General features: G+C 43.3%; 1 protein-coding gene and 1 long non-coding RNA gene across 18 annotated transcripts; one reads left to right on the top strand and one right to left on the bottom strand.

The window, feature by feature from the left end:
- Positions 1-316: 316 nt before the first annotated feature.
- On the bottom strand, positions 317-210,390 carry AKAP13 (A-kinase anchoring protein 13). 17 transcript variants are annotated; one of them, XM_068203698.1, is made up of 41 exons: positions 210,261-210,357; positions 189,936-189,992; positions 162,848-162,944; positions 151,972-152,016; positions 135,116-135,263; positions 123,527-123,823; positions 114,773-114,956; positions 103,458-103,647; positions 97,300-100,198; positions 92,743-92,804; positions 62,782-62,863; positions 58,894-59,030; positions 52,077-52,423; positions 48,947-49,000; positions 45,438-45,500; positions 42,927-43,104; positions 42,245-42,353; positions 34,230-34,272; positions 32,972-33,077; positions 28,019-28,190; positions 24,798-24,865; positions 24,272-24,338; positions 22,951-23,086; positions 21,878-21,990; positions 21,177-21,323; positions 20,387-20,637; positions 19,634-19,759; positions 19,411-19,528; positions 18,657-18,905; positions 16,419-16,495; positions 14,895-15,076; positions 14,731-14,813; positions 14,227-14,406; positions 13,338-13,502; positions 12,169-12,237; positions 11,217-11,287; positions 10,667-10,711; positions 9,461-9,511; positions 8,687-9,136; positions 6,668-6,980; positions 317-5,847 (listed from the first exon to the last, which is right to left on the bottom strand). In XM_068203698.1, the coding sequence occupies exons 4-41, from the start codon at positions 152,002-152,004 to the stop codon at positions 5,798-5,800; spliced, it is 8,115 nt and encodes a 2,704-aa protein (XP_068059799.1). In that variant the 5' UTR covers positions 152,005-152,016; positions 162,848-162,944; positions 189,936-189,992; positions 210,261-210,357; the 3' UTR covers positions 317-5,797. The 17 variants fall into 17 exon arrangements, with proteins under 17 accessions (XP_068059799.1, XP_068059815.1, XP_068059814.1 ...); XM_068203700.1 differs by having other exon boundaries at positions 5,667-5,847; positions 9,461-9,508; XM_068203699.1 differs by having other exon boundaries at positions 5,667-5,847; positions 52,077-52,420.
- LOC137481799 (uncharacterized) lies at positions 97,480-112,888 on the top strand. Its single transcript, XR_011003687.1, has 3 exons — positions 97,480-97,617; positions 109,938-110,158; positions 111,311-112,888. It is a non-coding gene; the product is annotated as an uncharacterized lncRNA (long non-coding RNA).
- Positions 210,391-243,793: the final 33,403 nt, after the last annotated feature.

The raw sequence follows: 243,793 nt of genomic DNA, 5'->3' as shown, positions 1-243,793 counted from the left end.
TATTGTCATCACGGGGCTGAAGAGGCACAGAGAACAGCTGTGACACTTCCCCTTCTTGTATAAGGAAGAAAAGCCCTGTGTGTGGTGGGGAGGAAAACCCAAGGAATACCACATGGCCATCTGTCCTTCAGTAAAATGCAAATCTTTAAGAGGAAAATAAGTTAAGAGTCCAGTGGGCTCAAACTGGAATGGAGATGATAAAGGCAATGCAAACACTGATTACAGGTTGAGGTTAGGGCTCTTCATTCAGCCTTGGTGCAAAAAAGCCATCAGCAAAAATACCAAAGGTGTGGGACTAAATCAGGCAGAAAACTCAAGACTTAAAATCAAATTTATTTAGAGGAAGAATGACTTTACAAGAGGTTGATACTGATAACTAAAAAGGAAGATAAATAAAAGCTTGTTACAAAACCTAATGGTTTCTGGCAAGTTACAGAAAAACTGAAGAATTTTACAGTCAATAACCTGCTCACTTTTTACATAATTACAAATTAACATACAGCAATTAGGTTTTACCCTCTTCTTTAAAAATCTTTTTTTCCCAACTTTTTTTCTTTATGGGTTCAACATGAAAATGCAAAGCTTTTTTTTTCCTTTTTTTTTAATAAGAAACAAACCAAAAGCAGAGGTATATCAGGCTATTATAATACACCTCAATGTTCTGGGAATTACTCAAGTGCATTCCATATTAGTACAAAATAAACACCAGGCTAAACTTTAACCATAGGCGAACTGAACCAGACATAGATTTTTATTTCCTTTTTTTTTTTTTTAGTCAGTGTTTAATATTGATAAAGAAAATAGTAGCATTACTTTAGAGCATGGAAAGGATGGATACCTATAGACAGCTTAAATACATACAAAGCTCATAGCTGTATGCAAAGCAGTGAGTGTTATCCTGTTCCCCCCCTCCCCCCAAGCAATGGAAGCTGAACTATATTTGGGCAAAGCATCAGTGTCAGTGAAATGCACGTGGAAGGAAAGGGCACAGAGCCCTGGAAACACAGGAGCTGGTGTTACACTTCTCAAGACTGAAGAGCACAAGGTGTAGAAGATTTGGCCAGTTCAGCTCGCCTATATTTAAAAATTAGCTGCATCACCAATGAAGAATTGTGGATTGGTGCCCCTTCTGACAAATGAAGCAAGAGTTATGAGCAGCAGGGGAGGATTTTTACTTAAAAGGGTGCCCTAAATCATGATAAATTCCCAAACCTGGCCAGCAGGCACAATAATTTCCAGAGTTCTGGTTAACAAGGAATGTTTTGTGGGATTTTAGTAGATACTCTCCTGTGTCCCTTGCCCAGTCCTCCCTTGCTCCATGCCATAGACATCCTAGACAGCTTCCTTGGGATTTGGCACCTGAAGAACCTCTTCTAACTAGGTGGCATGTGGAAGGACTGGAATTGGGTGTTTCAGCAATAGCTGTGAGATATCCTAGTGACTCAAGGAAGGTGCAAAGCTGATCGGACTCTCTGGATGCAAATCCACACAAGTTGATGGCATTACTGTGCTGCCACACCTCCAGCGGGAAGAGTCCACCCTCAGTGGGGATGACAGCTCCTGTCCGAGGGAGGACACTGGGAGGTAAACACCTCGGTGCATGGAAAGGGCCTCACTTATTTGGATACATCCCCTCACATCTCCTTCACTCTGAGTTTCTCCAAGAAAAAGGAGCTGGAGGGAAAACCACTGGTGGGACTGCTTCCCTACCTGCTGTGAGGAAGGTGATGGTGAAGCTGACACAGGCTCTCCTGGGGGATGTACCTGAGCCAACAGAAGCCAGTTCTCTTGTCCTGCCACTTAACCTACCTGCAGTAGGACTGCAGTCAGATTCACACCCACTTTGGTCTAAAAATAATACAAACAGCTTGGCCCTTCCTCCCCTCTCAGGGAAAAGCCAAACCAAACCAGGAACACACCTACTTGAAGCTCTGATTTTGCTGGGGATACAGAGGGGGAAGCAATGGCAAAACTGATTGTCTCCAAATAACCATCATTGAAAGGGGCAAGACCAGTTCCATTTAAAGTGCTTTATGGCATCAAACTGACATCAAGGTACATGTTGAGATGATCATTTCATTTAAAAGAATCTAAGGCCAAGCCCACACAGCCCCATCGAGTCTCCCACCCTTTGCTACAGCTACTTTCTGCTGCTGGGTATTCTGGCACCCCCAGCTAATACTGGCCACTTTTGTACTTGTCTGAGCCCACACTCTCACTTTCCCTGGACACTGAAACCTCTCCTGTTGGGCAATGGCAAAGACCAGGCCAAGAAAAGCCCAAGAAAATCAAATCTGATTCCTGCCCTCCAAGAAACATCAGCACAAACAGCTCCAAGAGCCCTCACAGGATCCTCTTCTCCAACAACATGGGCTTCAAAGAGATGTTTTTGAACCTACTCTGAGTCCCAGGAACCCCATGCAAAACAGGGTGGTTTGGGTGCTCCAAATGGGATTGAGGGACTGGCTCTGGGAACTAGCAGCAGGCTGGGCTGAAGAAATAACGTGCTTTCAACAGCTGCAGGATGGATGCCAGGCATGGAACTGGAGCAAATGCAATTTTAAGGCCAGGAAGAGGAAAGGTTTTGGTGCTGTCAAGCTGGGACAATACTCTAGCAGACAACACTAGACAACCTTCAGGGATCAGAGCAGGAATCTGACTCTGGGAACCTATGCCAAGCCTTTCCAAAGAAAACCTGAGATGGGAAAAATAAAAGGCTAAAGAGATAAAAACAAGCCCTTACCTTTCTAAAGGTGAAAGAAGGAGGAAGCAGCGTGGGAGGAGAGGCTTCATTCCAAAAAAGTGAATCATACAGTAACAGGCATCCTCCAGGGACAAAGGTCTGTCCACCAGCATTTAAGACACAAACAGCTTTGGTACACAGGATTTCTGGTCACTGTATTTCTGACTCACACCTGTGGTTTCTGTCAAGGAACCACAGGGACCTTGGGAGATCACTTAGCCAATAGTATTTGCACCTCAGGCACTGAATGCTCTTTTTGATTTGCACAGGTCAGGAGAGATGGTGAAGCCAGGCAGACTCAATCCTGCTGCCCTGGGTCACTCATCTGTCTTTTGGTGCCCTTCTCAGAGCCAAGGGACATTGCTGTGTTGTGAATATAGCATGTGCTGGGACTGGGGAAAAGCCAGTGGGATAATCTGGAAAATTCATAGTGGCAAAGGCTGTTCCAGACTGAGGGGAGCTCAGATGTACCAGTGCCCTGGTCTCTGTTCACACAACAGTACATGAGCCACGCACTGCTTTGGTATCCAGAAATTTCAGTTTGGCCCATTCGTGTTTGCAGGTGTATAAGCAGCAGGGCAGAAGTTACTTTCTGAAGTTGGTGGTTTTCTTATGAAAAAGGTAACACCACACCACCAGCACATGCCTCCTACAGCTCCCCTCAGATCCTGGAGAGCAACTAGACGCTCTCATCACTGCAAGGCACTCCATGCTTTGCTTTTTCCTTTGCCTCCAAAGGGAATGAGAAAACCTAACCAAAATGTTTAAACATGGAAACTAATTGACAGAAGGAGCCCTGTCTGAAGTCACTGTGTCTTTTTCCAGATTTGTATTGGCCTAAAGATGCTCTGCCTTGAAGAAAGCTCTCAGCTGAAATTGTGTAACTTTGGGCATGGAATGAGCTGCAAAGCAGCACTGCCCAACCCCATGGTTTGTCGGAAACAGGAAGATGAGAACATTTGGTTTACCAATCTTTTGGTAAGAAAACAAAACAAATAAACTAACAAAAAAAAAAGGGGAAAGAGAAGAAAAACCTCAAACTATTCCCCAAACAAAAGCAAAAATAAAAAGAAATAAAAAAATAAAACCAAGTAAACTTTTTAAAAAACTCTTTCAGATAAAATGAAAGATAAATATTTTTGCAAGCCCTGCTTGCAATTAAGAACAAGCACCAAATAATATTAAAAAAAACAAAATAAAAATAAATCTCAATCCTTTTTCCTTTCTTTTTTTTTTCTCTTTTTCTTTTGAGTTTTAATAGTGTAGAGAGCTTCCAAAGCAAGCAGGGTTCCTGCACCAAGACAGCCCAGCCCAAGCATCCACCTCACCATCAATGCTGCTGATACTCATCAGCACTAACTCCGAAAATTGCTGCGGGTCACCAGCTCATGACGAGCCTGAGAGCAAACTGAAATCAAACAATAATACAAGAAGAGAAATTATTTGTTATTTCAAAGAAAAAAACTGGTAGGAAAGGAAATGTACCTGACAGCTTCAAACTCTTGAGCAAAACCTTGACCTATTTTGAAGCTGGTAACATTTACAAATCCACTCGAGTAATTCTCCTGACAGGGTTTGGAAGAAAGGTGATTTTTGAGAAAAGTATGTCTTGTTGCATTTCTTCTCCCCCACTGAACACATGCCTGTATTCTACAGACACCCCAAAGCTGGCACAGCAAGAGCTGCCCTTGGACCTTCCCGTTCTGCATAGACACTCCACCCCAGAGGCCACAGGGACACGCCACATTGGCCTCCAGACCTGTCCCATGGGTGTTTGTCCATCAGAACCTTTTTCTCCCCAGAAATGGTTCCTAAGTGGCCGGTATTCTGCAGCCATAGGGACAGCAGCCATCTCCTTGGAGCCCACCCCGCTGGCCCGCCATGTCTCACTGACCTGCTCGGACACTGCTGCTCTCACTCTGCCTCAGAAACGAGCAGGGCAAGTGAGAAAATCCAGAGAAACAAGAGCCCAATGGTAGCACAAAAAGAAGGCTAAGAAAAACACAAAGAACAGAACAAAGATCCCTAAAAGCAGATTTTGAGCCAGTCCCCCACTCAGTCATTAGGCTTGTATGGGGGTGTCAAATGCAACTGGAGAGCTCTATTCCGGCAAAACCATAATCTTTACTTCGGGGATGGGGGGGACTGAGCTGGAGCTCAAAGAGATTGTGTAAAAAAAATGTTGCTTACTGTGGTTTCCATTTGAACAGTCTGTTCTGGCTCCCTGGGATTGCCTTACCAGCCTACCAAAATTCTCTTTTCTGCGCCATTTAAAATATATCCAATAATGTTCTGCTTGACTCTAGAAAAAGTTTGACATTTGATTTCTCTGCCCCACAGAAGTTGTTCATAATGATTTTAAATGTTATTTTTTATCCTCTGAGTTGTTGCTTCTGAATGCTGTTACTGCTTCCTGGTGTAATGTACCCTTCTGAAACCAAACATCCCTTATCCCATGAGCACAAAAGGGGTGTGCAGGTCACTGTGTTACCGTTGGAGCAGTAAGGGCAAGATATTTAATATCTACACACTCCCTGAAAGTCATCAGGTATCATCTATCCCCACGGGTGGACCTTGGCTGTAGGGACTGTAAGCATATCCCAGTGGATACATAGATACATATATGTACATATACAGTATATCTATATATGCCAGTGTGTACGCACCATTTGTAGAGTCCTAATCTTTTGCTAAATGCTTGGTTTTGGTTCTTTTCCCCAGAAAAGGGGAATTTGAAGGCACAGACCCCATAAGGCTATGTTCTCTCATCCTTTAGCAGTAAAAAGAGACAGACAACATCTATCCCAATTCATTTGACCCCAGGTTTGCACAGGGAGATGGTCCTGTGTGCCACGCAGGCACAGCCTCTGCAGGGAGAATTGACCTAAAACCACAGGAGAGAGGCCCTTATCCACCACTTAGCAGACTTCAGAACTTTTTTTATTTAAAACCTCCAGATGCTTGTCCAGTGCAGGCACCAGCCACGTGCTGTGTCACAGGCAGGGAGATGTCCACGGTGCCAATGCCATGAGTGACCACTGGAATAGTCCATGTTCAGCAGAAGATCTCCTCACCCTCTGGAGGTGCTTCTGATGAGTGAGAATCTGTAGCACCAAAAAACATAATGTGGGAATCACTATGGGAACAGAGGGACACAGCAGGCAGAGCAAGGCTCCATGCGCACAGAAACCCCGCTGTCTGCCAAATCCACCAAGCCCCTTAAAAGATGTTCAGTTCCATGATGAGCTACCATGAAATTACACCTTGTAATGGGTGAGATTTCCTGTGCACAGGCTGGAAAACATCAGTGAGCTAGCATGAATGAAACCGGTCATCCGAGGGCATGTCATCAAATTTCATGTGGGTCAGAGGTTTGAGGTGCAGCTCTGAGTCCTAAGGGGATGCAAAACTACCAGGCAAAAAAAAAAAGCCCTGTATGTTATTGTATCAGATCAAGAGACAAAACAGATCAGCTTGAGGGGAGAGGCCAACAGAAGGCTTGTGGGTATCACCTCCAAACTGCCACAGAGCTAAAGCAGACATCAATGCCTCAGGAGCTGCAACAGCCAGGAGCATCCCAGCAGCAGCTCCTTCTGAAAGCATTGACACTGAAGCAGAACATTTTCCTCCTTGAAGCAGAGAATTCAGCCCATGGAGGCTGCTCAGGATGGGATGGAAAGGGAAGAAACAATGAGAAGAATGTGTGTCCCTCTGACAATCCCAGGGGCTCAGAACAGGCAGAAACACCCATGCAAGATCACTTCAAGCTGAGAAGTCCACTCAGCACAGCTGCTCTTCCCCATCCCTTGTGTCACTATTCTCATTTAAAGCCAGATTTTGTGGCTTCCACAAGTTTGCTGGCTGAAGGAAAACAACCAGCTTACCAACCCTAAAAAAACACCTGTGGGCTCCCCTGACACTCACCAGACTGTTGAGAGCGATGTCCCCTGCCCTTTTTCTTCTTTTCCTTCTTCTCCTTTGGTTTGGCTAAACTGAAGAGGCGAGTAGGCATCTGGGTCTGTTCCTCAGTTGCCTTGTTAGTCTGGTTTGTTGTGCTAAGCAAATGGAAAGTGCTTTTCTCTTTGTGTGTCCTTGAAAGACTGTTCCTTTTGGGGGAGACAGAAAGTTCTGCATCAAAGTGCCCTTGTTTAGGAAGGGAAGGGTTCTTCTGCATGGAGGATTCATCAATGCTGGACTGGGAGGAGACTCTTGCAAGTTTCTCATGTAGATTTGAAACCTAGAAAGGAAAAGTGTTTCATTAAAGAGGCTAGCAGAGAACATGGACAGAAAAGGTGTGTCCCAGACCACTCACAGAGGTTGTTCTTGTGAACATCCAGCCTATTCACCAGGTAAAACATTGTCCCCATCCAGGCAAAGTAAAGAGAGAAAAGCCCTCTCTGTTCAAGATGAAAATATGACGCACAAAAGAGTAACACTCCACTATCTTTTGCTCCTACATGTAGTCTGCTATGTATCAACAAGCCAAGGGCAAATATTCTCTAAGATCTCAATAGCAAGACTCACCCTGCATCATTTGCACACACAGATGGTGGCAGGAGGCCAAGGAGCAATGTGCCTCTCTGGGAAGGGAACACCAGCACACGGCACAGGAGCACCATGTGTCAAAGGAAGCCTTCCCAAGCAAAAGATGAAAGCAAAAGCATTTTTCATGATATTTTTTTCCTGTCTCAGGATGTAATTGAGCTTGCACATTCAAAGGGAAGATCAAAACAAGCCCAACAAAACTTGACTGAACACTCTATTAATAGCTCTGCAATGTCAGTCAGATACCTGCTTTGAGAAGGTGCTTCCTTCTCCTAAATCTCTTAGGCCTTGCAGGCATTTTACCTCTCAGCTTCTCCCACAGCATCCATGCCCCTTGTCTACAAGTGCTTGGAGCTGGAACAGCTTCACTGGCTGCTTGGAAAACTTCTGGCTTGATCAGGAGCCAGGTGGGGGGGAGCAGGACCTCCTTTGGTGATTAGCTTTTCAGATCTCACTGCTCAGCTCCACAATTAGGCTGTTCAGGCATTGAAAATCATTCCCATTCTGCAATCCGACATTTATAAACTAACTCTGCTACAGCTCTAAGCAAATTAGAGTCTGAGTTAGTGAGTTACAAACAAACAAATGATCAACAGGCTTAAAGATTAAATTCAGTCCGTGTTTTGCCAATGGTGCTGGCTCTCCTCAGTCAGACTGCTGCAGAGCTGTAAAGGAGTAAACCTTAGCTTGCTGAAAAATGCCCAAACCAGGATCTGTGTGTGGCTTTTCTTTGTGGCTGTGAGCAGACTCCAGAAGCCTCTTCCAGCAGAGCTGGGGACCTTTGCTGACTGAGCCACAACTGGACTGCAGGTGCTTGGTTTTTTCAGGACAGGGGCAGTGCCATCTCTTTGCTGGATATTGAGAATGCTTTTGGAGATGGATGTCAGCACGTGAACAGCCTTGCCCTGCAGTTATCAACCTCACAAGTGGTTTTTGTGACAGCTGGAGGCTGCAGGTTACCCACAACCCTCAGGCTGTTTCTGGGAAGGATGTCCCCTCTGCCTGACCTAAGCTCAGCCCTTGGGTGAAGGCCAACATCAGGCAGTGCCAACCCCCTGGGACTGCCTGGGCATCTTTCCTGGGAGCCTGCCACCTCCTCTGTGCCATCCCCCAACACACAGACAGGGAAGTGGGCAGAGCTCAGGCTGCCCAGCACTGGCCAGGCACCCCCAATACACCATGAAGCACCAACACTGGCAGTGCCTCAGCAGCTCCAGAGGTACAAAAACTGCAGCTCTGCACATCATATGTGAGGGAAGAGCCAGTTTTAAATACCAGTGCCCACATGTCCGGCATAGCTGTATGCCCTGTGCGGGGCAGGCAGCTCACCCAGGAGCTGGCTGGGAGCTCCCTGCAGGGATCAGCTTCCTTAGGAGCCTGGCTGTTGGCATCATTTACCTGGTTGTGGTCAGGCTCCTGCCGCATTTGAGCAAATCTCTCCACGTCCTGCTTCAGCTGCACCTTCTCCCTCTCCAGCTGCTTCTGTGCCGTGCGGAGCCTCTCCAGGTCGAGCTGGTAGGCCGCCTTCTTCACCTGCAGCTCCTCCCGCTCGCGCTCCAGCTCCTGCCTCTGCCTCTGCACCTGCTCCTCGCGCTGCGCCAGCTCGGCCTCATGCTCTGCCAGCTCCTTCTCCCGGACTTCCCACTCCTTCTCCCTCCTCCGCCTCTCCTCCTGGTGCTGTGTCTGCTGCTTCTTCAGGTTGGCCAGCTCCTGGCGCTGCTTCTCCAGGCTGCGCTGCTTCTCCTGCTCCAGCAGCGAGGTGGGCCGGAAGAAGCTTCGGCTCAGAGCCCTCTCGCTCAGAGCCAGCTTCTGGTCCTCGATGTAGGTGTCCTGCTGCAGCACCACGCCCTGGGACAGAGGAGACAGAGATCACTACAGCATCCTCTCCGTGGGGAGAAAGCCGCAGGGTGCTCTACTGAACCCCTTCTGAGCCCAGCCCAGCACCGCTGCCTGGTTACCAGAGCATGCTGGCAAAGCAGCTCCCCCAGCAGCTTCCCAAATTCAGGCCAGCACTGGTTCCCTTAGGCAGCAGCTCATTCCCACAGCCTGCAAGCCAGCTGTGGGGTGTCCAGCCATGCAGGGTTGTGACACAAGAAGGGGGGACAAGCAGCAAAGCACAACTGGCAGCTCAGGTAAGCAGTGTGTGGGAGCAGGATGAAGGGCTAAGCCTACCTGCAAAGCACTGAGCAGCTTATGGAGGCTGGTAATGGTTTGGAGGATCTGCTGCGAGAAAACAGAAGCGTTGCTGTTAGATCTCACTGGGTGCTGGTACGGGGCAGCACCCTCTCTTGCTCTGTGTCCTACCAGTGGGTCTGCCAAGCTGCACAGCCATCCCTCTGCACTCTGCTTTTCCTCACTTTTCCCTTGCAATGACTGTGTCATTCCCCAGTATACCAGTAGATCCCTGATATATCTCCCAGAAGTGCCTGGCATCACCTTCCTCCTTCCCCTAGTTGTTATTACAGCAGAGGAAGGAACATCTGCAGAGGCACCTCCTGGCACAGAGCTCACGGGAAGTCCTGGGCTGTCTCTGCAAACCATTTCCCACAACATCAGCTTGCTCAAGAACAAGCTGAGTAATTGAGATGAAGCCCAGAAGTTCACTTAAAAATTTCAGGAAAAAAATTTAAAGGGGTGAAAAAAAAAAGCAATCTTTAAATAGATGTGAACTATTTTTACCCTTCTCCCCCAGCTGACCTGTACAAGACCCACTGCCACCAGGCAGAAAAGCTGCACTACAGCAGGCACACAAGTGCAGCAGGTGTGTTCTTGGAGGCTTTCTGAAAATACAGAAATGCAAACACCTCATGCATCAATACAGAGCAAGCTACTTTGGAGTTATGCCCTATCCCTAAATTTAGCCTAGCTAAAAATTTCTCTGAATCTCTCATATCCTACAATTAATTTCAAGAAGAAAATAGAGCACTTCAGTATTTGCAGTAGTGGAGTGATAGCCAATATTAAGAGAACTGCTTCTCATTTTGTCATTAATGCTAATTGGGAGTTATGAATGTGTATCAAAGGGAGAATAGAAATCTAATTGCCCCAATTCACTGCACCTGCAACATAAAATTAAATTCTCTCTGTCTGCAGATGCACAATAAATATAGTCCTGTGCATCCTGGTAGTAATTAACCCTTGCTGCTTATAATCAGCACACATCATCTTGCTGGCAAGCAGATGACAATCAGTGAATTCTCTGTCTAAACATCCAAGGTTAAACAAATAAATGACACAGTGGGTTCAGCTTAATGTATTTAAAAGTCTAGATGTGCTTCAGCAAATTAAATGTGTTTTCTTCTACATTATCACCTATTGAGACAAATTCTCTAGCCACTTAAATGAAGGGTACAGCTGAGCAATGGAATCAATTCTTACCTCGTTATTCCTTTTCAGCATGAACATCAAATTAGCATTTCCACCCTATGACAAGATCACAAATGTAATATGAGGACAATGAAAAATCATAGCAAATACCTTCTGAAGCTGAACTAATGACACATCCATTAAACACTCCCCTCCACTTTCCATTTTGGGAGAATTCATGCATGTTTTTTGGCCATTTAGATTCATATCGAATAAAATGTTAATTAGGTATTATTTTGTAGTTACGTGATGGATCGATCCCCAGAAAGAAAAAGTGCAAGGTTGTAGCTGACCTTAGCATTTCAATAACAATGCAAAATGAAACAAGTGCTTTGGCAGACCTGCAGACAGATGGTAGCTAACCTGTGCCATTAAGGAGTACAACTGATTTGCAGCAGTTTTCAAGTGAGTGGTTTTGCATGCGTATTTCACATTAAATTTTATTTTTAACTTATTAGGATGTATCTAATTGTCAAGAAATTTTCAGGCATTTTTTTAAGGCTAGAGCTGTCACTCCTGAAATCTGAACTCAGTGGTGGCAGACACACAAATCAAGGCATACCTTCTTTAAAATGCTGTCTGACTCTGTTCTCCGAAGGTCCTGAGCATCATCGCCTTCATCTTTCGCTCCACCTAAAGGAAGAAGCCAGCATTGGTATCAGTTATTCAACATTTTAAGGCAGAGGTGAACTTGCTAAAGTCTGAGGAATTTAATACAGGAAACTCACGTGTTCCACAAAAGCGGACACAGAGCTCTTGACATTTTAACTAAATGAATTTGAGCCCTAAATATACGGAACACGTCAGCACTACCAGAAAAAGTGGATGTGAATTTAGATTAGGGTTGACTTTGGTTTCAGAGAACACGATGATAAATTCAGCTATTAGCTGGTGCTCTGCCTAGCCCCTGCACTGCTGTCTACTACCACAGAATACTTGCTGAGAAGACATGAGGCAGCATAAGAGCAGATGGAGGATGATAACAGAATCATATCAGGGTATATTATTGCAGGTATAGTTTCAATGCCTCTCTTGTGCAAGTTAATTTACATCTGGGTCAGATACTGCTGTGCAACACCCTGTGTAATTCTATGCTAACAATTTATCATTAACCTTAGCTATCAGATACGTGGATCTTCAAAGGGACACTGGGCTTCTCTTTCTAACTTCCCCCTGGGTGGCTCATATCAGTGCTCCTGAGCACTACTGAGCTGACCTGTGGGGACAAGAGGGCTCTGACCCTCCCCCTGTGCTGCCCTTCTGCTCAAAAGGAGTCACACAGACCTTCCATCCTCTAGCTCTTGCCAAGACTATTGTACTCCTTTGCTAGCTGAGATGCAGCCCATGGGGAAAACCCACACCTGCAGTTCCTTCTGCCACTCTTAAAGACTGTACATACACCTGAATCTGCAGCAGCGTGAAGGGCACCACACCTGGTGTAAAGCCCTCTCCTCCCCCCACCCCCGAGGCTGGCTCTGCTATTAGAGGCTGACCCTCAAGTCCTCCTAACAGACCTGCTCTCCTGCGCCACGTCCTGGGACCTTCCACCTCTCTGCAGGAGGAAACTCCTCCCTTCTGCTTTGCTGGAGGGGAGAATGAAGGGGAGTCAGGTTATAAGTCTTGCCCGAGGTTTCACAGGTTGTGAACAGAAGAACTGGAGAGAATGCCAGGTTTCATACCTCCTGGGCAGAACAGATAAGCCCTGCATTCTTTTCCCAAAATCTCCCAAGACCCTACAACTACTGAATTAGAATCAGAGGGTATATCTACAGAAAACTTAAGATTTGGGCAACAGTCTGAGGTTGTCCCATTCATCGCTGCAACAGAGAGAGGCTCAACCCTCAACAAACCCCTCCAGTGGTGAGTATATTTGTCATCATGATGACAAGGCCTGTGGAGGGCTTTGCAGCTCTCCAGCAGAGCTGGGAGAGCCTCTACATGGTTCTCATGTCTGACTGTCTGGAGCTAACACTGCTCCTTTAATGCAGGAGGTCAGACGAGGTCCAACGATGCCAGCGCTGAGACAGACACTAGCACAGCAAAACTGGTTGTATTGGGAGTGTGAGTAAGACCACAGAGAAAGGAATTTGAGGACAGGGAAGTTTCTGATGACTAGAGCAAAGAAAGAGGGCATTGGGAAGCAGCCAAGTATGCAGCTGAAATAAGTAGTCACGCATTTCTTTGGGAGAGACTTAATTGGAGGAATAATACATGCAGATGTAGGTGGAACATAAATGCATAGAGAGCAGAGACAGGGGAGAAGGTGTTTGATTCAGCAATATCCACATCCATTTGTAAATGCAACAGCATCAGGCTCCTGCTGGGAAGAAAAGTGAAGAACAAAGAACAGACCTGTAGATATTACAATAATAACATGAAGAAACTAATTTATTGAGAAGCCAAATGCTTTCATGTGGCACGTAAGTAAAATAGCAAATATTACTTAGAGAGAGCACAGAGAGGAGTGAAGAGTTCAGATTTTAACCCTTGTACAGTCACAGGTTCTCAGCTACCATCAATCCACCTGTACATAGGCTTTATTTCCTAATCTATGATTTAATCTATCAACTAATGTTGGAGAGGAGTTGTGAAACCCAAACCACCAGCTGAAGTCCTTCTGAAGCAAGAGGATACGATGACGTGCGTTATTAACAAATTCTGATGTGCACACAGAACTACTCACCCTTGGAGGCGTTCATCTGATGACTGTCAAATCCTCCAAAAGTTTCTGCCCTTCTAGGGAGTGAGATGGGGCCAACTCCTCCCTCCTGATCCATGGCAGTGCTGCTGACTTGCTGTCCAAGGGCAGTGCCCAGGCTCCTGCTCACCAGGTCTTGCAGCAGTTCAACTGATAAAAAGCAGAAATGTCTTTGGTAAAGCCCACCTCAGGTTTCTGAACTATTTTAATCCCTGCCTGAGCTCAGGTCAGAAATTATTTGGTGTACAAAGAATCTAGGTTTCTGTGACAAGGACATGAACAGTACATATTGCCCCTGCAAAAACTCATTCTGTTTGACCACTAACTTCAACTCTTAGAGCTCTGCACAAGCTTACACCTCCCTCTCTTCCTTCAGGCAACCTCAATGTTCTCTGACAACAGCATTTAATAATTTTAGCCTCTCCAAAGATCATACTGGAAAGTAGCCTGAGTTTCCACCTACCCTTGCCTTTGTCAACAGAACTGCTTGTACCTTGCAGGCACCACAAGCACCTGCTGAAACCCAAGCCCCACCCTCACATCTTGCTAAGACAGAAGAACAGCATAAGCCTGGATGGTCCAAATTTCAGCCAAGGATAAATCCCATAATGCTCCTGACCCCAAAGCAGGTTCAGTGCATGGTTTTCTTTGTGCTGACTTTCCTGCCCTCTTTCAACAGCCCTCCAATATCTGCTTCCTTTCCTGATCCTCATGATCTGTCCCTGAGACAATACCATAAGGAGCAGTTTCTCCTTGTTATTCTGACAAAGAGAAGATGTCCCCTGCAAAACCAGTGCTTGAGAACTGATGCCTTCACTGAAGGTAACCAGTTATAGTTGGCTACTATAATTTACATGTCACATGACTGGCTCACCTTCATTTATTGCCGTTTTCATGATTGCCTCTCCTTTTGGAGCCTCTTCCGTGTTGGCTCTGAAGAGCAGCCTGGAGTCTGGCATCTCCTCTTGCACAGAACTGTCTGCCATGTCCTGGAAGATCTTCGTCTTCTCCTCCAGCAAGAGCAGGATCTGTTTATCCTTCTGCTGAAGTTGTTCTGTGGGGGTGAACAGAAAACAGGGATGAAGACAAAATAAAAGCTTTGGCAAGGAAACCTGAACGATTTCTGAGATATTGGCCCCATCTAGTGGAGCATGACAATATGTGCTGGGCTTGGCAGCACGACAGCGCCCTGGGCAATCTGGCACAGCAGGATCGGAAAATAAATAATGCATGGAAGGCAATCTGCAAACCAGGACTGCAGTTATTTGCTGGATGTAGTATTGAAAAAAAAGTCACAGTTCCACCACAAAACCCAACCCAAAACCTCCTGTACATTTTTCCACAGTGCCTCCCCAGCTCTGCTCCAGGCAGATTTTACCTTTCAGTCCTCTCACTTTCGCATCGGACAATTTCTTTTCAAACTCAGACTCACAAGGGACTCCTTCATCTTCATCTCTATCCCTGGACAGGAGACATGGCTCAGTTACTACAGGAGCACACCCAGTGCACCCCCTGCCTCACAAGAACAGCTGAGTGTCTTACATGGTGTGCATTGTGTCCTGAATGATCTGTATCCAGCCGTTGCGCTCTTCTTTGGAGCTGGCATGGACTTCCACCATTTCAGGATCCTTTCCACCCATGCTGATCAGGAACAAACCCTTCTCTTCATGAGCCACTTCTCGTACGATCAACTTCTTCAGAGAGATCACAGTAGATTTCTGGTCCTTCATATGGAAAGAAATGGGTGAGGAGGGTGACCAGAGCTAGCTCCCAGATTCAAACTAGCATTGAAAAGGTCTCAATAAAGCATAGTGCTACATCTCTCAGGTTTGTAAACATTTTCTGAACATACTGGCTAATTAAAAAACCAAAATCATTTCAATGGGGTTAAACAAAAGGGATGTGTTTGCTTTCCTCCAGCAGTTATGAAGGAAAAGCAATTTTACCTCACTCCATTTTGAGAAAGAATGAATTTCAAATTGACTTTGTGGTTTCGTAAACTGTACCATATTTTGCTCTGATCTCATTTCCTACTGACCACACTCTCCCTGTCATTAATATCACAGCTCCTTACACTTGGTACAGCTTGCTATCCTGCTTCACACACAGTATCTTCACCATCTCTCTCCAGGATAAAGTCTTGTTTTCAAATCCCACAAAACCTCTGCTGTTCTCAGACGCTCACAGCTGACTGCTACGTGAGAACTCATGAGTGAGGTGATGTTCACTGTGTGCTATGGTCTCTGTGGCATCAGCCTGCTGGGTTACAATGTCCCCAGGCTGCTGTGTCATCTGCACACGAGTCAGCCCCTTTGTGCATTGCACCACATGCTACAGCTGGGGTGATCTGGTTCACTAGCAGGACTTGTATGCAAATCAGCTTCCCCTGTGCAGGGCACTGAGCCTGTGCAGAAGGTTGGTGGAACTGGAATACCAAATTATCAGCTTTCAAAATGCTCAAAGAGTGGAAAGGTCACAAGGTTTAGCCAGTCTAGACCATGCCTGGAAGGTACAGCCCAGCAGACTCCATTAGGCACCAGGTTTTCATTAGCAGGTCAATGTACCCAGCCCTTTTTGGGACCTGCCCTCAAACCTAATGTTTTTGCTCCTGCACATTTCAAATATATTTCTCTGACATTTATTTTCAAGCTGTTCTGTTGAATTTACTGCCCTGGCATTTCACCTCACTGCCCCCTGCAGCAGCTCACAATGTATTTGGATACTTCCCTCTGCTGAGGTTCATTTTTATAACGTTTGCATTATCCCCTCACCCCCTCCCAGCCCAGTCACTGCTCCAGTGTGCACAAACTGCAAAGCACAAGTGTTTCCAGTGACAGGCAGGTTTTCAAGGCCAATTATCAGCTGTGCGAAGGCACTGCAGGAAGGGGAGGTGGGGCATGAAGACATGTTTTCCCATCAAAAAGAATGGAGTCTGCTCAGCAAACAAAAATGTTCTGAGCAAGAAAATTAAGTTGTTTAGCAAGCAATTGCTGGCTTTGCAGCACAACACAACATCACGAGTCTCTCACATAGAAAAGTAAGGAGAAAAAAGGGTTGAAGCCTTACCAGTGAGGCAAAGACATACTTCTGGTCCTTCTCCTGAAGGAACACGAGCATGTCAGAGAGGAGAACAGCCTGGACTTCTGCAAAAGAAGAAGCACACCAGTGCAGTACAACCACACAACCCACCCCAGAAGACATTCCTTGCAATAACACCAGCGCTGGGGAGCAGCAGGGCTGGTTTTGCAAATCCTGAAAGCACAATCAACCTCCCAGCTGGCAGGAGGAGCAAGGGCAGTTCTTGGGGATGCCAGGTCAGGTTAGCACTGAACCAGCTTTGCATTAAGCAGGACACATCATCACCTGGGCATCCTGCAGGATTTGCTCTCACCCATCAGAGCAGGGGTGCTCCTCTCCAGCCACATGCTCACTACCAGTTAAGACATGGGCATAACAGTGAAAGCCAGACATTTATTCAATAGAAGCTCTGTTTTCTCAAACAATCAATATTTCAGCCCTCAAGCAAAATATCTGCACAGGAAGTTTTGGATTTTATGGTTCTCTTGATGAGTGGTTTGCGGGGTGTAAATTATCGTGCAATAACAACATTTGTCAGCTGCAGTTTCTTTACCAGGAAATACTGACTTCAGGAGCCACCAGTAATTCTGCTCTCAGACAAACACAACTCTGAAGGGAGCCTGCGTGAGACACAGGACCTGGCTTTCTTTCACGGGAGAAGGAAACACAACCTCAAGCCAACAGAGGATTTTAAATCAGTCTTTTCCCAGAGTACACGAAGAGCTTTCCAAGTCTCCTAATAACATATCATAAAGTTGCACAGCAACTACCAAGTGTAATGCCCCACCCAGACCCCTCAGTACAAAGAGGTTTTGTGTAATGTACTTGGGAAATCTTGTGACAGAAAGGAAGCAAACCAGAAACTTAAATCATCCCATGGGTAAATCCTTCCAGTCTGTTTTGGGAAGACAGAATCCATTCCAGATAAAAGCACCACTAAACTTTAAGCAAAGCTGCAAAATGAAATCCAGGCTCTGGGACGTTTGCAGAAGGTGACATTTGACTGCCTTTTTCTCTGTTCCATGCACTTTGCAAGAGTGGAAATGCTAAAACCCTTAAATAGAAGCTCTTCCTATAATTTTCAGTGCTTCATTTCAAATACCACAAAATAACCTGAATATATGAACGATCTACTTTCTCCCTGGGTCTGCAGCCTGCCTGCAGGACCTACTTTCCCTGGGAGTTTGCACTGTGGACACATTTGTGCATTTCTATGACTAAGAAATGCAAACGGAGCCTGTGCTTATCACGATTTCACAACAGCAGCAGAACTTGCTTCATCCACCATCTAAAGGCAGTAGCAGTCTCGGGTGCCTAGAAATCATCTGTAAACTTCCTGCTTCCAAAACCTCAAAATAAATCATACCCCATATGGAATTCCACGTTATCACCACCTTCCTGCACAGCACGGCATCAGGCTCCCAGGCCCCATTCATGCCCACAGACCATAATTTAACCAGCTAATGCTGCAGGGAGGAAGGGAAGCCCAGCCTTCCTGCCAAGCCTGAGGCACAGCCCTGTCTGCTCTTACTGCTACCGTGATCCCAGCTGAAAGTTTCCTTGGGAGATTTAGTGTTTAACTCACTGGAGAACTTCAGTGCACAGCACCTTATAAAAACTACTTCCACCTGATAACAAACAAAAAGCAACTCAAGAAAACACTGACCCAACACCAGAGCCTCTCCTGAACAGTTTCTATCAACAGCTTAAGAGGTTCAAGAGCAACAAATACCTGGGACATCTCCCTGGATCCCAGTGCAACTGGGATGGTACTGCTGCAGACCTGCTACAGCCCTTGGAGGGAAGGAAAGGCCCAGAAAGTTGAGGCTGGGTTCTAGATTTAGCCAGCACAACTCCTGGAACTGTGGCACAGGCATAGAGATCTGACTCCATGCTCTGGACAACAGCAGCCCCAGTCGTGTCCTCCTGGCCCAGAGCAACCCACAGCAACTCTGCTCTTTGGCTGACACACTGAAGTGTCACTGCCACCTGAGCCCTCGGCAGGCACGCACTCACCAGGAGGAAAAGCAGCTCTCTATCACCCCAGAACCCACACAAGGATTTGGAAATGCAATGGGGAGTGGGAGTACAGCAGGGGAAAGCTGGTGTCACAATCTGTCAAAGCAGAAGAATAAATCAAGGGTGGAGACACCAATCTGAGGACTAATCCTACACCCAGAGAAGGTGAGCTGCATCCTTCCACAGCAGAAGGCAGGAGAGTCTTACCTTTTAACCGGCCACCTGAGTTTTTTAGTGAAACAGGCCCATCTCGGATGAGTTTCCGATGCCTCAAGTCCTCTTTTGCAAACATCTGGCCACTCTTCATCCTCATGATGGACTTGCTGTCTGTCCGGCTGTAAATCTCCTCAAGACGCATTTTCTTTTCATACTTGCTGACTTTGCTATTGACTGCAGCAATCACATCTTTAACAAGGTTTAACGACTGAGTCAAGTCTTCATGTTCCACTTCATTTTCTTTAAGAAAGAAACAGAAACATCTCAATTTGACTTTGTGCAGTCTAACTTCCCACTTTTACTTCCTTCCTTCCTCTTCTCCCAAGTTCCCACATTATAACTTTTTAATACTTAAATGAGACATTTTTCCCCCTTAAAGAGAGTTTCACAAAACCTTTTGTTGAGGCTGGAGAATATTCTAATACACTTTGCATATAAGACAGTAGGGATGAAATGCACAAATTAACTAAGTATTTTAGCCAATACCAAAGAAAGCAAGCTGGGGAGACTTTGGAGTCTAGGCATGTTGCTCCACAATTAGCCACAGACAGACTTCCAATAACTGAATCAAGGTGCCTAAACAACTAATCATAAATGGAAGTATGGAATTGAGTTATCTTGTTGCAGTGATGTGAGACAACAATGACTGGATTAGCTGGTAAGAAAATCAGTTTCAGCTGTAAAGGATCAAAACTTCACACTGGACAAACAAATATGAGTTTAGAATACAGGAGCTGGTCCCTACCTTTGGTGTACTGCAGTATCCTTTGTAAAAGGACCGGGTACTTTGTGATTCTCTGTGTTACCAACAAGATACATTCAGGAATCCCAAGACGCCTCACCAGGGAGCTGCTCATTTTTTTCTAAGGAACAAAGATGAAAACTTCAGTTCTGCAGCAAAACACTCCCCCAGAGTGCAGAAAGGACATGTTTTTTCCATTGGTTACATCTGTCCTGCCAGGTCCTACCTTGACAAATGCCTGAAAGCGCTTGTCTTTTGAGTAAAGATCTTTGAAGTAATTGACAGCCTCGTTGTGATGCCCGCAGAATTTGCCATACGTTTTCTTCATTCGCTCAGCGTTCTCCCCAGAGAACTGCAAAGAATGGGACACACAGCTCCAACCTGCACTGAACTCCTGGGGTGACATCCCAGCAGTGCCTGCCAGGCTCTCAGAAGAACTTGATGAAATCAAATTAGTCCAAGGCATGCTCAACCATGCAAGCAGATCTCTAGAGAGTAAAGAGCTGCTTTGGGGACGTCACTGAGCTCACACATACAGAAAAATTTGCAACTCCACTCACATGGCTTAAAAGCCAAGCACAAAAAGAATCAAGACAAACAAAAAGAAGACAGAAACTGTGGATAAAGGAAAGTAAAATGACCCACTCCAAGCTAAACACCAGGTCAGTAAAGCAGCCAAGAAACACATTGGGCATATTTTGCTGTGAGCTCCTGCCTACACTCCAGTCTGTGGTCAAACTGTTTCGTGCCTGTCAGTGAACGCTTCTCTTTCCCACAAAATGAACTAGATTAATTTTCAACAGTGGACCTTCCTCTGAAAGAGCAAAAAGTGCTTCAAAAAGCAGGGGCAGAGATTTGTATGTGTGAAGAGTAAATTTGCCATCAACTGCGCTTATCTGACAGGCACAAACAGGAGGGAAGGAAAAGCATCTGGCTTCCAGCTGTGTTCTCAGAACTGCAAACATTTTCCAGAACTTACTTGATTCACTAGGATGTCACCTATCCTCCTGATAACAAAGTTCTTTTCACTTTTGTCTGCCAGTGACTCCTTCTTCCTTTCCAGAATCCGCTGGAAAAACTGACTGTGGATGTGCAGCAAGTTTTCCAGGCAGGGAAAGAGCTTGTCCACGACTTGCTGATCGAACTGCAGCTCCTTTAACATGGCTGCACTGTACACATCGTTCATGATCTTCAGGGTGCGGACGTGGTGCATTTCCGTCTGCATTAGCTCTGCACAGGATGAGGACAAGAGTTCATGGGTTACAGCACAAGGAAAAGCTCCCATTAGAAAGCTTTTCCATAAATGGGCTTCTCTAAGTGGCTTCAGAAAATTTCATGTCAGGAATTGTAATATCAGTCAAGAGTTTCATGTGTGAGAGAAACAGGCATCCCACAACAGAGAGCTTTGGATGTTGCGGCTGGGATCTCAACCATCAGCCTGGTATCTTCTCCTTCCTAACACCTCACTGCCAGCCTCCACACACCTGCCTTTTGCCATACAAGATGGCTCCTGAATCCCTCAGGAAAAGACTTCATAGTTAGCTGCTCGTGGTGGAAACCAATCTGAAAGTCATCAGCAGACAAATGAGGAGAGGCAATTTCTGGGTTGTTTGATGGCTTCTGGATATGTGAAATGCAGAAAGACAGCTTTCACAGAATACATTATGTTTCTAGGAACTTCAAGAATTAATGTCTGGCTTTTGAGGAAACCAAAGCAATGTTCCTATCAAGGAGCTGTTTACAGTGAGTGAAAAGTGAAGATGTCTCACCATAAATCACATCTTGCCGTTTAACAACATCTTTGTATTGCTGCTGTAGGAATTTGCTGTCTACTACTTGGCTCCAGGACTCTGCCTCCAGCTGCTTGGAATCCAATTCCAGGTCTCCCATGAGCTGTCCTTCATTCATGTCTGCACCTTCACAAACCAATATAAGTGCTATTAAGATGTGGGTAACTTGTCCCATTTGAGATTGCTGCCTAATTATTCAGGTTTAGGCTTTGTCAGTCACACCACAAATTTCACACACATTCTCCTTTACTGACACAAATGATCACATACTACATAAAAGAGTAGTTATGAAAAACACTTTTAAAGGTTATTTCCTAGTTTCCTGTTCACCATTTTCACATGGACCAAATTCTAGCTCAGATAATGTATTCCTAATCTGCCATGAAACGACATTGCAGTTAAATAAAAAACCACAACAGAAGAGGAAATGTTTGTCCCTGAGCTAAATTCCAAGTAACTCAACTGTAACTGAAACCTTTTAAATGTTTTTCCATAATTCAATGAGCTAAAGAAATTACTGTGTGGGGCTTTGTTTTAGTTTATTGTACTAATATCCGAGATTAAAATAAACACGCTTTAACTGTCCATTATAAAAGAAGACAATTGCTGAAAATGGATTTTCTATTTCTGGAAAGCAGCATTGAGACCTTCCTTCTATAAATGCCATGGAGATCTCTTACCTTCATCAACCAGTGACTCCATGGATTCATTAACCCGGCTGATTTTATGTAAAGAGTCTGTTGACTGCGACAGGAATTTCCAAGTGTGTATTAAGCTGTCATCGTTCCCAACTCTGCAGAAAAACAGAACTCAGAATATTGTTTATGACAAAAACCCAGCCAAATGTACTTTCAGATAAGCAGAATAAATGCATTTTAAATATGAATTGAAAAACAAAGCCAGCACTGCATGGTTATGTACAGAAATGTGCTTTTATGAGTTGTTTACTAACTACCCACTGGAGCTTGAGAAGCTGTAAGCGCTACAGTTGTGAGTGACGGTGCTTTCCATAAAGAACCACTCCTGAGCTTTTATAGTTTGGACAACTCCATTCCAGTCACGTCCCATCCTCCTTGCCCTTGGAGCAAACAGTGTGAAAAAATGCCACACCATTAGGCTACACAGTCCTTATCACTAACTCTGGGAAAGATCAGAAAATGGACTGAAGTTAAATTCCCCCTGGAAATTTAGGACATCCAGGACATCTAAACTGCCCAGAATAAGCCAGTCCCTGCGACTGCCTCACGTGTAGAACTGCTCAATATGCAAGTATGGTAGGAACCGTTAATTAGGTTTTCTTCTATGTTTCTTTGTAATGAATTTCATATAATGCAGTCTAAAAACAGGAAGACTGCAGCTCTGTGCCTTCACCCTCTTGTTATGGACACAAAAGTTAATACTATACCTGAGCTGCAAATGTGTGCTTGCACAGTATCTGGCCAAGGCTAGGGAATTTCTTCCTAGGAGCCCAGAGCATCCCTGGGAAGAGGCCTTGAATCTACCGGGCCAACTCAACTGTGCCTCTGAACTCCTGCCATGACTAAACTAACTCACACAAGATCGTGCAGAAGAGAAGTGATGGTATCATATAGAACATGGTTATTTCTCTGTTTGTGATCCCTTTTGTACCTTTAACGCAAGTCACAGCACGTGAACTTATTTTTAGTGAGACTGACATTACGTCTTTATGTCAGCAGCATCAGATAACACACACACACACAGACACAGTCAGGTGTGCAGGGAGGAGCCTTACCCTGCAATGTTCTGTATGGAGACACTTTTGGAGAGTGCAGTGGGCTGCTGCGATCTCCTGTTGTTGAAGGTGGAGGTGACGGTGCTTTCGTCGGGAGTGAGGATCGCGGAGCGTGGGCGTTCCTTTGGCTGCGAGCCTGCAACAGAAGGGTGGGAGAACAGTCAGCCCATGCAAACACCTTAACCACTGGTAACTGGCACGGTGAGGACTTAAAAGGATCCAGACTCTGAAATCCACTGCCTTGTCTTTCTAGAATCATGCCCAGGGGATGCCAGCAGTTAGGAACAGCCATAGGAAGGGAAGACCATCGACCCCTGGGCAGAACTCACTGCACTATGCTTGAAATACCCAGCTGGGACCTGCAACTCCAGAAACACACATAGGAAACTGAATTTAACTGTTTTGATAATTAATCACATGTCACAATCCACCCTGTTGCCTTTTTATTTCCCTGGACTCATAGTCATATAAATCTTGCTGTTTCTGGTCAAACTCTTTGAGATAGGTTTCTTTTATCAGAAGGTACCACAGAGAAATGATAATCCTGATTTCATTATACCATCACATACCTTTACATAATCTGTTCATATTAATTCCACATTTTTCCTTCTTCAGATGCATTTCTGCTCTCTGTAGCAACACCTCTGAACTTCATGATAAATACCACAGTGATTACAACTATATTATATCGTGTGGTTCCAGACAAGCTGTCATTTATCTTGTCAAAGCTTATCACTTAAGCTTATCAAATCATGGCCCTACAAAACCAATCTGGGCTATTTCACACCTATTCTTCATCTTTGGTCACACTGGGTCACTCTGCAGTACAGTGTGTATCTCAGCAAAGTCAGGAACATTTTGTCAGTATTCCTCCTACTCAAAATTAAACTTTCTATTTTGCCTATCTCAAAGTCCAAGACTATTTAATTAAAACAAAAATAACTGTGTTTTGAATCCTCTCCACTTAATACTCATAGTTGGATTCTTTCCCATATCAGACACCCATGGACATAGGCTGCATCTTCCAGATTCTGTGGTCTTAACAGGTATAGGCATTCTGCAAGCTACAACAGACAAGTGATTTTTCTAAATCTGAGATGATTTTACATTTCTTTAGAGCTACACAGACACTGCAGAAGGGGATGAACTCTGTACAACTTCCGTACAGCTTCTGAAGTCTCAAATATTGCTGCACTGAGGATGCTCTCATCCCTGCTTTGTTAAAAGCTTATTTTTCATAATATCAAACATCAGCTGTCAGAACAGTTAAGAACAGCAGACACAGAGCACTCCCAAAGCAGAGGGAAAGAAATTGTCTTACTTTTGTTTCTCATGGTTACTGTGGGTAACGAAGAGGTATCATGTGCCTGCAGCATCCCTCTCTGTGGCTGAAAGAAAAATGACATTCACTTTAATTTCTCCCTCCCTTCTCCCAGAAGGTTGTGCCATATAATTAAACCAAAAAAAAGCTATTTTTTTCCTGAAGCCTCTCAGTGTTTGTGTATTTTTAAATACATTTTTTTATTTTCTCTGAATGAAGTGGGCAAAATAACAGATGGAGAAATGTGCAGCAAATATGAAAATGTGAAAGTGATGACAATTCTGAAGTGAACTGAAATCGTAATTGCACAAACATTATTTAGCTTGAAGAAGCAGGTTCCTTGCATTTGGAGTAAGCATGAAATCTGTGTGTTCCTCATATAAACAGTATATTTAACAGTTTTCATTATGTGGAAGCTTCAGCACTGGGGCTGAAGTTTCTGCACAACAAACTGGAAACTTTGTGATGTGGTAGAAAGTGTTTTTCATATATATATATATTCAGTAGAGTAGATGAAATCTCTTACCTTCATTTTGACCTTTGCACAAGAAGCAAAATTCTCCTTACAGCCTTTGTGAACAATTGCATTACAGTCTGTCAAAAACAAAAACAAAAACAAAAACAAAAGCCAACAAATTTAAAAAAAACACAGAAAACAGGTCAATTTTTGCTGTTTGTAATCTGAACTGTTAACTTACACAACTGAGAATTGTAACTTTCATTGTGGTTTACACAACTAGCAACAAATACTGAGAGAGAGGGTGCTATCCAGGATAATTAGCCTGTTGTTAATGACATTTCCTCAGAGAATTTAACAGGAAATTCTGTTTAAAAATCAATGCAAAGTTGAATTGCCAGGGGCCTTAGATTAAAGAAATAAAAAGAACAAAAAAAAAAAAAAAAAAAAAAAAAAAAAAACCCCTGATGGCATTATCCCTCTGAATGTAAGGTGGAAAGCAGAAGCAGGAGACAGAAACAGAAACCAATTGTAGGGCCAGTATTTCTCTGAAAAGACAAATACTGCTCTCATCAAGACAAGGACTATGAGATCTAAAAGACAGGAAGAGGACAGGGAAATTATTTTACACAAACTCAGACATCATGGATAAGATCTAGAGCACAGAACCCAAGTGCTGCTGTACTGCAGGGTTACCAGAAAAGGTAACAGGAGCAGCATCTGTCAGGAATCCTTGAGGTTGGGACTTCCTGCTGGAAACTGAAGTTTGGTCCAAAAGCATCACATTCACCAATGCAAAGACCATCATGCTTTAACTCTGCTGCATACATGCCAGAGCAAAAGCTGGGTGGCTTGGTTTTTTGGTTTTTTTTTTGACTACCATGACTTTTGCAAGCAGATTTCCAGGAATCAAAGTTTTCAATGATGATTAAAACTGCCTTTTTTTTTTTTTTTTTCTTTCTGTAGGAATTGAAAATTGGGTTTCAGGCTTTAACTCTTTTGGCAGATGGAAGATCACAGCTCAAGATGAGATTCAGTAGCTTAGAGAAAAGTATTTCCTCTTATTCATGACAACACTAACACAGATAAAGAACTGTATTTTACATGTATGTTACACAGTAAGTGTGAAGTTCTGAATTATTTCTTGAAGCAGAAAAAAAAGAAAAAATTCTATGTCCAGAATGGCAAAATGTGCTCAGACTTCTAGAATCTCTTATATATGGGACAACTCAATAAAAGCCAGTAATTCTGATATTTTGACAGAGATCAGGGTAAGGTCATAGTGTGCTGTTATTCTGACAGTGTCTCATAACTTCCTGTGCAAGAGAAGACAGAACAAAGCAACCTGAAAACACTTGCAAAAACCCAGAAGCACTGTAAGTTTTTAGACCAAAGAGGAAGAGGAACAGAACCTGCTCCTCTGGTGCGTGAACAGAGGCAGTGAGACAATTCAGAATCATGAAATTCACACTCAAGCCTTGAAAGCCTGAAGACAGCTCTTTAGTGTGTACCATTTGGAAAAAAAATTGGATGTTTTATGTTAAAAAATCTGCTTGTAGGGACTTTATTCCTCCAATTCAACTCTTCAGCAACAAAGAAGTTCCTCTAACTCCTCTGTGTCACTAGTATTAATAACTTAAACCTCCAAATCCTTATTTTCTGCATCACTGATCATAAAAAAGTAAAAAAGACGAGGCAGAAAGCTATCAAAAATTAGGCTTTTTTCTTGTCCATTTGTTTCAGAACATGCACAATTTTTCAGCATTGAGTAGATGTTTCAGGAAGCTGGGGGGGCATCACTGAAAAGCTGAGACATTAATTTAAAATATCCAGTGCTTTAAAAGGCATTAAAAGTCATCCATAGGTGAGACAGAGCAGTGGTGTTAGCACCAGCCTACATCATCACAGGAATATCAGAGCCTCTGCTGCTGCTTATCCATCACTTCCAAAGCATCTGAGGTTGATTTTGAGAAGCAGTGGGACAAAGAACCACTCACTGATGTGAGCTTTCAATGAAGGCCTTCACCAAACATTTTTTTATGACATTCATTTTCTGACCAATGCAGAAAACATGCAACAATTTTGCATCATGCCTTGAAAACAAGGAAAGAACATCTGTGCTAAAACATATTACATTGTTGGGTTATTTTAACTTATTAGTATATAGAGCATCAAACTGGGATATATTTGATTTTCTACGTAGCTTCAGAAGCTGTTAAGAAAGTTAAGTGGGGAAAGGGAGAGGATGCATTTGAGAGTTTGTAATTGTTGATGTTTTACATTTCCCATCAGGCTGACACAGAGTGTGTCTCAGACAAACAACTCTGCTGAAATCTCTTCCAGGAAACTCAGAAGTGCCATTTGGAATTCAGCTGGCTGAATCCCCCTGCTCACACCCACCAGCAGGAACAGAAGGCTCCAGCCTGGGAGCAGTTCCCACAGTCGCTTTGACTCATTTCTAAGCTAGTGGAGTGAAAAATTACTAATAGTGAGGAGAGGAAAGCCTTTTCCACTGAGCTATAGTGGGAAAAAAATGAGTCTTGTCTGCGTATTCTATAGCTTTGTGTTGCTGCATGAACCAAGCAGCATTCTGGTCTCAACCACACAAACACCACTGACCTTATCGAGCTACAGGCAGGAGAAACCATCTGATAAGAAATGAGAACAAAAACCCAATCTCTCAGAAACCCTCAGTGAAGTTCCTACCCTGCTTGTTCTGTGCTGCACGTTCTTCACACGCACACAGGTAACTGTCATTTGACCTCTGATGCAATTTCTTGTACAAAGGGAGCAGAAGGTCAGCATTTTCTTTTTGTACCATGTGGTTCCCACTGTAGGCTCACCAAAGCTGTATTTCAGAGAACTAAAGCAACACACCACAGAGAGGTGGGACTTTTTTCCCCCTACTGGAAATAGAAGCCATGATCCAAGCCAGCTGTCCCTGTCCTTTGTCCATCTTATCAAAGCACCCAAGCTCCAAGCCACTACATGCAGCTGAAATAACCAACATTCTCCTGACTGATAGAGCCCAACAAGGGGTAGAAAATCCCATGGCCTGCTGTTATGGCTGAGCTCAGGCTTAGGAAAGAGGTTTCAGGACACCTCCATGCAGCCACGACTCATCTCAGTCCAATTTCCACAAGGCAACACACTGCTCCATGAATCACTATCTCCAAAGTCTCCCTCCCACCTCACATCCTCAAGCAAAAGGGAAATAAAGTGTAAGGTTTGCATTTTCCATGCCAGATTCAATGAAAAATAAAAGGAAGGGGGGGAACCCCCCGACTTACTTGCACAGTAGTACGAATCCTTATTGAAAGGCTTCATACAGTGGTAACAGGTTGCTTGGGCTACAACGGAGGTTGCAGTGAAGAGATGTCCATTTAACAGCTTCTTATCTTTTTCCTTCTCCTTGGAATCTTTGTCCTTCTCTTTAGTCTTCTCTTTATCTTTCTCTTTTTCCTGCCGAGACAAAATGACCGAAAGCCTCGTCACTCAGCAGAGGTCTCTTCCCTAGTTACAGATTGCTCAGTGTTTGCCTTTGGCACGGCGAGGCTATCGACTGAGGTGCACCTGAACAATGGCCATGTGTCTGCACAGCTCTCCCTTAAAAAAGCCCCTGTGGAAGTGGATTTATATACTATTGACTCACACAGGTGTCTCACCACTGCAGACGACACCGAGTCTGTTCTGAAGGCACTTATTTCCTTCTACCTTTGTTTTTTACTTGCTTGGCTTAATGACTTTACCTCTTTTCTTTTTCTGGGCTCTCATGAGCCTCTTCAGCACTTTAAATAAATAATTTTAAATACAAATACCACATGCAGTGTGTATCAGACTTTCAACACAGCTAGTTTTTAAGGCCAAATCATAAGGCTCATGATTTTCAACTGCATTTCTAATGGAGAACACAAGCTCTTCCTCAGTGCCTCTACAGCCTTACTGCCAAAATATTTCCACCTCTGTTTTCCTTCCAACTAGCAATTTTTTCAACAGCTACATGCAACCCCAAATAACTACATGAAGCTTTTTGGCAAAATGGATCTTTTACAAACTCTCGACCTACGGCACCAAAGAAAGGCTGGGGAACGACAGCAACACCATAATAGACCCTCTCATCTTCCACAAGCCATGACTCAACCTCTAGGCTACTCACCTTTGGAAAGATTTCAAGCACAGACAGCTTCTCCAACTTTTAGCAGAGTTTTTGCTTCTTTTCTATCTCTACCTTAGATAGAAAATACTAAATACTAAAAATCTGAAACATTTTTCCCTGTAGCCTTTCATGGATTTGGAATTATTCCAAACAAATTTTAAAGGACACTCCACAGAAAAACTCTGAATTTGAATTACAACTCCTCATCTTTCCACGTACTAACCTACAAAATGTTTATGATAGGAGTCAACTCCAGGTCTGTACTTTTAACTGTTGCTGCAGATTTCCTGGCATCTGAAAGAGAAGCTTTACCAGAAACTGGTAAAGACTTCTGTCAGCTTATCTTTGCATTTTGTTATTTATATGCCACATGCCCTTTGCCTAATATTGTCCTAGACTGAATATCAGGGAGCTGCAGAGCTGCCCATGTGAGCAACTGCCATGAAGTGGCTTAAAGAGGGATGGAGCTCTGCAGACACTGCAGGGAAACTGTTGAGCCCTGGATGACACACTCACATCATGAGGAACTCAGCCTAAGGACTCCTCTCCCAACACATCCCAGGCAAAATGCCGGAGTCTGTCTCTGCAAAGTGTCAAACAGAAAGTCTATTTACTAGCCCCAAATGCTGTTATGTTCTGCAAATAAGCAAAACTAGGAGTATTACCATATGGAATAATCCCATGTGAAGCAAAAAAGCTGCCAGAAAGAGTCTGCATTGCGTCACATCTCTGCCTCCTCTGAGCCATCAGCTTGGCTGACACCACCCCACAGGAACCTCCACAGCCCCGTGTTCCATCCGCTGACCTGCCCATCTTTAACCATATCCAGCCTGGCAGGATTCAGGAAATAAAACCACACAGTTTAGGTCTGGGCTGATGGTACCAAGTTGATGCCTAGAGTTTTGCTCTACTGCCAAGCCTTGTGAAGCTCCAGGAGAAAAGATCACTCTAAGCTCAAGCCAGATCTCGTGACTCTCATGCTGAAAGGAGATTTCCCATCCTATACTTTAAATCTACCTGAAGTTCACTGCAAAACCCAGCAATTCTGAAGTCTAATTTTAATTTCAATTAAAGCTGAACGGCCCCAAGAAAAACAGGAAATCGGTGTACCACTTTCAAGAAGGAAACAGCAAACTCCACACAAGGGCTGCCAGCCACTCCACTTAAGGACAAGTTCTCACAATGAGATTTTTTCAGCTTTTTCTTTTTTCCTGTGGCAGTTACTGGAACTTTATTCAAAGAAGGACTGTGGAAACAAGACTACCTTCGTGCTGTTGGAGCTGCCAGTGAGATTTGAAGCCCAGCTTCGTGGCCGAAGCGACGTGCCGGAGCAGCCACCACGACAGGTACCACGGTACCGCGGCCATGCCGCGGCAGCGGATCCCGCTCCCCAGGAACCACGCAGCTCTTACCTCCCAGTGCTTCAGTCCCACCAGCTTCACTGTTATCTGAGGTACTTCTGAGAATCTATTCCATTTTATGGACATCCTTCCCCGGGCCAGAAGAGCTGCTCCCCACCAGGAGCTGCTCCGCGCTAGCCCATGGCGATGCCGGAGGCTGCAGCAGGGCCGGGGACAGGAGGCACAGCAACGAGGAGTTGAGCAAAAGGGGGAGGGGCAGGACAGTTGCTGACTTCCTTAAAGATTATTTTAGCTACTTTGCTATTGCTTTCATCTTGCCCTACCTTAGCTTCCACTGCTAAAAAAAAAAAAGCTAAAAACCAAACCCATACAAGCAGAAAAGGATGTGATTAATATTTTACAAGTCAATGTAAGACCACCCTTTTTTAAAGGTAGAGGGGAGTAAATCAAACACTCTGTGATGTTTGGGCTACAGAAAAAGTGAATTTTCACATACCTTAGTGTTGCTATGTAGTACTTAACCAAACAAAGTGCTGCAGAAGTTGCCCAGACAGAGAGGTTTTGAGTGTTTGAGCTCCTCCTGCTCTGCAGGTCACGTATATTCCCAGTCTCCTAATTCTTTCAAACACTTGCAACTCCTACCATATACCCTGAAATGCTGCTGCTGGCACAGCACTGCCTTATTACGTGCAAGGCCAACGAAAAAGAGAAATTACTCATGCTAATTGTTGTAATTTCTCAGAACATCTTGACCAAAATGAAAAGAAAAAAAAGTGTTTTTTCCTGAACTGACAAAGATAGAGCATGTTTAAGACTCCTCAAATGTGAATCAGGGCACTCTGCTAAATGCAAGAGATTCACTGATAATCCCAAATAACACCAAGTACATGCTAGGAAGGGGAAATTCACACCAACTACTATCAGTATCCCCTCCAGTTAATGCTCTAACATCCCTTTATTTTTAAGGGTTTTTTTTACATAACTCACTACATTTTCCTAAAGAGCTGTTAGTAGGCTCAGATGTGCTATATTTTACTTTATTTCATCTAAGAAAACTGCATTTCTTAAGGTCTGGAGATGACTAAAAATGAGCTGGAAAGACACTGAAGCCTCCCTCCCTCCTGACAGCCCAAAAACCAACTTCCTGTGTCAAACTTCCCCTTTCAAGGCTTTGTTGGTTCTGTTTTTAACTCTTACAGGTTTTTCTCATCTATAATGCTTCTGAGAAATCAGTGTTCAAACTAATTTTTTGGTGAAATTATTTAAATGTACTGGTGCAGCCTTAAAAAAGTATGTAATGCAAACATTCCACCATGAGCAGACAAGAAATTGTAACTTGAATGACATTTTGGCTTTTATTTAGTAGAAGTATGAGAGTTGATATGAGCTGCAATTTTCGTAGTGCATGTTATGCCTGGGATCTTGGAGCAACTCTTTATCAACACTTTCAGATACAATCATGAAATTAGTGAAATCAAACTGCACTGAAAAAGTATCTAAAAGCATTGCTGTTGTATTTTCTGTCCCAGCCAGATCTCTTACCTCTCTCTCCAGTTCATGCTCAAGAGATTACTCACATTAAGTGCAAGAACCATTTAGTGAACTTCCATTCTCACTCATAGTCTGTGCAAAATGCTCCTGAACTTCTCACTGGTGTTTGCACAGAGGTTTCTATGTAAACAGATTTACTTTTTCAGCACTGCACTTTGCAGCAGGGAAGAGCACTGTCCTAAAGCTGCTCAGAAGCAGCTCTGAGCCACTTGTGACTATCTTGAAAGGGAGATCCAGAACAAGAATCTGTGTGTCATCACACCTCTCAAGGGCCTTCCCACAGTATTTACCAACACATTAACTACACATCACCTAACGAGACAGGAGAGCGCTCTGAGCTTCTGTCAGACAGAGGAATCGAGGTGAGATTGAAGCAAAAAAAATCCAACCAAGCCAAGAAAATCCCCAAACATATATTAAACTTCAAGGGGCAATCTAAAGCAATAACAGCCAGTTTGTGTGAAGTATTTAGCATTAATGTAATTATTTCTGTAATCAATACTGTTCCCAGGAAATTCAGATGTTGAGCAGGTATTAAGTTTCAGCAAATTAAATTCCAGGGTTTCAAGGATGGAAAAAAGGGAAAAATATAAATATTTGCCATCACTAAAAGTCACTGTTTGAGCAACTTCTCCTGCAGTGCGCAGGAACTTTGTGGCAAAAGTAAAAAAAAATGATGAAAAGACAATACAGCCTTAGTCAGGCAGTCCCTTCTTACAGCTCCTGTCCTTGTTTCATTAAAGGTTCTCAGGTTCTGTAGAAATTAAACTCATTAATCACTACAAAGCCCTATCTCATACCAGGGCAAAATTTATTCTCTCTGGGAAAATGAGTGAAAACATAGACTCATAAAGGCTGGAAGAGACCTTTAAGATTATCCAGTCCAACTGTTCACCCAGCATTGCCACTGTAACCCAAATCTAGGACCCAGCACTTGGCCTTATTGAGCCTCATACATTTGTCCTTGGGCTCAGTTTTGGGGTGCTAAGATTTCCCATGGAGCCAGTCCCTATCACCCCACAGACACTCCTGCCCTTTAAAAAAAAAAAAAAAAAAACCAAAACAAAAAGGAAGGAAGGAAGGAAGTAAAAGAAAGTAATTAAAAGAAAGAGACCTAAATACAGAACTCCTCTCTGCTGCCTATGGGCATTCCACAAATCACAAGAAGCACTTACTTTGCTCTTCTTGCTGCTGGACATTTTATTCCTGAGGTAGCTGAAGGTGCGGCTGACTTTTGTTACACCTTTACCAGCGGAGACACTGCTGCTCTCTTCAGATATGCTAAAATAAATAAATAAAAGATAAAAGTTACTTTTATTTTTTTTTCTCCTTCCCAAAGCATCTATTAAAGGGATAGATTATTTTTAAAGGACAAATGCATTTATTAGCCAATACAGTCTAGGTGCTTTATGGTGTTTTAGCAGAGAAGGAAAAGTGAAGAAAAAATACCAATTCACTCATTTTGAGATAAATTTCAAGGAATCCTCATATCTGTTTTGAAGCAGGCCATGCCATAGCACCCTCTGCTGCTCCCCTTGTCAAATAACCAGGAACCATTAATGCTGTAAAGAACCATTTCCTCCGAGAGAAAGGCTTCTCTGAACTCTGAAAAGGCAGTGAATGTCTTTAACAGAAACCACACTGTCTGCAGAGCCTCCTCTGAGAAATGAGAATACCAATATTAAGTAATAAACCACAATGGTTATGTATATTAATTTAGGAGTTTTTAGGATCCCAGGTAATTTTTGCCAGCCTTTACATGCACAAGCTTATGACTTTTTCAGCTATGATAGAGGAATAAGGAAACTATTATTGCATTAAACGACATAGTCTGTCAATATTGAGTACAACACAAACCAAAAGCAGAACACAAATACTAATTAAGTCAAGGAGGAGAAGACAGCAGCGAGCAGAGGTGCAGAGCCTCCCTGTCATAAAATAAAGCCAAAGTTGTCAGTGGCACAGAGACCAGACTCCCAGTGCCACAAACGTCCTTCCTCCAGGGGAGCACCTTGAAAGCACCAGGAAGATTGTCTCCTCTGTGCAACTTACAAGGATGGAAAGTAACATACAAAAACACAATTGTTTTGGCCTTTGTTATAGAGAGGTAGAGAGAATTAGCCACAGGAAGAAAGAACTGCTTTTAGTGTAAAATATAACTCAGGGTAAACCAATACCCTGCAATAACGCATAATCAACAAATTTTAATGCCTAATCTGATGTTATTAGCTATGAATAAACAGAGCCTTGTTAACAGATGAGACTTAGACTTTCATATTCTGTGATCTAAAACATTGTTCAGCCTTTAGAGACACGGGACTGATTTTCACAACTTCTGATCACAAATGAGTGTCCTGGTGCCAGGAAGGCTTTGGGGTGCCCAGGGTCCCCCCAGAAGAGGCAGGGTGTCCCCAGGATACTGCAATACTGTACCTCTGCACGGAGGAGCCCATGGAGCTGCCAAACGACTGTGCACCTGCAAAAGATGGGAGGGGCAGGGGGGGACAGGTTAGACTGCAACCTTAGCCCACTGATTCCAAAAAACATGGTTTGCATATTGGGATGGGTCAAGAGGAAAGGGAAATGTTTTCCAGAAGTGGGTGTTCAGAACAGATTTCACGTGCTCGGGATAAAGCCTGTTCCCTGTATCCTTAGGTGCTCTCAAATTAGATGCTGAGGTGAAAGCCTGTTTAGTATTTTTATCACTCTTCAGCTATTAAGTAAAGACCATGCAACTGTTAAACTTGCTGGTAAATCAGGGTGGCTGAATCAGAACTGCCAATTCAATGACAATAAGTATAAATGAGAATCATTCTGACACAATGCTTTTATTTATACCCCACTAGAAAGGATCTATTGTAAAGTACATCCGGGTTTCATGTATAAAACTTTTCTCCTTGATAAAACTGTAGTTCATTTTCCCATCAAAATCCTGAGGCACTTCATAAAGAGTAAAGGAAACAAGAGAACCTTTATTCTGCTTTCCACAAAACGTTACCAGCCTGGGGCTTGGTCACGAAACACTGCTTGAGGAAAGGCTGAATTTCAACACGCAGCTGAAGCCCTGCCAGTGGCACCAACTCTCTCTACACAAGAAACTTGCTTGCACAATGCATTTGGAGCAGATCTGGGAGCTGACACCACTTACCAGCACCATCGAAGAGCACTGAAAAATCAGGATGAAATGATCCAGGACAGAGGGCTCTCTCTGAAGTAACTGGGCTTGCCAAGACTCAAAAAGCCCCCTTCATAGAAGCAATGTTTGCAACCCTATCTGAAGTTTAAGAAACAGCATGACTCTCACCTTACCAGGCTTCTGCACATATACTGCAAGAAAAACAGTATTTTGGCTCAACTTCTCTTAATGCTAAGGGCGAATGCAGAAGAGCTACTTGCCATTAGAGGCAAAGATGGCCCTTTATCCAAAAGCAGTAAGAGCATTAGGCAAAACTGAGCATACAATACTAGGCTTTAAATTCAGATTTTCTAACCTCTGATTCAGGTGCCAACAGAGTCTCAAACAGAAATATCATTCTTCATATTTAGAAACTAAAATACAAGCATACCCTGTTACCTAAACCCTGCTTGGAGAGCTGTGTTAATATTTCCCTTGCAAAATCTTTCACCTCATTAATGATTTATCCCAAACACAACAAAGTTAGTAATCCTGTAAGATGTATGAAATGAAGTCTACTATTCAATTTCCAATATTATAATTTTATATTTATTTATTTTATATGTGATATTATATTTTCATAATATAAAACTACCTAAGTGCCTACTAGGATCACATAATTAATTTACAGACTCCCAAATCCTTGGTATAGCTCCAGTAACTCTGGTTCCCATTTCACTTCTGGTTTGCTTTTAATCTGGGTTAGACCTCCTTAGTCTTTCCTTTTTTTTTTTTTAGAAGATTCATCAATTTGACTAGATTTAAGTATTTCACAAATCTATTTGTTTCTTTGCAGTTAACAACAGAAATGTGAACAAACACTGAACCAAGAGCTGCAATAATTTGATATTTGTGACTGTTTTTCACTACCTTGAGAAAATACACTGCATGAGAACTACAATTATGTATCATTTATCTTTTACTTCAATAGTTGTTTCATCTTAAAAATGGGGGATTCTTGGTGCTGGCAGGCAAAATGGATCCAGTGAAGAATTAAGGTCTGTTTATGATTTCATATTTTAGATTATAATATAAAATCACATGATCAACACTGCTGCAAGATGTAAACCCCAGGAAGATGAGCATAGTAAAAGACACATCTTCTCACCTTCTGGTTTGTTTCTGAAGCAGAACAGGGGAAGGAAAGCTTATTTTTATAAGGTTTTTGCTCCCTGTCATGACCAGGAACAAAATTGAAATCTGACTTCAGAACTCACAAAAAATTTAAGATTTTGTTGCAAAAGCCGTAACTCCCATCTATGTCCAATGAACCTGGGCTAGCAGCCAAAATTTGCTGTATTTACACACAAAAATTAATTCATATGGTAGCTGGACTTGAAATAATTAATGAAGGTCCATTTTGCAGAAAGCAGTGACTGGACTAGGATATTGAAACCAGCTTGCAATGCTTTAATGCTCTCAGTAATTAAACTTCTCTAAGTCAAGAAATCCAAAAGCTTCATAATAATTGTCCAGCCATCTGAAATCCATGTCTTAAATATATAACCAGACAAACTTCAACTAATTCTCCATTTTCTGAAGAAAAAGCAGGAATGGAAAGGTTGAGGAGTGGTAACTGAAATGCACTTGCAATCTCAGTGTTCACAAATCCATCCTCTTATGAGAAATGAACCCTAAAGATGTGAAAAAACAAACTGGTCTGGGATTACTCCATGAAAAATGCTAATTGCCAAAGCAGTCTCAGAAGGAGCTGTGGCTAAATCAACCTTTATAAAGTCACCACAGTACCCTCAAATATGTAAAGAAAACAGTATCCTTGTTTGAGACAATATCTGACATTATCTTAAATGATCATCGTTAACAGAAGCACTGTTGAGGGAGAGAAGATACATACTGGCTACTATAAATATCCTCTAAAACTGTCATACCCTAACATGAATATCAGGTATTGGATGCTTAAAACAAAAAACCAAAAATAAATAATAATAAAATAACCCAAATGCTTAAAAGAACAAAACTCACCAAACAATCAAATGAACTCCACCAAAAAGTTTACCTAAGGCTATTTCTTACTGTGGGGCATCACATGAATTCACAACTGTGTCTTTGCAGCTCACTTTGTGGGGACCATGAACTGTGAGTTTTGTTAAAAGCAGAAGAAAAGGACAGAGCAACAAGGAAGGAGCTTAAATATGGAAGTGGTAATATCCCACCTGGGCACAGGACTTGCTGAAGGAAAGGACAAACCCAGAGTGAAGACCAGGAATGGAAAGGAGGAGAATTTAGATATGTACAACGTGGATGGTGTGGAAATTGTTATAAACTCAGGAAGCAATCAAAATCTATTGGACTGAAAAGCAATTTCCCCCATCCCAGTAAGGACACAAGGAATGTGTCTGGTTTATTTCAACAGTCTAATAAAACATGCTTAAGAAATAGGAAGCATTTTGAATAATCTTTGGTAAGCCCACTTTAAAAAACAAGAGGAGTCTAAATCACTTTAATTCAATCTTCTGCCTTAGTTGGGCTTCTTTTAGCAATGGAGTTTGCAGGAGAAAGAAAAAGCTGCCAGAGAACTCTCGCCTGTTTCCCACAGAACTATTCTGATAACAATATCAGGACCTAGATATGAACATCTTGAGGACTTAAGGTCTTTGACTGCACTTTGTGCTTTTTGCTTAGTGGGGGAACTGTGAAGTTGCTGTGAAGATTTTCAGAATTTAATAATCAGGGCTTCTGTCCACTCCTCTTTCACTGAGCAATGCACTCACTGTCACATATGGAGGGCAAGGATGTACCTCTTCTGCTAACTCCATGCCCTGCAACAAGCTCAAAGCAAGTATTTTAGTTTTAGTAAAAAGCTAAAGATCATTTTGCTGCTCAGAGTGGCAGGTGATGATATCTGCCACATAAATACAGACTAAAACTAACCAGATAAGATGTGATGGTGCTGATGTAGAAGATTCTTTGGATAATAATTCTTTTAATTCTGCCATTAGTTAGTATTCAGATACAGGACCAAGATAACGCTATTAGACATCATGCAATGGAAAGGGTAGTTCAATGTTGGCAAGGTGAAATTCCAGTGTCTGAAGCAGAAAAACAGATTTCCCTGTGTTTCCACCCATTATGGCTGCATTGCACAGAGAATGATTACTTACTATCCAACTCCTCCTCCTCATCACTGGAAGAAGAGCCAATAGAAAAGAGAGTTTTAGACTTAGGAATGAGTGGAGAGATGCTGAAGGAGAAGGAGATTCGTCTCGATGGTCGAGTCCGGCCCTGGGCTGAGAAGTGGGTTAACAGCAGACATTAGAGCATGCTTGAAAATGCATTTAATAATAAAAAGGAGAGGAAAGCAGCCAAAGCAAACTAAAGGCAAAGCAAAGGAAAAGTCTGCAAAGCAGCTGGCTCCAGAAAGACACAAGAAACAAAGAACGGAGAACGTGCAAATTCCAGAGGGTGCAGGTTTCAGAGGGCACAGGTCTCACTGCATGCACAGCTCGAGGCTCCAGTCTTTCCCTATTTTTGCTGATATTTTTTTAGGACCTCTTAGTGAACAATTATAGGCAGGTATATTTCCAAACAGAATAGCAACAACAAAATGGATCTCTGGACAAAGGGCATCAGCTTCAGTGAGAGAAATGTCATGGAGTCAAACTAGAACAGCTCAAGATATCTGTTTGAAGGTGCTTTCTGCAGTTAAATGACACAGCAAAGCTACCAAATACTAGCAAGGACAATTTATCTGAACTGTTGACTTTATCTACCTGGAGAGGTTCTTGCCACTTCTATGTCTAAAAAAAATCAACTATGTTGATAATGTTATCCCTTCAAAATTTCCAGCATTAAAACGGAGACATTTTAACTTCTCTTCTTCCACAATAAAACAGAAAAAACAAGCATCTCTTCTGCCTTATTCTAAAATTTAAGAGTCCCTGTTTTAAAGAAACTGCCTAAACATGAGAAAAGCCGCACTACACCCTCTTCTGCCCTTGGCTGGAAGATGCCTACCAAACACAGTGCCAAACTCAGCAATCAGCCTGTGACATCAAATATCCCACCACTTATTTTTAAGAGCAGCCCTTGCACAGCAGCAGCTTTCCAACAATTCTTTTTAAGTACATGGTCTCTGAAAAGAGAATTAGGAGCCAGCTAGCCATTCTTCACTGAAACTGGATTCCCAAAGGCCCTATTTCCCAAAGTTTCTCTTCATACAAGCACAAGAGGAAACCTCTGAGCTGTGGGCTGGTTGCTGGACACCCACTGCTCACATGGTACATCTGTGTGTCCTCAGGAAAGGTGACTGGGACACGGCTGAGGAACCCCTGTCCCTGGGACAGGTCTGACCTAAAGGTCCTACTTAAGGACTTAGATTAAACATCTCCAGCACAGGTATTCAGGCACTTTTAAGTCATTCCATGGATACATCAATTCACTTGCGGAACAGGGAAAACAGGCTAAAGACTTTATCAGTACTAATCTTCCAAGAGAAAGACAAAGCAATTATTTCTCTCTTTGAATAAAACATGTCCTGCCAGCCACGTACAATGAGGGTTTTTTGCATGGCTGGTACCATACATCAAAAGTGAATTCAGAATATAAAAACACTGTCCAAGGAATAGCCAATGCTAGGAAAGCAATGCAGACAAACTCCCCTGAATATTTCCTCCAGCCATTAGTCACAAATGCCAATTGTCTACAGGCAATCTGACTAAAATGTGCACAGTAAAGGCATTTAAATTGAAGAATTTTTAGGAAGACCCATGAATTAGCTTTGTTTAGACTGCCTGTTGAAGGAATTGTTCTAGTGTTCCAGGCCTGAAGAACACAATTGGGCAACATGGCTTTTTCTTCTGTAGTCTACTGTCTATTTAGACTAGAAGTCAAGATGAACAATAATACTTTACTGTAAATTGAACCACCTTCGCCAGCACAGTTCAACTTCCATTTCAGTGGTTTTATTTATAGCAATTCCTGGCTTTATAACAGTGCTGCACACTGGAAATTTGCTATTCCAGCCCTAAAAGCATTCTTCCGAGCACTCCAGCCAACAGCTCTTGTGACCTCCCTCTATAAAATGCTGAAGGATTAACATTGTGAATGGCCACATCAGCTCTTGGAACATCTGACACATCAGATGGAGTGTGGGCTAGGAACTTGGTCTTGGAAATTGCTCCTGCCTCAGCACATATGACAATAAACAGTAAAAATAATAGAAAACCCTCCATATGTTTATTAATCTGGATTTAGTTTTTGCAAGTTCTTGAGCATAGCATGTTGCTTTCTTCCCATTCAGACACATTTGCAGGGATCAGAGGGTCTTTTTTTTTTAAACACCTACCACAAAATTATGCAAGTGGAATAAAGAACTGAATTTGTCCTACAATTAATATAATTCTTGCATAACTCTTAAGTGTCCTGCTGGAAAAACATGAGCATCAAGGGACATGTGACACAAGGGAGTTTATACACCAAGACCTCCTTGCAAGAGGCACCAAACTGTCCTACAGTCACAATTCAAACATCACTGTCCCTCTTTCAAAGGGGAAGAATGAAGCAGAATAAAAGAATGGTTTGGGTTGGAAGGGACCTTAAAACTCATCCAGTTCCAGGGCTCTGCCATGGGCAGGGACACCCTCCAGTAGAGCAGGTTACCCCAAGCCTCATCCAACCTCGCCTTGGACACTTCCAGGGATGGGGCAGCCACAGCTTCTCTGGATGATTTACTGAAGTTTCTGTAGTCAGGAAGGTGTCAGGATTGGGGAAAAAGAAGTCCATGAGCGAAATTTTCCAAGTGATTATTCCTTTTCGATGCTCACATCAACCCCTCAAATGCTCTCATTTTCAAAAACCACCTTCCTATAAAAATGTCACATATTAATGACTGAGAAAATAATGCTTAGAGGAATGTTAAAAATGTTTACATTCAGTGTCCCAAACTCACAGACATCTGCCTCAAAGCAGAAGACTAACCCTGCTACTTTGCCCACAGCCCCTCTGGAGAGGTTACTACATCTTCTCTTTTCCTTCTTTCTCCAGGGACCAGGGTCGCCAGGCTGGTTCTAGAAGGAGATGGGATAACCAAGCCTCCATGGCATTTTTAATACCAGGCCACAGGACATTTTAACAACCTTGGCCATCCAGGCTCCCTCAGACACCAATAGCTAATTTTTGGGGAGCCAGCCAAGATTTTTGGTGTTTGGTCAGAGGCTGAGTGCAATGCCAAGAAATTGGTTGCCTCAAAAAACAACAAGACCTTCAGCTCAAGGAGGCAGAGGCAGTGCCACCAAACAAGGCAGGATCTGGTGGTCTCTTCACACTCTTCACAGGACAGAGCTGCCCCGTTTTGGTTACTGCTGCTGGGGGACACATTTGTTAGGCCACGTCCTTATTAATCATGGAATTATCATGGTGAAGGATTTAAAACCATCTCCTACAAAGCACAATCCCTGTGAGCTTCCTCCAGCAAGCCTCTTCCACGAATAAAACACTTTTCTTAAAGCACCTTGTTGTGCTTTGCAAGGGAGAATCACGTTAATAAAGAGGAAAGATCAGACACCATCACTAATTGACAACAGCTAAAATGTCAATAGGGTTTCTGGCTGGCAATTAATAAAATTAAAACATGTGTAATACATCCAAAGCACATCCAGCTGCAGCCTTCTGAATGACGTTTTCAGCTGAAAGAATCAATTCAGCCAAGTTGCAAAATTAAGTGCTTGTTATCGCTTCAATTAAGCTAAACTGGAAAATTTTATAGAATCATCTTTTATTATTTTCTTCAGGAATGACATTCAATAAATTACACCCAACTGCTCCAAAATATTTAACTCAAAATGAATAGCAACAAACTCCCCCAAGGAGATCAAGACATGGATTCTCAAGTTTCCACGTATCAGCTTTAAAAAAGTCTAGATGCAGGGAAGTAAGGCTTCAAGTGGAATTTACCTGACATTAAAAGAAGAAACTCAGAAAGGTGAAAGGATGCAAAATTAGATCCTTTTTTTTTTTTAGTTAACAAACTCAATAAATCATAGTTTTCATACCAGTAGTCTAATTTAGAAAGAAAAAAACAACCCACACAAAGGAAACCTAACAGAAAGAAAACAGCAGGGATTCACTGGGAAGAAAAGAACTAAACGGAATGAGTTCTGCCTCTCCACCCGCAACTCCATGCAGCAGTGAAACGTGTACTTCATGTAATAAAGGAAGCATGAGCGGGCAATAGCACATTTTGCCTTGGGAAGGAAGCAAGATATGTTCAGTTATACAGATGACAGAGTGGATAAGGGAAAACTGGATTACTCACTGTCGAGCACTGGTTTGCTAATTGACATTAGAGACATGGATTTGGTCAGTGGAGATGAAACAGCAGAAGAACAGAAGTTAAATCCTTGTGGCTGCGATGTCTGATGCACCTGCAGAACAGAACCACACTGAGTATGTCAAGAATGTCAGAACCATCCCAGCTTCAGATCCCAGCTCAGGACTCATATTTACTGCAACTCTCACTTTGAAACAGTGAAACAGTGCACAGGTTAAATGCAACATTCTGTTTCATCTTTTAAGAGTCAGACAACTAATTTTGCAACAGAGAGACTGTGTGTGCTTGATTTTCTTGTAAGAGATTAAAAACCAGATATTGTTAAAACTCTCTGATGGCCATGGAAATTGCTGTTGTGACTCCAACTCCCCAGCAGAACAAGGTTGTGGTTCAACATGACAAAAAAAATCTGATGCTTAGCAGTTTGTTCCCCAGAAATGCCATTCCTCTAAGCAAGGGAAGACACAAGTGTTGTGCTGCCCCAAAGAACGATGTAGAAAATTTAAAATAGCTGGCAATTCCTCCATGTCAAAGACAGAAGATTTCTAATATTATGTATATGTACATATAAGGTGGAAGCCTTTGTCAGACTGTCACTTGGGAAAATGACTTCCAAAATGTTGATGCAGCATTTCCCAGACATCCAAGAGTAGCTGGACAGCTTTACCTGGTGGTTGTAGTCTCTGATTTCTCCTTGCTCGAGCTCCTCAGTGAGCAGGACCAGGGACTGATTGCTGGCAAGTGGACTCCTCCTGAGGTCTTTGGAGCTCAGAGAAGAAGCCTCCAGGTTTGTAGAGGGCTTCTTGTTCTCACCAGAGTCTCCAGCAAGGCCTTCTAGGCTGTAACTAAAGGGAAAGCACAGAGGTCAGGGGCTGCCAAACTCTCAGGGACCAGCGTCTTTCAGCACAGAGCACCTGCAAACGTGAAACACAGAGCAGGCACTGAAGTGTGCAGGCAAAGGCAGGTGTTACTCCTCAGCATGTTCTTTTTTCCTTCAGAGCAAACAGCAACATCTTTGTGCTTCTAATGAGACATAAAGGTTTGTTCATTGCTTGAACAACCATTGAAACTCCTGGTCAAATGCCTTTCCTACTGGTTTTTTTTACTCTTTTTGAGTGGTGCACAGGAAAATCCAGAAACACCCCTTTAAAGATTTTGGCATTTCCACATATTCTCTTTGCTAGCTTTTTATTAGGCTCTGCCCTGGAATAAAGCCACCCAAATCAAACCATGCATAGCATGGTGCTGCCTGTTCTGGACCAACACCCCTCCCAGCAGCCACATCAGCTGCTGTAACATTCATCTCTGAAGCCACATCCTCTGAATCTATTTTAAATCTTGACACTGCACAGTTTGGGCACTGATAATGTCATTTATTCTGCCAAAGCTGTTTTTTTTTTTTTTTAACCCGTGCTGTAGTTTTGTTTTTAAATTCAATAAATGTTGTTTCCATCACCCAATCAATTTTATCTTATCATCTACTGAGGGAGCTAGCTAGGAGCTAGGGCAATAACTCAAAGCTAAATAAAATACTAAACTTTTGCTTGCAGAACTGTTAGAAATAAAACATCTGGCCAAATTCTGTAGAGACAAGTGACCCCTACAGAAAAGCACTAATACACTCTTCTCTCACCTATACAAAACACACCTTCTCTCACATGGGACTATTTAATTTAATAAATGTTTTCCTAACATTCTGCTTCTGACCCTCTTGCTGCTCGTGCCCAAGCATCAACAAACCTGCTGAAATGCCAGTGTGGGTTCACTGGGTGAAGCTTTGCAGATTCCCCTCCCAGGACACAAGCACAGATCCATGGTTAATGTTTGATTTGATACTCACTAAGTCCCAGCCCTACCCTGGATTTATATCCCAACCCAAGGCTAATCAGGATGTCTGTGGTGAGCAAGCTGACATGTAAACACATGAAAAAGAAAACATACTACAGGCTGTACAGATGATTTAAACAACCAGAGGAACTTTAAATTCAGGTAGACTTGCATAGCAGTGATTAATGTTCTGAAGTCCCTTAGAAGCATTAAAAGGCTCATAAATATGCATCTTGAAAGCAAAAACTGCAATAAACCATGAATAAGAAGATTTAGTAATTTAAAAAACCTCTTTTCATGGTAATTAATGAGAAAAAAAAGACTGGTTGAAGCATTTATAATTTAATCTGCTTTAGGAAGATTGTGACTAATCAACACGTATCAATAGCAGGCATTTAGAAGTTTATTCTAAAACACCTGTAGGTAGAAGTCAGTCCCATTTCTACTGATTATTTAGGACAGAAGAATATCTCTTTTTTGCATTCCAAGGTGGCAACAAGGATGCTACACAGTAGAGAAATAAAAATCATGCACTTGTGACAAAACTAGCTAAAACCTGCAAATATTAGCCCATAAAAGAGTTATCAGTGATACTGGTCTGTAATTTGCTGATTGGCATATATACACCAAACAAAATTAACTGTCCATGGAGGGCAGGTTTACTTCTCAATATCTACTCTTCAGAAAAAGAATTTTAATAGCTCTACCCGCAACCAGCAAAAACTGCCAGAGTAAAGCTATAAAGCCATAAAATCCAGGGGACTGGCTTCCAAACAATATTGGGTAAAGATGTGACCTGCAATCATCAATCTCAGTGCTGGGACTTTCCACAGAAGATGCAAACTTTAGAAGCCTGGGAAATTTTCATCTGTGGTGATCAGATTGTTTTTTTCAGGGAAGGTTTTACACATTTAGTCTCCTTGAAGAAAAGCCTAGGTCTTTCAATTTACAGCGAGCAAGTCTGTGTGAACTTAAATCCTTTATGAGTCTGATCTGGTACAGAGAAGAGCTGAATCATATTTAATCTTGTTTTGATTCTTTGGCTGTCACAATTATCATTCTGATCACTGCTGTGGAAAAAAACACGGCTTGAAGTCATCAGGGAACAGAGCAGCTCAACCCAACAGTGCAGCTCCTTTACTGCCAGAGGCCAGTGGAAAGCAGCCACCACCTCCACCTGCAGCCCAGCTCTGAGGATCCACTCCCAAGAGTGATTGCTGGAAAAGCAGACCAAGCAAACAAACACGTGCACGCTTCAGCCAGAGCAGCAGTGGAGGAGGCGATGCACGAGAAGCTGATGACAGGGTGCTTGCAGAGCTCCTGTGCTGCTGCACATTTATTCATACCATACCTTCTACAAGTAAAGTCAGGACCCATGGCAATGTACTGTACGCCTGAGGGACACCAGCTCAAACTAGGAACAGCAAAAGAGGCAAAGAAAGGAAAAGGGCAGTGATTATCAGGTTGTTATGGAACATGGGGAACGATAAAAGACTCTCACTCTCACATATCTTAAAAAAAACCCCCTGCAAACTCAGAAATAATGCAGTAGCACACGTCTGGTTGCACAAACACACCACAGCTCCCCAAATGCCTGAGGTTACCACTGAACAGGGAGCAGGACAGCCCACGCTTCCCCAAAACGACCCCATCAGCAAGTATACAACGTACTGGGTAAAGCACTCCTTGAGGGGAGAGGTTTTTGGGAAAAACAAGGCTAAAACATACCAAAGCCAATTTGTAACTAGTCACACACAGCCATTGTGTTAGTAATTATTAGTATTTTCCTGGGAACTCACATTCTCAAATCAGAAAAAGAATCCCTTACAGATATTTCACAGTGTAAGTCCTCTCCATAGAAATATTAATAACCTCAGGCTACACTTGGAAAAATAAGGAGAAAGACACATTCTTAAATGCTGCACAGCCAGTCAGTGAAAGAGGCTGGAAGAAAAAAACAGGCTAATCTTACTATTGACTTGGGATTAAGTCAAGAGTGCTTCTAACTAAAAAAACTTTCAGCTCCCATTCCCCGAAAGAGTCCCAAAGTTGCATCGTGAAAGACATAAGAAATGCAAATACAGAATGCAAATATTTTGGTTGTTATTTTAGACTGCTTTTGTTATTTTTCTCTGTTAGCTCATGGCCCAATTGCAGGTTTTGCAGAAACAGAGAAATCCATCTTCTTGTCAGCTATGACATTTATATGATCCCTAAATCCTGAAAAAGCTGTTCCGGAAGCATACATTGTCTGAAGGGAATTTTGCATAAGCACAAGTCCTGCTCCCAGGTCCTGGTCTGAGATCCATGAAAGGAGGGGACACGGCCAGAACATGCTTTGCTCCATGACAGGAGCCTATAAAAAGGGTAGAACAAATTTAAACCTTCCTGGACAAGGAACTGTGAGTGCCAGAAGACTCTGAGGGCACAGACTAAGATTTAAACCCACTGAATGCATCATGTCATGTCATCTCATACTGTTTCCACACACACTGCAACACTGGAAACATTCTGGAAGGGTTTGGCAGTTGGAAACAATCTGGATGGTGTTCAATGGCAGAGTTCAGGTAATTGCTGCCTGTTTTATAAAGGACGTTAACTGGGTGAGGAGACACCCAAAGCTTTGCACCCAAAAGGTGTGCTTCACCAGGAGCTCTCAGCACAGTACAATAAACATTCTTCATGAAAACATTCCTTCTCATAACATGCCAGTATTTCCAAGTACTTCATCATCCTCACCCACTTCAACCACAATGGCAGATGTTTAAGTATTAGTGGGGGATGGCAGGGACTAAAATACTTGTGTGAAATCATAGAGGAACCAACTTCAGGCCACAGGAAATTCATCTCCATCACACACAACCTGCACTCTCAGGCCTGGGTTCAGCCTCCCAGTGGGTCACTCAGACCTTCTCAGGGGCAGCAGAGAAAGCATCCCAAGGAAAGCGTCACACATGATTCCCCAGGCCATCTGCTTGTGGCCACAAGAGCACTGGGCTTGGTGGACCCTTTCAGATAACCTTATGTCACCTTGCTGTCCAAAGCCACTCATTTTTTGTGTGGTCCCTTTTCAGTTGAAGGAAAGAAGATTCTCCTCATTAATCACGTAATGGTTACACTAGACTTTAAAAGATGCCTCTGTTCCTGACCTCTGCCATGTTATGGAGATGATCCCAAATGCTAAAACTGTAGGGGAGGGAAAGAGAAAACTAGAAGGAGGGAAGAAGAAGAGCCCTACATATGTAGGAAGACCCCTGGAAGTGTTGAGATCTCAGAGAAGGAAGGAAGGGGATCTGTTGGCAAAGGCTGTGGAAAGAACTCTTGCAGAATCACAGTCCTGCGGGGGAGCCACCCACAGCCTGTTGGCAACACCATAAAATCCTAAAAGGATCAATGCAGAACATGCAAAACTCCTTTACAGAAGACAACTTGGGGAGGACGAGGAGCTTTTATCTACATCAGCCTTGTGGGAGAGCATAAACAGTTTGGAATCAGTTCCAGGCTCCTGCTCCACAAGTGGGGATAGAGAGGATGATTCCAAAATGGTTTAGAGACCAGAAAAAGTAAGAAAAGTAACTGTATGTTATTTTCACTGTATGTTTATGAAAGGATTATCACACATTTCAGATATGACCAGGTATTCTAAACATTTTTCTTATTCTACATGCAAGCTCAGTGTTTCAGGATATTTTGACTCTAAATACTAACACAGCTCCTACAGAGGAGCATTAAGACAATACTGATAAAAATAGGAACATTTGCATGAGCTGAGAAGACACAGAAGCACTGCACTGCTTCCTGCAGTGCTGCAAATGAAGTGGCTTCTTAGAAGAACATGCTTTAAAAAGCATGCTCTTTCCTGTGCCTTTTAAAAAAAATCTTTTTTAAGAGTGTTCTTTTGAACTGTACAGTGCTGCCAGGGTTCATTGATGCTGATACATGGTGAGGCACAGTGATTTTTTTTGGTCGTAACATCATGGTAACATTCTTTTCACATGTGGGAATGTATTTACACACACAACAGCCCATCCATATTTCAAGTGAAGTGAAATCCCTGGATAACCTGGCACAGGAGGGGAGGTAGCAGGCTATGGGAGGTGAGACAAGCTTGAACCAGAAGTTCAAGCTTGAAGACAACCAGTTTAACCAGAAGACAAGCTTGAAGGCAGGTGTTCAACTTCTCTTTCTTTCTTTAGCCTAAAATGTCTAAGTGTGGACAGTCCACATCTGCTGTGACAAAAATTAAGTATCCTCTTTTATATACTAATAGTCAATGCAAAGGTTACATGAATGGAACTGCATATCTGTGGGGTGGATGAGAAACTGAAAGCTTGTTATAGAGAGGAAAAACACATGGAAGTAAAGAGAAAAACACACCCTATTTTCTATTTTTCAGGAAGATAGTTATGGAACCATCAAAAGAGCAAAATTTAAAGCCATCTAATTCAACCAGCTGCAGATCTGCAGAGTGTTCTCCAAATCTGAGATTGTGTCTGACTTATGCCCTCCCCCTGCTGCCCCTCCTGCAAGTCTTGCCAGGAGTCTCTGATGTGCCTTAAATCCAAATCACACACATGCTCCCAGGTAAACCACTGTTTTAATCAACTCCAAATCTTATATGTGGCAAAGGCCAACAAAATCATATCTGAGATTTCTCTTCATTATTAAAATAATATCCTGGAGAAAACAGCATGTGCTCTGCACCTGCCCAGGGTCAGACTGGAGAGAGAAAGCAGCCAGGTGGGATGCACAGCTCCAATGCCAACACTTGCAGAGGTACTACAGGTTTACTAACATGAGAGGATGGAGTTAGTAGACATTCAAACACAAAACAGTTAGTCACATTAGTTGGCTTTGTACCTTCTCCTATGAATGGGAGGCTTCTTTATACCATCCCCCAGAATTCGCACTGAACTGAAAATGAATCATGGAGAATGGTCAGCAGCTTGAATGAAAAAATTAACAAACGGCAGCTAGAGGATTAATATCCCCAACACACAGACAGAGGGAGTAGACATACAGGGAAAACACAAAATGGAACATGAAAGGAAGTAATGAGTCTCTGTGTTCCTCCTCTCATCTACAAACAAATCTGGGATTTGGTTGGTTTTATTTTGTACAAAAAGAAGGCTGCACAGGTATTGACCATGTTGCAACTTTGCTGCTGCCAAAGCCAGGTCAGTTTAAAGTTTAGATAAGGCCAAACACTTTGACAGAAGCTGTTAGCAACAGTGATTAACACCAGATCCAGTTCTGCAGTGCTTAATCCATCAATGAAACATGAGGGTGTTTCTTTCCCCAGCCTGGACATTTAACACACACTGCAGCATTGTTGAAAGACAGGCATTTCAAATCTGCTATGAATGTCAGGAATTAACTGAAGGATGAACATCCTTTTGTGCAGCCTTGTTGGTTTTCTTTGTATTTTTAGTAGCAAAATGCAGACATGAGGATTATCTGTGAAGTGCATTTAAGGAAAGATGGGAAGCAAAGGGGAACTGAGCATCTTTTCACATTTTCATTTAAGACTATTATTTTTTTTCCTGATCTTTTCTGTGAACAAACTTTTATACTCATCCCTCTTACAAACAGAAAACATTTAACAGTGGAAAAGACCAAATTTTACAAATGGCTGATTTTTTTTTTTCTGTAAGCTTTTTGGGTGCTCTATCTAAGCTTGACTTAGCTATCTCTGTCATCAAGGTCTGGACTATTTTTGGTGTGGATGGGGGCTGCAAGTTGTTGCTGGGGCAGGAAGCGCCTCTCAGAGCACAGCTGATGGTGCACTCTGTCACCCCATTCCTCCTCTTGGCTGCACAGCCCAGTTCTGATCCTTGGGCTGGTTTTGGTGGCAATTACACTTTATTTGGTTATTCTTCTCCTCATTTAGTGAATGCAAGCTGCTCACCTACAGAGCAGAGAAGTGCCATGGGTGCCCAGAGGAGGGGAGGGAACACAAAGGGTGGTGGGAGCAGCACAGATACTGCCCATGAGCAGGACAAACCTCAGCCAAGGCTTGTGCTCAGTGTTACTCCACTTCAAAGGTTTGCAAAAGTTGAGTTGCAATAAGGACTTTTCCCCTTCTACTGGAAAAGCATCCACTGCATGTGAAATAAATGAATAAGCAAACACTCCAAATTTAACTGATTTGAGTGAAAGTCACTTGTTAGCACTTCACTTTCTCAGTATTTGTTGTTTCTCACTAAGCAACAAGAGCCTCAACATCACGACAGCCACATATGAAAAGAACAAAGAAAAGAACAAAACAACACAGCAAATAATCCAAATTCCTTTCTAAAAGAAGCATAAAAACAAACATGAATCTAATCAGCACCACAGACCCACCCAGCTTTTCTAACTACCCTACATGACAGCTATCCTTATGCAGCTGCAACTGTATGTGAGAACATATGACAAGAATTACTGTTCCTTTAACTCAGATTTTCTTACACTTACAATGAATGTATTTTCCCATATCAGAAACAGCCTCCAAAGTGTGATGCAGGAGAATTTAACCCCATCTGTGCAGTGTTAGCAGTGACTGCCAGCTATGCAGTTTATTACCCTCACAAATGCTTATGTATCAGGCCCTACACTTAAAAGTAAATCTCCCCAAATGAGTTCATGAGCTTATGGACTCATTCTGTCATAGACCTGCAGGTATGCTGACTCTTTTGCCACTTCCAAAAATTGATGGGGATTTCTTAACTTATTTAAATATTACCTGAGGACCAGGAATGAAGCCCAAAAAAGGTGACAGTGTTAAACAACAACAAAAATCTTTCACTGTGTTACTCAGAAAATCCTGAATGGTTTTCAACATTGACTTTAAAACCTGAAGGTGATATTCCTTTAGCGATAGCCACAGCTGCTGTCTGTAAAGGATGCATACATTCCTGATGGGAGGCTGCTACCTCTCCCTGAATTATCCAAAGGGGTCAGAATTTTCAGGAACCCGTTGTGAGTGGCCAGTTTTAATTTAATTCCATCCAGCTCCACATGCAATGGCTCTGTTTCTGTTAACAGCAGAACGTTTGCCATGAGGACACAACAGGCAGCCAGAGAGTGGCACTGCCCTGCACACCTGGGCCTGCAGCCTCTGTGAGCTGTAGGGAGGATATGGCACCCTGACCCTGCTAAAGCAACTGGCCATTCCTGCTCTGAGAGCAGTAAAGCACATTAAAAACATTGGCCAAACCTCCACTGGGCTCAGTATACACAGGTTTTGGCCCCAGGCATCCTGCAGTCCAAATGCTGAACAGTGCAGGGCATGGCAGGGAACCTCACACCAATTAATACTTTTTGGTGTGCACCTTCCTTTATTTCATCTTCTTGCCCACTGAAACGGGGGAATGAGCAACTTTTCTTCCCACAGTCACTTGGCACCAGGGTGGACACACTCACATGGCTCATACACCTCTGCCCCTTGTACCTTCTGAAAGAACAGATGGGAAAGCTTCCCTTTTGAATCTTCCTGAACAACACCAGGGACATCAGTGATGAGTTAGGTGGAACTTATGTCCATGAGAGACTGAGAGGGAGCCAATTCTGTGAAACAGGGAGGACCCATCTCACCATTATGAAGAGCTTCCACAGAATTGTTTTAAACCCCGGTGCCTGTGTTATCCCTTAATACAATCAGAGCAATGATGGTCATGTTTATTCTGTGGTCAGTGAGATTTAACACTCCAATAATTCCTTTGTACAGAAAGGGGTGGTGACAGTTCTAATGGAAGACCTGTCCAGAGGTAATTCCATTTACTCTGGACAGCTCCAGCATACTGTAGGTATTAAGTACTTTAATCCTGAAAGTCAACTTAAGAGAAACCAAACAAACATACATTAGGAGATTGTCTTAACCTCTTCAAAATGAAAAAAAAAATAATCAAAAGTGACATGATAAACTCTTCAGTTTTATCACGCCAGGTTTAAAGCTCAGATAAATATGCATGAGTGGGTGCAGAGTAAATGAAAGCAGCTCTTCACTCACCTCCTCTGATTGATTTCTGCCTCGTTGGTGGCATTTTTGCCCGGCCCCCAGCTGTGCCGGCGGAAAGGAGACAGCGGCCGCATGGAGCTGCGCAGGACGGAGGAAGGAGTGGGCACATCCGTGATGCTGTCCAGCTCCTCTTCCTTCTCTCCCCCCTCTGAGGACACCATGTAGGTGCAGCTGCCATCCAGGCTGTGCCTGTCCTTGGGCTGCGTGAAGCTCCCCACGGGTGGGAAGGGGAGGGACGTGTCGCTGCCCAGGGATGAGTTCCTCTCCAGGGACATGGTGTCATCTGCAGAGGAGCTGGAGCTGGTGACATCGCACGCAGACTGCTCCTCTTCAGGCTGCTGAGGTAAGGAAAATTAAAAGAAAGCTGAAGTAGAATCATGGACTGGTTTGGGTTGGAAGGGACCTCTAAAGATCAGCTAGTCCAACACCCCTGCTGTGGGCAAGGACATTGTTCACTAGATCAGGCTGTTCAAAGACCCATCCAGCCTGGCCCTGAACACTTCCAATGAAGTGAATACATTTAACATTTCAAATAAATACAAATATTTTTAATTTCACACAAGCTGAGAGATTTCTTCGTTGGTGGCATAAGGCAAATTAACCATCATAGAACTGAGAATTTTTGCTCTGGTTTCAAAAGAGGCTGAAATGCACTGCAGGGTGATCTCTTCCACCCCACAAGTCCCTGGCTGCCAGTACTCAGGCTCCCAGCTCAGATCCTCTGCTTGCCTTCCGATCCCCAGTTCTATATTTCATCTTGCACAGCAAATCCTGTTCCTCTCACCATTTCTGGCTAAACCTGTTATCAATCAAGGTGCCATAAAACTGCCAAAGGTTTACTGAGAGCAAGTAATGGGGAAGGGGGTTATCACAACTCCTGATGACAAACTCCAGCCTCTCCTGTGGGGCTGGGATGGGCTTGTAGAGCTCAAGGGCAATGCACTGTTCCACTGCACCATGCAACACAAAAGGGAGATTTACTCACCAGCAGAAAACAGACAGACAAAAAATATAAGCTTAATTCTCCATCCCCAGCTACTTTCCATTAAGCAGAAAGCTAATACCAGGGTTTGCAGCTTTTTTAAAATCCAACTGTCATTGAAAAATATTGTTCTACAGGAACAGCCGCCCTGTATTAGAGATTTTGAGTCATACTGTAATTTTTGGGTTTAGTTTGCTCCAAAAGCAGTATGTAGAAGCCAAACTGGTTCTCTCTGGCCAAAGGCCACATGCTGACCATACAGCCCCAGAAGAGCCCTCATTCCCTGGGGCCACTATAAAAACCACAAGCACCTCTCTGACATCACCTCCAGTCTGAAATGGTGTTTGCCCTGAGGGACTGACATGGGAAGTTTCAATTTATCCTGCTGCAAAGCCCTGTGCTGTATCATTTAAAATAATAACAGGCAGAGTGCTCGGTCAGGCCATACACCACAGAGCAGTCAGCAAAGCCCTGGTGGTTAATTGTCCTCACACAGTGGGCTCAGGGGGCTGGGCAGGAGCTGAGTGCTCCAGGGGCTGCAGGCTGTCAGCAGGCATTTGGCAGAAGACAACAGGATGCAAAATCCTGTTCTTGGAAGGGAAAGATGGGCATCAGACCACATGGAGGGAAGGATGAGCAGGAGTGGTGTTAAACAGTCCAGAGTATTTTGGTTTTATGTGCTCTATTTGAGGGGCACACACTATAAGCTATAAGCTTTTTATTTAACTGGACAAAAAGAAACTGAGATATTCAAAATATCTTCTAATTGAATATTCAGAGAGAAGCCCTGTTTCAAGCTTAGCAATTTTTTATTCTTATTCCAGTGTAACGGGTACACAAAAATGTTCCTGAGGTGGTTGAACTAAATGCTGTCACACTGCTTCCCTTCTCACATCCATCAAAGGGAAACAAAGGAAAAAAAAAGACAGCATCCACTGCACAACACCAAAATACAAGAACCTTTTAAACACAAAGAATTAAAAAACACACTAAAAATACATCCCTCCAAAAACATTCACTTCATGTTAAGGTATGTCAAATATTAATAGTGAATTTCAGAAAACTATGTTCTGTAAACTATTGAACTATTGGATTTGATAAATTTGAATAGGAAGCTGAGGTTTAAAGAAAAGAGAGCTGAAATGGAAAGCCTGAGAAGTTTTTGATGATGTTCAGCAGTATTCAAAATAATCTGATATTTGTGTGAGTCATGATGAGAGCTTACTGAATTTCTTATATACAGACAAATCAAGTAGTCATTACGTGGATAACACTCCTACAGTGGAGGAAACAGTCTGCCACTTTTCTAAGACAGAAAAATACTGTCAGACATAAGATCAGACTGGATGGGGCTTTGGAGCAACCTGGTCTAGTGGAAGGTGTCCCTGCCCATGGCTTGGGGTTGGAACAAGATGAGCTTTAAGGTCCCTTCCAACCCAAACCATTCAGTGATTCTGGGATTGGGGCAGCAGAGCAGGAGAGGAGAGGACTGACTTCACCCCATCAGCTGTGTGAAGTATGGGACAGGTCAGAAACTTTCAATCTGGATGCAAATCTAGAAACAATAGTGCAGAACACCAAATTAAATAGAGAGGAATTAGAGTAAAAAAGCATTTTTATTTCCCAGACAAGAATACTGCTGCAGTTTGAAATACATAACAAAACCCACTTCCCTAACAAAGAAGATTTAGGGCTTTTATCACAAAATGCAGTTCAAGGAGATTTTCGAAAAAAGGGAAATACATTTGATCCATTTAAAGTTTTACCTTGAGCATTCGACTGACAACAGAACACAATGAACAATTCCCTTGAACTTGTGGCCCATGCTTATTCTTCTAAAAATATTCTGTCGTCATTTCAATGATTTTTTTTTTTTAAACAAAGGAAAACAGTTAATATGAAAGATGACTCTGTCTGAAAAATGCTAAGTGTGGCTGACACATCTGAAACCTCTATATTGTAGTCACCACTGCAAAAAATTAGCTATCTGGCCAGTAAATATGCACTGCTCTTTAATCTTATTTGAGTAAGAAAATACTATGTTTGCAGAACAGAATGCTTTCTAATCTTACAGAAAAAAGGAAACATTACAGAAATACTAATTTTCTTCAAGTTAGGAGTGCTGGATTACACCTCAATGAATTCAGGACTTAACTGTGACCAAAAAGAGCCTTTACAGACATTTGCTAATAGGCATTTTCTTTGCCCTCAGTATTTGCTGAGAAGTTTCTAAGAAAAAATAAGATAAGGTGTAAAAGTGAGTATTCTGAGAAAAGGACACGTGTACTTCTCCATGAATAACAGAAATCACTGGGATGGTGGGGGTATAAGATAACTTCTTCAACTAAATCCCTCCACTGTAGGAGGTCTTGATAAGGGGAATTCAAAGGTTCTTTCAATCATTGCCATGATGACAACATGCAAAGTGCTGAGACACAAACTTTCTCTGTCCCCTGACCTTTAAAGACATTAAAGGTGTTAGAGTATTTTAAAAAAGAGGATAAAAAAAATTAAACCTTGGAATCCTGAAGTTTATTTGGAATACCATTCCACTAAAGGAGTCAACACCTTTAGATGGCTTGATATATAATCCAACAGAGTATTTTTTTTTATTTGGGTTTGCCTATGGTTCCAGGTTCCCTAAAATTAACCTCAATATAAGTGGCCTTCTATTAATTATTTATCATAACTTTTATGATTTGGAGTGGAGGTGAAAGCTTTTCCCTAGAATTTTTATTCCTTTGGGTTTGGTTCTTTTTTTTTTTTTTTTTTTTTTTTGGCACAGCTGTTGGGGTTTTTTTTTGTTTGCTTTCTTTTTAAGAGATACAACAACTCCAAAAAAATAAATGCAAAACATTTATGTATTTGTGTATTTTCTTTGAGCAAACCAAAACAAAGGCAGAAAATAAACAATATTCAAGACTCTGAGCTGCAACCCTTTCCTTTGACAATGATCTGAATCATTTCCCAAGAGGCACATTAAAAACTTCCCAGTAATGCTGGACTTTGGTGGCTGGTTGAAAGTTAAGATGAGCAAAGCGTATGGGCTCCACCCCAGGATGTTGCCAGATGGTTGTGAGAAATGACCTTATGCAGCATTAATCATCCCAGAAGGAGGATGCTGCAAAGCCTGCCCAGATGGCTGTCTGGGACAGAGAGGGAAAAGCAGCATGACGAGGACATGGGAATGAAGTGCTGACGCAAAAAAAAAAATTTTGCTGAAGCCATAGACTTGGAAGCAACTTCTGAATCTCAGTGATAGCCTGCATATCTGAAAAAAGGGGCAGGTTTTACTGCTAAAGCTCCCTCAACCTGACAGCACATGTTCCACAGATCAGCACACGTCTTTCAGAGAGAGAAAGAAATGAAACAAGCACAGGAGAAGGGAAGGAGATGGGAGAGGAGCACACACCAAACACCAGGGACAGGGTAAAGAACCTGCAGATTTTGTGACCCCATGGACCCCAATTCTTCATGCTCCTGGGACAGAACCAGGGCTTTCAGTCAATGCATTTCAAGTGAAAGCAGCTCAAAGACATTGCACGGACAGCAACTTGTTCTCCCTACATTTATTTTAATGCATTAAACAGTTAGCAAAGAAGGAGTTATTCTACAATAAATAAATAAAAAACCAAAAAGCAAGCAATTCTAGAAGACAGAAGTTCAACAACTCTTACTCCACAGAAAGGGGAAACAAGAACAGAACTAGTAGTAACAATAATCACCATGACACTGAAACGTTTGAGATCCTCTTTTTGTTCATAAACATATTCTGTCTCTTCCCAATTTGATACAGAAACTATTGCATAGGTTTATAAATAATCAACTACAGCCAAGACAAGCACCTTACACTGTTTTTCGGACAAAAGATTACAGTCACCATTTATTTTGGTGGTCATTAAAAATATCTATAATTTGCATTTCTACCACCTGGATTCAGTACTGCAGAACAAAAAAAGATTTAATTAAGGAACAAGCTCACAATTCTAAATTAGTTTTTCTGGTCCTTTAGAAATAACTTCAACTGCAGAAAAAATACTCAGATAAATCCTGAGAAAGGAGACAAGGAATCAAATTGGTCAGGAAAACAAAGACAAAGTAACTGAGGTTGAGATTAGTTTTGAATAACTTCCTAAACTCAACTCAGGAACCTTTTGAAGGCATTTGAAGACAAAGTCTGCAACCCACTGCATAATGAGAACAATGCAAAGGCTACTAAATTAAGGAATTCCCTTTCTACAAAGAAAAGAATTCCTGCCTCTGCCCTCTCTCCACTGGCAATTAAAGACCTGCTCTCCCCACCACCTCCTCCCTTCCCTATGGCACCCCTGCTAGGCTGCACTACCTACTCTGGTTACATTTTAGTCTTTCTTTCTCGTATTTGAAGAAGGAAACTTCCCACATAAGAAAGGAGAAAAGCTAAAATTCTGTATAATACAAAATTTGCAGTGTTCCCAGTGCACTCTTCTCCCACACTTTCCCATACAAGCATTAAATCAGCCTCAAATGGCAGCTGCCTGTCACAGTCCGTGTCACTCTACACAAGGGAACTGAAGACAGCCTGCTCTGCCAAACAGCCTTGTGCTCTGACAGTCCAGGGCCCCAGATGCTTTTGACAGTAGGATGGGAAAGGGTGAGGCTGGTGAGCTCTGTGCCCTACCACGTGCATTAAGGATGACTTCACTGTTCATTTACAGCACATGAGATCACTTAGCCTGGGCTGTGGTGTTTCCCATCCTACTGGAAAATACTCACCACCATCTGATTTGATTTCGGCAAACAGAATTCTGTTTCAATCAATACATTTCTCAGAAAGCCAGTGTAGTGTGAAAGCTACTCTGAGAGTTACATTTTTCAGAGCAGGAGCTGTGCCTGCTCAAACCTGTGAGCTGCAGCTGAGCCAAAGAGTGGGATTTCATGGAGACCACAGTGATGGCTCTCTAAAGAAGGGTCACATCCCTTTTGATTCTACATCACTCTATTCTTTCTGGGTGCTTTTTCATCATCTGCTTATGCCAAGAAGAGCACAAATTATCAACAAGACAATTCTTCAAGAGCAAAAACCTAATGACCCCCTGAACAAATTCAGGCTGCTCTGACATAGATGCAAAAGACTGATGCCAAAGGGAGGCACATCCTCTGCTCAGGAGGCCAGCTCTGTCTCTCAGGTCTCTCCCACTCCTCCTCCTCAGCAACACAAAGGGTACAGGGATGACTCAGGTTAGCAATGACTTCTGTTGTTGATTTTAAGCAAACTTGAAAACACTTTCGTTCTACTTGCACGCAAACAGGCATTAGAGGTATGTCGCCTAGGCAACAAAACTATTCCCTGGAATTGGCCTGAAGTATTTAGAATGAGTGTTTCCTTCCTATGACACTGAATTTACAGAAAAACACTGGTTCCTCTGAGAATTACAGCATATAAATCTGAAGGTATCAGCACAGAGGTCACAATTTACTAGAAAAAAGCTCTTTGTTACATGAGTTAAAGATGGATTTCATATCGTCTGTGCAATCCCTAATGACCTTGCAAGAAAATCCACCTTTTCAACTCTTCCTCTGGTGCCTGATTTACTTTTGGACAGACAAAATTACTTCCATTTTTTTTTAATCATTGGGGGCTGCACAGCTTTTGGAATTCTGCTGCAAGTAAATACATCCCTCATGTTGCTGCATTTGAGGAGGAGACCAGACCCTTCCCATCTATTTGGTTCCAGGATAATCACTTCCAGGTTTCCAACTCACCAGTGAAACCAAGATGATCTGTGTGTGCTGTGAGGGTTTATCAGGGGCTTTTTTAACCATATCCCAACCAGGCTTTCTTACCTTCCCAAAGACAAGGTCTTCCATCCCATCACCAGGCAAGGGGAAGAGGTCAGACTCACTCCCAGACTCTCTTTTAAGACCACCCTGTGACGAGGCACAGACACTGCTCAGCCCATCCTCCAAGAAGTTCTCACATTCTGCAGGAGCAAAGCACAAAGAGTCACAACCTGAGGCTTTCTGCAGCATCCACACATCACACTCATATTCTCTCAGAGAATTCTGGGATTTAAAACACACAGCTTTACAAATAAAGCTTTATACATTTGTTCACCTCTCAAAACTGCCTGTGAATTCTCAAATGATTTATTCCAGAGTTTAAAACTCCTTTTTAAGTGCATCATTGAAGTACATGGTGCAAACTGAAATTCTGCATGAAACAGCTGTAAACACTTGTAGCTTGAGGTGCTGATAAATATACTACATATGAGGTATCCCATACAGTGCATGTGGGATGTTTCCTATCTATTGCAACAAATGCAAAAGTAGATTCATATTCAATAAATATAAAAATATAACTTGTCAATATTTGCTTTCTTTCTCAAATAATCAATTCCCTCTAAATGCAAAGGTGCTTTTAGTGCCTATTTGGACAATTATTTAATCTCTTCTACACTACTTACTGAAAAAGCACTAGTGTGAATTCCATTACAAGCTTTACTTTCTCAAGATTCAAAAATTCAGTGTTTTTTTAAAAAGTCTCAGCTTTCGTAACTCCTGACATTGAAATATAAGCATGTTGCATTTCTTTTTTCTCAAATGCTTCCAGCTGTTTGCACTGGGTTAATCAGGAGTATAGAACTAGACTGCAGCCCCTGCAAAAGCCCTCGTTCCAAAACCTTTAACAGACAAGTATTTGCCTAAGAAATGACTGTACATATTTTATTTGTTCACCCTTCAGGCAAAAGTATAAATTATAATTTTGGCAAAAATGGAACACTCACATTTCCCAGTTCAAATTATTTTCTAATTATTATTAAGTTTGTTTGTTTTGTTTTGTTTTTTTAAAGAAAGGTGCTATTTTGCACCTCCTCTAACTAAACAGATCCAAAATGTGTTCAGCTGTCTGGAGAAGAGCCAGGGCAATAAAATATTGGTTCACTCTTAAATTATATCTTACTAACTGCATCCTTGGTGATATCAAGCTTAAACACCACTGAAAGGATGACAGGTTTGGTAGCTTAAGGTCACCTCTTTGCCTTCCCCATCCTTAATCTGTGCCTGACAGCAGCTATGGAACACCTTGGCCACATCCCAGCTGATGGCAGTGACTCCACTTGTGGAGAAAAGAGCATTACTTTGATAGTGGTGGGGCTGACCCCTTTTAGGGCAGGGGGAGTTGAAGCCAGTCAGAAAGCCCACTACCCCACAGAGGAATTTCCACACTGTGGAACATTGGAAAAGCACTTATTGGATGCTGCAGCTGCTCCTGTTCCCCTTTCAGTAAACCTGGAAAATCTGAACTGCTTTTCCATCACCGAGGGGGAGAAGGGAGGGGAGAGAAGAAGGGGGGGAATGAAGGGAAAGAAGAGACGAAGCGGCTGTGGGGACGTGGGCCAGGTGCTGTTCATCCAGCTGGCAGCCAGCACAGCATGTCCACAGCCCAGACTGAAAAACAAAGGGGCTCCAGCCACGTTCCACTGGAAAATCAGTGGGGACGGCTCAGATGCGGATGGATACCTTGCCCTGAGGATAAAGCACGAGAGGCAGCAAAGCCTCCTCAGGAAGAGCCTGCCAGGGACAGAGGAGATGGAGAAGAGAGGAAGAAGGATGAGGAGCAGGGTGATGGGGACCCCTCCACACACCTCAGCTCATTTGTGCTGAGAAACTCATTCCCAAGCCCTCTCTTCCCTACACTCTCCTTTACTTTTAGTCTGAGGTGTTGCATATTTTCTCCATTTTCTCCCTCCCATTTTTTCAGTTTTCTGGGTTTGTTTTGAATTGCACAGACACAGCACAAAGCCAGGCTCTGTGTCTCACACCCCTGGCAACACTTCTGTGCATAATATAAAGGCAAAAAAAATACAGAGAAAAAAGCTCAAGGAAGAACATTTCCAAGCAATATCTTCTGTACATTTTCCAAACTCTTGTGTCCTCCAAGCCAGGGCTGAGCCCTTCAATTCCATGCTGATAATTATGTATCTGCTACACTCCTCTGCACACCTAATTTCAAAAGCATCAACAGAAAATGAGAAGCTCTGATTTCTGGAGTTACATTCTAAGATCCGAGGTCTCTGTCCCTGCAGGTAATTTCAGCAGATGAAAAAGGCCTAATTCCTTATCAAGTACTGTATTTTTAAGCTAGCCACATTGACAGCTTGTGGTTTTATTGCTGTTAAATGTTGCCAGATTTTTCTTGCCCTCCCTACACTGCCCAGCACCACAGAGCAGCAGGAAGATGCCTGTGCAGTAACAATATTATTTCTAGAAAGGCCAGAACTTGCATAACCTGAGATCCTTCTGCTGCTTCAGTCCATCTGGAGAGCACATTTACTTAAAAAACTATCTCTTTATGCATGTGTTACAGACATGTATTACTATAATTGTTAATATAAATGTGTATATACAGCTACCTAATTACATAGCTGATATTGTGTTTCTATAGTGTAATATTGCATTAGATAATTAACAGGTGTGCAACTGATAGTGATCCATAGGAATATGTGATTATATATTTGGCAAGTCAAATGAGTCCATGTAGTTTAGCAGACAAATGGTTTGCAGTAACTATTGCCTGAAGCATAAAAATACTGTATCAAGAGGCAAAGGATTCACAGATACAATTAGTAAAGAAGAGACACAGCATTATCACAGGTTCTCTTGTATAAACACTCTTGCAACAGCTATTGCTGTTAATGACTTTTCTAAAAAGGGCAGTAATTTTGTTTGTTATTAATAAAAAAGCACTTACTGAACTTTGAATGAGCTAGAACTTCTATTTAGGATAAACTCCTCAGGTCACTAACCCACACTATTCCTTCTTAGCCTACAGTCTCAAAGACTGAGTTTAAATTTCACACTGACACTCAGTCATTTTCTTTCAAGTCTCAGATAAATTGAAGGAGATTTGGGTGAGACCACTGCTCATAAGGACAGCAGGGCAAGAAGCCTCCTCTCCATGAGCAGCCTAAGCAAAGTCCCTATTCAGAGCCCTGATAAATTACTCTATTTGTTTCAAACGCGCATAATCCAGTGAAAGGAAATGCTTTTTTTTCTTATCTTGGACACCAACCCTTCTTTGAAGCTTGCCCAGACTAGATTTTCTGTCCCACTGGAAGAGCCAGAAAGCACCAGCCAGCACGCAGGGCTGGGATGGGAGCTTGGCACAGCTGGTGGGCAGGGTGTGGGAACCATGCTCTGAACAGCCTTCCTGCTTCCTGAGCCTGGAATCATGGCAACTTTCAGAGGGGGAGAAAAAAAAAAATCTCAAGCCACTCATTTGGGTTTAAATATGGATTTAGGAGTTCAAATTTCTGGCTTTTTTCTTTTGTGGTATTATCCTTTTAGCTAGAAACCATGTCTGGGTGCTCCTTGCAATATCTTTCAAGTTTATTTAGGAAAAAAAAAAAAGTGGGGGGAAAAAATCAAAATACTAAAGCACTTGAAATGCAGAGTTATTTGAGATGGTGACACACTACACAGCTCCCTGCTAGTCAGGTGCTGCAGCCATGTGCTAACAATGACTCACAGAACAGTCATTACACAGCTTCTTTAATTTATGTGCTTTCCCCATCCAGGCCAGGATGTCAAAAGCAGGGAGGAAATGAGGGATAGGAAAGGTGAGAAGGAGGGCCATCCAGGCCAGGATGTCAAAAGCAGGGAGGAAAGGAAGGATAGAAAAGGTGAGGAGCAGGGCTGCTGGTGTGGAGCTGCCCTCAGCACAGGGCTCACCTGGAGACTCCCGCGTGCGCTTGCGCTCCAGCCCGGAGGGGTCGGGACATGGCTCCAGTGGACACCAGCTCCCACGGTTTATCTGGAAAACACATCACAGCACATCACATCAGAGAAAGGCCACTCTCACCAGCACCCCACTAGTCTCTTCTCCAATATCCCTCTGCATCAACCAGCAGATACAGAGTTATGGCTTAATTTTTTCCCAGTGATAAAAATGTCAAAAGTAACATACGATTTTATTCTTTTCTGCATCACTAAACAAACCATTAGAATATGCCAAAACCTTTTATTTCTCCATGGAAAGTTTGATTTGAAGGTGGCTCCTGCTCAAGGAAGGAGATCAGAGGGAAGATGAGTCAGTGTTTAAGCTACTAGTAGAAGACTGGATAACCTTGGCTTCAAGTTCCACCTCCACTTGTAGCAGGACTGCAGGAAAACACTCTTCTGCTTTATGCCTCAGTTCACTACCTACAGAATAGAAATTCCTTACCACCCATACTGCTGTACAGATAATTAGCTCAGAGATAGCAAAGAGCTCTGGTGATGTGGAATTGGGGGCTTGGGAAGTGCCCAGGCCATGGTGAGAACCAGAAGCACTTTGGGCTTGCATTAACTGAAATGATGATGATAGAAACGCCCATTTTAACACTAAGACACATCACATGGTTCATTTCAACATCAGCCCTTATCACCTCACTCCGTCCTTCACCCTTTCCATGACTCCCAGTCTTTCAGCAAGGATGACTGATCTGTTCTCAGCCTCCTCCTCCCTCTGCCTGTGCTTTCATCTTCCTCACTCGGGTTGTGTTGTCCAACATTTTGACTCAGAAATCTGCTGGACTATCCACAATCCTTGGCTCATCCAGCATTCACTTCCCATCACTTTTGTTTGCAGCTGGCAGACTCTGAAGTCCCTTTAGTCTCTCTGCCATTTCTTTGAGCCAAATGCCTTGACTTACTGTCAAATGCATGCAAATCTCACCTGTCCCACACCACAAAACCCAGAAGCTACTTCCCTTCCTGACCTGTCTCAATACATAGGATCTCACATGTTAAGTTGTAGCTAAAAGAAAGCTACTGAACTGGATGACTTTGCCTGATTTTTTATGTCAAGTATTTCTCCTACCCTCTCTCTGGCTTTCCTTTAATCTCCTGAAATAATTGCCTTTCCTCCTTTTCAAATAGCAATTTTTTACTATTTACTTTTATCCTCTGACCAATGTCCAAATCTCCTCCACGATCCTGTTCTATTTTTGCAGCCCCTTGCTGTATTCTCATCCCCCTCAATGCTCTCCTTTCTCCTATGTTATGAAATGCACTGGGTTCGCCTTCTTATTATTTATTTTTTTAAATAAATTAAAACCAAGCCTCTCCTACCCTTGACCTGACGTGCTGCTTTGACTAATGACCCACGTCCTTGTTTTCTCTCGCTGAGATCATGGAATGTGTTACTGCAGTCCTTGGCTGGCTCCTCCCCACTCTGGCTGTGTCCCCTGCCCGTCACCCGAGGGGCTCCTGCCAGCACCTCCTGCTCTCCACACCACACAGGCAACCCTGCACTCCCCCAGACCTGGCAGCTACTGGCTACAGCACATTTTTCTTCCTCAGGTTTTGTCCTCCTCCATACTTGTGCGATGACAAAACGGGGTTGGGAGGGCCTTTGACAGGTCAGCTAGTCCCTGCCTGCTGTGCCAGGTTAGGCTCAATTATCATCGGAGAGGTCCTAATCCAACGTGCCCCTAAAATCCTCCAGTGGAGAGGATGCCATGACCTTCCCCAGTCAGCAGCTCTTGCTGACAGAGACAGGGAAGGAACGGAGAAGTTCTGAGAGGGTAAAAACGAGCAGGAGTCTCCCAGGAGAGGTGAAGGAGATGTGGATCTCTACTGGAGTCAGGTCTCGGGGTGACCTCAGGGCACATCCCACCTGGATGTCCCTCCCACCTCCATGGAATTTTGCAGGCTACTTTCCTTAGGGATGATGCACACTTTGTAGCTCTTACTCCCTGACTGCATTATACAGATATTCACCCAAGACTCCACCACACCCCTTTATGTACACACATCTAAGATCCCAGTGTTCCCTGCACCTGTGTGTATCCATTTTCTCCCTTTTACACATGATACATCTATATTAAATGAGTGGCAGCAAGGAAAAGAGAAGCAGTCTTCAATCTGAAAAAGGATTTGTAAACAAAACTTCAAAACAATGTGTTTTTTGCTTTCCAAAGTAACAAAAGGATGTTGCATTTTAACTGTTGCATGGACACTGGGTCATGTTCTGATTCTTTCAACAGAAGACACTCCCTGTTCTCAGCGAGGCTATGTGGTATCTAATCTTAGCATCTAAACCTAACTGCAGAATTTATTCTTTTTTTAGTCTTAAAAGAGCTGCAAAGTCAATAAATACCACTTTATGACTGTAAAGTCAATAAATATCATGATATTATTCTTTTCTCTCCAGACAAAGCAGAATAAATTTGCACCACACTTTTCTGTATTTTATTAAAGGCAAATCTACAGGTTGAGGCTGAATATGCATAGGACAAATGCAAATGTGCTCAAGTCCACACAAATGAAGGAATGACCCGTTTCAGACACAAAATCAAATTCTGTCTCCTTCTGACTGACTTGCACCTCTCTTCTTCCTCCTTAAGAAGAGTAGTCTGACCCTTCTTAATTTTAAACAAATCGCCATCAAATTCAAAGGAACAGCTCCTGATTTATATTGGTATCCGCTACTGGAAATCAATAATTAAACATCCCATTCAATAATTAGCAGTAAGAAAGCAAAATAGGAAGAGGTTCAAGCTGTCTGTTGAATAAGCCATATTAGGCTGAATTAACATTATATATTTTCCTTTAATAGAACCAATTGAGTCATTCACTGAAAATGCATTATAGACATTGGCATTTTTTCAAAAAAGATTTGAGCATTTTTCCAATTTCCCAGCCAGCTCTCTCCTCAGCCCTGTGGCTTTGCCAAGTATTGAAAACGTCTGCTTTTCTCTATTTAAAAAAAGGTAATGAGAGAGTAACACTGAGGTTTAAGGTGCTGCTTCAGATATACTTGATTATGTACAAAATACAACATTAGAAATTAAATATTTATCTCCGTAGCCCTAATTCAGGAAGAATAATAATCACCATCAAAACAAAAACAAAGGAAATCACTATTATATACAAGTATTCCCTAGGCCAAAACGAGCCCAGACAGGCTTTGAGGGAGGTTTACTGCGTGCTCTCAGGGAACTGGGTGGTCCATAGACACTCAGAACACAAACCCCACTACCCACCGCCCAACACTGAGCACTGGGATCCCTCCTCAGCACCTGAATTCTGCTTGTATTTACTCAGGACTAGTGACTACAGGTACACACAGTAAGAGCTGGAGAGGAAATTGTCTTCATAAAAGCACCTGAACACCAGGAGCTGGAGAATGTACCAGTATGGAGAAATTTGAAATGAAGTTGTCTTGGGATTTTGCAGACATGTCTGCATTGCATGTGAGAAAATTCCCCTCTTTTCCCCCCCCAGTTTCTTGTTTTGCTGAGAGAAGCCAAATGACAGGACCACAGGCTGGTGGCCACAGAAGATGATAAAAGCCCCACACTTTCTTGCTTGCCCACACTGATTACAGCTCATTGATTCCAGGCATCCCGAGTCTTTGCAATGGGAGCAGAGGATGCAGTGCTGTTCCAGTGGCAGAGGGAATATGAAACAGCCTCTGGGAACAGAGTTTCAATACACAGCTTTTGAAGAAATGCCAGGAGAGAACCAGCTATTTTTCCATACAGAAGCCTGAATGTGTTTATCTGCAGCTCAGACACAGAATGAATCATGGAAGCATGTCCCCAGGCACCAAAGACTGAATCCTGCAGGATTTTCTGTTTGTCTGTGAAACACCAGCAGGCTAAATGTTCTGAGGCCTTTAGGACATCAGCTGGAACTGCAAGCAGCAGATGGTTCCAGTGCTCTTTCTGGGCACAGACAGGTATTTCCTGACTCTTGGGGACATCTTCCTGCAGATTCTAAACATGAAACTTGATGTGACTTAATCCATAAGAAAAGGACAGTGCTGGACAAGGTGACACCTCACCTGGGCTGAGGTGTCCTCTGTCCTACAGGAACTGTCAGTGACCCCAAACTTCACTCCCAGGCTCTTCCTTCCTCTCCCCTTGGTCTTGGACAAGGAATTATCTAATCCACTCCAGCGTGGTGCGTGCCCATAAAGCCAGGCTCAGGACCTCCTTCTCAAAGACACTCCAACAGTATCTAGGGCAGAGCCGTGTGGTGCAGGCTCACTAGGAACAGGCACCTTGGGGGCAGGGACTACCTGGCTCCTATGTACCTCTCCTACATCTCCAGCATGGAAAAGTCCTTTTTCTCTCCCTCTGGTTTTATTTTAACTCTTCTTGCCTTCCATTTCACAATAAAGAGAACACACTGACCTTTCAGGAAATCTTTTGCTATTGCAAAAGTTTGCACTTGTCAACCTCACTGGTCGTGATATAAATCAACATCTCCAGAGCACAAGGAACCAGATGACTTTAACTTTCATTTCCTAGTAGATCCCTGGACATTCATCTTCCCTCCATATTATTTTAACTTTGTCCTAAATGTGCAAGTTTCCATTTTTCTCCTTTTATTTTCCCCAGCTTCCAGACTATGATCTACCTTGCAGCTAAAACCAGATACTACTGCACATAGGAAAATATTTAGGAGAGTAATTGTAGCTTGCTTAGTGTACCATTAAGTACTTGTACACCACACTGAGTAATATCCATTGCAGAATAAAAAAAGTAATAGAAAAAAGCAATACTCTAAATTCAATTATAATTAATTTCTTTCATAAGCAGAAATGATACAATTATTTTTTTAAGTTCTATGCATATTGTAATTATTTTCTAGGAATTTCCCATTCCTGAAAATTTCCTAGAGGATTAAAGAAATTTGTACACATAAATTCAACATTTATGCTGATGAACTTTTAACTTTACAGTTACATTTACAATGAAATTATCCAGTTGCTTGCAATTCCTGCACTAGAAATTAAAGCAACAGTTGATTTACCCCCTTCACAAAAACTACCTTTCAAGATCTTCCAAAACACTTTGAAAAGGAGCGTGAAGGATGGGGCACCTGGGGAAGGAATTTCCACTCTTTTCCTTCAATACCTGTTGCTGCAGAAAGATTCCATACACACAAAAATCACATCAAGAGCAACAATCACTGCTTTGGCAATCATCTTGCCAGGCAATATTAAGAGCAGACATATCAATTTGCTTGCAAGTTCCACATTTATTTTTATTTTAAATTATTCTGGCAATCTCCCTATGTATTTTCTTAGCTTTGGGGGATGATATTAACAGGTGGATGCAGAACACAAAAGACATTCTCAAATGTATGCCAAAAGGGACAACACTTGCATTTCTGCAATTATTTCTGAAGAAGAAATGAAGATTTTTTTCTTCTAGCACTGTGAATATGCTACACTGAGTCTTTTATCCTTACTGAGCTGGTGAGACCGTATCAGGACATTTCTTCAAGGAGGTCCAAACTGACCATTCTCATAGTAACAAACCAGCAGTGCTATAGAAAACTATATTAAAGGATTTCACCAAAAAAGGCTCCTACAAGCACAGGACATGTTACATGACTGAATAAATTAGCTCTTTATGGTGCAAAAGCAACACTGAATTCCTAGAGTGCATTTATCCCCTGGCAATGTCCCAGCAGGGAAAAGGAACGTGTGCCCCAAGTACGTTTTCCAGCCCTTGGCACTGCGATGTCCTCCACCAGCAAAACTAAAAGTCAACAGACTTTAATTAAGCTTCAAAAATAACAGCATTTTATTAAAAAAAAAAAAAAAAAAAAAAAAAAAAAACCAAAAAAAAACCCCAAACCTATCTCTTAGCTACTACAGGAGCAAAATTCCCACAAACATGTATGTGTCTAATGTGAAATCACAATAATTTCATTTAAGCTGTCCTCCCAGTTGTAGCTCTACATGAGACACAAAGAGAAAAACTTAAAAACTCTCTATATCGTTCTAAAGACACTTCTTCTGTCCTTCAATGACCAGAACAGCATGGAAAGATGTTGGATTAAAGATTAGTCATTTTAGGCCCACAGTTTGATGAACACCACATACCCATCAGTTGGGCATATCCTTCCCCCAGGACAACTCCAAAGAAGGAAAGAAGAAAAACTTCAAAATAAAATGTTAGGAAGCCTAGTTCCAGTTAATCCAGGGACTTCTCCACAGACTACTTTTAGCTCAGGATGCTTTAAATGGCACTTTGCCTTAGGTAGGCAGGGATCAATCAGAGGATCTTCCCTGGTGCTGGAGTAAAGCTACCAGAGTAGCCAGGAAGCAGAACAACTAATTAATACTGCTGTCCTTTTAATTTCAAAATACCTTGATTAATTATTAATGCAGTTTTTAATTCCATGAATAATGTTCTGATCTTCTGCTAGAAGGTGAATGGGATCGGTTCATCTGAAAAGCAAAAAAATCAAACCTCATTGCCCCATTTACTCCTGATGCCTACCCTTAACAGCTTCAGCATTCACATACAGAGGTGAAGTGCAGATACAGACAAAAACTGTTAGAAAACATTCCCAGCTGTGATTACTCAGTCTCCCATTCCCAAAATAAGCCCAGTTCTTTGTAACTCTGCAAATCACTGCCTGTTCATGCTCACTGAATGCCTGTCTGACTTCACATGTATCTGCAAGGTGCCAGCCAGTGTGGTTTTTGTATTCTGTCCGTGTAGTTTTATTTGTGGTAGCAGGCACAATATAAAAATGAGACAGGGCTGCCAAGGCTCCCATGGGCACACTGAGACTTCCCATTTTGGGCTTGCAGTAACATAGCACAGACTGCTTTACCCTGCACGTAGCTGCTCAGAGCTCAGCAAAATGTTCAGACAAGCAGACATCCCACACACCCCACAACTTCTCTCTCATCTCCTACAATGCAAACCCAGCAGGAACAATGACAGCAATTTTTTATGTTGTTTATGCATCATCCAGGCTTCCCTGCATTCACTAAGTGCAGCATCCAAGTTCATCGAGTTTGCATTGCTGCAGCAACCAGTAAAGAACACAGAATCATAGAATGGTTTAGGTTGGAAGGCACTTGAAGATGATGCAAATCCAACACCTTTCCCATAGACAGGGACAACTTCCCTGGTTGCTCAATAATCACCATCCAACCTGATCTTGAACCCTTCCAGGGTTTCCTGGACAAGCTCTGCCAGGGTGTCACATCTGTCACAGTAAGGAATTTCTTCCTAGGATGAAGTCCTACCTCCAGCAGGGACTGGGACACTGCTGGTAACCTGCTGCCTCTTGCTTTTTCATATGTACAGAGGAGGAAGAAACTATGCTAAAGCCAAAAATAATTGTGTGCATCAACCCTCAAAATTGCTGAGGTTCATTTTTTTCATAACTTCACAGGCCACTGTTTCAGGCTCAATCTAAACATGGAAAATTTCAGACTCAACACAGTGGCCTTTCAGATGACAAAATTATGGGTAGGAACCAAAAGTTCTTTTGTGATTGTATATAAGAATGGATGCAATCAATGCAAATAATCTCATCTATAAACATTTAGTACCCAAAATGGCATAAGATCTTCTTTCTTCACCACTTGTTCCCATTGTCCTTTTTCAGCAGCTGATTTTCTCTCCTATGTCATAACTGAGTCAGCATCCTTGGAGGTATCTAAAAGATGCATAGACATGGCACTGAGGGGCATGGTTTAAAGGTGGACTTGACAGTGCTGGGTTAATGGCTGACCTTGATGACCTTAAGGGTCCTTTAAACCTACACACTTCTTTGATTACTGAGTTCCCTACCTTAAAATGAAGCTCAAGAAATGACAGCTTGTCTGAGTCAACCTGCAGCAAATTGAAAGCTGTTTGGTGCTTCGCAGGTATCTTGTTAAAATTTCATCAGCTCAAACACTCTTGATGGATCTGATTTGGGTTTGCTTTTTTCTAAGGTGTTGGATTTCTAAGGAGTTGGATTTGCTTTTTTCTAAGGACATGTACTTGCTTTTCAATATTTAAGAAACCCTGTCCTCTGAACTCCCCAAAATACAATGGCCTAGATAAGATACAATTTTATTTCAGTATTTTAATGAAAACCAAACCCAACAGAAACCCCGCCCCCAGCTCCCTCATTAAGGTCCCGATCCAACTCCCATTAACGTCAAGAGATGATCTGCTACTGACGCACTCAAGCGCTGGCTTGGATCCCTAGATCATCAAAATTCAATTTCATCTACCAGTTATGTTACAGAAACCAGAGAAAACATGAAGGATGGCTGAAAATCGAGCTAGAGTTGATCGTAGCTGTAGCTGTCACCAGCACCCTCCTATTTTAAACATCTGCAGGCTGTACAGCCCATGTTGGGAGCAGCAATGCGTGCACATATGCACACATATACGGACACTGAGTCATTTGCAGGAACAGACAGTATAACCCACAGTTCTGAAACTCAATTAGGAAAATACCAGTTGGAACTAACAAGAGCCACATTTTGTTATAAAATCTAAGCTTTGCTGAACAAAAACCTATTTTAAGGAACTGATGACATCAGAAACACTGAAGCTGGATAATTCTAGTGAATTGTATTTCAACCCAGACATTCAGATACTCTTCATAAAGAAAAAGATTATGCTTTTTATTGGCAACCAAGATTATCAGAGGTACCAGGTCTCCTCCCAAGAATTATTAAGAATTGCGCACACACTATTTCTGTGGAAGAAATAATGTGTGCACAATACAACAACATTTTTAATGACTCATACTGTGTCTATAGACTGAATATCATGGGATTCAATCCTCAACCAGCATTAGTAACATCAGAGTTCTAAAAGACTCAAAAAAATTGAGCTGGTAGAGAAAACAACTTACAGCTATCTGTGCCACCAAAACCACTGGGTACACTGAATTAAAGAAAAACACTTTTGCTCATAACAAAGCATGGTAACAAGAGCTAGGTCTATTTTAGTGCAGATAAAGTAGAACAAGAATTAATTGAAAATAAATTTGTTATATATTCTTGTCTTGACTTTGAAACAAGAGTGTGAACCAAAAATCATAAAAAAGGAGGCCATATGATCATGTAGAATCCCACTGCTTCAGCTGAGAAAAGAGAAAAAGGGAGAGGGAAAGGAAATGCTCTTCCAGCAGTTAAGATCTCTGAATTGGGCTGTGTTTTGCAGTCCCTCTGGCTTCTCTCCTATTTCCATCCACTCTGCCAGGAAACTGCTGAAGCTCCACAAAGCTGTTACAGAGACAGGACATTCCCAGACTGCCATTGTGCCATTTGGTGGAGCACTTGCTAATTTTAGATTAGAGGAGGAACACACTGGGACAATTAGCCAAGAGCCACTCCTGATTCTTGCTCCAACCCATCCTCAGACAAAATCACACCCAAACAACAAGATTGACAGCAACCCCTCTAACACAAACAAAAAACAGAGGCAAAGGAGGATCCACCATGCCTTTTTTTGACAGAACGCATCTTTTGGGAAACATATGCCTTTCAACCTCAAAAGCAAGCACTAGAAATGGAAACCCTTTTCCCCCCACACAAAAAGCCCACCTAGGATTTCAAACCAGACACTGTTTAAGGGCAGAGGGCAGGGAAGACAGCCAGGGAGCTCCCCCAAAGAGTGCATGCCACAAAGATAATAATATTTGACATGATATGGTTTGATAACACTCAAAACCATCTCCATGCTGAAGGGCAAAAGCTCTTCCACCTGTCCCTCCCCTCTTCATCATCCCAAGGGACACGAGTACAGGAAGGAATAGACTGATCCCCTGGAGACAGGAAAGGGAACCCATAAATAAATATATACAAACATCATACCTTTAACAACACAACATCTACAGTCCTGTCCACCTTGGAAATGTCACACAGGCTGTATCGCCTCTTGTGGCGTTCGTACATTTTGTCCAAAGAGCTGGGAGCAGGGGAGCAGAGCCCACCATGAACCCTGGGCTCACCACAGCCCCAGACCTCTCACATCCGTGCTCAGAGGAGTCCCCGTGTCTCAGCACACCAGCCTGCCGAGCTTCTTAACAGGAAAACGAAAATCCCAGTGCTGCGCCTGGCTGATAAAGTCTTCTCAGAACAGATTTGCTTTTACAGGCAATGCAGGAACTTATAGCAAACAAAAGATATTTGAAGACAGCTTTATACATATAGGATTTTTTTTTGCGACTGCTAAGAATGGTATCAGCCTTCCTGTTACAATAATAATAACAAAAAATGTTTTCCAGACAACTTTGATATCCAAAAAGCACCAGAATGAAAATCCTGCCCGAAAAGAGAACAAAAGCCAGATGTGTGCAGCAGGAATACTGACACTCCAAGTGGAAATGAAGAAGGTAGGCTCAGCCACGATGGGTCTAATTCAGGAAAAAAACCAAAAACAAACCAAAAAAACCCAATCACCGTATCCAACGCAAATACTGTCACCAAAGTGTTTCGTTTTTCACGCCCTCATGCACTGAAAGAAACAACAAAAAAGTACTTTCCTCCTTCCGAGTCAGTTCACTGTTCACCGGGCAAGACGGCTTGGGTTTGCGTTAAGTTTAAATTTCTAATGACAGCACTGGGCAAAAGGAAAGAAAATAATGAAATAAAGCCACTCCCTCCTGATTTGGGCTGGGACGTCACTGCTTGCCTTTTTAGTCCTGCACCAGTGTTCTCCCGGCTTTCAAATTTACTTTGCAGTTGTGGGAGCATGATTCACAGAGAGGAAAAAAAAAAGAGGAGGGAGCAGGGGAAGAAAAAGCAGCAGCTTTTCTTTGCCAGCCTCTTCCACCTCTGGCTGCAGGCACTTGGTGTGTTTGCTCGGTCCAAAACGAGAGCGAGAGCAAAGCGACGTGTTTTGCAAGAGGTAAAAAGACTCTTCCCACTCCCCCAGGCCAGGTGAATGAAAGACAGTTTCAAGGTTAATGCTTTCCTAAACCAGGAACGGAAACTTATGGTTTAATCAGAGCACATGGAAAAAAAAAAAGGAAATCAGCCATTTACTTTCTTCTTGGTTTGTTTGCAACACAGAGTGAAGATCTCAGCAACTAGTTGTCCAGAAAATACAATCTTCCCTCATCCATTCTAGCCTGAAAGGCAGAGCTTTTTTTCTTGGGGGGAGGAAAAAAAAAACAGCTAAAGTTTTTTGTCTTTCTAATGCCTGGGCCAGCGCGAGTCTCTCTGCTCTCAATAGCTCATTCACATCAGCTGGGCCCTGCATGCTCACTGCCACATGGTTTCCTGTTTTCAAACTGCCCCCTTGCAGCCCCCTCTGCTTTCCACCCCACCCTGACCTCTCCAGGGATGAAATCTTTCCATACTTTCCTGGCTTTAGACATTCTCTCATTCACTGATTCAAAAGGGAATGGGGGCGGTTCAAAACGCAAAGAAAAAAGAGAGAAGAAAAGGGGAAGCAGAGTTTTCGGAGACTGGGAGTTTGTAGTGACCAGAACTTGCTGCTTTGCTAGATGGAAAAGCTGAAAATGCAGAAATTTTTAATCCCAAGCTGCAAAGCGGAAAACACAGACTTGGAAACACCACTTATCAACCCGAAGTTTGACTGCCGACCTCCAACAGCCACCCTCGGCAGCGCCGGGAGAACTGGCCCACCTCCTGCTGCTGGGATTTGCTGCACTCCTGGAGCTTAGTTAGGGGGTTGTAGGTTTTTTCATCCAGTCCTGTAGGGTGGTCCCGACTCCCTGGTTGTATAAAGAGATGTGTGACCACCAGCTCAAACTCTGGCAAAGGTGACTCAAACCCTGCAGCCTACTGGAACGGATAAAACGTGAGTTCTCGGCATCTGAATGCAAGATGAGTCTTCCAAAGGAGATCTAAAGCCATCTGCTGCATGCAAGCCCTCCGGCTTCTCTCTTCCCAGTGCTACCCAGTCTTCTGACTGCCCGAACACACTGCGCCACAGCCTGCCTGCGAGTAACACAGGAACTGACTCCCTTCCGTGCCTGTTTGGTAAAACACCAAAACCCAGGAGTTTACAGAACCACCACATACTGCTGTGAGCTCCTGGATGTAACACCCCGATTTGTACAGTCAGACTGCACAAAAGCACAGCTACCCTACAGATTTAGCAGACTGAGTAACCAAGCTAAGGGCTTCTTCTCCTGAGACTGGATGACACAGCGGCCAGCCCTGACACAAAGGCTGGCCTTGGACCTTGCACCTGAGCGTATCCTCAAGCGTTGGAGCAAGCTGGGACTCACAGCAGATGAGCTCCCCCGGTGAGGGACACAGGTACACTCTTACCTAGTCAGTGCCAGGGTCTCCCCACACTTCCCTTTTGCTCCAGTCTCTCCCTCACATCCCAAAGTTTTATCTCCACCACACCACCAGCTGAACTGAGGAGTATTCCTCTATGAGGCTGTCTTACAGCTACAGTCCCTGGCTCAAGATCTCCGCCAGTGACTCCGTTCTCTCCAACAATGAGCAGAGCTTCTGCTTTCAGTATTAGGACACATACAATGTGGTTGTACTTTGGGGACTTTCTGGAGCCACCAGTTTTCTCCACAAGTAATGAGTCCCAGCAGTCATGTGCCCATCGAGACAAGGAATCAGAAATGGCTGTGACAGCATTCCAGCCCTTCAAACACTACCATAAAAGGCAGGGATTTCCTCAAATCTAAATTTATAAGACAGGAATCCATAAACAAAGTATGTAAATTTAGTTCAGGTGTAGGAATTTGCAACAGTCACAGTGTCTTAATGATGCTCTAATGTTTCATTATGAAGCACCTTTTTTTTTTTTTTGGCTGATATAGCAGATAGATTTGTTTTCAAATCAATTTAATTACAGCTGCTGGTATACCCAGCCAATATTTATTCTAACAACAACTGCACAGCTCTGCTCAGACACTCCATTTAAAGCACTTTGATCCAGAGTTCCTCTGGCAACCAGAAAGAGATGTCCAGCTGCAGGGCTCAAGGAATGCCCACCATGCAGAGGAGGTGAGCATCACTAACTGTGACAGTGCATCTTCCACTGAAATGCAAGATGGGTCCAACTTGCAGCTGCAACAACACCCACTCTTTCATGGCTCACTTTACCTCACCCTTCTTGCAGGTAAGGGGAAATGAGAAACATCTCCAGTCAAAGCAGATGGGAGACATGCTGGGAAATGTGCAGCTTTCACAGCAGGAGGCCAATTTTTCTGAGCTATTGCACAAGCATTTTGAAATGGCCAAAAGCCACAAATAACCCAGTGTGGGCTTTCAAGGGGCAGCAAGGAACAGAAAGCTCATGTGGAAGGTGCAGACAGGTGGAGAGAACCAGCCAGGGAAGCTACCAGACCCATGCCAGACTGGGTGACTCTGGGCACAGGATGTCCCAGGACTTGGTGCATGTCCTGTGAATCAAGATGATGACCTGCCTTACTCCTCAGTTATGCATCTAGATCTAGTAAAGCTTGTCAGTCGATCTCCTTGACTCCCCTACACCTTTAGCCAAAGAGGGAAACAATCAACACACACACAAATCTCCAATTTGTTCCAAAAGTTTCTGTAGTTCTGCTCCTGACTCACAGCAAAGATCAGGGGGCCAGTGACAACTACAGACACCCAAAGTGCATCTCATCTTCATTTCCAGACTTTACTGTTGAAGGAGGAGGGTGGGAGGAACATAATATAAACAAGTAGAAGATAATGTGCCAGACACACTCTCCCTTGGGAGACCATCACCCTCTTCCCACATTAGGTGGGGCTTTTGCTGCATTGTTTCAGGCTAGAAATCTTGCCTTGCATACAGCCTGCCATCCACACAGGCACTGTCAGGCAGACACAGAACACGACTCAGCCCGGACGGAGCAGAACAAAGGCTTCCAGTCTCTTTTGTCCAGCTATTTAGGCAGTCCTTGAATGTCATACAAGTGTTTAGACAGTATATAGTATTTATACTCTGAAACACAATGAAACAGAAGATCAGAAAACAATGATTAAATTTTAAAAAAACTCCTCTAACAAGTAAATAATTGTCTCTTTTTTTGGCGAGTTGCTCAAAATGGAGAGGAGACGCGAGCAGCAGCCCCGGCCACCGGCTGCTGATGCGACAGTTCTGGGCTCCTTATTGAAAACATCTGGAAGCTCTGAGCCACTTTGTGCAGCCAGGAGTTTGAAACTATCCAGTCATTTCATATCCAAACCCAAGTCCAGCGCTGTGGATTTCAAGGGAAGGAAAAGAGGGGGAAGAAAAAAAAAAAAGAACAACCGCACTTGATCACGCCATATGATCTGTAACTCATCCAGATAAAACTCCTCCTCCTCCACCCGCTAACAGAACTCTTAATGACAAGGAAATCATGGTTATCCTGAAACAGACCGAACTATTGTTATCTGTTTCAAATTACTTTTGCCATAGCGTTATGAAACATTGCAATGATGCAATCTGCAGAAATACTCAGGCGTATTAACTTTTTTAACCACGACCCTGATAGAAACTAATGGAGCAGCAGATGAAAGGAAAAAATCTCCCTGTTTTAAGCAAGGCAAAGCCCACTTTTGGGCTCTGAAATGAGGTGATAATAAATTAATCAGACAGTTAGAGAGAATTACAATTTCAATTGCTCTTTTCTTAAGAGAAAACAGTTTTTTGGGAAGGCTTTTAAAAAAATTACATTTCTGGCACTTGTGAGGGTAGACAAAACAAATAGTTTTTTTCCTAAAACTATATAAGGCAAAGGAAATCTGTACTCTAATGCTGCAAAGCCTGTAAGAGGAGCACGTCCAATCTGGAAAGGAGAGCACATCCATCCTGTCTGCTGGGAGGGAGGTCAGCACCCACGTGAGACCAGACCAAGATGGACACTCAAATGTGGATTCTGAAGCAGACCAGGCTGCTGTTGACCACAGCAAGCACTCACACCCCAGACCTTGGTCAAGAATCCTGGATTTCTCATGGCATTTCTCATGTTTGCAGGAGCACTGCAACACTGAGAGTTCTGTGGCTGACCCAGTCCCACTGTGCTTGCCCATCTGCATCCCTGTGGGGTGCTGGAACTTCTGTCCACAGCTGCATCTCTCTGGCCATGGCAGGATCCACCAGTGTCCCACCAAGCTACAAGTGGCTCCAAAAGGCTGGCTGTGATTTTGAATTCCCCTACAAGGTAGGGCACAGAAAGAAAAGGAGTCACAGAGAGGGACACGGACAGTCTCCCACCACCTGTGGCAGATCCATGCTACTCTGAGGGGGAAGGTCCATGATGCAGCAACAAACCTTCACAATCCTGGTTCTAAAACACCTCCATATTCATCAATTTGATTTATTCCTTGGGGAAAATCATCCACAGTACCAACACAAGTTTTATTCTCCAGCCTGACACTCTCCCAAAACATCCCTATTTAAATCATATATTCAGACCGAGGTCTGGAGAGAGGCATTTCCTCATGGAGCAACGCTTTGGGACAACATGACTGAGCTGAATCTAACATCAAACAATCCACTGTCCAGCTGCAGCCTGTGTTTGAGCTCAGACAGAACCAGACAGAAACAGCTAAAGAGCCATGAGGGAATGAGGAGGGCTTGGAAAGCTGTCAGACACAGATACATGGAGCATGTGTTTTAAGAAAATACAAAAACACCTTGAGAGACCTTCAGCCACTTCCTGACCTGCCCCTTTTCTAATATTTCTCAGAGACTCAGTGTACATTTTTCAGGAATTTCTACTGTCCAAATAACCTTCAGAAAAATGTTGAAGCTTTGGTCAGCCATGGAGCATGCCTGAACATCCTTCCAGAGGAAGTCAACTGCCCATTTTACAGTTCCCAAATGGCTACAGGAGAAACACAACCCACTCAAGAGATTAGCAACCCCTCAGCTGACTCTACATCACTTTGCAAGATCTGCTTCTTCCTTTTTACCAAAAATAACCGCAGTTGGGATGTCTAGCTGGCTGAAGTGCTGTGGGATCTTGGACCAGCCCACAGATATTTATTTAGTGTGTTATGGGAGATGAGAGAAATACTTCTGCTGTCAAGCACTGGACATGTTGCTTTGCTCTGTGAGTTTCAACATCCTGAAAATAAGGAAGGGAAAACATGAGTGGATAAAGCAGGAACAGTCCCAAAAGAGGCTGTCAAGGAGCACCTGAGCTATGAACTGCAGCAACAAATCAGCTGCACATCCCCTGTGTCCTGTCAGCTGCTCCTGTGCTCAGGCTCTTCCCACCAGGGCACAGGGTCTAATGACTTACAGATTGGGTCAAACACCAAAAGAAGGGGGCTTTTGTAAAGAATACAAAAGCAGTTTGCAACCAAAACAAGTGGATGAAAGATAATGCTTCGATTTCACAGCTGGCACAGCCCAGCCTGGAGCTGCTGCTGAAGAAATGATGCTCACTTCGCTGATCTCATCCAACACTAAAGTTGGTCACAATAGATTTGCTAATGTTTTCCTTTATGGTTTTCAGTTGCTGTCAATAAACTTGTAAATTTTACATGCACACAATGAGTCTTTGCTAGTTACTGTGATTCTCCTATAAAGGAAAAATTACAATTTTGGGGATCTGGAAAGATAATGACAAAAATAAAAGTATTTCAAATAGCAAGTTGCATTTATAGGATTTTTCAAACCACTGTAAACCTTATACAAGTCACTTGAAATTGGTTTGCACAGACCATCCCTCAAATACCTGAAGGCCTGCTCAAGCCCAATCAATGTCTAATAATTTGTCCTACTGAGGAGTTAAAGAAGAGATCATTGCATTTTGTCCTAAATGCAAGAAAAAGGGGATGTTTCATTATCTGTAAAGCTTACAAATTCAAAAATCAAGTGAGTTTTTCATTTTTATATAATCCATAATAAAAAGGCATACTCTGACATGATTGTGATACATACAGGATATAAGAAAGTACTGATTTATACAACAAAAACCACATTTTCTGTTCCCCCATAACAACACATTTGAGAAAGACTCAATCTCTACAGTTCAAGATATGAGGTTAAAAATTAGTTCAAGTTTTTGTGCAGGAAAACAAAGCACCTCACATTTCCAGAGTACAGGAAACATCCCTGTGCTCTGAAATGATCCCCACTGCTGTGGGCAGGGCACAGGAGCAGGCAGACATTGCCTGAGCCACTCCAGGATGCCTCAGCATAACATGAGATCAGTGCCATGAAATGTCTGGTGGATGGTTCTATCTGATGAATTATGTCTTTAGCTAAAAACAGAGACAGGGGAGCAGATTATGTAGATGAATTGGCGGATAAAGCCCAACAAAAATGACGCATGGCATGAGTGAGTGAAATTAATGGACAATATAAAAATGACACATCTTGAACTGAGGAAATTATTCAACTTTTACCATTCTTTCATGCCTACAGTTTAAGGCACTGTAATCTAACTGAAAAACAGAGACGGGTCATTCAAATGAATAAATCATGCCAGAAAATGATTCAGTTTCCCTTCTTTTTTTTTTTTTTTTTTTTCCTTTTTAACTGAAGTCCCTAGGACTCAGCCCTTCAGAAGCCCACACGACTCAGTGTATTGTCTTGGCCAGGCACTCTGTCAAAAGGGAAAAAGTTATCTTTTCTATCATCTGGTAATTGAAAATCTGGGAGGGGAAGCACTGGGAAAGCAGAGCACTGTACAAAGGCACCCATCATATTCCCAGGTCAGTTTTTGCTCGGCTGCTAATGAAGGCAGTGGATTGAGGACACTGCGGCATTTGTTTTGCCCTTCCAATTTTTCTGTTTGCTTTGTGGGAAGGAGGATCTCAGCCCCCATGGGGAACTGAGATGCTCTGAGTGTAGCCAAGCCCCTCTCCCATCAATAACAGCCACTCCAGATCACCCTCCTACCTACACCCGCATTCAACCAATATTTTCGTGCCCTCTCTCCATGCATTTGGAAACCTGAAATGAAATCCAATGCAAACTTTGAGAGGAGGCATTTGGAATCCAGCTCCTGCCTGGGAGGTCTGCTTTAGGACCACATGAGTATTCCTTTGCTCACTGTTTTATCCGTTTCCCTGGTAGTCCTCTGTAAAGAATATTAAACAAACATGTCTTTTCAGCTCAAGAGCCCAGGAGAGAATGTTGACCCTGTGGAAAAAAAACTGGTTTTATCCATTTTTACCCCACTTTCATCCCTCTGGACTAAGGATGTATATACAAGGGTAAGGATTCATTGGGTCCACAAAGCCATCATTAAGGACTGCCACATCAATCCATGCTGAGTATATTTTCCCCCATAGCCTGATTTTAGAAAGTATTCTTAAAGGAATTTCAGGGCATAAAACACGTATAATTACAGCCAGATATGTGAAAGCATCACCATTAGTAAGGAATTTTCTCAACAGTTGATGCTGCTCCAGAAAAAGAATAAAATATTTATTCTAAGGGTATAAACTAACTTGTCCTATATCTCTATCAGCTTTTCAAAGATCCCTCTACAGTAACATTTGTTGTTGCAAGGTTAAATCCTAACTGGAATAATGGGTCCCAAGCCCTGCTTGTGTGCCTCTCCACTCAGTTAAAGCTAGGGAATGTCCCTGCAAATATGGGGACTGTCCAATATAGGCCAATACAGGTGTTTTAGGAAAGTTTTAATTGCTGAGTTTTTGTGCTCCCCTCTCTCATTCCCCACCTGCCAGAGATGATGCATTTCCATAGATTTAATAGCCATTTTCAATAGATAAATACATTTAAGACAATGGATGATGATAAATGGTACCAAAAATGTCAAAAGCAGCATTTCTTATACCCTGCAATTTCCCTGAGTTATCCTTCGGATCTGGACTGTCCCAGGAGCTGCAAATTGCTGTGCTGCAGATAAGGAAAATGGAGCATCTGAGAGTTCTTGCCAGTGACTACAAGGAAAGGGTTGGTTTTGTTTTCTTAGGAAGAAAGAGGAAAATATTCTGAAGCCTTCTCTTCAGGCTAAAATCCAAAACATTTACAAGATTCAAGTGCACAAAAGCTTGCAGATAACCAGCAGAACTGATGCCAGTTCCATCAAAGCAAACAACTAACAGCAACTGGGAGGAATGAAGACTATGCAGCATCCTTCTCTATTGGAAAAAAAAATCTGTTATACAACAGGTAAATAATTTAACTACTCCAAGTTATTATTCCTCAGTAAGTCTTTTTTGGCTATCATGCAGCACTAGTCTCTTCTCTTTCTGAAGTTTGCCTTTCAGAGAAAAAAAAAAAGGCAACTTCAAAACATGCAAAAATTAATGAAACCCATATGTGGGATACTGTCATTATTCCATGTTTATAAGAGGATCAGGTTTTGTTAAATGGGCTTACTTAATGCAGATGCATAAGCAAAAATACCCAGCAAAAGATCTGAAAGCTATTGAAAGCAAAACATTTTCACAATTTAAACTAAAAGCCACTATATCTTTTGGTGCAATTTTGTTTATGGCTTCTCTGACAGCTTATGAAGTTCTCCTAACTAGAGAAACATCTCCTAGATAAGATTTTACCTTTTTGACTTTCACCCTCATACTGTATTTAAGCTGGGCCAACCTAAAAATCAATGGCTTATGGAAACATCTGTTGATACAGGCACATAATTTTGACTTTTTTCAACAGCTGTTGTTATTTTATGCTCTATTTTGGCTAGGCCAGTTAGTAAGACTGGAAGAAAATAAAAGTTGGGCTCCTTTCCTGACTTTGGTCTCTCTTTAGTGGCTGCAGTGAGCACCTTGTTCCCTCCCCCTGTACTGGGAGTTTGGGGGGATAAAGGCTAAATGCCCCCCAAGGCTGGTCTTGCTCACCAGACTCAGACAAGAAATAAAGGAAATACATCTCCCCCAAATATTGGCTTAAAATACCCCCTGCTGTTGCTGCTTTCTGCCCGTACAAGGGACTAAAACACTCTCCACTGCCCATCTTCCTGGCTCCCATTTGCACTCCCAGCAGCAATCCACAATAAACCCCAGGTTTGTCTTGCCTCCCCTCCTGCTATTTCATTGCTGGCATCCAGATATCTGCCAACATCCTCTGTAAAAGATAACACACAATATATTTTAAAAGCCAAGCTGCCACAAGATGTTTGGTGCTTCAGACAGTGCTCCTTCCCAGACAGAACATGCACTGCTCACAGGAAGGCTTGTATAAAAACAGAATGTACTTTTCTTCTGAATCTAATGATTGCCTAACAAAAAAAACCAAAACAACAAATTCAACCAAAATATCCTATTTTCAACATTTAATTCAGCTGCTAGTTGAAACAAGATGTTTCTATCTAAATTCTGTTTTCTTGAAGGAGAAGAAAACAACTTACAAAGCTTTTAAAGAGCTCCAGTCTTTTTCAGTGTACATTCAAACTGTCAAGAGCCAAAGAAAGCCAATACCCCACGCACAGATTTTTTTTCTTTCCCCTTGCTCTTTTTAACAGAGAGGACTTGTTTAATCTTACCTGCAAACTTCTTATTTCCCTGCCATGCACTCCTAGAGTCTGTCAGCTGTGCCAATGCTTGCCCAAAAGGACAGTCATAAAAAAACCAGTTTAAACAGAAACTGCTTATCTAGAGGAGGGAGAGCCCCAGGTTCACAAGCAGAAGAGATATTTCAACATTAAAGAATTCTCAGAGCTACTCCAAGACACAAATTTTTGTTGTCTGCTGCACTGCAAGGATTTTAAGCCCAGAAAGAAGCTATTTATTTAGTCTATATACATATATTTATAACAAAGGCAGAGGATCCATCTACAGTCTTCTGGGTGCTTTTTGCATCGTTTATAGCATACGAAATAAAACTCAGCTTCCTCAAAAACAGAAAAGAAGAAATAAACAAGGCTTGACAAGAAAAATCAAACACTGTCCCCCAAATATACAGCTGTGAACTAAAAAAGCTTTTTGAGCTGCCTCTCGTTGTCACCTCAAAACACATTAAAACACAGAATTTGGAAAATGCCCTAAAACCCATTTCTGCCCATGCTGCAGAGAGGAGTTTCTCTCACCCCTTCCCTTTGTAAGACCCCAACCTTTACAGTCATGCCAATCTTTGGTTATCTACAGGTAGGAATATCTGGACGCGATGTAAACAACCTTCATTCTCTTTAAAAGGCTCAAAAAGGTACATTACTGCTCTGTTTTAACCCTGGAGTGCAGGCATTTGAAGCTAAAACTTATCTGCCTCCTCCTGGGCAAGCAGGTCAGTAAGCATTTCCTCACCTTGTTATGGCCAGTGAGTTAAAAAAAGAAATAATAGTGGAACAAAATAACAAGGAATCCTTCTGTAATCTCAGTAGATTTCAACAGCCCATCCCTTTCCATGCTTTTGGTAAGAATCAGTACAGTATTTTGGAAAGGCAGAAGAGATTTCATACTCCTAAACACAAGATGATCTCAGATTGAAACTGAAGTTTCAGAGAACTGCACTTCCAGTCTTTGAAAATGTGTATTTTGGAAATATTCCTCCTAACCACTTTCAGGCATTTAATATGTCCAGCTGTGTTAAGAAACCAAGCAAAAGTTCAGTGTCAAGTAGTTCAGGATTATGATCTTTTTTTGATTTATGGAGGTAAGCATAGTCGCAGACACAAGACAAACAAGTCACTTGATGCTAAGCAGACTCGGTACCAGAGCTCAGACTAATGAGCAAGCAGGGGCGAGGCTTCACGTTCCTGCCTCTTATCTCAGCAGCTGGAAGGACACCACATGAGCAGGGAGAGCACAGCCAGAGACAGGCAGAGCCAGCCCCAAGGTACCTGCAAAGTGTTGGTGCTCCAGTGGGGAAGATGGAAATGCTCCAGGAGAGGGAGGCATGTGATATTGGTAAAGATGCAGGTACGAATATGCCCCCAAATAACTAAGGGCAAAAATAAAGAGGAACTACTATTAAGTGGCTGTATTGGTATCAGGGCAAAGTCTTTAGGGAGAAGTAATATCTAACCAAGCTGAGGAAACCATAAGCCACCCATCAGACCTTCTGCAGATCTGAAAGGAGAGCAGCATAACTCAGGTTAAAGACAGAATAGTAACAATTCCTTTGTTTCAAACTACACAAACAGAAGAGAAAGCAAACAAGGTAATTCAGAACTATTTGCTCTATTTTTTGGATTAGTCTCCTGGGCACAGCTACCACCTTCATTTTCACCAAGTACATCATTGGCACTAAGATGATAAACACAGCAAGTAAGAAGGGAGGGAGGAGTTAAGTTCACCACTGCTCAAGAGGAAATCAGAAAGTTTGCTACATCAAGTACATGTTTATTTAGGCATAAATTTAATGTATAAGTGAAGCAGAAAGAGAAAGAGAATGACAAGTGGAAGAAGAACTTTATTATCTGCAAGAGATCAAGTACAAAAGAAAGCCTAGTTTAGAATTTGCTCCCATCTGCTAATTTCTATACAGCTGATGAAGTGCATTTTATTAAACCATTGCAAAACATTTTACATTCTTGTTACAGCGTCCTTGCTGGAGTTATTCCAAAGCAGAAGTCCAAAACAAAGACCACAGCAGTAGAAAACCAAAGTGGCAGTGGAAAGGAGGTACAGCAGCACTGAGAAGAAACTCTTATCTTTTGTGTCTACCTGCTCTGTGGTCCCAATAAAAAAGTCACCCTTGTCCATGCTTTGTACATGTCATTTGGAGACATCACCTCTTCGCTGACATAACTTATGACAAAGTTTTCTACCAAAATTCAGAAGTTTCCTATTCTTGAAAGTTTCCATTAATTTGGTATTATGATAAGGACAGCTATGACTGCCCACAGCCAAAGGCAACACCAAGACACTGCTCTGGCCCTGGGGGTTTTAATTCTGACCTGCAGCTGCCCCAGCTCAGCCAAACCCACTCCCTCCCAAACTTTTTAGATATCACATTCTTGGACACCAAACCACACAGTCCTTCTGAGTGATATTAGAACCATCCACTGCAACATGAACCATCTATTCTTGTTTCACAGCCCCAAGCTTAAAAACCTCCCCACCACCACCAGTCTGTCCCGTACAACTGCAAAGATGTCCCTGCCAAGCCAGAGAGCCATCAGTCTGCCCAGTGCAAGGATGCTGCATGAAGAGGCAAACATTTAGTTATCACCCAGGCTTTTATCTCATCTGATGTTTTAACAGCAGTTTGAGCCCAGAAACATTCTGCAACACAGCTGAGTCACCCTGGGCCACACCAGGATGTGTACGTAACACCAGGCAGAAACAGACACCAAGCAGAAACAGCTGAGATGCTGAGATGCTGGAGGAAAAAAAAAAATCAGGTTTCCATGTTTGCATGAAAATAATATAGTAAGGGAAGGCAAACAACCTAAAATAGTTGGGAAAAGGCTGAGAACAATAACAAAAAGGGAAATCTGTGAAAGGACCACGAGGTGACAGGCATTTTGATTCCATGTTTCTATGGAAAAAGTTTGACAGTACTTCTTATGTTCCTACTCCCATCATTCTTTTCATCCTTTGCTGGAAGTAAAGTCAGAAATGCTATGCTTGGATATTGCTAGAGCCTGCTTCACCAATGCCCAAGAGTTCCTGTTCAACTCTCCTGTCTGTGTCATGACTACTCACAAAAACCCAGAACTTGTATGGGAATATAATTGAAAATCTATTTATTGCATTTATAAGTTTTTTCTCTAAAGTGGTGTAAATTCCAATAAACTGCAAAAAAAAGTAATCTACAGAAAAGCGTAAACGGTTGCCTGTCTACACTGTAAGGGGCCAACTCTGGCTTCTAGAATATCAGAATGGAACTAGATAAGTTCCTTCAGAAAGATAAAAACGCAGTGATCTGATACACCAAAGTATTTGTCAAAATAATGCAGCCTCCATCGAAAGTCCACATTTGGTCTCCCATGTTTTCATCTTAGTTTTCTCTATATTTAGACCGGGAATTCAATGTGCAGTAACCACGTCTACTGCACAACAGTTACACCACAAAACTTTTAAGATATTTCAAACACAAATAAAAGAACCTATAGGATAAAGGAGATTGGACCTTTCAGAAACAGCACAGTATTTTCCTTCATAAGGTAATATGAAGGAAATATTCAATGCCAGCATTCCTTTGCCAGACTAACAGTCTTAAACATCCATTATTTCATGAAAAGTATGGATCCATACTTTCATGACTGCATATAAAATGAATGTATCAAACCACTGGAAGAGATCTATAAACCCAGGATTTTCTATACTTAAAATCTGTTAGGTCTGTATTTTATAAACTTGTAAAATAACAGAGTCTTGATCCTAAAAATGATCTGAAAGCTACTTTAATACACTGATGCAAAATAATTTATGAGTGAACCTCTTTGTCTGAAGCAAGCCATAAGTGAGCATTGCAGAACTGTAGCTGTGAAACAGTTGTCTTCAATCTAAACCATCTCAAAACTACAGCAAGAATATACACACAACTCTGCCTTTGAGGCAACAGCATCTGCATATGACACTGCAGCTAGATCTTGATGCTTTTAACACTGAGTGTGATAAAACAGAGGGATAAACTTCGCTGCGACCGGGAGGATGGCAGAGCCAGATGTTTCATTAGAGAAAATGAGGAAATGATGAAAAACCAGAGTATCAGGCAGCAATCTCTGCCTCTGAAGAACAGTGGCTGAAGGGGAAGGCGAAGGGGAGGAGAATTAACTCACCATCTCCAGAGATCAGCGGGGCTGGCACAAGCCCTGTGGCCACGGTTGGGGCGGCGCGGGCGCCTTCATCTGCCCAGAGCCAGACCTGGGAGCAGCATCCCTGCACTGGGCTGGGGATTTGGCTCCGTGTCCACGTTCCTGCCTCGCCCCTTAACATCCGTGAATCCTGTGACTGAGCTTGGAAACTACCGTCTTGAGCTGGGGATTATCAGCATTCTGCATAAAAAGGCATCGGAAATGCAGCACCCAGAGAAATTCAGTGCAGGACAAAAAAACCTACCACAATAGTTGTATAAACGCCTTCAAGGCATGAGCAATGGTAAAGACCAAACAAGAACCTCAGCCTGGTCTGAATTTCTTTTTCTTTTCCTTCCCCCAGCTTTTATTCTTGCTCCCCGCAGCTTGTGTGGTGATGCCCAGAGCAGCCGGCGAAAGCCAGGGTGATGTGTCCTACACAGCCCAGCCATGCATTCACTCAGGGCTGGCAAGCTGACACAATTTCCTCCCAGAGCTCAAAGCCTCTGCTCTGAGCATCCAGGGCAGACACAGGATGCTGGTGGGTGTGAGAAAGGGCTTGGCAGATGACTAGCCCAAAGCCCTGACACGACGGGTAAGTGTGTGTCAGCCTCCAGCATTAATGCCAGGCTTAGAGCAGGCCCCCTTTTGGCTCAGATTTTCCATGTTTACTGTAGTTACAGGACAATATTTACAAAGAGAGGGTTACACAAGTGATTTTAAAGAGGCAGGGTGAGAACACAGCCTATTGTTAAGGCTGCACTTTCCACCACCAGACCCAGCCCTGATTTGTTTCCAACACTTCAGCCACTAGCTCTGAAATTGTCCAAGCTGTTGAGGAAATTCCTATGCTATTCTGCAGGCCCTTTGGAAAAAAGGCCTGATGGAGAAAATGAACTTCAGTGCATACAGACAACCTGAATTTTGTCAGATCCTCAGGGCAAGCAGTTTGTTAAAATAGTTAATTCCTAAGAAAATAAATTGGAGCCTGGAGAACTATGACAATCCCTTGTCTTGGGTCACCAGCAAGGTTCAGTAGTTTGGAACAATGAAGCACCACTTGATCTGACAACAACTGTAGCAGACTCTGCTCCTCAGCACCAGCCACAGGACGTGGGTGACACTGTACACCTTGGCCACTATTTTATCCATTTATCTGATGACTCCAAGGAACAGAAGCATGAGAGATTACAGTTGGGGGGAAGGAAAAATCCCTGTATTCTTCACACCTACTGTCCATCCCAACACTCATCTCAGTGCCACGTGGGTCTCTACTCTCTCCCATAGGCTCTTTTCCATCCCCTTCTTCCCACCCTCATCTCCAGCAGTCCTGCTGTCCCAGTCCCCTTCCTTTGCTCACCCTGCCAGACTCTGGCCAAGCAGCTCCTTGCTCTTCTCCCTGTTCAGCAAAGCACAAACATGGGGGCCTACAAACCAAAACCAACCAGCAACAACAGACCTGAGGCTCAGTCCTGACAGCATCATCTCTCTTATCTGTAACAACTCCCAGGAAAGAAGGTTTCCTGGCCTCCCTAGGTGGTCTTGCAACAGTTTTATGATGGTTAACAGGATGTTTTCACAACATCCAGCCTAAATCATCCTGGCAAATTAGCAAATCAGTAAATTAAACTGCCTTGGAAATCTGGGACTTTAATAACCACTATTACATGTTGGCAGACTGCTGGATTGCACAATGGTTTTCTTTTTGCTGCATCGAATAAATTTAGTTCTTTCAATCTCTTCTCACGTTTCTTAATCTCTCCTCATTGTTTCCTTCTGGACACTTTCCAATCTGCCTGTGTCTTCCTCTGAGCAGGGCACTCCAAACTGCATTTGATGGCACTGATGAGGGCTCCACAGTGCCACACATGAGTAAGTCACCTCCCGCCCTTTACGGAGGACACTCCTTCAAATATAACTCCAAACAAGATTTGTCTCTCTTGCAATAGCTCTTGCAGTTGGTTCATTTGTAATCCACTACAAATCCTCAGCCTTATTTTAACCTATCCCTCTCCAGCTTAAGCCTGAATTGGTAAAAGTGCATTTTGCCTTCTCCTTTGCAAATGCAACACTCACTGTTTGCTTTTATCTCTTATCTGGATGTGCTCTCCAATTTCTTGAGGTCACTCAGAACGCTGACCCTGTTTTCTCAAGTCCCTACAATCCCTCCCGACCTGATATCATCTGAGTGTTATAAACATACCTCCATCTTCCAAATCATGACTGAAAATATTGCAAGTTTCCCCCCAGAAAGTGACCTTGCTGATATATCAATTGTTACTGCACTACTTGGATCAGTGGAGGGATGTAAGTGCAAGAGTTTTCTAAGCTTCATTCTCTGCAACTTCTGAAAATACAGACATTAATTAAATACTGATTCCACTGGTAAAAGGTAGGATGCATTCAATTCAATAGGAACTAACTAATACAGTTAATAAATGCAATGAGAAGGCTATTTCCCAGTGAACTCTGTTCCTGAGGTCAGTCAGCTACAACTTCTCAGTCACAGGTTCAGACAACCAAAGCCATCGGATGAATCCAGCAGCACAACCTCATCCATCCTGCCACATGAAGACAAAGATTCAGCAAATAATGAATCACAACCAATTTCTGGGATCAATACAAGAGAAGCACATCAGGGTACAGGTCGTTTTAAACTGCTGCTTTACTTTTATGATGCTGGAGTCACAGGCTCCATTTTAAATTATTGTAATATCATAGCATGCAGAAGGCAAACCAAATTTCTCATCAGAGTTAAAAATTATTCCATTTTAAAAACATTAAAGTCTCATTTTAATAGATCACATCAAGTGCTTGTCCCAGCTCTACTCAAGATTCCCCAACTAAGCAGGAACATAAGGACCAGGAGAGTCTCCACCAGGATAAGCACCCACTGCCCGCCATGCAAGGAGCCTGGGAAGTTCTGGTTACTGGGTTTTGTAGCTGAACAGATACAACTTCTGAGAAAAGATTCTGGAAATTTAAGAAATAGATAATTTAAAAACTCATTTTAGTTGGAAAAAACATTTTTCCATTATTTTCTCTTCAGTGCTTATAACCCTACAGACCATTATCTTCCTGAACATTTTTTAACAGCAGCTTTTCCACGACATGCAAGAATCTTCTGAAACGACTACAGGAGAAAGTGTGAGATCTCACATCTGTAACACTGGCATCACAGATCCAGCTAATTCTAAAAATGCTTCACAGTTTTTCATTCTTCACAACCTAGCTTAGAAGAAAGAGTTTTCCCCCTTCTCTCTCCAGAGTACTCAAGCTACTCTCCTTCAGCCTGACTGAACTATTTAAGAAATTGCACTATTTAAATCCCAAGACTGTTTTTTTTAGAAGTAACTTGTGCTTATAAAAAGCAGTGTGCAAATTTCTCACCCATAAAACAGGAGTTAACAAGTATTCCCAATATCCAAAACTGCTGACAGCACCAGTGAAGCTGCAAAATACCTGCAGATCCTGACCAGGGGCAAGCAACAACACTTCTATTTGCAGCAAGTTAAGAAAACCACCGTTACTAACCACAAAATGTCTCTGCAATGAGAAGCCAATGAGCACCTGAAAGACTCCTGGCTACAAAAATTAAGCAGCACTAAATAAAGCAGAGTCAGGACGTGGCAGGAGAGGCACAAAGCACGGTGGTGGCTTTCACCGGCCGCCTCTGACCCAGCATGCATGTGTGAATTAAGCTCTATTTATAAGCATTCCACCACTCCTTTTTTTGGTGTGTTTTTTTTTTTTTCCCAAATGACCTTTATATAGTGCAGTTGTTATTTTGATTCTGTTGAACGTAGCAACAGGAAACCCTGTCAGTCCTGCAGCAAACTTTCCATTCCCCTGGCACTCCCATTCCTGCCTCGGAAAAGCCAGATTTCTAAAGAGGTGTTTGACAGGGTGGGAGGGAGAGGAAGAAGAGAAGAAAGCACACACACAAAACCCAAAATGCCTGTAAAACATGCAAAATGGAAGGCAAATTACATTTTTTTTTCTTTTCTCCGCATTTTCTAAAGATTTCTTACTTCACTACCAGATTTGGAAGTATTGGTCAGGAAAATGATCTATAATAAAGGGTCTGTAAAAAAAAAAAATCAGTAGCATCTTTACACTCACACATTCCAGTAATGAAATACTTCCATATCACACAGCACAAATTTTAGCTTGGAAAGTTATTTTCTCTAATCCCTGGCTAACTCACCAAGCAAACAGCTACAGAAATTAAGCCTTAACTTGTTAAAAACATAATAAACCTGATTTTATTACAAGCTTTGGCAAGACTGTTCTGCTGTTCAAAGAGCTTTACTGCATGATGAGCAAAGATTTTTGGAGCTCCACCCTACAGTGTAAACTCATCCCCACAGTATTTTCTCTTTTAACAGCTTCATAATGGTAGGGGAAGACACAAACACAGCTGCTCAAAGGAAACGTGCTCCAACACAAGGCTGCCATCAATTTGCCATTTACAAAACACTTTTTCAGGAACACGAAACCACACATAAAATACAGGAGCAAATACAAATCCATCTAGGAAAGGTAACACCAAAAAAAAACACAGCTATTGACAAAGCAGAATTTGTACTAGTGGTGCTTTAAATGAAAATTATGTTCATGTAACACTAAATACCAACCTTTTTTTTTAAATGACAGACAGTCCTTAAATATGGCAAAGCACAAGTAATAAAATACAATACCAATGGATTCCTGATTCCTGGCATGACCTTTTTATATTGTTTCACTGACATGAGGAACGTGGCATTTCCCCTCACATTTGATCCCTATATACCCTCCCATCATTCATTTTTCTTCCAGTTAAGGCACAAACACTCCCAGCCCATGATGCCTTTAGACCTCAGAGTCTGTGCACACACCAACACAAACCACAGCCACAGCTCCTTCTGCCAAAACCTCCCTGGAAACACAAAGCACCAGAAGGGATGGACAGACTCTTCAGGACCACCCCAGCAGCAGCAGCAGTGCAGAGACCTTGAAGGTGCTGCTGGCCCCACACAGCACCACCAACCTCAGGTGCATTCCAGGACGTGGCTTTTGTCAAATCATACACAAATCTTGGTACAACCTTGCCCCATGAGGAACCTCTTGGCTCAATCTGTCACAGGCTGAGAAAACATCAATGTGCCTGAATCCAGCGGTTGGAAGCGCAAAGGCTAAAAAAGCCCAGGCTATCTTTAAAAGGATAAAGCAGCGTCACTGGGCATCGTTCAGCTTTGCAGAGGCTACAGAAAGGAAACCAGCAGGTCACAGTAGCAGTAGTGTTTCTTTATAAAGCATAGCAAAGGACAAGGAGACAAAACCTGCACTCACCACTTCCTCTGTGCCGTCCTTCTGAAAATCTACCTTGTCTTCGGTTTTCATTTCCAACATCCCTGTGCAAACAGAAGGTCCACAAAGGTAATTTAAAAACAAACTTCTTTCATTGCTACTAACAATTTTTTGTTTATTCAAACCAGTCCCCTCCTCCACCCCAAAAAAAGAAAAGAAAACCCAATCCCCAAGGCCCTTCAACAAGTCCATTTGAAACACTACAAGGCCACTTGATTTCCAAATTCTGGTTCCAATTGCTGACTTCACTGCTTCCTCGCTATTCATTTTAACAACTACTGTATCTGGGACTGAAGGGAACAGCAGCAACCATAGGGTGAAACTCCTGAAACCTGTAGGTGAGGCCAAGCACATCTGCAGGTATTTTTTCATATACTTTCTTGGTTCCCATTCATCTACATAAAGAATCAAGCTTTTTGCTATTTTTCTCCTTACCATAACCCAAAGATAACACAAGAAACCAGCCTTGTCTGCCCTCAATATCTATCTTAAACATTGAAAAAAAAATCACAAGCTGCAGAAACTTAACCCACCTGCACTGCCTTATGGATGAGAGAATTACCCCCACTGGACTAGGAAAGCAAAACTTTTGCTGCTGGAGTTTACAAAGTCCCAGCTGACTTTCCCCTTCTCCATGCTCCCATGATGGTGTCACCACCACAGTTGTACAAATTTCATGTCCCAGCTGCTTCCTCTGCCCAGCCAAGTTTTCATGAGTCACCATTCCCCAGGGGTTCCCCTTGCTTACCTTTCTCTGGCATGAAGTCAACATCGTAATTCTCTTTCAACACTAAGCTAAGGACTCTCGTGACACACAGGACACTTTTAGAGGAGTGAAGTGATTTGACCAAAGCCACTCTGATGGAGAGTGGCTGCGTCAGGGCTAAACCCCCCTCTAATCCCACTCCCTCTCTCATTTCTACTAAAAACAAACACTGGATGCATGACAACGCCTTCTTAAGGGCGACGTATGCTTGCAGTGAGTTTAGCCCTACAGGGATTTAGCAAGAGGAGCCTCCCATCTTCATGGGGAAATCGTCCTAACAATCGTCACTAATGATTTTCCACTGCCTTTAATGTCTACCCTTGTTTTTTGGGACCATCTGGTTTTGCAATGATTTTGCCTCAATTGCATGAATTTGTGGGCAGCCTCAAAAATCAGAGATAATGCTACAAATTGCTGTGAGGTCAATTTGCTGGAAGATGTGCTCGGGGTCATGGCAATGCCACCATGGTTGAGATCCTGATCCAAAGACAGAACATGCAAGTAAGAAACATTTGATGCACTGAAGATGGGAGAAGCAAGCTCACCCTGCTGGGTAAGAAATGGAGGATGAAGACATTTTGCCCTCAGGATGAAATTCAAGACAATTTTTTCATTCTGTCACTTCTTTCTAAATTTCTGTTAAGACATATCCCAAAGGAAAAGCACTATAAAGCTATCACAGAGGTCTCTGGGTGTAGTGCCCCCTATTGCAAGTGTGGCACTGTTAGTGACATTTATTACCTGCTCATCCTGCCATTCTAACCGGGGAAGGAAATCATTCCAAGAGCTTTTCCATAGGAAAATGACACTGATAAGAATGAGGTGAAGACTCATAAGGTGATATTCTTCTGTCAAGGAATATTTTGCTGAAATGCTGAGATCTACAGGAGATATTTCTCCCAGGAGAATAACTAAGGAGTAGTAATTGCAATATTTGTTATTTAAGATGGCAGACCCCAACCATACAATCCAACCTTGCTTGCTTTGGTTTCTGCCAAGAAACTGCAACTACTCCGAAGTGTTTTGTCAGCACAAACCCATGGCATCTCTTCTCTTCTCACCCAGCCAGGTTACTGTGGTATGATTTCATAACCTAACTCCTTTCTTTTTTAATGAGGAGCATCTACCTGCCTGACTTGCAGATAATGTGCTTGCAGAACCCATTACTCAGCTCTAATGCACTTCTGAGTCTAAAGCTAACAATAGGAGGAGATGCCTCAGGAAAGCAGGATCTACCTTCATCAGCTTCCGTCAGGGTTGCGACCAGTCACTAGATACCTGTCTGGATAAGGAAATTAGCCTTTTGAAGTCTTTGTTTTGGGGGTAGGCGGAAACTAAGCAGAGGCAATGAGATAAACAGGTGTATATTTGGGAGCAGCTCCACAATATAAATAAAAAAATTAAAGACCTTAATGATATGGAGTAATGGCAACAGCAATTATCAGCTGATTACATCGCTGATAAATTACAATGACAATAAACCCCTCTGACTACATGAGTTTCTGAGAAATGGCCTTGTGACCTACACTTCCTTTGGGAAGGTTTTCTTGTATTCCACCAAAAAAAGATGTGATTCATCCTGAGAACTGACGAGTCCGACTCCGGCATGGATACAAAATCCTCTGAACAAATCCAGACCTCAGAGAAAAGTCCCCAGAACTGACACAGTAGAAAAAAATTGAAGGTTGCCACTGAACTCATACAAAAAATGTGCCACCCAAGGCTAGACACCAACATAAAAAATGTACACAGCAATAATTACAAAAAACAAATCAGTTCTATTGAATTACTGCCATATCAGAGTTCTAGATGGTGCTCTATAGGAGATCAATTTCAGAAATATTCCAAATAGAGAGCTTGGATTCATAACCGTCACCTGCCTCTGCTTAAAGCAATTTTTTTTATTTGGGCTTCCCCAACATTTTGACTCAAAATAATCCTAAAGTACTTCAAGAAAAAATACTACAATTTAAATTTTGTTTTGTGTGGCATCTCATTGGACATACACAATTTCTGCTTAAGGATAGGTCAGGCCATTTTATTCCAAGACCTTTCAGCCCTAAATCTTTATGTATCTTAAATCAGTAACAGCATCACCTCCTTTTTTTTCTCCCTTTTCCATATCCTAACACAGAATGATGACTTAAGATTACTTAACATTACTTTCGTACTTTAGCTACTATCTTATTGGACTGTCTGGTCCCTTTTCCTTTTCAAACCTCATCTAGACAGTGTCATGGCTCCAAGAATCCAACCAGAGGTAAAGACCTGGACTGTACAGATAGAGCTGGCAGAGCCAGAGGCTCCTAGGAAAAGGAGCCCGTCCAAATACTGACTTACAGCCACTCCCATCTATTGAACTGTCAAACCAACACAGCATTAAAACATGTTCCTTCTGAAAACAGCTTTCTAATCCACCTTTAGATCTTTCTACTTATTTACTAGTGACCTCTTGACTCATGTTTACTGGTTATCTCTTTGTTTGTGGGGACACACAAACATCCTAAAAATACTGAACTCAACAAAAAATAGATTTGCTGGACCCTCCACTGACACCACCTCCCCTCCAAGCCTTTCTCCTGCCCTCAATTATTCTGCTGTCACATAGCAGAACAAACTCTCTACCATCACCCCATGCTGCACTGAAGAAACACCTCTCAGCATTAGAGCAGCGAAATAGATTTATACCTTCACAACTTCATGATTTATATCATAGCAGATTTTCTTTTAATCATTTAAATGCTTTGTTTGTTTGCTTGTTTGTTTGTTAGGTGCTGGGAAAGCAAGAGGCACTGTATCATTTTCTCAGAGCAAAGAAAAAAATGGCAACTGAAAAAGTTCAGCTGCTTCCATGTAACAGCTGCCTGAACAGGTGGGATACACAGATCAGATTAGCCCCATGCCTCAGTACCAAATTCACCTACAATTAAATCCCAGGCTGCAGCAACAAACCCATTTCTCTTTCATTCAATGCACCCCTTTATCTCACTTCCTGGAGTTACCTGGTGATGTTTTCCATTAGCTCCTGCTGCACGGACCCAAAGCTTCTGTGCTGTCCCCCAAGTCCCACAGCTCTCTCCCATCACCACTCATCCATGGGGAACGCCAGTCCCAGCTCACAGGAGCCAGAAAAGCTCATCCCCTGAGAGTTCCAGCACTGCTGAAATGCACTGGCAAACACCACCAGCTGCCCTGCCTGACAAAAAAGCTCTGAAGCCCGGAAAAGGCGGCGGGGGTAGGGCTCATGGCTGTTTTAAATGACCTAATGCTGCCAATTAGGAAGCAGCTTTGGGCAGTTCAGAGGGACACTGGCAGCTGGCTCAAGAAGACAAGCAAAGAAAATAATGAGAGCCCCGTTGTACCCACTGGCTCCACATCAGCAAAAATAAAGGGGAAAAGCGAAGGAGTAACACCAAGGAAATAAACCCTCATGCCCATATGAAAGCTTACAACTTGAAGATAAAGTAATCCAAATAGCTCAAGCCCATACATTTCTTCTCCAGCAAGGATTTACGTGCTAGAAATTCTTCTGTACAAATTCATAGGAAATGATGCTCTGTTCTTACCTCCAGTGCTAGACAAGCAACATGTATTTGAATTGGAAGTTTTTATATGAAACTATAAATTTTTTTGTTTCCCAGAAGAAAAACCTCAAACACTTCCTCTCCAACACAAGCATCCAGCTCTTACTTCCTTTCCTTTGCTGATGACGTGACAGAGACACGCCTACAAAGAAAAAACTAAAAAGTAGAAAACCAATTGATTTTTCCTACCTGTAACAGGCTCAGCTCCTTGCACTGCCAGGCTGATATTTTTCTTCTTTCTTGAGGAACTGAAATCCATTTGTCCATTAATGCTGGCTCTGGCATCCACTGCAGTCTGGGGCTCAAGCCCCACTTTTCCTGCAGCAGGTACTTCGGGAGAACAAGGTGTCTCTGCTGCAAAAACCACTGCATCAAAACTTTTCACCATTTTAGGAACTTTATCCAGAGAAGAGGCGTCATTAGCTGATACCAAACTCTTCACTCCCACATTTTCCAGTGACTCCACAGCCTGCAAGCGGCAAGAACACGGCGAGAAGGGCACTGCAGGTACAGCTCGGCTCTGCTTTCCATCGGGCTCAGCCAAGCCCTCCCCCTGCGCCCCTGTCAGGGCAGGAGCAGTGTCGCTGTCACCAGCTGGACAGAGGGTGTCGGTGCTGGAGTCGCTGTCACACGTGGGCTCCTCTGCGATGGGCTGGAGCGCTGCCCGGGGCAGCACGCTCTCCGTGTCCTCCTGCTCCTCTGCATACGCTGCAGCAGGGGCTATGGCCAGCGGCCTTGGCACCTCCTTACCCTCACAAGCATCGCTCGGGGCTCCCCCCTCTGAGGTGCCCTTTAACTCGGGGGTGCTGCTGGGGGGGCAGACTCGTTGTAGGGTTTGAGTGGGGTCTTGTTCTTGGTTCAGCTCAGCATTCTGACAAGGGTCACTCTCTGCACTCACTGACTCATCTGCTGATGCAGGTCCATGCATGGTGCCTTCTGCTGCAACCGCTCCTCCAGCTTTGCAATCTTCTTTGGGTTGGTCTGTCGCTTTCAGCCCAGCATCCACAGTGCTGCTGCCCACCACAGGCCTCCCCAGACTGCAGGCAGAGGGTTTCACAATAGCAGCAAGAAGTTCCTCTGACAAAACCTGCTCATTGCCATTCACATGAGCCTCCTGCTCAGGCTCAGCTTTGCCTCCTTCAAGTTGCTGTGAGTGGCCCTGCCCCGGGGAGCCCTCGTCCCTGGCATGGTACCCAGGCCAGGCGGCAGCTACCCCGCCATGCTCCCCACCGTGCTGCCAGGCGAGCTCTGCTGAGCCTGCCCTCGCCACCACTGCTTCCTGGTTTTGTTTAGATTCCTCATTATGAGTTGCAGAGGGTGTGCCTATCAAATTATCCTCAGCACAGTCTGCGTCCTTGGCACACGGAGCTGATCCAGGGTCATTACCTTGCAGAGCTGCCTCCTGCCCGGGAGGTGCCACTGCAGCATCTCCCTCCTGACTCACAGCCAGCCCCTCTCCTCTGGGTAGGGGAGAGGGCGATTCCACCTTGCTGCTCCTCCCCTCGTGCTCTAAAGCGCTTTCTGCTTCCTCTGCTCCAGCCTGGGCAGGCTTTTTCTCTGCCAGGCCTGTGCTCACATCCTCTGGAGGGAGTGATGCAGGCTCACGTTCCTCACGTTCACCCTGCTGAGCAGTGTCTGGTTTGAAGCTGTTGTCCATTTCACCTTTAACACCAGTTTGAGCAGCAGAAGGGGCACAGGCAGCAACTTCCGGACCACCGCCTGCTGAATCTTTGCTTCCTCCATCTGTGCAGCTGCTGGTATCAGTTCCTACTGGCTGCTTTTCACTGCTCTCCATAACTGCAGCCCCATGGTCAGCAATCTCACCACTCTCCTGGCAATGAGCAGCTTCTGCACCACTTTCATTAGACCCACCAACATCTCTGTTTGCAGGTTCAGCATCAGGGCCATCAGTTTCCACACTGTCCTCCAGTGAGGGCAGGCTGGATTTTCCACCTGTGCAGCCTGCTTCCACCTGCCCTTCTTGCTCCCCACTCTCACTCTTGCCATGGGCTTCCAAACCAGCAGCAGGTTTTGATGTGCATGCAGGCACCTTCACCCCATTCAGCACTGGCAGTGCTTCTGCAGTGCTTGCAGTGACCTCCTGCCTCGCTGTGACACTGGCATCACCCTGGCTTCCCGTGAAGTCACCATTTACCTGAGCAGTGCACGAGTCCACATCAGTCTCTTTGTTACTGCCGGTCTTGCAAAGGTCAGCAGAGACACTGCCAATGTCACCACCTGCATTTGCACCGTCACAGGCCGGCACCACTCCCACATTTGCATCCTCCCCATCCGAACACTCAGTGCCGTTGAAACCACTGAGTAAGGGCTGAGCAGCGCTGGATGACTCTTCCTTAGCTGGGTATTTCTCTTCCAGGTTTGCAGTCCTCTCACCAGGCTCTGCCATGCCATCCTTTGCCTGCCGCTGGCCCTTAGCCCTCTCAGGTGCCCCAGCACAGTTCCTGCACTCAGTCTGGCCCATGGCCACATCCAGGCCCTCTGAGGAAGCTGAGGCTTCACCTGCAGCTGCAGCCACAGCAGCGGCACTGTCAGCAAACTCCTCAGCACTTTGCACTTCCTGATGGGCACTGTCTGTAGCACCCACACCAGCTTGATCCAGAACAACTCCAGCCGATGTCATTACAGCTTCCTCATTTGTATTTCCAGAGGATGGAAGATTTACAGCACCATTTACACTTGCACACAGGCTCACAGTGCAGTCCTCATCTGATATAGTCCCAGAGCCCTCTGCAGATCTTAGCCCCGCCTCTCCTTCCTTTTTACACAAGATCTCTGAGTTTTTACTTTCACAGAAGCTCACTGGGCTGTTTGCACCCCCTGGGCTAACCATATCTTTTGGTGCATCATTAAAAGCTACCAGACTGCTGCTGTTGCATGTGTCCCCCTGACGGGTTTGGTCTGAGAGGTGCCTGATGTCCAGGTGAACCAGATCAGATGGGTTTTCCTGCCTTTCTTCTCTTGCCATTTCTTCTAGGCTCTGAGAGGTGGTGGTCATATGACCCTCTGCTCCTTTAGTACAGCTGTCTCCAGAATCTCCCAGTACAGGCTCTGTCTGCTGCCTTAAACTCTGTAACAAGACACAAAAGAAAATAAAATCCAGGTTTATTCTGTCACGCAGTTACTCAAGACCTGTATCTACCTAATCCTATTGCACACGAATCCAGTTCCTGGTGTAACCCAGGAGAGAGCTACAAATGCACTTCAGTGGGTGTTTTACATGTTGGTTTTTTTAGAAGGAGATAATGTTTAAATTATTAGAATGAAAGAAACATTGGTTGAAAAGAACATCTAAAGGTCATCTAATCCAACCACCTGCCTGAAATTGGCCTACTGCCACTGCAGCATCAGGTCAACCATGACTTTATCTTGCCAAACCTCCAATGATTGAGTACTCACAACCTCTCTGGACAATCTGTTCCCATGCCACACCACCCTCCCATGAAGAATTTTCCCTAAAGCCAGCCTGAACAACCCAAAGCTGAAATTTGTCTCTCTACCCCACTGCTACACCATCTGCCATCACTGAAAAGAACTGTAATCTTGGTAATTGTTCTTTGAAAAGCTGTAGTCTCAGTTCTTGAGTGCACTTAAATTCAAGATCAGTAAAGAGCAGAATTCAGTCCACCAAATAATGCAAATATATACCAGCCTAGTCCCAAAGGACTTAAAGCAAATGCTGCTTTAAGAGCACCTTCAGATCCCCACCCAGCACTCCCCAGCTCTTGCCTGCATTCCTCACTTTTCTTTCTATGGATGGAAATGCTACTTCAGACATGGGCACTGGCTGGCAATGTCCAAACACACCAACTGTCTCCTGCTCACAGGACTGAACTAATAATCTAATCTATTCCTGAGAACTGCAGGCATAATTAAATATCTGAAATTTATTTCCTAACTGGAAATAAGAATCTCAAAATTATGACATATTATTAAAATTAATACATGTATTATCGTGGAACAGTAGGATCATAATCAATTCCTCTCTAATCTGCATTTTCCTTCCAGAGCACCTGCTTTGTCAAGCTTTTATCGTTTGATACAAACAAACCTTTACTTAAAAAGAACCCTCTGTTTCAGTATTTCCTTTCATATTCTCATCTCTGTAGAAGAGACCATATCAATGTTCACATCTTAGAAACAGTGGCTTATTAAATTATTGAGCAACCCCAGTCCCTTGGTGTACACCCACCTGTGTCCCCACAGGTTTGCTTGGGGTTTTGCATCACAAACTTTCCAAGGTCACACTGGTTTCTCACTAAGTGCCTGAGACTCTCCACATACGTAGAACTCCAATGAACTATGTAAAATCTGATTTTTTCTTGCATTTATTTGTAAAAGGATTCCAAAAAATACATGCATACTAGAAGTCTAACTTGAACAGCTCCCTGAAAACGTTGTTTAAGTTCTTAGAGAAATAGAATTTCCTACCAAAACTGTCAGTTTAAACACCCTGATAATTAAAGCAGCCACTATCTTAACTGATGCCTCACGGGGAACTTCTGGGTACTGCATATACTAATAGTGGCTAAAATCATCACTGCTACCTTAAGGATATTGCATTTACTTGTCTTTCCACACTCTGAGGTTTGCAAACATTGAGCAGTGCCACAGGCTCACTGAGTCACAGACCACCAAATGTACTTCTGGTATTTGCCACCAATCTCCCTGCTATTCAAAATAACCCTGCTGCCCAGCTTCCATACACGCTGTCAGCTATGCCTCCCTGGTTTTGAGGCATCCCAAGCCAGGTTAGCACTGGAGGCAGCAGCATGGCATCTCCATCCCTTGTGTAGCATCAGGGATGGGATACGGGGCTCTGCATGCAGTGGTACCCACAGGCTGCAGATATTTTTTGCAAGAGCAAACAATGTGCCAAGCCTTTGGTGGCTGTAACCCCACAGCAGAGCATGGAGACTGTGCTCCTGGATCCTAGCCAGGATGGACAGACACACAACAGTGACACTTGCTTGGGAACAAGCAGGGTTTTCAAAAGGAGGGGCTGCAGCAGCCACAGCATCCTCACAGTGAAGTCACTCTGCTGATAGCCGGAAAAATACAGCCATCACCAAAGGAAGCCAACAGGCTTTCAACTGACCCAAAATAAACCTAAATGAAATAATTACAGGGCTGCTTTCCAAATTCAAATCAGATTAGATGTGAAGTAAAACAGTGGTGGAAAGCAAAGTCTATTTCTGATTTCATTGTCAGGCAAAATGTTCCCAATCTGGCATTTGCATGAGCAAACAAGCAGTGAACTGGATATGCTTGCCATGGCTTAGGGTCTTTTGATGGAAAGGGGAAGAGATTTTACAGTTAGCCTGGATTTGCAACTCATGCCAGCACCGCTGAGATTGGGAGTAATTAACATCTCAGGTACTCAGGGAAGGCTGAAAATGGCTCAGCATAGCCCATTCCTCTGCTCATTCCCCCAGCCCACTGGCTGCACACAACAGTTCTCCCCTCCCTTATTTAAAGCAACAAAAATATCCTGTTGTTTAGACCCTATGGCTCTGCAACCCCGGATATGTGATCTGATGAAGGAACACCCACAAGTGATGCCAACGGTGACAGATACGTGGGTGTTTCTGAGAAATGGCACAAAAGTATTCTGATGTTTCACCTTCCCAACTCAGACGCTGTGGCATGGATTTTAAAGCAGCAGGAGAAAGCCCTTCCAAAGCCCTACAGCTCCTGTGGTCCAACCACCACAGAGTTTGAGAGGAGCACAGTGAAGGGACCATAATGGACACAAACTCTGTGGCAAAGGCAGGCTTGCCCTCTGAGTCCTACACTGAATTGCTACTGAAACAGCCATTTTTCCATCACCCATCTCAGAAACTTTCCTCTCAGTCTCCTCTCTGACCTTGAACTTTCCTTCTGAACAGAAATGTCCCCACTGTGCTTAAAGCCCACACCCCCAGCCTCACTCCAGAGCCCGTCTTAAGCTGCCCAGTGTCTGCCAGCCAGGCAGAGGGTCAGCAGGTCTCCAGGAAGGTGTTCCTGCCCATCCAAGTGGGTCCAAAACTAACAGATCAGGCAGGAGCTGGAAGCAGAGAGAGGCAAAACAGAGCTGGTGTTACACAGCCCTGAGCCTGCTTCTCTTCTGAATGAGAACATTTGCTGCCTAATACAGCTTAATCAGATCTCCCCATGCTCAAATAAGAAGCAAATGGACAGGTGTCTACCTGGATGCTTGATAATGAATCCAGAGAAAACACCTAGGGAAACATGCCCTGAAGGATGCTGACATGTCAAAGTCCTCCCCAAGTGCCAGGCTGCAACCAGCCAGATCTGCTTCTCTTCCCTCCCCTCAGCCTTTTGCTCACCTGGTGTTGGTGGCTCTGCATGTGCATCTGCAGGTGCCGAATGTCCCTCTCCCAGCTGGCTGCTGTCCTCTCCTTGGCCTCAGCTGTCAGCAGGTACACGTCGAGCCCGCGGTGGTGCTTCACGCTGTAGTCCCCCGAGTGCACGGTGTGAGACAGGGTGCTCCACGAGTCCGGCTCCCTGGCTCCCTCCCTGCAAAACACGGGTGGGTTAGAGTTCCCTGGCTCCCTCCCTGCAAAACACGGGTGGGTTGGTGGGCAGGCGAGCAGGGATCCTGCACGGCAGGACACGCACGCTCTCCTTCACTCTGGACAGCATCTAATCATGGCAGCGAGCGGAGCATGGCACCGGCTCCAGGGCCAGACAAACAGATACACACACACACTCCTCAGTCTTGAAAATTAATGTGATTTAGCGCTAATGCCAGCCACAAGCTTTATTTCACAAAGTCCTTCTCAGGTAGAGATCAGTGGTTTTTACCCCAGACTGTGACAGACTAGCAGCTAAGGGCATGACAACTGCATTTTAAATCAGATTTATCACAGGTGAAGATCGCCAAAGCAGCTGTCACAGAACAGCAGAGACCCAAAACGCAGAACAGCAAAGGGATAAGTTGGAAGGAATGAAAACTATCATGGTACAACTACACCAAAGCCAGCACACTGCCCACAAACACCCAACAGCCATCAAACTGCAGCAATTTTATCACTCCTGAAATGAACTGAACTCTGTGAAACTCCTCTGTGCGAGATGTTCTCAGTGTTGTGAGACAGCTGTTTTTCTGCAGCACTATCATGGGCTTTCTTTTTACCAATCCAAAGGAAAGAAAGGAAAAATGCTGTAGATCAGAATGAAAAGTAACTTAGCAGGTAAATGAAGTCAACAGAAATCTCTGTTCAGTCCTCTCTTTTTGAACACCAAACCCTGATTTTGCACCTCTCAATGTGATTCCTCCGGTCTCACTGAGCTGCACAGCAGCTACACTGGCCCACTGAGGTGGTGAGCAAACAATGAGGTGTTCACCACCTTCAGGTTCACAGATTTCATTTTGAATCAGAACTGATTCAGGAAACCCAAAATCTGTTTTGATCATTTCAGACAGAGCAGCTTGTGCACCACCCCACCAAGCCCTGCATCTCCCAGGAGAGATATGGAGCCAAACCCCAGGAATGTTACATGAATAGGGGATGACACTGACCTGCTCGGGGTGCAAGAAATGGGAATTTCCCTGTCTTCCTTCTACCAGGGACACATCTACTGACACCCAGCCATGGTGGGTGAGCTGGGTTGGGGATTGGACCGGATGACCTTTAAAGGTCCCTTCAAAACCAAACTACTCCGTGATTCTATGATGTCCCTTCCCTGTTGCAGAGACTAACCATTTTCAGATCTCCCTTTCCTGCCCAGCTACAAATTTCCTTGGAAGAGGCAGAGCTGTGATTGTTTTTAAACAATTAGGAATTCAAGAAGGTACATAAACACAAATGCATGCCAACAACCAGGTAAATCTACACAGAGTTTTCAGAATCTTTGCTGAGAGGTCTTGCTTTAAAATTTGCAAACCTTTCTTATGGGCAAAGGCCCCCAGCAAGCCACAGGGCTATCTCTCTGGGAAGCCAAGCAACCTAGAAAGCAAAGTCATAACGAGCAAACACCCTGATCAGCAAGAGGAATGAGCACAGAAGGGTGGGGAAACGGTCAAATGGTTCATCAGAGGCAGAGAAACCTGTGCAGGCAATGGTGGTGGCAATGGCTGCCCCTGCTTTGCCTCAGCACAGCCACCCACCCCCTTCTGTGACTCATTTTGGGTTAAATCTGCAAAGAAACTGAGACAAAGGATTACTATGGCTTCCACCATTCACCACCTTCTGTCTCATGACTTGACTTCAGCAGAATTACACTTGATTTAAACAGAATCAATATTTCCACAGAGAAACAGAAGGAAGCAGCCACTTTCTGGTAGTGATTGGTATAAATCCACAGAGGCACTGAAGTCAACTGAGCCATTACAAGTAACTAAAGAAATGACCTTCCTTTATCAAGGAAACACAGACATTTCTGTCTGGACTGTTTTTCTCTTCAGCTGTCATGTATGAGAAACCACTGTACTCGGGGCCACTCTCAGAGTACAACAAGGCAGTGAGCACAAAGCCCACAGTCACCCACTCATGGGGACAACAGCAGCGGGATTAAAGAACCGCGCGCGATGAATCTGCTCCCCTTTCTCCTCAGCTTCAAGGACCCTCGCAGGCATCTCCAAATCAGCACCCACAAAGCTGCCTGCATGACTTGCTGAGCCTCAAAGGGCCCTCAGCAACTTCAAAAGGCTCAGTCTGGAGCAAGATGACAGGCAGAGTCCCCTGCAACACCGCACGTGTGTCCACCCCTCCAGCAATCCGCAACCTTCACACGGCCCAGAGGGATCAAACAGTCACTTCTGCTTACAAAGACAGCAGTTTCTTTTCATATTCAAGCTGCCAGTCTGTGTTACTCTTTATGAAAAGCTTTAAACCTTTTGAGAAAGCCAGAAGTTTCTCACATCCAGCCAAGTACAAACTCCAAGTTCTCATTTTTAATAGCAGTCACCTTTGTTACACGGAATTAAGCAGCGAGATAGAGAATGGTTCAATCTATTGCCTCCTTCAAACCATCCCTTTCACACCCAGCATTAATGGTCTGAAGCAGAGAGGACAATGAGGATTCACAAGCGTTAACTCATTTTCCCACCACTGTTCCTGTTGTTCAGGCAATCACTTCCAAGGACATTTGAGAAGACACTCCTGCTCATTTGCCCTCATAACACTGAGCTTCACTGTTTGTGCCTTTCCTGCATGTCTCACTGCAAGTTCTGGGTTTTATTGAGAGATGATAAAAACACACTTTCTTCCAGGAAAAAAGCTTTGCTGTTACGCATTTTGTACTTCCTGGCTGTGAAAGATGCTTATTTTGTCCAGACTTGGAATTTTTGTAGTGGTTGTACAGGCATGCATATCCAAGCTTCTCTACTAGGAGATAAAAGCAGATATGCAAATACTTACTGAAGATTTATTAGCAAAAATAGGTATACAAACTCCAGCCTTCAAGAAGTTTGAAAATCTGCTTTTGTTCAGCACAAAAATCCAGTTTGCTGCGCTTTGCCAGAAACAACGGAAATCTGTCTTCTTATGAGATTTAACCATCCTGGGTCAAATCTTTCTCATCTTCCCTTTTCAACAGTTTCCCATCAAAATATGTAACAGATACCAGTGAACTGAACATTTTGTAAGAAACATTTCTGAGCTCAACTTTCACAGAAGAAAGTATCTTGGTTAAAAAAGTAAGGACTGCCTGAGAAGGCTGATAACGTTCACTAGCTCTACCCTCTGCACAACCATGTCATGGGACACTGAAAAAGCCTGGAAGAAGTCCTCCAGCTCTGATCAGTTTTCTGTGCCATGGAGGCAAAACCAGAAGGGAAAATTTTGGTTGAAATGAAGAACAGACTTACCAGCCCACCCTTCATCTGCAGAAAGGTGGCTTAGAGAAGAATGACAACTTCAAACAGAGAGAGAGGAGAAGCAAAAATACTTCAAAATACTCTCAGGCCATGTCCTGCTCCATCTGGGAGCTGATTAGATGGCTGAAACTACAGGATCACCTCCTGCCCATCTGGCATGTAAGACAAGATGATAGATCATAGAATCACAGAATGGTTTGGGTGGGAAGGGATCTTAAACATCATCCCAACGTGGGTAGGGACACCTCTCTCTAGACCAGGCTGCTCCAAGCCCCAGCCAAGCTGGGATGGGACGGTAAGTAGGAAGTGGTTTTTATTTAAACATCCCAGCACTGCCCAAGTAGCCTGGTTCCTTTTCACAGCAGAGCTACACTGTACTTGTGTGCTGATCTCTCCTCATCTGGCAGGGGAGCAGACAGTGAGCGGCGGAAAAAGGAAAGGAAAGCCCACACTGCACCGCTCCTGGCTTCCGGCAGATACGGGCGAGAGATTTTTAAGAAGAGGGAAGATAAGTGAGAAAAGGAGAACAAAAAAACCCCAAAAAAACAACAAACCACCACCTGATCAAAAGCTCTGCCTAGCCTCAAAAGCTGCAGAAACTGCTCAGTAACATGGGTCTGAAATTCAAGGTGCTGGCGCTTGCAGCAGGTGTGTTTTCCAGTACCAAGAGACAAGGTTTGTGCTGCAAGGGAGAGGAAGAGGAGGGAGGAAGAGATCAGAAGATGAATTAAAAAGTCTCAGTGAGTTAAGCAAAACTTCATGTTAGGGAGATCTATCCCACAGTTTCACAAAGGGGTGCAGAAGGCAGTGTGGGAACTCAAGGTGTTATTTCCTGGGGATATCCCCTCCAGATTTCTGAGCTGAAACAAAACAAGCTCAGTAGCACTGCCAGCTCTTAGGATCTTACTGCAGGTCTGACAACAGCTGTGGGTTTATTCTGAAAGCACCAGCCTCTAGATCCACGTGACAAAGAAAAAATGAAAAAAAGGAAAAATTTATTTAAAAAAATTTAAATGAAGCCCCTACCATTATGGCTGCAAGAAAAACTAGGAAAAGACCAGAATTTAGATGCTCTTATCTATAAGGTAAATAAAAACCTAATTAAATTGAGTTCTAATCTTACGTTGTTTTTATTACTATTATTATAGTATCCCAGTGAAAATACCAAATCAGACAGACTGTGATCTGGGATAAGCAAGGAATGGTGCCTACAGGGATAGGATTGATGGTGATTTTGCAACATGCCCACAGCACAGGCAATTTAAATCAAGCCAACAGTCCCTCCTGGAAAAACCCAGCGCCCACACTCAATGCAGTCGCCAGCATTTGAACCAATCTTAGAAATCTGACTAAACAGAACTTCAGTGTTATTTGCAGAAGTGTTGGGGTAATGGAGGCTTTGTATCTGTATGACCAACTTTGCACTCACAATCTTCAGTGATAAACAAAACACTAATGCACACAAACACTTTCTTGCTCCTCCTTGTTTTTCTAACCATCCATATGCATTGTATATGAGACCCAGAAAACACATGCAACTAGCATGTGCTAGAATGGGTTAAAATAAATCAACTCTTTTCAAACTGGAAAGATATTTAATAAACACAGAATTCATATTTCAGGTGTTTCCAAGTGTTTCAAATGCCCCAGGAAAGTAGAAAAAAGTATGTTTCTCATATAACTAAAATTTACATATTACTTACTAATTTGAATAGTTTTGATGTTGAAAGAAAGAGTTAAAAGTTCATCAGACGTAGAAATAATGACTAACTCCTTACTGTGCCTCGCACAAACATGAACTGCAGTTGTGGGTTCTGACACCAAACTGAATTCAAGATTGCATAACCTACTCTTCAATATTAGATTAAATATTTAATTACTCAAGTCTATGAAATGCTAACTACTCATTGATCAACACACTATACAGCAGCAAACCACAGAGAGAAAAGCTGGCTTGGCCCTTCAACAGTTGTTTGCAGATGCACATATACTAAGGGAACATGTCCAGTATTTCCAAACACAACGGGTCTGTACTTCTAAACCCAAGCATTTCTTAGGCCCCAGTGTTAATTATACATTTTAAAAAAAAGTATAAAAATACAGCCACAAACTCTTATCAATTATATTTGCCAAAAAGTACAATCTGCATCCCATACAAGTAACTGTTTCTAAATGCATTTTCTGTAACTGTTATTAAATGCATTAAACTGTTATTAAATACATTTTCCTTTTTTTTTTTTTATTTTCAGAGAATTATTTAACAAGAAGGATGCCCTGCTCAGGATGTGGAGCTGTAGGTCCAACACAGAACCCAATGTTCACCTGGAGACTCATCAGTAAACAAAGGGAATTTAAGGTGAATATATGAAATGCACTCAAGAGTGAAAACAGATGCCATTTGTTGCATTTTAAATTAAAAAAACACCATAATGGAGAATACTTCAGCAAGCAGTGTTTACAGCTAAAACCAGCACCTCAGATCAGGACAAGTGATATGGAAGAAGAGTTGTCTCTGCAAAACATCTCCACATGCTGCAAGCAAGCATGATCATTGGCTCTGCAACACACCCCTGAGAAGAAGCTGTGCCTTTGGCTGCCTCTGACACAGCAGTTTACAAAGACTTCTTCTACAATCATCTGTTCAAACTCTAACCCCTATCATGATGAATGTCACTGCTTGGAGCAAATCTGCTCCAGAGACTAAAAATGAGTATCCTAACTGGGTATCCAGCTAGCCCATGCCTGAGGCCAAAACCCCAGCAGTTCTGGGAAACCACTTATCTGCATTTTCTAAATTTATCCTGAAACAGAGCTGGTCTCTCATAATCACTTACCAACCATACAAGGCTGTCCAGCACTTATGGCCCCTATAATTTTTGGGAACACTTCCAGATCAGGATTGCTGGGGGAAGTAAAATAATTTCTTCTTATATCTTGGCAAATATTCTCAAATCTCTTCTAAATCTCTTCTTTCTCATCCTCACAGGTCTGTTTCCATGATCTCCCAGGACTACAATTTCCAAGTGGGAATACAGAAACATTAAAAAGCTCTTTCTATCACATGGACTAAAGCCTTCTCTCTCTTCTGTATTCAGAGGTGGTTACATACAAAAAAAAAAAGGAGAGGAGGGAGCCAAAGAAAGAAAAGTCTTCATAGGGATGTGGGAACACACGAGGAAATCAGTAAAAGTTGGAGCCTGATGTGGGGTGAGTAGGTGGAAGAAAGAAACACAAACCCTTCCTGCTCCATCACGTTTACACCTGGTTGCCCCATCCTCCCACTCCCAGCCTGCTCCTCTGCTGTGGCCAGAAGAAACCCACAACCCTCAGCATCTTTCTAATCATGATGTTAAAGCTATTAAATGATGATGTTTCAACTGAAAATCCTGCAGCCACAAAACTAGACCCTGCAGACCTCTGGCCTTCCCACACTACTCCAGAGAGATTACTGTCTGTAGCTGAACAGCACCTCCTTAACACACCCCTCTCTGAGTCCTCTTCAAAGTGCCCTTTTAACATTTATGAATCCCTCTTAACACATTAATTTTGTGCCATCACTTGTAGATACGAAGTCAGCTGTTCTCCTGCCACACCACAGCAAGCCATACCTCAAACCCAGCTCCCCAAATAGCAATCAAATGGATTTGTTGCTTGGTTTGGAGTGGAAGAACAGATGGAGAAACATCAGCACTAATTCAATAAACCTTACAGCCTCTGATTCTGCTTAGCCAGAAATAAAATATATGTATACCATGTGACCGATTTTAAGATCATGCTTAAACACTCTGCTGAATATAAACTGGGTATTTCTGAAATTAAACACTTGCTTAAAGGCCCTGCTAAATTGGGGTGAAAAAAAAAAAAGACGTACAAGGCAAATCCTCTTGCAGCTCTGGCTCAGAAAAGCAGAAAAGTGTATTTAGCTATAAAAGTAAAGTCACTGAAAAAGCATCCTTATTTGAGAGGCACCATGGAGATTACAGCCCAGACCTCACCAATTACTTATGTAAAATCAGAACAATAGCAAGTGATACTCATGGATTGAAAAGAATTCACAAAACCCTCCTGCTACCAGTGAGTTATTCCTCATGTGTGTTAATTAAATCATTTTTAACTTTGGAAATACAGACTTCTACTAATTTACAGTTTCACAGAGTGAGCCTCCAGATTGTTGAAATCTGAAGGGATGAGCAATCCCAGAGCTGTGCAGAAACACTTTAAAGCAAAAAGCAGAGAAACGAGCAAAAGTAAAAATGTTTACAGTAAAGAACTCAGAGACTGTTGCAACTCTTTGCAGGGATTAGAAAAATGCTTTTTTTTTTTGATTGAATTTATTTTTCTCTCGCTTCCCTTTTTCAGAGGACATAAATCACTCTCATCTGTGAAGGAACTACAAGTGTTTGGCTTTGCTGGGGAAAGAAATGTTACTGGACAGAAATAAAATCAGTGTTTGTATGTTTTACGAAGCAGCACTTCCAACCTCTCTGCAATCCCACACGCCCCCGGTGCCTTGAAGCCATTTTCCCCACTGCTGTAAGAGCCCTGCAGAACATGGAGCTGGCAGGGGATTGTGTTACTGCCCTGACTGCAGTGGGAAACACCAGCTCCTGCTCTCTGCAGCTGTCCAGTTACTCACGGAGTTCCACCAGCCTGTTTCATGGCTGTGCTGCCTCTCCAGAGCCAGCACCCTGCAGTCAGCATCACCCAGCTCCAACACTGGGGAGAAACAGGCTCCAACCACAGACCCTTCACTCTGGAAATAGTTGAAACTCAAAGAAGGATTTGCAAACTGTGCCATTTCCAAAGTTATCTTTACAGATAAATCTTTGTATATATTTTCCCCCTATAAAACCACTGCACTTCTGCACTATCCTAGTCCATTTGAACTGCAGGACACTGTTTACTGCACAGTTTTACTCTTGGAGATAAAACAAGTCCACTCAGGAATGATACACAACACAAGGACGTTTATTGATGATGAATATTTATCTGTTTATATGACTATTTATTAATGAATGCTGCTATTGACTATCCCTGATGACCTACACGGGTTCTGTGACAGCTCCTTGTCTGGGTCTCAAAAGAAACAGCCCATGCACCTTTCCTGTCTGAGGATGAAAAGCCAGTGCACATCACAGAACAGAATACTTCCAGGGATGGAAAACTTACATAGGAAGCATCTTTTTTTTTTTTTTTTTACATGAAATGCTGCAAAAGCTGAGAAGGGAAAGTTCATCAGATAAACACAAATTCAAAATGTCACCAGTGAAATTAGTTTTTGAGAAAAATATTTACACTGCAGCTGAATCAAGCTACTTCACAGACAAATCAAGGCAAAACAACAGTGGAGAAGGTTTTATGTCTGCTCTTTGTTGTATTCTAATTATGGCAAAATTTCACCCCTTCCCAGTGCTGGCTGAGAGAATCATTGTAAAATGCAGGGTCCTGCAAATTGGCAAGCAATAGAACAGTAAGCTCCCCCCAAGGATAATTCATCCCAAAACACACTGCATTCATTTATTTGGCATAGTGCAGTTTAATTACTTGTAAAAATAATGACTCCTTTGTAGGGGCCCTCACTAACATGCATTGCTGCTCTGTGTTTTGCTGAGTGGGACAAGCTGTGTGCCAATTTTGTGTGCATGGATTATACAGTGTGAGCATAGGCAGAGTGCAGAAAGGAGGTTGTACAGTGTCCTTTGTGTTTTGACAGCACATAAATGACACTTGCTCTCTTCACGAAATTGTCTGTGTTTTGAAGATCAGTATTTCTCCTCCCAATAGGGATTTACAAGTCTTGATCCCATCTTATTGGAGAAAATGCTCAGCATTAAAAAAAAAATCATTGCTGGGGAATCAGGGTGTGCCCATTTTCTCACCATCACCCTCCCATGGGGAAGGGCTGTGGCCATCCCCATGTCACTGCTCCAGTCAGTCCCAAGGTCATATCACGATGCTCCACCACCATCCCACCCACTGAGAAAGGGAACCAGGATTTCCAGCATCCATGGATTTCTGTTTGTAGGGCTTCATGGGAATAGAAGAGTTTTCAGAGTCAGGGGACCTGAGGCATGGCTGTCAGATGTTTATACATTGTATTTCCACCCAGCAGTCCAAGAGGAAAACAAATCACAAGGAACAGTTTAAGGATACACCAAGAAGAACAGGAATTGGGACCTTGATGGTAACATGTCTGCAGTTGTTTGTGTCTTATTTTTCAAAGACAAACTGCAAAGGTCATCAGAAAAATTCCATGGATTGGGCTAGCAGCGTTCCTTAAAGCCAATGACACAGGACAATGTCATGGAATCCCAGTCCTCTTTTCACTCCTCTGAGTGAGAACTGCCATTGCAAAACTGGAGCCAGTTTGAAATACTTCACCAAATACATGAATAGCTGTTGTAATAATTTTGTTTACTTCCCATTTTTATTTAAATTACCAGCTCAACTCGCATTAGGGTTGCAGTATTTGCTGTGAGCTCTATAATCAAGTTTTGGCCAGCTCAAGCTTCCTGACAGTATGTAAAGCCTGTTAATGTGGTTAGTCTCACCTTGGAGAACCTTGCTGCAGTTACAGGATGAATTTGCACATCCCATTTTTACAATCTAGCCTGTGAGATAGTTGTGTTTTCACATTATGACTGACCTTGATGGAGAATAATGTAACACTGCCATCCTCTCTGTACTGATGCCAGCAAGGGTGGCAGGAGAAGCTATTTGGGTATAAATGCCATCTCACCCTGCACTTTCCCCTTCACCATCACCTTCCAAGTGGCTGCCTGAATTTAAGGATAAAACTTAAATGCAATCACTCCAGCAATACAGATCATATTTTCTGTCCCCCAACACTGCACCCAACAACTACAGAAAGCAGAATAATTTACAACTCGTAACAGGGAACGTTGCGTGATAATGTGGACAACACAGCAGACCCCTAAACATGACATTGGGTCACTCAACATAAACTCCAAGTATCTGAGAAATCAATTCAGAAACACAAAGTTTATAACAAAGCTTAAGAGAACCAGGCATCAGAATAACACACACAGAGACTAAATCTTTTCTCCTATAACAAACAGCCCTCTTGAGATTTTTTTAAGCTCTTTGTCTTTATTAGGCTCAGCTATTAAAGCTAGATCTCCAAACATTTGCTGCTTGCCATCTTCCAAAGGATTCCTTGTAAAGCAGTGCAATAAATGCTCATACCACTAGTTACTTGCTATGTGTGGTAAGACCTGATTCTTTCTCAAGACCATTTACAACAGACCTGTTTCTGTTAAATATTCTGTTCTTCTTTAAGTATTTGCAATAATTCTTACCTTATTTTTTTTTTACCTACACCAGTAAAATGCCTGTTCTCTACAAGATGCTGCCTTATGTCAATATAATGATCATTATTTCATTTAACTAAAAAACTCCCTCTCTACAAAGTAAGAACACAAGGGTCCACCACTACCACAATGCCTGTTAGCTCCCCTCTTTTAGGCAGTTGTGCTTTCCTGAAGAAAAGCTTTTCATTTGTGTTTGCATAAGATTTGTTTTAATTAGTCAATATTACAGTGACTCACTTTGGACTTTACAAGACAGCTGGAAGCAGAATACTGAGCAACAAGAAAACCCCCCCAAAATATTACTGCATTTCCCCTAAACCCTCAGGACTGCCCCCACTGCTGCTAGCAAGAAGGGTAAAAGCAAAATTACATCAAAATTGTCTTTAAGGACGGAGTATAGCACTCAGACACCATTGAGTGATAATGTACAGCAAAGCCAAGCATGGTAGAGAATGGAAAAGCAGCAGAGGAACCACCAAATCATCCTTACTCTGTCAAAAGTTGGTGCAGCTTCTGGTAGCCCCTCTCCAAGGCCAAGCTCACAGGCGTTGCCCCTTCGTTGTTGTGGATGCTGAGAGCTCCTCTTCCACCCGGCTGCTGGAGCAGAAACCACGTCAGGCGCAGCAGACCCAGCCTCACCGCAAAATGCATCAGCGTTTCCCGAGGGATGTTCTCTGGGAAGGGAGGAAAAGAAAGAAAGAAATGGGAATTTGTAGGCTTGCAGGTTAGGGGAATGTTATATCCCCACATCCTAGCTCCACCACACAGCAGCTGGCATGGAGCTGACAGCCTAAAGGAACCTGCAGCTCCTGGAAAAACAGCCTGGTTGCCAATATCCAGGAGACACCAGTCTCAAAGTGAGGGACATGCTTCAGTGGGGCTGGAAGTGCTCAGGACCTCTCATGCTGAGATTGACCACAGAAGTCAATGTGAAAACCCCAGCATTTCCTGAACAGCCACAGCCACCACCAAGCTCCAGCACACCCAAACAGAAGCATGGTCAGGTGCATTTTCCTGGATGTCCAAACCTTCTCCTCACACAACCAGGACCAGGTTTTAGGGGCAGACAACTTTTGTTACCTAATGGGACACTGATTTATTCCAAGGCATGAAGAAAAAAATAACCAAAACAATTACATTTGATGCACATATCCAAAACAGTTACAAAAGAGAACTGTTTAAAAACTCATACAGACAAAAAAAAAAACCCAAAAAAACAAACAAACAAAAAAAACCACACAACCAAGGTTTTCTTTCCTGGTTTGATTATTCCTCAGACTAGCTTTTCTCAGCTTAATACAGTAGCTCTGTCACTCTGAGTAGCAGCATTTATAAACTACCAATCTCCACTGCTGCTTTTTGTATTTAATAACCGTGACCTTCTAATTTGGTAAAAGTCACTCTAGAGCCTGAGCTTTCATCTCAGAAAAATATCCCCCTACTCCAAAAGCTGCAGCCCTAGAATGATGCTCTGAAAAGCTTTAACCAGAAATGAGCTCCAGATGCACTGCTGAAATCCAGCATTTGCAGATCAAAGCTTGTTATTTCTGTATGAAAGTCAAAAGCATTTGGGTTAAAAAACTGCAAGAAATAAAAATTTGTTCTTTTAATTAACAAAGGATTTCAGTATTGACTGACAGCAACAACAACAAAAAAGCACCAACTGAGTCTCAGAAAGCCATGCCAATGAGCATGCTTGGTATGAACCCTTTAATATCACAGAAATGATTTATTGGGTTATTGATTTGGGTTCCAGCCAAATCTATACAACAGGTTTTAAAATGCACGCACATAATGGCTTTAGGATTGAATTTTGTATTTTTTTCTTTAAGAAGTGTGCCCCAAGAGAAGTCACTTCTTCAAAGTGCTGCTGTTTTTCTTGCTTATTTACTTACTTTAGGGACATCATTAAGACCTTTGGTGAGAAACAAAACAAAGCAAAACCAGGCAGCTCTCCACCGACTCACACACAATTTTTCACAACTTTTTGGATCCAATTCTGAAGAACTAATCTGTATGCAAGAACCAAAGGCTTTCTGGCACCATTTCTCTTCTGAATGACTCCAAATTAGGTCTCTGGGCTACAAACCAAGTATTCCCCCGAACCTCCTCTTGATTACCGTAAAGCAAAACCAAGCTGCCCTGAATACACGAGTGTGTCTGAATGGAGGTTCCAGCTGATCAGAGAAAAGGGAATGGCTGAGCTCTCCCAGAGACAAATTCTCAGCCTTTGGCTAAGTAATGAGAAGGATTTGGGTATTAAATGTTACAGAGTGCAATGATTTAGAAATACCACAACATGGAGGTTAATCAATGGTTGCAGCCCTGAATTTAAAGAAGAATGAAAAATAACACAGTATATAGACAGACACAGAAGAAAGGGTACTGATGAGGCTGCAAAATGTGGATACAGGTAGGACTTTTCTAGAGTGAAAGCAAATGCCCAATGTTTTACTCAAAGAACTTGTACATGCACAAAGCTCTCACACTACCTGTACACTGACTGGCAGAGCCAACATAATTAATGTGGTGTAATTCTTCCTACAGAGATGCAGGAGGCACAAAAGCACTTCTGTCAGAGCAAACAACTGCCATCCAAATAAAGAATGTGTTGCACTGGTCTGACCACATTCTGTTCTCACATGGGATCTCTTGTTATGGCTGCTTCCTTGAAAGGGAAAATCATCTTCCTAGCTAGAATGGACAGTTTTGCCCCAGAGCTGAGCAGTGTAGACCTGCAAAGCATAAGCAGAGATCCCTGGCCCAAAATACTTCCTCCTCCTGCAGCTGAGAGCATTACCAATAGGGAGAAGCATCTTCTGCTCACCAGCTCATGGTTCACCACTAAATACACATTACCAACTGCAAGTTCTGCAAGATGCAGGCAGATATTCCTCTTGTCCCCGAGCCAAATGGGTGCTTCTCTCTGTCTCATACGTCCAAAGATGAAATGGCCCCTCCCAGTTGTCACAATGCCTCCCCAGTTGTCCCAATCTGCTGATATGACTGCACCTTCTGAGAACACCTTTCCTGTTCTGTTGAAACAATCTTCTTTATCAGTGAATCAGTGGACAGGGTAGTTCCAGAGCATTGCTGGAGGTGTCTGCAAACGCAGCTGAGGTGAATGTGGCACTGCCCTGATGCCTTTGGGCAGTGACAGTGTGCACACAGGATCTGTACAAGGAGAGGTGGCGTGCTGCCACCAGAGCATTTTAAACACACAGGCTCACTCACTATCCACTTTTGGAAGGCTCTGCCTGACACAGAACCTGGCACGAGGCCACCCTAACAGATGGGCACAGATGATGGCAGCAAAGAAACAAAGTACTGTACATCCAACAACTGCAGGGGCCCCAGGCAAAGGCTTTGGAAGGTTCTGGAGTGTGCAAAGCTTGCATGGTGACAGTTAAAAAGGCATGTGCCATCTGTGGGCTGGATTAACTACTAATATATAATGAAAATACATCTGTTGGTGTCTGGTGTTGCTCAAAACTAGACAAGAGCTGGTCTGCATCAAGTATGGACATTTTTCTAGATGGAGAGGGGAAGAAGACAGACAGATCCCTTCAGACTTCCTACCTTTGCAAGGATGAAGCTTGTCACACAAAATGTTTGAAATCCAGTCAATGATTTTATGATCTTGTCATGGTGCAAAATGTCCCACACATGAAAGAATATCAAAAGCTTTAACATGCAAAAGCCAGAGCCCTTTCTCCTACTACATACCAAGCAAGAGCTTCTTGTCTTAAAATGGCTGTCGTTTGAATGCCAACAAGAAGCTTCTGGTAATTAGGAAATTGTGGAAATACACACGATACTGAAAAGGCCAAGATTGTTTTGTTCCTTTCTCATTTCCTAGTAATAGGCAAGAGTTGAAACATATGATTATTGCCCCATAATGGCAGGGTACTCTAGTCCAGCTGGCAAAACACAAGACTTTGAATATATTATTTTTGTGTAATTGTTTTCTGCTGCGATACATGAACAGACAGCTTATCTGCACAACTGAGGACCAAATTTCCATAGAAGACAGCCATATGTACTTTGCTAATAGTAAAGAATTAAGGTTTAAGGTGCTATTAGGACAAAACAAATAAGCATTGAAGGGAAAAAAAACCCAAAACTTTGGGTATGACACGCCCAAGAACATTAAGTAAAACCTTTCATTTTAAACCTGATTAAATAAAAAAATTAAAAAGAAAATAAAAAACCACTACTGTTCCTTTTAAAAACAACTTTCCAGATAGAGTAACCTACACCTAATGCTCAGTTTATCCTCCATGTCCTGAGACATCTCACAAGCCAGCCATGGAATGGGGTAGCATTGCTTCGTCTTCCTGTACTCATGACCTTTACTTGGTTCTCACCCAAACACATGTACACTCAACAATTTGGAAATCTACCATCACATCTGGCCCCAAAATCTTGCCATCTGCTGGAAATGTTCTCACTGCTCAGATCAATCCTTGAGAAACAAGGGTAAAAAATCTCAGAACCAAGCTGCCACCTCACACTGAGGTCCTAGAGGAAGGCTCCAGCAGACAACAGCCCTGCAGAAAGGTCAAGGCAAAGATGATGTGTTTGGAGTTATGAGCTCAGTTAATACAAAGATGTGTGGGTAATTCCTTTCTTAATCTGATAAACAAGAAATGTTTCAAAAGATCTCCATGTCCCCACTCCCGCTACTATCAAAGGGAGCAGGAACATTCTCATGCCAACAATTTCTCGGCCATAGACTAAATGGTACATCTCAGTCTTGAGCAGCACATTTCTGAAGCTGTCTGAGCAAGAATTGCTTTCTGCTTCCCATTTTCCACTGCAGAGGGCACTAAATTTAGGTATGGAAAAGACTTTTTACATCTTATCAAGGACTGCTGCTGAACAGAGCACTTTGTGCTGTTGGCACTGAACAGATCATGCTGATTTATATCATACCATCCTTTATCAGAGAGCACAGAAGCTGAGCATCAGGCTGGAAAGGATATGAAATCCAACCAAAAGAACACCTTTAACTATTACACTGAAAGGGTTCCAAGAGAAACTATAACAAGAGTGCAGCAGATGAACAGATTAAAGCTTCATGTCTGAAATACATCATCAGTAGCATAACTTTACCATCCTCCCATGGGAAAAAATTCTAGGTACTAATAACCTAATTCTAAAGGTTTTAAAAAGTTTTTTAGGATTTTTTTTGTTTAAAATAAGATTTTTTTTTTGGTGACTTTCTCCCTTCAGACATTCTCCCTTCATGCAAAAAAAAACCCCAATTCATGATCTGTATTCCCAGTGACACTCATGTTGTCCTGTACATTGAAATCCTAGTGGTTTTGTACATTGAGCTATTAAACCCATAATCGTAACACATTCAGACTATTTCAAACCAGGGCAGAGAATTTCCCTGTACACCCACCCCCACCTGGTGAGGTCATGGAGTTTAATTTCCCAAACAGTTCTTATTGAAGGACCATGTTTATCCCAGAGCACTTCTGGGAAGCTGTACATATTCAACACATCAGTAACTGCAATCAGTTAAGTGTTCTATCTAATCTGATGGTCTCCTGGTTATCTGCCTGAAAACCTGGCTCACTATCTCACAGCAGTCCTTACTCCCAGGGGAATTGCTCCATATCATGGTGATCACAGCAACCCTCTGCCAACATTAACCAGCTCCTGAAGCACCACCTCAGAAAGCTCACAAAACCAAAAATCAACCACAGCTCTGGGTTTCACCACTCACTTTTAATAAGCAAAATGGAAAGACTGTTTCCTCAAAGGTTTTGTCAGAATATTACTTCCAAGTTATTTTGAAAGTTATCTGTTTACTAGTGATGCAATCAAGCTCTCTATGTTTTTCATACCTGAGCCTCAGATCCTCCCTAATTTTTTTCTCCTTTTTTTACCCCACTGCAACATAAACAAGCCATAATCATTACTCATACCTCAAAGTATTCAGTTGTGGTTTTCTAGTTAGCTTATTTTCTCTTCAGTAATTTAAAATAGAACATCACAGTCCTGCATTAACATTGCATACATCCTCAGGATACATATTAAATTTTGATTTCTAGACATAAAGCGTAACAATCTGTTCCATTTAAATAGCTGCCTTTAAATGCCACTGAGAACAGTAAATAGCCCCACTGTTGACAGCAGTAACAACTATGTTCTTTAGAAAGTTACAGTGCACTTGTAATTATTAAGACAGACATGATTATATGGCACCTGAAAGAAATGCTGTGTTTGGAATACCACAGTAACAAGACTAATCCTTAATTATGGATATCCTGAAATTTTGGATGTCATTGGATCTCATACAGATAGAGAGATAACTAAGAGCAAGGCCCAGGAACTGCTTGCTGTGGAGGGACAGTGTATGATTGGTGAAGAGCACGGCTGTGTCTGAGGGACTGCGCTCTTCCTCAGCCACACACTGTCCTGGGCTCTCTTCTGCCTCCCAGGTCATCTCACCAAATGCTGAGCACCCTCTCCCAGTCCCAGCAAGAGAATGGAGCCCAAGCACCTCTGATGTCAGAGATCCTAGGTGTCCCCATCCCCAGTTCTGCAGCTGCGTCTGTTCAGTGACACAGCAGATGACTTCAACAGCCTCAGGAGACTGAGGTGGGTGGAACTTCCAGCAGCCCCTCTGCCCTCTGGGGTGACAGCAGTGAACTCCCTGCCCTCTGCTCGAAGCCTGGCCAGGGCTGGGTACAGGCAGAAGCAAGGAGAAGCCTCCACACAAAGCCACCCCTTGCTCAAAATTCAGCCTGGATTTGTGCTCAGTGGTAGATTTTGTACCCGGCTTCTGCCTGCAGTACTTCCTAACTTTTGCAAAAGTTAGACTCCTACTCCAGGCCTTTGAAAAATCGACCTTTCAGTGTGTTTGACAACAGCAGCCTCCTCTGAGCAGCAGTTCCCCATCAGGCTGTGGCACTCAGGGGCTGGCAGAGGCTCCCCGCTCGCTCCTGCCGTCAGAGGTTTTGCTGAACAGCAGCGTTTTGTTTCCAGCCCACAAGAGCCCATAGAGATGTGCCAGCTCAGAGGCAGCGCTAAACATCTTCCAAGAAGGGATCTGACATTTTCTTTTGTTCTCATTTCTGTAGTATTTTCTCCTTCGAGAAGGTTATTTGAAGTTATCTGGTGCTGACATTTAGGGAAATGTGAAGCATGAATTGCAGTAGCTGTTCATAGGTAGTGAAGCAGTGCAGGACAGGGTGTCCCACTGCAGGCATTGGCCAGAATGTGCCTAATTGTTCAAACACTCCTACAGTGCAATCTTTGCAGTGCTTTTCTCTCTCCCACACACAAATTAACACACAAGCACCAGAATAAGGGTGCTATATTTTAGCACAGAGGTTTTTCTAATCTAGCGCTCCATCATAAACCAGAGACATCTCTTCCACCTCACTCTAGTAAAACAGAGTTTTGTGACCAAAAGGATGCTTATGCATGCAAATCCTTCCTGTCACAGACACAAAAATTCATCCAAATTCCCTATGTGTAAATATCTCCCTGCAAAAAAACCTACCAGATAACTCTGCCTCTAACAAAAAGGAACATATTTTACAGCCCTAATATTCTTGAATTAAATTTGCATTTAGTGACATTATATTTATTCACGTCTATCTCTGCACACCTCAGCACAAGATGCCGAAACACTCAGGAGTTACAGAATTTGGCACTACAGAGCTCCCTCTTCTCACTGTGGATACTCCACAAGTCCATTAACATACAGAGTCCTGCATAACCACAACTTCCAGACACACAAGCAAACTGAGCAAAACAATGTAAACTTTATGGCCTGGTTTCCCAAAGTGCTGATTTTCCAAAGAATAATCAAAATAAAATTAAAAAAATGCAGATCTCAGCCTTCCTGCAAAACCAGCAACAATTCAGAGTTTCAAAGTTTTCGTTAAGATCACTGTGACCGTATTTATATCACTTAAACCAGAAATGACTGCATTATCACAACACTTTTCAAATGCAGAAAGAAACATCAGTGACTTCCACACAGAGGAAAAGAAGTGTTATCCCCTTGTAAACTTATGACAGCTGCAGAATTTCTATCAAGGAGCCATTAAGTATGATCAAATATTTTAATGTCTGCTAACAAGGGAATTGCCTGTCCTTGTATTGAGCTTTACAAAAGCAGTCAGCAAGCTGGAGAAAAATAAAGCAGGAAAATCTCCTGTGGAAAACCCTGTTGCAGTGAGCAGAACTGAGCCTGCTGCGCTGAGCAAGCCACATCCCAGCCCCATTCAAGTGTCTGTGCCATTGCATCTCATAAAAGATAACAGATGCCTCACAGTCACATTCCTGAAGTGAAACAGTTTGCCAAAATACCCTGGAAATTTACAGCAAGGATTTGTACATACTGCAACTAGTCTCCTGGTCCCACGTGTGTTTCCTTTCACCCCCTTGTGACAAAATAAGCAGAACTCCAAGGACAAAGACACACCACAGCACTCTGAACATCTCAGCACTTCTGCTTCAGCAGCCACCAGAGACTTTGGGCCAGCCTTGGGATTTATTTATAAGCTCTCAGTAGCCTTCACTGCTGTGGTTAAGGGTCAAGTTTTCCCACCCTTCCCTTATTTGCAAAATTGTCCAGGCTTATTCTGGAGAACTGCAGTGTTAACCCATCCTGTGTGCAACCAGGGATGTGATATAACTCTCAGGGCCAGAGCCTCAAGTTCTCCAAGAAAAATCACACGTATTTTTCATGTCACAGTCGTTTTGCACCTGTGCTATAAAACCAACATTTACTACAACTGCCAAATTTCTGGCACACGGATATTTCCAGGTGCATCAGATATTCTACATACTGGGTTCTACCAGCATATAGCACTATGCTGATACACATGCCATTGTTACACACACAAAAAACCGTTTTCAGGCTATATGTGAACATACTGACTGTCAGCTCGTGCTATTTCATAAGAGAAGAGCAGGGAAAATCATGGGTTACGATTATATATTTTACACATTTTATATATTTATATATTTTATATGTTTTATATGTTTTATATGTTTTATGTATTTTATATTAAAATATGTTTTATACCTTATATATTTTAAGGAACTAAAGGGCAAGATATGAAATGTGGACATCACATCCCATCTCTGAGCACAGAGGCCACCACACCCTTTGGAAGGTACATGGCAGGCTCCCAAGGCAGGGAACCCTTTCTCCCGGGCTTTTTACCTCTCTCCCAACCTGCAAATCTCACTGTACCCCACAGGTCCTCACCGGTCAGGGACTGGTCTGCTCCCAGCACGTTCCATTCTGCCGGCAGCTTCAGGTGTCGAAATGCCAAGGCCACTTTCTCATCCAAAAAGTCCACGTCTGCAGCAGGTGGCCTTGAGCGGTCCAAGAACCGTGTGAAATTCAGCGCCTGCTGGTTGCCAGCACAGGTGGCCAGAAACTGGGCGGCATCGTAGGCTTCGTCCTGGACAAACTGGAAACTCTCTTCTGCCACAACCAGAACAGGGTGACCTTCTCTAGAGGCACAAAGTGCCACCTTCACTGTCTCACAGCAGTCATGGCCTGCAAAACAGAATTCAGACAAATGGTTAAAAAAAAAAAAAAGAAAAATGACATGGGCTGAGGAAACACAACTGAGCAATTCCTTTGACACACACATTCTTTGCATTAAATCAAATAAGACCAAGCTATTGAGGGTCACAACTCTAAAATAACGTTGTCTTTGGAATTTATATGTATCATCAGAGATAAGTATTTCTTATAGATTTTAAAAGGAAAACGTGTATAACTCTTCTCAGTCCCAGTATAAGCCAAGAACTATAAGCCACCCAGACTATTTATATACAGCAACAAGCAATCTCAAGAGTTTTAAGTAATTTAAATAAAAGACTTTGCTAACATACCTTAAGCCAGTTTATATGGACAAACTTTTCTTTTGCAGCTCCGCAGGATTCCAGTAACTCATCAGAAACTAGAATCAGAGTGCTGCAAAACTACATACTCCAAATGCTGTCACAATACTTGGCTTGCACTGAAAACTTCACCTAAAACAAAGGTCTGCATGGCTACAAGAGCACGACCTGCCTGGGCATGCCCTGTGTGTGCTCACTGCTGCACCTGTCCCTTGCATTTGGGTTCACACAACAAAACTAAAAACTAAGCTGCTTCTGCTAAATAAAAACATGGAAATGGCCACTTTCCATATTTACAAAACAAGAGGGTTGGAAGTCTGGTAATTTCATTATTTATTTAGGGAAGGGAAACAGGAGAAAGGAGGCATGGCAGCAATTTCATTGACTCAGAAATTGAGGGGGAAAAAAAAACCAAACAGCAAACCAAACCAAACACCTTTTGGGAATTTTAAAAGGAAAAATATACTGTGTGTCCAACACAACCAGAACTTGCAGTTGTCAGACATGCCCCTTCAATAATAAGGTTTGTGTTTCAAGTTCACTGTGTGGAACAGTTTCTTGTTCCAGCCTCAGACTGACGTCACGGCTGTTTTTGCCAGAACAGCATGGACCCTGTACTAATTACTGGAAAAGCTTTTTTTTTGCCCATGACCTCAGCATACTACCACATTCATGAAACCCTGATTAATTAAATACAAAATGACAATTTATTTTTAAAGGCTTGAAAATTCAATTTAAGCCCCTATTTGTGGTCAGTGGGAAAGTTTCCTTCTTCTGTTGGGGCCTTTTGCTGTTGATTTCCCTGACAAAAGGGAAAATATGTCCCTAATCTTCATGGTCTTTCAGCCAACCTCACAAATCTGTTCTGAGGCTTTTGGCATCCGTACAGATTTTGTCTACTGAAAGAGGCAATCCTAAAGTTAATTGAAAGGTCAAAACTGCTATTAGGACACTGTGGGTAACACCAAAATTGTCAGAGATGAGGCTGTGGCTTCCTAAGGAGAGCAAATGCAGCTGGAAAGGTATCAAAGGCAAGTGGAGAAAGGGAGGAAAACACACACGGATGCTGCTGCAACTGCTCAATACAACCAGGATGCTCTAAAGCTGAAAGGTGAGTAAACTTTTTTTCCTTCCAGAACCAGATACCTATTAGCAACAGGATGATATGAAAGCTGAAGGAGTACATTTACTAGTTCTGTTGTTTTGAAGAATAGGGGTAGGAAGGACTTCTACTGCTCTTGAAAATACTGCATGTGCATTTTAATCCATTACTGTATTAGTACTCAGCTGCCCAGATGGAACCCATTCACAAATTCCACTCATCCTCACAGTAAAAGCCCCAGATGCTCAAGGGAGAAGTGGGGTCATTTAGAACTGTACATGCCTCCCCCTACACCTTCTTGCTTTGCTGATCTTCCTAAGGTCATCAAACACAGAGCAGGTAAGACATTAATTTTGTTTCCAGCCTCCACAAAAGCAGTGATCTCTATGCACACTGTGAGAGGACTGTGCCAGCCTACAGGAGCTGACTCAAATCCTACAAGCTGGGTTCTCCCTAACTCACAGCAGTGGATGGTTGCTAGAATGCAGAGTTTAAAAAAAAACAAACACATTAAAAGCTTTCTTAATATCATGAGGACAGCTAAATCTTTTATTAAATTTTTAAAAAATATTTTCTGCCTATTCCCATAAGAATCCCATCTGCAGAATAACCTAGAATACGACTACTCTGCCAGCAGACTTTAAGGATTGAAGCAGCAAGCCAAAATGGCCCACGAGCAGCTACAGAGAAACCATTTGGGACAGTCACTTCCTTGTCACAATGCCAAACAACTCTGCTGTTGTTTGGACAGCAAAGGCTCCTCCATCGAGACAACAACTACAGAAACCTCTGTCAAGACGTGTGGTATCCTCAAAGCAGCACATCACAGATGCACACGAAGTTCCCCTGGATGGAGCCTGTGTTAAACACCAGCTGCAAAGTGCAACACAAGGGAAGGTGACAAAAAGACCATGTCCTGACCTGTGGCCAGCAAGGATTCTACTGAAACTTCCCCAGATATTGAATGCAGTCTAGAAGAGAAAGTGACAGACCTGACAATCCATTTTTATCTAACAGGATCAAACAAGCATCATGCTAAACCCTAGGGAATGCTCTTCAGAAGAGCAACAGCTTGCAGTGCTTTGATGTTGTGCTTCCTCACATCTGAGAAGATGTCAGACGTGGGGGCAAGAACATGGGACAGGTTCTGACTTTTGGCAAGCAGTTCAAATGAAAGGGGAGCCAGTATGTAACGAGAGCAGACAATACTAGAAAGATTGTTCAAGAGGTCTCTGCCCCCCTGCTTTGAAATGGCTGCAGGAATAGTGTGAGCAAACATGCCCCCAGTACAGGAACCTTCTGAAGGAACCATCAGTGGGGCAACACTTCTCACCACATCAAAGATCCAATGGCCTGGACTAAAATCTGAACTTCTACAGCCCTTGTCCCAGAGGTCCCCAGAAGGGAGCTGAGCTTTCTGGCACTCTCAGGAGGTATGTGGTTATCACTGCAAAACCAAATCTGTTTTCAAGAGGTTATGTTAACTTGTTCACAATCACACAGAGCTCCAGGCAGTGCCAGAACAGCCAGTACTGCTCCTGTGCCTCACCTTTGTGCTTCCTCTGGCAGACAGCAGGGCTTTCTCCTGCCATGGGTTAAGCACCAAGTTATGCACTTACCAGCCATCAGGGGGGTTCCATCACCTCTGTCCATCCACTATGGACTGCTGTAACCCCCTCCTACACCTGCCTAGATGTGGAACAGAAAAACGTCTGACATTGAAAGGGGAAAAAGAAAAAACTCTGGGTGTGTCAGTGGGCTGGTTTTGGTGTTTTGGTGGAATAAGAGTTAATTTTCTTTGCAGTAGCTAGTGTGGGGCTGCTTTGGATTTGTGCTGGAAACAGTTTTGATCAGCCAGGCATATTTTCCTTCTTGCTGAGCATTGCTTACACAGACCCAAGGCCTTTTCTTCTTCTCACCCACCCCACCAGTGAGCAGGACTGGGGCACAAGGAGTTAGGAGGGGACACAACCAGGACAGCTGACCCCAAGTGACCCAAGGGATATCCCAGACCACACGGAGTCACGGTCAGTGTATAGAGTTGGGGAAAGAGGGAGGAAATCTCCACTACATGTGATGGAGCCCTGCTGCCCTGAGCATGGCTGAACACCTACATGTCCATGGAAAGTAGTGACCTAATTCCTCGTTTTGCTTTGTTTGCATGTGGCTTTTACTTTGCCTATTAACCTGGCTTTATCTCAACTCTGAAGTTTTCTCACTTCTTCTCTTCCAATTTTCTTCCCCATGGCACAAGAGGCAGCTGTGTGGGGCTTAATTGCTGGCTGGGGTTAAACCACAACAGTCAGGAAGAGCAGTGAGTCTATTTACAGAGGTTTGCATTTCCACAGGGTGAAAACACATGTAACTGAATAAATCACACAGATAAGATCACCTCAGAGAAGGGATGAGAAATCTCCATGCTTTGCAACGCCATCAGGTTCCCAATACTGCCCAGCAACCCTTCTGATTGCCTTCAGTCTTCTCCAGAAATCAGGCCCTTTGGCCAAATAGCAATAGAAATTATTAAATACTCAGTTATTGTCTTGCTTGTACCATCCAGCAGTATCCTTGTTCAAGTTTTACCTCTCTTCACAAACTTAAGTGCTTCTCTCTAGCTGACATCTCAGACTGCCTGGCTACACTTCCTTTCTTCACCCAATTTTTTTTTTGCCACAGTATCAAATGTGGCCATTTGTATGCTGTCTGTGATAAAAGTCAAATAATCCATCCCTTAACTCCAGCAACATTGCATTTTATCCCATTTCTCCTTTTGCTCCTCAGTTACTTTAAATCTAGCTTGGAAACAGCTCTTGACTTGGAGCTGTTTTGAGAAATACCAACATATTGCAGGAAAAATACAGAAATTAAAAAACTATTTCAATCTATGCAGGGATGGGTACAGTGACTAATTATGCTGTTATGAAGTGAATTCCTCATCTACACATCAAACCATGCTTTAAAAATTATTTAAAATGAGACAACAGCTCTTGAACTGAAGAATTCCTAACTGGAAATGAATGGAGACACTTAATGAAGCTTGCTCTGGGGAAAATACAAGAATGAAAAATGAAGACATGGTGCTCTGGTCTGTCTGTTCTTATCCCTGAAGAGATGAGATGTATCAGCATGATAGCACTGCTTCCTCTACATGGAACTGATGCAGATCAATGAGCACGAGAACAGGGGGAGATTTCTCAGCTGCAAGTCATTAGCAGAGAAGTTAATGTACAGCTTAGACCTTGTCAGGGTTTACCCCCAGATTGGGGTGACCCTGAAAGATGGAAAAGTCTCTCCTCCAACCCGTGCCTTCAAAGACTCAGTAGTCTTCAGTCGTCCAGTCTCAAGGTAGTTTATTGTGTGTTATCTAAAAGATTTTCTTCCTGAACTGCTGCGGTCCGTTCAGCAGGTCAGACAAAGGCACACACTGACTCCCAGGGGGCTGGTGCCTTCTTTTATATCATACATTGTGTGTTAAATGTTTATGGTTTTACCCCAATGTCCATCACCTATATTGAATGGTGACTTTCTACTCTAAACCAGTCTGTGAGTGCCAACACAACCATGAACATGGAGGTTAGGGAGAAGAAAGAAGGAGGACAGGGCACACCCAAATCCCTCCATCTTAGAACTTCTGACCCCCATGTACAAAACTCAGACCCCTCTGTACAAGACCTAAAACTCCCCTGCACAACACTCAAAGATTCTTCCTTTCACTTTGTGACTACTTCTACTATAATATCTAAACTTTTGTGATTTCTTGTTCTTCCTGCAAGGTTGGTAAATTGTTCCATGGGTCAGATTCAAAGCCACAGGGGTTTCCAGGTGCATGCCAGGGTCTCAAATGCTTCTGACCTGGGCCCGGAACATCCAAAAGTGTCCAAGGGACATTCTGGGTTCCGACAAGACCTGTCCATCTAATTGCTACCTGTGCCTGTGACCTGGGGTGCAGTTAAAAGGGCAGCAGCTCAACTCTTCTGACTTCTTGTTTAACAAGGCCTACATAGAGACAAAACACCCCTAATCAGAGCTTTATTAAAAGATGATTTCATTTCCTACTCCTCCAAAAGTGGAAATCCTGTCCAAACCTCCTATTTTCAGAACTCACATTGGAGCTATCAAACAATGGGCCCCCAGGCTGGGCAGCTATTTAAAGCCCTGCTGGAAGCACATGTTTGGGTTTGCTTGGTAGGTGACTAAAGACTAATTGCATCCTCCAAGTCACCATGGTGGAGCTGGGTTGAAAGAGGTCTTACAGAGAGATTTAAGGACAGGAAAATCAGACAACAAATGTGAACCTCATGAAGGATCTCAGATTTGCATCCAAGATGCATCCAAGAGATGTTGCCATCTGGTGGCTTGTGGAAAAGGAAGCCAAGGGATCTCCTGTGACCATCCAAAAAGTGCTTCTTTTCTGCTTCAGAAACCCTGATTTCTGGTTCTGAAAATCAGAGCCCGTCTTTGAAGCGGATTTGTGAAATGTACACAGTTACTGTATTCACTCTTGCAACACAGGAAGCCTTATGAAATACACAGGCACAGCACCAGCACTGGGCAGGAGCCTCTGCTTTTCCTTTCAAACCTTGCACTGGAAAGGTGAGAGAGAGATTGAAGAGTGGGTAAAGATTTTTTTAAAGGCCTTTACACCCTGCAGATGCCCTAAAAACCTAGAGAAGTGTAAGACCCCACACATTACATCTTAAATAATTTCAACACAGATTCAATCACTTTTTCCTATGACTGATGTAATCTAGTACTGGCATCACTTCCTTTTAATTACACTGCCTCAAGCAATTAAAGACACTGAAGAGGATGAACTGCAAAAAGTCTTCTTGGATATGCTGTTTTAGTCTATTTTAAGGGTTTTTTTGTTTCATAATTAAGAGTATTTTCAAATCCACAACTGGTATTGCCAAGTGGCCATTTGTTATGCAACTTGTTTACCCTTCTGGTCTACCAGTACAAAGATTGTAATTCATGAAATACAGCTTTTTCTATGAAGAGTTGTTTCTTAGGGGAAAACACAGTCTGTGGTAGAAATGAATAAAGCATCACCAGATGTAAAGGATTTCACAGTAAAAGAAAAGTTTGAAATGAAGGTCTTTCTTTCCAAACTAAGTGAAATTAATTTTTGTCTGTCCTTTTAACTAGCATAAAGAAAGTAAGGAGAAAGAAACCCCAAAAAACAACAACTCTGAGAGCTATGGAATTAAGAACAAGTTAAAGACTGAAGCTGCTTCTCTGCCTTAGCTTAAGGTTTTGAAAAAGCTGAGAGTGAGTCAACGGGAATGTGTCAGCCCTGTGGAAACTGCTGGCAGGCAGCTACCAGCAGACAGACAGTCTCTCAGACCCTTTTCCTACTTCAGTTTTGATTCTCCTCCCCTTTGAAACCCACACAAGAATCCTTCACCTTTTGAGTTCAACGAACACGAGAAAAGCGATTTTGGTATTACAGAGCTCAGAGTGATACAACACATTGAAACAGTACTCACCAAGGCAATTACATCTCACTACATTTACTTCTCATTAAATTTTGGTGACCTGGCTCACAGACAGGGTGTTTCTTACCCTTCACTTGTTTGAGCAGGAGCTGCTGCAGCAGCTCTGGATTTCTGGACTGTCTCTCCATGTTTGAAATTTCATTTCAAATTTCCCCCGTGTTTCCCACACTTTCCAGACCACCAGTCATTAAATGCAAAGCAAAATACATGTCCAACCATACAGCTGCTATGGTGATGGCATGCAAACTTTTGCAATAAATGCACCACACAAATAGTGGAGCTCCCAGCACATCAGCTCCTGCAAGAAAATTTCCCCAGATCTCCCCAAGAGCTTCCCGATGCTCAGAGGCCTCCGCTGGCCACGGCAAGCTGTGGTTGGGACTTCTGACTTGTGTGGACAGTGATGAGGTCATTCCTTCTTCTGCTGGTTTGTTTGCCAGATCATGATTTGAGGATTTTTATTACTGGGTTGGGTTTTTTCCCAGTGGTAAAAAAGCTGCTCTAGCAGAGAGACGGGAGATGAGGCTGCTGTCTTGCAATGAATGTTTCACTTCCCTGCTTTACACAGATTTCCTTCACTACCACATGCAATCTGATTGGCCTCAGTTACCCTCTCTACCCTGCAGAGATGGTGGGAAGAAAAAAATGCATTGAGATTACTGCAGGCTCAGCTGCTGTAGGAACAAGGACTTGCTGAAAAGCTCAGTTAATGACCAACACCATGAGGACAAGCATCTGTGACCTAAGAGGACACAACCATCCCCAACAGTACAAACTGAGCAGCCAACAACAGTTAACCACAGCAGCAGAGATGGTATCATTTCTCTACTTCCTTCCTGCTCAGACTTTAGATGCTTTCTTAACACCCAAACTCCAGTGACCAAGATTTTGCACTGAGATCCCCACTGGAGCAGTGCCAGTGCCATTACACCTCCACCTGCTACCTTATTGCTGTGTCTGATACAACAATGCTTGAAATTGTGCTGTAGAACTACACAGTGCCTCTGGTACTGAGGAAAACTGCTTCCATTAGGGAGAATTTCAACCAGATTAATTAGAAATAGAAGAACTGTAACATTGACAGCAAAGCCAACAGTCAAATAAGGTTTTGGTAGCTTTTCACTGAGACAAACAAAAGCTTGCTTGGGTGATGTAACCTGGTGTGTCCTTAGGCTGGTAAAAGAGCTACTGAAAGCACACAAAACCTCATCTCCTGGCTAATTCTTGAACCTCAGTAGCTAATTTTGACCCTTCAAGTCATGACTGGGCAGCTCAAATGAGAATCTGTTTTTCACAAGGGGAAAGTACCTTCCTTAAATTAACACAGCCAATTGCAGGGCAGGATAAATAATCCATCCCATTCTTCAGAGCAAGAGTGTAAATACAGGTAAGTATTCTGTAGTTTGAAGAAGTGATGAATCTGTATTTATTCATGTCTTCAGGTAAAATAAAGCTACTCCCATAAATCAGAAGTCCTTTCTTTTACTATGTACAGAAATAAAAGCTCACATTTGAACAGCAGTATGGACTATATATATATTCAGCGTTTAAGGCTGATGATAAAAAAAGCATAGGAAAGAAGCAGATTGCTCTAGTAATTATATAAGATGCAGCAGTCATTTAGTTCTGCAGTGATAAGCTTTTATTTAGGTAAAGTCTTTCAAGTTATAGAGAATTTTCACATACAATGAAAATTTATGGGGTATTTTGACAGCTTATATTTCCATTCCATTTTCTCTAATTTTTCACCTAAAACAACTTTATGTTATTAAAATTTCTTTTTAAATGTGATTTTATTTGAAAGCTTTGCTAAAACATTCTGATTAGTTATGAAATAATTTGTCTGTCTGTTACACTTCTGTACGTCAAGAAACCCACTGAAAACCTCAAGAAACAAAAATTACAAATCTGGGCTTGTTTTTACTTCAGCTTGAACAGAATTACAGTCACCCCTTTCACCCCAGCCGCTGATGGACTTCATCTGAAGTCTCCTGGGGACCACATGAAATTTTGAGGACTTGGGGCAAGAACGAGGGAGGAGCCTGCAAGTCCAGACGGGATGCAGAGAAGGTTCAAGGAAGGCAGAGAGTCTCCTGAGTGAATCAGCCCTTCCTTAGTGCACCTGAGCTGTCCCAAGAGCTGCTGTGCTCACAGGGATGCGCAACACTCCCTGCATCACGGAATAAATGAAAGATGCTCGGATCTGCAAGTAAAGGGTGAGATTTTGGCTTAAAGCTGTTTGCAGGAGTTTCCTTGCAGAGCACTTGCTAAGTGCCCCGGGCTGGGTGTTTGAACAAGGGATGGTCTCACACACACTGTGTGCTGTTCATGGCTAATCCCTCCGAGGTCAAATAATGCTCTGAGTCACCACAGCCATCGCCAAGGCAACTGTGGAACATACAGAGTAAACACATGATTACAGATTCACTGTGCGTCCAGGAAGGAGGAGGAGGAGGAAGAGCTGCACTGAAGTAAGTCATACTTCCACTGAAATCAGTGTAATCACTGCTGAAACAACACTGGACAAATGCATGAGTGTCAGCAGAGGGTGTGAAACAAATTAGGCTTTTCCCATTTCTTGCTTTACCTTTCCCCAACAACCTCTTCATCACTGAAGTATTTTTTTTCTTAGGCAGTCTCACCAAAATGAAGTATTAGCACAGGTGAGGGTGTTATCCATATGGCTACTTTACATCTGAGATGTCACCTCTTCCTTGCACCACAGCCCTGGATAGTGCAGGAATAAGACTGCCTTTCTGAAAGGTCCCTTAAAACTCTGTCTGAAACAAGCTGTATTTTGGGACAGCACCCATCCCAGTCCAGCTTCACACACCACAAGATCATGACTATACTGGGAAAAAAAACCAACAAAAACAACAAAACAATCCATTATTGCTAAAGGAACAATTGAGAGAAATTCCCTCTTTTCCTTTTGAATCATGAATGGTGTCAGGTTTCCCACTAACAGCACCAAAAGGAGCTGCAGGGAGCCCTCCCCAGTGACTCAGTTACATCTGGGGCTGGCAGGACAGGACAGGCAGTGCCCAGAGCATCACTCTGGTCCCACCTGGCAGCCACCGCCCTGGGCACGTCCAGCACTGCTGCAAGGGCAACAGGGATGGGAAAGTGTCCTTCCTGCCCGGAAATCCCATCCAGCAGGCTGGCTCCCACATGGGCTGGAGGGAACACTGAAGCTTTTCAGCTCCTTTCTTGGCGCAGCAGCCACGGCCCCGAGGGAGAGGTGAAGTCATTTTGAGCAGGGCTGGCAGAGCCCCACGCCCACCACACAAAAGCAGGGAAGGAGTCACCCCCTCTTGCTCTTCTGGGAGAAAATAAGCACTAATCTAATTGATTGCACGGGGCTCCAGTCATCAGTAGCCATAAAAAGGCTTCTCTTCCCAAGCCAACTGAACAACATGAACGGCACAAAAAGAGGAGGAAATGAAAAAAACAGAGTGGCCAACTTTTAGCCACTCACTCCCAAGAGAAAACAACTCCAAATTTTACTCCATGTGCATCTCTCACAAAACAATACTTAGGAGGTAGATGAAAAGACAAACCCAAGAAAAACACTTGATGGCCTGAGTTACACTGTGTGTAGTGAAAATGTCAGGCGTTTTTCTCACACTGGCAGCAATGTGCTGCATAGCAACAAGTCAGAATGAAAGGTTAATGGTGAGGACTGCAGCCTGGAACACGCTCATTCCCACGGTCCTGAAGTCACCAAAGGGAAATGCTGATTGGTTTTGTTTTGTTGGTGGCACAAAGGATAAAAACAGAGGTGGGCTTTCATGTGGAAACCCACCTCATCTGAACCAGCCATGAAGAGATGGCACTGAGCAGCACATCACCTGTACTGCAAGAGCCCCAGAAATGCTCTGTGAGCTCTGAGCTGAACAGGATTTAGGGGAAAGGGTTGTATTTCACCAGGAAGACAGCAAGGAACCTCACCAAGTCAAGCAGATGATGAGTATAGCTAAGACTTACTGGGCTGTCCACCATTTGGGCAATAACATCTGTAACTTTACAAATGTATATCCCACCATCTTTGCTGCATTTAAAAGCCTTTTACTATGTGCATGTGCAACTGTGAGTTTTCTACAATAGTATCTCATAGTTACATATTAAATAATTGCAATCTCAAAGTCATATAATTCTAGTGAAATCAAGTAAGAGGTTTTTAAAAGGCAAAAGCAGTCATCCAAACCACTTGTACTATTCCTTGTGAATGTGTAAATGAGGAAAAAGTCAACCAAGCAAATAGCATTACATTCCAGTCCCCTTGTAGTAACCAAATTTCACAGACTGATACACTGATATGCAAAGAAAGGCAATTGTTTACCAGGAGAAATTGTCTCCAGACTCCCAGGATTAATCTTTCTCGTGCTTGTGCAGTGTTGGACAGTTGATCCAGTGAAGACCAAGTAAAAAACTACATCATCTTCAACTTTATCTTCCTCAGTCAGCTGCACTGTAATAACAGAGTCACCCTAGGAAAAAGGACAAGAAACAAGGTCAGGTTTACATGACCAAGAACTGCATCATCTGAAATAAAATTACTCTTCCTACAAGGTTCACATTCTCCATTCATACACTCCTTTCACAGGACTCTGTGCCCATCCTAATTTTCAGATATGCAAGTCAACCTCAGTATCAAAGCCTGCCAACATCTAGGAAACAAGCTGAATGCAGCTCTAGCAGGACACATGCAGAAATCTCCAGGGTATTTTCAAAATAACAACTTAATATGGTGAAATCACACCAAGTCTGACAAAGATGTGCACACTCCACTCAGGGTTTTTTTGTACACACACACACGCACATATATACAGACATATATAACAGAATATCTACACATATAATATATATCAGAATATAGACATACATAACAGAAATGAGATAGTGGCCAAAATTGCCTCTGCTCTCAGAAATTTGAAAAAATGCCCTAATTCTTGCTTGAGCACTCACATTTCTCCTGTCCAAGCTAGCACTGCAACCAGAGATCCAACTTGATCACTGAACATATCTCTCATCCACAATCCACAAATATACAAAGATACCAAAGTTTCATATCAAATGAGATTTTTTTTCCTACTTTCCTTGCAAAGAAACAGTAACTGTGGTGGCACAGACAGTGGTAGCTCTTCTCACTCATCAGATAAGCTCATGCCTTGGTGAAAAGATCTGTGTGTTAACAAATACAGCAGTTCTTCCAGCCTTGAGAGAAAAACCTCTCATGATCAGTTGGTTAAACTCTCCTGCTTAGTATTATGGAGGGTTTACTTCAGTATCACAACATATTTTATCATTTAGCTCATCTTTGCTCTCAGGGAATATTATATTTATAAAGGGTGCACCCGGTTATCACAGTTAACCCAGCAAAGGGTACAGTAAATACACCTGAAATTCCTACATCTACATGGGAAAGAACAGGGGCAATATGAACCAATTTCAGTATTCCATGGGGAAGGAAAAGCAAGGAAAGAAGATGGCTTACAGTTACTGCAGAACTAAGTGAAACATTTTCATTTGATGAAAAAATCATAAGACTCATTTAGGTAGGAAAAGACCTCCAAGAGCATCAGGTTAACCCAACATTGTCAAGCCATCACTAAACCATGTCCCCAAGTGCCACATCTACACATCTTTTAAATGCCTCTGGGGTCTCCCCATACTTTGTTTATTAGCCTGAAAACATTATATAAACTACAAGACACTGAGAACAACAGTCTGTGATGTGACCTCCTGTCCCTTTTCTATCGAGATCAGAACCAGGTGGATGCCCCAGTTTTACACAGCAGCTGTGGCTGCCAGCTCCCTGCCACCACCCCACTGAGCATATGATTACAGCTGCAAATCTGGAAAAGATTTTATTATTATTATTATTATTGCTATTGCAGATTATGTAATTCTGATTTGCATATTCGAGAGCATACATGTCATTTCCTTTAAAACCTCGCCCTTAAGATCACTGAGTTCATCCCTTCTCTTTGTCAAATACAACTGTTGTAGAAAATTCCCAGACTTGCAGGCCCTCCTGTACATCCATCCTGAGTTAGCATTGCTTCCCACGCTCTGCCTCACGTCTCCCTCTTCTCTCCCTCAGCTCCTTTTACGTTTCCTCCTCCAAGTTTATGTCCAGTTCTCCCCTGATCCAGCCCATCTGGCACCTCTTGCCAGGGGCAGGACTGCACCTTGTTTTATACAAACAATGTTTTGCAGGGCAAGTTCACGACCAGCCACTGGTCTTAAAATAAAATACGTGGGTCAATGCTGTGACACAGGAAAGAAAACCATAAATTCAAGAAGAACTCCACAACCTAATGGAGCAGAGAGTGTATTTTGTATTTTCAGAGGTTGTAGAGTTACAAATGTAAATTTTAGGAAGGTCTCACGTGATAATATCAGACCAGACTTCCAGCTGGGGAGGAAGGAACCATGTAGCAAAAGTCTATCTTGTATAGAGTCAGTGTTAAAATAAAAACAGGTGCAAAAAGAAATAAATCAAGCTTTAAATTCAAGCATGACCAGTTCACATGCTGAGTTGAAAACTAAATATTCCATTTCAAGCAAATGGATCCAGATTTGAGCTGATCTTCAAAAAAGCCAAAGCTTGAGTTTTAACCTACAAACCCTTTGTGCTTTGTTTTTTTATATCTGTCTTTGTTCAAACCATTTCTCCCTTAAGGCATGAACATACAAAGTACTTAAACAGATTTAAAATGCAGGTGACACTTCAGAACATGCACCAACAGCACTGAGTGTTTAACATGGTACCTGTCAAAAGAGATTTTTCTTTTATTTAACTCAGAAATCAAGTACAGCTAGTCTAATTTTTGTGAAATCAAAGCAAACTGACATAGAGTTTTTGTGAGAAGGCACCTGTCTGTCCATGCAAACTACTCATATTTCTAGGAAAAGCAATTTAATTTGCATCAATATTACAAATGACAATTTGTATATTTCATTATTTACATAAAACCTAGTAAATACATGTAAGAAACCTCAACACCAGAGGCTCCACATAACACGAAATCTAAGCTGGAACTTAAACATATAGCTGAACTTATTTAGATACCTGACCTAATTTTGAAGGTGAAAGGTGATCAAACCAGTGACCTCTAGCAGATCTTTCCAACCCACTTGTTCCATTCCTTAGACTTTAATTCAGTTCACTTTGGTTATTAAGTCTAGGGAGATTACAAATTATCATCAGCTGGTATCAATTTAAAAGGTTCTGCAGCTGTGTCTAAGCAGCACTTCATGGTGGGAGGGTCTCCACCACCCTGCTCCCACCTCTTCTGGAGGATCCTTCAGCCAAGACTGTGGAACACTGAGCATCTTATTTATTGGATTTTTTACTTTAATTTTTAAGTTGTCTCCAAATACCTTTGGTAAGACTGATAATGTGCTACTTAACTGCTGTGTGCTTCAGTTTCCCTGCAGGTATCACCTGAGCTAACTCAGTCACTGTGCCTGGTACAGGTCACTGTGCTGATGTGATCCCAGAAACACAAAACCTTCCTTTTTCAACACACCTCTCTACCTCCCAGTTACTGACAATTTCATTGTTCACTGCCAATTTTGATTTGATTTTTAAGTTATTCAAACAATGTATGTATTTGGAAAGGAAATAATGCACAGAACAAACCCCTCTCTTTCCAAGATTTTTGGAGTTAAAGAAAATCAGTTACAAATGCAGCCAAATTCCTCTAACCCACATAGAAGACTTTCCAACAGCCCTATTGCATTCAGCCTCCAAAAACATTTTAATTGAAGTATGTTTACCTTTATTCATTTAATATTGTCCAAAAAATGTCATCTGTTCAGGATCACTGCCACACAAGGTGGTTATTATAACCCTTCTTTCATCCCAAATGGCTAGAAATGGGAGGCCAGCCTGCCAATATCCCTTTGGTGAAAGTACAGACAGATCAAAGCCATTCTCTGGAATGCTCCAACAAATAAGAATAATTTAATTTCAAAACTAGTTTGGATCGACTAATATTTACTTGGCTTAAAGCCCATTGGAAATGAAAACATTCCATCTTGGTCCATTCATGAAAGAGGCCACCCTGTCCCTTGTTTGGATCTGAAAAATCCCTGTCTCAGTCGTAACGGGATGTAAAGAAGGTGGATGGGGCTCTTTCCTCTACACATATTCCCTTTTCCAAACCACAAGGAGAAAGCAGGTCTGCCTCACCATGGGACAGGTGCACTGGAAAAGCCAAGCCTGACCTCGAGCTTTAAACCAGAAAACAACACAGAAAGGGATTTTAGAGTGGCCCATCTCTGAAGTTTTGGCTTAGTTAAGGCAGCGGAAATACAATTATCTCTAAAAAGGCCCAAATGCTGTCATTAGAACTAAACCCCAAAACTATCTAGATAAGGCACCTGTTTGTCAGCATGATTTGCTGGCATTAGCACAACTCCACCTTTTCAGGTAGCAATTTTTCCAGCAGTTGTGGCTGGTGTGTAGGCAAAGCACAAACAACTCCAAGTTAGCCTGTTGAAATGGACTATTTACCTTCAAAGGCTTTTTTTTTTTTTAATAGATGACCTCAGCAATATTTGGAAGTGGAAACAATGTGAACAAAATCTTTACGCTCAAAAGAATTAAGATCATTTATGTTATCACCTCAAAAATACTATCCATCTTCCAAAAATAAATACTTATTGTAAGCATATAAAGACATCTTTATTTTCCACTTCAAGCTCTGGAAATCTGTCTCATTTGGGGGAATTGGTCATCATTTGGGACCATGAAAACAGCTCTGGCAAATGCAGAACTCCAGACTTCAACATAAAAACCATGAGTTTAGTTGGCAGTAGGGGAGGTTCCCCAAGGGATATCAGCTCTACCAGAAACAGGTATGCTTGTCAACAATGGACTGAAAAAGGGAAAAAAATATTCTTAACATGCTGGCTAACAAATTTTAACATTTCTGAAAACAAAACCAACCAAAAAACCCCAAACAAACAAAACAAAAAATAAAAAACCCACCACATACCAAAAAAACACCCAAAAAACCCCCAAAAAGGCAAGTTGTATTTTTGTAGCTGAAGCATTTCATTTCTAAGCTGGTTTTTCCCTCCCATGGTTCATCCTGGGAGTTTTCAAGAACATTACTTAAGCCACTAACCACCCACTGATCTCCACACACAGAATCTAAAAATACTTATGAAAATTAAGTGTGCATTAGATGGTACTACTGCAGCACTCAATTGTTACTTTAACAATCTTCTTTTCATGAGAAAACACCAACAATCAGTAATCATTCATTTATTCTACCCAGAAAAGCAAAATACAAAAACTGCTGCAGACCATTGACAGCAAACTGTGGCTGTGTTCTCATGCAGCACAAGCCTACTAAATAGGAAGTCCATGGGTTAGGTGGGTTGGAGATTCACATAAAGGAAAGGAAGCTTCTTTCCCTAGGTATTTCCTTCTAACAGTTGTAGATTTTGGGGTTATGATGCTTTATTAAAAAGGCTGGATTAGATGAGTAAATGTAACCTGCCATTGCAACAAGTTTTGTTTTGTTTCTGCTACTCACAACATGAATCAGGCCCTTGGTGAGTCACTGCTTTATTGCAGTTTTGCGTCTTCCCCTTTGGGAAGCCCTGAACTGCTCCCAGGAGAGCTCCACCATACCCAGTACAGCACAAAAATCCCATCTGTGGTTTCTTCCTCCTCGTCCTGCAGTTCAGTCTCATTGGTACCTTTATTTATTAATTTTTAGATGGAGTTGAACTCCCTGTTACCCCAGCTACTGCTTGACACAGACTACCCAGGATCAGGCTGGAACTGCAGCAGGAGGCAAGTCCTTTCACATCCCTGTGCTTTGAGTTTCTCCATCAATGAAATGGGAATTGTGGTCTAAACACTGAGTACTTTTCATACAGATGGCTTTTAAAGGAACAGCTGGCTTTTCAATCACATGACGTTTTCTTTGGAAAGTGTGCAGCACTGACAATAGTTAAGCTAGACAAAATCAAAGGGAAATTGGAGACAATTCCACCTCAAACTGAGAACTGCAGAGGAGTCTGAAAGCAGCTGGAACATGGAAAAGGCAACTGCAAGGCACCTTTACAAAATGTAGCAGAAATCATCAAATAAGGAAAAAAGTACAGTATAATTGTTCAGATGCTTGATGATCCATTACCATCTAGCTCTGTCAGTACACAACAAGATCAGCAGCTAAACTTTTGCTCTCAGACAGTTCCCATATCTCAGCTGACTACCCTGGAAGATCCCTCCCATCTAAGGTTATTTTGGGTTGGTGCAAACTTGTGCTTAAACCCTCGGAGAATGACATCTGGAAAGGACACATGGACATCCCCATGCAGAACAAAACCATGTGCAGCCACACAGGCTCCTGACTGCAAAAGGAAATGGGGGTTTGGGCTACTATTTTTAGAGCAAACATGACAGTGCTCTCATCTCCTGGAATAACCCTTTGATTGAGAAAGACTTAGATCCCAGTTTTTCCAGGTCTGAGTAAGTGTTCCAGCCAGTCAGCTGTGACACAGCACTATCGCTGCTGGCTCCAAAAGACATAGGATGCTCTTCTTCCATGGCAAGAAAATAACCCACATCCACCAAACTCTTCCAGGCTGCAATTCCCAGGTTAACAGATGAACAGCTCACAACTGAGGGGCAGAATCTGGGGATGAGTCCTCCCTCCAAAATACCCAGCTGAGTCCCCTTCCCTCTCTGAGTTTGTCAGTGGATCTCAAATGCCTCAGCCTGGAACATCCATCCCTTTTTCCAGATGTGGCCATTCAGCCTGCAAACTCCCAGCACACAGATAGAAAAGGAAGGGACCATGGGAGGAGGTCAGAGGTATCTGTTACAGAAAGATAACAGCAGTCATTACAGACATCCTCAATTTCACCACTATGGATTGACTCAGAGGAGCACTTAGTGGGGGGAAAAAAAAATCATTTCAAACACAGTTCATTCTGCAGAACTCCAGGCCCCAGGAACAAAGGTAGGGCTGTGAAATCTGCCTGAACATGAGCAGCTCTAGAAATCCCCCCTCACCTGGAGATATCCCCCATGATAAAGGCAGTGACCTGGGTCAGGAGCAGGTAGAAAGATGGATGTTGTTGGGGTGGAGTGTTGCAACCTCCTGCAGATAAAACCTTCAGGGAAAGACTCCAGAAATAAATAGAATGGCAAGATGCCAAGTTTTGGGGCAGTCATACTCAATGACTTTAAACTCCTTGATCATAAAGCATGAAGCAAAGAAGTTTTCCTAATAAAAGTAACACAAACACCCACACAAAAGAAGACAAGAATGACTCCAACGGTTTAAATAAAATAAATATTTTTTTTTAAATCGACCTCCAGACCTAACCTTACTTCCTTTTTAAATTAACAGTAGTGCTACTATTTCTACCACTGAAAGTTTTCAGGTTAACAGCACAGATACTGAGCACCTCTGTGATGAGTAAGCCAGATTTTGCAAAGGACTCTCTCATTCTTTGGAAAATACAATCACAGACCATTTTGTCTTGCCCACAGGCCACTAAAAGAGCAGAATGATGGCAGACATTTTTCTGCCAGCCCACAGAACAAATCAAGGTGATACCTTCCATATTTCATTAACATTGCACTGAGCTAAGTGATCTCCTCTTCCAATACTAGCCACAAAGCCATGACTTGAAACGCTGACATAGAGACAAAATAACTTTCTACTCTCTACTACTTTCATTCCTCAAAGGTGAAAAAAGAATTTAGTCCAAAAATAAGATTAGCTTAGCACATTGATGGATAAAATGTTGACATAAGTGCCGAGTCAAAAGACCATTTATTCAAGACTCTTAGGGCAAAAAAGAATTTGTGGGAAAAGAAGGACATTTATGAAAAACAGCCCTGAGCTGTTGCCTCCAGGTCCAAGCTAGCTCTCATGGATCCACCCTGAGTGCAACCTGTGCTAAAAAACGCAGCATGGACACCCTCAACTTGCCTGTCTGCAGAGCCAACATTGTTAGGGCTGATTTATTAACACCATCTCACAGCCTCAACCACGGCCCAAGCCAGTCCAGGTGCCTAATCCTGCAGCAGGATTTGCTTGCGAAGAGATAAAAGGTCTGAGGAGAGCAAGGGGTGGATTTTCTACTCTGAACCAGTGCGAGCAGCACAAACTCCTGTGGCAATGGGTATGCTCCAAGAAATCCATTATTAGTGGCCCACATCCTTTGACAGAGCATGTCTCTGTCAGCCTCCACATCAATCATCTCCAAGATGAGTCTTTATTGAGTGTCAAGATGCTATTATAACCATTACACACATATTAATCCACGCAGCTCAAAGGAGATCTCTACAGACTGCCAGCAGAAATCCATCAAAGTAACAGGATCTCGTTAGTGCTGAAAGAGACACATGATTTATCTTCATGCAGAGATCTTCCTGACGTGCCAGTCTGCTAGCCAGAGCCAGGCAGGTTATTAGATTGGGCTGTTAATAGCTGATTTAGCTGTACCACTGCCTTAGCACAGGGCTCCACGTGCTCTGCAGCACTCGCTCAGAGCATGCAGGGTGCAACACACAGTGCCAGCCTGTGCTGCACACAGCCCTCACAAAACCAAACAGCCAAGGTCATTCCTAATAATGTTAGCATACACGAAAACATGGGAAAATTAACAGTACAATTAGCAGCAAAATCAAACTTAGGGAGAAAACAAAGGATAAGAAGAGTGCCATTCACCCTTTTGTACTAAATGCAAACACCCTGGAAAAACTGCAATGGGGACTTTATTGTTTTGGTGAATTTGGCAGTATAGTAAAGAAAATATCAATTTAATTTTCATTTATTCAGGCAGTTAGTGTTAGCCAGGCTATCCACTTAAAGAATTGTGAACTTTCTGGACTGAATAAGCAGGCAGTGATAGTAACCCCAAGCCCCTTCCACCACAAACCCTGTACAGCTCTGGTATAGAGAAGGTGGTCTAGATGTACACAAAAGCTGTAACACATTGTGGCTAGCCTTTAAATTATGCAAGTCTCCATGTAATGTCACAATGAACACAAAGACAAGACAAAAGAAAGGGAGAAATTTCTTTGTTGCAGAATGTCCCCTCCAGTACCATCCGGTTTCTACAACAAGGACTGATCTTACTTTTAGGCTTTTTTTCTGAAATTCTGGAAACTATTTCAATCAGTTCCTAGAAAAACACACCCAAATTGATGTGGATGTCTTGCTCTGGCCTCATCCTAAAGCCTCTTCTGTTCTTCATTACACTTAAGAGAACCAAACCAGGTAATTTTATAACCAGCTGCTTGAGTGATTGATAGTATTTCCTACTAATTGCCCATCTAGCAATAACAACAAAATTGCAGTGCTTAGGAGCAATAGCAGGCAGTCTGAATGTGTGCAGTGACTAAGAGAAATCCAGCTACTCTCTTGGCACCAGAAGGATGGAGAGAGTCACAATTCCTGGAAGATAAAGTACATATGATGACATATTATTAGAAGCAATCTTCTACCACTGGAGTATTTTCACAAATAGCCTTGGGGTGTCTTAAAGAAAACCAAAAGAAAAAAAAAAATCAGGTTTGAACACTAAGATCCAAAAGCAAAAGAGAGCTGAAGGATGGCTTTTTCCTGGTACTTCAGCCTCCTCTACAGTACAGCAAAACCTTCAGAGAGACAGAGCTCAGTGTGTTCCAGAGCACTCATTTTACTGCCAGCTGCAAAATATCCTCAGCAGTCTTTAAATTTTTCACAGCTACAGCACTTAGAGCTACTGCAATGACTGAGGCACTTTTTAAAGTGACATTTTTGCCATTAGAGAACAGAAACCATTACAATCATTACCTTACTGATGAAGTAACCCCCCAACCACAACTGCAGACAGATGACACTTTTGTAATATTTAAAAGAAACACTTTGAAACAGCAATACAAACACAGGCAGTCCTGAAAATGTGTCCTACGACAGAGCTGCCACTTGATGGCACTGCACAGCATCGAGCTACAGTGATTCTCAATTATTTTATTTTCCAGTTAAGCACAATATGGAAATGCTTTACTGAGCCAGGCAGAGGACAAGCACTTGCAGGGAGACCACATCCAACACAGCCTTTGGAAGCAATGGGAAGCACTGCAGGCAGAGTGCAGGGGATTGGGGAGGCCATGTGAAATTTTGGCTTCATGAAACCAACATCTTCATGAGCACTGCTCTCACATCAGCTTTGCAGTCAGAACTGCCTCTAGCTGAACAAAATGACTGTCAGCACTTTGTTACAGGAAATACAGCAGGGGCATGTATCCTGAGGAATGACATGGGAAATGTGTTTGTTCATTCTAAAGGTAACATAAGAATACATCCCACAGTGGAATACTACTTGGAGAGCATTTTTTGCTCCCTTAAACCTAAATGCAGACCTCCATTGCTTATTCCTCCTGACAGGAGAGGAGGCAACAGTGTCAGTGATGCTGGGGACGGGACACCATCTCTTGTGTCTGTCCAGCTACTCCCAGCTCATCAGCTACCATAAGAAATAATGAATCCCAAACACAGAGCCCATGACATGTACATAATTTCATCCAATTTTAATAGAACTCTTAGTGTGATAATTTAAGGATTCCTTCTGCAGTTTTAGAAAACAGGAGGAAGCAATCTAGCAGCTCCCCAAGAGCAGATCATTGTCTCTGCTTTCCCACCCCTACCAGCTGTACCAGCTCTGGCATCTTCTGCAAGTCATATTAAAGTTCACACCTAATGCTGCAAAGTAGTGGTGAGTTAAGGGCAGAATTTCAGAGAAGTGCTCCAGACTTCAAGCCAGACTGTTTATTGTTTACCAGCACTTTCACACCCACAAAACAGGATCACAGAAGAAAAGTTCAAGTAGATAATGAGGGGAGGAGGGCTTTGAACCCATATCCAGCACTTTTAGTTTCAGACAATATGGAAGAAGGGTTGAGAAAAGGCCTCTGAGCTGCAATTTAAGCAACAGCTTCTCCTGGAGGAAGATGCTGCTGGTAGTCTGGCAGCCTCATCCGACTTCTCCAGGCAAAGCTGCCTTCAGTAACTGCACAAAAGTGACCATTTCACCAACAGCCCTATGCTAACATCACACAGATCTCATGAGCTAGAGAATGTCTCTCTTAAGAGGAGCAAGCCAAGCAATCAGCCTCATAATAAGCAGACTGAGCAGAAGTCTGCACTGAGGTATGACAGAACCCAGAAGCAGCAGGGAACTTGCCAGGGGACAGTGCTGAGCTCAGGTGGCAGCTGCCAGACACCCATTTCCACAGAAGGGATGGCTTCTTGCATGATGCAGACCAGAGTTTGGGAAGTGGAGGATGAAAAGAATCTAAATCAAAGATCTGAGTGACAAAAACTTAAAAGATGAGGTCAAGCACAGTTTAGTGAGGAAAGTATTTTGCCTGGAGAAATTAAAGCAGAGCCAGACAAGCTGCAATATATTCTTCTCAAAAAAAAAAAAAAATCAGTTTATTCAGGCGTCCCAGCTGAGTTTCTAAAAACCAACCAACCAGCAGGTTCTTCCACAAGCAATGCAAGCAAATATTTTATTTGTAAAAGATGCTCAGAGGCCTCCACTCATTCATTACTCAGAGACATTTTGAAGGTAGGGCAGAAAACTAGTTTGTCATTAAGAAGAAATCAAGTACCCAACAAATAAAAGACAAGAGGTTTATCAGATCCTCTCACCACAGAGCTGAACTCAACATCAAGGCTGGCTGTCCTCTTGCCTAAGGACCTTTCGAGAAACAAAGACAGGGCTTCTGTATAGTGACTTTTGTGAGAAATTCCCACATCAAAAGCATGTGTGGTATGTTCTCCTTTTTCTGCTGGACTGACCTCAGATATTCAGGCATCTCAGTGGCCTTTGTCACCATAGATGCCACTAAGCAAACAAATTCTGCTTTAGTAGAAAAGTAACTTAAGCACAGCTTCCAACCTCATGACAGCATCTTACTGTAAAACTATAAAAGGATTTCATTTTGTCCTTTTGTCCCCTTGGTAGAGATTTCTGAAGAACATTAATTGGAGAGATTTCACAGAGATTTTTTTTTTTCATGTTGTATAGAACACAACAGTGCACAAGTGACACCTGAGATCAGAAGCCAGATGTGAGGCACACACAGGTACAACACCTCACTGCACTCAGGGACACGGGGAGCCGCAGCACTTGGGACAGACACTGCTGCCACAAGCCTCAAAACTGCATTGTGAACTTTTTTCTTCAATTCTTTAGTATTGAAACATGAACATCAGAGGGTATTACAGTTTTCCCAGGTATACACAGTGCACTTCAGTAGGGCATCATTCTATATGAATATGTAAGTGGGGGGAAAATATTACAAGCATCATCCTTTTTTTCAGTTTTAGATTAAAGCAGGACAAACTGGGAAATTTACAGGAGTAGTTCATTCATTAACAGAAGAGGACCTACTGTACCCAAACCCCAGGTTATATTAAGAGAGGGTCAATGCATTCCTTCTGAGGCTTTTGAAGTTCATACTTCATTAAGCTGCATGCCATTTTGCCTTGGAAGTGGGAGCTCTCATCTCTATCAAAAAGTCTCCTTGGGAAACTCTGCAGGTTACACAGCTCCTAAGTGGCAGTTTAGACAAGAGACTCCATCCACAGACCTGATTAAAGACCAAAGTCAATGGCAGCATTTTTATCAATTAAGTGTTTGCTCTCTCATGCAATCACCAGTTATGACACATTTGGGTTTGTCACTCCAAGTAACGTGGGCACACCTTAGACAAACCATGCAGAGGAGGAGTGCTGTGATTTAAAACAAGTTTGTTCCTTTTAATCTAAAAGGAAAAAGGAAAAAAAGTTTGCAGCTTTGCAGCAATACATCATGCTTCTCCAGCTGCTAATCTTTTCCATTTCACACCCACTGATCATTATCACCATGAAAAAATATTCCCCTCTTAAAGGCAGATCTAAGGTTGTAACCTTGGTTGCAATCAAGAGTAGATGAGATTAATGTTTCCCAAGCATTCCCTGCATGTCACCCCAGTGCTTTTCCAAAACATTCATACCCAAATACTGCTCTCAGGTCATTTTTCTAAAAAAAAACACAAAATAACATTGATTTTGGAGATGTAGGAGATGCGACTGGGTGACAAAAATGATCAGTAATTCCACAGAGACCCCAGAGCCAGCAGAGGCTGAAGTCAGAAGCTGTGCACATCACTTTTGAAGGGAGATATTCAGGACACTCTATGCAGCCGAAGACACAACCTTGATCATTCTTTCAGGTGTACTCCATATTTATTAAAGTTTGGGTGGAAATAAGGACATGGCTTGCGAGCCTTGATCCTTTTGAAATTAAATCTCCTGCTGAATAATCTGCTCAACTCCCAATTAATGATAATGTTTCTAAAAAGATCAACACTTCACATTTGCAAAGCACTTTCCCATGGATGTTAACAACAGTGGAGTTTAATCTAAGTGACTAATGTAAGCAATCTCATCTATAAACAGAGAATTAATGAATCACAACAATAAAAAGGCCACCTAATAATAAGCTTCCATTGTTCAGAGCATTGTTAATCCTTTTTTTTTCCATACTCCTAGATGATCTGGATATTCCAATACAACAGTCACAAGTGCCAGGAAGTACCTTACAATGCTGAAGTTGAAATTTTGACTTTTGGTGGTAGAGAGATAGAACTTTTTATAAAAGATGACAATCACTGAGGTCACTGCAAGCACCAAAAAAAAAAAAAAAAAAAAAAAACCAAACAAACAAAACTGAAGTTTGTGACTTCTTATCTCCCATCCTCCTGTTACACCCCAGCCCTGCCAGCAAACCCAACAGCTTGGTCACTCAGCTTTGAGACCCTGGGCTCCCTGAGCACCAAGTCCCAGGCAGACCACCAGTAAGGTGTGAAACACTGCCCTGCATCCTCTACACTGTGCCCGATAAGAATTCCCATACCAACAGGATGGCACCGAAATACAAGAGGGAAGTGAGTAAAGTTAGTTTTGGATTGAATCCAGTGTCTGTGCACCAATAAAGATGTTCCCAACTGCAGTCTGAGGCAGATAACCAAAGGACTGCCCGGCCACATGCACTTTTTTTTAGCAGCTGAAGAAATCAATGCATCTTAAGGAAGTGGGTTTGAATATTTTTATTTCAAATTCACCCCATAAAATTCAGCCACAGGCTCTGCTAAGTCCCACCACCCTTTCTAAATGCAATTCCATGCTGACAGTGGTAGGGGTGGGGGAGCTGCTTGCCCCACAGCCCACGTGAGCACCGGCATCGCTCTATCGCACCCGAGCTAAATTGGGGAACACTTCCCTGCCTTATCTCTCCTGGCACCAGCTCCTCAGCCCCATGACTGCTCTGCTGGGAGCAGCTCCCAGGGCCAGGGGAGCTCCTTAAACAGCTCTGGGTGACACATACAGTGCTCCTGGGGTCCTGGCTCCTGGGGCAGCAGAGCAAAGGAGGAGCAGCTATCCCAGCACAAACCTGCAACAATGCTGAGCTCCAGTTCCTGACAACCTGATCAATAAGAGAACAATGAGGCAAGGCTGAAATGAGACACTGAACCACAAAAACACAACACTCATTATTACAGGATATGTTTTCCACCTAATTTCTTAATCTTCACACTTAAAATGGCCAGTAGTCTCATCATCACAGGCTGTGACCTCCCAGTGGTCACAAGCTCTGCAGAGGCAGGACAGATGATTTTTACAGAAGAGGTGAATAGAAGTTCAAGCAGCCAAAAGAAAGTACCAAGAAGGATACAGCAGGTGGTCTTCCTTCCTTTTGTGCACACTGATTTGAGTAATACAAGGATCTCTATCTCTCTATTGGTGTGTATGTGGAAATACCATCTTTTCCATCACCCAAAAAACTTTGGCCCCAAGTACATTGTACATCTCCAGGTTCCCAGACCCCTTTTCTTAATAAAGAGTTATGAAATCTGGGCAACCTGGTAATTATCAGATAGGATAAAGTATGCTTTAGCTCTCTAATTGGCTTCCAGGAACTGGAGACGTAATTTTTTTTTACTTTCTCCTCCTAAAAGAAGCTCAGTAATGCTGCATATGAAAACAACTATCTAATGGATCTTTCAGGATTAAACTCATGGCAGATTTAGTAAAAAAAAATAAACAAAATTGCATAATCCTTAATCTAAGATATTAGCTTAAAAGAGGAAGATGCAAAGGTGTCAAAAATAAAAAGGTCAAGTGTGGGAGAAGCATATTTTCCTGAAAGTAAAGATAGGGAAATCCTCTGACATGTCAGTATTGCCTGTTATTTCCAGTCATTCACAGAGATGAAATTCCTTATGGAGGAATTAACAGGATACTGTTCTCAGTAATTTGGAAACAAGATCAAGGAGGCTGTATGTGAAAAATGAAGTTGCCATCACTCTGAAGAAGGAATGTGGTGAGGTTTGTTATTTGCCTCCCAAAGGCCAGGCCACAAGACTGCTGTGTCTGCCTTTAGAAAAATATAAATACCAGGAAGATACCCTTTTCTTTGTGTTCTGCTGGCACCTAACGACTCTCAGATGAGCTGTCAATTAGCAAAACATGGAAAACAAAACTGATCTTAAAATGTACAAAGCATTTATACTGAGAGCAAACACAAAGACTAAATCTTGACTTTTCAAACTTCCTTAAGCTACCAACAAATTTGTTTTTTTGAAAGGGAGCTGATTTGTGTATACACCTGGCCTGGGGAAGAGGAGAGAAAAGGGAGTCACTGATGTATCAATAATGTAACTTATTTGCATTGCAAAGAAACACTATCCCAAGTGCAATACAATCATTATTTTACACCAGGCTACATTTGACCTCAGCCCAGTTCTCTGTCACGTGGGGATGAGGACTTCTGTGTGTACCACTTCAGTATTACATATTCAATGAAACCCCACACGAAACAGTGGGAAAATAAACTACTTCAGTAGATAAGCCTGAGAAAACAAAGCCTCCTGATTAGCAAAGTCATACACTGTTCAAATGACATGAGGATAATTTAGTTCTGCATTACACCATTCATGTGTTTCTACTGTAGCAATTTCATCATATAATTGCATATAAATTCCATTCTCTCTTAATGTGTCCTAAGTTTAAATGAAATTTCTTCAAAGTCAAGGTAGATTCAGCAGACTTGAGATTTAACAAAATTCAGGCAACATTTAGTTTCAAAATTCAGCATATGGTGTACTCCTGGAAAGCCACTCTACAAAATCAGGTCACACTATGTAGTATTTTAATCTTGCTTCAAGCACAGACTTAAGAAAGCGGGTAGAGAATAAATTCCAATGCAAACTTCTAGTTGGTAATTAAAGGTAGACAAAATGGAAAGCCTCCATGGCATTAAAGCTCAATATGATCCATTACTGACAACACACAACGCTCTCCAAGATAAAGGTCTATCACCAGTCCTGACTGTTTCTCCTTCCTTCCCCTTAAAAGCCACATTTGCAAGCAATTTTCCCTTCAAATTTTCCATCCTCACATCCAGCTCTGCCCTGGCTGGCGAGGTCTGCGGGCAGGACCATGAGCTGCAGCAGCTCAGGCTGCTCCCAGCATGGCAAGGCGATGTGGGAAGCAAACAGTTACAGAGCTGGCTGGCAGCTTTGGCACAGATTTAACACACGCTCACACACCCCCGCACATCCAGGTCTGATTTGACAGTGCCCATGTTCTCCAACAAAGCTGCTATTCAGAGCCAGGGGAAGCTTGCTCCTTATTAATGGAGGTTACGAGCTCGGCGAGGCTGATGTAAACCATACCCTGCTGCAGCCCAGCCCTGCGCTGCCTCCTGGTCCTCCCTGCCACGTTTAAAACTCCAAACAGAAAAATATTATCACAGTGGGCAAGCCCTGCACACTGGGATGCCCTGTTTTCCACACGAGCAATTTCTTCTCACCACCTCTCAACACATCAAGTCACACAAGCACGGCCATGCACTCCAGCACATTTTGGGGAGGAAAAAGAAGAAGGGGGGGATACCTGCACAGGGACAGCATTACATAGCTCAAAACCTACTTAAAACAGTCTGCTGGAAACCAGAGGAGCTCTGTGACTTACCTGAGAGCGTTACCACTGAGCACCTGCAACTGAATTAATACAAATAAACTCCTTAGGGAGCAAAGAGAAAAGAAGCAGCATCTCCAAAAAGCTGATGGGAAGTGTTTTGTGTGAACAGTAAAGTGTTTTAATTGGTACTCACATACAACGGAGCTTGCTGTGGATTAAGTTTCATGACCTCAGTACACTGAAACAAAAAAGAAAAAGTAAGTTTAAGCTATTTTTCATAAAATTGTAGATCCTTCTCTATAAGTTGCTTTAGCACTCACACATTCCTTTTCCCAATAAGCACTTTTTCTCTTCCCCTTCATGTCCATCTCAGTTCACCTTTCCTCCTAGCAATCTGCTTTTTACGGCAATTATCAATCCTTAATCGAAATCCTTCCACCAATTCCCCACTCCCCCAGGAAAAATCATTTATGAGTATTTGCAGTTCTCCCTGCTGCTCAAGAAATCCAACTGCTACCTTGTCCAAGGTAATTTGGTGTCATTTTTTACTCCTTTCACTGGATTATTTGTTTAAAAATGTTTCAAAACTACATAAAAACAAACTATCAAAAATGCTCTGAAGGAAAAACTTCCAGAATATTTGATGTTCATATTCTGATGAGAATTTTTCATAATTAAAATCTACCATTACTTATCCTGCAAAAGCTATTTTAGCCAAGAATCATTCCTCTTTTCGGTCTGTCCCTGGAATTTCTCTGTAACCTGGTGAAAGTTTCTTATATTGAGCTTTGAATCATTTGAACCAGAATTTCTCTTGTATTAGTTCTTCCACTCCAGGAGAAAATATTCATTCTAAACAAAAGCACTAAGTTTCCATTTCATATGTGTATTAAGAGATCCAGGATCCTAAGATGAAGGAATGCAAAACAATTAAAAATGGAATTTCTGCTGTTACTCATGTCTGCAGAACTGGTAATGCTCTGCAAATACTTCAAGCTCTTTTTAAAATAGATGAAATACCATTCTGCTTTTCACACCAAAAATGCAGGATCTTGTTCATACTTTGCTCCTTTCCAAATCCCACAGTTTGCCTTTAGTGAGACAGAAATTAAACCACAGCCCAAGTTCTCTTAGCTGATTCCAGCTAGCCTTGCTCCCTCACACACTCTCTTTATTTTACAAAATGTTTTTGTGCCAGTTGATTTAAAATACCCGAGTGACCTGCCAAGCTTGTGCATCAAAACAGCCCCTCTGCAAAAGGTCCTCTGAGGCAGCCAGTGGATGGACAAGTATTTTGCAAGAGTTTTACATCAGTCCAATTCATACCTGCTTTCAACCCTGAGATTCCCCTTTGTACAGCAAGAACACCCTGATAGTTATGCCTGAGAGTTTTCACTGTATTTTCAGCTCCTACAAAAACTTACTCAAGAAAAGAGGGGATTAGTAGCACTAGCTGCCATTTGGGCAGGTGAGCTCCAAGAACAGCTCTGCAAACAATCTTCCCTTGTGCCCTACAACATGCCCCAGGCAGTTCCAGTTTTACTGAGGGCTCAAAATGAAAAAAAAGGAAACAAAACCAAAAAATGCACAAAACCTGCCAAGCTCCCTCATGACCTATCTGAGCCTCTCACTCCTGTTCTGAACCTAGGTGTCCTAAACAGCAGCATAAAAACATTCCCTAGACAAGAGCATTTATTGTATCATATAGAAATCAAATCATGCTTTAAAAAAATTCCAAGCTTTCAAACTCACTTCACATATGATTTTTAGTATTTCTCATTGGTATAGACTAATTCCCTGTGAATTCAAACTCACGACAGTTTTTGCTGGGTTTTTTTTTTTTTTTTTGGCAAGAGAAGTGCACAGTAGCAGCAGTGAAATAAGGTGACACTGCTGAACACTGGGTCTTGTCAAAAAATCATGGGAACACTTCCTGCAGGGAGATTTTTTTACCCCTACTTATTTTACTGGTTGGCCCTTACATCAGTCACTTAAAGTGATTCCTTGGTTCACAATGTACATGTCATTCCAATTTTTCTAAGGATACAAACTTAGTTTGCAAGGAGCCATGCAGGTTTGGAAGATATTTCATTTTATCTTGTTAGGTAGTTCTTTGGCAAAAACATAGGAGAAAAACTGAGTGACAGATAAGCCTGAATGACTACTCTGTGTCAGTAAAGGACTAAATTTAGGTTTCTAGACAAGTGAATTTCTCCAACCAATAGACAGGCAGGGCAAAGCCTCTGAAAAACTTTAAAAAACCTTTAATCCAGTAAGAAGAGGAAAAACAAAAAGCAGATCATACTGGTCATAACCTAGCCAAGATACATAGGGATCCTAATACAATCAGTAAGTTGGACTACTTCAAGTGTAAAAATGAGGAGGGAAAGGAAGCTAAACAGCTAAACTTTGATTTCTCCTATTATTAGAGGGACACATCCTTCAAGCCAATGCCTGCTCTGAGCCTAGAAAGCCATTTCTATCTTTTTGGGCAGGAAGAACTTGCTGTCCCAGATACTGAAGAATGCAGTGAGAATAACTGGCCCTACTGTGAAATCAGGATCCGTCCAGACTGCACATGAACTGTCTTGAAAGCCAAACTAACAAGAACAGGTAAATATAAATCCCTTGCCCAGCTGCCACCCAACACCCTCATGGCAGCCCACAGATTCTGTTCCAGTAGCAGCTGCCTGTACTTAAAACATTTATGGTATTTCTTACAAAGAGCTAAACCAGTTTCAGTGGCTGGGAGGTTTATCACAAGCTCCATATACATCCAGACAATTACATTGCAAGGTTTCTAGAATTATATTAGGTTTTCCACCTTAGGATAACACAGTGAAATCCCTTGTATTTGCAAACTGGAACGTAGGACATGAAATGAAAATCCAGGTTCAAGTTCTTCAAAGCAACAGTGGTTTTAGACAATATAAAAATCTGCAGATGTCAGTAAAATAGAAAGCTACTGGAGAATTCTTAAAATGGGACAGACACCTTTCTGCTGTGTTGAGCACTAAAGAATTAATACAGTAAGTTTTATTAATGTCTCTTCTAGAGAACTTCTGTGTTATTTCACACAAAATTTCATGGATGAGGACAAATGACTGCTCTTCATTTCTCTGGGTATGGTAATATATGTCAGGGAAAGAAAGGAAAAATAATAATTTATTTGCTTTACTGTGGTTCCCAAAACCTCATCCAGAATTAGGGCCCAATTGGTTACATGCTGTAAAAATGTCAATGCAAACGAAGCTTCTGCCCTGAAGAGTTTACAAATAAGCACAGGCAGCAGGAAGGGATACAATCCCCTCGTGCCAAAGCAATAAACCCTCTTCTCATCCACTGCCCCCAGCTACCACTAATTTGGCCATAATTAGGTGGCTTATTTCTTCTAGGCATTGCAGGCAAAGTGTGTATCATGAGGACAAATCTGACAGGGAGGTCAGTGCTCCTCCAGGCCAACCCATCCCCCGTACAGTCTGTAGGGCTGAAGGACTCTGAACACCATGAATGCCAAAATGCCTTTTCCATTTTCCCATCACACTCTGGTCAGGATTGCTCTTTTTGGCAGTGGGCTAAATCAAATGCTGGTTTCACTGCCCAGCTTCTGTGAGCTCCCCAGCATCCACTCCTGGCTGCCTGGCTCCATATGAAGAGCATTTAAGAAAGAAAACACTCTCATGTAATAAAGTGCCACTCTCAAGAGCTGTCCATTAATGAATTTGTTTTAATTTTTTTTATCAGAAATAAGATCTACAGAATGGGCAGAAACAAAACAACAACTCTTGCCTGCAACAACTGAGCAGAACTGCAACAAGGAAGATGAGGGGTATTTAATCCACGTGGTACAGCTAGGAAAGCCTACCTAGCCCTTTCCCTCTCCCTCATGCACTAAAAAAACTTCAACTGTGTTTGAGTTTTTTCAAGCTTTTCAAGTTCAGTTTTTAGGTATTTTAAGTAAACTTCAGTTAGACATATATTTCATAAAGCTGAACTTTAGCTGAATCTCAGCACTTGACCTTTTCATTTATCATTTTAACATTTGATTTTTAGAAACACTGATCCTTATTTGCAAAGCTTTAGCCATGCATTCTCAGCTGTACCAAAGGAAAAAACCAAACCCCAAAGAAAACCTAACCCAATCATAAAGAACTTGTGGTTGTAGGCAAGAAAGAACAGCCAAAAAACACATGAAAAATCTGATGGTTACAGATGGCATGGAAAGCATTCCAGCAGATAAACAGAAATGCAGAGAAAGCAGGATGGCTTTCCAGCTCTAAGTATCACAGCGTTGCTGGGATGAAAACCAAAGGAAGATTTACTTTTTTTTTTTGATGCAACAGAACTTACTTTGTAAAAATTATCCTCTAACGCTGGTTTGAAGAGACTATGATTTCAAGGCTCTGGAATAACAATTCACCAGGTAGTCCAAACTACATATATCCTATAGAAATTAGGAAAGCACTACTGATGCTAGTTATCTGCAAGAGAGTAAGACAAATAGAATTTATTTTATATATTTATTTGAACAGGGGTACCAATAACCCACAGAGGGGCAACCTGCCTCAGAGGCAACCCTTTAGGCAAACAGCCCAGAAGTTGTGAAAGAGTTTAAAGAAATCCCAGGATTTCCTGGGAGCACACATTCTCCTCCCTTGCTGACCTGCATCACTTCCTTCTATATGGCTGCACAACAAAATTAAAACCAAGATTCCAAAACCACATCACTTCTCATTCAACAAAGCACAATGTCCTCAAAGGCAGTCCTGCTTCTACAAAATGTTAATTTATGAAGTACTTAGAAATATCAAGAGGATTAGGTTTCAGGCCCTACAGAGTTGCTGCTCTAAACTACACAAGATAAATAAAGATGGAGAAGTGGTAAGTGAGGGGAGCAGAGAGGAGACCAACTGCCCATATACAGAGGAATTCCTGCTGGAGCCATGATTTCATGCAAAGAGAACTAAAATAGCAATGTCTTTCACAAGTTTATTGTTCTCCCCTAGTGTCAAGGGAATTGCTAAGCTGGAATATTCCCTTTACTTCTGAGTGGTATATGACCTTTATTGTGTTGTATTACCCATCATCAGTCTCCTCATTTTTTGTTATAACACAATTCTTTGAAAAAAGGCTCTTCTTGGTTTAGTTTGGGGTTTGCTTTTGGGGTTTTTTTCTTTTTCACCTTTAGCAAAAACTCTGAAAATGGAAAGAAACAATTACTTGATGTTGCTTTTATTACTTATATTTTCTTGTGTGGTCTTTTTCATGGGTATATTCCTGCAAAGTTGAGTTACCTGCAGGAAGTTACTCTCACCTTGTGGTATTAAGCAAGACATGGGTTTGTTCACACACGCTGTTCTACAAGTTTCATTCAACACTGAATGAACACCAGAACTGACCATTCATAAAATGAATGAACTTTCTAATCAGTGTAATCAGTGTACTACTGCCCTGTCCTTAAAACCCATGTGAAAGGAGACTGAAAAAAAACCAGGACAAAACCTACAAACAGCTTTGGCAGGAAAAATAAACCCATAGTCCAGTTCTTCAAGAACGTGCATGGAGAAATTTGTATAAATAGAGTAGCTGCAATTGGAGTGACTAAAATAAACCCCAAGACAAGCACCATAATTCCAAATGCAGAACAACTTTCTCTAGAGCTGTAATAATGCATGATTTTGTGTATCTGGCCAGAAACGGGAGGCTGAAGGCATTAGGAGAATTAACCCATCCCAAATTTATTTAGCAGACACATGGGGAAATGATACCACCAGCAAAAGTCATTGACCCTGGAAAGGAGAGGAGGTGAGGAAACAAGAAACCACATCTCAAACACAAAGCACCAAACAAGTTAGCAGCATATGGCAGCATTGTGTTTAGTATCACAGCTGAGCCTAGAACTACAAAACCTCCAGATATTTGTGTACAATCACCTGAATTTATGTAACTCACTGAACAAGATGTTTTCTCAATAAATGGATTGCTTAGGAATAAAAACACATTCCTCATGCAGCATTTCCACAGGTGATACTGCTTCCCAGCTGTGTACTATCTGCAAACAAAAACATATGTTGCCATTCAACTACAGACAAAACAGGAGTTTCTTGTACAAGGGAGGGATGAAAAGGAGGTTTAGAGATGTTTTGTGCTGTTCTGGATCTACCATCACTGTCCTCCAACAGCACAGAGGTACCCCAGCAAGCCACCCTCAGGAAAAGCAGACACACAGAGATTCCTTTCACAAAAAGAAAAGAAACTTCACAACAATCTTCTCCCTCCAGAAAAAAAGTAATTTAAAGAACATATTTAAGTGCAAAATCTGCCTAAAATCTGTTGGATTTTTTCTTTACAGTGTTGGAAACCACAGTACTGTGGCACGCATGTACAAGAGCCCATCAAGCAGCAGTGGGGGAGTTGTAGAACTGAGCCACTTGCAGAGGGGCTGGAGCCTCACTGCAACACAAGCTAACAGAGCGTTACCAATTTAATTGACTGATGATTTAATAAAATGCCCTGGATATAGATTAACTCGCTTTGCTTAATGTAGCTCAGCTTCCTGGCAGCAGGAACTGGCACCACACTGTTCCTGGGCTGGGAGCTGGGCTGCCCCCACCACTTGCCTTGCCCAAACCTTTCCCATTACCCTTCCCAAAATAATGAAGTGTAACACAAAGCTAAGATACAGGCAAGCAGATACACACACATAAAAAATAAGCTTAAACCTTATCTATGCTACAGTAAGTCCCTAACTCAGCTTTGCCAGCCCTGTCTTACTCCAGAGCCAAACATCCATAGTCTCAACATTAAGTTTCTTCTTTTGGACCATTTCAATCTCATAATTGTCAAAAAGATAATCACCTGGATTACTTAATTCCTGCCCAAAGCCTGAGAAGATATGAAGCAATGTTGGGTTAACAAAAGCAGCGCTTTCCTCTTGTGATCTCTTGAAGGCAGAGATCCCTCTCAAATGTGTTTCCCTGCTCCATCCCTTCACCTATTAGTAGGTAAAAAAACAAACCTACAAAACTCAAATCACAGCAGCTATCTCTATACAGTTCATATGCCCAATTTCAAATAAAGATACTGTAAAAGTTGGAAAAACAGAGAGTAAAAAAGGATTATTAGCCAGCTCTAATTATACAAACTGATCTCATCCTCTTGTCATAAGCCTCTTTCCTGTTTCCGGAATCTATTTGTGCTACAGAAAGACCAGCCTTTTGTAAATGTCCATGGATCATCAACACAGGGTGATTAATTTCCCATTTTACAGTACACACATACTGTCGAGCAATTCACTTGTAATCCGATATAACCCTGCCCTCACTTGTAAATTTTTTCCTCTAATATATTACTAAAGGCAAACAGTACTTAAGATACCGATTTGTAAAATCCAAACAACGTTTCAAAAGGAGGCATCATGCTTCTATAATAAAATAAAAATCACAGACCACATCTTCAGCTCAAGTAGCTACATCCTAATAAAGTTAAGACCTAACAGTCGACTTGAATTAAAGAGCAGCATGTACGCAAGAGCACACATATGTTTATACTCAAATTAAGTCCTCCAACAGGTTCTGGGGCAGCTGTTTCACTTATGCACGAGACTTTTATCTCAGGCTCAATATTAACTTCCAGAAATCCTTAGCAGACATTCTTGCTGCCTCCTCAAATGAGCAAAATCCATTTTACACCTTCCTATACATTTTCTTGTTTGAATACATGTTTTGGCATTAAACTGTGGGGAAGCTCTCAGTGAGAACCAGCTCATGTTTGCAGGGGTGATTCTTGACTTTGGGGTTTAACCAGGAACTTCATGAAAATCCCCAGGTATCAAGCATCCCCAAGCATCGTGCAAGTTACTGGTTATCTTTCAAAACAGAGATGCATTATATGGGATGAGGTGAAGAATGGAGGGAGGCAAGAACAGGCTTTGGGGAGCATTCCACTCCAGTGCATAAAAGGATAAACACAGTGGAGTGCTGTCAACAGAAAGGAGATGCCTACAGCCTTACATATGCAGTAGGAGTGAGCAAAGCCTCTAACTATTGATTCCGACACTTCTTACTACAGCATGTGTCCTAAAACCTTCTCCACTGCACTATTCTCTGACTCTCAAGGCTGTGCTGTTTGAGGAACTACGCTAAGCAATGATGGTTTCAGTAAAAGAAACAACATCCCCAAGCCCTAGAGCTGAGCAGTAAGGCCCTGCTTCTTTCTGTGCTTCCCAAACCACAGCACTTGTACTGCATTCCCAAAAATACAGGCTTGCAGTAGAAAACCATCCATGATGCCCAAAACATCACACACTTTAAAGCTGACAAGTATGAAATATTTCCTAGCATTTACAAACCAGGTAGTTACCCAATGCATATTTTAATAAAGGCATGCACCAACCTTACCTCTCCACAGCACAGAGTTCTAGCCACAGGTCGAATTGGAAAAAAATGGCATCAAGACCAAGATGCAAGACATGTTTCCACTTGCATTTTGGTCTAAGAAGCTTCTGTGCCCAACATTTTAATGTGCTTTTCTTGTCTGTAGAATACATCAGACTCACTTTTCCCTTTAGGCTCCATTTTGCAAATGCTGCCACTGTGGCCCCAGGCACCAGAGACTTACTCAGGAAAAGACTGGCTAACACTCCAGAAGAAGAAAATTTCATCAGAAACTCCAGGTTTCCTACAGGAGTACCTGTGCTAACCGCACTCCCTGTGGCATTGCATGACCACATCTGACACTGCAGAATTACAAATTGTTTCTTCATAATTGTTCCTCTTCTTTCAGCTCACAAAACTATGGGAAAATGTTCTTCTCTAAACATATACTTTCGGCAGTTAGAGAACATGCTCGTTTTGCTGAAACATCCTTTCTGAGGCACAACAGGCTCAAAAAATGCTCATCATTCACTTAGCAACTGCAATGATGGAGTCACTTGGAGTGGCATTCCCTGCAAGGAAAATGAGAGCTCTGCTCCCAGGACACTGTATTGCACTGCGAATATCCCACAGGAAGTAACACCCCAAGCAACAGAAAATATTACATCCCTAGCCCAGAAAAAAGAGAACACTCATTCAAGCCTCATTTGTAAATAAATTAAAGCATCAAATAATGAAAATCCAAGTAAGCACAGTTTGTACCCAGTTCCACTACCCCACCTTCTGCACCTGACCCTTTCTGCAGCACGCTCATATGCAAAACCACCCATTTTGCAGACACCTAAAATTGTTTCTTTCCACTGCCTTTACAAAGTGACCTTGAAGGCTGGTCCCTCAGGAAATGAATGGGTTAAGTGCCCACAGGTCCCAGCCTCCCCAGTAAATCATTTATTACCCCAGCTCAGGGACAAGTAGCTCTGCAGAAGCGAGAGCCCACGCTGTGCAGCTGTTCCCAGCCAGGCAACTCTCCACAATTATGTTATAACACAGGATTAAGCTCGGGGAGTGGAAATCCGTCCCTTCATTGCTGATGGCTTTTTTCTTTTTTTCAAGTTATGCAGCTATTTTAAATGTTACAGAGCTCATTAACATGACGTTCATTAAGCAGTAACCACTTTATGAATGAAATGAAAAGACTGTCATTATAAGCACAATTATGGAAATACTAGACCAGCAGGTAGAAAAAGGAAAGGGTTTGAGAATGCTGCTCCTGAACTCCAAATTAGCCTTTCTTTTTTTCCCAGATCCTTCAGAGGAGGCACACCCAGAAATCAGACGTGAGGCAGAGGCTGGTTCCCAGGCAGGGCTTCAGGTGAGAAGCTCTTGCTACCTGTGCTGGGCCTCCCCAGAGATTTCACTGCTGTAGCTGAGTGTAAAAAGTCATCCCCTTGGTCACCCCCAGAAAGGGTCTGGAATCTTCCTCAGCAGTGAGCACAGCTTGCTGCAACTCACCACGCTCCCCAAATTAGCAGAAAGTTAAGAAATACTATGACAAATCAAGCCACAAATCACTTCTCTGCAGCTGGTGTCGTGCATTCCTCCTTTAAACATGATGAACTTGGAGGACAGCTCTCAGCAAGCCACTTATTCATTCCTGATAAAGCAGGTTCCATTCATAATCATGCCAAGGACTTAATTTCTTTCTCAAGGTCTGAAAATAGGTATAATTCCACCGCTCAACCCCACTGAAAAAAGGAAAACCCAAATTATTACAATACATACTTGTCTCTCTACAAGTAACAACAGTTTATGATTAATCCACCCAGCTGTTGCCACAGCTCAGTAACACCAAACGATTTGGACTCAGTCTCGTTAAAGCACTGGTCTTGTAGTCAAGACCATGGAAAATACAAGGCACTGCAGAAGGTAAACAGGTTAGGGACAGTGGGAGGAGAAAAGAGACAGCTTGCTGTGGTTTTCCTCCCTTCCTCCCTTGACAGAGCTCGCACATGGCAAGCACCCATTTCCAGGCAAGACTCTGGCAGTTTCTTTGCTTCAGGCTAACAGTTTTTGCACATTCAAGTCTTTTTGGAGAGAAAGGGTGTAACTCCATGAGTCAAAACAGCTCCTGTCAGCATTGGAATAACCATATACTCGCTTTTAGGCCAGATCCATGCCGTGATCTGGTTCACCACACCAAGAAGCTGGTGTTAGCTGAACAACAAACCCAGAAGCCTCAACACCGCGACTGCTCCAGGGCAGACAGACTGACAGCCGCTGTGCCGACTGGGAGGCACCTCAGCTCTGATCCCGGCCGACTCCTGTGGAAATCCTGGGGCTGTAACCATATGCCTGCCTGCCCCAGGGACATAAAAGCTCTATCTTAAAATATTAGGGAAAAACAGCTGATGTTTTAAGTGTTAAGTGCTATTTTATACTGTGGCATCTGGCTGATACAGAAGACAACACCACATATCCTTTTTCTAACCCCACCACAAAGAGACTGCATTTTATGGCAAAATATCTTGTTGAATTTGTTTTTATCATTGAAATCGCTCTGATATCAGCATGCCCTCCCCTCCTGTCAAGGCTAAGTTTGACAAATGGCTTGACAACGGGCAAACCCATTCTCCCAAACCCCTCATCTCAATCCTGGTGTATACCTAAAAGAGTTGCCAAAACACTTAACCTTACTTTAACTGCATGAAGCAGTACAGGTGGCTCCAAGATGTTCCTCAGGTTGTTCCCACACCGAGCAGGGAGAAGTAGGGCAGGTCACAACACTCAGCTCCTAGAAGGGGGAAGAAGAAGAAAGAATCACCAGGTGCAAGGGTCAGCATGGCTGAGAGACGTCCCAACACCCAAACTGGCACTGCAACACCTTCACCAAGGGGGATGGAAACCATCCTCTCCCTTGTTAGCCATGTGGGAGGCATGTGTTGCTTCCTGCAGCAGTCCCATGTGGTTCCATGAGCACACACAGGACAATGGGCACATTATAGATAGGGCTATTTATAGACACACGTGGGCATCTGGCACCACCTAAGAATAACTGTGCTGCTGAGTTATATTTGCTGCTGTCCTGCTATTTGGTTTATCCCCAAAGCTGTTGATCTGCTGTCCATCACCATATCCCAAACAACTAAGCTGGCCTTAAGTCCTTTGCATCCATCAACACAGCCTCTCCATCAAATTGTTTGTGGACTCCATTATACCAAGGTGTTTTAACAAGAACAAAGGTAGATGATGGCAGATGGTGACCAGCAGATGAAGCCCAAATCTACCAGGACGTCTCTGCCAAACCCTTCGGTGCTGCCTGCAATTTTCCACAGGCTGATTCCCTGCTCTGGGGCAAAATCTACTCAGTAGATTCATCCATAGGGATGGTCTCCAAAGCATACCTAGAAAGAGCAGTTAAAGTGAATCAAAAGGTGAAAAAGCCAAGGTTGGGCTATAGTTTGTTAAATGCAGTGTGGGAGATTTTATTAGCTAAGTCAAAGTTATCAGGGTATCTCAAACCATCATTTGGTTACCATACCAGGAAAGGTTGTGGCAGCACACAACCACCACCAAACACAAGGACAACACACCAACTGCCTCCTCCTGTTCTACCAGAGACACACTCTGCCCCTGCACTCTCCCTGCTGGGAAAACATCCATAATCTGGGAATCTCACAGACTGAGCCAACCTACCAACCTCAAAGTGCAATTACGAGCACAGAAGTAACAATGGCAAAACTAGTTACCAGCTGGGAAATCAATTGTACTGTGTGAATTAGCTGGGGAAAGTACAGGACTGGAAGGTGAGGCACTGCACAACAAATCTCACTCCATCTACACAAGAACTGCATCACCTGAATACCTCAATGTTGGTTTTACACAATGTTTTTTCTTAAGATTAACAACTAAAAGTCTCTTTTATCCATTCTGCTGAGAAACAAGGAGAGTATTTTGCAAGGCACTACAGGGAACTGTGCTTCATTACAAATATGTTCATTTAGATATAGACCAAAGAAGAAAACCAGAAAAAATTTCATCCTCTTAAAGTATGAGGATTGTGCATGAATTCCTTCATTGCCATGTCACACATTTCTGAATTACATTCTTATGCCAAACTACTGGAGCTGAAAGTGGAATTACCTGAACTCTTAAATCCCAGTTAAGAGCGTACAAACACTCTTTGGATTCATTAACCAGTAAAAACCACCCTCGCAGTCACAAACAAGCAGACTGGAACTTTCCTCTGGCATTTTTGTAGTGTTATTTTCAGGACCTCAATTTAGAAGATGGTTACTGTTTGATAAAGCAATGATTAACTATTTGCCATCCTGTGTTGATCTCCAAGGAACAGCTCTTTCCAAGGCACATACAACAACAATACAGTGGTTTCACTCGTTTCTGAGACACTGATAACTTGGCTTTTAAGAGTCTATTTGTATATTTTGGCAGAGAAAGCAAGGTTTGCTGCTATCCCTTTGAACCAACAAGGACTGTGGGTATGGCATACGTTGCCAGGGTAGAGAGTGAGCATGCTGTGAATCACTGCAGGTTTTTCCTCATCTCCACTAAGGAATGAGGGTGTGTGTATGGAAAGCTCACTTGGATGCTCAGGACCTGGAAAGTATTAGCAACTGGAGAAAATAAACTGGCCCAGCAATGAAAAACTAACATAGATCATAAAATTCTTTCTCACACTTTGTTGTCTGGTTTTATTCTGTGGGAGTTTTTAAATTGCTACAAGAAGGAGAAAGTAACATTAAAAAGTCTTGTATATTTTAGTTCTGTATGTAAAGAGCCTGCACAATCAGTAAGGTTGTCGGCAAAGTACTAATCCCCCAAAGAACTGATTTCTGCTTCCCATGAAATCGTTATGGGACAACTCCTGCATGCCTAAGCACACCCATTTCAGAAGGATTTCCCCATGGGGATTCCTTCTCCTCCTCCTCCTTTACTAGGAAATCATTACCAAGTGCTGACGAACACTGACATAGCTCCTATTTTCTGAATCTTAAAAAGATGGGTTTAAAATTTATGTTTCATGGGCGAGCTCATGCTGCTTTACAAATGAAAAACTGCTCAGTATTATCACAAAAAAATTATGACATACAGTAGCTTTATAAAAAGCAATTTGGTTTCTACATGGCTCTGTAAATATTCCAAACAACCTCTAACTCTGAATAATTTCTCCCCTAAAAGGGCCTACAGTCATGATACCCCACAGTGCTCACTAAAGTAAATGAGAATGTAAACAAGAGTCCTTTTGACACCTGCCTTTACACGTCCTATTTTGCTTGAGTTTAGTAAAAAAGGGGGGAAATCCCATCTCTTTTGTTAGGACACAATTATTTGATAGCAGACTGCTTACGGTCTTGCTCCCTCCCCACTGAGACAGCAAAAGCAGAAACTACCCAGGCCACTGATTAATTACTGTAACACTCTTTATCAAGAGAGAGGAAAAGAGAATTTAAGGACAGTGTTACAGCTACTTACAATTTTAAGAAGATAACATTAACTGACCCTGTGGATTATATATGCAATTGTTGTAAGAGATGAGTCGTTTTACCAAAAAAGCTCAATAGTTTAGAGGTGATCTGCATCTGATACATCCTCAAGAGGCAGAGGAGAAAAGCATCAAAAGATAGTCTTGTTATATTTCTAAATTAAATGAATGACAGTGAATAACACAGACAAAAAATAAATTGTTCTGTGTTGATAATCTATTTGAGAGGAATCAGTTGGGACTCTTAAACATGCTTGGTAGAGTCCCAACACGTGGACCTCAGGGTTTCCAGTTACTTTGCTGATTCCTCCCCAGCAAACTCCCACCCTTCCCAAATACTCACCAGTGTCCAGCACAGAGGAAACCACTCCTCCAATTTGCTCTTTTTAACCTGCACCCAAACCCATTTTATTTTTCTGAGAAGCATTCCATGTTTTGTTGTTCTGCCATCTGAGCACTTTGACATGTCGAACAAGTTATCTCCCCATCTGGTTGTAATTGCCATTGCAAAACTTTCAACAAATTCAAAAAGCTGCACTAAGAGGAGAAAAATAATGGTCTAGGAGATGGACAGCTGATTATTTGGGATTATTTGATACAGCTGGAACCTTTTCATAGACAAGACACCAAGCACAGCTAGTCTTCAGCACCCAAACAAACCTCTGGGGTTTTTCTGACTTTTGGCTGTTGTCTGCTATAAAACCTCCTCAAAATTTCATATCAAATGCTGTCAAGGAAAACATTGCTTCTCCTCCTCATCTCCCAAATTGCTGGGTGTACAACTGTGTGCTGCTGCAATCTTTTGCTCTAAATACACAGCCTATACTTGCATACCATAATATTCTCACTACAGGACATCCTTTTCCTGCTTCTACCACATCTCCCAGGAGAGACTGGCTCACGAGACCTTTCCAGAAGTTTGGCTGATGGTCAGAACTGTATTTCCTAATTCCTTAGGGAAGGGAATCTGGACACACTCCTTGGACAACCAGAGGATCACACCCAGCCAGCATGGGTTTAGGAAAGGCAGGTCCTGCTTGACTAACCTGATCTCCTCCTATGACAAGGTGACCCGTTTAGTAGATGAAGGGAAGGGTGCAGATGTTGTCTGCCTAGACTTTAGAAAGCCTTTTACACCTTGTTTCACAGCATTCGCCTGGAGAAACTGGCTGCTCAGGGCTTGGATGGGTGAATGATTCTGCTGCTTACTGGATTAAAAACTGTCGGGATGGCTGGGCCCAGCACGTGGCAGTCAATGGAGGGAAATCCAGTTGGCAGCCAGGTCACAACTGGTGTTTTCCAGGGCTCGGTACTGGGGCCAGTCCTGTTTAAAGCTTTAAATTGGATGAGGGGATCGAGGGCATTCTCAGTCAGTTTGTAGATGACACCAAGTTGGGCAGGAATGTTGATCTGCTGGAGGGCAGGAAGGCTCTGCAGAGGGATCTGGAAATGCTGGACCAAGGAGCCAGGTGGGGGTCAGCCTCTTCTCCAGTGTAACAACAGACAGGACAAGAGGAAACTGCTTCAAGTTGTGCCAAGGGAGGCTTAGATTGCACATGAGGAAATATTTCTTCACCAAAGGTTGGTAAGCCACTGGAACATCTGCCCAAGGAATTGGTGGAGTCACCATCCCTGGAGGCATTTAAAAGATGTGCAGAAGTGGCACTTAGGGACATGGTTCAGTGGAGGTCATAGTAGAGCTGGGTAATGGTTGGACTTGATGACCTTAAAGGTCTTTTCCAAGCTATACAATTCTATGATCCTATTTAAATGGAAGAAAAAAAAACATTATTTGCCTAAAATCTGCATTGCTTTGGACAAGTGTAAATACAGTGTGATCTTCTAGCCATTGCATCAAGCTGCATTTGTACCATAAAGAGTGGAGGGCAGATTGCAGCTCATCACATTTTGACATACACAAAACATTCCATTGGAAGTAAATGATGGGTTTTGTTTAAAGAGCAGCATCTGACTTGGCATACTGGATGAAGAAAAGCCAAGAATTTTAAAACAATAGAAAGTAAAACATATCCATATTTCACATGTCTCTACACATTGCAGAGCAAGCAATAATACTAAGATGTTAATTGCAGTCCCATCAATCCTGTTTAACAAAAGATGGACGATAAATATTCTTTCATATACACAAGGTTAACTTTTGAAACCCAAACTCTTTTGACAGTATTGCACTTTTCTGCTCACTCTAGCCCTGGACAGACACAAATTTTCTCTCTAGAACTTGGAGACCTGCATAAAACTGGAAGAAGTTTGAATTTTTGAAGAAGTTGTTTGAAGTTTTTTTAATTCCACTAGCAATCACAACAAAGCAGCAAAACAAAGAGACCTATGATGCTTTATGGCTCTCTCCCTTGCCTCTGGACAGCAACCTGGGCTCATAGACACCTCTTGGACAATAACACACAGCAACCTGTTTCCCCAGGAGAAGATGAGGTGACACGGGGACTTTGCAAGCAGTGAAAACCCCATCACCTCTAAGAGCATGGTCCTGCACAAGTGCTCTTCAAAGGTACACAAGGCCTCAGTCTTCAAAATTGAACAAAAGAAAAACTGGAAAGAATAATGCTTTTGTTACCCATTCGTTTTTACTAATAAAAGCAGGACTTGGTCCTGAAATTTGTTCTTCTTTAAACGGCAGCCTGTCACCATGTTCACCCTAAATAGCAACTGCTTCTTTGCAGACAGCCTTGTTAAACCACATCAGGATTGAGATAAGGACTTCAAACTGTTTCCACAAGTTTCCTTCAACTGTTTCCATCATGGCTGTCTGTGGGAGATATTAAAACTTAACTTGCAGACAGTTTAAAATCTGTGCAAGGGTTTAGCACTTCATTGAACCACCATGGCAAGACCACTACTCTCCTTCCTACTGGGAACCAGTATCAGACCGATTAGCTAAAAAACAAAGCAAACAGCAGCAAGCTGCAATAACATCTCAAGCCCTCAGACACTTCTAAAACAATATTTAAAAAAAAACTTGTAATTCTGCAACAGTTCTTCTCCTTCCTCTCTCCTCCACCATGATATTCAGGTGACAGTCTCAATGAGTTGTGCCTCTTGCTAGAACGGGGCAAAGCCCAAAACAAACCCCCTTCAGAAGACCAGGAAACAGAGGAAACATGAACAGCAAAGGCAAGGACTACTTCAGCATGGCCATCATCAAGAGCTACCAACACAATGCCTCAAAGGCACAGGAAAATGCCACTCAACCACAGCTCCCCACTTAAAAGAATGGGCCTATTTTCTCTGAAATACTGGGTGCAGGTTGTGACAGGACATGCCAGACATTTCCTGGGAAGATGACATGTCACCCCCAGAACAGGATATGGACCCTGACAGAAGGCAGAGTGGTTTGAAACAAGATTCATGTGAAAATTTCAGTTTGAAGGCTTGTCTGGTCCATCACCCTGCGCAAAGCTAGGCCATGATATCAAGGTTATGAAATTATCCCCATGCTTTCATGGTTCAAAACCGTCCCAGTCAATGTGGCCTGTTTCTCAGTTCTTGTATGTCAAATTGAGCTAAATAAGGTAATTGAGCTCCATCACCACAGAAGGAAATCAAACTCATCATCAGTGCAAGGCATTCCTGCTCCAGCCATGAAGCCTACAAAATTCACTTGTTTAATCTGACTTTCTCCATGTACAAAACCGATTTTCTTCTTCATTTCCACACAGTTTACAAAAACACTCAATAAAATAAAGGAAATAAATTTTTACTGTACTTAGAAGCCTTGTAACAAGGATGGGAACATGTACATGCTGAAACCAAACACCAGCATATAACACACACTGACGCATTAATACAAGGTTTTCTCCTACGTGTTAAGGAGGTATCTTGGTATAAAATACAAAGAACAAATCCATATTCTTTTCTCCCACTGCAGCTCCTGCTGAGCCCAAGGTCCCTCTGTGCTGAAGCCCATGGTTGCAGCAAGAATCCCTCTGCTACAATGATAAACAGAGAAATGCTTGGAGGGGACACAAAGGGACAGAAAATGACACAACTTGCCCAAAGCTTTAGAGATGGCTGCCAGCACAGCCTGCAATATGGATGTTATCACCTCTTCACCCAAGCAGCAGTGACAGTTCCCCTTTCTTCAAAAGCTGTCTCCATCCCCACCCGTGGCTGCCTGGCTCTGCCAAGCAACCGTGACATTAAGTCACTTCACTGCTCAAATCAACATGTCACTGGAGCTACCCAGCACTTAATTATATGAATTAGGAGATCTGTGTAATGGTCCTAAACCAGTAATGAAAGAGAAGGTTTAATGATGCAACAAAAACCTGCAACACAGCACTCAGAGTACGGGTGGGTTACACAACAGCTCAAACTATTCAGCGTTTAGGCTGCAGACTTGCATAGTGCAAGTCCCATTTTCCCAGAGCCATCATCTGACTCCAAGCACTTGAGATCCACTCAAACACACCCTTCCTGCCTTGCACCAAAAGCTCAAGGATGAAGGTGAGGCTCAGTTTTTGAGCAGCAGTCATCCACATCCAGGAGAAGAGATGCCCAAAGCAAAGTCAGCCCTTTTCCCAAACTCAGATTCAAACTCAAAAAGATTCATCTGAAGCCTGTCCTACCAACCACTTGTATGTCACAAGTAATGCTCGTTCCTCCCTGCATTAACACTCCATAGCACAGAGATGACATAACTCCAGTGAAACCTGTTCAGTTGACAGCTGGAGTGACTTTTGCATTGTGCCATGTGAGTTAACTCCCAGCTGCAGCCTCGTTTAAGGAAGTATTATGAGCACAGCTTTAACAGAGATATCACCCATGAACTGACAGCAAATAAGGTAATTTAGGTATTTGATGAGCACTCAGCATGAACTGTTCATATGGAAGAGTGCTCCTACCTCAAGATTTCTGAATAGAGCTTATTACTACATAAGCTCAAATACTTCCAGATAGTATTGATTTCTATTCATAGCACTTATATAGCTTAAGGGAGAAACCATTTGGTTTGAAATATTCTTTTAAAATCTATTGACCTTTCATGTCAATAAACACAATACCAAATTGCAGCTTAGCAGGCTTATTTTACCTTTTTTTTTTTTTTTCTTGGTAAAGTGCTCAGATGAAAACCACTATAGTCTGAGAAGTATTATTTAGATTTCAAAAAGCAGTTAAGTGCCATGGCCAATCCATATGTTCAATATCAAGGGGCTCATAAGAAAATTGACAGGACCAAAACCGCAATGGGGAAGGAAGAATGATAGCATCAGCTGGGAAGCTGCTTACCAATATTTGCACATGCTTGTTGAAACAAAAGCCTCAAGAAGAGATGTTGTGCCTTATCTAGAAACCCGTTAAAATGTCACTAGTATGTCACTATTCTGTATAGAAAAATGCCATACTCATATTCCTCTGCACCTGTAAAAAACACTATTAATTCTATTAAAATCCACAATGGCAACTGTTCATCTCCATGTGTTACCATTCCTGCTCACTTTTGCCAAGGCAGAAGGAAGCACGGGGTGCTGTTACAAGCCATTTGCAGCTGCAACAGATATGCATTTCGTACATCAAGGCAGATGGCTGGAAACAAGCAGCATGCGACCACAGAGCATCTTTTACCCTGCAAACCCTTCAGCAGGTTGCCAGATTTGCTTTCATATAGCTCAACTTCTCTTTTCCCTCACTCTAAACAAAAAAACTGTTTTCATTCAGCTGCCAGTTTTTTCCCCCCTTTACAAATGCAGACACCTGCAACAAATTCCTCTTTAAGGAGGCAGATCACAGCAAGGCAATGTATTATGAGTAGAAAAGCAAGGGACATTATCAAATAGCATTAGCACATGGCACAAATTTTCTCAGTGCCCAAAGAGCCCAGGGCATGTAACTCCAAGGGTATGCCAGGGGACGAAGCAAGCTTTTGCCACTAGCAAAAAAATTCCTGAAACAAGTCAGCAAACGCTCATACAACCTCTGTCTCAAAGTCTGACATCAAATACAACCTGAGATTACCTGAGCCTGTTACTGGCTCTGCATTGACACAGAAAATTGAAATCCTGGAGGTGCCTGCATCCTCTATGTGTTTCACACATGGGCTAGAGGTGGCCACACTAAGACCTACTCATTATTTTCTCTGCAAAGCACACTCCTCCCTGTTCATCAAGAGTTACAACCCAACTAGCACTGTGATGACTTTACTGCCAGCTGCTAGGCATCCTCAGAAAAACAAAAACAAATTACATGAGGCTACCGTCACTTACCAAACCCTACTGCAGGTACACCAGGCTATTGGGCAACTTTGCTGACGTACCTGCCAGTACAGCAGGGACTTATTCCCCAACCATCCCCTGAAGCAAAGGATCTTTATTTACAGCAGTGACAACAATTTTCACCCAGCAGAACACCCTCACCCTCCTCACCTACCCCAAGCAGGTACAGCTTTTTGCTCAGTGAAGGAAAAATAAGAAGTTAAAGCCAACTAATTGTCAGGACACACCCTTCTCCCAGTGCACCTGTAAATGACCACTTGTGCAACAGCACCTGAGTGTCAACAGCACTGTGGGCACTACCCAGGCACCAACACAGCAATCAAGCAAAGGCACTACCCACATTTCCACGTGCAGGTAGGGTTTTCAAGTGCCTATCTATCTATCTACACCTATGCAAGTGGTGATTCACCTCTTGCAAACCCAGCCTCATACTGTTGCTATCTCCTCTTGCCCGTACTCCTGCAATTGTGGCTAATCTCCCAGTCAGACATTGCCCACCTTCTTCAGGACTTCACTGTCATTCAGCAGAGCACTGAACTGGGTTAGCTGGTAACAAAACAAAAGTAAAAAGTCAATGAAAAGTAATGAAAACTCCCTGACAGGTTTTTTAATATACACTTCATTAATTACAACTAAGGGCACATGCACTTTTTCCACAGCATGTTTCGTATTAGAAAGAGTTAAGCCAAGGAAAGCAGTGACATGCTAATGCCAATTCCAATTTAACTTTTGTGTGTTCTATGCATAAATAACAAGAAATAATATGCTTTAGATAAATGAATAGGTTCTGGCATTTCTAAAAACAGAAAATAAAGACAGCAGAATTTAATGTCTAGAAATCTATCCAAAGGGGTTTAGATGAAGTAAAGTATTCTGAGAAATTCACCACACATTCCCTGATCCCTTCGATTTTCTTCCCAGCACTTTCAAATAATCATCCTCACCCCCACCAAAATAAAAATACAAGAGGTGCAAGCCTACAGCACAAGTGTTTAGCACTAGAGGTTGCTAGAGATCACAGACAACCCACCAGATCCCAAGAAGTGGTTGGTGCCACAGGTGAAAAAAAATGCTCCTTTCACTGAGAGTCACAGCCTCACAGAAAATCTCAAACAGCCTTTTGATCTTGGATCATCCAGGGAAACCTGACACTAACTAGTTCTGGGAAGACACAGCTAAATTTTAGAGGTGCTCTTCTACAGGTCACTGCCAAGCCTCCTCCAGTGAGGGATTTAATCTCTAGTAAGATTTCAACAACTGCGTTATGCCAGCCCCAAACAGTTGCCACTAGGAGGTTTTGCTCACCCCTGAGTTGCCACCAGCCATACATCTGCTGCTTGCTGGACCAAGGGTCAGCCAAGTCAACACCCACGTTCCTTTTGACACATCATTTTTCTGCTGGAGCAGGTTCCCCGATTTGGGAGAAGGAGCCTGAGCACTGGGACATCCCAAGGAAAGCCCTGTGCCTGCCCCCCTCCAGCATCCCTGTGTGCCTGGAGAGCAGCCAGCTGAGAAAGCTGGGGCTTTCCCCAGGGACCTACGGGAAGGGCCCTTCACTGCGTTATAAATTCCTCAGGGCGAGGCTCTTTCTGACATCTGAATTCTTAGGGGTGACGCAAGAGGAAGAGATCACCTGAGAACTTCAGGTGCAGGAAGGACAGTCAGCAGAAGCCGATTAATTCCTAAGCAACAGAGATCTTCCCATGCAAACCTGCAGAGAGGCCATGAGCTGGGGGTATGCATGTGATTAGGGAGGAATGGCAAAGGTGGGGACAGTCACAGCAACAGAGAAAAACGAAGTTTTTCCAGTGTTTCCAGAGGAGATAAACATCTACCTACTGAATTTAATTTATTTGAGGGTGAGAGGTTGTTTCTTTCCTTTTTTGAGATGACATTAGGGTCAAAAATAAGAATTAGAATCATTCAAGTCCTATTGCTTCTGATAAAGGCCGAAGAATTTCACCTTCACATTCCTCTCAAGCCCATGACTCCAGGATTAGGCCCATTTCTAAACGCTTACAGGAGAAATTTGGAAAGCAATCCAAATAACCCCAAGGGATTTGCCTTCAGTAACTTTTCCACAGCTTGAACTACAGCTGTTTTCCTTTACAAATTCCACTTCTCAACTGCCAGAGCACCAGGAGAGGAAAGCAGCAAAGTGCTATGGTTGGAAACAAAAGCTCAACATGGAGATGCAGCAAAATATCAAATCCACTTCGGCTGCAAGCAAGAGCACTGACCACTAACACACTGATTTAGCTCCTGCTGTGCAAAACACTTGAGTTTGGACTTTCTTTTTTCATCCTCAAGGGTACAGAAGGAAATGATGAGCCATCCAGGACTAAAAGGTTTCTCTGCACCACTGGAACAAGCAAATAATTTCTCTGACGTATTTTCAAATAAAACATGAGTCTCTACTGGAGGTAAAAACCAAGTTCTTCATTCAAATCTTGCATGCCCCACCTGACTGACCATGGTTTTGAAGCATCTCTGCCAGCCTCAACCTTTCCTTAAGCAAGTGAGGAAATGAAATACAAAACTTTAAACAATGTGGAGGGTCAGATTTAAACCAACAAAGACAAGGAAATTGCAAGTCAAGCTTCTTGCTCTGCCCTTGATTCACCTTGTTTTGTTCAGCTACTGCTCTGTTCCCAGACTCTTTCTCCCTCCCAATGCCAAGAGCAACAGGACACAGAAAACAGCATGATCTAAACATAGGTGGCATTCTCTCCTACCCATGTCTTGTCTGTCACCCAAAATCCTATACAAATACAAGCACATCTGGTTTCTTAATTCAGGAGCCTTGCTGGAAAGAATTGCTGCAGCACTGCTTGGCTGGAGGTCCAGATGTGCCCCTTCCTTGTGGTGATGGGGACATTCTCTGGCCAACATCTCCAACACAAGGGGTTGCAGCAGCAGGACAAACGTCATATTCCACTCGCATGCACAAAGAACAATAAAATATGAATGATATTTATATTCCCAAGAAGAAAGATCTGCAGAGGGGAAAAAGAAGCAATGCTGAAATTCTGGCAAGCCAATATCTTTCTAAAGTAGAACAAAATGCAACCTTTAAAATAAAGGCCTCCAAGATGGTCATTTTTCTTCACCAATAGCACGTACTTTTTACAGCCATAGCCTGTGTTTGCAGCACTTAAGTAATGGATTAAAGAAGTTTCATAAGCTTGTAAAGAAATGTACTTCAAGATTTGGGCAGTAAGAAAGTATATATATTACATAAAAGGCAAAACATGGGCCAAATATAAAGTGCTGTTACAAATTTGGGAAAGACTAAAAGCATCTTTTATTTTCCATACTCTGTGGGAAGACTCCAACATAGGACACAACTGCTTAATTGGAAAAAAATGCACATGGCTCAAAGCCTACAGGCTGTCTTCTGATCAGATGCAAATGATGAGTATCACAGGGCTTCTACAGAGGGTTTTAAAGAAGGGCCACACTACCAACCCACCACTGTATTTTAAAGGGATTCACAATATTACTCCTTTTATTCTTTATATTGTCTGTCAACAGAACAAATCTTTCCCATGGCATAGTAAAACTAAAACCTTAGATGAAAGACAAGAGCACCAGTTTGAGGACTGAAGATGTGCAAAACATGCTGGTGAACTCCTTGGGAACACAGGGAATAAAGTCCAATTCAAGGATCCATCAGGTCTCTGTTTTGCTTTTCTTTTCTCAGTTGAATATATTTGCCAAAACGATTTCTCAACGCTTTCCAGCTGCAATCCAAACCCTCTCCCCTACTACTGGATCTTATTTTTCCAGGAATATCTCACAGTTCAGTCACTGGTCTTCCATCACAAACCACGGAGATGTCCTTTATTAGCAGTGCTATTTCCACAAGCACCCAGGGTGTTAACAAGCACCACATGCATAGGGATGAGGAGATGGAGGAAGTTCATAAAAAGGTTTGCTCACTATGAAAATCATCTTCAACTTCCCACGAGTATGGTTCCACAAACACTTGCAGTAAGGCAGGTTGTATTATTCTCTTCTCTCTTGCCCAATAGTTGCTATTATTGGATCTGGCAAGGCAGCATGTGACTGAAAAATGCAGCTGCATTTTTGGCTCAGAAGCCTCTGCAAGAGCCTTTGAGTCATGAACCAAAAGGCCCACAAAAATCAAAAGAGAAGAATGCAGATTCAGTTTTCTTTTCATTGTAAGCATGTGTCTGTACTGCATAGTCCTGATGCACATAGATGACAAAAGCAGAAATAATTTTGAAGTCCCTTTAGTCAGGTAAGTTTGGCTCCCTTTGCCTGAGGCCACTTGACATAGAAACAGCATGGAAAGATTGCCACTGACCACAGAGTGTCTGAGCCACACAACATAGCACGTGCCCAGATGTGCCTCTGAGCTATGCTTTTCTACAAGTCTACAGTAGTGGAGGGGGTTTTTGTGGTCTGAGTTCTTTTTGTAGAATTTGTCCCAAGAAGCTCAGCCTCATTCCCAAAGCATAAGGCTGAGCTCTTCCACAACGCTGCCTGGTAGTAGAACATCCCTCACCTGCCCGTCGCACTGCAAACAAAGTTTATAGTGCAACACTTTGTCTAAAATGTGTCAAATTGCTCTGAGTACCATGTTCATTACTATCACCTCTCATGCCTGATCAAATGTTTCAAGCTTTTTCCTTTTTGCAAATTAAAGTAATCCAAAATCACCCCTTTTCCCAGACTGCTGGGAGTGGGTATGACAAACACAAGGCAGAAGGGAGCGTCTGGACTGTGGACTGCAGAAGAATGTCTCAGGAGCAATCTGGACTGTGGACTGCAGAAGAATGTCTCAGGAGCAATCTGGACTGTGGACTGCAGAAGAATGTCTCAGGACTTCTCTTTATCAGCAGCTCATGGATTCTGTCTGCAAGAAGCTGTTCCCACACTACTTCATGTGTTCTGCCTGCAAGCAGCAGCCCAGCTCTGAGCCAGCTCAACAAAAGCAGGCTGGAGGAGAGCAATGGAAGGGGAAAACAGGGCACCAAGAATAACCCTTTACTCAGGATAAACAGCACAGGTCCACTGAAGTTCCCATCCTCTGAAGAGGTTTTGGATGGATGGAACATGACAGGAATGAACACTAAAGGTGCACAGAGGCAAAATAGCACAATGCTGCTCATGCACCTACCAAAAATGCTGGTTCTCCTCTGTCCAGCTGCTGCATTAACGCATAACCACCTTAGAAAAATGATCCTTTATGTCCTATATTCTTCCAAAAAAAAGTTGAAAAGCCAGCAGCTTGTGTTTCTTCCCATTTCAACTGGGTCCCATCAGCACCCTAGCTCTTACTAGCATCACTCCTCTTGAAAACCAGCTTTGAACATTGCTGTTGGACTCACAAATTTAGTCCACATCAGCACACATGATGATTAACCAGCAAAATAAGCATGTCTTGCCTCTCAGGTACACTGTGTTCCGAGGGAAACGTTGTTACAAGACAATGCAAGGCAGAGGTGAGGACTGGAAGGAAAGTTCCCTAAGGCAGACAAAAAAATCCTTAAGTAACTTTTGAGAGAGAATTTTCCAGCCCTTTCTGAACTGGAATGACAGGAGGAAAAAACCACTAAGTATCATCCTGCGTCTTCAGAGGGCAAGGAGCGGAACACGAGCAATAAGAGGAAAGTTTCTCAAAGGTTACCAAATGCATCACTGCTGAAATAGAAATGATGAGTATCCAGGTTGGTGGTTCAGATAACAGTTGTTCAGATATCCAGGCTGTTGGTTGTTGTTCAGATAACAGTCACGTGCAGTAGGATAGAGCAAGGTGTTCAACTCATGTAAAGAATTCAAAGAGTTTTCTCAAACACAGCAAAGAAATATGGGTATAACCCAACACAGACACAACCACAACAACCTAAGCAATGTACCTCAAAAAAGCACAGCTGTCATTAAGTTTGTTTTGTAACTTTTCCTCAGTTTGAGGACCCAACTCTGGGTCCTTTGCTTCACATGAAGAGATTCCCCTCTCCAACTCATCACTCTCCTAAACGTACAGCTAGAGAAAGGCATGAAGGCTGATGTTGGGTCTTCGGGTCTGAGGCCTCTTTCGGGAGCAGAAACTCCCCATTCCCCCATGAAAAGGCAACTCCCAGCAAATTAATTCCAACTCCACCACCCTCTTGTACTGCATTACTGGGCTTTGCTACTCCCGTGCATTCCAAGTCATGGACAAAGTCAGGAACCTCCACCAATGCTCAACCAGCCGTGCTTGGGTTGGTTAGATATTATAACACCACAGTACCCGAAACTGCCCTCTCAGGCACTCTGTGCCAGGCAGCCTACAAACACCACTCAGAAACACTGCTGTGTCTTGAAAGACATTACTATCTTTGCCAGTGTTCTTTACTACTCCTCAGGAAATGACAGGCTCATTCTTCAGAGCGGTAAATTCCAATAAATTCTTCTTAAACTGGATGGAAGTCTGAAAGTTTAACAGACCTAATAAATTGTGTATTATCTGTATTACCAAGCCAGCCTTATACAAACAAATACATCTAAATTAAGACTTGAATCTGCAAATCTTCCTCCATGTGAATAAGAGCTCTGACTTTAGTGGGGCTACTCCCATCAAGGAAAGAGGGGTCTTCTCTTTTTACACTATGTAAACCATGGGAATTTAATTCCTCCCACACAAAGCTCTCACACAATCCCTGCTACATCTTGCTTCTGGTTCATAGGTTGAATATTCATTTCCATACAGCTTCAAAAGGTGCACACCCCATCTGTCAGGCACTTTTTTCTTTTGTAAAATGAGAAATGTACTGTGAATTGAAAGAAGTTTGGGTGGGTTTTTTTTGCATTCCCTTGTAACAACAAGATTTATGTCCTTTGCAATTAAAAAATTATAGTCCAAAAGCATTGCTAAAACCTTTAAAGCACTATATTTAGGGACCGACCTGGAAGATGACTCCTTACCACAATCTCCAACACTAATAATTCTTTCCAGCCTAGGGCTCTAGGTAATGATTGTGCATCAAGGTCATGTTCTTGCCTGGACAAGTTTATTTGCTGTATGTTTTTAGTAACACACAGACCACACATCTTAGAAAGTCACAGCAGCAGAGCATAAATGCTGACAGTGGTCAGGAAAGAACACCAACTTTTCCAGTATTACCCATAAAAGTCTGCAAACATCATCCTGCATTAGTGCCATCTATATGTCTGCAAGAGGACTTCTCATATGGCATCACTTATCACACAAAAAAAAGGGACAATGCACACAAGGGTCACATTTGCACACATCTTCCTTTATCTACTCTATAGGACCTGATCTTAAAGTTGCTCAAATGGCTTCAAGGTTGTACATTAAAACAGAAAAGTCACCAAATAATACCAGCGACCTCCCAACACACTGTCCAACCTTGAGAAGATGAACATCTTGTTCATTTCTTTCCACAGGGCTTGGGAAGAAGATGGGAGAGACAGCAAACAGCAGCAGATGCAGAGCCCACACTCTTGTGATTTCACTGGAGAGGGGACAGGTTACATCATAAATCAACTTTGTCTTAGGAGGCCACATGGATAAATGTCACTACAGAACCTCCAAGTCAGTGGCACTTGAACTATTCCATGGTGCAATCTGATCATAACTTCAGAAAAAACTACAGATGCAATTAATTCACAGGAACACTAATAAGCAAGCTTTATGGTTCTTAGGTTCATCCTCTTTCATCTTTACACATTTAATTTAAAGTATCAACCTATGCACAAGCTTCTCAACCTGTGCAGTACAGACACCAGTGGTCAGGTTTCCTAGACACTTTGATTAATTGCCAGTAACTTATGCCTTCAAGTATCTGATGTTTAATTAAAAAACAAGGATTAAGCCAAATTGGTTTGTTAGTCAGACCAAGGTCAGCTGATGTAAAGGGACTACAATCTTAACAGATTTTCCTTATTTCATTGCAAGGCTTGGCTACTTTATTTCATTATGTGCAGAGGTCATGACAGAGCCAGCACTCAAATAAAAATTGTTCCCAGTCACTAAATGTATCCCAGGTTCTTGTAGTTCCTCACGCAAATAAAGAGCAGCAAATGTTTATCCCTCTGTTTTCCCCAGCATTACTGGTTTACGTTCCTGTAGCTGAGGCAACCACACCACGCCAAGCAGCTTTCAGCCTTTCAGAAAGATTAACTTCTTAAAAAGGCACAAACAGCCAAGTTCAGCTCCAGCCAACCAAGGTGAGTGGCAGACACAGCTCATGGACCAGAGCACAGCACAGGAGACCATGTGATGACCTCCTCATTGAGATCATCCCCCCATCTAAAACGTCACTCATGGCAGGGTCAGCTTTGAAGTTTTAGATTACCCCAGGTTTGATTTGTTTGCAGAATGTCATTCCTTGCTAAACAAAATTCTGGAAAAAAATAAGTAAGAAAGAAAGAAGGTGGTAATGACTGCTTGGAACAAAGATGGAAAGGAGCACAGCAACAAGTGCAAAAGGCATCCAGAAGAAAATTTTATTGCTGACAACGTTCATGACACCTCACAGCAATGCCATGATCAAGGAATACTTTAAATTTGAAAAAAATGCCAACTTTCCAAGTCCTGCTGCACAGTGAACACCACAATGACAACAGGAATTCAAGTCTAGATCTTCCAATAGACTGCAACTCCAGAACTCCCAGGAATGTTAGGCACAACTGAGCATAAATAAAAACAACTCTTAGGTAACACATACATCAGTTGAACAAGTGCTAACCAAATGTAACTAAAACTGCACTACCAACTTCCTCATTCCCTTTCTTCCTCTCCCATCCCTGGGAAAAGATGTGAAATAAAAGTTATTGCTGCAGTAGGCAAACACTAATAGTGACTGAAACCACTTAACCATCTATTCTTCCTTCTCTTCCTCTCATTTTTATTTTAAGAAAACCCACAGAACCCCCTCCCAAGAAGGGTTCCAGCATAACAGAATTTTTCATCCTTTGCTAGTTTGAGTATAGATCTAATTCAGGATTAAATGCAACTCAACACACACTTTATTTCAAGCCATAAATATCCAAGATTAAGAGATGCTGAGAGAACTGGCTGACAAGCCAAGACAAAAAGAAAAACTAAATTCTTCCATACCATCCATGCCACGAGCTCACTGCACAGAGGTAATGGCAAGGAGCTGAACCTGAGTACGTGGCAATTGACGGGAACTACTCATGTATATTTTTCAGAGATCTGCCAAACACTTCAGATTTCACAAGGAAAACCCTGTGTCCCACAACTCAGCTCTACTCCTTTGCACTGAGCTCAAACTGTGACCAACGTTAGGAGCCTGATCAAATTCCTTGCTTTATCCACGCTTGAATTAAAGCCTTGGCTCAGCAGACCAAGTTACATGAGCTTTCCCTCTTTCAGAGGATGCCGGCCATTAGTGCTGGTGCCAGTGCTGCAGGTAACACCAGCAAGTCCCAGGGAGCTTCAGTTTGGTTCCAAAGAGATTTCATCTCTTGGTGAAGCAGTTGGGATTTCTTCATCTCTTGTTAGACGCTCCAGTGCTCTCTTTTCATCTGCTAATAACATACTCTTGAAAAATCCAGACTACTCTGATCTGGGAAGTGGGAATTTCTTCAAATAACTAATCAAATCATGTTCTCATGGGTGGGTTTCAGCTCTCTAGTACTGATGAATATCAAAGAAAAGTTTCAAAATGTTTGCAGGTCAGATAGAGGGAATGCAAGTGCCTCACAAAGGCAGCAGTTGCCATTACAGCATGATAGTGCAGAAGGACCACTGTCCCTGGCCACAACAGCCACATCAGCTCCAAATGAACCTTCCCCCAGCTCTCCTGGAAAAGCACCTTCTCACTGTGTCCCTGCCACAGGGAGCACCTGCACACACATCCATCTGCAACCCCAGTGCAAGTCCAGTTGCTGGCCTTGAACTCTTCCTCAGCTCCAGGGATCTCCATGACCACCACAGGGAGAACAGCAGCTAAGGCTCACCCATCTCCTCTCTGGGGAAGCAAATCAAAGTCCAAATGGTTTCCCTAAAGGGCACCTGCCAAACCTCTGTGCAGGGCCTGGGAGTGACACAAGGAAGGAAATAGCAGAAGGAAGATTTTGTTTGCTGCCAGGAACCAGAGCCCAACCTCATGGGTGCGGGGAAGAGAATTCCTGGAACAGGCCATGGGGTGACGATAATCTTCAAAGGAGCTTCTATGGAACGATCATAGAATGGTTTGGGTTGGAAGGGACCTTTAAAGAACACCTAGTTCAACTTCCCAGCCATGGGCAGGAACATCTATCTCTAGATCTGGTTGCTCTAAGCCCCTTCCACCCTGACTTTGAATACCTGTGGAGCAGAACTGCTTGCTTCTCGAGGGACAGACTCACAAATTCATGACAGGAAGGTGGGCAAGTGAAAGGCTGATGGCTTGGGTCAAATGGGAGGAGTGAGCAAACAAGGAGAGAACTGGGTCAGGAATAGCCTGTGTGACTCAGCCATGTGCTCGCACAGCAGGAGCACGGAAACCTCCACATTTAAGAGCTTGCACACGCAAATGCAGTATTTTACAATCCTACAGCACTTTTAAAGTGCTCCAAGTGCTTCATAATTGTTAATTAAGCAACAGTACTCACAAATCAGAAGCATAAGACTGAGATTTAGCTATGTCAATTTTTAACAGTATGATAGCTATCATGGTTTAACCCCAGGCAGCAACTCAGACCCACACAGCCAACTCATTCACTCTGCACCAGTGCGATGGGGGAGAGAACTGGAAGGGTAAAAGTGAGAAAATTCATGCATTTAGTTTAAATACAGGTTCATAGGTAAAGCACAAGCTGCACACAAGCAAAGCAATACAAGGAATTCACTCCCTAGTTCCCACAGGCAGGCAGGTGTTCAGCCATCTCCAGGAAAGCAAGGCTCCATCACACGATGATGATATGAGAAGACAAACACTGTCTCTCTGAACATCCTCCTCCTTCTCTTCTCCCAGTTCTATACACTGACCATGCTTCCATATGGTCTGGAATATCCCATAGACATCTGAGCTCAGCTGTCCCAGCTGCATCCCCTTCCCAACTCCTTGTGCCCCAGTCCTGCTCACAGGTGGGATGGATGAGAAGCAGAAAAGGCCTTGGCTGTGTGTAAACTCTGCTCCCTGAGTTATCAACAATTTCCAGAGCAAATCAAAAACACAGCCCCATATTAGCTACTATATAAAAAAATAACTCTACTCCAGCCAAAACCCGCACAGTAACTTTGGGAACAAAAGCTGTTTTTAAGCAGTCACATACCCCCAACTCCTCCTGCCTCGCAGAGCCCGGGCTGTGTCCCACAGCCAGGCAGCACAGCACTCTCTGAAAGAGGCCGGTGTTGAGGATTTGAATCCAGACTCCTGTTTCATGAGGATTTGAATCCAGACTCCTGTTTCAGAGCATGCCCCGATGCCTTGCACACCGCCAGCGATCCGATCCCGCTCCAGCTGGCTCCCTAAGCCATGCCTTGATCGCCAGCCAAGCCCCACGCAGAGGTAATCTTACCAAAGTAACACCGGTATGTGGCTGTAAATTGGGATTTTGTGCTTCACTTGTGTTATATGCCTCCTCTTGCACTCTGGCTGCACAAATTATCTTCAGCAATTTTATCTTAAAGCTCGTGTTTTACAGTACTGATTTCCCTTAAAAGTATATTTTTTTTAAATTTGCTTTTATTAGTTCAAGCACATTTGCCAAGTTTCAACAGACAACTTCTTCCTCAGCTGCCTAATTTCAAATTCACTTTTACATATAGCTTAAAAGGGGGCAAAAAGTCATCACAAGTAAGTGGGATGTGATGCTTAACATCAAGGTTTATGCAAATACACTTTAACAGTATCAGCTGAGGGTCAAGAATCATGAATTTACTCTGCAACATGGGAGAATTAGAAAGAAAAAGGATGAATCCTAGCCAAAACTTGGAAATATGTATACTCCTGATTAATACAAGGCTACTAGGAAAAAGCAGATGTGAAGTCACACCTTGTTTTATTCAAGGGAAAAGCCAAAGTGTACAAGAGCCAAAAAGAACTTATTCTACGCAGTGGCAGACTCTGAAATATAGCAATATTACTCCTTCAACATTAATAAAACATGTTGTATACAGAGCTTTTTTCTTTTCAGTCCTTGAAACCCTGCCAAGTCATAAGCTTTTTATGGGAACATTGAAATGAATGTTGATCAGAGCCATACCCATAAGAGTTTTAAATTTTACCACCACTTAGAGGCAAGGGCTTCCCCCCAGTCCCTCACGCATCTCAAAATCTGTACATCTTTGAAAAGCCTGACAAACTAAAAAAAAACTCATACACCATCCATCTATGAAGATACTGAATTCCCTCTTGGATTATCAGCTGAACTCAGGCCTTGAAAGAATTGTGAACTCCTCCACTCTCTAAAATAAAGTTCCTCAAAGGCAAAATTTTACATTTTATATACAAAAAATAATAGCTACTTGGTAAGTGAAATTAGAGCACCAGAGGTCACCTCATTACCAGGAACACTATATTCTTTTCCCCATTCCTTCCCATATTCATCAGCATCTGTTTTTTCCAAGGCTTAAGCTTTATTTTTCAAAAAGTTAACACTGGCTCATAAAAACTCAATTAATTTGGAAGTACAAGGCTCCTGGCACCCAGACAAGTAGTTGATCATTCAGTTGTCGCATCTAATGTGATAGAGCTTCAACTGAGTTGGAAAACTTTATAAAATAAGGGGCTTCTTCCTATCTAATTAACACAGCAGTGAAATTTAACAGTCTGGCACAGAAATGTCTTTCCAGCATTATGTTTTTGAAATAACTCATCTACTCCCACAGTCTACACGACCTTTTACAACACACTAAACAGTAATTTACCCTTTCCAGCTTAAAGGGTTCAATTTGGAATCCTCTGTATCAAACCAACCAGGGCAGCAAAGATGCTGCACCACAAGACTGCACAAACATCTGCTTACCCTGAATGCTTTTACATCTATTCTGTAATTGTAGCACTAAAATCTATGTCTATTGCAATATATAAATTTTAAAAGGTATTAATTAGGTGCACAAGGCTTTAAATTTATCAGGGAAATGGATAAAAAGTACATAGGCTACATCCAAGTAGGTCTGTCTTTTAGGTCCCTGGGCTGGGAACTTGTGTTGTTTGTATACTATCTTGATTTATGTTTATTTAAATAATGCCAAATATTAGTTTTAAATTTACAGTGATTGCTTTATAAGATATCTCAAATACTATCAGGATAAAAATCTTACACTAAACAAAACAGTTTGTTTATACTAGCAATGCATCTCATATGAAATACTTAAAATCCCACATGTTCAAAGCAGGACAAAATTTCAGCCTGTCTTTCCACAGAGGGTTGCTATCTCCTGCTACCAAGAGCCAGAAGGACCACATGCAGATCACAAGGCCTCAAAGTTCCAATCAGGAGAGGCTGGTCTGCAGAACTTCAGTAAAGCTGAAAGTGAGTTTTAATGTTACCTGAAAATAACCATTCACACATGCAAACCAGTTCCTGGTGCAGGTACTTAAGTGTGAAAGCAAAGGCAGAGCAGTGCCTTGTCTTTCTCTGAAGTACACTAAATATTTACACGTTCCTATAAAGATGCCTCTGCATATCCAAGTGCTGTATTTTGTACTCTGGAACTGTGCTTGTACAAGGACTAGCAGAGCAAAGCCCTCCTCTACAGCTGATGCTCTTTTGTGCTGGGATCACAAATTGAAAGTGGATGAGATAAATACTTAAAATCATAGATCCATAGTGAAATCTCCTCAGCACACTTTACAGCCTCTTGTGTCCAGTGACCGCACAAATTTTCTCCTCTATCTATAGACTGAGAAAATATTCCCCCAGTTTGTACACAAATGACAGCAGGTCAGTTTTGAAGGGGAAAGAAGGAGAAAGGCAGCACTCAAAACTCTAAGTATTATTTACGAACAAGCTGAAGCCCTATAAACTTGGCTATTGAAGAAAGACAATCCTCTCTAGCTTATGCCAAGTGGGTCAGACAGAGGAAGAACCTCAGCAGTCTTCAAAGTCGAAGCAGATGGGGAAGTGAATTAGTGCCCATGTGAGCAAAGAGGAAACAAGATTCAACTCATTTTAGCTTGTTTCAGAGCTTCAGTTTTCTAGATACCATTGACAGACATAAGCAGAGGAGCTCACTTCTGTAACAAGTACTAGAATTGCAGAGTAATTACTTCAGACTGCTATAGATGTAAAAAACAATAAAGTCCCAGTGCGTGCAGATTCAGGATGTTGCTTAGCTCAGTAGTAGGGAAGTAGGTGAAGTGGAAGAAAGGTTCTAAGAGGCAGAGAATGGGAGAAATCTTCCTTGCTTTGTAGCTATGAAAAAACCTCTTGGGATTCTTTATCATTAGTGTTTCAGTATCAGAGATATAAATATTTATGTAGCTCTAAAGTAGATTCTATTTTAGAGTTAATTGTAGCTCTAATTAGTGTGTTAAAAAAAATACACATAAACTTGCAAGTACATTTTTACCCTTTGTGAAATAAAAAAGCAGCAGTCCACACATGCCACAGAATGACCATACATCACATTCCTTAAAAAGCTGAAGCTGACCTCTTGGTCCTTTCTCAGGCTTTACATTGCCAGACAAGATCTGGGCCAAGACCATTTCCATACACAGGGATGCATCTCTGTCTCAGGCTAACCTCATCATCCAAGTGGTGAAACCTAAAACCAGCTAATCTCCCCCAGGGTCATGATTGTGGAGCTGGGAATCCCTCCATCTGCCTCAGCAATATAAAAACATCACTGGCTGCAAAATAAACAGCACATGAACCACAGAACATTTGCCCTTCCAGTCAATGCTGCTCATGCCACCCATCAAGGGCTAATAATTTTTAAGAGATCCTTCCCCCTAAAAAATACTTCACACTTTGAAGAAAGACTTTGTGCAAATTGACAACACACAACTTCTTTTCAATCCATCCAAAGGAAGAACTCCCTCTCCAAATTTCTGAGAGTTTTGCAATCAGACAGAGCAGACCTTGAAGGACCACAGAAATACTTTGAATAAAGAACTTTTAAACTGAGCTGGGAACAGTGGAAGAAGGAGCATTCAGTGCTGCAGCTTGCTAGGGAGACACAGAAGCCAAGGACATGCCGAGGAGATGCTCATCTTCCAAAGAAAATACTGCTAAAAGAAACAGGCATCCTTCCACCACTTATTTTAGGAGGTGGCTGCTGAGCTGCATCAGCTATTCCACTGGTGTGTCCATGAGTGTTTTCTGTCCAAGACTGCTGGAAGAGCCTGAGCTGCAAAACTTGTAAGAAAACTCAACAGAAAGAGGCACTGAGGGGTTGAACAACATCAGCCCACTTTGGATACACACATCTGCACTTATGCAAACTCAGTTGATCTGATATCCAGGGTGGGTCATGTGGGGCACAGTCAAGATAGAAATATGTATATGAAGTCTTTGCTTGTTTTTCTGTGTGTGTAACTATACATCAAGAAATTTGCTAAAATGAGAGGTATGAAGGAGATGAGAGAGGCTGTGCTATGAGCAACAGCAAGGAGGGGGAACTTCAAACTACAAGCTCTTTAGGTTTTTTTCCTATTACTATTTATCATACATGCTGAAAAGTTAACTACCTTGCTTTAGATAACTTTCTACCATGACAACTATTCCTTTTAGCAGATATATCATCATTCTCACAGCAACTTCAGATGCTTTAAGATGCAAAGCGAGGACTCCCCCAAATCCCTCTCCCCACTAAAAAAGGTCCAAACACATTAACCTTGAAGGACCAGTCAAAGTTGCATTTGCTGAAGTCAAAACTTTCTCTGCATGCTAGTGTAGTTGGAGGAGAAAAAAAAATATAAATACAAGGTAAATTCATGCTGGCTTTTTAACAGCATCTGCACAAAAAGGATTTTTTTTCTATGCAACATGTACAGTTGACCTGGGTTAACACTGCGGTGTGGGGAGTTGAAAAGGGATCACCTGATGAAACAGAAATACCTCCCTCCAAACTATATTGCAGGAATTCCAGCCAAGCACCCCAACCACAGCAAACAGTAAGAGCTTTCTGGAACAGCACACGTTCTGTGTCAGCAAAGCAGCACTAATACAAAACTCAATTCAAATAAAGGAGCACTGACCCTTCGGAAAGGGTAGGGCTTCATCAGGCTCCTAGCACGCCAAAGACCACCAAAGATACTCCAAGCACTGCAAAAAAATTATTATATAAAAAGGAGGGAAACAATGTCAGCCTTGTACATGTTTTGTTGCTGAAAAATGACAGTGTTTACCTTCCCAGCCTAACACATTACTGTGCTGGATCCAACTTTAAAACAGAGTACGTGACAGAATTAATTATGCCCTTTCCTCTTAACTACCATTCCCTGGTTATTTATTAGTTCAGTCTGCATATATTCATAGATGTGTCTAATATACGGTGTTAAAAGGAATTAAAACTGATCCCTAAATACTCCCCTCATTTGCAGAGTCCTCTCTATCCTCTGGACAGGCAGTGGCATCAATAAATACAGCCTCAGTCTGTAAATTAGTCACTGCTCAAGCAGCTGAGGGAGACATGGAGGAAACTCAAGCACAATGCAAAGGCATGTCATGTCTCAAGAGCAATGCAGTGCTGGATCCCAAACAGCAATCTATCTCAGACATGTTCTCAAAGGGTTCTGCTAAGGACTTTTCCACCTTTTTGGCTCACTCACAGTTTGGAGTCCACCAGCCTGTCCCTGTGTGTTTCTGGAAAAAACAACATCTACTCCACATAAAATACCCTGAGTTCAGCACTCTGGCAAAGGAATGGCAGATAAACTCCAATGAGCTACCTAAAAGGAAAACTAAAGGGAACTCCAAAGCCTCTCTGCAGTTGTCTGTCTTCACTCTCCTAAAGTCTGCCCTGAAGAGGGATAAATACCAGGGAAAAGCAGATGGGAGAAGACTTCTGGTTTAAGACAATCAATTTTATTTCACCAAGGTCCCTCATCTCAAGGAGAGAAGCTGCTGTGCTGACCATTCACTGGAAGGAGATTGAAAAAAAGAGAGGGTGGATACTGCAGAAAGCAAAGACAGCAGAAAAAAGAAAAGGCTTTCACAGACACTTTGCAAAGAGCAGCAGCACTTTTGTCAGGGTAGATGTTAGGATATTATATTCCCATGTGAACTCTGCAGTTGCTTTTGGCTTCATCCAGGATCAACAAGCAACTCCAGCTAACACATCAAATTAGGTGTATGTCTAGGGATTGACTTCTTGTCTTGCATCAGAGGTCAATCAAGCCTTCTCTCCACCACAAAGGAAAGCACAATACATTTTGGTACAGCAGCACATTTAGCTCTTCCACCCATCATCCGTGGCACTGCGGCACTGGATTTGTTCTCAGAACACCCCAAAGATAGACAGAATTTAGAAACAGGCAAGACCAGGTGCTTTCAATCAACACTCAAGATCCTGTCAATAACCAATTATGTGGAATCTGCATTTTAGAGATGTAGATGGGGTTCAGAAGATCAAAGGGGTGTTTTGTTCATGTTCTCCTGTCTTTTGGGCTAAAAAAAATACAAAACTCTCAAGCTTCTTATGATTTTTCCATACTGGAAGCTCCTGCCTAAAGGTAAAAGGGAAAAGAAAGGGATGGAGGAAGAGCAATTTTATCTAAAAACCTGTAAGCACAAAGGTTGCATTTCATAACAAAATTGTTAAGTGATAGCAACAAGTTTATTTTCCAGTGGGAAAAAAAAATGCAGAGCAACTCTTGAAAAAAAATTTATAAATTGATGAGATTATGCAGTAATATGCAGATATAACCTGTATTTCATTATTCTGCATGATGTCCACTTCATCTAATTAATAAATGAGGTCCTTATGTCATACTAGAGGCACTACCCCACTTTTGTTTACAACATCTTTCTAGCCTTTAACCACAGCACACGACGCACAGCTGGCTGGCAGCTCAACATTTCAACCCAACACGCAAAAGAAGTTAAGATAGGGGAAGTGATTCTAAAAAAATCCACAGGAAAATAATCTTGCTTCACTTACCTAAGCAAAGTTGTCATTAGAGAGTTTTCCAGTAATAAAATCCAAGAAAAAAAAAGCCTGAAAAAAACATAGAATAAGGCAAAGTTTTAGTACATAGGATATTACTCTCACTCATATTTTTTTTTTCTTAGGAATTGGAAAAGTCAGTGATTTAAAGAAAAAGTAACTTCACTCCATTAGTTGCCTTTCTGATAGTTATTTGTAACAAAAAGCTCCTCCTCAGACAGGGAATGTATCAGAAACAATAGGGCAGATTTTTCACTGCTGCTGCCAGCATTATACCAGTGCAATTCCCAAATGTCAATCACGTAGGGCTGCAATAAAACTAGTGTTATCCAGCAGACGAGTCAGGCCTAAGGCAATTAGCTAAACGGCCCCATTTAGATTTTCAGTCATCTCTCCCTCCCACTGAGCTGGATTATCAGAAAGTTTGGACCAAGTTGTGGGGTGGGAATCAAGGAGTCACACATGTTCACACACAGGGTAAGGCTGAAGGTGCCCAGAAACAAAAATGCTGCTTATAAAAGAAATACCCTAACCACCTCAAAGCTAATTGAAAAGACTGAGGCAGAATAACACATACCAATATTAAGAAAGCTAGGAAATACAAGACCTCATTATAGGCAAAAAAAAAAAAAAAAAAAAAATCCAAAGCAAAGTAAAAGTTACTGGCAAAAATGGCATGTGGCCATGACAGATTTCACCAAAATCACGGCTACCAAAAATCCCAAAAGCTTGTTGAGACTCATGAATGCAGACTGGAATTTAAAAAAAAAAAAAAAAAAAAAAAAAAAAAAAGAAACCACACACCCAAACTAACTGAATATGGATGACTGCAAGCCTCCAAATCAAAGGAGGAGTTGACCACTGTTTAGGAGGAAGAAATCATTGCTTGTTCCAAGATTAAAAACTTATAATTCTGGCCCCAGCTGAAGCACTATCATTCACTAATCTGCTGCAATTTAGTCGGGCTGATCCCCCGCTCAGACAGACGGGGCATTATCAAAAGTTCCTCCATTCATTTTGCTTCCTGTTAGGCAGTGAAAGCCCCTTTTATACCCTCCTCCAGAGGCTGCTGAAGCCAGGGAAGACTTTCCGATAGAGAAGATAAGGTTGTTGGATTTATTCATGAGAGGAGGAAGGGAAGTTGTACAGGCTGATTACAGCTGCTCCAAAGCTGAAAACTAGAGGTTTGGAGAAGGGAGGTACAAGATGATGGATTTCTTATTAAATAAGCATTACATCACTACCATTACTGTTAGAAGTAGCATTAACTCTCCTGATACTCAAGTACAGAACTGAGATTTCACTCTGAAATTGGCAACATCAAATATGCACATGTGGTGAAATAATTAAAAAATACACAAACAAGGCAGAATGTGGTATTTTTCTGGAGACTGAGTAAATAATTTTTTAAAAATAGAATACCTAAGACCAAAGGATAAGCTAGCCAGAGTTAGAGGGAAGACACTAGAAATGGTCTCCAGATTGAGACTGTTCACATGTCATTTTCAGGGTCAGATCTTGTTCTTATTGTCGACATGAGCACTCTCAGACTTCAGTGGGGTAGGACGGTGATTTCCACATTACTTAACATGTGTCAGCAATTTTGAACAGTTGCTTTGCAGATTCTTAGAGTAAACCAAGCAAAACCTCACCAGTGAGAGCCCAGTACAGTACTTGGCGGATGAAAAGCTGCCTGGAAACTCTATCAAGTCTCTGAAAAACATTCCCCCATTAACGTTCAAACAATCTGGTACAGTTAGAATAGTTTTTAAATGCAACAAGATGGAAATGCAAACAAAAACACATTTCTCAAGTTTAAAGAGGTCGAGCCAAAGCAGCAAAGCTCTAGCACAAGTTAGGGGTAACAATGATGGTTGTAGGGGTAAACCCTGCCTCTTCCTTCCCCTCTCCCAGACTATTCTTCTCCAAAAGAAGGAGCAAAATAAACAAGAATCAAAATATCCACAGCAGAAAATCACAAGCAGCTTTAAAACAAAGAAAATAACTCAGCTATACCTCGTCATTACTCCATCCAGTCCAAATACACATCAAGTCTTGAACTGTTTTCCCCTCTGACAATGCTAAATGAGATAGAAACAAGCAAAAATTATATATATATTTAATATACTATTATGTGAGTGGGAAAACTTAAAGGCACCAGTTTGAATTAGACAAGGATGGAGTGTAAATCTCTGTTGGGCAGAAAGAGAGAATAACCAAATCTAGAACAGCATGAAGACCCAACAGAGATGGTTCACAAGTCACCACAGGGAGGGTGAAGTATCAACAGTACTTATGTAAATGGGGACAGGCTGACAAATTAATTCTTGCCTAGCAGAATACTCATACGCAACCAAACAGCATCAAGCTACAACAAAATCCAGAGCTTATTTTGATCCACCTCCTCCTTTAGGTTATTTTATATATACTAGACAAAACTTGAGCACAAACTGTACAGATCAGTTTGCCCAATGGTCACATTATTTCTTCTCAGTGATCAAAGAATCAGAGAATGAGGAGACAGCAGCCTCTTTTTTATTCTCACCCCAGCCTGCATCTCTGCAGACACATCCACTTCAGGCAAAGCTCAGCTGGCACCCCCTCTCCCCACTTTGTGCTGCAGTGGGATCTCGCCTGTTGGAACCACCAACTTCAATCAAAAACTACAGCAAACTCTGCAAACGCTCAGATTTAATGGGTATTTCAGAAAAAGCTGCCAAGTCTCAGATTCCCCCCATAATAAATAAGATAATATTGCTCCCCTATCTTCACAGACACTTTGCAACACAAATCTGAAGGGACAACAAACTGTTATAAATCTCAAACACACAAAAGCAATTTTACATGTTTATTTGCAGTTTCACACTATGAATAAGGACAAATTTATCAAAGCACAAAGGGTGTTTCCTACAGTGGGAATGTCATGACGGTATGACAAGACAGCCTGCTTGTTCTGCATGTTTGGTAAGATTGTTGGGTCTTTCTCGTCACAAAAGAACTTTTGTTACACCAATATTTAATTAAAACCAAGCAAAAGTCCACCCAAAATTTCCCACTTGTTTTAAGGTCCAAGGAACCCACAGTGGCAAGTTAGAGCTGATACGGCGTCACAAGGAAATGAAGAGGCATAAAGGAGATTTTCCTTGGTGTTTTCAGCTTAACAAAGAGCCAACTGCAGCAATGTTACAGCTGATGCAAGGGAGCCAGACCAAGTCTGAACACTCTGACTCTCACTCAAGCTGACAGACTACAGGAATACCACAACCAGAAGCCCAGGTCCACTGGTACACTGCTGGACACAACTCATTTTGTTCAGTGGAAATATGACTCTACACATATGACAATTTCAGGAAAGCCAAAAAAAAACACAACAGGATTACTTGGCTCCTTCTGCAAAGTCAAAGTTGGTTGTTGTGATGATGCCAGAGTTTGGAGGTCAGTTTGGGTTTTTTTAATAACCCCAAAACCTAAAAGTTCCTACTTCTAAAGACCACCCTATGTTTCTCATGGGCCTGGGTATGGATGTCCAGATGCCCAGTTTCTAGCATCTGTACTGTCAGTAGTTACACTTGGACTAGCTGTGACTGAAGGCAATGGAAGATTTCAATAGTAGTTTCATTGTCACACAAGTCTGCAATTCCAGATTTCTGCACACATTGCAAAGGGCATGTGGCATTACCAGTGGCTGTTAAAGGTGGCTGCAGCAAAGTTCAGAGAGAAAAAAACAGCAAAGAAATCCAAAATTTGGGGAGAAACCCTGCACATGCAAATCAGGCTTTGCAAACTCATGACACATTGCAAGAGGAAGGATTTTCCATCTCAACTCCAAGCACACACTGCAGTGACAGGAAGGTTAGAGGACTGCCAGAGCATGCACAGGAGGAGGTTTGTCTGCAAACAGAATAAACAGCCTTGACTAAATTCTTGTAACCAATTAAGCAACAATTCTCCACTGAGAAAACAGCATCTCCTAGCTCCCTGCCTAATCCTCAACTCCTGCTTCTTGAGCTGGCTTTAGATTTTTAAGTCTTCCATTTTTCTTCAGAAGCAGAAGACAAATGGATGCCAGTTCTGCAGACAGCCTGGTTGCAAGGCTTTCATTTGCCTTTTAAAGACCATCGGTACTCAGAAGTGACTTAACACTAATGAGCTTTCACCAGCAAGTCTGCAAACATTAATACATGTGAGCAGGCACGCTAAATCCACTCAAATTACCTATCTGCAAGGCTCTCCTCCAGCCTGGACTGGACTTCAAGCCAAGGAATAATGAAACCTGGAAGGTAACTATGGATTTTCTCTCATCTGCATCCCTTTGTTAAGCTCCTCAGTGATGCTAAGCAGATGCATTTTGAATGTGCTGGTTCATCTCATGTAAAGAGGTGAGAAAAGGAAAAAGAGTCAGAATAGTACTTATCTGGAAAAAAAAAGCAAATATTTTAAACTAAGTACTGCTACTGTTTGTAGAATGGCCTGTAAGAAAGATATAGCTGAAATTCCTTTAAATACATGTGCTCAGTTTTTAAACTGCAAACAAGTCAATCTGACAAACCAGCTCAGTTAGGATTGCTCCAACAAAGCCAAGGGTCTCGTCCCCCACCCTTTTCCTAAGTAAGCCAGCACAAGTTTCTGGCATAGGCACTGGTGTGTGAGATTTTAACATTCCCCTTTCCATAAACAATCATACATCAAGCTCTAAAAATTTGCTTCACAGAAACATTTGCACTAGTAAAACTCAATTATTCTAATATTTGTATGACACATACAGGAGGGGTACATAAAAAGGTTATGGTGAGCTCATTTAAGAATTTAAACAAGAACTTGATAAAAAGGTTTTGAATTATTCACTCAGCTCAACTATTAAATCAGGCTTCCAAAGGAGTCTTTAAACAACAGCCCAGAAGATGCTGTATTTATAACAAAGAGGCAGCACTGAAGCCATCACACTGTCTCACAGCACAAACCATTCATAATTACAGTGTAAATGCACACAGGCACCATATCGTGCCTTGGTCACAATCCTGCCAGATTAACTGGACACTTTAAACATTTATACAAATATTCCTGTCCAGAGAGGCAGCACCACTTCTGTCAAAATATCTTAAGTGCTCCCTTTTAGGCTAAGAAAGAGCAATTTCTTCAAGAAATCTGAAGCTGAAACACTCAGAAACAGTACTAAGCAAGACAGAGACAATCTTTTACAAGTATTTATTTACTTTTATACCAGTCCATTTGGGCTGCCACCAAGTATTTTGTTATGCCCCCCAAAGCTTCACAGCCAAAATCAAGCGAAGACATCACCATGCATCTCAGTTACAAACTTCCATGCTAGATTTACACACAGCACAGCAATTTTCTCAATACTTGCTGCTCACACACACCCAAAACCTTTTTTCCAAACCTCAGGGCCCACTTGAAATAATGGCCATCTCTAGAGGGAGGAAAAACAGAGGGCTTGGAAGAGATAACATGAGTGCTGCTTCACTTCTCTGGTACACACATCCTCTCACCACCTGCTTCCTTTCTCCCCATCCCTTTTTCTTCTGCCTCACAGGCTGCTCTTGGAAGTTCAGCTCCATGAACATGAGCCAAGACTTCCTCTCAAAATAACTACTCCAAGACCATTTCAGCAATGAGCATCACCCTCAGAAACATTCCCATCTGCATATCATCATCTCTCCTTCATCAGTCTGCTCCCAAATGAATGCATGGGCTGGTGATACAAGGTCATGAAGTTGTGGAAAAAAAAAAGCAGGATACCCTCCCACTGCATCCAGCCACGCTCCCAGAGCAAGGGCAGATGAGTCAGGCTCCCAATATAGCTGGTTTCAGGCATTTCTGGAAGCATTATTTTAGTGACAGTATTTAATTTCCTTCAGCCTTCTCACTGAGACAGCTCAAGTTAAGTATTAATGAAGTGCTTGAACACTCTCACTGTCTGGAGGAGACATGGGGTGTCACCTAACCAGCTGCTCAAGATTCACACTCAGCTGCTCTGGTCACCATCACAGCCAAGAAAAGGATTTTTGCATCAAATGAGCTAAGGAAAGATTTGGGTGTGAGAAGCATGAGGCAAAACAACCACAGTAACAAATACCACTGAGCCCTGAGCAGAACCAGCAGCACATCAATCTAAGACAACCATAATCCATTAAAAACAAATAAAAACCTAAGAGTATCTTGCCATTTCTGAAGAAGTGGGGGTTTGGATGGTTTTGTTTTGTTGTTACAAAGCCAAGCCATTGTAGCAGTGCCATCACCAACACATCTCCTGAAACTCTTTTACGTTTTTCAATCCTCTAAATTCAAATCTGCTGATGTACTTTCCTCAAACCTACATCCCATCTCCTCATCCACATGTTCTTACAAATCTATCTATTTGAGGCACTGGTTTTCCTGGCCATAGGTAAGGCTCAACACCTGCACTACTGCAAATGTAATTATGGCAAAATACCATGGCTATTTGCAGACTTCCTGTTCATCAAATAATATTAGTGTACCTTTGCCTTGAGCAATTATTTACAGAGCTGGAAATCCTGAAGCAACACTGGAGATCACAGAAGCATTCTGCTGTCCACCCCTCCATTATGCAATGATGCTTTGTGTTAGCTTTTGGAAGTACTCAGAGGGGAAAATAAAATCATCAGAATAATTCTTTATAAATCTGTCCAGTGAAAAGGAGAGGAAAAAAACATAATTCAGTTAAAACTCTGCATTAGCTTACTCCAGTTGAGACTGGAAGGCATTTTACACTTCAGCTGGATTGGCAAATTCAACTTCAGGCTCCAATGCAAGCTTTAAGTCAAATTCCTCAGCAGAGTAAAACCCTTATTAGCCTGTCTTCACTGTAATTTTAATCTTACTTAATTCTGAGTATGTAATTTATGTTAAGAATAACCCACTTTTTTTTCAGAACGGGATATACTGCATGCAGAATTAGTCCCTGGCTAGCACAGTTAAGGTTTCCCTTAAAGAAATAATTTTTAATATATTGACACCAAAGGAAAAAAACACTGAAAGCTTAAAAAAAAAAAAAAAAAGATTTCATAAATGCATCACAGATGGCTGTATTAATTCACCTAATATATCCCTAAACCATCAAAACCCAGCCATGCTGCTTCACCTCAAACCAATGTTATATGCTAGAAAGATGTTTGATCTATTTAAAAACTGACACTTCTTTTTCACCACTTACACAAGGGGTGAGAGAGGGGAGAAAAACAGTTGGTATTCCTACATTTAAAAAGGAACAAGAGCATCCCTTTTCTTCTCCCATCCATTCTTCCCAATTAATGATTAAAAAATTTAATTTTTTTTTTTTTAATCACCATGAAAACACCTTGTAAGGACAACATCTCAATTTCATGTTCCACCAACAGGACACAATTGATAACAACTTCTCTAGCTGAAATGAAAACAACTTCAAAGCAGTGTCTGAAATTTACAAAGTAAGTTTTAGAGTCCAAACTGTCAATGAACCTGGTCCAGAACACCCACCCATACCGACACAAGCAGTATTTACATCCTGCATGAAGCCAACCTAAAGCTCAGAAGCCCCAGTTACTATCTCTCCCAATCACAAAACATTCATTACGTATTTCCTGCATTATTTTCATGGTTACTCAGGTTTTGGGGTTTTGTTTGCATTTTTTTTTTTTGTGGCCACAAAGTAAAAACCTAGTAAGATCTCCCACCCAAGCTCAGAGGAAACTCCAAGTGAATTACCAGGGTGGTTTCCCACCCTCCTTCTGCACTTGCTGCTGCAGTTTTGTGTTGTACCCTTGCCTCCTACTCCTCTTTAAGAAGTAAAAAAAATAGTTCAACCCCTATCACCCATCCCCATGCCTGCAAACCCACAAATCCTTTTTAGTGAAGCTTACACCCTGCCACAGCCTATATGTATAATCTGAATAGGAGAGATGGAATAGTTAAGCATTTGCCAAGTGAGTGATTTAAGAGTGAAATGCAAGAGATGCACACACCAGAGGAGCTGGACTGTGCCAAGAGCACGAGCTCAGGTCTGTCCCGTGTAGCAGGCTGGCATCAGAACACCAGAAATATGAACGACTTGCGTTGAAATACCCACTATGGGAGAAAAAATTCCTCACTCCCTTTACCCTCTGGATTTTCCTCCATTTTGTGCGGTGCAGAGTTAAGGAGAGGGTTCGCAGGACTTTGCAGCACGTTCTGCAGCACTGTGCTGGAAGCAGGAGCTGTGTGAGGGAAGGGAACCAGAGAGGCCCTGGACAGATGTTTCCATTCACCAACGCTGCCAAGGAGCAGGGGATGCCGAGTTCACTACCTTGGTGTTATTTACATTTCACAACATCCAGCAGTAACCATGCCACAAGCAGCTTAGGAAAGGAAAAAATCACACAGCCTAAGAGTTTTATCATCATCTTCATTAAAAGGGTGAAAATTAAACTTTTTTGATTCCAGTTCTGAAACTTTACCTGGTTTCATTTTGCCAGTGAAACAGAACACAAGTATCCCAAGCCTCATCCACTTTGAGACAATTACCAGCCATTGCCCTTTTGCACACATGATTGCTTCTGGGGTATCAGAAATGGTTAACTGTGCCACCCTTGAACCACCTGGAAATTTTCTTTCCATTTTCTAAAATAAACTTATTTTTGATCTAGCAGAGAGGAGAGTTTCTCCTTCAGCAACTGCGCCACAAACCAAATGCTCCAAAGACCAAACCTGAAAATATCCTTGGTGGAAGGGTGCATTTCAGAGGCATTCATCCAAACCTCAATCCTGAGACCCAACGTGTTTGATAATGAGCTGCCAGATCCAGTCTGGCAACTAGAACAGCTATTCCAAGTGCTGGCCCATCCACCCGAACACACAGGAGTGTTAGACATGGACCACATGCAGCAATGTGCTCTGCATGTCCCAAGGTGCTCCCTGCAGCAAATGATAGGGAGGGTGATGAGGGAAACAGTTTTCACACCATATTATCATACTCCAAGTCCTCTCTGAGCTGACAGCAGAGGGATGGAGAAAATAAAAAGGCCAGTATTGCCCATTTCTATAAATGTCAGTACTTTCTGGAGGTTTCAAAGGGGTTCTGTATCTCAGCAGAGACACTGTATCATGTTTCTCAGAGTTTCGTGCTGGTGAACACTGCCCAGACAGGGCAACTTTACTGGGAGTGAGTGCAAGGCTCCCTCCTGCCACTGCCACAACAGGACACCTTCCTTCCCAAAGTAAACCAGACACTAATGCTATTTATTGATCCTGTTGCAGAACCAGACAGGCTTCCCAACCACTATTCATCAACGTGCAACTAGGTTTTATCCATGGAAGGCAGAAGAGATTTGAAAGAAAAAGTTCGGAAGTTACGTCTTATTTTTTGAAGGAAATAAATATCTGAAGATTAGTTGGAAATTCAACACAGAACAGTAACACCTGCAAATAAAGGCTGATCACAGATTCCATGGAGAACACTTTATTGGAAAAGGCAGCCAGCTGATGTCTGTCCAAGGGACAGACCCCCTTGGGAACATCAGCTCTATCAGTCCACCGTATCCAGAAGAAAGGCAGGGAGTATAACTGTGACTTCTTCCTTACTTTGTAGAAAAAAAAGCACTACATCAGTTCCCAGAGACACACAGATGAACAACAGTCACCAGCACTACTTTTAAACATTAACACAGCAGACTCCACTGACTTGTCTTCCTATGTCTTTGGGGTTTCAGTGGGAACTACAGCTTTGTACTTACAAGCATTTTTCATGGAAGCACCTTTGCATTTAAAATGTCAACTGTAAACGTATCTGCTATTCAGATAAAGCACCCACAAGCACTTAATTTCATATGCAACAAGTTTTACAAAGCTCTCAAAGAGCCCAAAGACATTTGGAAGGATAGATGCAAGTTTAGAATGAGTCTTAGCATATCATCAACCAAAAAAAAAAAATCTATTCTTAGATATCTCCCTTTGGTGATTCCTATAATCTTCTTTTTTTTCCCCTCCTACTCCTTTGAGAAAGTAAGTTGTTTGGTTATTCGAAAAAAAAAAATGGAAGAACCTGTTTTGCAAGGCACACAAACAAAGCAGTATCTTCCAAAAAAAGAAAAGCTCATTCAAAAGCATGTAAATATTAGGGCTGGTAACACAAACAATAAAACCACAGGAAACACAAGAAATTAAGAATAGATCAGGACTCATTCAATTTCCTGGCTGCTGGATATATAAGCGCTTTCCTGGTTGGATGTATGAGACAAAATTTATTTTCTAAATAACAGACATCAGGGAGTTAACACAGATAATTTAAAGAGGCAAAGAGAAATGAGTGTGTGTTCTGATTCTGCCTCTGCTCCTTGGCAGGACAAGGACACTGACCAAGGCAGCAACACCCAGAACGTGGCACATCAAGCTCCAGGGTTCAGCATCCTGCACTAAGCAGTGAATTCAAGTTCGCTTAAGTCACAGGGAAGGCAAAAACCAGAATTACCCCTGTCTCAGCACAGGATGCTGCTGAGTGCCCAGTGAACACCCAACAGGCTCTTCAACAAGGGACAGCTCGAAGCTGAGCACAAAGCAGAGGTGACAATTAGTTCCCAACATGCAGGGTGGTCCCTGCCACTGCCACCCTGCAACTCTCCCTGGCTGGAAGGCACACTCACAGAGCTTGACCCTGCATTCCAGCTCGGGTGTATTCCCAAATTTCTCACTGCTGCTAGGCTTTCATCTAGCAGCATCCCAACAGTTCTTTCTCTCCTCTGCATCATGGGCATATTTTTTTCCCCCAACCAGCCAGAAGCAACAAGGTCTCAAGGAGACAGAGTTGTACATCCCCTGTGTGGGAATTTAAAACACTGCTCTGCTGAGCATCACAGCCACATTAACACAACCACACTACAACAGCTCCTGCTCCTCAGTCAACTTCCACCAAATGTTAAACCAAGTCTCAATCCCCCAAGTATCCAGTGGCTCAGACTCAGACTTATCTAAGAATCAAAAAAAAAAAACCCTGCAAGGAAACAATTTATTTCCTTCACTGCAAACACTGACTGATGTACTTATTCAAAGAAAAACTTCAACAAGACTTAGAGTACATGTCCTCCAAAATGGCCTAGGTTTCTCTTGGCACTGAGATATCACAAGCCCAAGGCATAAATATACACAGGTATTCATGCATATGGCATTATTCTTTCTTAATTAATATCAGTAGCACTGATCAGACCAGATTTTTAGTAAAAATTGGTAAAGATTTTACTAATTAGTTCCAGGGTGGGGAGAGAGGTGGGAAAATCAGGACTACTCTAAGCAGAGTATTAAAAAGCTTGATAAGTTTATACTCACTTGATACATTTTATCACAATGCCTAATCTTTTTATACAATGCAATTGTACAGTAACTGTTTGACTGCCATTTATCTGCCATCTCATATAATGAACTGATATCACTGAGGGGATGGGACCTGCAAATAATCCAGGAAAGAAAGGGTAAAAAGCAAATTCATGTTTTGTAACTTCAGGAAGATGTATACATTCCAAGCACTTTCCTTGCCACAGGTCCTCCATCTTCCTCAAGTATTTTTGAATTTTCATTTCAAAACTTGCTCTCCACATACTCAAGTGTTTGCCTGCCGTAAGGTGTTGCTGGGATAGGATCTCCTATTAGTCTCAAAGAACCCTATGACTTCTGAACTTTGAGATTATAAAGCAAGAAAGTTACTGAACATGCAAGTCGATTGGCTAAGAAAAAGTAGCACAAAGTCCTGCCAAAATCCTAGCTAATCTGATAAAGGAAAAACCAGGGAGGTCTAAGCACTAAATGCTGCAGTTTAAGTAGAGCCAATTCCAGCTGCAGAAGGAAGCACATCACATTCAGCAGAGCACCTCTCCTTCTGAAATGCCACCTGAAAATACAACATTTTACCACTTTAGTGCCCATAGGTAAATTGCAAAATTCCCAGAACACAGAAAAAAAAAATGTGTGAGACTGGCAGGTAAATTTCATACCAATAACAAACACAACTTGAAACTTACCCATAACAAACACAACTTAAAACTGACTGGAAGGAGGGAGAAAGAAATTTACAAGACCTAGGAAGCCAGTTAGCACTTAAGTACTTCTTTAATTCTCCCATTTTCAATGCACTTCACAAAAAATTAATCCCCTTAACATCCATGCAAACATATTTATTATCCACAGAGTGACTTCTAAGCTCTTCATGCAACGGTCTACTTCTTTTTCTAGCTTCATACACTGCCCAAGAAAACAAGGATCAAAGCCCTGTTTTCACTGTGGGACAGCTCTCTAGAAACCTGCTCCCATCACCCCACTCCCATCAGCATCTTACAGAGGGACAAGAAAGGCACCCACTCAAGAAAATACTTTTATAATGCTTTTATAGTTAAAAGATTTTTATGCTAGTTAAGTGCTCAGATCTCAGCCTCCATGCTACACACAAACTCTTCTTCAGGCTACATAACCAAAAGACTCTTCCAAAATTAATTAGTAGCTCTAGCCAGGGTAGAAAAGCAGCTCCAAATTTTGGAGACTCCCAAGCCCCCACTGCACAAATGGATTCACAGTCCTGTTGCCCACCTCAGCAGATGCCACCAGCACTCAAATGCAGCTACACTGTGGGTACCAACATAACCCCCAGCATCCTCCCACAATGGGTCTGAGGACAAATGTGTATTTTCCTGTTGGCATCTGCACCACAATAGAGAAAAACCTGCAGTTAACAAACATGTGCAGCAACCTTTCGCCTTGAATCACACAAAAGCTTAAAGAGACACCTGGACCTTGTGAAATGAATGTTTATTACACAAGGCCTTCTTTTATGACAGTACATATAAAAAGGGTTTAGTCTTTATTTCTATACCCAGCTGAGACAACCTACTTTCTCTGCAGCTGCTAGGAGAAGAGAAACTATAAACATTTACATTTAATGTAACAAAAGGTTTGCTCACCACCTCTTGTGTTCCACTGTGCTCTTCGACGATGATCACTCATCATAAAAATGGGTGGAGTGGCTGCAAAACACTCAGTGATGGAAAAACTGACTCCCATGCTCAAGAGAGGCTCCTGCACAGGCTGAAAACCCCACTGAAATGGAGTGTTGTCATTATTCCCAGGATGGGAAATCTTTGGGCTACGGATGAAAATGCATCTGCTACACAGCACATGAAGCAGCCTGTTTTACTTTATTTCAGAATCATCCTCTGCACCAACTCAAAGACCTTCAGATCACGCTACAGAAACTGTTTTAATCTATGCCACACATAAACCCAATCAGCTCCAGTTTGGTTTTAAACAATTAAAAACCAGCACTCCCAAGTACAAAGCGCAGACTTGAAGATGTCCAGCGCCGTCAGCACTGCAGCCTTGCTGCTGCAGTGAAAGCTTTATGGTAACAGGGAACAAAACAACAGAATTCATCACATAACACCAGAGGTGCATCACGTAAACCTCACTCCTCAGCTGACTCACTAAGTGATATTAACTCAAAAAAAAAAAAAAGCAAGTCCCAGTTTTGCTGCCATCTTACTTGTGGGTTCAGCAATTAGGAGGCATGCTGTGCACAAGCTCATGAACCAAAAGAAATTAGTCTGTATAAGAGGCAAATATGGCCATCCTGTCCTCCCCTTCCCCCCAGAAGAAATCACTTCCCCCCTTCCTTTAACACCTGCTTCCTCCATCCAAGCATTCATTGTCCCACTGCTATTATGGGACCAAAGGCTTAAGCATCCCAGAGGAAACTCAGGAGGGAAAACAGCATGTGTAAAGTGACCAAGATCCATTCCCTTCAGCAATCTCACTCCCACCATCCCTTATTTTCCCTCTTTTCCTATTGACAGCAAGTTTCAAGATTTGGCAGGGTGTTGACAGCCACACGTGCTAGGAAGCTGAATGTTCCACACATCCTGGTATTGAACCCCACTGTGCCCACAGTCACTGGTGTGGACTTGCTCTCACACCTCCCCAAGAACCCACAACCAACACCATGGGGCAGGAAACAAGGCCAGACAGCCCATGGTCTGAGCCAGCACAGCTTTTTGTATTGTTGCCCAGAAGGGAGAGACTTCACGCAAGCAGCCACTCTGTGCATCCCTAAAAAGTGGTAGAAGCAGAGCAACATCAGGCACATGGTAAAAGGAGCCTTTGGGCAAACCCACCCTCAGAATGAACTTCCACCAGGAGGTTTTTAACTGCTGCGCACACACACACTCCCACTTCAGCCTTCCCTGCACTAGAACCAGGGATACCTGCAAGAACACGATGACGCGGCCAGCACCCATGCGTGACACATGAATGGGTGAGTCAGTAGTTCGATCTGAAGACAGTCCGGTTTAGAACAACTGCTCCGTGCCAGAATCTTTGTTTGTAATGGTTTTACTTAGTGCAGCATTCAGATTTACAGAACAGTTACACCACTGAGGGCAGAGACACACTGGGAAAAAGATTTACTTTCCCAAGTAACTTTGCCAGAAACCTCAGATACGGTTTAGATGAAGATACAAATATGTCACAGATTTTAGCATAACTTGCTGCTCCAGTTTGCATTAGTCATGGGTGATAAAAAGCACAGAAAACTCAAACATGACACATGGGGCACTTTCTCTCCACACAAAGTTTTGATCACCATCATCAAATGACCTTTAAGATGACCACCTTAAATCACACTCACAGAGGAAAAAAGTCTCACCAAAATACAGCCTCATTTTTAAATGAATAATTTGTCACTTATTTTCTTTTCCCTTGCTCTCAGAAATAAAACCTGAAGGAGCTGCTTCAGAAGAAAATCCTTAAATTCTTCCTTTTACAGTGGATCAGGCTAATCTCAGAAGTGCTGCCACACTGCGAATAACATCTCACATTAAAAAACAATTTGGGGAGATCTCTCACTGTGTATTTCGCAAACGTAGCATTAAAGTAAAAACAGTTCAGCAACGAGACTAACGGGAAAGTTAGATCAGCCACCTGAAAGCAGTCAAAAAAATACAAAAAGAGACTAGAAGCAGTCTGAAGTTGTGGCAAATTTTGCATAGTCTATTAGAAAATTTCACAAGTGCTTGAAACAAAGACACAATGGATCACTTGCAACTACCTGTGCTCATACATTTTAAATATCATCTCAGAAGAGCAATGAGCAATCAGTCTCCACCCCATGATTTTCAAGGAAATCAAAAGGTGACCACATGGAAGGATCAAACCTACAAGAAAACTGTGATAGTTCAGTTGCCACATTGACTGAACAAAATATTGTGACCAGTTTTGGAAAGACAAGAGCAGCCAAACAGGAAAATTATTTATTATTAACAACTTACGGAATCACAAAAATTAAAAAAAAAAAAAAAAAAGAAAAATATGACTGAAGAGATTGGATCATTTTGAATATAAAAGCCAATTCACAGTCTTTATAAGGGGAAAGAGATTTTCAAGAAAAATCCAAGTGGTCCAGGAGAATTAACTTTATCAAGAGAACCTGTGCTACAGAATTATGAGTTCATTGAAGCACCATTCTGGATTCTGCAGCAAGGGCCACAGTGAAGGTCCTCCACCGACCATGGAAACCCTCAAGGCCCACACCACCAGCAGACCTTGCCCAGAGGCACCAAACCCAACCTCACGCCCAAAACATGCTTGGAATATACTGTATTTCAAGCCCTCAGTACAAGTGCTGTAGAAGGTGCTGACAGTAGTTTCAAGGATATTTTTTTCTTTAAGTTTTCTCCAATCCTAGTTTTTCTCACGCATATTACAAACCAACCAATAAATTCTTCAGCATCAGATTTGTAAATTTCTTCTCAATATATATAAAACAGTCTTGCTAGACTGCCTGACCATGTCACAACATGCAATCCATTACAGCTACAACAGAACTATAGCTTACTTTTTCCAAGGTATAACACTTTGTACTTTTCAAGGACTGTTGAATACTTAAAAACATTTGTGATTGCTTATTCTTCCCCTGTTCTTCAAAAACCTAGCAACCTATCTAAAATGGTTATAAAGAAAATTTTAAAGAACATTATTAAAATGGCAGAACTTATTTTGCAGAGTTTTCTCTTTGCTCTTGAACTGCTATCTTACGGAACTTAAAAATTAAACACTTTGACTTTTAGCTCACTGGCTTATCTCAGAAACATCTATCTCCCATGTTGTCTTCACATGCTATAAAAAAGGGATGGGCACCACAGCCAAATGCCTTATTTGCAAATGGAAAAGCACTTCCAAGAGTTTAGGATTTTCCTGGTGGAAGCATCCAACCCTCTGCCACAGCAGCTGCTTGTGGTAACACAAAGGAACACGAGTCAGGTAACTGATGCAGGTACAGAACTTTTTTTCTTAATTGACACAAGTTATGAATTGTATACACAAAAAACAATAATGTATTCTTAACTGGGATCCAATTCCCAGTCTGGTTTGCTGAACAGACCCAAAACCCCCAGTATGGCCCAGCTGGGGAACTGGAAAAGGCTGCTTATGCTACGCCAACACACACAAGAGATGAGATGACAAAACTGCAGTTCAAGTTTAGCACGATACTGAAACTTTTACCTACTGCATGTCTCCACCAGCCGTCTCCAGAAGGACAATAAACTCTTTACAGGATTTGTGGCGTCACAGCTTATTTGTCATGCAGACATTATGAGAGGAGTCACCCTGTTTCCCTGACAAAGCACCATAAATATACAGAGGTATATCGGTCTGAAAAAGATCTGTATAGCTTCAGTGCAGCAACAAGTTCCCAGCATAGCTGCTTTTCGTGGAGCACTGCCATCATATTTTCTTATCAGTAACTGAAGTAACTAACCAACTAACTCCCAATGATGGGCTTTGCCTTCTACATCTCCATAAAGGTCATTTGCAAAGGGAAAAAGGCAGGCTTGATAAACAAATAAATAAATAAATAAATAAAAAGAAGCCACTGTGCCACATCCATGGCTTTGTTTCCAAAAGCCAGTAAGAAGTGCAATGCCAGGCTAAAGTGTCTGACTATTCACTAAGTACAAGGAGTGGCTGATTCCCTCCCCACAGTGAGATTGTTGACAGCTGTTTTAGAAGAAAAAAAAGTGAAGCATGACTAAGCTATTCATAAAAATTGCATTATATCCAACACCCTAAAAACAAGTTTTGTTTTGGAAAAGGTGCAGGGCTCCTTGGACGTGACTGACCAGGTGATACATGCCAGCCCCAGCCAGGCTCCCAACTGGATTATGTCTCCTGTGGCAAACCCCAGGGCAGCAAAGAAGGACTCTACACCAGAGCTATCAGCTGCTTCAGGACGTCACTCACTGCCTTTATCTGTCCGACAGGTGATCAATGCAAGCAAGCACATGAGCACTTGGCACCGAACAGCACTCAGTAATCACAAGGTGCAGGCTGCAAGGTGTTTTCCTCCCCGGCTTTCCACATCCAACCTCTCATGTGCCTGCAAATAGGAGCTATCCTCCAGCTGGAAACCACGCCAACTGCCAACTCCCTATGCAGGAGGCTGGTAAAACATGGGGCCACAATCACACAGGGAAGCCGTATCACGCCTTTATGGCCTCCTGGACTATCCAGCCTTTTCCTCACGTTTTTAACTTCTTAGCAGTGCCTTCTACCAGCAGAGACAAGCCAAAACCAAATAGTTCCTCCCTATCAATCAGCTGTGTGGTTTAGCTGACTTCAGGCTATTTATTGCCTGTGTGGGGAACCCCTATAGAAATAGCATTTAATAGCACTCAAGTAGATTGCAGAGATAACCAGCTACAGTAAAAAGCAGAAAAGCTTCCAAGCTCCTTCAAGGTCAGTTTTACTGGCAAGTGGATCACCACCAGGCAGAGAAAACTGATATGTTGGTGTCCTGGAAACAGTGGGAAAAAAAATAGGTACAGCAGGCACTGCAGCTTCTACTAACAATTTTTTTGTTAAGTAACTATTTATTAAAACTTAATATTCCAGCAGAAAATTATATGAAAGAACCCCACTGCTTTTGTAACACAGGAGCATGTGAACACCACCAATAAACCTACCAATGTTTTTTTCCTCTAGGATAATTTATTGAGTGCTGTTCTTAATTCATGCTTTGGATAGAATAACCAGATTCCTTTAACAGTACTTAATCCTCCTCTTAGCACAGGAGTGTACCCTAGACCAGAACACGGCTTACTCACAAGTATATCCTGCTGAGAGATTAGTGAGTTCTGCATATGCCTGAGTCTCAAAGCTGCGCTATGCACACTGTGTTTAAAAACATCCATCATCGCATAGTACCTGGCAGAGCTCTGTTCCTTTGAGAAGCTTTGAGTTCTTAAATGTGTTTCCCTCCTTTGATGCAGCAAAGCTGTAAATCAAGAACATCGAGCTCCTGCCTTTCTCTCTGGCTGCAGTCCCTGGCTGGACTCTCTCACTTCGGACACGTCGTGTCCTCACCTCTCGGGCTATGCCGGCCATCCGTGGCCGCCGGAGCCGGGCAGGAAATCCAGGCTGGAACGCTGTCATACAGCACAGCTCATGCACACTACCTGCAGGGGACTCGTCATTCAGGCTACCTACAAAACCTGTCTGCCTGGCAGAACTCAACATCCATGCCCTTCTAGCAACAGCCCCGGGCTAGCCCGTCTGTCCAGCACCAGGCAGCGCTGCAAGGACAGACGGCGATGGAGAGGCTCAACCCATGAAATGAACAACAGTCTTAAACTCGTGCCAAAGATGATCGTCACCTTGCCTAATGCACCCTTACTCTGCTATCAGCCTTGTAAAAAAAGCAACCAAAACAAAAAAGCCCAAACAAACCCAATTCCAAGTTTGCGAACAAGACACTGTCACCATGACCCAAAGCACAGCAAATGCCCTTCTACTACAGACAGCAGTTTCTATCCACAGAAGGGATGTTATGAGGTTAACAATCAATCTACTCCCACTGCTAAGGTATCTATGTATAAAAATACACCTCCTCTAACACCACAACAAATTATATCTCACCTTCAAGGACCCATGTGGAACTTAGTTCACCCTTACAGTTCCACAACAGCTCAGCAAGGGCGTGCCAAACATGAGAAACACACCCAACAAGGGACTCAAGGAGAGTCACCACAAACAGAAATAATGTCACTTGGCCCTTTAAAACCGATTAGATTACATTAGCCAAAACTCCCAGTACACAAGACATCCACAGATCTCAGACCAACTGTCTAAACTCAGCTCTGAAGCTACATGCTTTACATATTTCTACTGCATCGCATATCTCCATGAGTACCTAAAGTTTTACGGCTGACAGAGATTACAGAGAGCCACAGCGACCAACTGTCCTACAGCAGTGCAGGATTTCTAATCCCTTTATCGAATCCCTATCAGGTCATCCACAGCAGAATTGGTACAGTGCACTCTTAAAAAAAAAAGAACTTTTTATAAATCACTTTTTTCCCACTTCCTATCTCCAGCTAACATGAAGCCCTGTAAAGGACACTGGAGCAGAACCAATTCCAGAGGTCAGCAAAATCAGATTCTGCAAATCCCCACTCCTCTATATGACTTGTGGTTACAACACAGTCACAGAAGGTGGATTAATAAACCCCAACAGTTTACAGGTTCAGAAAAACTACTATTTCGCAATCCTCATCCAGAAACTCCTGCATTTGCTTCAGAAGAAGGGTCTGCACTCGAGAAGGAACAAAAATAATTATATTTTCAAGCAACAGAGTGAAAGCATGAAATAGACCCCACGGCAATGACCCTCTGAGTGACACCAAAGGCCACTGAGACCCAAAGATGACACACACCAACACCAGCGTGTTGCGGGGGGGTCTAGATAAGAATCCGCGGTGACTTTCCGCGGATACAAACTGAGATACAAAGTTGTGTCTGTGAGCCTGGAGCGGGGTTCCGACCAGGATACAGTGTTCCAGTGCGGAGGGGCGTGGGGGCCAGGCGGGTGCGTGTCCCCGGCACACTCCCGGGCACAGCGGGGCTCGTCCCCGCGCGTTCCCCCGGCAGCGGGGCCGCCACCGCCGCCCGGCTGCGGGGGGACCGCGCCCGGCCCCGGCCCGCAGACAATAGCGGCGGGGAGCAGCCGCGCGAGAGAACGCTCCAAATAAATGAAAAACTACCGAGAGCCGTAAAATGGAAAGGAATGAAGCCACGCGGAGGAGAGGAGCCGCCCGGAGCGGCTCCACGCGAAGTTGCGCGGAGAAAAAAAAAAAAAACCCGAGGACGAGGAAGGGCGGGGGAAGCGTGCGAGGGCGCGGGAAGGGGCGGGGGGCTCCCGCACACCCCCGGCCCCGGGGAGCGCCCACCCCTCCGCCCCCGCCGGCGGCCTCCTCAAACTTTCCCCCACCCCTTCGCCCAACTCCGGCGGGGCAAACTCACCGCGGGGCCCGGCGGGCGGCTTCGCCCCTGGCAGCGGGGCCGGGAGGGAAGGGAGAGGGACGGGGACGGGGAGGGGGCGGAGGAGGCGGCCGGGCCGGTGCTCTCCGCCCGGGGAGGCGGGCAGGAAGGAGAGGAGGAGGGCCGGGGGCTGCCGCCTCGCAACCTGAGCCGCCGCCGCGCCCGCCCGGCCCGGCCAGCCCGCATGCGCTGCCCCGGTGGGGCCGCCCTAGGCCGGGGGTGCGGGGCCGTGCGGAGCCGAGCGGCACCGGCGGCACTCGCTGGGGCTGAGACCCGGCCCTGCCTGCCGTGAGCAGCGCTGGGGAAAGCCCCGCTCCCTGCCCCGGGGGCTTCTCCCTCGCCTGTGCCCCTTCCCGGTTGCTCGGCTGCTGGGGGAGAGGCGGCGGCGTGCGTGTAACACGGTGGTGCGGGTCTGAAAGAGCGCAAGCAGCTGCTGAGGCTGCGGGTTTGTTATTATCGAAGGGGGACCTGGGGATTGCTTCATGCCTGGAAGAGTTCAAGGCCAGACTGGATGGGGCTTTGAACAACCTGCACTGTGGGAGGTGTTCCTGCCGGTGGCGGGGAGGTTGGAACTGGATGATGGTGAAGGTCCTTTCCAACCCGAACCATTCCGGGATTTTAGCATCCTGCCTTCCCACGTGCTGAGCTCTGGCTGTAGGGCCTGTTCTGGTGGGTGTTGGAGTTCTGGCGTCCCCACTTCCAGCGGTTAAAGGCTCTCCTAGTGCCCAGAGCACGAGCTGTCCAGGTGTGAACAGAATCTGCTGCACATCTGTACCTGTCACAAACCCAGCAGCTCCACTTGAGTCCCACCAGCCCAGTCTGCAGCCTCATCCTGCTCCTCACCCTCTTTCTTGGTTCTCCTATGGTTGTGTAGGTTTGATGGAGGAACATCTCCTGTACCGTTCCCACGCCTTTCCCTGGAAAAGCAGTGGAAACGGCAACCCACCATTAGCAAATGAGCTCATGTGGTCTGTGGTCCGTGTGCGGCTGGGCTGGAGGAGGCCCTGTACAGTGAAGATGCCTGATCTCTTGTGGTGGTGACTTGCCTTCAGTTACCGTTTTTGTTGGAAGCTCTTTGGAGATGTGTACATGTGGTGGCCCAGCATTTCCACTTTTCCAGCATTCTGCTTTTTCTCCAGCACACATGTGTCCTGCTAGCCCTGGCAGTGGCTGCATGATGATGTGCACAAAGGCATTATCAGCACTGAGCTTAACATGTATCACTTCATGAGAACCAGCCCAAAAGCACTTCACAATACTTTCCAGAGATTTTGCTTCTGATCAGAGCACTGGGCGAAGGCTGCAGGTACATATACATGATGTTCGCTCTAAGTAGAACAGAAAAACCAACACTGTGTATAGTGCGGAAGATTATCTCATGAAAACCCTGCACGTGAACTTGGCATTGGCTTCCAAAATATACTCTGTTGATTCAGTTGAAAGCAACAGAAACAATAAAAATGGTTTCAATGCTTGTGCATTTTGGTCGTTTTGGAGACTGGAATGTACCCGCATTGTACACCCTTAACAACCAGATATAAAGCAGTAGGTTTTTTTCTTACATGGCTCCAGTAAAATAAGGCACATGAGAGCAGGGACTCTGGAAAAATATTTTCCTTTGCCTTAGTGCCATCTGTACAAGAAGGGCTTATGGGGCAGATCACTGGGAAGTTCCCAGCTCCAAGAAGAGGGGTCAGACACAGCGATGGCTCAGCAAAGAGCACCATCTAGTGAAAGGCCACGTCTTGACAAAGAAACTGTCCCCTACAAGGTTCCAGCCAAACAATGACTGACGCAGCCCAGCCCAGCCCAGCCTGCCTCATCGCATCTGTAGCAATCACGAGCGAGGTAGCGTGGTAACAGATAACACCTGCCTAAATTTTCCATAACAAGAAAGCCGAGATCTTTAGCTCTACCCTCTTGGTTGTCCATCAATGGAATATTTGCTTGTCAGCTCCATCCTGGCAAATCAATCTCTGTCTTCTGCTGCCTCGCCTGGAGCTGACACAGCCCTGGTCTTGCTGTAGGTGCCCCCCTGTCACATATAGTGGGGGTCAGAAGTCCCAAAGCAGGGATTCCCTGAGTCTGAACCAGCTGTGCACATGCCCATGCAGATGGGCTTGTATGTGCCACTATTGCAAAGACTTTGGAAATGCTTTTAGGGTGCAGAGTGTGAAGATCATCTGTCATCAGGGCTGCCCAGAGGCATTTAGCATAGTCATTATATTCCAGACTGGGTGGCAGGGAAATTAGCATGGAAAATATTGAGAAAAGACAGTGCAGCAGCTTAGCACCAAGGCAGGAGGATCAGCTGGTTGGCCCCATTCATGGAAGATATTCTGGCCCATGCAGTCACAGAAGGTGAATCAAAACACAGGCAGAGATGGTGTAATTTTCCGTAAGAAAAATATTCCCTGCCGAAGTGGGCTTCTCCAGCCTCCCACATATCCCTGGAGTGCTAGGTGCTGGTGGTAACTCAGGAAGAGAATTAGCAAAGGTAGACAGCGCTGTGGGATGGGTAGGCATCTCCCCAGACTGCCAAGGGACTGGACAGGATCTCAGTTTAGATTTGAGCCCAGGTGCCCCTGGCCTGTGGGTGGGCTCCTGATGCCCCAGGAGCAGAGACCACTGAGCATGTGCCACAAAAAGGCTGCATCAACCACTTCAGATGCCCAGCCCCTGCTCTCAGCAGCAGTTAACACATCTTTTTACCTTGCATTTCCCCAAGATTAGTCTGCACTCTACTTTAGTCTTTAAATTATCCACCCCCAAATTCTCTATATCAAAATATCCTGTCTGCAAACACACATCACCACAAACCAAAACAGGGAGGCAGTAGATTAAGGGAAATTTGTGCAGCACTCTGTGGATGCCAACCTCTTGACAAATCATTTGCCTTCAAACCATCTCTGACACTAGCTCCCCTGGGTTCCATCCTCTGCTATATGCCCAGGTCTGTTTTCAAACCTTATAAAAATAATAAAATATATCAGATGTTCTTTCATTGCCTCTTTCAGGTTTTAATTTGTCACAAGCTTTGCTGCAGGGCTCCATGCTTCTTGCTAGGGAACTGGATTGAAGTGCGAGTTGCACTCATGAATGAGGCTGGAATTTGGTTCTGCACAAAATAATCTGAACATTTGTGTGTAGTGGCATGAATTAGCAATATGAGCACATTGTTCCCGTTTGCTGGAAATGAGCTGTCCTTGCAACTGAATAGAAAACAGAGTGCAGTGCAATGATGGAAGCAGCAGCTATCAAAGATTTGTTTTCATCATATCCAAGCTACAAAACTGAAACACTGAGCATTAGTGTGGCTGACAACAGTGTGTGGTGTTTTCTTTATGTCCCTCCTTGTTTGAAGCTAGTGCCTGGTAGCTGAGAATAACAGCAGCTACATCTGAAGAGATTTTAATATTATTTTCCTTCTTGAAACTCTACCACTGTAATTTCTAAAGTGCTGTAAGAGGTACAATCTTTGCTGCAAAATTATGGACTGTGGCTGAAAGCAGCCTTCAGGAGAAGTTAACCCACTCTTCTGGTCAGAACTTTCCAGTTACTATTGTTTAAAGGACATGCAAACCGGTCAGGGAACATCTCCGCTGACAGCCCCACTACTGTGTATAACATAGATATCTCAGTTAAAATGTAAAAATTAGTGTCTCACATTCTTCAAGCATTAGAGTTCGCCCTTGGCAAAGGAGATGGTGTGGAATGGGTGAACTACAGTAAAACCCACCCAAAACACAAAATACTTAATGACCTGCAAAATTAAGTTAATGAATTAAAATGAAGTTCCCTGGGTTCTTCTGCCCCTCTGTGGAAAGTTTGGGGGGCTCTGCTGGGAAGAGAAGGGGTGCAGGCTTGCAGGTAGGTGTCACCCACCATGCACCCCAGCTGCTCATCACAGCTCTTTGTGATGATTTCTCAATTCTGGGAGGCAGTGCTTATCAGTTGCTCATGCAGATGTCATTTGAGTTGCTCAATTGGTGGGGCACATCTAGCAGGTCCACCTCTGCAGCTCACAGGGCCCCTCCAATGCTGATAAGCTGTGCTAACACCAAGCTCTCAAAACTCCCCTTCACATATATCACTGTAAGGCCTGCCATAAATGCTGTTTTTTATTCTGGTCAAAACTTCCCAGTTACTATTGTTTAAAGGACATGCACACTGGTCAGGGAACATCTCTGCTGACAGCCCCAGCAGAATCACACCCACCTGAATTTATGACAGGTACAAATCATCTTATTTCATGTCATCCTTACATATCCTCCAGACCAAAGAAATCTGGTGAAGTCCATGTGGTACCTGCACTTGCTGCCTTGCTACATCTCTATCTGTAACTTCACTGAATCATTAAATGTGCTGATTTGGAATGGACCTATGAGAATCATTGAGTCCAACTCCTGGCCCTGTGCAGGACACCCCAGGAATCCCACCATGGGCCTGAGAATGTTGTCCAAACACTCCTTGAACTCTTGGAGGCTTTGAACTGTAACACAGAAACAAGAAATAAAAGCAACCAAAGAACGAGAACTCCAGTCACCTTTGCCATCCCACAGGAATAAGATCTATGCAGGTGTGTTGCAAAAAAGGTGACATTTCATGCCCTCCTGCCTGGTCTAATAAATAATATCCAGATTGGATGGGGCCTTTGAGCAACCTGGTCTAGTGGAACGTGTCCCTGCATGTAGCAGGGGGGTTGGAGCTACGTGATCTTTAGGGTGCCTTCCAACCCAAACCATTCAGTGATTCTTTGCTAATAGCAACTACAGAAGTAACTCACACAGGCAGCCTCCTACTGCCTTTGCCAGACCTTTGAAGATCAGGCACTGTTTCCTTGGCCCAGAAGAGGCTCAAGATATAACTGCAGGCTTGCCCTCCATTCAGCCCCGTGGGATGGTGTTAGAGCAGAAGGAGGGATGAAAGGGGACTTGCAGGCTCCAAAAACTGTCTTTAATCCTCCTGGGACAGTTTTCTCTTTCACTTGGGTTTTATACGTCATGCTTTGTCAAAGCACACTGTTTACAACCACCTGCTCTGGCCATCCTGTTCTTTTCAATACACCTTTTAATTGAATACAGTTCTATTTCTGTCTTCAGCAAGCGTTGTCCAGGTACGTGCAGAGCAAGGGATAGGCAAATCTGTGCCAAAAGGTTTTACTGAAGTATCAGAAAACATTCATCAAATCAGTTTATGAAACTGAATTATGTGGGACCCCAGGAGTAAAAAATGACAAACACAGAGAGTTAAGTTGATAGCAGACTAGGATAAAAGCTTTTATCAACACAGTCTATAAAACTAATCAAATGCAGTATATTCCCAAAAAAAGAGAGCAGTTTCCTCATCCTTTGCACTCTACTTAATTTCCAATCTAAATATCATACAAGGTAGATTACAATTAATCAATTCAGCAGATCCCACAGTAAAGCAACTAATCAAGAAAGTAACATGTGCATTTGCAACCAATTATCTATTACCATCACCACGTGTGGCCAGGATGCGAACGCTTATGGCACCCCTGGCTTCTCTTGAATCTGTGCCAGAGCTGATGGCTGTATTTGCTTTTTGTGTGTGGCAGCAGGAGAAACTGTTAACATCTAGGTCACTTGACAATATTTGCTTGAGTCTTGCAAATATTATGAAGGGTGAAACAGGCTGAAATTGAATGTGCAGTGTGGATGTGCAAAAGTGTCTTTTTCTCTGTCTAGGACCTGAGTGCTCCATCTATGACCTGTACTATTCACATTTTCCCTGCAGCTGTATATGGACTGGATAAGACCTCCCAAACTACAGAATGTGAGAGAGGAGAGTCCTCCAGGTGCTGGGAACCATGGGTAATGGCAAATATTTCCAGCTTATCCAAACATATAAGCACTTTCTCCCATTCTTTTCCTTGCATGAAATTCGTATCCTTGCCCAAACTTTTCCTATGGATCTTCACAAACCTGCCAAATGAAAAATAAGTAGCAAGAGAGATGCCTTCCTCAGAAAGGCAAAGAGGGATTGTGTGATTCACAGAGATCCAAGTGCACGATGGAAGCCCCCATCATGGACCATCCGCTTCAGGCACAGGAACAAAACCTATGGGTTGAACTGCTTTAAAACTGCTCTGAATTTCCATCATCAGCCGCCCACCAACTGTTTTGCCAACACCTGTGTGTTACAACATGTACCTGTAGCAGACTGTTGTGGTTGGCTTCATATCTTGAGAGCAAAATAGACTCCTTTTATAGAGATTTCCAGTGCTAGACAGCCAGAAAAATCCTCAGCTCGTCTCATGAAGCCTCATTTTCTCACACACAAGTTCTGTACCCACTGCCAGTCAGTCAGCCCAGCTCTGCAAGCTGACATGCACCCACCAGATGGTCCTCGTACTTCTGCACAAGAACTGCTGATGTGCACAAGGGTCAGCAAAAATGCACCGTGGTTTTCCTCAGTTTAACACACTTCCAAGTCACAGAAAAGCACAAAAGGCCATTGAACATCTCTGTTCAGCAGCAGGAACAGTTGGCCTGTCAACAAGTGCATATCTCTTGTAGCAGTAGGTTGAAATAACCTCAGCTCTCAAGAGGGGAAAAGGAAGCTGCTTTATCATGTGTGTATAAAATGCTGTGTGGGTCCTAGGAAATCAAACTAATGCCAGGAAGGACAGCAGAGGTTTGGACATTCACTGGAGGCTGTGCATGCATGTAGTGATGGAATATGGTTCAGCATGGCAAGCTCTGAAGAGTTAATCCTGAATATGCACATGGCTTTGGTAGAGTGGTAGTCCTTAGTGCCAAAGGAGGTTCTCAAGGAGAAACCAGGCTCACAGTCACTCATCTCTCCACATTCCCCAGACCAGGAGAGGCAGCATAAAAAGATCATTTCTCCATTCCCTTCTCTGCCCCCAGTTGCAATGGCTCTGGCTGCTGAGACAGCATGAGCTTGGCTGGCTATTTGCAGCAGCAAGCCTGGGGGACATGCTGCGAGATGGACATGCTGCAGGGTTGGCATTCTGGCCTGTCAGGGTCTCCCCTCACTCTGTAATGCTAGACTGCCTCTCAATTATTTCTTAGGAGCTTGGACTAAGGAGCCCATGTCAGGAATGGGGTATGGCATCTCTGGCATCCCAGGCTGAGCAAGTTGTGTTTTGCAGCATTGACACACTTTTGTGTGGAAGGGATCTCTTTCCCACTAAGCAGCCATCACATGGTATTTTTGATCACCACCTGTAAGCAAATCCAAGCACAGCTCATTCCAAGGTCAGCTGGGTATTTCTGCAGACTTATCTCCAGCCTTGCAGGCTGCAGAACAGGCCACTGCACTGGTCATTTAAACCTCTGATAGATCAAACAGAGATAGAACTGATCCAGACTGGCAAGAAAGGGATTAGGATCAAACAGCCTCCTTCATCCCTGCAGCTCTTCATTGACAGGTGTCCAGGATGTCATTACAGGCAGCAGACAACTTCAGCTAATGAGGTCTTTGTCTTCACAACTATATTATAATTTTTTTGTCAACACAGAGCTGTTTAACCCATCCTCAGACATATCTGAGTTTGCTCTTAGTGAAGTTGATGCAGTGTACCATGGCATACCTGCCCTGGGTAGCAGGGTGGGCAGGGGCTGTGGCTGTGGCTGTCTTGGGTAAACCTGCCAGCCCAGAGAATTCATTTATGACCTATGAAATGGCCATGACATCTGAGAACTTCAGCAAAAGCTGTGTTTCCCTTTTTATTAACTTCTCCCTCCTCCCAGTGCCTGCCTGGGTTAGCAGAAAGTCACTTGTGTGCTTACAGTAACAGATCAGAAAGTTGAGAGGCACCTCATCAAGCAAGATCACTTAACAAAACAGGAGATTAAATGCCTCACATAATTAAGGTCTCAAAAAAAAAAAAAAACCCACTCTTTGATGCTACACAGAGAGACATAAGATTTGGTTCTCGTCCATAAGTATGTCCTTCAAAATCCTTTGCTTTGATTTTGACTCTCTCTTTTGCACTAAGTTTTCAAATGCTGGCATCCATTTTCTCATGATTGTCACAAGCCAAAGCATTGGTTCATATATATATATTCAACTCCAAACCACATCTGAGAGATTACTGTTACATGGGCAGAGAATCAAGTTAACATCCCTGAAAATAGCCCCTATTTATTGCACCAAGTTGGGAATAAAGGTGCCCACGGCAAACTTTGTCCTGCAAAGCATTAATTGTCTTGGAATGGTGTTAACATGACTGTTTCTCATTGAAGATAGTGAAATTAAACTTTTAAAAAATTTATTGGCTCATGAAAAATTGTTGAAAGCCTATATGAACATAGACAAACAGATCTCTCCCTCTATCATTAATCTGATTTACCCACTAATCCAAATATCAATAAAACTATTTTCAAATCCTTTACAGCTGTGTAATTATTAAAACCACAGACACTTCTGCCACACAAAGTGCCTCATTCCGAAAATGAAACAGGAGGCTCATCCCTCTGTGCCAATATAAGGCCCCATCAGGTTACTCCTGTAATCACATTCGGTTCCTTTTCCAAGCATCTCTAAAATAAGAAAAAGGAACTGACTTACTCTTTCAGCTGTTGTAGTGGGCAGAAGAATAAAGCAAATATTGCAGCTTATGCTGAAATCACTGGGCGAAGAAAATAGCCTGGGGTCAGAAGTTTACAGCTGTGTATGAAGACATCTTGCTGTGCATATATGAGGCTATTTGGAAAAAAATCTGTAGTTTTAAAACAATTTTAAAGCTAAGAATTCATGGGCAGAATTTGCCTGCTCATTAACTGTGACTGTATACGCCATCTGATGATTACTTCTGCAAATGTTTGTTTAAATATGTTTATTCTCACACACAATTTAATTGTGCAAGATGTGACAACTAATGATGGAAGAGCAGTCGCTTCAAAATATCAGGGTCTTAGCTGATATCTACACCTTTGTAGGGTGCCAGTTTTTCCCATCCCTCCTTGCTTTCAGATGAATCGAGGGGATCCCCTCTTCCCATCTGTAGCCATTGCATCCTCCCAGCTACTGACATCAGTCAGCACCAATCTGGAGAATAACCTGTGGTGTTCCCTGCTCCTCAGACCTCAGCATGCTGCTTTCAGCATCCATCTCTTCTAGCACTGGCAGCAAGAACCTGGAAACTCAATGCCCTGCAGGCCCCTGAGGGGTTTTCCTACCAGCAGCAAACATCTGACTACTCACCCTGATATAATTTATCAGAAGTCTAGAAGAGAGAAGAAGAGGCAGAAACTTAATGGACTATGGAGGGTTTCATTCTTTGTGCATAATGCTTTGCTGTGCATTGGAACTGGGATGGTTATTATAAAAGTGACAATGAAGATGTAGACAATCACCTTCCTTTATCTAGAAAGGGTGTTGGCTGTTTTCAGTGGTTTATTGTAAGTATAGTTTGTGCAATATGGCAGATGGAGCGTGTGCTGAGAGGCTGAGTGAGGAAGGGAGCTGGTTGTGTTTGACAGGGAGAGGCACATGATGTGTCTCATTACTATGGCTTTGTAGGACCACAGAAGTTAACATCCATTAGATCACATATCAGGCTTTCCCACACCCTCACACTACTTCTTCTACTTCAGTTAGTTCCCCAGCATATATTTTTAGTGTTTTATCAGTTGAACTTGAAGTATCTCAAGCAATGAAGATTCCATTCTCTTTTCCCCTTGGAGATTTCTGCCATCTAACACCTTGCAGAGCTGTGTCTGACTCTTCTGCCTGAAACCCTTTCCTTTGACAGCCATTTATGTGTGACCCACACTCACTAGATGGAGGGCAGCGCTTTATTTTCTTTGCAGCCACTTCTGGGCTCTTGTTTGGCTCTCAGCCCCCCAGGGCCAGTCATGATAAAGCCATTACCTCCACACGTGCACACCACGTGCCTTCCCTGGGCAATTTCCACTCTGTGCATCAGCTGCTTAACTCAATGGTTGAAACAAGTACAAGGAATGAAAAAAGAAGTGTTATTAGTGCCCAGGAGGTCTGCTGCCTCCCGAAGCACTAATTCCTAAAGCTTTTAGAGCAGATCTTGCTGCTGTTGCTTTTTTCTCCTCCTGCTGTCATAAGGATCCCAGTATCTTCTACACTTTTCCCATCAATTAGTTCTTGACCCCTGGACTTCTGTCCAACCAGCCATTGTGTCTCCTTGCTGCTTGCCCTAGAAGATTCTCTAAACCAAGCTTACACCCCACATTTGTGCCATGCTTTTGGCAGTGCAGGTCAGAGGGACTCCTCACAATAAACAGTTGGGCCTACTCTGGTTGAGTGTGCAGAGGTAGAAGGATTATCACCTCTGGTGCTTTGATGGAACAGAAGCAAAAGCCAGACCCAGTTCCGTTTTATGGGTTAGAACTAGCATTTTAAGGTTGTCTGAGCGTTTCAGGCACAACACAGAGGGTGTAGCATCAGTGATTAATGTTAATTCTTCACCCAATACACCCACACCACTTCTTGATTCAAACTGGAAAAGCAGAGACTGCAAATACACAAATATTCACAAGGAAAAAAAGTGTTGATAGTTCTCTCCGGACCTAATTTCCTGTGGCAGGGGACTGAAAGTTTGGACTTATTTGCAGCACAGCATGCTGGGGATAAACGAGCTAGAGATCATTTCCAGAAATGAGCTGCTTACACAAAACAATTGAGAAGATAATGCTTGTGCTGCTGCACATGTCCTTTCTGTTTAGGGATGGAAAAGAAAGTGATAATTGAGGATGGTTAGCTTCTGTGCTTGGCAGCACCTTGGCAGCAGGTCGTGAAGTCACGCTTTCAGTTGTCAAACTGGGAACGAGACTATGCAGAGTCATAGATGGGAAATGAACAGTGACCCATCTATATTAATAACAGTTAATTAATACTTGCATTCAGAAATGTCGGAATAGCTAATCAAAGGGGCCAGAATTACTGGACAGATTGGTAAACTGACAGAAAGTCATAAACTTTGTCCTCATTTAGGTTTTGGCTCTATGTGTCCTACAAGTTTGGTCACAAAACTGAGACTACTCCAGGCTGGGCTGAATCTACACCCACATCTAACAGCTCCTTCATTAAGCAACACTGCTAATTCCGTGTCTGGATCCCAAAGGGCCCGTTGGGAAGGCTTGTCCCCCACACATACACACCCTGTGATGATTACATTTCCACTTGGAGAGCAAAAAGAGGTGTAACATCAGCTGGAACAAAGCTGAATGTGCTCAGCCACATTTCATTATGACCAAGACAGTCTGGGGCACAACATTTCCACCCGAGTACACTATGAGAGAGCACGCTGTTCCCCCTGGTACTGGGAGTAACGAGATGATAAAACACAGGCACAAGGAGTAAGTTTGTCTTCATAAATCTGAAAGGCACACATTGAAAAAATGCCAGATTTCTGAAAAATTAACACCCTCTTTCATCCTCTAATGAAAAAGGCCCTCTGTCGCATAAAAAAAAAAAAAAAACCTCACTTCCTAAACTATTCTAAAATTTATTGAAAGCTCTTTAAAGAAATTAAGCTATTTTAGAAAGGACTGTTGACTTTACTGATGGTGCTCTACTTATTTTTCCACATTGCTGCTTTTTTAAAGAGTAGTTACTGGCATTTATAGTCACCTCTCTGTTCATTTCACTAAAGTAAAGGCATGGCTCAGCTTTCTTTTCACAGGTTGAAGCCATTTCAAGCATCAAAGGCACCTCACATATTGCTCCATCATCACTGGGTATGTACAAACAGACCTGAGCTGTGGAACTGCAAAAAGGCAGCAATACTTTTATGGATTTCATTGTTCAACCCAATTTGTATCATTTTTATATCACCTAGAGTAAACACACACATGGAAGGTTACAAGCTTTGACAAGGGTCAGCCCAGAGCAACATCATCCCAGCTGGAAGGGGAGGTGCCAGGTACTCAGGAAGGAGAGCAGACCATGCCCTGGTGGAAAGTGGGCACGTATTTGAGGTTACCATGTCTGAGAGGCACCAGATTTCATTTTGTTTTCTTTCTCATTAAAAAAAGAAGTCTTTCTATCCTGCCTTAAAGATATCTGGTTTGGCATGCAGTAGCTCCCTGGGGACCTGCATTTCCTAGCAGTGGTTTCTGATGGTCTGTCTGGTGACGATGGTGAGTTTGGGGGCGAGGAAGGGAGGGAGGCAGACACTGACATCACCCCTTTGCAGAGAGCAGAAAGCATGGCTCTGACCCAGAGCTTTGCAACACGCCTGGGGATCCTGGAGCCAAGACATGACACCACAGAGAAGAGAAAAAACACCCTCTGGAGTGAGGAGCATGCCTGGGAGTGAAGGCCACATCAGAGACCTCAGCCTGGAGTTATTTTTGAGCTTACAGCAGTGGACTCTGCCGGCTCCAGTCAGGACACCAGCTGTGCTTCCTTTTCCTGCTTCTCTCCCTGCTCTAATAGGGATGCCTCAGCAGTGACCAGGCTTTGCAGGGCACAGATCCCCATTTCCCAAGGGAAAAGCAAGACCCTGAGAAGAGTGAGTTTGCAGGATGCACAGCAGCACTCACCGGGATCCCAAAACTGGACAGAGAAGGGGTTTTGCAAAGCTTGGTCCAAGTTCCTGAGTAGAACCTGTGATGTGCTGCCTTTTGGGGCTGCACAGCCAGAACTGTGGCTGTCCAGTTTTCCTGTGTCTGAGCCCAGCCTGAGCTCCCCTGTGAGCCTCGCCACTCAGGCCAGGATCAGCACTGTGCCCCAAGGCAAGGATTAGGCTTCCAGCCCGCTTCTTCCTTAACATGCCCCCAGCCCATTGTTGGTAGGAGAGAGGCTCGAGTGGAGTGGAGTACGAGGGCTGTTCTCCTTCCACCACTGATGGATGGGGCTTTCAGGAGCTGCCTTCAGGACCTGGCTGGTCACACCATGTCTCTGCCTGTGGGCAGAGTGACAGGCCTGCCTGCTTTCACAGGGCAATGGGATGTGCAGGCAGGTGCTTTCACACACACACCTTCAATTTCAAGATCCATTTGTACCCAGAATTATTACTCTGATTCACAGGTCCTTTGGCTGCTGAATTTCAGATGGCTTTAAAAGCTGCTGTCACTGACCTTCCTGGCCTCTTTCTGTGGTCCTCGCAGGGAGCACCCCACACTGTGCTGTGTTTTGAGGAGAGGTACAGGCATGCAAATGCCAGCTGCATCACCCAGGTTGGGTGGAAACAGCACCCAGAGCTCCCAGATCCCCTTTAGTGCCTTGGCTGCTCCTGCCACCATCCACTGTCCACTGTCACTGCTGTCACCTTCTCAGAAGCACAGACCAGGCACCTTCAGGCAGCAGCTACTCTTTTAAGCCCAGGTTTCTGTTGCATTTATGTATTTATGATCAACAGCCCAGAGCTGCTGATAAACCCCAAATGCAAGGGCTGTGCCAGACAGGCCATCACGTGTGGAAGGCTGCCTGCATCTGCTGCCCAGATGCTCTCTGCCACAGGCCAGCCAGGAGGATATTGGCTAACAAGGCTAAAGGAGAGCTGCAGCAAAGCTTCCCCCTGTATTCAGCAGCCTTTAATTTGACCCTGGCTGGGAGGAAGTGACAAGGACAATGCAGAGATCAGACAGTCAAAATTTTTGTGCTCAGTGTGAATATTTTACATGCTTGTCAAGCTGTGCAGTAAAGGATGAAGGGCTGTAGCCAGCTGTAATTTAACACAGTGGGATCAATCCAATATGAAGAGCAACAGACTGTATCTTTCCTCTATATGGATATCTAAACAAATGTTGTATTGATTTAAACATTTCTCATCATTTATGGGAACAATTTTCACCATGGTCTATTAAAGCATCCCACTTTGCACTTAAAGCTATAGATGTGTTCAAGGATCATTCAAGCTTTTTCAACTTAAAATTATTAAAAATTGCAGAGTGGATGGCCCCATTCTGAGGGCATCTGCATAATTATTGCTCTTAACTAGTTGCTTCACACTGAAGTTGCTTTTGGCATTTGATAGGACAAAATTTGATGCAGCTCCAGATCCAAATAAGTTGCAATAGAAGCAGAAGAGCCAGAGCAGATCACCCATGTGGGTCTGGGGGCTGCAAGCACTGGGGACATCTGTCCATCCTTCTGACAGTTTTGTAGGACTGCGAGACATGGAGCAAGTGCTGCAAAAGGGAAGATGCTGATCCCTCTCCTCCTTCTTCTAGGAGGAGATATATCAACACCATCCACCAATCTCACCTTGGGACAAAAGCTTATCTACTGAGCTTAATTCCCTTTCTAGGGAGGCCCAGTCTTCACATTTTGAAATTTAATGTTGGCTTCTTTACACAAAATGTACTTTCCCTTAGCTATTGAACCCATATGTTCCCCCTTTGCTGATCATTCTGAGAGGATAAAGAAATGAAAACCCAAGTCTGCTTTCCCCCTGCAGCATCTTCTCAGCTGAAACTAATTTTTTAGTCTTTAAGGGACTCCTTTAGCTGCTGACAAATTCTGCCCTCCAAAATGTTCAAAACTCCTTCTCCAAATAAAATTGGCTTTAAAAATACCAGATTTTCAGCAGATACTCTTATTTATTGTCTTTGTAGGTTTGAACCTGTTCCACTCAAAAGCTTTTCTTCTTAACAGTGAGGGATAAAAGCTGCTATTAAAATCAAAAGCTGAGTTGCCTGCTTAATCCCATGACTCCAGGAGTTGGGGCTTTAAGAAAGGAAAGCAAACTCTGTGGTGCTTGTGATAAGATTGCAGGAGTTGGCAACAGCACTGGTGCTTAACCGTGGGTGTTGCTGGGAATACTGGCTGCCGTTCGGCTTTGTGTCTCGGCAGGGGATGGAAAATCCAGCAAAGCTCCTTTAAAAAAAAAAAAATATGCCTCTGTCTGTTGTTGAAGAAACAAAAGCATAAATCACAAGTCCTTGGCACCAAGTGGGATTTTGTGCTGCACAGGGTCCTGGTGCTAAGTTACGTTCCCTCAGATCATTTGGTCCCTTGTTCATCAGCCAGCAAGAAACACGAGGCTGTGGAGGGTGTCTACACGTAGGAGTGTGTGTCTGAGTGTGACTGTGTTTGTCTTTGGTCCCACACCCAACATGGTCAGGTCCAAAACATGTCAGAGGAGTGTTTAAAAATGGTATTGATCACTCCTTTACAATAACACCAGTGTGAGGGAATGACAGCCTGCCAGTCCAACAAAGAGTTAAAATATGATGCTGGCTTGTGCTGAAAATTGGAGATAGGCAGCTGTGACCAGAGCTGGGACCCTGGGTGCTTTGTAGCTGTGCTGAGCTACATGCAGACTCAACACAGGTCACAGAATGATAGAATGGCTTGGGTTGGAAGGGACCCCAAAGATCCCCACCATGGGCAGGGACATCTTTCACCAGATCAGCTTGCTCAAAGCTTCATCCAACCTGGCCTTGAACACTCTCAGCAATGTTCAAAGAGTGTCTGTGGTGTCCAACTGGTGTCTGTGCCAATTTTTAAAAATTACACGATCTCAAAAAAAGCACACTTGATGTTTCTCCTACTAGAGCCTGCTTCCCCCAAGCAGGTTGAGGTCCCCTTGCCTATCCCTGGCAGCACCCATGTGACATTTCTGTGGGCAAGCATTCCCCCTGACAGGGACAGGCAGCTCCACACCTGCAGCTCAGCCTTGTCTGGGTGGTGAGCAAGCTGCAGCTCTGATCGAGCCCAACTTTAACCCTGTTATTCACTGTGCCCTTTTTGCCACTTTTGTGTTTGAGCTGCACTTTGGTCCCTTTTAACATCTGACCACCAGCCAGAGAAGCTGAAATCTAAAAAGGCTCTGCTAGAACCAACCCCAAACTGGAAGTCACAGGGGTCCCTGTGCTTGAACCAGCTCTGTGCAAGGTTTTGAAGTAGCCACATTTCTTAGTCAAATGCCACTGAAGTCCTGAAAGCTGAGGAAGAAGCTGAGGGCAAGTTCCCACCGTGCATCTCCTCTGTTCCCCTCTCAGTGCCAGCAGCAGCAGAGCAGCAGGGGCAGGGTGAGCAGTGTGCAGCAGCAGTGGCCTGGAGAGAGCACCCCAAATATCAGTGCTGGCTGGGATGAGCCAGATAATGCTCATCTGCTGACTTTGGTTGTCATTTTGCTGCTCCTTCAGCTCACAGCCCAGCAGTGCCAGGCATGTACCACTGCTGGTGCAGGAGCACACCCAGCCACAGCAGGGAGCAGAATAGGAGCTTTCCTCTGGGCAGGAAAAAGGCAGGCTCGGGGATGCCTGGGTGAGCAGAGAGCAGACCCCTGCACCTGCATTCCTACTCCCCCAGGAAGAGGCTTTTTCAAACAAGAAAGGCTTGCCTAGTGCCATTTGAGCAAAATGAGGGATGAATCCCACGTGTTTGACATCTCTGGTTGTCATGCCCTTCAGACACCAGCAGTAGCAAGTTTCAGGAGTTTTGGAGTTTAGGTAGCACAGACACAGCTTGTTGGGAGCTCATTCCAGAGTGATATCATTTAGCAACAATTCATAAGAAATAGGTCCCAACTAGCAGGGAGAAGTTGTGCCTGCAGGCAAACAGATGCTGGTTCAAGGCTGTTATCAGGTAAAATGAGTGGGTGAAAAACCTTCTCTGAAGCTTGTCTGTTGCCATGAGAAGAAGCCAACAAAGCAGGGACAAGGCTGGACTCCAGACAAATGAGGCTGTTGACTGGCTGGCACCTCATCCCTGTTAGAGATGAGGATGAGATGCTTCCTTCTGGTGAGGGCTGGGGCTGTGTAGGCTCGATGAGTCTCAGCTCTCAGCAGGCAGCTGCTTCAGCAAGAGGAGCAGATCCAGGGAGGTAACTGGTGCTTAGATGCTTACAGAGGGAGCAAAAAGTGAAAAGAAGTTGAGTTTGCATTTGCTTCATGTCTGTCTTCTCTCACACTGTGCACATGGAGCAGCAACAGGAGCATTGGGCACTGCCCGTGGTGGACAGTGTCACCCATCTCTTCTGCGTCCCTGTTCTGCTCTGCAGCACCATTCCCACCTCTCTGAGCATTCATGCACTGAATTGCTTGAAGCTCAAAAGAGGGCCAGAAATTGAATCTGCAGTGCCCTGGCAATCCCACCACACTCAGGTGGTACTCAGGCATATCTCAGCTACTCAGTTTAGGTTTCTGCATGTTGCTTAACCATTGCAGCTCTGTGTTTTCCACTGAATACAGATACTTGGCTGTTGTTCTACAGTGGTGCTGCACAGCCAGTGCTGTGGGCTGGAGCAGTGAGCCAGTGGATGGCCCAGGAGCTCAGAGCAGGACTGAGCCCTGTCTCTAATGTGATTTCAGATTATGGGATATGAAAAAAAAACAATCTGGTAATCACATGAGAGCCAGTCTTCTCATGGGGCATCCAGTCACTCCTGCTTCCAGCTGGACAACACAAAAGCATCTTTATTAGCATCAAGCAAGCCTGTGTGCCCATCCCTACTGAGAATACTGAACCCTGTGTGTCTTGCCAGTGGTGTTTGAGGTCACATGCTGACCTGTCACACAGCCTGATGAGACCCTCTGACACTGTGGTTTTACATGTAGCTGCAGAGGACATAAACACGAGTCATGCAACTACCAAATTGTGTGTTTTCTCCATGAACTCAAATAAAGAGCCATCACACACTTTGCAAAGACAAAAGCTTGAGGGTTTCCTTGTTGTTTTACCCTGGGGGCTGTATGAAAGGGGGGCCCTATCTAATCCCTTCTAGGGAAATTCCTGTTAGGAGGCACACATGCATGTGCAACTGGCATTCAGCTGGATCCTGAGGAGAGGGAAAACATGAACTGGGAAAAGGTCAGTAAATTGTAGGGCTTCGGAGATCAGCAAATGCAGAGTTGCATCTGTGACTTCCTGAAGGACCTGCAGGCAACAGGAATGCAGACATGAATACAGATGTATCATCATTATGTTTGTTTGTATGTAACATTGATATTTTATAGAGCATGGATATTATACCAAAATCAGGCTGAAAGGAAGAAAGCATATCTCCACTTTCCTCTCCAAAGTAGTTCATCTGCTGGCCCACACTTGCAGATGATCTTTGTGAAGGGAAATGCAGCTCCTCGGGGGTGAGCCCAGGGGCCTGTGACACCTGGGTGCTAGGACAGCACTACTGAAATAACGACAGAATAAAAAATAACCACTTGTGCCTATCTGCTGCCTCAGAGGCGTGATGCTGCCAGCACATCAGCCAGCGGCCGTCTCTTCTCTTTACACCAAGCGCTCCGGAGATTTTGTGACTTCATCGACTCTTTGCATTCTTTTTAACTTTTTGCTGCTGGACAGGAGTTATTAGGAGGCTGACGAATTTCCCGAGGTCTGTGTGGAGTTCTGGATGCCCTGGCCACGGCAGGGGCCGTCTGTCCGTCTGTCCGTCCCTCTGTCCGTCCGTCCGTCCGTCCCTCTGTCCGTCCGTCCGTCCGTCCGTCCCTCTGTCCCGCTCTCCGTCCGTCCCTCTATCCCGCTGTCCGTCTGTCCCTCTGTCCGTCTGTCCCTCTGTCCGTCCGTCCCTCTGTCCGTCCCTCTGTCCGTCTGTCCCTCCGTCTGTCCCTCTGTCCGTCCCTCTGTCCGTCTGTCTCTCTGTCCGTCTGTCCCCCTGTCCGTCCCTCTGTCCGTCTGTCTCTCTGTCCGTCTGTCCCCCTGTCCGTCCCTCTGTCCGTCTGTCCCTCTGCCTGTCTGTCCCTCTGTCCGTCCGTCCCTCTGTCCGTCCGTCCCTCTGTCCGTCTGTCCCTCTGTCCGTCCCTCTGTCCGTCTGTCCCTCTGTCCGTCTGTGCCCCTGTCCGTCCCTCTGTCCGTCTGTCCCTCTGTCCGTCTGTCCCTCTGTCCGTCCCTCTGTCCGTCTGTCCCTCTGTCCGTCTGTGCCCCTGTCCGTCCCTCTGTCCGTCCGTCCCTCTGTCCGTCTGTCCCCCTGTCCGTCCCTCTGTCCGTCCGTCCCTCTGTCCGTCTGTCCCTCTGTCCGTCCATCCCTCTGTCCGTCTGTCCCCCCGTCCGTCTGTCCGTCCGGCTCCCCGCTGCCCCCTGCCGCAGGCGGCTCCGCGCTGCAGCGCGGCCGCTGGCAGGCGCTGGCTCCTCGCTCTCTCTCCCCGTGTGCTTTCAGAGCGATGCTTCTCTCCGCTTCCCCTCCGCCTCCCCTTCGCTTCTGCTCAGGGAAATGTTCCCCTTTGTCTCCGTTTTTACACCCAGATTCTTCCCAATGGCCAGTTCACGTCGAGCCTCAGTGGTGGTCGATGATACCACAAAGTTACAACCCAGTGGTGCAAATACCTGAAATGTTTATAGGATCGTCAGCAATTCTTTCTTTCCCCACACGATTTCCAGTTGCATTCTATGAAAACATCTCCCCATCCCCTTCCCCCTGCAGATGCATTGCTGGAAAGCAGCCTGGCTGTGGTGCCTTCTGCCCTGTGCACATTAAACTCACTCAGAAGTCCCTTCTGATCCAGCTCGAGCAGCCTTGTGCATAGGAGGAGAAGCAAAGACATGAGTGAACAGCTAAGGTGACTTTGTTTGAAAATACCAAAGCTTCTTTTTTCTCTGCCTTTTATTGAAGGAGGGAGAGGCCCCTCTGCTTCCCTCAAGGAAATTCCCCAGAAAGCACAGCTTCAAGAATACAAGCTCTTCCAGACAAGTAAGAAAAAAGCTGAAACCTGAGCCTTTGCATCTGAAATTACAGCTTAGTATTTAATTTCTCGGTAATGCAATATAGCACATTTTCTTATCCCTTAGATGCCCACATCTATCAGAGTGTTCTGAAAAACCACTCAGATAAAATGAATATTGTACACCAGGCTTAGGCCATTTGCTGTAGTTACAGAATAATCATGAAAATATGGAAAGGTTTTGCTAGTGGAACATTTATGGGCAATTTAAATTGAAGAACAGGCATAGTTCTGTTATCTGGAAAAACACTGTTGATATCTGTTCTGTACAGGGGAGCAGGATGGAACCATCTGTAACTGGCAGCTGTATCACAGCGGGTACAGAGGAAGAACAGATTTAAGATTAATATTTGTTTAATATTATATATAGACTTAATATATTTGTCTCTGTATACAGAAGAGAAGAAGTGCTAATGATGTAGGATTCACATCTTTGTTTTACATTGTTGTCTAACTTGTAGCAAATCTAGATAAAAGATGGGAGATAGACTGTGCTGTGGATGTGCAAGGTTAATAAACCTAACAATTAATACCTAGACATTAAAGAAATCAGGTAATGCAAAAAGCCATGGTGTTCCATTGCAGCAGTTCCCTGCATGTATTATACATTATCCAGAAATGCAATTTCTTGACAATTGAGCTGCCACACATAAAAACAACATCTTTTCTACTTTCCATTTTCCACTCAGAGAAATCCCACAAATAATGCTTATTCAATTTCCAGCAGCTTCTGCTCTCCTGACTCAGCCCTCTCTGAGCAACAGCCAGGCATGTTCATAGCAAAGAACATTAAATATTAATGCTGAGGGGTTTGCTGATGATTGTGCTATTAACATGTAGGGAACCATTCATCCTTTCCCCATAAATAAACTCTGACTAACTCATTAGAGCTCTCCAAAGTCAGAGTTAAACTGACAATATATTTCTTCATTTTGAAAGATGAAAATAGGGGAAGAAAAGAGATGTGTGAGCTGCTCTTTAATGATTTTCTGTGCTTGTACTTGGGATTTTCAACCTAGAAAAGAACCATTAGAGAAAGAGAGGGGGAAAGAGGGACAAAAAAAAAAAAATAGTAATGTGTAGGGTGAACCTGGAGAATGCAGCCCTTAGGTAATGTATTTAGTCCAGTGCTGTCAGCACAGGTCTTGTTTTACTCATTAGTTTGGCCCTCACACCTAGACCTGCCAAAGTCCCCGTGCTTTTTCTCTCAGGACTGTCTTACAGAATGGTTTCTGCTGGATTAGAGACACTGAAGCACCTCGTCCCCACACTGAACCACTCACAGGCCACGATGCTGCTGACGGATGGCAGCTGACATCACATCCCCTGGCCTGTCACAGCAAGTGCCAGTGGCACCAAATTTTAAGAGCAGTGGCTCCTTGGAAAACTGAACAAATAGTTTTCAGTAAAATGTTTACCATGATGTTAATTTCTTATTTTTCTGGTATGGTGCAGCCTCTCCAGCTCAGCTTTCCAGCTCAGGTAAGTTGATCTTGCCACAGTGACCGCACTTTTGCCCTGAAATCTCAGCATCAGTGGTGTCATGTGGGTTTTAGATAGTTCAGGAGCCCCTTTGGCTTGGAGGGCACAAATGCAGATTGTGTTTTGCAGCCTGAACCACCTCTCTGAGAAGGCAATTGGGTCAGCATTCAGAAGCACAGTTGGTGCTGGGATTTCCTAGTCTTCCAGGAGCTGTGCAGCCCTTTGGGTTGCCACAATAGTCAGGAGCTCCTGTCAAGCAGAAAGTAACAGGCTAATTTAAGGAAAATGAAGTATTATTATGCTTTGTGGAAACAGAGCCTTAATTAGAAAAGCTCAGAATCTTGGAAGAAAATATGAAATGCATTGAGGTGTTTGCCCTATTTCTCCTACATTCAGTAATTCATCTCTCCTTTTCTGCAGCTCATTGGTATTGTGGGTGGCAAGGCTGGTGCTGCAGGAGTGACAGCAGCCAGCAAGGGGCTGTGCTCCTGAGCAGCACCGAGCAGCAGGGCCCATCCAGTGGGGTCTGTGTGTGTATATCCACACACCCCATCTGAACTGGGGGCGTGGACACCTTTCACAGACCCAAACCCTGACCTCTGCAGGATGTCACGCTGCACTGTATTCAGTGTAAAACCCGGTTTTCCCCACTTCAAGCTGACTTTTTCCCCAGACCAGGCAGCAGCCATATCCCTTTCTGGCAGGAGGCACTGTGGCATGGTGTGGCTTTGGCCCTTTGCCATGTGCTCTCTCCTCCTAATTTGTTTTTGGGTCTTGCCAACACAATCCCTTCACAGCAAACCCACAGCACAGAGGACTGACAGCTATGTTATTGATATGCAGATTGATTCCATATGCTTTTTATCTAAATCTGCCAGTGATCAGGCAGCAATACCAATGATCAGACTTAATGCCTGTATAGCCCTTTACATTGTATTTGTTATCTGCATCACTAATCCTGCTTATCAGGTGTAATTGAAGGTGCAATCAAATATTGCCTGGGACTTTCCCTTCCATTAAGGCCAGATTCTGGCTTTTGTAAGCAAATTTCATTAGCAGAAGTGGTGGAGGGAGGGGGAGGTAAGGGCTGTTTCTGGCTGGACAGCTGTCACCAGTGGGGAGCAGCAGCCACCAGCCTGCTGTCACTGCACACCTTGGAGAGGTGGCAACGCCCAGCTCCTGCTGCCACCGCCCTGCAGCCGCCAGCCTCAAATCCTGACCCCTCAGACTCGTTTAACCCCTGACAGACTGGTCAGCGGTTACAGCTGGCTCCCCCGGCTCCTGTAAAGACATGGACACTTCCAAGGACAGGTCAGCTGGGGCTCCTCTTGCAGACTGGGCAGGAGGGCTCAGGGCAGGAGAGAGGGACACTCGAGTGTGTGTGTGAGTGTGCACCCCTCAGCTGTGTGAGTGTCTGTGTGTGGAGGCAGCCCTGCAAACCATGCTAAAAGCCCTGAGCTGACCCTCCCCTGGGCACACAGCACCCCGTGGTACCCAGTGCCTCTCACAGCAAGTGCCCAGGCATGTAAGCCATGGCTCTGGCAGAGCCATGAAATATGCATTGTTTGTGCATTTTTTGAGTTGTGCTTTCCCTCTAATTGCCTTCCTTTCACTCCAAAGCCCGTGAGCCATCCCAGAGGCTGCTCCTTCACCCCTTCTTGTTTTGCTTTGTACACCTTCCCCACAGCATCTGAGCACTGCTGAAGGAGGGTACCCTGCCTTGTCCAGCTCTGCACCTCAGTGCAAGGGTCCCTGGTGTCTGGTTCATGCAAGGACACAAAACAGAAACGGCTGAGGTGGGATAAAAGAGGAAAATGGCTTGATTTTGACTGTGGGGCTCTGCTCCATTCACATGGATTGGCCAAATTTCCCATCCCACCATGCTTCACAGTAGATCCGTGAGCTTTCCACTGTGTTCAATGATTTCATGGGGTTAGATCAAGCTCTATTTGCCTGTGTAGTCATGTTGGTTAATACACCTTCATGATTAGCCTTTACACAGTCTCCTATTTCCCTGGGATGTAATTGCTCATATAATTTTATCCATCTCCATGCCAGGTACTTATTCATTGCAGCTCTGCTTTGCTTTCCATTTCCTCCTTGCAGCTCTGAGACAGTCAGATGGCTGCAGATTTCATTAATGTGCTCTTTTGAACAGAAAGATGTTAGTCCTTCCCATGCTGCTGCCTTGGATGTCAGGCAGCCCATGAGGGTCCCTGCTGGCACCATATGGCACCACGGAAAGTGGCTCTGTCTGGCTGAGGTACCTGGATACGGGCAGCAGTGATTAACAGAGAGAGCACAGGAGGGTGCAGAGGTAATTAGAAACTCTGATAATCACAATGCACTGGCAAAGAATGCCTCCCAGGTTTATTGCCTCCCTCTCTGTTCATTCTGCAGTGAGCTTTAATACAGGTTTACCTGAATTAGATCTCTGCTGCATGGGAAACAGTAGGAAGATGCAGGGATTTCCTGGGAATGGAGACAAGCCCCCAGTGTCCCTACTGTCATTTGGCCAGCCTGCCATGTCTCTCCTCTCTTCCAATCCCTCCTGCAAGTGGAAGGTGACATGAGGCAGAGCAGCCTCCCTCCAACAGCCTCTGGGATGGAGCTGGGACTGCCCCAAGCCCTTTCCAGGAGAGCAGAGCATGAAGGGTGCTGTGCTTCCTGAGCATGACCCACACGTGGAGCTGACACCTGCAAACAGAGCTCCTGTCATTAGAGGAATTTGAACTATTAATGAGCTGGAGGACTCAGAGAAGCAGTGACAGGCAAGCAAGCAGTGCTCAGTGGCATGGTGATAGACTGGCTCTTTTTAGCTTTGCCAAGGCCTTGATACTTGGCCTGTAATATGCAGGATTTCTGGTAATAATTTGACTTCTGAAGTGCTCCTACATCAAAGTGACTGGTACACTGTACCAAACACAAAATGCAATTAAGCTAATGTACTGTGCAAGGGAGAATAAAGCTGAACCTCAGATTCAAGTTTCAATTTTTATGAGTGGGTGTAAAAAAAAAAAGATCTGAATTAATCACCTACTGTGTTTTCTGTATGGCAGTGATGCCACCAGTGCAGTCACAGGAACTGTATCAGCAAGCCATCAGACAAACAGAGAATTTACAGGCCCAATTTGGAATGCTGTCAATTAGTACAAGCACACCTGAGCTGGAGATTCAGGTGAGCTGAGGGGGTGCAGTAACATACAGGCCAGGGAGGAAAGGTGCAGGATGTGTGTGGAGGAACCCTGGAAAAAGCCTAAGGAGTGACAATCTCTAGTGCTTATACAGCCTGGAGGGGCCAGTAGTGCCAGTGCTGGCTTACAGGTGGGGAAACTGAGGCACAGAGTGGGAAAGTGGCTTTCCAGATGTCACCTGCTGACAGAGACAGGGTGGCTGGCTGGGGTTTCACTTCCACTTCTTTGCTCAAGTACAAGGAATTCATGCTGCCCTGTAAATCTGCCCCTGTTTTGTTTCTGAAAAGCCTGTGGATCCGTGCTGCTCTTTAGTTTTAGGTTAGGAGAAGCAGCAATGAAAATCTGTCAGTGAAAATATTGCTCTCATTATTTGGACTAATTTAGGCACGTCTGCATGGAGAGATGTTGCCAGGTGTGGACATGCCCCCCATATGCACTGGGAAGGCTTTCTTAGGAGCTGCATGCTTTGCTCCTCAGTAAGACATCTCCTCATGTTACTGCTTATCTCTTTTAATAACACAGAATGATGGGGATGGATTTCCAGGGCAGACTGTGTTCCATGCTGCTGTGTCCACATGGTCTCCTTCCAGCACCAAATTGCATGGACAGTTGGATATTTCCTGCTACTCTTCTGGCAATGAGCTTGCAAATTATAAACACAAGGGAATTTTAAATAGAACAGGCTTTTCCCAGGATTTTTTCTGAAACATGCCCCTTCCCTAGCCATCCCGGGGAGAGGGGTCTCAAATGTAGCAATGGTCTAATATATGAAGTGGAGAGATGAAGGATGCCCAGTCATGCTGGGATTCCCCTCTGCTTCCAGCTAGAAACATTCCTGTATGTCAGCAATTACACAAAAAAAAAAAAAAAAAAAAATCCCTCATGTAATGAAGAACTCTGCTAGAGAGCTCCAACACTAGACTCTGGGTTGGATTTTATTACCCTGATGAAATTACACAAGCGTTGCCTCTCTCTCCCTGCCTGCTGTGCAGCTTCTCGCTCTCTCCGCTGCCTCCGCACGCTCCCTCCCCGCTCGCTCCGCAGCCGGGCTGGGGACGGCAGGGAAGCAGGTAGGACACTCTGGGCTCCCTCCCGGCGCTGGGGCTCCTGGGCTGGGATCCCCGGGGCTGCATCATTGGCATGCGGCGCCTGGCAGGACTGCATCAGTGCTAGAGGAGATGCGAGCGCAGAGCCGCGCTGCGCCGCACCGCCCCGGCCGCCGCTCCCCCGCGCCTCCCGCACCTCCCCGGGGCCGCACAAGGTAAGAGCCCGGCGCTCCCTCTGCCCCACGGAACAGGGGGCAGCTGGCAGCCCGGGGTGGGGCTGGCTGGCGGGCAGGGAAAAGAAACTAAAACAAAAGGTGCCGCTGGAAAAGAAGATGCGCAAGGGCGCAGAGTCGGTGGCTGAGTTGGGATGGATGGGTGGGAGCCGCAGGGGCTGGGTCAGTGCGATGAGATTGAAGGGGTCAAGCCAGTTGGGAACAATTTAAAGCAGCCCCGCTGTGCTGCCTTCGCTCTCTGCCGGGAGCCCAGGAGCTGCTGCGCCGTAGAGTTTTAACTTGGGCTGGAGCAGTTTGGACCGGAGCGCTCCTGGTGCGTGCTCCGGCCGGGGTGGACTGGCAGGGAGGAGGAGAAGCTGTTTGCTTGGGGACAGGGGCTGTGGTGTCCGCACGGAGCCGTGCGGGACTGTGGCGGTGCTGGCACCCCAGGGCTGTGCGGGTGTGCCGGTGCCTGTGCGCACCAACCCGAGCTGTCCTGCACCCCCTGCCATTGTCCTCCCTTCACCCTCCTCTCCACGAGAGCTCAACTGCAGCTAAAGATAAAAACTGCAGCTAGTCTCCCCTCTTAGGAAGGGTTAAATGAAGCCACTGAGAGAAAGCAGTGACCTGTGAGCCGGCAGGGCTGGCTCTCTGCACGGTGGCTGTGGTGGGATGCAGGTGCTGTGCTGACAAGTTCCCGTGCATGTGTGCATGCCCACAGCACGTCCTGTAACACATCCAGGCACACATCTCTGCAGGCATTATTTTTCTTTTGGAGGGCAAGTGTTGTTCAAGGGAAAATTTTATTACATGTGTCAAACTACAGCAATATGATCCATGACACCAAGATCCTATTAAAAATAATGGGCAAAAAGTGGCCCTGCAAGGATATTACTTGTCAGGGATGACCTCATCTTGAGAAAAAAAGGAGAAGAATAACAGCCTGGTGGTGATAATGTTCAGGGGAGGAGCACGCAGTGCTCCATGTGTGCTGAGGAGGATCCCTGACTGTGTTCAGGTTGGAAACTTGTAAGCACCCACTAGAGCTTAAGGGGGACTCCTGCCATGAGGAGTCAGAGTAGAAGCTTCTGGTAGGCTGAGAAAAAGTCATGTGTCTGACATGACATAAAAACTGCTGTTTCATGTCTCCTCTGTGTTCCTGGTGTTATCACTTAAGGGGAGGGAGAGGAAAAGGGTTAATTCTCTGGTTTACTTAGCCACATACTGAATATATAACAGCTCTGCACTGATCACCCCAGGCACTGAGCCCGACCTCTGCTGCCCATTTGGGAATACACTTCAGTGCCTCTGCCCTAAAAGACATGGGACCCTAACACTTCATGCAGTGGGATGCCTATGGTCAGACTCCTAGAGGACAGCCTGGAAGAAGGAGTGGGAGCAGATGCAGAATCCATGGCTTCTTCTGATTCACAGTAGAAAAGCCCTCTTCCATCAGAAAGAGGAGGGGAATTCTCCCTTCTCTGTAAGAGAGCTACCACAGGTAGCAGCACCTACATTGGAGCCCTGGGTCTCAAGAGTTCCAAGAGGTTCTAAGTAACTCCTGTTGCTTCTCCTCCTCATGGCCCTGCTGCCAAAAGCATGTCCACCACTGTCAGATGAACTCAGCTGGAGATCAGATCTGCAAGGACAACTTAAGTTTTCCTAGCACAACTTTGCAGTTGCATAATGTGGGTGCTGGGGAACCCTTTGGGAACATCAAAGCCAGAACCAGAAAGCAGCTGACATGAGACAGCCTTCCACTTTAGCTTACCAGATTCTGAGAGGTCTGTCCCATGAAGCAGCTTTTTGCAGCTATTTGTGTTCTGGCACATCTTTAAATGGAAGTCTCTGGTACCTGACAACTTCTGATTGAAGGAGCTGAGCTGAGCTGAGCTGGAGGTAGAAGCCCACTCAGGTTCTGAGGCAGCCCCCAGCCTGCAAGTGCAGGGCTGGATGCTTCCCTGAAGTCAGCCTTGCACCTGCAGATGATTTCTGCCAGTTTCTGCTTGCAGGCAGAGTGTGGGCCCCAGCTTCTGACAGCACAGTCAAAGTGTGAAAAATTCCATGAGGAGAGGAAGAGCACATGGGCAGGTACTTGGTACAGGAGGTGCAAGAGTCTAGTTTAGCCTGTAACTGCAGGGAAAAGGCAGGATGCTTGAGGTGCATCCCTTTCATGCTCTGAGCTGGGAGCACTGCTTTGGTGAAATGAAGTATGAGAGATGAAAAAGGCGGGGAAATTCCCCGTGACCCATGGTGATGCTGTCCCACCTGTACAGCACACTGTTGGGCAAAACCTGGTGAGACAGGTCTGGTTTTGAGGCTCATCCTGCAACTGCCACAGCTCTCTTCCTTGCCTGAGCCAAATGACAGCCCTTGGGTCCTGCCACCTCCCCTCAGAGCTGTTGTGGGTGGCCTCTTCTGGCCACCAAGTCCCAGGGCTGATGACAGTCCTGCTGGGGAAGCCAAAGCCAGCCTTTGAAAAATCCTCTTCCTGCATCGTCAAGCTGGCAAATTGATTTTCCAGCTGAACCTCTAAAATTGTTCTCTTCTGAAGAGATTATGGAATTACTTCTGTGCTAATGAATGCTTTAACGTTACGGTGACTAAAGTCCCATAAAGACTTTAACTGCCAAAAAAAAAAAAAAGAAAAAGGCATTGCAGGAAAGGGGAGCCTGTGGTGGCTGGGTTAGACCTCATTTCACCATCTGGGGAAGAAGAGAGGAGGAAAATGAGAAGCAGGTGAGGAGGCAAGCTCAAGAAAATAAGGAGAGAGAAAATGAGAGAGGTGAGGCTTGCTGTAGTCTCCCAGGAAGCTGCTGAATCAATCAGGAATCCCTCCTGCATCCGTTTATCCCTCCATCTCTGAATGCAAGCAGGAAAGGTAGCGTGTTAACTATTCCCTTTTCACCATCTCTCTGGCTGTACCCTCTGGCAGCAGGGATAACCCAGCTCATGGTGGCCCAGGGCAGGCAGAAGAGCCCAGGTCCTGGGGCAAGCTGCTGTAACCCCCACAGGATTACCCAAGTTTAGCACTTCTCTCTGCCCTCCTGATGCATTGCTGCCAGGCTCTGATGGCACCATGACACTGGTTTCCAAACATACAGTAGGAAAGTATATTCCCTGACACCCCCAACAAAGGAGTTTGCCATTTACTAGGGAGAGAACGTGCCTCTGGGGATGAGTCTGCATTGATCCTGCTGGTGTTCACAGAGCACAGTTTCACCTCTGCTTTACAAACCCTGGTTTGTTGCACTGTAGCTCCACGGGTTAGAGCCAGGTTGTCCCAGATTTGAGCAAGAACAGAGTTAACCCCTAAGATGGGACGGGGAAGCAGTGCAGGGAAAAATTCTCCATGCCACAGGAGCTGCAATGCAAGGTGAAGGCTGGTTTATATTTAGGTTAAGGGCTGTGCACAGAATGGGTAATCCTCTTTTCATGAATTATCCAGGGGATTAGACAGCTTTAAACTCCCCCAGGCCTCCCCGGCTGCAGCCAGGCTCGGTGGGAGCCAGGGGGGCAATGGCTGGAGGGAGGGAGATGCCAGCAGGTTGCTGATGACTCATTTGGCTGCTGCCAGCCTTGCCAAGCACTCCAAGAGGTCACCAGGGGCCCAGACACAGAGTGACACAGGAGTGACGTGCAAGGCGAAAGGGAACATCCCAATTAGGAAAGAACATGGGGCTTTATAAATAATTGCAGAGACAGGGAGCATGGCAGCAGGTAGGAGGAGGGACAAGAGACCCGAGGCAGCAGTTTTCCAAAGTATAATATCCTTGCTAGACTTTTCCAAGCTGTCTCTCTAGCCAGAAAAAGGAATGCTTTTGGAACTGTAGCTCATCCCTCTGAGGAGATGCTCCAAACCCACCTGCTTGGGCTGGCTCAGCAAATGCAATTCTGGGGATGCAAGTCAGGTTCATCTGTTTGGAGTGCGAATGGATCACTGTCAATACTCCATTAAAATGTTGAAGGGAGGCCAACAGCACAGCTCAGGGACAGTGAGGGGGTGGGGAAGAATGGGATACAAACAGGGAGGTAGGTTAGATTGCACCAAAACCTGAATATTTCACTCCATTATGGAGCAAATGCCCATAGCAGATTTCTGTTCTTTACCTAATGCACAGCTGCTAGAAAAAAAAAAAAAAAAAAAAGGAGTCCTGTCACTAATCTCACCCTGGGGGCCCATTCATGCCACAGAAGAGATATTCTTGACCCTCTACATGTGGGTCTTGGGACAAAGCTTTGGTGGGGAGATGAATGAAAAAGGCCCAGCTGTGCAGGCTGGGCTGTGGCTGACACCCAGCTCCTCAAGGATGACGAGGGGGCTCTTCCTCCTTGTGCCAAAGGCAGTGGAAAAAGCCAGCAGGGAGGACCAGTTCATGAAACAGGAACAGAGTCCTCGTGTCCGAGCTGATTTTCTGTCCATGGGTTTGTGGCGGGGCCACTCTCTTCCTCCCCTAATCTCTAGAAGCTGGTGTCTAGCTCTAAGCCAGTATGGTTTGCCTTCCTTCACTTGGTTTTCCAGACTGTCACTAAGAAATCAGTGGGCTTTTTCCCCCAGTTCTCTTCACTTTTTACTGCTGCCTAGACATGTAGCCACCTTGACCTGGAGTTACATCCTCCTGGACCTGTGGATACTCACAGTACAGCTCTTATCCCCCAGACAGCCTTGTCACCCTGGTGTGGATTGTGGAAAAATCAGGTTTATTCATGGGGAAGTTGAGTGCACCAAGACACTTTTATTCCCCTGCATTTAAATCAATTTATTCTACTCTCTGCTGCTTATCCTACATAAGCTATATCAGGATTTTGACCCTGTGTTTTCCCCTGCCCAGAACTGGGACAAATTGAAAGCCTTGTTCTCCGGTACAGCATTCTCTCTTTTACTCATATCATCCAGAGGATGCTGTTTAAATAATGTCAGGGGAGCCTGAGCTGAAGAGGGACTAAAAGAACAGCCTCCCAACTCACTGCTAGGATGGGGAATTCTGTGGCAGCTCCTGCCTTGCCCAGACACACAGGCAGAGTCAATACCAACCGTGGCTTGTTTCTGCCTGTAAAGGCAGAGCTAGAAACCACTGGAGAAAGCCTGGGTGAAAGAGAGAAAGCAAAGAAGGAAAAGACCATGGAAAGTCTTTGCCTTTAACGTGAGCTAATGTCTTTCCTTCCTGCGTCGTCGAACATCCTCAATTTCCTGTTTAACTTAAAGTCAGCACATCTGTCATGTTAGCATCGCTGCCTGGTTTCCCCAAGCCACCCCCTCCCATCTGCTCTCCCTCCTCCCTCCCCTCCCGTTGCTCCGTGGCTGGGGGTGTGTGCCTGCGCTGGTGTTTTCTGCTGGCTGAGGGACTCTTCCCCCGCTCCTTCAGTACCTGCATGTGCTCGCAGCGGGATGATCGCCTTGGCTTGCAGAGCATTGACTCCTAATCTCCGGCTTGTGACATCCCAGCGGAAAGGGGCAAACCTTTCAGGAGCAGCTCCGCGGGCTAGGAAGAGGGGAAATGGCTGGTGAACGGCTGTGGTGAGATATTTCCTAGTTCTGGTAAGCAATGCTTTTCTCTTTGGTCCCGTTCTGGGCAATCAGTGCAGATGCAAAAGTACTAGGGCTTAACGGGGTAGAAAAGCAAAAGGAGGGAGCTAAAAAAGAGACGGGAAAAAAACCAGTGAAACTCATTTGGTTTGTAGTGAAGCTTTTCCAGGGGTCAATGCTCATCAAAGCAAATTAATTTACTGTTAAGTGAGAGGCTGGGAATCAAGCAGATCAATGTGTGAGCCTGGGCAGCTGGACCAGCTCTCTCCCACTGGCAGATCCATTGCCTGCCCTGTGTCTTTTTTCCTTTGTGATTTCCAACTTGGTCTGATATTTTCTATGTCATCCTATGTGAGCTCCTACCTGAATGATGCTTTTTCTGCCCTGTGCTTGTTATTGCAGGACTTGTGGGAAGTCATTCATAAATTCCTGCCCCTGAGTTGATACATAAAGCCTCTCAACTTTCCTAGCTGATGAACTACCTCCATCCTAAAGTCTAACTGCATTTTTCACTGAAACCGGGCCCCCAGGTTCTGCCAGTAGGTGATATAGAGAGAGGTGCAGATGAAGATGTTTGGAAGGAAGAGGGTCTTACTGGACACTTTATTGGGACCATGAGCTGTCTGATGTCCTGGACATGGGATTACTCCAAATGAGAGGTTTGCAAGTCAGTGTCTCACGGGAGTCTCAAAATAGATGTCCTGCATCTTAGTTGAGTGACAGCAGAGCTCTTATACCAGGGATGAATTTAGGGCCCTTGTTTAAAGAGGATCAGGGAATAATAAACCTAAGAGCAGCCTTTGCAATCTGGCTGTATTGAATTTGCAAAGGTCTGTACATAACAAAAAACCAAAGGAGAAATGCAGGGGGGGAGCTTTGGCAATTTTTCTATCAGGTTCAAAGATATGACCTTCTTGACAGATCCGTGTTTCACCCAAAAATTGGTGCAGGATTTGGGGATACCAAAACATTTTTTTCTAGATTTATTTATGACAAGCAGAATTAAAACTAGTTCTGGAGAACGTTTCAGAGATGACTTGTTTATAAAAATATTCCTCTCATGATGTATTCATGCAGAAACCTCCACTTGCTAAAAACTCACACATTTCCTACTCTTTGATGTTAGATGCTGTGGCACTGAGAGTAAATCACTTTGGGGTTTGTGATTATTTTAGAGCAACCTAGACGTTTCAAGCACCAGTTATATTACATTTAAAGAAAAAGATACTCCTCTCTTCAGCAGCAGGTTTTAACTTGGAGTTTTGTTTCAAGTGTGTTTCGGGGGCACAATCTTTTGACCAAATCTGTATGGTAAGCAGAGGGTGAAGAGAACACGGGGAACTGGAAGGAGCTTTGCGTGACTAAATCCCAGCACAGGGCAAGAAGGAAAGAGTGCACGTGCAGGAATTACCCAATTTGTTGTCTTTGGGGGGTTGATAATGTGAGGAAATCATCTTAGAGAGGACAGCTTTTGTGTCCTTTAACCAAAACACCGTTGTTTGTTTCAAAAGGTTGAAAATCCTTCATGTTACCTGGAACATTGCTTCTGAACACCAGTAATGTCTATAAATTATTTTTATTGTTGAATTGTCTTCTAAAACCTGCAGTAATGTTGATGCCAGAGTACCTCTGCTGTTAGTTTGATGTTGTGAGCACTTGTCCCACATTCAGTCTGAGACGCTGGACAATGGTGACTGTGCTTTCCTGTCCCTCTGCAGTGCTGCCTGGCACAGTTAATTTCCCCTGTTTAATTAATGGCTCTGTAATATTTATAAAGAAAAAAACCTCATACCCATCTGTGATAACTTTGGTGCTTCTGCCAAGATGAAATTCTAGGGCCAAATGAATATTACAATATGCTGGATATAGAGATGTTTATAATGTTCCAAATTTCCTGAGCCATCCTGATTTGATAACGGGGAAGTGAAGGACTGATCCTAAAGTCTTTGACTCTGCATAGAAACAGAATTGAAAGTGCTACAGAACCAATGAATGTTATGACTTTAATTGAATTTTAGTCTTTTCTTATGGACATTTGGGTTATAAAGGATGGATTTCCCTTGTGAAAAAAAATCCATTTGGTGAGGGCAGTGAGTCATATGGGATCTTAAATGAAGAATACTCCAGATCATTCCTGTGATGGCACTTGGCATCAGTCATTATCTCTTCAAGACAAGGCAATCAAGAAGATGGAAGATGAAACCTTTCCTAGCCAGGGAGACTTCCACATTATTTGATTGAAATTGGAATCCTGTCACCTCACGTCTCTCCAGATTTTTCTTACCACATCTGCTAAATTACCACCAGCTATTTGCGTTTGAAATGAGGCCTTCCTCCCGCACAGCCCATCTGCTCAGCCTGTTTGTTCTTCCCGTGCAGTCACGACTTAGTGAGCAGGGTTATGGCAGAGGAAACTCACTGGTGCTGGGGGGAGAAGGAAGATGGGATTGATTGAG

This window comes from Anomalospiza imberbis, chromosome 13 (assembly GCF_031753505.1).
Source record: "Anomalospiza imberbis isolate Cuckoo-Finch-1a 21T00152 chromosome 13, ASM3175350v1, whole genome shotgun sequence".
Lineage (NCBI taxonomy): Eukaryota > Metazoa > Chordata > Aves > Passeriformes > Viduidae > Anomalospiza > Anomalospiza imberbis.
The sequence above is the reverse complement of the archived record's forward strand: the minus strand, read 5'-3'. Positions and strand labels throughout refer to the sequence as shown.

What these genes read in the sequence shown, in the direction of transcription:
- AKAP13 (XM_068203698.1), bottom strand. Translation starts at nt 152,004, where the DNA reads ATGAAACTTAATCCACAGCAAGCTCCGTTGTAT. An exon ending in CTCAGGTGGCCGGTTAAAAG is followed by an intron (nt 16,496 to 18,656) that starts GTAAGACTCTCC and finishes CTTCTTTTGCAG; the next exon opens with AAGTCCAGGCTGTTCTCCTC. An exon ending in CAGGACACAATGCACACCAT is followed by an intron (nt 14,814 to 14,894) that starts GTAAGACACTCA and finishes TCTCCTGTCCAG; the next exon opens with GGATAGAGATGAAGATGAAG.